This window comes from Ciconia boyciana, chromosome 13, assembly GCF_034638445.1.
Source record: "Ciconia boyciana chromosome 13, ASM3463844v1, whole genome shotgun sequence".
NCBI lineage: Eukaryota > Metazoa > Chordata > Aves > Ciconiiformes > Ciconiidae > Ciconia > Ciconia boyciana.
Window position 1 is genome coordinate 1,619,687 of NC_132946.1, and position 215,321 is coordinate 1,835,007.

A 215,321-nucleotide genomic window follows, 5' to 3' on the forward strand; every position below is an offset into this window, starting at 1 on the left:
ATCACAAGTGCCTTAAAAAATCCTGTGTGATTCAAAACCAAACTGACTGTCACCCTTGGCTAATTGTCCTCCTCTTTCCTGAGCGTTCGAAGGTTACAGTGTGCCCGAGGTGGAGGGGGCTCAGCAACGATCAGCCATTTTCTCTTAGGCAAAGGAAGGATGCCCGTGTTTTGCCTGCTTGCGGGAGCTCGCAGGTTGCAGGACCACAGCAGCCACCACGGGCTGCATGGGGAAAACCCATGCCCTGGCCCCAAAGCGAGTGCGTGCACGCAGGCATCCGCACGCGGGAGGACTCCAGCGAGGGCGTTTTGCACCGACAGACAGACAACGTTTAGGCAAGGCCAGCCACCGAGAGAGGCAAACGTGCCCCCACGGCCCTCCTCTTCCCCAGGTCTATTCTCAGAAGAGGAACAGCGGGGGTAGTAGGCTCTGAGGCTCCGGTCCTTCGTCTGGTACCACCCTGAACAATTGTTCTGGCTCCCCGCTGCTTGCACTCTTCGGATGCTTGCGGACAGCTAGCGTGTCTCTCTCCCACCCCGTTTCGTTGTGGTTTCTCCCTTGAAAGCTGCCAGGCAGATTTCCTGAGCCCGCCAGCTGACAGGGCCCTGCTGACACAATGCCTGCTGCAGAGTGGCAGGACAGCAGCTCCCCAGCACGCTCGCTGTCGGAATGCTGGGGAGCACTGGGGAACGCACAGGGGAGCGGCAAAAGCTGGCGGAGGCAAGGGGTGCAGCCCCGAGGGGCGGCGGGAGCTCTGGATGGAAGGCAGCCCTGCTCAGCTGTGCAAGCTGCTTCCGACACGTACAAAATGCCCCTCACCCTGGCATCGGGGCGGCCGTCTGTTCGAGGGGTGCAACCTCCCCGCAGGTGGGTGACTCACCGGTACGGTGGAGGCAGCAGCCCATCTCACAGAGGTGCTTGTCAGACAGGACTTCCAGAGGTTGTTGTAAAGACAGCAATTGCTGCAACAGCCACGATTGAACAGACCACGGCTTCGGCTTCGCACGTGGGCGCTCCCGGGACTCCCGGGGACACTTGCACGACGCCAAGGCTGAGCTGGAGTGATGTGCTGCACTGAACTTAAATGTTACCTATAAATATTTTAAAGGGTGTGAATGGCTGCAAGAATTAATGGAATTGCATAAACGAAGAGCAAGATGTTCTTGTTTTCATTTAGCAAAAACCCTGCTGAAAGTATTGTCCGGATCAGCAAATCTCAGGAGGAGAAAGCGCCTTTGGTTGGCACTTCAGCTATCGGCCCCACTGAGCAAACAGCACCTGCCTCTGGAGGATGCGCAGGATTTAGCCCTCGGTCTTGGGGTCCATGTCTCTCAAACGTCCCTTCCCTGCCACCCACTGCAGGGAAGCGTTGGGCACCGTGCACTGCTCCACTGCTTCCCCCCAAACCTCCTCCATCTTTCTGTTGGACTCAGAATCACAGCATCACAGAATCGTTTAGGTTGGAAAAGACCTTTAAGATCATCGAGTCCAACTGTAAACCTGACACTACCAAGCCCACCACTACACCATGGCCCTAAGCACCTCATCCAAACGGCTTTTAAATCCCTCCAGGGATGGGGACTCCACCACTGCCCTGGGCAGCCTGGTCCAAGGCTTGAGAACCCTTCCAGTGAAGTAAAATTTCCTCATATCCAGTCTAAACCTCCCCTGGCGCAACTTGAGGCCATTTCCTCTCCTCCTATCACTTGTTACCTGGGAGAAGAGACCGACCCCACCTCTCTACACCCTCCTGTCAGGTCGTTGTAGAGAGCAATAAGGTCTCCCCTCAACCTCCTTTTCCCCAGGCAAATGATCGATGATCATTTTAAGACTCGACGATCTTAAAGGTCTTTTCTAACCTATACGATTCTGTGGTTCTGTGGTTCTGATTCTGCGGGTCAGCCAGCCGCCAGCAGCTCGCTGTCTAGGGCCAGGCTTTCACCCCTTGCACAGACTACCACAATCATACACGTCTACTGTGCTTATGGTGAGAAATCCCTGCTCGGCTGGACAGGAACCACTGGCTCCGGTTTGCAGAGTGAGTGATCTGGCACAGAACAAGTTCAAAAGCAACTTCTTCCATGTTTTATTTAAGCTTCCTTGTATCCTCCCCTCGGCTGATGGCCGGGGCCATGTTCCATACATACCATCACCCAGTAACATGGCACATGTTAAACACTAACAAATCAGGGTCCCTGTAAAATTATCAGCTATCACACCGCCTTCCCCACCACTTTCGAATGGGGCTCAGTTTGGTTTTGGAGAGATGCCCTCTATAAGGACAGAAATATGCTTCCTCTGGTTGTATAGAGACTTTATTTTAGTCATATTCTTCAGTCACTTTAAACTAGAATCAGTTCAGATCCCCGAGGAGCCATCAGACCCCTGAGGAGCCACCGTGTAGTGACAGGATTGACCTCACCAGGTCTGGCCTGGTCTGAACCGTGGCCAGTGCGCTGGGCCAGTGCAGGGTGCAAGTGGCATTGAAACCCGACGACTTTGCTACGGTTAGCATAAAAAAAGCGCACTGAAAAGTACCTGCCTTGTTCTTCATCTCTCTCCAAGATACCTGAGTTACCACACACCGTACCCTGCAGCTCTTCCTGGATCCAGCAGCTTGCAGCAGCCGTGGGAACAGGCACCAGCCGTGGGAACGGGCACCAGCCGGGGTAACTGAGCACCACAAGCCTTCCGGGAGGGTGCAGATGAGCACTCGTGCTCCCCTCTGCCCATCACCCGTGCGTGCAGAGGAGGGAAAGCCCTCCCCTGTGATTTTGAGACAATCAAAGCATCTCTCCAGCAGAATTTCATGCTGCATTGTCTGCCCTGCCCGGTTTCTGAGATGCCCCCAACCAGGATAACCCCTGCTCCCCGGGATGGCCCCTGCCCCTCGGGATGCTGCTGTTCCCCGGGATGCCCCTGCACTCGGGATGCCGCTACCCCTCGGGATGCCGCAGCTTCCCGGGATGCCCGTGTCCCCCGGGATGGCCCCTGCCCCCCGGGATGGCCCCTTGCCCCCCGGGATGCTCCTACCCCCTGGGAGGCTCCTGCTCTGCAGGAATGCCCCTGCCTCTCGGGATGCCCCTGCCCCCCGGGATGCCCGTGTACCCCGGGATAGCCCCTGCCCCCCGGGATGCTCCTACTCCCTGGGAGGCTCCTGCTCTGCAGGAATGCCCCTGCCCCTCGGGATGCTGCTGTTCCCCGGGATGCCCGTGTGCCCCGGGACGGCCCCTGCCCCCCGGGATCCCCCCGCTCCCCCTCCCGAGCAGGGGCCGGGAGCCCCGCGGTGGCCGCCGCGCCCGGGAGCGCAGCGCTCCCCTCGCCCCGGCCCTCGCCGCCGTCCAGGGGCGGCCGCGCGGCGGGGGCGGCCCGGGCGGGCGGCGGGGCTGGAGCGGCGCCGGGTTTCCGCCGGGCGGGAGGCGGAGCGGGGAGGCGGCGGCCGCGGCCCGGGCGGAGCGCAGAGCCGAGCGGCGCCGGGCCGGGGCTGTCAGCGCGGCGAGCGGGAGCCCAGCGGGCCGGGCCGGGCCGGGCCGGGCGCCGCCGCCGAGCAGCGCGCACCGCCAGCCCTGCGGAGGAGGCCGCCATGCCGGGCGGGCGCTGAGCCGGGCGGCGCGGAGGCGGCGCGGAGGGGCGCGGAGCGGCGCGGCGGAGCGGGGCGGGGCGCGGCCGGGCCCGGCCGGCCGGCCGGGGGAGCGGCGGGCCGGGGCCATGCCATGCCCGTAGGGAGAGATGCCTTTTGGAAATGGAGACACTGGATCACAGCGCAAACATGGCGTCCCCGCGGCGCGGCTGCCCCTCTCGGGCTGGTGCCTGCTCTGCTCCCTGCTGTGCGGGGGGCTGGCGGCGGCCCGGCCGCCCCCGGCCCCCGCCTGCCAGCCCTGCGCCGCCGACTGTACCTGCGCCGGCCCCGCCTGCCTCGTCAACTGCTCTGCCCGCGGGATGGAGCGCCCGGGGGCCGGCATCCCTCCCGCCGCCACGGCGCTGTGAGTACCGCGGGGCGCGGCGGGCCCGGGGCGGCGGGCGGCGGGGCCGGGCCGGGCCGGCGGCTCGGCGGTGGGCGAGCGGGGGCAGCTCGGCCGCCCGGCGGCTTAGGTTGCCCTCGAGTGTTTCCTTGAGCCTTGTTTTGCCTTGCGCCGCGAGGGAGATGGGACGGCTGACAGCAGGGACAAACATGGAGGCACGGCCGAAAGTTTGCCGTGAGCCTGCGGGGTCAGACAGGGGCAGCAGTGGCCCGAGAGGAGCAAAAGGGAAACCGGGCTCAGTACGTGAAGTCCGCGGGCCCAGCCTCGCTGGCTCCGGCTGGGGTAGGGCTAGCGGGGCTGGGCTGGTGGCCCCCAGAAGTCCCGCCGCGGGGATGCGCTCGGCTCCGCACCCGGAGACGCGTTTTCAGGATTCAGCCCAAACCGGGCGTCTCGTCACGCTGCTCGCGTCTTGCCAAGAGCTGGCGAGCCGTGGGGCACGCCAGGTACGCCGGTGCGTGAGATCAGAGACGCCCCGGCAGGTAGGCTGGGGGGAACCGTAGGGCAACGTACCCCATGTCTACGTTAAAGAGAGCTGGGAGGCTGCTGCGCCGGAGGGCGAGGGGGTTTTGTGCCGGGAGATTAGTTTCTGAGGTTCAGGGGGAAATCTCAGGAGGAGAACGGTGCCGGGAAGTGAGCAGTTGGCCGTGGTTTAAACTCCGTTCTGTTAACAGCAAATCCAAAAGACTCAGTTAACAAGTTCAAATAAAAAATTTCTCCATGAAAGCGCTAGGATGGGATGACAGTTGTGTTTGTGTCCAGGTGCTGATTTTGGTGTTCTGGGAAAATCGGTCGGATTTCTTGGAGGGGCATTAGAACGGTCTGTATGCTCAGTCACTTAAATAAAGTTACTCTATGATGCAAAAAACAGACTTAGGGGAAAAGTGGGTTTTTAAAGTTTATTTTTGAACCTAAATTTGTTGTCCTTAGGGAGCAACTTTTCTTGTCCTTGAGGAGACAAAAGCATTGAGTGATTGATGTAGAAGCGATGACATGGGGCCCGGCACAGTAGAAAAATCTCACGTGAACTAATTTCTACTGGTATTTCAATAAGTTAAGAGTCTGCTTTTCTATTTGGATATTCTTAACTAAGTTCCCACTTTTTAGTGCCAATATAGATTAAGAGATATTGCAGAACTTGCAAAGTATCACAGTAAACATTAAATTGCAGATCGGCAAGATGTATCTAGACTAACTTCAGGAAAATGTGCACATCTCTAAATCCAGCAGACAAGGTGTCGTCCAGCTGTTTTCTTACAAGATACGCTTAGGCTTTTCCTAACAAACTAGCCATTGTTTGTTGCAGAAAGTCCCTAACTGGGAAAACCTGATTTTTATTAAGGGGTTTCTGAGGCTGCATTATCTGTTGTCAGTTAGGCACGGGGATCTACAGCTCTGGAGACTGAATGTGCCGTTGCGACAGAGGTGGAACGTGCCAGCGCTTCGCTGGTCACTTGTAGAGCAGCCTTCTGCAGACTGTGACGATGAGCCCTTCGTTCGGCTTTTTAAGGATTTGGGTTTATTACAGTGTGTTTCTAGGATTATTAATTTCGGTAGTAAGTGTTTGAGACTGTTTATATTATTGTTGTTCAGAGGCGTTGAGTTGTAAAAGAACTCCCAGAACGTTTTGGATTAGATCCTATTATGCAATGACAAATTGAAGTTGGACATAAAGTTCTTGCAGGTCAACAAAACAAAGTGCCCGGAATGTTGGAAGGGGAAATCTGCTAAAGCAAATGGACTGAAACGGCAGATAGTGTTACTGACATCTTCCTCCGATTCCGATGGAGAAACGTTTGTTTACAGCACTGTTGAGAGCAGTGCGGTAAGGGGAAGAGCTTTGCTCCGCTGCGGGATGATTGTCTTTGGAATTCAGACTGTAGAGTCGTCTTTGTCAGCCAGCAGATCATCTTGTGTGGACAGTCACGACTCAGCTGAAAAAGTGTGTGCTGGTAATATTCTGATGACTGGTATAAGATGTGCTGAAGCGGTCTGCTGTGGCACATGGATTTCTTTTGGGGAGAAGTTTACTGCCTTGTTTGACCTCCTGACGATGGGAACGAAGGCATGTGTACTTACGTTGTCATTATAACCATGAAAGATTTACATATTCATTTCTGTCGGGATGTGAGGGACTCTGGCTCATGACACAGTGAAGTTATGCAAGCGGGTTTGTCTATTCATTTCATGTTCCCTTTATTGAACACTGACAGATAAAGTAAATAATGCTTTTAATGATTTGCTGTCTATTCTCTTGTTAGAGGAAAGCGTTTTTTTAATATCTCAACAAAACATTTCTTTTTATTAGTCTGAAACAAAAGCAGCCTTTAAGAAGGCTGAGTTCAGAAAATTACCAGTGCCGAAGCGCCCTGATCCTGCGGCAGGCGTGCGTGCTAGCAGCTGCGCTCAGCAGATGTGATACTGTACCTCTAGCTGTAGAAGTAAGGCCTAGGAAATGAATTCCTCTCGTATCCGACATTATAGACATAGCAACTTTGAAGAAACACATGCCAACTTCGGCAGCACTGTTACTAGGAGTACAGAAGAAATGCCCCATCCAAAGAATCACTAAGGAAATAAGCTCTGCTGCTTGCAGACGCTACATACCTAGCTGGAAGCAGGCTCCGGGCAGACCGAATGGGAATATTGGCCTCTTCCCATCGCCAGAGTCGGGTTCTTGAAGTGTAACGCAAAGTCTGGCTGGAATCGAGAGCAAAGTCTGTTTTTCCAAATAATCTGCAGTGCACAACTTAAAAAATGATACTTCAAGAGCAACACGCTTCAGGTGGCAGCATTTGCACTTCTGAGTTTCTCCATCTGAGAAATGCTCTGATCTGATCTCTTTCCAAGTGCTCTGCTTGCAGGGCTACCAGATTTTGTTCACATTTACTTTGAGACTTAGCTGTTTCATGAGCTGGTATCACTGCTTTCATTCTTCAACTGGTAATAAACCTCATAAAGATTTTCTGACTTGCCCTTGCAAATATGACTACTTCTGACACATCTTTAGTATCGTGGTACTTTTGAAGTGGAGATTAGAGTCTCAATTTATAAGACTAGAGTTGGAACTCCCTTATTTTTCCTTCATTAACGTGGAATACTATTTGTGGATGGGTAAGAAGGAGAAGGTAAAAATATCAGAGGACCTCTGCTGTCACCACACTCCTGCAGAAGCAGAAGCTTTGCAGATTTGGGGGTCATAACTTTCATCCAAAACCCAGCGGGGTTTTTTTGTGGATTTGGCAGTGAGCCCTGGGGTTACACTGCCTAGCCGGTGACTTCACCTAAGCAAACCTTCTTAAAATAAACAGATTTTATGATTCAGGAACCGACAGTCTGTGATATTTTAAATTTCAAGAGTTGGCGATGATCAGTATATTTTGGTATTGTTATGTGATGCAGTAAAAGCCTTTTCAAGGCTCAAGGTGTCTTCAAAAGCTATCGGGGGGGGAAAAAAAGCCAATTAAAACTAAAATCCAATTCAGGTAAAACCACAAGCAGTGGTGTGTCTGTATAGTAGTGTCCAGTCCACAAAGGCAAAATAGCTTTACTTCTGTTCCTAGAAAAAACTTAACCAGCCTGGAATGTCATTCTTATAAGTAGCCGTATCCCCAGCAAAAACAAGGCTGTGTTTCTCTTCTGTAAGAAATTTTGGAGGGGGGAAAAAGGCCCAAATGAGGTGCTAGATGAATATTTTGCAAACGAGATTCATTCAGCCTGTGGAAGGGACCAATCACATCAGTAAATTGTAACTATAGTTTAACCACCAAACAAGGAGGCAATTCTGTATTATTCTATCAGAGCATAATGGTCTCTGGTGTTAGTGAAGCGTCACCATAATGCCATTGCAGCAGTGGCAGGAGAAGAAGGTCTGGGTTGTTTACTGTGCTCCTTCCTAAAGCTTCGGAGGCATTTGACTGCTGTTCCCATGAGAAACTTGCCCTTTTTAAAATTAAAAGTTTGGCTTTTTTTGGTGGTGTTTAAAAATGTACTAACAAAAATGTCCTGCTGGGTAATAAAAGGCATCCCCCAGAGAGGTGGCCTTTGAAGGCGTTCCTGCTCCATGGCAAATGTTGCAATTAAATAATCCCGAGCAGCATCAAGGTGTCTCACTTCCTAGATGTTAGCCCAGCATTTAAAAATTTTGCGATTTGCAATTCAGTGCAGCCAAGCCTACAAACCCTGGTAGTGACAGAAAGCCACACATTGAGAAACCGTAGCTAAACATCTCAGCCCCACTGGGCAGAGGGAAGACCCGCTGCCTGAATGCCCGCTCCGGGCCCTTCCCAGACGTTAGTAGAAAGGAAGAACGTGTCTCTGCTCACGTTATCTTTTGGGGTTCCTATGACATCTGGTGTATTTTTTACCGGGTACTGTTTGCATTGATTTTTGTCTCTGTATTTCCTGCAATTTTTAAGTTTACTGGTGGTGCCTTTCTGCGTGTGGCTTTTTCCCTGTTGGAGTGAAAGCGTGGGCCTGATCCTGCTCTTCTGATGGCAAGCCCCCGCCAGGTCTCTCTCGCATTTCAGCCGGCTGCTTTCATTCTGCTCTCACAAAGAGGGCTTTTAAAAAGAAAATCACTCAATCAGAAGGCAGGATGAAACAGACTCATATGGTTGGTTAATGCTTTTCTCCCTGTTTGCCATTTAATGGGATTCCTTGTTTTATCTCTTGTCATGCCGCGGTTTCCACACTGTGGTTTCCATAATGCGTTTCTGTGTCAGCCTTTCTTCATTTCTTCAAGCTTTCTTGCCCTTTGATTGATGGTTGCAGTTCAGCTTGATTTTCTATCTTGTCTCTTATTTACCCCATATGTCCCCAAACATTTCTCTGAGTTGTAATAAGTGAGTAAGAAAGTGAGTAGGGGTGAAGGAGGACAGCTCAGGAGCAAAAATGTGCTTTCCAGTGGCGGGTTGGAGCGGGCTGGGAGCTGCACAGAGGTGCTCACTCTTACCATGAGGAGAGTGCACGGGACAGCGTGGGGGACACAGGAGTGTGGGGGACACAGCACTCATGAATTAGTCCCTTCATGGCCAACAGCACAATTTAGGCAGTCACTGTCAGGCTCAAAGCGAAAATTTCTGTCTCTTCCACAGTGGAAAGCTGGCAGCTCCGCTCGTGGGCTGCACTTACGCGCTGTTGCTATTTGGAGGAATGGCTGCTGCCCCGCATCAGCCCACCTTTCTCTCCAGGCTTTGCTGAGATCGGGCTTAAAGGCTGGAAAGCTACAGCGACTGCTGGGCTGCAGAGCTACCGGCCGCGCTCCCCTTGCAGCTTCTGCCACCTGCACGAACGTGCTCTGCCGAAGGTCGCTGCCTGTCCTGCCGGGAGGATGAGGGCTTCAAATCGGACCTCCCCGGCCCTTATTTCTTAACCTGCCTTTGCAGTAAAGAATTAGCTCGTTTTTCATATCGAAGGACTGTTGTTTACTTAGACACTGAAGCTAAGTTGGCATCTCTGTTTGCCAAAACTAAAAATGTCAAATTGAAATATAATGTTATTTTTGCTTTGCAAAGAGCACAAAAAGCAAAAACTGTGTGATTACAGCCATTCCCATTTTTTGAAGGGATAACTATCATCAGGAAGAGCATCAACAACGTGCAAGTTGACCATCTGTAGCATTTGCGGTATATTATAGGAACCATGACCAGTAAACGGATTCTGTCCTCACTTTCCAGCTCCTCCCTTTCCCTCAAAAGATTGCATCCATTTTGATGATGTGCTACCACTGGATTTAAACAGAGATAATCAAAACAAAGCGTAATATTCTTCAGTCAGCTGTTTCTGCCAGTCTAACAGTAAAAATAGTTCCCCTCAGGTTAGGAACGAGTACATCTCTTTGGCTTCCTGGCATCAGGCCTAGTAAAAACTCCAATAAGCTGTGCTCGGAGACAAAGTTTCAGACGCGGCATACGGTCTTGTGTTATTCTGTTTAATCCAGCATAATTTTTAATTTAATTAGCAACCTGTGTTAAGATAGTGTGATACGCTGGTTTGGTAACAGTACTTGATGGAAGGAAATGACAATGTTCACTTTGTGGTAATGAATCTCCCACCTACGGCATTTTTCAGTCGCGGTGGGTGTGTGTTAATCGTGTGGCCCTGCTTTACCTCCAGTCTGGGGTCTACGGGCTGCCCTCCGACGGCGCGGTGTCGGGAGGCGCTGGGGCTCTCTCTTCCCGCTGCAGTCGTGCTGGCATATGCTCTTGAGCATCACCAGGAGAAGGCTGTACTCGCTCTGACAGCAGACACAGCCCGCAGCAGCTCTTGCTTTTGACCAGCCTGCGGGACAATCTGTGCTGACCAGAATTCTGGATCCAAGCCAGGACTCAGCCAGCCTGTTCCTATTCATTTGAAACGTACCTGGACACCATGCCGTGTCCTTTTTTCTTCTAGCGACAGCTGGGCAATTTGTATTCTGCCTGCCTGTACAGACAGCTCCTTGTATCAAGAAACACATTTGGCTCTGTGCAAGACTATTTTGCATGTCTGTGATGAAGTCATGAGGTCTAATCGCTGGTTTGAAACTGAGATTTCCAGGGTGGAGTTGGTAGCCCTAGCTAGAGCCTGTGCCCACCTCCTTGGACAGACATCACTAATGGTACTTGCAGATCCCCAGCAATGGCTTCTTCACAACTCTGTTGCAACATCCCCTGGCAGTACCTTGGCCCTGGCTCCCGCAGGATCCGTGCTGCGCTGGGCTCCGCTAGCAGGGAGGAAGACTTCTGCAGATCCCAAAGCAAAAGAGCAGTTTTCCCTGCAGCTTTGGTTTAGACAGACGGTGAAGCCTCTCCCTCCTCTCCCTGGTGTGGGGGCTTGCATGGGATTCTGTAAACACCTTTCCCTGCTCCGTCAGGCACGGATCCTGCTGGGAATGGGTTAAATAGGTTCTGCTACAGCAAATGCTTCATCGTCAGGGAGAGGTGGGAGTGGCTCTCTAAAAAGAGGATCTAGGGTGTGGGTTGAGTCCTCCTGAGGGAGGAACCCGGGGAACAGCTAAGCCTGGGAAAGCGAGAGCCCAGACGAATTGTGTTGGCCAAAGTTGTTAGTTTCTCTCTCAAAGCCACGCCTCGGGAAGGGGGTGGAATGAGTCCGGCCTGAAGCATGCAGATTTTGGTTTAGGTCAGGTTGGTGATAGCATCTGTGTCTAGTCCCATCAGACCCAAGGTGGTTAGCTGGCGGGTGGCAGGGATTGCACTGTGAACACAGAGCTGTGAGTCGAGGCAATGCGTCTTTTACCTTGTTGCAGTGATGTGAGCACATGAGTCCTCTAATAGCTGAAAAAACCCCCCATGATCGTTCCTTTTTGTGTATTTATTTTTGTAGGGCAACCTCGTGTTGCTTGAAAGAGCACTACAGAAGTGGCTATTTTTATACTTCTGTGTTCATCTGCTTGCCTCACAGCTGGGCTGGTTGTGTTTTAGGGGTGGAATACAGCTTAGCCTTTCCAAGTGCGGCTCGGAAAAAACAGATGTTTCCGTTCCTGTCTCCACTGCCGATGCTCCCATATGCCACATTTCCAACAGCAGGACATCAGTGCTGGCACACAGGCCCTGGACTGTGCATGGGGGGAGGCCCTGTGGGGCTCTTCAGCTCTCCAGCGTCTGCGTGCTGTTTGTGGAGCTGTCAGGAGAGCTGGCCACACAAGCGTTAACTTCGAGGGGAAGCACATGGCTCCTCATCAGCACCTGCGTGCAACCCAGTGCCGGCACCCCGGCGTCTTGCTGGCAGCAGGGGCCGGCGCGCTGTCAGTATGGGAATGTTCATGGGTTTTGCCTCATGGGTTGCTTCTGTGCTATTGCTTAATGGCTTTCACATGCAGAGGCTGCGTAGCTGTTTGCGAGCAGAGAGAACCATCTGAGCCACACTCTTCAGCCAGTGCCAGGCAGTCCGTGGGGTGGTAAGAATAATAATCACGGGCTCCATCCTGTGACGCGTGCTCCCAGCGCAGAGCGTGTGTGCCGCATTTCCTCTCCTGGGGCTTAGAGAGCTGAGGGAACAGTTGGAAACTGCTATGAGATGCAGAGTAGAGAGTCTCTGAGAAAAGTGTTGCAGCCACATTCCCTCCACTTAACTATGCTTTTTACTCCCTCAGACACCTCAAGCTGCATTTCTTCATCAGAAAGAGGAGTGGGCCAGGGGTTTTGGGACAGTGTCTTGCCTTGTCACCCACAGACAGATGCTTGCACAGGAGCATTGTGAAGACCTTGCGAAAGGGTCTGTGCTCTGCCTGAGCCTGTGCAGTCGGCATTGTGTGCGACCTGGAGTGTGGAGCTGGCCCTCGGCAGAGAGCTGTGTTTCACCCCTCCCCAGATGAAAAGGGTTGGAAAGCCTTCTGGAAAGAGTGAGTTTTCAAAAGGAGGAGTTTGGATACGGAAAGAGCAATCAACTGGCACCTTTAATATTTTGTATTGTTGTACCATCTCTGGGATCTCATAGCTTAGGCACAGTGCAGACACAGCAAAGAGACAGCTCTTGCCCGAGACCTGCAGATGGTCCAAGCAATCCTGCAAAAGCATAAGCTTGGAATATGGGCACTTGCCTTTGAGGTGTTAGCAGAGCTGCTGCCGTTCCGGTCTCATAAATTATTCTAGCAGGCCATGTGGTGACTGACTCTTCAGTGATTTGTGTCATGAAACTACCCTTGCACCTAAGCATAGCACAATTAAAAAGAAATCTTCTCCTATTTCCTAAAACAAAACAAAGCACTCATCTGAAATACAATGCAGGGTGATTCCCTGGGAGAAGAGTTTCCATTGGAAAGTATCTTGGCTCCCGACCAACCCTCTGTAAAGCAGTTGTAGAGGGCGGCTCATTATTGCTACCTGGGTAATTTTCTAGAAGGACTGTTACATAAGCAACTAGTTGGTGAAGCCGTTAGTCAGGATCCCTTCTCAGCTACTTCACTACATGGTAAAAAAAAAAAAAAGGTTCCCTGTCCTCCCAGACACAGGAGGCGACTGCAGGTAGAGAGCCACTGAAATGAACCAGAGTGACTCTGGCCAGGGATTCATAAGTAATGAATTAAATCTGTGCAGATCAAAGGTTTCTATCAGAGTGTGGGAACATTATTTTACTCCTACAGAGGGAAAACATGAAGTCACTGCCTTTATGGGCTGAACTCTGCCTAGATTTGCAACCCCTGATTGCATGGATCAGTGCAAAGTTTGTATCAGAAGTCTTAAAAAATTTAGTGTAGACAAAACTGAGGTGGTAAGACAAAAGCTAGAAGAGACAAGGGTTAGACTGTGTTAGTCTTTCAGTTGCGTTAAGAAATTTCGCTGTAGCGAATATATGTGGTGGATTGGGTTCATACCAGCAGTAAGTAATGGCTTTAGTTAAGAAAAAGAAAAAAAACCTGCTGCCCCTTTGTGCAGTAAAGCTGTTATAGGGCATAGCACATATTAGGACAGCACCATAGAAACAAAGCTTAAGCTGTCTGGGTGGTACTCGAGGCTCTGCTAGACTGACACAACACAATTTCCAAGTTTTAATTTAGGGAGAAGACACACCCCATTTCTTGCAGGGAGTGCCAGGAGCATCACTGGTTCTTGAATCTGTGTTTCATACAACACAAAATAACTTCAATAGCCCAACAGCCAGACCCTGAACTCTGAGACCCTTGGCCCTCACTGATGCCCCTGTTGTCACTCATTGCATCCAACAATTAGCCATTTCTTGAAAAGCTTTCCAGTGCTTGCAAGAGAGTAAACTGTCAAGGTAGCAATGTCACTGTCCTTGGACAAATTAGTTTCTGATTACATGCACAGATTGCATCTGATACAGCCACCAATTTAAGTTGCATTACCTTGGATTTCTTTGCACGGAGTGTAGTGACCCGTGTTATGCAGCCAGTCAGATTGGAGTATTACTCTCTGGCATAGTTTAGATTTGCAGCATTTAAAGGGTTAATTAGAGCTAGCCATCAGATGTCTAAAACAAGCGAGCAAAGCCCAGTGCTGCATTCTGTCTTTCTGTGGATTAGCTGTGACACGTCCAGACCTGTAGCTTGATCCCATAACTTCAGAGAGAACTGGGAAAGGAGACTAAGTTTGGAAATTAATCTCCAACACCCCTGCTCCCACAGGATGCAAAGCTTCCCCTGAAGTAGATGCACTCTCTAGCTTCTTGGGAAAGACGTTTCGTGAGTCATTGGAGAGTCCTGGATCTTTTGAGGGCATGCAGCCCTACTCCAGATCCTCTCCTCTTGCAAGTGATTGGTCTGATCAGCAACATGAAGCACGTTTTTCTCCCTGTGCACAGTGACCACAACTCCTGTTCATTCCCATAGAGAGGGGAAGTGGCAGTGGAGCTGGTGTTGTGTTTATTGGTTTGCTCTGCAGTTCCTGGAAGCTGCTAAATTCTGCAGCAGCCATGGAGGCTGTGTACAGCGTGCTTAAGGCCAGGATTTGCTTCCCTCTCTGTCCTTCTCCCCTCCACAATCAGGGAATTGAAGTGCATACCTTAGTTTGGGAAGAAAGCCGAGCTACTGGGGGCAGTGTTGTCTAACAGCTGGAACACAGAGGGGAAAGCGGGACTTCTTGGTTTTGTTTTCAGTTCTGACCCTCATTGCGTGGGCTGGGCTGTCATTGATCCATCTGCACTCAGTCTCCCCTGTCTGAGCAATGGGGCTGGTGCTTCCTTGCCTCGCGGGAGTATTGTAGTGGTTATTTATGGGACTGAAGTGCTTGTGGAGGGCTTAAATGCTTGGCTGCTGGATAAATGCCCTGGATTTCTAATTTCTACTTGCTTGGTGCTCTGCCATCCTCGTGAGAAGGCAGCAAAACATTATCCTATACCGACTCTCGGGAAGCTAAATCTTCTTCACTGAGCAAGGTAAATGGCAGGGCAGCAAAACACACATGTGTACTCATTTTGACAGGCTTGTTGGTAACCTTGGTCCTGTCTTCCTGCCCCTGCTTGTGCTTCAACCCCTTCCTGCCATCATCCTCTGAACTAAACAGACAACCTTGTGCTTTGCTGGTACGTACTGTGTGGCAGGTACTGAAGCCAGCAGGATCTCACTGTGCTATTGTAGCCTGAGAACCATTCGTTTTTCTTTTAAAGCATCTGAAAAAAGAAAAGTTTTGTTTTCTGCCCAACTTTATTTTTTGTTTCAAGGCAGTGCCATCAGTTTCCCAAACAGAGACATCCCAGCCCCAGATGGGAAGTCAGCGCTGACTGAAGCCCAGGGCACCAGCTCCTGAGAGAAACATGGCTGCTCCCTGTGGGCTCCTCGGGGCAGAAGGACATGGGGCTGGAAGCGTTTTCCTCACCAGGAGCAGCCTGGAGAAAGGAACCGTGTAGCCCCAGGATGCAGGTACAGAGATGGATGTGCAAGGCCAGAGCCGTGCTGCTGGGACAGGTCAGCCTGTGCCCCCACAGCAGGCCTGCGGCCATGCTCGTGGGTCTTGCTCCCCTTGGCAGAGAGCGAGGACTGGGGTGGCTCTCCGGCGCTGCCAGCACCTCCGCTCTTTCTCCCTCAGCCAGGAACCATTTTACCTCAGCGAGGAACCATTTTACCTCAGCCAGGTGCCATTTTACTTCAACCAGGTGCTACTTTACCTCAGCCAGGTGCCACTTTTCCTCAGCCAGGTGCCATTTAAATGTCACCAGCTGCCATCTTACCTCAGCTGTGGGGCAGCTTCTGCTCTCTTGTGCCATTTACTCCCCCCCTGCCTGGGTCAGCCAGCCCGCAGCTCAGGGGATCTGGCAGGCAGGTCTCTGTGGTGTTGGCAGTCCAACCCTGTTTCTCAGCTCCAGGCAGCCCTCCTGGCTGCCTTCACCCTGCAGGCCTGTAGCAGGCCGCCTGTTGCAGTCACTGTGGCACCGCGGGGCCCGTCATGGTGCTGCGCAGCAGTGTGGTCTTGCACATGGACCCTCTGGAAACACAGGATTTTGTCTGGGCTTGGGCGAACCCCTGCGCATCCGTCTCCTTTCCTGCCTTGCACCTCTGCTGTCTCTGTGGGCTCTGCGCAGTCAGCACCCGTCAGGCACACAGGGCCTTGGGGCTGCATGTGCCTTCAGCGAGGCGGGGCACCCCGCAGGGAAGGGCTGCCATGAGCTGTCCCATGTCCCGAGCTGGGTGCCCCGCGCGGCTGAGGCGGCTGCCCTGCCTCGGGCCTGCAGAGCTGGGCCTGCTGACACTGCCGCGGTGTGGGTTCAGGATCAGGCAGTCGGTAGCTCTTGGCTGTAGTGTGTACTACAAGATCCCTGCTGTTACTTGTTTGTTTAATGATGGCTGATTAGAGGGAGAGGAGACTGGCCCTTTCCTCCTCCTTAGGGGGTGCGTTTCGGTATTCTGACTGGGAGTTTGAGGATCTCTTGATTCTCTGCCTAATCAAACTCAGTGCAGGGCACGAAGAGCCGTGTCTCCGCTGCGCTGCTGCCACTGCAGCCTGGAGCACGGCCTTCCAGAGGGAGGGTTCTGTCTTTTACAATATGAAACACATTTCAGCAGCAGCATTTTTTTTTTCTTTATTGAATCTAGAGCAAAAAAGCCCTCAGCAGGAGCTTGAGCTTACTGTTGGGATGAGACACGGGCCTGTGGCAGGGATGGGTCCCAATTCTCCTTCTGGCTGCAACTCAACTTTTACACTTGTTTCTTTTAACTTCTTGGGGTCCTAATTCTTGCCTGCTCACGGGCTGTCTGGCAGTAGCGAAGCCATCGTTGGCCATCTATGGGGAAGATAAGAGTTTTCAATCAGTGGCAGGGTGGGTGGCAGAGGATCAGCACGGGGGCAAGTGTGAGTGTCTGGTGTGACCATGAGAACGGTCCCGTCAGATTTATATTACTGAATTAATCTACAGAATTAAAGAGCATGGGAGACTTGTGTTGTTTTACTCTGTTTCTGCGCAGGCCACGGACAGATGAGAGTCTTGGCGTTGCAGCATCAGGTCCTGGCTTCTGCAGAGAAGTGTTTTAATTCTTCCCACACAGCCTTTCAGATGCACCATGTTGTGCTGAGCAAGGGCTGCTCTTAAATCTCACTTGGCTGTCAGTATGTGCAGGCCATGAAATACCTTGTCGTACTGCAAGAACAAGTTTCTGGGTCTTGGGATACTGGGAATCCGTGTATTTCAGGTCTCAATATACAGTTTTAGCTGGTGTCTCCCTGTCCTGAGTGTGCACTGTGAGGGTCCTGGTGTTGAACAGTCTAAGCAGACACCGGTTGTGGTGCATGGGCTGAGGTTGCACGGGTAGCTCAGCACCACTAATTGATGAAACCCAGGCATGGCGATGGGAACGCAAGAGCCGATCACTCACGTGTTGCTCTCCGTGCCAGGGACTTTGGTGACAGGCTGTGGTGGTAAGTGGCTTTCAGCAGATACCTGTAAAATTGTGCAGTCCTTCTCCTCATGGAAGGAAATGATGAACTTTTAATGTTGGACCCAAAGACTTTCTGTCCCGACAGCAGAGCAGGACTTTCAGGCCTCTTGCCTACTGCTAGTCATTGGGTGATGAGGAAGAAGCTTGGGAGGAAATTCCTGACATGTCAGCAGTGCTGTCATCTTTTTGTATGTAAAAGTACCAGAAAGCCCAATTGAAAATGCAGAGATTCAGTTGTATCTCTATTGCATGATACCATGGTATGTGTGGGTTTGCAGAAAAGACCCAAAGATCTAGGAATTGTTTTTTTGTACGTGTTGTGCTGCAAGCCCTGGGCAGGGTTGGCACCTTGTAGTGCTGGGTACTGTACACAAGTATACTGAAAACAGATCTTATCCTCAGGATCTTGCAATAAAAATAGACAAGGCAAAAGAAAAAGGAAGTCTTCCTGTTTTTCAGCTGGCTAAAGCTGTAAAAGCTTTATGCTCATAGAGAGTAAGGGAGTTGCCTGAGGTCATACAGGGAGTTTGTGTCTGAGCCCGGCACTGAGCCCTCCCAATCTTCTGAGGTGCAGCTGAGTGTGATAAACACGTGGGCTTGCACGTGCACATGGGGCCAATCTGACATGAAGATCTTGCAGTGTGAGATGACTTGCTGGGGGTGCACATGCATCTAGCTGCCACTGGTCTGTAGCATCTTCGGACTGGCAGAGCTGCGTTCGCTGTCTTGTCCTAGTCCCAAAGGCAGCACGGCATGGCTTAGATGTGGTTCGTTTTGGAGCAACACCTAGTCATCGTATCCTTTCGCTGCCTTGCAGAGAGCTGTCCTTGCACTAGCCCCTGCTCCTGGTGTGCATGGAGGTCCTGCCTCTGCAGGCCTGTGTAGAGACGACCTCCAGGAAGCAGGATTCATTTGGGTAAATTCGGTGTGACGAGAGGAACAACATTTCATCATGAATTTGTGCCAGGGTTCTGGATTAATCATTACTGCACTTAATGTGTTTTAACTCAAAGCTAGAACCATCTGCATCACCTGACCACTCTGCAAGCAAAACCAATGGGGTATCAGATTTTGGCATGGCTTTGCTACCCGGAGCTGGGGTTTCTGCGAGGCATGAGGGAATGGAGAGCAATGGTTAATAGGTAGGATGGAGTTAATAATTCACTGAATTCCTTAGCTACAAACTCCTCGGTAATTTTTTTTGGTGCATTGCTGGAAAGGAAATCGGGGTATGTGAAGCAAAACCATACTTAACAAGTCACAGTAGCCCTGGTGTGTGTGGGATTTCTTGCCTTTTGCTGAGGGTGGAGCTCCCCTGTGGCAGGAGATGCTTGAATAACCTGATAGAGCTGAGCAGTGCTGGGAAATTTGATATATCTGCACCTTTCATTTTTAATGCCTGGGCCAGAGATTGAAGAAGGAAATGTCTGGCCTTTCACCTGCCTGAGACCCGAGGCAAAGATCTGTATTTTTCTCGCAGCAGTCAGTGGCATCGCCAACACTTCAAACAGAAGTGGTAAAACTTACCTTAATTAATAAAATAGCGAGGATCCAATTACTTACAAGAGTCCAGCCCTGCCAGCCAAAATATGAGTCAGCTACCTCTCATAAATCTTGAGATTAAAAATAAACCAAAAAAAGGCCAAATGTTGTTGTGTTTTGAGCCAGGCCAAATGGGTTTTGAGCCTGAAGTCCCATGTAGGAGACATTTGGAGGCATCTGTACTTCTCAATAAGGAGCTGCAGAGGAAAAAAAAAGACTTCAGCAAAATAAAAGGGAAGCAAAAAAGTGGAGATTATAATTTATTATCATGATTCCAGGAGACAGCTTTAGGGAACCTGCCACTTCTCTTATGGCAAGGCTGAGTATATCTTTTAATTCCCTTTTTGGGGTAAAAGTGGGTCATCTAGAGCCACGTACCATGGGACCAGATACAGGAGTTGGTTAGGATTCAGGCGCGGTTGATACAAGCTTTGAGGTTGCTAAAGAGGCAGCCGAAATCTTGAGGGTCATTTTTAGAGGATTTATCATGTGATCACATGGATTGTACCACATTTCTCCTGTTTAGAGGTAAATATTTAATTTGTAGGTAACCCAAGGCTGAACTGAATACTGTGCCAGATGGAGCTAGCCTTTGATCCAGGAATCTGAGTCTGCTTTCCACTTCCTCCCAGCCCTGATTCACCTCCCAAACACCACTCAGACCTTGAGAAATTTCATCCCTGAGCTTCTGGCTTTTGCCTTTCTGAGGCAAAAGAGTGTTTGCAGAGTTGGGGATGGTGGTTACAGGGTGGTTGCGGAGTTGGGGATGTGATGTGCCCAACTGTGACACATCTGCTGCCTTCCTCAGGAGTGCTGACTGGACCTAAGAGGTGTGAGTGTAATTGGGACCTGCAGGTTCAGGGTGTATTTAGTGGGAAACATCAAATTCAAGTGCTGTGAAGTATTTAATGGGAAGGGCAAGTTCCTTCAGCTCCCTCTTTGATTTCAGAGGTCTCTTCCATTCTTCCAGCCTTCTTCTCCAGCCTTCTTCTCCTCCTTCTTCTTCTTCTTCTTCCATTCTTCTCCACATGCTCAACAGGGATATCTTACCAATATTTTTCTCATGCCTTCTCAGGACTCCGGTGAAAGATTGTGACTTGAAGCCTGATTCTGATCTGTCTCACAGCAAAGATCACAGTGTTGTTCAGCTGAGTACTGTAAACCCACGCCAGGACTACATAGGTGGGAGAGCAGATTCAGACTTTTCCTGTGCCGGTAGAGCTTATGAGCCTTTGAATGCCAAGTCTAACGGCTCGTGCCAGCCCCCGGGGTGTCTGCACATAATAGACGTGGATGGATTGCTTGTGTAGCTGATGATTGTTTCCAATTTGAAACTACACCCCTTAATTGCTCACTGTAAGTTACTAGGACTCCCCACATGGAATCTCATTAGACAGCAGAGTTAATGGGAGAGCAGAGGGAGCATTTTAAACTGTGTTTGATGATATGTTGAACTAAGGAAGATTTGTCTAAGAGTACAGGTGCCATTAGATGGGGAAATCTTGCTGTAGTTCTGTTCCCCACATAGGAGCCAGCAGTTGTAGGGTTGGGGCTATTTTCACATCAAGGAAGGTAGGTGATTACAAGAAAAGGATGGATTTCATTTACTGACAGTTTCTTGCATGGCTTTTTTTGAAACTTTTAAGATCGCAGGTAGGATGAGCATTCTGGCTGTTTCCAGGATCCTCTGGGAGCTGCTGTTGTGCAGGGAGGGGCTCCTGGAATTGGCTCTGTGGTTGCATTTCTTGAAGTCTCTCCCATTTCTCTCCATGCCATTAGTGATGTTCCCAACCCAGTTTGCCTCCTCCATTAAGATGAAGCCACAGACTGGCAAGGAGTGGGAGAGGTCATGGAGGGAGAATTCTGAAATTACCCGAATCCACGGTTCAGAGACATCCAGTTGCGAAAGACTTTTCCTGGTAGGGGAAAGTGTTGGTTCCACAGGGTGTTTCATAAACCACTGCCTGCTTCCTGCGTCCTGGGCCTGTCTCTGTCCCTGCTGCCAGATTCTGGCCAGTTAAGAGCGTGCAGTCAACCAGAGTCTGCTGGTCTCTATCTAGAAAAAAAAAAGAAAAGGGGGAAGAGAAAATCTCCAACCTCTTGGAAGTACAGGGCAAAATACGGCTTTCAGGAGCATTGGTGCAAATGCAGAAGAGCCCAGCTAAGTCAGGAAGGGTCTTGCAGCTCTTTGCTGAGGGCTGAAGCCAGCCTTGTGGTGAGAGTCACCTTCCTCCTTTAACTTCTGTAGCAGCGACCTGTAGCTCTTCATCTTTTTCCTTCTGCCATTCTGTCTTACCCTGCCACATCAGTTGCAGTTGCCCTTTATCTGAGAGAAAGTCACATTTGCTCATTGTGTTTGGTCACTGAGTCAGGGAATGCAGCAGCTTGTCCCTACACCTCTTCAATCACAGATTTGCTGGTGAACTCTTATCCCTGCTCTGCACACATCCAGAACACTGTTTATCGCTCACCTGTTACTCTGCTGCTCTGTTCTGCTCTCCTGTCTGCTATGACAGGCAGATGGAGCCAAAAAAAGCCAAATGAGAATGAAAAATAACCCAGTTGGTGTTAGTCATGCTGCAGAATGTGTTAGCAGTTCAACAATGGCCTTAAACACCTAGTAGGATCCAATTTAAACCCATAAAAGTGAGGAAGTCCGGACTTGGAGCCTGTTCTTCTACCTGCGTAAGCAGCCATGTGTGTAGTAGCTGTGGCGCAAGCAGGCTAGGAAGGTGTTGGGATTTTTTTTTTACTCCATTAAACAATTGTAATTTATTTCCAAGGATTTTAGTTTATTACTCCTGCTATTTCACACAGCAGGAAATGAAAAAAAACCCCAAACACACAGGACAGAGATGCAAATTTTTATTTGCTCAAATTATGCTGAATGTAGGAGCTGGGACTCCAGGTAGCTTCACAAAAATGTCATAATATTTGATGATTTCTGAATGTAATAAAAATACATGAAATCCATGCTCAGGCCTCTGAGACCAGGAGATCTGCCTTTGTGTGATCCGTGGGAACTCTAGTCACAAGTACAAACCCCTTCCTGCGTTTACAGCCCAGGCCTGAGCATGAGCAAGTAATGGCTATCTCGTTTCTAGTGCGTTGCCTTCCCTCTTCACTTCATCTGCTGCAAACCTCGGCATGATCCCTCGGCTTCCAAACCCCATAGGATCTGGGGGGCTGGCCTCCCTATGAAGGACCCAAAATGCCTAATATACTTCACTCTCCCCGAGTCTTTCCTTTCTAGGATATCAGAAGAGTCTCAGCCCCTTGGTGAGGAGCAAGGACAGAGCTTTGCGAACGTCCCGCCGCATCTCTGAGCAGTGCAGCAGCAGCCAGCCCTGGTGCGGGTCCCTCCGTGTGTGTGTGCATGCGTGTGCTAACTGGGAGGACTCTGCAGTAGGAAGCGTTTGCCAGACATGGCAGGCAGCTCTCAGAGTTTTCTTGGCAGGAGGGTGTGGAAAATGTTGGAAAGGAAAAATGGAGCAAAGGCACTCTGTAGCTCAGTCTGCCTTGAGATCAGACCTGTGCGCAAGGCTGGGGAGCTCTGCATGACACGCTCCCCGGTCCCTCTGCCTGTATGAGATCCCTCTTCATTCACTGCCATACTTAGAATCCCTACATGCTCCTAATTTTATTTTATTTTATTTTGAGGGAAACAGTAGCTCTTTGATAGCCTTTCAAGGGATAAGATGGGACAGACAGACTACTTATCGGGAAAAGCCTCGGGGTCTTTGTCTTCCTGAACCCACCAAAAAGCACAGCTTCCAGCCAGTCTAAGCTGCTATTTGTATTGAGAGACAGAGAGAGGGGTGCAATCACTGTGGGTTGACGCTGTTTGAATAGGCATGATTGGGCAGCGATCCCAGCATGACTTAGCTGAATAAGGGACTGTTTTTGTCTTTTAGTGCATGACCCAGGGACCTTTTCTGACCACAGGTGCCTGGGCCATGGTTTCCCTGTCTGTTGGAAAGCAGCATTCCCAGCAGCTCTGCTCTCCCAGGCACGCATAAGGTCCCCGGCAGTCTGTCGGGGCAGCACGGCCCCAAGCTGAGTGGGGGACGGCACAGACGTGCTGTCCCGTTGACAGATCTGCAGAGAGAAGACCATGGATCATAGTCTACCTTTCCTCACATCAGCAGCACGGCAGAGGATTCAGTTCTTGCTCCATGGCATCCCTTTCCTAGTGCACTGGCAATTCTTCTTTCCCTCTTAAACTCTGCTTTAATGCTGGATTGCACCCTTAAAGAGCAGTGGCTGTATTTCAGCGGTGGATTACATAATCCCTGTGCACAGAGCGTGCTTCAGTGAGTTAAGCTGGTGATGTCCTTTTGGATCCGAGAGGAAGAGGGATGCTATGGAAACGTAACTTGTTATTATTATATGGGAATGAAATTTGTTGTTTTGCTCTTCTGCCTCAGTTTGTGATTACACCATGGAGCAATTTTTAGCCTTGGCAAGAAGGTGATTTAACATAAGACCAAAGATGCAGCTTAACTCAGTGTCTACCATAAATCCTGAGAAACAATGATGCCGTCTGAGGCTCGCTGCACCTCGAGAACTGGGCAAATGTTCCTTCTGCCAGCAGAGCTGATGTAAGGTCTGATTTATGAATGTGATACTTCTTGACATTGCTGTGGTGTCCAAAGATTACCAAGGATGTTTACCGAAACCCTCCAGAGTCTCCATATGGAGCCTAAGAAGGGATCAGACTGAATTTACATGTCCTGCTGTGCCAAGCCTGCTCTTGGTAACCTTCCAGTCTCTGTGGTACTCGGAGCAGGGGCAGTGGATGGTGCTGTCGGGGTGCAGAGCACGCCGGTGCCTGCTTCGCCTGCCACACAGCAGAGCGGGCCACATGCCCCCGCTTGTTGGGGACACTGTCCTTAGTATTTTATTGGGCTTGGCATTTCTTGGGTTCATGCTCTTCTTTCCATTTTAAACAAAGTGAATTTACTGGTGGTTTGTATTTACTGCTAACACCCTCTTACACAATCACCCCTGTGATTTTTTATCTTCAGCTTATGAAGAATAGGGTAGAGTAATTTTGTATTTAATAATTAAATAGAAACATAGTCCAAGACAGTTGCCTGAACCTGAAGGGAAGCATCAGCCTCCCCAAAGACTCCTCAGCCAGCGCTGTCGATGTTTCATTTTGAGTAGCACTGTGCCAGAGAGGGGACTCAACTTTGGGTTTCTGTTTTACTCAACAGAAAGTGAAACAGCAACAACAAAATCAATTTGTTTACAGTAGGAAAAAAAAAATCTATGAAGTTGAAGGGGTGTGACTTTTTTTTTTTTTAAATTGTCTGTCTGCTCCAGTGACATCTGCCCTGTTGGGTCTCTGATGGTTCGTTTCTCCTTTCTTGCTGTGTGCTTTGACAGCTGTGTGATGTGCAGTGGCGGTGGGTGTTAGCCAGCGGTAAATGCCTGTGGTTAAGGTGAATCGTCAGAGGCCCTGTGCCTGGGAACTTTGGAGAAAACCTGGATTGAGGAAGATTTAAGCTGACTAATCAAGAAAAGATTTCTGAGAGGAAGAATCAGCTCCTGGTGAAGAGCCCCTTTGCTGCAGCTATTTGAAACTGGAGTGGAGGAGAGAGCGGGCAGGCCGTGCTGGGGCAGACCTTCACGTACCCCTGCTCTGTTCCCTGCGAGCCTTTGGCACCTCGCCTCCGCGCTGGGTTGCTTCGGTGAGGGGGGCAGGTGGGAGCACCGCGGGGTGCTGAGCCCCCGAGCCACTGTGTCAGTCCCGGCGCATGCTTCTGTGGGGAGTAGGCAATAATTTAACAGATTTTACAGTTGGATGTGCTGGTGCGTATTGACCTGGGAAAGAAATGTCTCTTGGCTTTGCACATGAAAAGAAAAAAAAGAAAAGTACATAGTATAGGCTGCCGTTGGTGAGATTCACCCCTGGGCACAGAGCCAGCACAAACATGGCCCATGAAACCACTTCAGCCTTATTCTGAGGTCTTGAGGGGGGACAGGAGTGTTTCACTGGCCTTGTTCTGGTCTTGTACGTGGAGGAATGCTTAACCCTGGCTAGCTGAACCACAGCAGTCTTCGCCTGGGACATCTCACCAGGGCTGCGGCACACGGTGTCTTGAGCAGATGCAGAAATCAAACTGTGGACTCTGGGATGTCCCCTGCCTGTTCTTGCTAATATGATTAAGAAATTTGGGGAGAAAGCATCGCGAAAGCTGCAGGGAAGGGATGCTTGCCAGAAAGAAAGAATAATTAAAGAAAAAGGGTGGCTGTAGTAGAAGCAAAAATGCTGATTGTGAATCATCAACTGTCCGTGACTTTCGCACTGTAAAAGGTTGAATGATCCAGTCTGTGTATTTGTGCTGGCAGTGAGTGATCTCTGCAATAACAGCCATACCCTGTTTAGCTTTGCTACTATTTGGAGGATCTGTGCCAGGACTTATTGGAATCCCCCAGGCAGGCATTTAGAAGGTCTTTTAAAACTGGGGGGTGGGGTGGGGGGGGGGGGGGGCAGTGGGAGCTAAAACCCCTACTCAGTCTCCAGAGAAATTGGCTTTGTTTAAAAAAAAATCCACAGTAGGATGCTGAAGTGTGGTGAGACGTATAATACGACAGCTTTTAATGCGATCAGGAAAGGAATACCTCCCAGTAGTATTTGCAGGTATTAAATCATTAGGAAGATTAGCAGAGTTGCAAGGCCTTTTTTTTTCCTGGACAGTTTATTCCACATAATGATGTTTTAAAAAGAGGATTATAGGCATTAGTCCTGTGGGAGAAAGGAACAGACACCGTAGCGATCTTCCCTTTAACAGGTCACTGACATGACTTGTAGTCTGAAGTGAATGAAATCATCCTTTCTGTGATTCCCTCACAACAAAATCAGACCAACTGTGTCTCCATTATGTGTTTAATTTGAGGGAGAGACGTCCCTTTTCCAAAGTTGATCAGAGAAAGGAGTCTGCAGAAACAGGCACCTCCTTGGGAGGAGAGGGGCGTGGGTGCAGCCAGCCTGGCGCGCCAGCTCTGCGCCCACTGTGGTTCCTCTGGGAAGCAGACTAGGACCTCCGAGCCTCTTTCCTGTAGGCTACGGAATGACTGCTGTGATGTCCTCCTATTTTTCCCCAGGCTGAGTTGAAACAGATGCTCTAGAGATAATGTGTTCTTGACCTGAGAGCGTGTGTGACTTATATACATGGATGGATAACACCTGTGTCAGGACAGGGGATGATGCCTGGCACTGAGCTGTGGAAGTTGTGAAGGATCAGGGCCTTCTGTGTCTTTCCCCAAAGAAGCATGGAAGTTCTCCCTAAGAAGCATGCACCTTCTGCTTTCTCAGCTGGTGGTGGCTTTTGAACGCAGCCCCAGCTTCTCCGCTCCGGGACTGCAGCGTGAGCCCTTCTAGGCAGCAGGTAGTAGGATGAGTCTGCAGTTGCTGAAGGCCTTGTGGGCTGCGATAAAGCAGCACAGAAGCTGTGTTACAGCCAGCAGAGGCAATCCCAAGAGGGTCTTTGACTGAGCCAGAGGTCAGAGGTAAATTGTTTTCATTGCTCTGGACAGGTAGAGGTCAGTCCATGTCAAGAAGGGAGAGTTGAGCTGAGGAGAGCGGTATAAAAGCAGGTTATCTCGAGGTCAGTTGCAACTTTCCAGGATAAGCTGATGACTTGACCAGAGCATTCTTCCAGAGCTCTTCCTTTGGTCTCCACCCTGTACCTCCAGATATGTTGCATAGTGGATTTATCAGCCATTAATATTTGGCAGAAGTGTGGACAGTTATTTGTCCCAGGCAGATCATGTTAAAATTTTGGCCGTCTCCTATCTAGAGTTTAAATTTTCCAAGCAATGGGTAGAGAGTGAGATGTGCAAGTGCTGTTTAACCCATGAGATCCAAACCCTTCCTTTCTGCAGCGTCAGGCTCATATCCTTCCAGCTGTATCACTGCTAACATGTCACTTGTGCCGTCTGCACCCTTTGCACGTTGAGGAGCTGTTGGCATCTCTTAATGTACAATGCATAGAAACGAGTGGATCCCTTGGGTACATCTGGCTTCAGGGCTGAATTTGTCCCATTGCTGCTTGACGAGTTTTGTCCTAAAATTCCCTATAATTCTTGTGGTTTTGTCCTTTGCCCTTCTTAGCAGGAACATTTGTCGGCTGTTTTGATGGGTTGAGCTGGGAAAGGCCTATCTGCTCTGATGAGGGGGGATAGGACTAAAACCCAGAGTTGAGCTGATAGTGATGCAGAGTGCTAAAACCAGGTTGGGTTCAGAGGAGGACACTGAGCAGACTCCTGTGCACGATGGTCCAGAGAAGAACCAGAAATGTACATCACCTACACCTGAGCCTGGACTTGATGAGGACCTCCACCATGCTAGCAGCAGTATCTGCAGACACAGAGCCTGACAGCCCACTGAAGAAGCACAAAGCATGGTCAGTGACCAGAGCAAACCTCCTCTGATGGCTTCTGGATGATGGGTCTGACCTGGCTGCTGGAGGAGCCTCAAGAGAAAGATTTCCATCTTCATGCTTTTCTTAACTCTCCCAAGAGGGAAGGGTGGACAGTTTCTGTGGAGTGTGTGGTCAACTGTCTCTGCTGAAGCCCCTGTGCTTGTACCTAAGCCAGGATCGGTTAGGTGATGGAGGATAAGGAGAATGGCAGGGGCTCCTCAGCCTGTACACACTCCGATCCCGGCAGCGGAGGCAGGGCTGGGGAGAGGAGCAGTGTTGTGAGGTTTCCACAATTCTTCTGCTGGCGGTGCCCGTGTCCCCTCTTGCTAGAGCAGCACAAGGAACTGTCAGCTCTTTCGCTGCAATGGCAAAGAGACGTTCTTCTGGAGATCTCGTGCAGAGGACAAATCGGTTGCTGTTTCCCACGCATTTTCACAAGGTCTTCTAGAGGGGGCGGCTCTGCTGCCGAGCTCGGGGCCCTGCAGAGGCCCAAGCAAGCTGCTCATTTCCCTTTGTATCTACTTTGGGGCCTCTGAACATCAGCATTTTTTGGAGCAGAAATATTCTGACTGCATCACAGAAGACTTTCTAATGCTAAAAGGAAGCAACCCAACCACACAGATTATTAATGCCAGAAACATGCAAATGCATTTTGTACTGGAACCAGCAGGTCTATATTGGGTTCTAATTGTTTTTTGTTTTCAGAAGGAAGATGTTTAAGGATCTATAGTGAGCATATTCCAAAAACATTCAGAGCAGAACCCTCCAACCCAAACAACCACATTTGAAAAAATACGGGGGAGTTTTTCAGTATCGGCACCGGAACACAGGGATTAAGGAAAGGCCTGTCCTTCGGCGTCTTGTAAACCATTTCTCTTTTCTCTTTCTGTCTGTCTGTCCAGTTGCAGAGCAGACTGGTTCTGGGTCTTTACCATGCCCTGTGATTTATGGCACATAACATCAACCAAAGCTGCTGTTTAATGAATTCCTTGAGCATTTCTGTTCCAATAAGGATTCATGGGCCTGACTTTGAATTATGGTGCCCTTGTGCTAGAGAGATGTTTACAATGAAACAGTAGATTGGAAGCCCTTTCTCCCTGGGAATCGTGGAAATACTGTTATATCTCAAGCTTCAGAAGGAACCGTGATGCACGGAGACCGCCCGAGGTGCAGGCCCACCTGCCAGCAGAGCACCTCTGCCCCTGGTCAGTCTGCACACCTCCATTTGGTTTAGGCCGCTTTATTAATCAGGTTTGCTTTTTTTTCTGCTTAAATAGAGGAAACCTCTAGGGTTGCTTCTAAAACTCTGTTATTGGATTCTAAAACTCTGTTATTGCCCAGCAGACCAGAATGTTAACTACGCTTTTAGGCAGTTTCTCCGTAAGTGTTTTATTCAGGTGATAGACACAGCAACTCCTGCAGAACTGCTGCCTGGATCCTTTAATGAAACACATATTTAGGCATTTAAAACAACAGTCCCAGATTGTTTCTGTATTTGATAAAATGTATTTGAATAAGAAAGTCCATTTGGGGGCAAAATACCTGTTTGTGTCTATGTCTGTGTATCTGTTCGTCTGTCTAATTTCAAACCCAGAATCTTGTAACACCCAGGGATCCAGGGAGCATGGAAGCGAGCCAGGAAAGGAAAGGAGATGTGCTTTAGGAACTAGCGTAGGTGATGTTTGTTGGTGGACACTGCAGCAACACTCAGAAGTAGAAGAGATGCTGCCAACCTAAAACCTTGGCCATCATTTCAGAAGTCACGCCTGATGTTGCATGCCCAGCCTGAACCAGAGGGAGGAGATCAGGGCTTCAGGAGCTGTCATCTGCAGACCCACAACCCTTCTGCCGGGCTCAGCATCCGATGGGCCCCCCGTTGGCACACGGGTTAGCACCTTTCTCTGGGCCACCTGCAGTCGTCCCAGTGCTGGCCTACGGCTCAGACTGGTCTGACTTTCCTGCTCTTACATAGCCTCCCCTCACCTCCCATTTTCCCACCAGTCTTCCTTGAAAGGAGTCATCTTCTGCCTTCACAGCTCCCAGCGAACACCGCTCTGGTCACGCCACCCCCATGTTCATGCCGTGTACCCGGGGGGAGGCAGTGAAATTTGGCACAGGCTGGGCTGAGCCCTCATCACCTGGAAGGGCTGGATCCCCCGACACAGCTACAGACTAGGAGAGATGGAGAAGTCCTCATCAGTGAAGTTTCTGGCTACGTTCGTGGTATCTTCAGCCTGATGTATAACAGAGCTTTGCCCTTGTTACTGTTGAGAAAATATCCCTTCCTGAGGGCCTGCAGGCTTTTCTCTGGTTGCTGTCGCGCAGAACTTGTTTTCCTTACGTACTCATTTCACTTCTTCTCTTCCTGCTGCTGGTACAGGCTGCCAAATGTTTTGTTTCTTCCTCCCCCATAGATGTGTCTGCATCCACTGCTGTTTGTGTTCCTGCTTTCCTTTTGGAGGCTTTTTTTTTTTTTTTTTTTTTGAACGTCAGTTGCATTTTTATCATATTTGGATCCTGTGAGTTAGAGACTGCACAGCACGGGGTGAGGGGGAGGATGCTGCACAGATAATGTCCCTGTTCTGTCACCTGCGCCATGGCCGTCAGGAGCAGACCAGGTTGGCTGAAGACCAGTGTCCAAAGGGTTTAACCAGCAGACCTGTAGCTTCCCCTCCTCTGCAGGCCATGGTGGGAAGCAGCCAAGCCTCCCTCCGGCTCCTCTGGTGCTCATTTTGCTGTGGAGAGCTGTGGCAAACGCCGCTTTTCAGAGGTGACTGTGAGAAACGGCCCTTGTCCTTGTCTCTCCTGGGGTCTTCTTTAATACAAGAAGAAATTGGGCACCTGGAAGAAATGTGGACCCCAGGCCCGGCCAAAATCTCTTGAAAGAGACCTCATAGAGAGGAACACTTGTCCTCGTGGCCAGCGTCAGCGTGGCGGGGCAGCGGGTGTTGGGTCCCTCAGTCTCTCCTGGCTCTTGGTGAGGGAAGGGGCACTGGGACGGGGCCGGAGAGGAGCCGCGCTCCGGGCTGGAGCTGGACGAGCGTTACATAACGCACCGCACCGCTCCGCTCCGAAGAGACGTTCAAATGATTAATTTGAGGCTCTGGCAGCCACTTCCCTGTAATAATATTTTAAACATTACTTTTCCACTGGTCCTTGCCAGCAATCGTTATTTTGCGCTGTGGAGGCTGTAAAATTTCACTTCAAGGATGGGTTTCACTCCCGTTACAAAATGTGTCTGGAATGTGCAGATGTTTCCTTCGGGGAATAGCGAGCCAATCCGCTCTAACACATCATCCCCATGGGGAGGACTCAACGTGCTAAGCAGCCCTATTCACAAAATCACAAACAAACACACACACACAGAGCCCTGTGGAGCTGTACCCGGGCCGGGCATGTCGCTCAAAACCCTGTTGATGTAAAAAGCCCGACGTCTCTGCTGGAGCTGCAGAAGGCTTTGGTCTGGGCTGCTGCTGGGCTGCAGGGACACATGTGCTGGTCGCAGAGAGGTCCCTCTCTGCAGCTCGCAGGAGCTGTGCGTGTTGTTATTGCAGCTCGGCTTTCACGCAGTGCCACATATTACTGTTTTCTGGAGACGGATTGGAAGAACTATGAAAACTTTGGCTTACGGGGTGCAAAATAACATCCTGCAGGTATCCAAGGGCGTGCATGCCAAGGACAAAGAAGAATTGCTGTAGATGCGCCAGAGTTAGAGAGATGGGGTTTAACTGAACAAAAAAAAGTTTGCATGGAGAGTGGAGAACACTGAAATGCGCTTTTTATGGAACAGCCACTGGCGGACAGGAACCCCAGCAACTGGGACTTCACATTAAGGCTGTAACCATCCCTGAGGAATATCTTATGGGGCTGGTCCTGTTTTTATAGGAGGATCCAGGAGATTACTCATTTTTTTACTTGTGTAGTTTTCTCTTTCAGTATCATCTTTACTACACGGGAAGGGAGAACAAAGCTGTTAGGGATGTCAGGTCCTTGGCACTCTTAAAGGGGTTGTCTGTCGTGCACACAGCAATAGGTGCCCGGAGCAGATCTGCTGGAAGTGCTCCTGGAGCCTCCCGCTCTGCCCCACACCAGCTGCTCCCCTCCGCTCTGAGCCTTGTGCCTCCCGCACGGCTGTTCTCATGTCCGCAGGTCAGGAAGGCCGGTCTTTTGGGGACGAGTGCTGTCTTTCTGCAGCTCCAGATGGTATATCTGGACTGTCTTAATCTGTGTCGAGCCGTGTTGCTTCAAACTCTGCCTCTAATGTTGTGAGAGCATTTTGGGCCCATAGCATCTGTAGGGAGAACCTCATTTGGGGTGCTAGATAGGTTTTGGTGATGGGGTCAGCCTTGATCCTGATGTGCACCTCTGTATTAATCAATATACAGGGCTACCTTGCCTTATACCCTGCATAAAAAACAAGTGGAGCCTGGAGGAGAAATGAAGGCAGTTATGGAAAATAAATATACAAGATACAGTACTGGGAAAGAGAAATGTTAATAGTGATGAGTATGGACTGAGCGCTTAAGCCCATCAAACACTGATAAGCAAAAGAATGCAAGGAAAAGTCTGTGGCCAGCAAAGTTGAGAAGAAGAAAGAGTTTTTCCAGTATACTGGGAACTAAAGGAATTAAATGATACTGGTCTGTTAATAGATAGATGTGGTCAAATTATCAATGAAAATACAGAAGAGACAGGACCGTTCAGTAAATGTTTCTGTTTTCTATTTGGAAAAAAGCCAGATGATGTATTTATCATATGAGGATGATGAAACACTTTCCACTCCAACAGTAACTGAAGAGGATGTTAAACAGCTGCTATTAATGTTAGACCTTCTTAAACTAGCAAGTTCAGATATTTTGCATCCAAGAATTTTAAAAGATCTGGCTGAAGAGCCCTCTGGGCTATTAATGTTCACTTTTAGTGGGTTTTTGGGCAGTAGGGAAATTCCCAAGGACTGGATCAAAATGAACGTGGTGCCAGTGTTAACAGAAGGTAAATGGGATGGTACAAACATTAATTATCCTCATGTCCTGATTTTCTAGCCCAAGGAGAAACAATACAGTGCATAGCATGGGCATTAGCTAGAAGTTAAAGAGAATAGTGTAATTAGTGGCAATCAACATGGAAAATTCACTTATGGAAAATAGATCTCATGAACCTCTGCCTTTTAAGTAAGCTTACAGATGGAGTAGATGAAGATAATGACATTGATGTCATACACATATGACTTCTGTAAGGTATTTGACTCAATGGCACATATATTTGTCAGAAATTGGAATGAAATAAATCAGCACTACCTATATTAAAGGGATTAAACACTGGCTTCAAAATGTAAGGATAAACTGGAGTCATCATGAAGGGCTATGTTGCAGTGAAGTCTCAAGGATTGCGTGCTGACTGCCTCCGTAGTGTATTTGTCAACAGACTGGAGGAAGACAAAAAACATTAGTGGAGGAAGACAAGAAACGTTAGTGATACTGTACTGAGAGTGCCAAAGCACAGAGAAAGAAACGGAGCTCTGCTTTCGTTGGAGACTTGGTCACAAAAAAGAGCAACGATGCTGCTGAGTATAAGATCATACATCTGGGACCAAGGCAGGCAGGCCTGGTGTATAGGATGGGAACCTTCTCCTGGAAGGCAAGGACTCGGCCAGGGAAGATGTGGTAGTCGAGTGCATGATGAAGGATGTGGCCACCAAAATGATTAGTGCAACCTGGGGATGTGTAAGCAGGGAACTGTGGAGCAGAGGGGTTGTATTTTCTGGTGTCCTCACTTCATGGAGATAGTGATGTCCTACAGAATCCAGCCAAAAGCGTATCTGAAGGACTGTCTCCTGAGAGGCAGCTGGTGTTTGCTGCACCAGCAAGAAGGTGGTAGGTGACTGCAGCCTGGAGAGTATTTGTGGTTAAAACCAGAAAACATAAGAGAAGGACACCCTCAGTTTAGTGGACAGGCAGAGTGAATCCCACACCTGGGAACTCAAGCTAGGCAAATTCAGACCAGAAGTAAGCCTAACTGACTAACCCTGCAGCAGCTTACCAAAGCCAGTGATGGCCGACCCATCCCCGGGAGTCTTTGTGTGAAGATGGGAATGTTCTCTAGAAGGATGGGGGACTGCTTGCTGAGGCTTCATGCAGGAATTGATTGTGAGGAGCCCGATGGCTTGCAGTACGTGAGTTGTTGGGATAAATGATCACGTTAAAAATCCGTGAGTCATTCCTGTTGCTCTTTGCTCGTGCAAGAAGCAGACTGCCAAAAGGGAAGGGTTAGTAGCTTTGTGTCCTGTTCCCCCCTTCCCCAAAACTGGCTCATGTATTGGGTAGGTCCCAGAGCTTCAGAACATCTGGAGAGCCTGTCCCTCACTGAGGAGACCACAGAAAGCAGACATAACATCAGGATTGCAAGGAAAACACAAACCGGATTGTGCTGCAGCCGTGGTTTGGCCAGGTCTTGTGTCCTGAACATGCTGCACTTTTCTTTTTGCTTCAGGCTCCCCTGGTTTGTGGATTTTCTGTCGTAGGCAGTGGGCTGTGAACTCTGTAGTTGTGCTCAGCATCATTGTTTTCACAGAGCAGCACCATTTACTTTGTGCTATTTTTAAACATATCAAGTGCTAATGTGACTGCCCCAAATCCCAGAGTTTTTTCTCTGGAGAAGAAGAAAATAAGTAAGGGGCTCAGCATCTCTCCGGCACAGGCTGTGCTGCAAAACATTGCTGAAAGTTGTTCTCCATCGCTAACAACGCACTGCCAGGCCTGGACCTGGTTGAGTCTTCCTGGGCTTTACTTGTCCTTCTCCTCACCTCAGCTATTTTTAGTTAGCATCCCGTGCTTTGAGCTGATGGGTGTTGGTGAGAGGCTGGAACAAGGAGTCTCTTAAGTGAAATGTTGTTGGTAAAACATATCGGAGATGAAAATCGATTGACAGACAGGACTAAAATACACACAAAAATGTTTTTCTTAAGCAACCACCCAGGAACTTGGAAAACTTGCTCGTCTGTTAGAGATTGCTGTTAGCTAAAGGTCAAACAAATTTGTACTGTCAGCTACAAAAGGGAAAGCATTTGAGGGAGTGTTGCTGCCCATGGGAAGTGACTGTCGAGATCTGGCTACGGGACCAGCTTTACCAAGGGTGGGTGGAAAGTCGGGTCCGTTTTGGCTCCGAGGCGGATGCCGGCAGGTCTGTGCCGGAGCCTGCAGAGCCAGGCTGGTGGCACCCTGGTCATCTCTGCTCCCCGTGCCCGGCGGGAGGTACGGGCTGGGGGATTTTGGAGGAGGACCTGGAGGGCTGGGGCTCAAACTTTGCAAACTACTGAGGAGGCAATGGCCGTAAAATCTTTCTGTTAGGTCCACGTTGCCTTTGTGCTGCTCTGACAGCAGAAGGTCCAAAGCGGGGAGTGCGCTGTGCTCACCCCCGGCTGCTCCCACACCTGGAGGGATAAAGGGACACGGTGACGATGTCCCTCAGCCGCCTCGTGGCATTTGGCCATGAGACTTTCCCCATCTGTTCTCACACTGTTTTGGATCCAGGGTGCCCTCTTTGTGTCTGCTTTACCTGCCATGTGTGTGGCTTTGGCTGGTACATGATGTTACTCCTAAATCCTCAGTCCTTTGTGAACGCCCATAAATGCCGTGTTTTGCTGCCTCATGGCTTTGTTTTCCTCTTGTTTGTTTGCTGCCGGTGCCGCGTGGTGCCTGACAACATACTGACTGTTCTCCCAGTGCGACAAATGAGAGAAGTATTTCTTCCCAACTGTTTGAAGAAATTACTTTTGATCTGGTGCTGCCTTATCAGTCTCTCTCTCAGCTGGCTCACGGTCTGAATTCAACTAGGAAGAGGCATTAGGTTGCCATTTCAGATGATCGGGAGGTCCCTGGTTCACAGTTCTCGTGTTGTATTGATGCCCAAGTTGTTCCACTGTTCCTTTTGGGATGCCCCAGAAGGTTTCCAAGGAAGAGGCTCTGCAAATATTTTTTCATACTGTGTCAGTGTTTGCAAACTGGACGTGTGCTTTGGAGAAGACTTTCCTGGAGTTCTCTGCGTCTCTTGGCTCCAGCTCCTGTGTCAGCTCAGTGATGTATCGCTGCTGTCGGTTCAAGAGCATCCAGAGCCTCCTGCATCCTGTGAACCTCGCCTGTGGCTCTCGTTTGTTGTGTATAGCAGAACTTACGGTGCTGGGAAAAAATAGCATTATGTTTTTATTATTTCTCACAGAGAAATAATATCCCCAGAGGATAGCTATTCAAGCAAAGGCCTCACATTAGAATAAATACAAGTAAGATAATAAACAGGACCCGAAGGTTATGTACTCCATCCCCTGTCCCAGTGGTGAATTAATATCAACAATTCCTAAACATTTATTGAAAACTCTTCACTTTCTGTGAGGAAGATTAAGCACTTAGTAGCTCAGCTGTGTAATTCCTAAATTACAGCTTACAGAGGGCTCACTTTTCATGGTAAAATAAAATATCACTGGGCTCCGAACGTGCTGACTTGGAAACTCTCTGGGTTTTCAAGAGAGCAGAGCTGGGCGTTGAAAGAGCTGTGTGTCGGCATGCAAGGCCACAGGACCTGGGGGCTCGCTGCACGGATGCTTTTTCAGGGGAGAAGTGGGTATCTGTGTGGAAAGTGGTTGGATTTGGGCTGCAGGCATCTAACGTGGTCTCCTTTCTTGGGCTCTGCCCTGTGTGCTGGGAAGATACTTGGTTTTATCGCATCTTTGGTTTCCTTGCAAACTTTCCATGAAACAAATGTATATTTGCAGGGCTGACATTCAACTGGATGAAACTGCAGACAGCTTGTTTATGTGCAGCACTAATTATGGACATTAACTTTAAATATTTGGGTTGCTGCTTTCCCAAGCTGAAGGTCTTCTCTGTTCTCATCTTTTAGTGTGATGTTACAGAGGCAGAGCAGGGCTGAGTGATGCCTGATGTTTCAAGCCTTATTTTATGCCACATTAAGTCACCTCTTGGCAGTGGAGGGGAGGACCGCGTCCAGCACCAGCTCTGGTCACTGCCGGCTCCTGGTCGCTTGAGCGGCTCAGAAGGTGCGACCTGGTGTGAAAAGCCTCTCTCATAACAGTGGCCGTCCCTGTAGCCAGCTCCTCGTCCCACCGGAGCGCCCTGCAGAAGCTCTTGCTGACCTCCACAAGCATGGAGGCCCCTGGTGACTCCCCAGTGCTCCCCTCGCCTTTGGCTCCATTGTTTCAGTGTTGGGAATGAGGAGATGAAGTCAGTGGCAGTCTAAGAATAACTTGTAAAATGAGCTGTGCTGCGGGTCCCTGTGCAGACAGCAGCGCTCTGGTTCCTGGGAGCCTCTTGTGTGAAAAAGCCCCCACCCAGCCCTCCTGGCCGGGGAGGAGAGGCACGGAGCGCATGATGCCATTGCCTACGAGCCAGCCCTGCCAGAACATGACGTCGCTCCATGAGGTAACACGTCCCCTTTGTTCGAGTGGCTTCATCCCTGGTCCGACTTTATAACCATATTTGGGAAAATCTGTGGAAAGCTGCTGGCTGCGGGGATCGGAGGAGCTGCTCCTTGAGTCTCAGCTGCCCTGCAGACAGGTCCCACCTGGAGCGTGGGAATGCCCTGGCCGTGGTGGGAACACCCAGGCCGTGGTGCGGATGCCCTGGCCGTGGTTGGGATGCCCTGGCTGCGGTGGGGATGCAGTGGCTGCGGTGGGGTTGTCCTGGCCGTGGTTGGGATGCCCTGGCCGTGGTGGGGATGCCCTGGCCGTGGTGGGGTTGCCCTGGCTGTGGTTGGGATGCACTGGCCGTGGTGGGGATGCCCTGGCCGTGGTGGGGTTGCCCTGGCCATGGTGGGGTTGCCCTGGCTGCGGTGGGGATGTCCTGGCTGCGGTGGGGATGCCCTGGCCCTGGTGGTGTTGCCCTGGCCGTGGTGGGGTTGCCCTGGCCATGGTTGGGATGCCCTGGCCGTGGTTGGGTTGCCCTGGCCATGGTTGGGATGCCCTGGCCGTGGTGGGGACACCCTGGCCGTGGTGGGGATGCCCTGGCCGTGGTGGGGACACCCTGGCCATGGGTGGGATGCCCTGGCCGTGGTGGAGATGCCCTGGCTGTGGTGGGGATGCTCTGGCTGTGGTTGGGATGCCCTGGCGATGCACCCCGCAGATGCACGCGGCATCACCTGCTCTGTCTGCTCCGGGGATGGGGCACGGGCACAGGAGCAGAGGGACTGTGGGCGAGCAGCGGCTGGGTAGGGACTGCCGTGTCGCCTGGGGTGTGCCGAGCTCTTGGCTCGGTCTTGTGCAGGGCTCAGGGATCAGTCTTTCCCACGCTGCTTGAAGCACTCACAGCCCCTTTTCTCAGCCACCAGCAGGGACGCAGACACCCACTGCCTGGCTTCAACCATGAGCTCACCCGCTCTGCCAAGAGCTACGGGAGTGTTTTACACTGCCCTGTGGGCAGCTGCCTGCCTCTCAGCGGGATCATGAAGAACCTGCGGCCCCAACCTAGTGAGGCGAGTAGGATTTACTACAAATCTGAGGGTCTCGTCTGGTGTTCCGGGGGAGGCTTGCGGCAGGATGAGGCAGGCTGAGATGGGGAAGGAGCATTGCTTTACTCCCGTTGCTCAGAGGGGAGCCCGCAGTGATGGGGTGACCTGCTCGTGGTCCTGCAGCGAGTCTGCAGGGGAGCTGGGAGTTACATCAGGGTCTGCTTCATGTCAAACCCAGCCGTCTCCTGGCACAGCTGCCTTGCAAGGGCATTATGTGAGAGTGCTTTGCAGTTCTCCCAGGAGAGCACAAAGTGTACAGAACATTGCAAAAATGCTTGTATTCTTGCCTTACATTTTCATATCAACAATTACAATTTTGCTGTGGGAAGAAAAACATTTAGTTTTTAGATGAATATTTGTGACAAAGTCTTTTGGGGCAAATTCCTTAGAGAGAGCTAAGACTTGGGCCAGCATTTGAAACTCATAAAATCAAAATGAACAAATAACTTGTCATCGTGCTGTGACAGCCTCAGGGAGACGAGGGTGCTCGTTGCCGTCTGCCAGTCCCAGCGTGCAGCTCTCTGCTTGGGACTCGCTCTCAGCAGCTGCCGCTGTCTCCCTTCGCCTTTCCCTGGACGCCCTCCATCTCGTGCGCTTGCTCCCTAGCAGCCTTGCCGTTCTTTGGAAGCTGGTCTCTGCGGTGGTGTCCCTGGGCACACGGATGAAGTGCAGCCTCCTCTGGGCTGGGATGCATCAGGTCACAGTGACCCACTGCTAAATGGCTTTGGGAAAGAAAGGGCTGAAACCCACTAGCGAAAGGCCCCTCTTCATGTTCTCGGAGCTCTCGGAGGTGATGTGCGGTGGAGCTGGAATCCCTTCGCCTTGGAAAATCCCTGCTTCAGTGTGATTGAAACCAGTAGCTGGTGATGAAGATCTCCATATGCTGTTGCCCTCCTGGCTGTGCTGAAAGGCTGAGAGCTCATCATGCAGGAGGGCTGTTGAGGCAGCATTCCTCCCAGCCTGCCAGCCATTCCTGCCAGCCGGGGTGTCCCTGCACCTACTGCAGGATGACAGCGTTGCTTCCCGCGCCCGGCACACAGAAAAATCTGTGTTTTTTCAGATTTCCATAGCCACTGTGGCAAGAATGTCTATTTCCCCCTCTGCGCACAAGCACCGTTACTTCTACTGTGCTTCCTAGGAGAGGTGCAAGCCAAAAGACAAAGAAAAAAAGGAATCAGATCAGCAAAACCCTATAATTTTTCCTGGCTCAAGCATGCAAAAACACGTAGGGTTTTTCCTCCTCTTTTCTGGAAAGTCTATTATGTACGTCAGGCAGTATCAGCACAGCAGTGCTGCATGGGGCACCGTGCTGCCTTTTATTCCTGGAGACTAGAAAAATGTTTGCCATGGTAACTCGTAAGACAGCGGTTTTTGGCTGTGCAGGCAACCTCTCGGGCAGTTTGCTGCTCTGTCAGCTGACGGGGGGCTCTGGAAGCAGTGGGCTTCCTGGTGTCTCACAAGCCATCTCGCATGTCCCCGTGTCACTTGTCCTCTCTGGTTGCAAGGCGTGGAACGGTGCAGCCTGGCTTTTGGTGGGGGTGAGAAATGGGAGCATTGCTGGGCATTGCTCGGAGCATTGCTGGGCCGCTGCTGCTGCCTGCGGCGTTTTCTTTGCTTCGGTTTGCTGTTCGCTTTGGTCGTTGCCTGTCCTCCTTGGTTGCTGCAAGGCTTTAGCCACGAGAACTGCCAGGGACTGAGCACCTTCGTATTCTGCGGTGGATGTTTGGGCGAAGCATGTGGAGTTTGTTGAGTTCAGAAAGGGGAAACTGTTTGCACTGGAAGGTGTGCTTGGGAAAGAGAGGACTCGGGCAATCTGGGAAAGGCTCTGGAGTCAGGAGTGGGGCAGAGAAGATAAACAAGAACAGTTATTCAGTGTTCACAGTGCAGAAAATTAGGCAGTATCCAATTAAGTGATGCCTCTAGCAGGTTTCAACAAACCAAAGAAAGTACTTTTTTTCTGAAGTACGTGAATTACGGGGCTTGTTGCTGTAGGCTCTTGTGGAGCCCAGGCTGGCTCAGAAGGGGCAGACGGCGTTGTGGAAGATTGGTCTGTTGGTGGCTGTTGACTCCGACAGTCCGATGCAGTCCCTGGCTCTGAAGGTCCTCTGTTGCTGGCTGCCAAGAGCTGGGAAGTGTGTTGGAGAGGGTTTGCTCGCTGGGAACTTTGCTCATATGTCTCCCTCAACCCCTGCTACTGACCACAGCTATCCCTTCCTCGTGGGATGACAGCTGGGGATGGGATATGGGGCAGGATGGACCCTTGATCCCAGGGACGGAGCCATTCCTATGTCCCTGCACCCACTCCTGCTGTTAAAACACGGTCTCTGGGCCAAAATGGGGCCCAGCCCTGTCCCCATGACTCTTACTTCGGTCGCACAAACATGAGGCAAACTCCGTTTTGGAGGGGTCTGTCCTGGATCAGGGAGGACTGGCTGGCTGGGGGAGGCTTGTGGGAAAGCCCAGCCTGGCTGATCCATGGGGAGGAAGTGATTTTCCCCAAAGGACAGGGTCTGTCTGTTGCGGATGCTGCATTTACTCACCCAGGTGTGTCCTGAGCCCAGCTCAGGAAGATGGGCTGGGAGATAGAAACGCTTTTCCCTTGACTGCAAGCTGCACCCAGCAGCCTGGAGGGCAGATGCTTTATCCCTCCTGCACTGTTGCAGGCCCCTAGGTAGCCACTGTAGAGGCTCCTGTGTAGACTCTGAATGGAAATATGACTGTACACAAGCCGCCGTCTTTCCCTAGCACCTCTGGAGCCTCACTGACCCACAAAAATCTTAGCTTTTACTGTGGCTTACAGACCTGGAGCTTCTTTTCTACTGAACCGCTGCGGCTCTCCCAGCCTGCACACAGGCTCCTCTCTGCACAGACGCTTCTCTCCGTCTGTGGATGCTTTTCCCATTACTGTTCTGGCTGGGCTCCACGCACCAAAAGGGCTGGGGAAGGCACAAGCCAGCACTGTCCCCCCTTCCCTTCCCTCCCTTTTTTGTGAAATGAAGGCAGAGCGGGCCCACAAATGACATAATGAGAGCATGACATCAGGCTTGGCAGGCGGAGGCGTGCTATACTCCGCTCAACATTATATGTTCTGTGGAATTAAGAAAAAAACAGCAGTGCACCAAAAAAAGCCTGTCCACCACAGCGCTGCAGAAATAAACCCCTGGCTGCCCCGGGCTCGCAGCTGCGGGGCCGTGGAGCCCGCCTGAGCATCACGAAGGGACAAAGCGGGCGGCACCAAGCCCTGCTGCTCGCTTCCATCAGCAGCTGCTGGAGGGCAGCAGCTAGGTGGGGGCACGCCAGTGCTCCATGCTTTTTACCCGCAGCAGTTACCCGACCCCATCTGCAGGAGGTCTCGCTGGCGGTGTTTGTGGCTGATCCATCCTCACACTCTCTGTGAGATGGGCTGCTGTTAGCCTGGCGGTACACACAGCTCTGGAGAGGTTCATTGGCTCACCCAGCATCACACGGGGAATTGGTAGCAGAGCCGGGATGGAACTGAAGGCTCCCAAGGCTCAGGTTGACGCCCTCATTACCAAATGTTCCGTTATCTGAAGCTTCACCTTCTCCCCAGGACCAACTCCACTTCTAGAACTTTTTTTAAAACTTCTTTTGCTAGGTACGTAGGTTAAATGTGTGAGTGTTTGCTGGGGCACGTAGGGAGCTGCAAGGGGAGCTCTCTGTAAGGCATCTTTCACATGCTTCTTGTTCTATACCATAGTCATTGGTGGGTTTCAGTGCCCCTTGTCCCTTGATCTGCGGAGAAGCGGGCCAGCCCTCCCAACCTCCTCTGGGATTACAAGGCTCCATTTTACAGGTGTGGAAACTGAGGCAGGATCAAGAAGTTGTGACTTGCCCATAGCTGCCCTCTTCCAGGCAGCACAGCATGTTCTCAATATTCCCCGTGGCACAAATAAACTAAATTTTTCTTTCTTCTTGTGGAGAGGGCAGAAGTCTGCATGCACAGTGCATTTCAGTGGAGAGCCTTGTTTTCTGCTGGCTTCAGCTCTGCTTTGAACCTGCTCCGAATTTCCTCCAGCCTGGCAGTGGGCTGGGAAAATACAGTCGTGGCAGTTTGTGGCACCGAGAGGCTGAGCTCTGTGCCACAGCCTTTGCGTTGGGTTTTATAGCTCAGTGTTTCCTGATTTTTTTTTTTTATCTGCAACCTAGCTTGGTTCACAGCCATCTTTCCCATGCCAGGAAGACATAATGTGATTTTCCATACAAGTTGGAGAGGGACCAGTGGGAGAAGGCAAGCAGGCAGCTGGGAGCCCAGCTCACTGACTTGTGGCTGGAGGTGGCAGGCGCTGGCATCCGCCGCCTTTCCTCGCTTCTCCAAGCTGTCCTCTTAACAGGAGCTCTGCTTCCCTTGCAGGCTCTGCACCGAGGAGATCTGGGGAGGTTGAAAACTGGGAGGTTTTATACCAGTTCCTCATCAGATCATGAAGCCAAGGGTAGAAAATAGCAAGGGAGTTGGGCTCTGGTTTGTAGGTACCGGTGGGTTGCCATCTAGTGCCTGGTCTGGATGGAGGACAGCAGTGTCTGCGGGTGCTGGACGGGAGCTCAGGCTGTGGAAGACGGAAAGTGGGAGCCAAGGTCTTGGGATCCCTAGGAAAGCATGTGAGTTGTAGTTAAGTGACAAAGTGTCAGGGTATAGACAGATCCTGGGTTAATGACAGCCTCCAAGGGTTCAGAGCATCTCGTAGCCTCTGAAGCAGCCTCGCCTGGGAAATGAGCCCCAACGTTCTCCTTTGAAGCCCGCTGGTGGAGCTTCTCTGCTTGCAGGGCCGTGGGTCAGTGTTGTCTTTGGATGACAGTAGTGGGTGCAGGACAGATGAATGAGCTCAGATGATAATATCTGGCAGCATCAGCTTGGTGATGGTGCGTGTGGAACGACAGCCAAGTTATGCTATCAGGAGAAGAGGAAAAGGCGCAGGAGCTCCCTCCAGCCCTTCCACCGTGACGCCGTGGAGGCCCACTGGGGCACGACAGTGCCGATACCCAGAGACACGCATCCGAGTGGCCTGACACCCTCACAAGCTGTCCCGGCCGCACAAAGCAGCACAGTCCCTTGAGCAAATCAGAGGGTTGAGGGTTGTCACTTATTAGTTTATGGGGGACAGCTCCTCCTGGCCCTCCCTGAACAAAACCCGCTGGCCGCAGCCACGGCACCAGGCGTCCTGCACCCCTCGGGTCCCCTCTGCATCACCCTTGTTCACCGGGAGCTCCTTCCCCGGTGCGTGCCGCTCAGTAGGCAGTGACATCTAGTGTCAGTCCAACACACTGTGTAAAAGCAGCACTGCGTGGGGGACTACTGCCTGTAATTGCATTTTACCTGTTTGCTGAGGCTGGTGGGAGCAGCTCTGCCACTGCGCATCTTCCTGGAGCACGTCACAGTCATCCCTGGTCCTGCTCTCGGGTAGGAATGGAGCTGGGAGTCGAGGATCTGGGGTCTTAGCCTTCACTTATCTGAAGTTTAAAAGCTTTTTTTGAGATGAAATGGAAATAATGATAAGGGATGTTTGTAAAGGGCTGGGGAAGGCTCAGGACCAACCCCTCCATGCCTGGCACTGTGGCAGACGGATGGAGAAGAGCAGACCTGCCCTGCTGAGTTGGTCACATCTTACTTGGGAAGCAGGAAGATGGGAGAGATGGAGAGAAAGCTGCAGAGAGCTGCAGAGAAGGCGGCTGGGCTTGGGGCTGGCTGTCCCAGTAGCCTGCGCGGCTCAGGTGCCCGCTTGCTGATTGTCATGCTGAGAGCTTCGCCCTGCCCTGCCCGCTCCTCTCTTCTCCGTGCAGCCAAGCAGCACTTTTGAAGAGGCTCTTTGAAATGCCAAAGCCCTGATTTTGTAGCAGCAGAATGGTTTGGTTTGGAGGTCTCTCTTGTCTGGGCAAGGAGCAAGAAGGCATCAGAGCTGAAACGCCATTTCCTTCTGTCTTGGGCTTGAGGTGCTGCCTAAAAACTAAATGGGTTATTTCCAGGTATTTCAAAGAAGAGAAATCATTTTACTGGTCTCCCCGTAGGGTAACTGGTTGGTGGTCTGGTCCTTTCCCTAACTGGCCAAGTAATGGAAGGAGGTACAGAGGCAGAGCAGTACAATTTATAGAAAATACTCCTGGAGAAGTGGAGCGGGATCCTCCTTGAGGAAGGATCTGACCTGGCTGGCAGCAGCTGGGATTCCAGTCCAAGCTGTCTTCTGTGTTTGTTTTGCAAGTGGGAGCTGGAAATGGGTTTGGAGGTGACTTTCATGTCTCCTGTGCAGAATGTGACTCCCATGTGGTCTGTGACACTTAAGCAATGGATGCTCTGTATTCTTTAACTATGGTCCCAGCTACCCCGAGACAAAAGAACACTGGCTTGGTCGGATTTTTGCTAGCATCCTTTTTTTAAGTCTATTTATCGAGCTTTCATTTTGCACATTTCTTGGACTTCTTTACTGGTGTTGCTGGTGAACTCTTCTGAATCCACACTCAACTTGGCAAAGAAATCCTGGACAGCAAAATCAGGGAAAATAAACTCAAACCTTTTAAAGAGACATCCATCCCTGTTACTTATCCCCAGAGTTTCCTGGAATCATATCTCATTTTCCTGCCAGTTTGGCAGAATTCTTTTCATTCAGATAAATTAAGTTTAGATGTCAGATCACACCAAGAACTAATCGATTAGGGGATAAAAATAAGAGGTGAGACAGCAAGGAGAAATTACGGGAGATGCTTGTAGGAAAAAAGGTGAGAAAGGAGGTGGGTAGGAGAACATCTTTGTCGACACGGCGTGGCTGCGGCTGCAGTGACTCCAGCCCTGTCCGCCTCCCTGGAGCTCTGCCAGAAATCCTTGAAGGATAATAACCATTGCATGGGCTCGGAATAAGTATTTTGATGCTGCTAAAAGAAGGTTTTGGCCAAAGGAGATTCGTCTGAAAGCAGAGAGTGAAGTTTATTGGGAACGAGTGGAGACCGATCAGTGAAACTTTCACTTCTTAGCTGAGTGACATTTTAAAATTGAAAAAGAGGACATGAGGTGAAAAGAGAGAGCTGGGCTGGAGGACAGAAACAATTTTGCTTTGGATGAGTTGAAGGCTATTGGTGTTACAGGGAGCGATTAGAGATTTTTTAAAACAGTTCCTTTTGTAAGAACAAACTAAACTGATCTTAAATGGAAAATATTCTTTGCTACTTCTACTTTCCTTTTAAGCTTTTCCAAAGAGAGACAAAAAGATCTTTAAAATGTAAAAGTTGAACACATCAATTGTGTAATTAACGATCAGTTCTTTGGCACTAGAAATGGACTTGGAAGTTCCTCATAAATTTTTCTCGAAGTTAATTACTACTTTAGTCTAAATTATTTCTTAATTACTTCTTTGAACATATATTAGACTTGAATATTTTTTAAAAGGGTACATCAAATTTAGTAATACATTTGTCATGTCTGTAATTACTCTAGATACGCTGCAGAATGGTGTGCATATAATGATAGTCCTAGTCTGCATCTCCACGTTATACAAAGCTCTGAGCAGCAAATGCTTTACAGCTGGGAAGGGTGTTTTCTTCGGCTGGGAGAAATGCTCCACTTGAACACACCAAAACCTTCCAGTCTGGAGTCTGGATGGTGTTTGGAGAGAGGCTCTTCTAAGGTCTAGTAATGGAGGAATGACAAAATGAAGTTGAATGAAAGCTGAAAATTGTGTTTTCTTTCTCTAGGGATCTTTCCAATAACAAGATCGGCGGTTTAGATGTTCAGATGTTCGAAAGCCTGACTTCTCTGGCGAAACTGTAAGTACACGCTGTGCCCTTCCAGTCCTCCAGCTCACCGTGCACGTTTGAGCTGGTACCTAGGACGCATGCTTGTGTTTCACAATTTAGCCTTGTTCTTGCTTGACCTCATCTGTCGAGCCCCAGATAGATGTGTCCATGGACTCCTTCCTCAAGGCGTTCAGCTGCACAGTCCAGTGCATGACTGATTCCCTCACTGGCGTTCAGAGAATCGGGCAGGGTTTGACCCGCTGTACTGCTAGATGGAGCGGAGATCAAGGCAAGAGAATGAGATTTGTTGCAAGATGTGTGTTAGTACATGGAAAATTATGATAAAGCTGCGGTGTCCAAATCCCACTTATTTTCTGAGGGAATTGGGGGCTGAGTCTGAGGGTCCTTTGAGGAGCCTGGCACTAGTGGGGGAAAGGCCCGATGTCCCATCGCTCTCCACACCCTGAGCTGTCCCCAAAACTGCCCAGAGTCTGTGTGGGCCAGGAGAAGAGGAGAGCTTTGACCGTTAGCAAACTCACTGGTTCAGCTGCTGATCAGATGAGTTTGCACCGTTACTTGCTGATGGTTCATAGAGAAGATTAACTGTTTTTTAAAGATAAATTTGACTGTCATATCAAAAAAGGCAGCAATGGGGCCAGCACCAAAACCTGCTTTGGTGGTTCCAGCTGAGTAGCTGGCAGCCTGGACAGCCTGCCATCTTTACACCTCAGAATCTCCTAAAAGGAGAAGGACTTGTGGAAGGACTTGGAGCACAGGGACTGGACTTGAACACGGAAGCAGGCTGCCCAGAGAGGTTGTGGAGCCTCCATCCTTGGAGATACTCAAAAGCACTCTGGACATGGTCGTGGGCAGCCCGCTGTAGGTGACCCTGCTTGAGCAGGGGGACTGGACCAGATGACTTCCAGAGGTCCCTTCCAGCCTCAGCCACGCTGTGATTCCATGAGTTAGTGCCTGACTGGGCATTTTACTATCGTATGCATGTGGCTGTTGAGACTCGGGGTGCTCAGAGGGTAACTAGTACCCAAGCAGGGCTTGGGACAGCGGTTGATCCTGTATGTTGGCCAGGAAGTTGTTACCAGCATGATTACCTTTCCTTTTCATTTTTCCTCTTTTACAGAGATATAAGCCACAACAAGATTTCTACATTAGAAGATGGAATATTTGATAATTTATTTAATTTAAGTGAAATGTAAGTTCATGTTCTTTGTTTCCCAGTTCTCTGTTGAGACCTTTCCTAGAAACAGCTCTTCCCTTTCTGGTGGGGTGGGGTGCAGCACTGTCTTGGGGAGATCTGGGGCATGTACCCAGCTAAGCAGCTGCCTTTTGGACTCTCTCCAGTTTCTTCCTCAAGCTGTGTCCTGCTCCTGGGTCCTGTTGGTGCCCTTCAAGCATAACCTCTTCCCAGACTTTGCTTCTGTCTCCTGGATGCCTCCAACCTCTGCCACTGCCTTCCTGGCTTCCCTGCTTCTCTCCCACACCAGCTCCGCTGAGGTTCTTGGCTCTGGCCGTGCTCCAGGTCACACTTGCTGTTCCTATTTGTATGGACACACCTTGGGACCGGGGGATCTGACAAAAAGGGCACTGACCTGCAACATGGGAGACCCTGACTGAGCTGTCTAAGTCACTTGAAGACACTTGAAGATGTTCTTCCTAAGTGATTCAAGCTCTTAGGCTTACATTGGTTTTTAACTTAAGTAATTAAAATCTGTGCTGTTATGTGAAGGACGGCGAGGGGATGCCACACATTTCCAGGATAGAGACACGAAGTGACAGCACAGAATGGCCGTTCTGTATCTGAATGAGCCAAAGGATTAACCCCGTGCAATCGCTCTTGGCAAGCAAGAAAAAAGCTAAGCCACACATTCTCCCTGAAGACAGGACACAAAGGGCATTTTCAGCTCTGCATTTTTGCTTACGAGTGGCACTGAAAAGACACAAAGGATCCAGGCTAGGTCCAAGTGAGTCTGTCCCTGCTAAGGCTGGCCAGCAAAGTGGTGCTTTCAGTATAAAAATCCTGGGTTCAGCCCCTGCGGCAGCCCAGCCCGACTGGCGTCAGCTAAACAAACAGCTTTCCATCTCTGTCCTGTTCGCAGCTGAATGCCAAAGGCTGTAATTTGGATCAAGCTTAGCTGCAATTAAAGTTTCCATCTTTTCATTAAACTGCCACATGGAAAGATTATCATTGACTTTGCATTTCTTTTTTGACAGATCAATTTTATTCTCTTAGCTATTTTTTAATGGAGCTGTAAATAGTCTCCCTTAGCTGGAGGGGCTGCCATTACATCCAATGGCTGTTAGATGGCAGACTATTTTAAATATAAGATTGTGTCTGTAATTTGCTTCTAATTGCAACAATTATTTGTAGAGTGAAAAAAGTACTTGGAGTACTTGCCTAATTCTAGCCTCTAGAAAAATCATGTTAATTATTGCTTGATTCCCTATTCATTAACTCCCCTCGCAGTTCTTTCTGAAGCATTTCAGTGGAGCGGCGCAGATGGGAACAGTCAGGGATCTGCACACTGCTGTAATTAACACGTAGCACATGTCAAGTTAATGCCTAACTTTTGTCTGATCTCCCTGTTACAGAAACTTAAGTTGGAATCCATTTGTTTGTGACTGCAAACTTTCCTGGTTGCCCCGTTGGGTGGAAGACAGAAAAGTGAAAGTTATTCAGGTGTCAGATACGAGATGCGCCCACCCTCCTGAGGTGGCAAACCTTTCCCTCTTCGACGTCCCGTTCGTCAATGCTACTTGCGGTAAGGAAACGCTGCGGGCGGTGGTGGGGGAGATGACTAAACCAGTGGAAAGGATGGGCTCAAGGGGAGCTGGGGATCACATCTAGACGTCTTTAGACCTCAAGTCACCAATTCTAATCTAATTAAGCAAACAATGGGAGCGTATGACTATACCCTGGTGCCTCTAAGGCTGGAGTCAGTCACACCAGGGCTGAGATCAGCAAACTCATTACAGACCAAGCTTCGAGCAGCCATCAGATGGCACTAGCTCCATGACCTCCAGCTTTAGGCTTTCATTCTCTCAAGCTTTTAACAGTCTGACGTGAAGCAGTGAAATCTCTTGGAGCCGATGGGACCTGAGGACATGCTGAGTTGAATCTTTGGAGGTGACAGGGCTTCATGTCAGGAGCATTGAATGAACGCTGCCCCGATCTACAGCCCGTTGCCTGCTCTGGGTGCATTTTTCTGACTGCCTTGGCTAGCAGAAACGTGGGGCAGTGTTTACTTGGAGGGTGGGAGGGAGAGCCCTAAGAAAACTAATCCCCCCTGGATGCTCAGCTATCTCTAAGTAAGAGGGAGGGAGGGAGGGAGGGAGAGCCAGTGCTCCCCCCGACAGGCATCGGGCATCTCCTTTAATGCATGATGGGAGGATGCAGTGATGAGTGCTGGGGGAACCAGAGCTGGTGGGAGCCAGCTGAGCTGCCTGATGAAGTGCAGTGCTCCCCCAGGGCCAAAACCTGGGTGGTGGTTGCTCCGCTTTCCCCAGCAAAGTTCCCCCAGCCTTGCAGCACCTCAGCAGTGCACTATTTGCCCGGTGCTGGAATTATCAAGGGGAATAACACCGGCACTGTTATTCCCCTTGATAATTAGTTGTTCCCCTCTTGAACTACTTCAAGTTAGCATGGAAACAGCAGCATGAGGCTGTCTTCTGGGTAATTCAGTGTAATGGGAGTAGGCTGGGGACAGCCTGCCAGCTACTGACAGTTGTTACTGACCGGCAGGGAATGAAGAAGTACGACCAGGCTGATGTTAAAAAGTAAAGTAGTTCCCGTGCTGTGGTCCTCCTCACAGGACTTTTCTTAAGAAAAGTGGCTCAACGTTTGCAGGAAGGCTGTGGAGAAAGCCGGACAGTTGGATGGATTTGATATGGGAAGAGCACACAAGGCCGGAGCTGTTGAGATGCCTGGGGGGAGGTGTTGTAGCAACCAGCAGAAACAGAGGAGCAAACATGGCTCGGTTGCGTGGGCAGAGTTGGAGAGGAGGCCAGGCAGTCCCAGCTGGGCTGTGGCTGTGCACGCGGCAGAGGCCCTGCCTGTGTGTTTGTGGCAGAGAAACGTCCCACCCCTTGCAAGCCGGTGAGGGGGAAGTGAACTCAAGGGAGTGAGCTGTTGCTCTGAGAATGAGGCTGTTGTGGCTGCCATCATCGTACGTGTCCATGCACGTGTGTGTTTGTGCTCCCTGTAGCCAGGCATGTGTTGTGTCTGTGCATCCTTCCCATGAATGCATACGCGGCATCCTTCCACAGCCCTCGGTGCAGGCGGTGTGTGGCACTGCCTTCTTTTTGAGCACCAGATTTTGCCTGCAAGTAGGTGGGAAGCTCTTGGCTCTCCCCAAGGAGGAGGGTGGCTGCAATGTCTGCCCACCTCCAGCGTGGGCCTGGTGGAGAGCCCGGTGGCATTTCCCCCGTGCCCCAATGTGCCACTCTGCCCAGCTGTGTTTGGTTATAGACTTGTTGCTGGAAGCCCCAGGCAGCATGCAGTGAAACGTGCCGCACTGGACCAAGCCAAAGTACAGCCAAGGGACAACCTTTTCTCCTGGTCTCACTTGGTGGCTAGTCCTTTGGGCTCCTTTGAGGGTCAGACTCAGCGGCTCTGTGTCCCATGGGACTGTCAGGCTCTCCAAAGACCCCTTTTATGTGCTGAGTGTTGCTGCTCCATAAATCTGTGTGACTGGCTTGTTATTTCTGTCATCATTAATTAGCATAAAGAGTTTGGAAATTGTTGCTGGGGGATTAAAGACTTCCCAGGCAAGTCTCAAAAAGGAAATGCTTGGAGTAGGAGCTGCCCAGGAGAAGTCTGTTCCCAGGGGTGTGGGGTGGTGTCTCTTGGAGGGTTTCACCAAGCCATGGCTTCACAGTGTCAGTTTGCAAGAGGATCTTCCGTTCTTTCCCCAGGAGCTCAATACATAACGTGTCTGACGAGCAACCACACAGAAGGGGCTGAACTTGTCATCCTCTTCACGTCTGTTCACCCTGGGAACCTCACCGAGGAGACCTGCAGTGCCCTCTGTTATGCCGAAGACCAGGAATATGGAGGTTTCAGCAGCCAGGGGCAGTGTTTGTGTGGTACTGCTCATGAAACAAACTCTTCCTCCGGTTGTTTGCCATTTTGCACTGAGCATTTGTCCGGGCAGGCCTGTGATGGCCCATCACTCATCCCCTCTCCCTTCCAGGCACAGCTGCCTGGGTCTTTCACAGGACTCCAGCCCCGGTACAGCCTAGACCAGGCCGTGCTCTTCAATGTCAGTATTCCCATTGCTGTCAGCACTTTACTGTGGGAATTTGGGGACCAGACAGAGGTTCTCAACACCACTGGAAATGCAGCTGTCCACATGTATGCCTTACCCGGGCAGTACAATGTCACAGCCACCATCTTCGTGGGCACCAAGGTCTCATACGTGCACGCAGAAACTGAGGTGGTGGCTTCACCCCAACAGTTAGAACTGCAGTGTCCTTCCTTGGTCAAGACAAATGAGAGTCTGGACATACGGATCCACAACAGAGGTGGCACTGGCCTCGCCGTGTTGTACGGTATCACCTCAGAGGCTGGAGAGCTGGGCAGAGGTAAGCAGGGTTGGCTGGGTCGGTGCTGGGCAAGGGAGGGGTGGCACTGGGTCCTGGGCCTTCCCTTTCCATTCCTTCTCAACGAGGAGTAAGGGGTGACTCCTTTGGGCACTCCTTGCTCCCCTGACTGACCAGGCAGTGTTTTGCACTGTCCCGGGCCAAGGAGATGACTGCACAGGGCGCAGTTCAACAGTGAAGGGGATTTGGGGGCTTCAAGAAGGATGGGACATTCCTGGAGCCTCGCTCCCCAGATCGGATTGGGGTGTGTGGGCCCATAGAAGGGACGTCACGCTTGTGTTCTTCTCCCTCTTGCAGCAGTTCACCCCATGTGTCCCCCTGATGGCTTGGTTTTCCCGGGCAATAACCACTGCTATCAGCTGGTGGTGGAGAAGGCTGAGTGGCTGGAGGCCCAGCAGCACTGCCAGGAGCATGGCAACGGAGAGCTGGCTTTTGTGAGCAGCCCCGAGATCCAGAGCTTCTTGGTCGCTCATGTCATCAGGTAAGCGAGGAGGGTAAGAGTTAAGATTTCCTAGGGACAGGTCTTGTCTTCCTGGGGTCACATCTGCAGAGGGGTCCGGAGGGAGGGTCCTGCCGAGCCCGGCAGCAGGCAGCCTGGTGCAGCCGGTCAGGCTGGAGAGACACTGGGTCCAGGCTGAATATGGGGAGATGGTAGGGGTGAGGCTGCTGAAAAAAGAGGAAGAATAAGCAGAGCTTGAGCCCTTGCTGAACTTGGCTTCTGTGCTTACAGACTGTGGAGGGAAGAAGAGGAATGGGGCAGAAAGGCTGGAAGTCAGAACTGGGAATTGTGGGATTGCTGCTGGTGGGCATCTTGTACTCTACGTTTGTGCCTGTGGGTACATCTGAAATGGTGCAGAGAGGTGCAGGGTCAGGAGCAAACGGGGCTGGGATGAGCACACCTTCCACCTGGGAGTTCAGCAAAATCTGCAGACTCGGGTTGGACAGTGGAGAGGGTCAGGCGCTCATGTCCAGACGGTGTTTGGCTGCCAGGCAGGGCCTGAGGGCGACCTTGCAACCAGCTCCCTCCATCAGCAGAATTACAGCTGGATTGTCCCGTGCATGACACCGTGGCATCCAGCAGCCGCTCCAGCAAAGCCCAAGCTGGTGCTGCAATCCTGCCTCCCAACTGGGATCCCGCACCTGCCCAGACATATCCGCAGCCTGAAGCCTGGACCTTTCCCCTCTTCTTTCACCTCCTGAGAAGGAGCAGCGCGCCTCTCCCAGTGTCAGGCTCCAGCAGCATCTGTTCCACCTCAGGACTGGGGCTTTATAAACAGAGAGCAGGGAAAGTGTCAGCCTTTGATTAAATCCGCCCCTCTAAGTGCCCTTTCTGCAACCAGCCGTCTTGGGAGGGGAGGACGAGCAGGAGAGCTTTCAGGGGCCTGACAGCTCTTGTCAGTGCTCCCAGATGCAGATGTTGGAGATGGCCTCTCAATAAACACAGCCCGGAAAGCACATGCAAAGGGAGCAGCTTCTGGTGATGCAGGTTTTGAATGGTCCTGCTGAAGGTCTGACAGACCCTTCTCCCAAACTTGTATCCTTTCCCTGTTCCCTTCACACTGGGATTTATCCTGAGATTGCAAACATGTGGTCCCTGCTCCGGGAAAGAGGAGTCTGTCCCTTCCCATGGTTAAGGGACTGGTCACTTGGTGCTCTGAGTTCTCAGGCATTGCATGCAGGGCTTTTGATGGACTGTGGCGCAAGGAAATCATGAGACCTCAGAAGGGAATGAGCTGCCCAAGCTGTTTCCCAGCTGCTGCCCCACGTTGCTCTCCTCCCCGGCCCCCTTTATTTCATGTACTTATTTTATTAATCCATTCAGATAAACATGAATGAGGCAGTTCCAGGATGCGATTTCCCTGGCGATAAAAGACAAATCAACCGAGCTGCAGGTTTTTGGAACGCTCAGCCTCCATAGTTTCTTGTGGGAAAATGACAGAAGCAGAAATCTGGTTCCCATTAGAGCATGCAGCAGCGAGGACCACTCTTTCCTGTCGTTTGATGGCCTCCTCAGGAGCAGCATGTGCTGAGCTGGTCCCCTCCCCGCCTCCAGAAGCAGAGTGCTGCAGCCCACACCCCTTCCAGGGGACCCCGCTTTCCCCTCTGAGGCAGCGCAGGGAGCCCCTCTCCCCTTCCAAGCCTCCTCAGGCTTCGTTCTGCTCCTGCTGCCCCGAGCGAGGCAGCGCGTTCCTTCCTCAGAGGCAGAGGGATGCTCACATCTTGCTTCAGAAGAGGGTGTCGAGAACCCTCTTGTTCCTCTCTGCAAGGTAATGGGCCAAGCAGTGGGGCAGGGGTGGGAAGCAAGCCAGCCTGCCTATTTTTTCTTTTTTTTTTTTTTTGATGACTTGCAGTTAGATCATAGCTGGAATTAGAAAAGGAAAATCTCTATCGAGTTTTACTGATGGCAGCAAACAGGCGGTTTCCTAGCCTGTTCTCCCTAATCCCCTGCCAGTGATTCGGGAGCAGAGCACAGCGGTTATTTATTTTTTAATCTTATTTGCAATGAAAACTACTGATTCATGGAACAGTTATTTTCATCGTCGTTTTTCAGCGTGACCTCATTAATCATTTCATCTGACTGAGCCTAGCGGTGGAGAGACACCAATTCTCTCCCTGGTCTGCTTTTTGCAGAGCAGTTGTACCACCCTGGCAGCACGCTGGGGCGGAGGGGCAAGGCCGTGGCAGAATTGATTGCAACCTGCAGGAGGGAGCGTGGAGAAGAAGCTGGGGGCTTTGAAGGGTGCACGATGAGGCTGCTCCCCCCCTGCCCCCCGAAGATAATATGGAACAAATGCCTCGCTTTCTGCTGGGTGCGATTAGAAACAGTTGTCCAGGCTGTTTGTGGCTATGAAAGACCACTCAGCACTTTCCACCAGAATCTCTGCTAGGATTCAGCCAGTTTCCAAATGCGGAAGGGACATTTCATCTTCCTAAAATGATCCTGGCAGTTTCTTTTCTTATGTGGGGTTCATCTGCCTGCAGTGCTTTAGCCTCTGCTGCCGGTGTCTTGTCCCCCCGCGGCTGCTGCCTTTCAGTGGTGGCTGAGGAGCTGATTTGCTGCCTTGGTGACTCTTGCTGTCCTTCTGTGGCATCTGGTAGTTTGTGAGATGTTGGGGTTTTGTGACTTAAAAGACTCTAGGGCCTTGGAGATCATTAGGTGAGCTTTTATGTGGTGTGGGCTGTGCAAGTTTGTGTTTATGCAGCCTCCCAAATCTCCCAGCAGCTGCATCAAAGATCCCCTGATTTGAACAGGAGCTCCTGTAACTGGCGCCGTCCGAGGTTTAATCCTGCACTGGTGCCAGTTCCACTTGCAGTGGAGAACTGACTAGTGGCAAATTCCACAGGTCTGCAGAAATAAAGCAAAAGTTTTCTAAAAGATGCAGCTTTTTCAGACAGTTTTGTATGACCATACCATTCCTCTTAAGTCACGACTCAATATGGGCTTAAAAGTGTCTGGGAGGGTCATTCCAACTGCAGTGCAGGCAGGCCATTTTAACAGACTGCTCTCCTAAGAGGGGTCTGGGGTTCATGTCAGCCTGCTGAGACTTCTTAATTTGCAGATAATCCCCCTTCCCTGTATTGTGTAGGGTTTACTCCGCCATGGGAGAGCCAGTCTCAGCCCTTCCAGCACCCACGAGTGGCCGTCAGCCCTCCATGCCCACTGGGAGGGGAGGCCAGGCTGCATGGTGATATTAGTAAACGTATTGATGTGAAGGAAGCGACTCCACCTTGGGGAATGTCGTGGTTTAGCCCCAGCCGGCAACTGAGCCCCCCCCAGCTGCTCGCTCACTCCCCCCCGGTGGGATGGGCGAGAGAATCAGCAGAGTAAAAGTGAGAACACTCGTGGGTTGAGATAAAGACGGTTTAATAGGGAAAGCAAAAGCCGCGCACGCAAGCAACGCAAACCAAGGAATTCATTGACTCCTTCCCATGGGCTGGCAGGAGTTCAGCCATCTCCAGGAGAGCAGGGCTCCATCACGCGTAACGGTGGCTTGGGAAGACAAACGCCATCGCTCCGAACGTCCCCTTCCTCCTTCTTCCCCAGCTTTATATCCTGAGCATGACGCCCTATGGTATGGAATGTCCCTTTGGGCAGTTGGGGTCAGCTGTCCTGGCTGTGCCCCCTCCCAGCTTCTTCTGCACCTGGCAGAGCAGGGGAAGCTGAAAAGTCCTTGGCGAGTGCAGCAATGACTAAAACATCCCTGGGTTATCAACGCTGTTTTCAGCACAAATCCAAAACATAGCCCCATACCAGCCGCTATAACGAAAATTAACGCGCTCTCAGCTGAAACCAGGACAGGGAAGCAGGAGATGTGCAGTTGGAGGGACTACTGGGAATTTCTGAAAGCAATAAAACCTTGTGGTTCTCCTCTCCAGCCAGTGTCATCTCATTACCCTCTCTGATATCTTTGTGCTGTACCAGTTGTGGCTGGTATGAATCAGTGCTTACCAGTATGTTACGAGCTCTGTGGTGCTGACGGAGCCTTTAACTGGCATTTTGGGAGTGGGGTGACTCAAGTTGTGGGGCAGCGATCATCAAGGGTCTGACTCGGCTGCACACAGCGACCCACTGAGCTGCTTCTCCCTCCCAGCTCCGCTGCACGGTAGTGTTGGTGTTGATTGCTCTGTCTGGATCCTTTTGGCTCAGCTGTCCCCCCAGTATATCAAAGGGCAGGTGGCTTTCTGTAGCCCTTAGGACAGAGGTTTGAAGGGCTGGTAGACAGCAGGATGGTGTGCCGTGAAGGAGCTGTTATTGAAGAGCCAGGTTCTGGTGGTAGAATGGATACTGAAATCCTTTAGTAACTAAAAGGCTCTGTTAAATGCAGCCTGTGACACTCAGATGAAGCTGTTGTTGTTAAGATTACTATTTTCATAGAGAACCATAGATGGCATCTGTCTCAGATCTTTCTAATACTCATGATTTCCTGAAATCCCCTCCCCCCTTTTTTTTTTTTGAAGGAGCCTTGATGTCTGGATTGGATTCAATGATTTTGCAAGCACTGGAGCACAGCAAAGAGGTGAAGGATTTAATCTGGAGAGCTGTCAGAACTGGCTGCCAGGAGAACCCCATCCGTCAAACGCTGACCACTGTGTCCGGATGGGCCCAACGGGCCAGTGTAACACAGACCTGTGCATGGCCAAGCACAGCTACGTCTGCGAGTACAAGCCGAAAGGTGGGCTCTGCTTCTCTCTTGCTGTCCGCTGGCGTCGTGGGCAGGCGGGTATCCTGCTCACTGGCGTGTGCCAAGGAAAAATAGGGCTGCGTGGAGGGGGTCATCCAGAGCATCACCCCAGATCAAGTAGGTCTGGCAACAACTGCAATATTCCCAGCAGAGGCTTGACCGATAAACTTTCAGAAACCTGGCCTCAGCCCAAAGGGAAGAATTTGGCCCATTCCAGTCTTTGCCACCAACAGAAGCAGAGAGAGGAGCGCTGAGGCAGAGCTTTGGAAATAGCTTCTCTCTCTTGTTTGAGCAGTCTCTGCTGCTGCCAGATCTGAGGCCATGGTGCTGCCTTGGTGACTCTTGCTGTCCTTCTGTGGCATCTGGTAGTTAGTGAGATGTTGGGGTCTTGTGACTTAAAAGACTCTAGGGCCTTGGAGATCATTAGGTGAGCTTTTCTGTGGTGTGGACTGTTCAGGTTTGTGTTTATGCAGCCTCCCAAATCTCCCAAAGCAGTGTAGGGAGAAAGAAAGAGAAGCAGAAAGGACATGAAATACGGGAGAAGATTTAGGTAAGAAGGAAAAGCCAGCGCTAGGAAGAGAGCCCACTGGCCCTGGTAGGAGGGACAGCATCAGCTGGTTGTGCTCAGTCCCCAGAGCCTGACCTGGCTGTGAATGAGCCGGAGGTGTTTGCCGCTGGTGGAAACCAGCTGGCCCCAGCCACACTCCCCATGAAGTCCAGAGGGACAGGGAGGATGGGGAATGCACCTTGTGCTCAAAAATTTGAAGCAAATCATGGGGTGTTGGAAGGGAGAAGTATTCGCAGAGTTCCTAGAAGTCAAAATTGCTGTGAGTTGCAAATGCAAACATTACTTGTGCAGGATGAGAAAGAAATCAAAACACCGGTAAGAAGAAGAAGGGAACTATAGGATTACAGTGGCTGCTTCTCCAGTAAAGCTGGAGTTACAGATTCCTGAGTGGTCCAAGCCCTGCTACAGCTCTGCTGCACGGTATGAGCAGGGTGGGGGAATAGCAGCAGGCTTTGCTGAGTCTCATGGGCTTTGTTCAAATATTTCCTTTGTAAACAGGAGTTCTCTTAAATGCCGAAAACTTCTTTGTGGGAGACCCTGTGTTTGACACACATGAGGCTGTGAAAAATGTGACAGAGGATGTGGTGTCAGCTCCGTGGCAAGCTGCGGAGGTAAGAAGGGTTTGCTCATCCTGCTGCTGCAGAGGGAGCCCGGGGAGATGCAGGCAGGTGAGAGCCTTGTTTGTTTTGCAGGTGATGGTGTTCCCTGAGCTGGCATTCAGGCACGAGGGGTATTTGACTGCCCTGGAGTTTGTGACACAGGAACTGCATCAGCCCGTTCAAGTGAGGTTCCAGGTGCATAGACCGATAGATGGAGAAGGTGAGGCACCTCCTCTCAACACTTGTGGTATTGTTAGAGCTGACGCCATCCGGGCCATGTCAAACTGAGTGTGTGTGGCCTTCTTGTGGCCCCTCTGTCTTCAAAGCAGAAGCTTTGAAGCCTTAAAGGCTCGGAGATTTGGTTCTATTTTTTGAGGAGACTCAAGTGCAAAATCTGCGGGCATGGTTGGACAGCCTGCGGTTGCCTTGGAGAAGTGGTTGTCCTGGAGAAATTAATAGAGGGAGAAACCTGTCTCAATGCCTGAAGAAAATGTGAGTGCAAGGAACATGTGTAGAAGTGAATTAATCTTCTGAGTTATACTTCTGTACTTTGGGAAGACATGGCATGTCAAATGGGAATGTCTTCTGGTCCATCTGGCCCCACAGGTTAACAAGGAAGAACATTTTCCTGAGCCCATTTCTTCCTGATGGCTGAGATAATCTAATGAGCCTTTTATTCCTTGTACAACAGCTCAATAGTCACAGTTTTGGCAACAATTAATTTTGCAGCAGAATGTTTGCTATAGCCATAGGGTTGGCTGGTTACAAAGATATTTTTTGACACTGAAAAGCTGATACTTTGACATGGAAACATTAACTTAAGACAAGTTGCTTAATGTGTTTGCAATGTCAAAGCCAGCTCTGCTTTTACTTGGACTTGCTTTTGCTTGAACATAGATCTCTTTTACATTGCAAATTGGTGCATTCTTACTGGAAAAGAGACTAACTTTGTTTTTAATAATCTTTGTGCCTTTGTGAAATTTTCCTGTAAAACAGGACACTTGTCTTACGTAGTACCAGGATGCCTTGCAGTTGCAGCTTTTACTAAGAGTGGAGAAAAACGGTGAATCTGGAGTGAAGAAGTGCACTAGAAATGTTTCTTGTCAGAATGGTGATCTTTGCTTTCTCTTTCACTTCTTCCAGACTACCAGGAGGGAAAAAATGCTACAGAACCATTCCACACTGCTCAGGATGACGGGAACTGGACTTTACTTGAATGTCCTCCTGGTTTCCAGTGGTGTCATTTGACTGATTTGTGCTCGTCACTAAACAACTGCTGCAACGTGACCGAGTGTGCCAACAGTTCTCTTGCCAGCAGCCCTACCCCCGTTTCCCTTCAGCACAATGAAAGCCAGCTCAGCTATGAACTCATCAAGGAATTTCTCTTTACAATACCAGCTGGCCCTTCTTCCCAGTATCTGGTCAGTGTTTATTAGCTGCTCTAACCAGTGAGTAGGTGGGGCAGTTTTCTCTTGAGTGCTTTGGGTAAATAAAGATTTGTTCCCAATTTGCAGATGGAGGTACTGAAGTCCGTTCAAATGAAATGAGTTGCCCAGTGTCACACATGCCACCACTTTCTATCTTCCCCGCTAAGCCATGGACTCCCTGCAGTAACCTGTTGCAACAGCAGAGTTGGTCAAAAGGCTGTGCAGATTTCCTGGGCTATTCCCATTGCACTTATGAAGTGGAGATAGAGCATAAAGCTGACTTCCATGTTAGCACATTTGATTCAGAGTGGCCAAGGAGAGCAGAGTGATGAAATGTCTCCCCATGCTGTGTTTGGATCTTGCAGCTTTTCTGTTGGTTTCCACTTGGCAGTAAATCCAGCTGTCTTGCCCAGGCAAGAGTTGGGTGCTGAGTGCTCTTAATTTGAGGCATTAATCCAAAAATGTCTCCTCTCTCTGCAGGTCACATTCAGAAAAGAAAGTATTTTTGTCAGGGCCAAGGACATCTTCAGTATCCAGCACAATGCAGGCTCGGGCTTACTCCTCCAGTGCCAGCCAAGCACCACATCTCCTTACAGAACCAACGTCTTAAGCATGAACTCTTCAGAGTGGACGCTTGGCCTGTCTGACGGCTCCATCAGTGCCACCTGGATAAACAACACCGTTTGCTCTCTCCGAGTTCGCTATGCCGAGGAGCAGCTGGTCCCGGTGCTCAGCCCCGACAACGCGGGGCTGGAGCATCCAGGTCGCTACACGGTCAGAGCCAGCGTGGACAACGGGGTCTTCAGCGCCAATCTGTCTTGCAGTTTCTGGGTGACTTCCTGGGTGTCAGGCCTGCGTGTCATCCATCCCGCTCCTCAAGGCGGTAGGGTCTACCTACCATCCAACCACACTACCCTGGTCGTCAAACTCTCCTCAGGGGTGAACGCGACAGCGAGGTGGCTGGGAGACAACCACACCTTCCCCTTCGAGGGGTCCTGCCCAGCGGCTGTTGCACCGCCGATGGCAGACTGTGCCAGGGAGACCAATGACACCTGGTTTGCTGTGGTCAGCCTGAGCGGCCTCAGGGAGGGGGTGAGCACCCACGTACTTGTTGCAGAGAACGCCGTCAGCTCCCAGAACATCAGCATCACGGTGAAAGTGGAGGAGCCCATCCGCGGGCTGCGGGCCACCCCTGACCCTGAGAGCAGAGTCCTGCTAAATACGCGTGTGGTGAGTGATCACTGCTGATTTTAATTTGTTGGTAGCGTTTTTAGCCTTTACTGCTAACGGTATGGGTTTGGCTCACGAGGAGGGCTGGGGCTCAGCTCCACACGGGTGAGGTGTAGCACTGCTTGCTGCTAAGCGCCGGCTCCCAGGCCATGCAGACAGCGCTGCTGCAGACACAGGCATGTGGCAGAAGGCGCTGGTGCTCTCTGGCAGGAAGGCAGCTCAGCTGTACATTCACTTTAATTCCCTCAGAGGTAAGGCAGCACCTCCTGCGAGGTGGATACTGGCTTTCCAGTTCCACAGAAAACCGGAGGCATTGTGAAAGGCCAGTATTTACCTTCTTTGTAACTTGTCAAGGTAGTTATTCCTTTAGGTGTTTAGATTTACTCTACTAAATCCTTACATCAGCTGGCTGAAGCTATAAAAATGTTTCATCCATCCATCAAATTCTTGGAGTTATTCTGGTCTTTGCAGTCTTTTTTTTCTCCAATCCCCTGTCCCCAGAGCTACAGCCGAGCCCTACGAACCTGTTCAATAACTGCCCATCGGTACCTGTGAAATGCTCTGTTCAGTCTCTGGCTGCTTATGGCAGAACCCTGTGCCTGCACTGCCTGTTGGTCTCACCCTTCCTGGCTACCAGAGTCTGCTCAGGAGGCACTGTAGGAGCGAGGAGGGAGCCTACCCTGTCCAGTGCAGGTCAACCATTTTAGCCTTTGGGTCAGGCACCATCAATGGACAAGGGTCAGAGACTCGGCTTACAGGTGTAGCTAAAGCTGAGTTTTTTCCACAAAGATATCAGAAAGTTTTATAGCCAGCAAGAAAGTGACCTGATCACAAGAGCAGAGCACTAGGGTGTGGGAGCAGGCAGTATGGATCCTGCTCCCAGCTCTGCTGTTGATTTATGGAGTCAGGGTTGGCATTTCTCTGTCAGCAACAAAGCCACAGGTGATCTTGCACCTCTGTGTCATGCTCTGAGGGTGCTGTCTTACAGATGTGTGATGCCTCCCAGTCTGGCTCTGCTCCCTCTCCAGTTCAGCTGGAGATCTCCTGGGCAGTTCTGTGCATGCTTTTCTCTTGCACTAGTATAAAATGTCCTCGTGCCTTTCAGAGCTACGTCCCTGTGATGGAAGCTGGGTCTGATGTGACTTTCCGGTGGACAGTAGATGATAAGCCATCTTTCACTTTTTACAATGTTGTCTTCAACGTTATCTACCAAAGCCCAGCTGTGTACAAGCTTTCGGTAAGCCAAGGCCTTTCCCATGATACCATTTCAATCCTGGGTTTCCATCTCATCCCACAAACTAAGCCGGAAAAGCAGCAGGGAGAGGAGAAGGCAGAGTTGAGCTGAGGAGGTTTTCGCTGTGCTCCTAAGGAGCTTGTCTGCTATTTCTCACTGAGCTGCTCTTGCAAATGCAAATAGTAAGTTTCTTCCTGTTCTTCCACTACAGCTGACTTCACTGCCTTCCTCGTCTTTGCTTTCTCCTCTTTTCTCCATGTCCTCCTTTCTGTTCATGGAGTGTCTGTCCTTACTCCTCCCCAGCAGGAATGAGGCAGGGAGCCCCACTGCAGGGTGCCGGCCACTGCTTTGGCAGGCAGGAGATGTGTGTTCAGAACCAGGCAGAGGCAGGATGCAAACGTAAGACTTTCATAGGCAGGGCAGAGCTTCTGCCACAAGCTCTTCTGGTCTCTGTCCTGTTCTCTTTCTACTGGTGCAGACTGGAACACTGGGTTTTGTCATGACCCCAGAAGAAGGATAAAGCAGAGAGTCTGGGCAGAGGGAGGTGTCTGTTGTGGAACAGGAGTTTATCTCTGGGCAGAACGTCTTTCTGTATCATGCCCTGTACTGCCATGCAGAGTCCTGCTCTGGCTCCAAACTGCTTGATCCGTTTGCAGGATAACTGCTGGCTTCCTGAGGAGACACCAGCCCTAGCTCCGAGGGCGCGCTAGCACTAATTTGCTTGGTGCAGCACTACGCTGAGTAGCACTAATTTGCTGGGTGAAGCACTGTGCTGACAAGCCTGGATTGCTTTTACTTACAGAGTTGACAAGGTGGCATTAGTCTGGGGTCGACTGGATTCAGTGTAAGAGATCCACAGAAGCCTAGACACAAACTTCTTTTATCTGTTGGGGTGGGAGGTCTCTATTCAACCGGGTTTGAAGGATCCCTTCTGTCAGCAGCTCAGCTCTCCTGCAGGTGAGGAGGTGACAACATGCTTCATCATTAGGTGCCACGTCAGTGTTAGATGCCTAGATAATCTTGAGGATCCCGCTCTACTTCTGTCATGTCTCTTCAGTCTCTTGCCCATCCATTCTCCCTTTTCCTCCTCTGCCCAACTTTGCTCTCCCTCTCTGTGCCCGCTACACCTAGGATGCTGGAGCTGCACTTGGCGTGCTTGGTTTTACGAGTCTCTCCCATCCCCACTCTCTGTGCTTGGAGCCACTCATCTGCCACTGTCCTAAGGAAACTGGGTGGCTGTTGTCCCCTTGGTGGCAGCAAGTGCCTGGGCTCAGCAGCTGGAGACAGTGTGCGGGGCACCTCGGAGCAGGCAAAAGGGTAACTGGCAAGTTTGGAGCCAGAGGAGTCTCAGGGTGAGAAGCTATTCTCCTTGTCCTCCTGCTGTAGAACCAGTCCTTCCTTAGACTGACTTTAGTGGTGGAGATGTGGTGGTTCCAGCAAGAGGTGGCCTTGCCAGGTAGGTGGCCTTCCAGTCTATGCTTCTTTCCAGTGCCCACTCAGGCTATTGCCCCTGCCTCCCTGTCCCACAGGCTACTCTGACCTGACCTGACCTGACCTGCTCGCCTGCCTGGGGGGGCCTCTTCAGCACAGTGAAGCCCCACTCTCAGGAGAGGGCAGCACGGCAAGGTGATCCCAAACGCATTCTTTGTCCCACTGTCCTTCCCAGCTCACCGCCTCCAACCACGTCAGTAACTTTACGGTCAATTACAATGTCACGGTGGAGATGATGAATAAGATGAAGAACCTGACTGTGTTGGGTGTCCTGCCGGTCCTCCCTCAGAACAGTACCGTGGAGCTTACAGCAAGAGTTCAGGTTGATTCAGCTGTGGATGCTATGTTCCTGTGAGTCCTTTGCAAGTTGCCTGAACTTAGGATCTTACTGTGCATAGCTTACCAGTCTTGCCTGCACTGTTTCTCTTCCCAGGGCCAGCTGATGTCAAATGGCCCATTTCTCAGCTGCTGTCTAGTTAAATTGAAATCCCTGCAAGTGTGGTTCAGTCACACTGGCTGGGACCTATAGTTCAGGCTGAAATACTTTTCTTTTAAAGGATTGCAACGTTGCTTTAATATTGGGTTCCTCCTCTTCTTACCGGTGCTGTACCTTTCTCACAGCAACAATTCTGCCACATTGGGCACAGCTACTGCTTTGATACTTGGCATTATGTTTCCTATGGCTTTTCTGAAAACCTCAGCCCTGAGCCTGAAAGGCAGCCCTAGACCAGGCCAGGGTTCCTCTGGGATTTCCATGATTCTCCTGTTGTGCAGTGTAACATGGTTTGCATGTTTCTCCAGGTGGGATTTTGGAGATGGTGTCCAGGAGACATACCTGTTCAGACCTCCCTACAACAAGTCTTTCCTTGTTCCTGATCCCAGTGTACATGAGGTTGTAATTGAGCACAATGTTTCACACATCTATCAAGACCCAGGTATGCTCAGGACGGTTCTTTGGGGAAGAAGGGGCTCAGATATTTTTGTTGTGAGGGGGTTACAAGGCACCTTCCAATAAAACAATGGCTTGAAAGTCATTACCTCATTCCTGAGCAAACAGCCAGAGTGACTGGAAGTCTCCAGCAATTTTCATCCTGTATAACTGTAGGAGAAGTTTGTCCACACTGTAAAAAGCAGGTCCACTGCACACAGTCCCCTTTTTGGGCAGTCTCAGCAGACAGATGAGTGGCAGGCGAGCTCTGTGCCAATGGGAGGTGGGCTAGGGAGCACTACTGCCGGCAGCAGGAAGGGGGTCTGTTTTGTGAGCAAACAGAAAGAAAATATTTTCTCTGTATCTGTTGGACTGGCTTCTTACTTGGTGCTTGGTCCTCACATGCATGGCCTGGTTGTAATTCCTGCTTGTCCTGGACCGGAGGAGGGAAGCCCAGGGTGAGCGCAGTGCAGGAGCAGAGTATCTCCCTGCAGTCTGCTGTCACGCTCCCCGCACTGCTGCAGGCCTGAGGAAGCTGTTGCACAAGCATGTCCTCACAACTGGTCTTTTTCCGCTCTCTTCCTATGCAGGTGAATATGCCCTGGTGGTTCTCGTGTCAAACCAGTTTGAGAACCTCACCCACTTGACCCCAGTTCACATCCACAGTTATCTGACTGATGTGAAGATGGAAGTAGAGGAGGATGTTTTAGTTGTGAGCCGTCCGGTCACCTTCAGAGCCAATCCGTTGCCATCTTCTTACGGTGTTGTGTACACCTGGGACTTCGGGGATGGGTCCTCAGTGTTCACAGAGAGCCAGTCTACAGTGACGTACAGCTACTCCAGAAGAGGGATATACAACATCACCGTGACAGCGAACAATACCATAAGCAGTGTGGAGACAGTTGAGTGCTACCAAGTGTTTGAAGAGATAACTGGGCTCCATGTTTCTGCAGATGAGGCAGCAGAGCTGGGAGCATCTGTGACCCTTAATGCTTCAGTGCAGACGGGGGACAGTATCACCTGGATATTCGATATGGGGGACGGGACGGTGCTGAGGAGTCAGGTGCCAGTGGTAGAACACGTGTACATAAAGGACGTCAACTGCACTGTGAACGTGACGGCTGTGAATCCTGTGAACTCTGTCTCCCAAACTGTGCCTGTTCGGATATTTGTCCTGGAAGTGCTCAAAATAGAGCCTACTTCTTGCATCCTTGAGCACCCAGATGTGCAGCTCACTGCATATGTGACGGGGAATCCTGATGAATACATCTTTGACTGGACTTTTGGAGACGGCTCGTCCAATGTCACAATCAGTGGGGACCCTGTGGTGATGCACAACTTCACCCAAAGTGGGACATTCCCCCTCTCCCTGACCCTCTCAAGCAGGTTTAACAAGGCTCACTATTTCACCAGCGTCTGTGTGGAGCCAGAGATAGTCAATGTCACCCTTCTCCCTTCCAAGCAGTTTGTGAGGCTTGGTGAAGAGAGCAGCTTCCAGGTCAGTGCCGTACCTCTCTACCAGTACCGCTACCGCTGGGATTTTGGGAACAATGAGTCCACTAGATCAAGTGGGACTGAAGTGACCTACACCTACAAGAACACAGGGGTCTTCCTGGTCACAGTGACCGTCTCCAACAATGTCTCTTTCAACAATGACACAGCGTTTGTGGAAGTCCAGGAACCAGTTGGGGTAGCAAAGATTGAATATAACGGGACAAGTGTTTTGGAGCTGAACCAGATCTACCTGTTCTCTGCCAGCATGAATGGAACCAAAGTGAGTTACTGTTGGGACTTTGGAGATGGCACTACCCAGCCTGGCCAAATCGCTACCCACTCCTACAACAACACGGGCCATTACACTATTAGTGTGATGGGCCAGAATGATGTGAGCTTTAACGAGACCACCATCGACGTCACAGTGAAACGTCGGCTCCATGGGCTGACCATCAATGCCAGCAGGACAGTGGTGCCATTAAATGGTTCAGTGAGTTTTGTAGCCACCCTTGTAGCTGGCACTGCCATCCGCTACTCGTGGATCCTCTGTGACCGGTGCACTCCTATCCAAGGCTCCTCCACAATTTCCTACACTTTCCGGTCCGTGGGCACATTCAATGTCATTGTGACAGCAGAGAACAAGATCAGCTCGTTGCAGGACAGCATCTACGTCTATGTCCTGGAGCAGATTGAAGGCCTGCAGGTGGCTAGCAGTGACCTGGTGGAGGACCTCTATTTCCCAACTAACAAAACACTCCATTTGCAGGCAGTGGTGAGAGAGGGAACAAACATCTCTTACAGCTGGGTAGCCCAAAGGGATGGCAATGCTGTGCAGACCTTCACTGGGAAAACCTTCTCCTTGAGCATCCTAGAAGCTGGAAACTACACTGTCTATCTGAAAGCCACTAATATGCTGGGATGCGCAACTGCTAACAGGACACTGGAGTTCATTGAAAGCATTGGTCTTTTAAAGCCTTATGCCTTCCCCAACCCAGTTGCTATTAATGCCTCTGTTAACATAAGTACCACCATAACCAGTGGCACTGGCATCACGTATGGTTGGTACCTAGAGGATGGCTTCTCTCTTGTTACCTCTGAACCCTTTATTATACACTCCTTCCAAAGCCCTGGCGTGATGGAGGTCGTCATTGGAGCAGAAAACAAGCTGGATTCAACCAATGCAACAATTTGTATCTGGGTAGAGGAGGTCATAGAGGGGCTGAGTATAGGGACTGCAGAACTGGACTGTAGGTATGTCTCCTCAGGCTCCACGGTGGTCTTTGAGGGGGAGCTGCAGAAAGGGACTGAAGTGACATGGCTTTGGGAGGTGCCAAATGGCACGTTGACTGGCCAGTCCGTGCCAGTCACGTTCTCCACGGCAGGGTTTTATACAGTCTATCTGAATGCGTCGAATGACATCAGCTGGGCTCTGGCCAGCAGGAATATCTCCGTGCTGGACAGGATTCAAGGACTGGAAGTTCTTGCCAGCAAGAAAGTGGTGGAGCCAGGGGAACAGGTCACCTTTGTGATCAGGATGTTGTCGGGTACCTCTGTGAGTTACTTGGTGAGCATAAGTGGAGACTACTCTGTGGTGCTCAACGGGTCCAAGTACACGCATGAGTTCACCAAGAGCGGTGATTATTTGGTGACCGTGACAGTGCAGAACCAAATCAGCATCGCACATGCCCAGGTGCTCATCTCTGTCCTGGAGGCCATCCGCGATGTCAGGCTCCTGAACTGCTGTGAGGAAGGCATACCCACGGGCACGGAGAAGAGCTTCAGTGCCGAGGTGGGAAGCGGCTCCCGTGTGTCATTCTCCTGGCAGTTCTCCCTATGGAAAGAGCAAGGTCGATCTGTGGTCACTGTGGCAGGAGAGAGTGTTTCCTACACTCCAGAAGCTGCAGGGCTGCTTGAGATTAATCTCAATGCCTTCAATGACTTGGGAGGTATCAATATCACCAGAACCATCCAGGTCCAAGACCCGATAGTGCAAGTCTCCCTCACTGCCTCCAATGCCTTTGTCAACAGGACAGCACTGTTTGAAGCAGCAGTGGTGCCCAGCAGCAGGAGCGTTGAGTTCCTGTGGACCTTTGGGGATGGCTCTTCCACTCAAATGACCAGGGTTGCAGTGGCCAACTATTCTTACGTGAGCCCTGGGGATTACCTGGTGGAAGTGAATGCCACCAATCTCATCAGCTTCTTCATAGCCCACCTCACTGTCACTGTCAAAGTCCTGGAGTGTGAGGAGCCAGAGGTGGAGTTAGCCTTGCCCCCTCAAGTAGTCATGAAGCGGTCCCAGAGGAACTACCTAGAGGCACAGATTGACCTCCGAGGATGCATCAAGTACCAGACAGAGCACCTATGGGAGATCTACCGAGCACCCAGCTGCATGAACTTGGATGACTCCAGCAGGATCCGTCTGCCGAACGTTGATGTGAACAGGCCCCAGTTAGTTATACCGAAGCTTGCCCTGGAAGTTGGGAACTATTGCTTCATCTTTGTTGTCTCCTTTGGAGATACCCCACTGTCCAAAAGCATCTTTGCCAATGTGACTGTGATACCAAGTAAGCTGGTCCCAATCATTGATGGGGGGTCATACCGGGTATGGTCCAACACTCAGGACTTAATCTTGGATGGGGAGAAATCCTATGACCCGAACTTGGATGATGGTGAACAGACTCCATTGTTATACGATTGGTCTTGTACATTCTCCTCCAAGGTAAGAGCAGTTTTGCACAGACAGAGAGGGTGATCATTTGGGAGCTCCAACTGCACGTCAGCTCCACTACAAACGTGTGTCTGGGTTGAAATGGTGTTGAGGGGAGCTTTTGTGAGCAGCATCTTTAACAAAGCTGCTCCGGAAGGAGGGTTGCAAAGGTTTCCCACTTCCCAGCTCAGGATGATGGTAGAAAAATTGCTGTGGAGAGTTGTGCAGTGTCCCTGCTGCAGTCCGGTGCTGCGCAATGTCCCTGTGCAGGGCAGAAGTGTCGGCACGGGAAGCTGAGGCATTCGCATTGCTGCTTCCTTTGTACTTGGCCTCTGGTTCACAGTTTCAGCGTAGCTGCTTCCATAACCTGAAGGCGTTACAGAGCTGATTGCAGTCCAGGGGGCTGAGGGCTCTGGTCCCTCTCCCGTTACCAGTTAAATGTCTCTAATTTCAGCAGGGGCCAGAGTTGGACTTTGGAGGAGTCAAGTGACGACAAGTCATGGTCACTGTGGTCACTAGCAGGTCACTGTCCTCACACACTGACCCTACAGACGCTGTAGGTCTGACCCTGCAGTGACAGAAGGGCAAGGGAGAACTGCCCTTCAAACTCCTAGGGGAGATCCACCTCAGGAGCATTTTTTGATTGAATGTGGGATTCTTTGGCTTGTAAAAAGTCATTGTTTTCTATCTTTACCTCAAAACAGATAGATGTGGCGTGTGTGTGGATTAGACTTCTGAGTTTAATGTGAACTTTTTGTGTTGTTTGGCAATGTTTATGAGCTATTTAATGAAGAATTAATTGCTATAAAATAAGAATGTGAAGCTCAGATGAAATACAGGACTATTCCAAGTACTGCTTACTAACCTGAAGAATAGGATAATGTGCTTTATTGTCCACACACCTCGTTTCTCCCACCCCAGCGGTGGCATTGCAAAGTAAGATCTGTTAACAGTGACTTTGTGTGGACCTGAATGTTTTGGCTGTGGACTAACCTGATGTGCACCCCTACCAAGGAGGGTTTGAAAGTTCTTTTCTCCTTGCAAGCAGAGCTCGGCTGCAGGGTGCTCTCTGAATTTCAGTGCCAAGGAAGGAATTGTCACAATTTCCAAAGCTGTATTAGAAGCAGATGTGGAGTATACGTTCGACCTCACCGTCAGGAAGGAGGGTATGAGTCCCGAGGCAACAAATCAAACCGTACGTACCACAGATAAATGTCACTTTCTGTCCTTGTGTGCCTGTTGCTGGACACAGCCAAGCTGGAAGTCCCCAGCCCTTTTTCTAAGGAAGTTTCTAGAGGAGAGCACTGCTGGCTCAGGACCGTGCCCAGCCACAGGAGACTCCCCAGGCTGCATCCCCTGGCCCGATCCAAAAGCCAGTGCTGGTTCAGCTGGGGTGTGGAAGTACCACTACATACCTGCACCAGCCAGCAAGGGAAAGCAGGGGAAGCAGATTTTAGGGCATCACTGGGGCTCCATAACTGATCCCATCCAGGTGATTGGCAGGAACAGACACTGGTATTTCCATGATATATTCATCTTACGCTGCCTTGGGCAGCACTTTCTGCTTGTCCTGCCAAGTCCTTTTAGCTTCTTCCTTCCTTTAGACCTTGCGTTAGTGCCTCTCTGTGCAGAGACTGCGTTAGCGACCCAGCCCTGGACGGTAATGGCCACCGTTCCTGGAACTGAGAGTCTGCGACCGCAGATCTGCCGTAGGAGGACAGCAAAGGAGCCCGTGGCCGGTAGCTCTTCCACCACTGTGTGCAGTCCCGGGCTCTTCACATGTCACAGCACCAGGCTCTTCCCTGACTTTTGTCCAGAGAGGGCTTCCTAAGAGCTGGTATTTAATTTTACTGTCAACAGGTCCTCTCTTCTCTGTTTCTGAATTTTTTTAAGGGAGGATTTTTTTAAGTGCATGTTGTTTATGTCAAATTAAGCCTAGCGCTGAATGCATCTGCAGTCTGACAGCAGTTATGGTTTATGTCAGAAACATTCATCGTGGTGCGTTTGGCAATTAGAGATATAGTTAGTCTGAAAGTGGAAACTCTTACTGCCTGGGTTTTAAACCAAAGCTGGAGGTTAAAAAGAAAAAAATTAAATTGATAGTCTTTCAAGGACATTCCGTACTATCTGGTTTCCATGCATGTGTGCAAAACAATGATTCCAGTGTCGCAGGAAATTTGCAAATACTGTAGGAATGAATGAAGCTTCAGTGTGCTCCGGCTTAGTGCTGTGGAATATTTATCCTCTTTTAAAAGTCTGCCATATTAAACAATGTCTTCATTACTGTCTTTCTTTGAATTCAGAATATTCATTATGCCAGGGCAGAGGGCTCTGTCGAATGCTGGACAACCCCATTTCCTAGGGGATTAAAGGAATTTAGACAAAGTACAGGGGTCAGAGCTCAATAGCTGTTGTGTCTGAGCCACTGGTGCTTCTAAAGCTCTCCTCTCTCCGAGTGCTTCGCCGGGGAGGTGCGGTAGACGCCTTGCGATGTGAGCTAAAAGTCCAGAATAATGTGCCGCTCCCTGGGAATGGTGGTTCTTCCAGGCTGCAGAGCGAAATGTATTCGATGCACAGTAGGAGCTGTGTTTTCTGGCTATTTTTATCATCATTCCTGTCTCTCAGGGACATAGGTAGTGTCAGAAATGGTGCTGGTTCTGCACAGGCACTGCACCCAAGAGTCAGGTCCCTGAAACGTGGCATGCAGTTCTAGTCCAAGCTCTGTAGGTCAGAGCAGGGATGGGGGAGACGGCAGGACCATGCCCTGGCTTTGCACAGGGCAGCACGTCCTCAGTAAACCCAGGCTCCCTGGCTCGCCCTGAGCCCTCTGTTACTCTGGGCTGTAAACGCTTCCCATTTAGCAATCTTCCAAGTCGAGGACAGCGACCCACTCCTGCGTCCACGGCGGATCTGCTGTGACCCCGCCGGGTCGGGTGCTCCCCAGCTTCAGAGGCAGAGCCAAGAGTTTGGCCCACAGAAAACAACGGAGAGCTGCAGTTGCTTCCCGGGGCAGGTGCTCACCAGATGTTTGGTCTGTGCTGTATTGGAGGCTTTCCTCCTCCCAGTTAGACTGCTCCTTTTTTCCAGACTCTAACACGGATCCCATTTCTGTAGGGTTAACAGCTGTCCTGAGGTGGTTGGTACAGCAAAGTGCTTCAGTTAGCATCATCCCCACCCGACAGCACAAGCAGGACTTGCTGTGAATTCAGCACAGGGTACCAGAGGGACATTTTGAAAGTGATTTATGTTGTTAAAAAGTGTAAACAGAGTAAGTCCAGAATTGCCTAGATTGGCCCAGCTTGGCATTGGGTGGTGGCTCTTGAAAACCAGTGACAGAAGAACTCACCCTGGCCAGTGTAAGAAAAGTGATGTAGCTTTAGTCTGACCTGAAATCCTTTGGAAATCCCTTTCTGCTGTTTCCTTAGCACAGACGGGGCTGGTGCAGAGCGATTCCTCCTTGCAGAACCAGGTGCTGGGATGTCTACTCACCTGTTAGATGTCTGTATTTTTGTCTCAGATCTTCTGATGGAGCCTTTTGCTTTCCCAGGTATTCATCAAGAGGGGGGGAGTCCCTATCGTGTCCCTGGAGTGCGTTTCCTGCAAGGCTCAGTCTGTCTATGAAGTTAGCAAGAGCTCCTATGTCTACCTGGAGGGGACCTGCCAAAACTGTCACAACGACTCCAAACTTGGGGTAAAGTCATTAGCAACGCTGGTCTTTGCTTCACTTTGGTGGACTTCAGGGAGAAGGGGAGAGTCAGAGAGGACAGGGTGGGGAGAGCTGTGTGAGAAATAAACTCCTGGACCTAAACTACCGTAGGGACAAGGAGGGGAAACAATCTCTGACCATAAATGCAGTAGCAGGCTGGGTCTGGCTGAGGGGATGAAGAAGGCTGGCTGATACTGGTCTCTTCATCACATCCCCTGGAACTGGCTGCAGGACTGGCTTACAGAGTCAGAAGTTTAAAACAGGCTTTGCACAGAGCTTGCCTGGAGTGGCATGGGGCTCCCGCATGCTGTGTCTCAGCAGCATGGAGGAGGCTAGGAGAGCCTGGGAAGCAGGTTCCTTGTGTCCTGTAACCACTGGACCCCCTGTGAGATGTCCAGAGCTTTCCTTTGCCCTGGGTTGTGCCTGCAGGCTGTGGGACACAGGGCCTGTCAGTTCTCCATCAGTGTCTTGACCTACCCAAGGGCAAGTCCTTGCTGGGGCATTTTCAAGCCAAGCCCATGAGGGACCAGCTCCTTTCACCCAAAAGCCACTTTTTTCCTGGAAGAGGTCCATAAAGTGTTTTCTTCTCCCTGCTGATTGGCATTTTGCACATTGTTCTGGTGGCTCAAGCAGAGGTTGTTCAGTCTCTTCTGATCCCCCAAGCCCTTCATGCCCTCCCCTAATTACAGATTCCACTACGCAGCACCTCCGCAACCTGTTGAATGAAGCAGGTCTCAGAAGTCCTGTTGCGAAAGCTAGTCTGTTGCTCCCAGCAAGCCCAGCATGTACTTGCATGGCATTTTCTGGCTGCCTGTCTCGCTGTTCCTCTTGTTATCACAATTGTACATTTGTGCTATTAACAGTAACCATCCAGGACACGTTCAGCTTGAAGCATATAAAACATGGTATCCCGTGGAGACTCCACCAGTACTTAATTTATTTCCTGTGTTTTGTATTCTGTATTATGAAATATTCTGTCGGAGGGTGATGTAATCCCAGAGACTAAAGTAGATCTCACAGTGGAAATATTCCCACCAGACATTTTGGAAAGGTTCCAGTTCTTGTTGCTGTAGCACACAAGACTAAAAGCTGAATTATCAACTGCAAATTTGGCAGACGCTCCCACTAGAAATCTGTTACTTTTTATAAGAGACTCAATGTGAAAACATTTTAAGGACATAACTTCGGATTTAAACAAAACCTCTCCTGTCTTTCCCCTCTTCATCTCTACAGAGATGGGCAGCACACAGCTTTAAAAACAAGTCTCTCATCCTGGACAAAAAAACTACCTCCACTGGCGACACAGGAATGAACCTGGTCTTGAGGCAAGGGGCACTGAAGGATGGGGAGGGATATACTTTTACCCTTCACATCACAGACCTCACAACAGGGGAGGAAGGATTTGCCTCCATCGATCTGCTCCCAAACCAGCCGCCCGTTGGAGGATCCTGCCGGCTGTCTCCCAAAGGACCCCTCAGGGCGCTGATGGCAAAGGTGCACTTTGAGTGTGCAGGTGAGAGCGTACGGACAGCGGTGCTGGGCACCTGCCAGCCCTCTCTGCTCCTCATGGGCAAAGGTTTCGCATGACCACTGTGTTACCAGCTGCCCTTCTGCCCACAGATGCTTTTTTTACCCCGAGCTCCCACCCCAAGACACTGTTGACCAGGGCTGAGTTCAGAAGTGGATCTTTCCATTTCTGATCCCCAGAGCGTGGACCACGAGCAGCTTTGTGTGCCCAGATTATGGAGCTCTAAAACTCATGGTAGCAGGCAGTCACTTTTTTTAATCCTAATTCATGTAGTTGAATGGTGATATCCAAGCCAGGACAGTACTTGCGGAAGAAACTGGTATTTCAATGCAGGAAAAAGAAGATAGTGCCCAAAACTGAGTCACACATATGTGGGAAGAGTCAAAAGACAAAGCACTGGGGCCTTTTCTGCCATGTGGGCTGGATGTTCCCGTCGGCAGTTACCTTCTCGACCAGCTGCAGAGACAGCAGCATGAGTCCAGCTTTGGAAAAGTGGCCTGGCTGATGTCCTGTAGCCTCGGGCCAAAGAATAAGTGCCTCTGAAAACCATATTTCCCCAAATGATTAGTGTTAGAGATTAATGCTGTCTGTGCACAAATGCTGGGAAGCCACACTGCAGAGGAGATGATGAATTCTGCTGGTTCTGGGGGGGCTGGTCACCAAAGCCCATCTTAAGCTGGGGGAGAAGCAGAAGTGTATTTGGCATGATATGGCTTTAACTTTGGTAAGTTTTGAGCTACCCAGAACAATTATGAAATCAAAACCTCTTTGGAGTGGTGGGAATTTTAGCTCTTAGTGATTGTTTTCAAGCTGAAGTGAAACACACAGGATACAGACCCACTGGTCGATGTCCAGTGCAGCGAGCCCTGGCAGAGCCAGCACCTTTGCTGGTGCTCGCTGGCCAATGCGCAGTGAATTTCCTAACTGCCCGGCTCCCACGGGACTCCCCGTGATTCCTGGGAGCTCCAAGGAAACCTTTGTGCAGGTTTTATCCTAGACTCAGTCATTCCTGAGATGTTGAACTGCCTGAGGGCTGCGCTGAGCCTCTGTCTAATGTCAGGCTTCACAGGGCTTGTACAGAAGCTGCGGCCTTGGGTCAGTGCTGTTCCCAGCCCCAGCAGAGTTATTCCCATTTTAATTTGCTCATGAACTCTTCACAAATCCCTTTAAGCATTACAGGACCCAAACACCTAGGCAGAAACCCCTAAACATCAGAAAATTCAAAGAGGGTCAGAGCTTTACATTGCAGGCCCTGGAGACATCCCTCCAGCCCGGCGGAGTCCTTAAGCCATCCCCTAATGGTGGGGACAACCTGTCCCTCTGCCAGAGCAGGGTGACCCTTGCTGGGGACAGCAGTAAGGGCAAGTGCCATGCTGAAGGGCTGAGCAGGGTGGGACACACCAGGGGAGGGAAGGGGCACTGCCAGGCAGTGCCAGCTCTGAGGGACAGGCTGGGCTTCGGGATGGTGGCTGCAGCCCCTGCGTGCCCTTGTCCCCATCAGACCCCCGGTTCGGGTTTGTTTTGCAGGCTGGCGAGACACGGAGGACGCGGAGGGCCCGCTGGTGTACATCCTCCTGGCATCCCGCCGCAGGGCCGGGCACTACCACGAGTTCTGTGTGTACAAGGGCAGCCGTGCCGAGCACAGCGCCTTCCTGCCGCCGGGCTTTCACGAGAGTGGCTTCATGGTGTCCGTGTCAGTCCTCGTTCAGGACCAGCTGGGAGCGACCGTGGTGGCCATTAATTGGTAAGACCCACCGCTCGCAGGCTGGGCTTACACGGCAGTGCCAGTGTCTAGCCTAGGCTCCTGAATCACGGTCTTATGGCTTGTCCCCTGTGTCCCTGTCCTGAAGGGCTCGGCAGATCCCGAGTGAAACGTTTGCCTCCTGGAAGAGGCTGTTGGCAGGAAGGCGAGGGGAGGCTCAGCAGAAGTGCAATACAGAGAATTCCAGTCTTTGTGGATTATCGCTCAAGGGGGAGACTTTCCCATAAGTTACTGCTTTCCTGACCACCCCCTTCATTCCCTGGTGGCACCTTGCTTTGAAGGCACGATGTCACTTTCTTAGAAGGTCTCTGTGCTCTGTGCTCTGCCACCTTCTCTGCATCAGGAGCCCTCAAAGGAGAGTTGGCAGCAGCAAGCTCTGGTGCTGCAGGTGGCCTGGTGTCCTGCTGCTGAGAGCCAGGGGAGGTCTCATGTAGCCAAGGTGGAGAGCACGGGCATTTGAGTAGGGTGGAAGGGATTGCGGCTCGAGGCTCAGCAGGGCCAGTACCATGAAAGCCCAGTTACCCCTTCTGCAAACGCCCTTTGGTTTCCAGTGTGCTCCACGCAGGTGACAAGTGCCCACAGGTCTTTGGGCAGCATCCTCAGCTGGTCTCTGCTGCCTGACCGAGCTGTAGGACTTCTTCTTGAGGCCGATTTGTGACTCTCCGCACTGTACATGTGGTCCCGGCCTCCCAGGCTGGAGCGCACAGTCCTGCGGTGCCTGCGGAGGAGGATCTGCGTCCCAGCTGTTCCTCAGACCCCAGGGAACGATGCCAAAAGCAGTGCAGCTCCTCCCAGCAAACCAACCCTGGTTTTAAGTGCTCTTTATGCTCCATCAAACTAAACCTGGATTTTCTCCTCTGGGTTCAGTGCACCCGTGTGCATCCTCCACCTGCAGCATCACAGAGCTGGACCAGTGAGGAACCAGGCTTCAGGTCCATGGTGTTCCTACATACAGCTTGTGCAAACTGGGCACCAGGGCAAGCCTCAGCAATGCTGTCTTTGCTGTTTAACCACCTGCTTCCCCCCTCATCTTCCTTCACAGCTAAAGGGCAGATTCTGCCCCCTTCCCCCCAGCCCCATTTGATAGTCTGCACTTAACCCAAATGCCTCTTTCCCTTGGCAGCTCCATGGAAATCAGCTTACCGGAGGGGTTCCCCAGCCTCTCCCACTGGCTCTACAATCAAACTGACACCGTGCTCCAGGGCTTAGTGAAACAAGGGGACCCTCAGCAGGTCATTGAGTACTCTCTGGCCCTCATCACCATCTTAAATGAGGTAAAGCAGCACTCTCTGCCCAAGAGGGGCCTCCAGAAGGCCTTGCAATCGCCAGCAATGTTCTTTGGCCAGGTTTTGTACAGTGATGTAGGGAAATGACTAATGCTACAGTTTTTCATGTAAGTCAGCGTACGTGCATGCTGGGAGCTGGGCTGGAGCTATTTTCATGCATCAAAAAGAGTAACAAGCTCCAGGCACACAATGACCAGGGGAAGCAGAGGGGCTGCAAAATAGAACAGAGGTCCCAGAGAAGGCAGTGGCCTGGGTGTCTCCCATGCAGCCTGCTTTTTTGCCCTCATATTCAGATAGTTTTTACTGCCAACCTCAAGTCTAAACACTGAATTTAGAAACAGGAATCTTAGCCCAAATTCCCCCACGTCCTTCATGCTTCCCCTGAGCCAGCCACCCTACTCCGGCTCAGCAGGGCTGGAAACTCCCTGTAGCTGCTCAGGTGCTGCTCTGGGTGCTAAGGAGATCTCCAGGTTCTGACTGCTGAGCTAGTGCAGCTAGAAAGATCTTCTGGCTGCATACAAGGCTTTTAATCCACAGTGCCAGAGCATCATCCTCCTGGCAGCATTCACTTTCACGCCTGCCTAAGGTAGGGCCCAGTCCCTCTGTGTGCCTCTCTATAGGCACGGCAGGAATTTTGGTCTCTACTCATGCTTTCCTGCCTGATAAGAGCCTGCTGCGTGCCTGAAAGCCAGGCAGGGGCGATCCCCATGAGCACAGGCACTGTGCTTAGCTAGGTAAGGACTGCACACTGGTGTACTACTTAGCTGTCAAGTGCAAGGCTGTTAAGATAATTGCTTGGAGAGCACAAGTGAAATTGAGGAAGTTCTACTGAAAAACCAGCTCATTAGATCTCCCTCTGGGGAGGAGCACAGGCAGGGAGATACAGAGTGCAGGGAAGGGATGACTTCATCACAGCTCATCATCCTCTGAAACAACCTGATACATTTCCTCACTCTGCCTGCTTTTCTCCCCCGCAGTACGAGCGGTCCATGCTTCTGGAACCTGAGACTGCTAATGAATTTGAACTCCGGACCTGGACTCGCAACAATATCACAGAAACCCTGAACTCGCTGAACGTGAACACAGTTGATGATATCCAGCAGATCTCAGCTGCCTTGGCACAGTGCACGGTATGTTCCCCATCACCACCTCCAGCCTCCTGCTCTTCCAGGGGCAGCTTAGTTGCTCTTCAGTTTGCGTTCTGCTTCCCTGTCTCTCCCACACACATACCACACAGGGCGGACAGGTATCTCTTGTTGACATCATTAGGGTTTCTGTGGTGATGTTCTAAGTGTTGTCAGCTCTTCCCCTCACCGTGCCACCGATCTAGCAGGCGTGGATAAGATGATGTATTCATGTACTGGAAGACGGCACCTAAGAGCTCTGTGCTGCTTCTTTGGTACCAGCCCTGGTGTGGCAGCTTGCTAGCAAGTAGGTTCCTTCACTTGCAGATGGAGACTGTAGGAGAGGCCTTGGCAGACTGAAGAAGCACTGGAATAAATTGATGGGGGAGTCGCAGAGTCTCCGAGGACAGGCTGGACTCCCATCAGGAGGAACACAAGTAGAGCCGGACCTGCCTTGAGCCAGGGGACAGCGCCAAGGACTGATGTTCCTTCCAGCCCTACTTCTACCATACAAGATTAGAAACGCTGCTCTGCTTCGCTGCTGCCTGGAAATGCTGTGTTCCCCAGCCAGCTCGCAGTTTCAGCTCCCTGGTGCTGGGGCTGCTGCCTGGTGGATTTAGGAGTGGCTTTATGTGTTTTGTCAGATGGGCAAAGGGAAGAGAGCCCAGTTATATAATGTGCTTGGGGTTTGGTGGTCAGCCAGTCGGCTCTGGCATGCTCTTCCTCCCCGCCCTCCCAAATCTTTGCTTTCAGGACTGGAGTCAGGTACCCTGGCCTTGGCTGCGCATCGCCTCCCCAGCCAGGTCAGCAACCTCGCACAGTGGGAAGAGGCTGTCCTTGAAATGATGGACAGACTGCTGCATCCCACCCACAGAGCCCTATTCTGCTGCTCCTTTCTCTGCTTCAAAGTCTGTAAACCTCAAAAATCACTTCTTTCTGTTCATCTTTGTTCAGGGATTTGGGGTTCGGCATATCCTGTTCTGATGCCGGATTGGTTTGTTTCTGTCTCTCCCATGTGCTCTTGCCTTGCGACTTGATCTCGCTGCGGAAGCTTAAGTCTAGAAATAGAAATTTTGTTCCATGGGAAAAGCTGACGTTCCAGGATTAGTTTGTGCTCTGGATTGGAATGAAAAGCTTAGAAAAACAGTAATCTAGAATTTCCCAAGTGGTTGAGACTAGCGCGGAGTTCACACATTTCCTTTCCTGTAGAAGTGTCAATCACTCAATCTGATACTTTATTGATTTTACCTACAGGGGAGAGGAAAAATCTGAAGTAATTTCTCCTGGAGGGGAAAAAAAGAATCTGAGTCTTCTTAGTCGATTCTCCTTCCTAAGCAGTAGCTCCCCCTGGGTGGTTCCTCCCCATAACCCTTTTTCTTCCCCACCTCCTTGGTACCTGACTGTGCCTTCTGGACTCCGATTTACACAGTATGTCCTCGCTTCTCCTTGCGTACAAGTAAAAGCAGAAAAGGGGGAATTCTAGACCTGCAGATGCTGTTTTGATTCTTCACCAAAACATATGGTGAATCACGTCTGAATCCTATGATGATTAAAAGAAAAGAGCTAGGAACGGGGTTGTGGTAACAGCTTCCATGTGTTGCCTCAGTCCCTCCCATCCAGCCCTCGAGAGCGCGGGGAGCTCCAGGCCATGGCTAGAACATTCTGTTTCTTGGACACATCTGGGAGCAGAGGGAGGGACATCCATCATGCCCGAGTGGCAGGATCCCTCCCTCAGCTTTCATCAGTATTTGGACACCGAAATGGATTCAGTTAGGGCTAGATCTTGCTTCCACTGAAGATAGTGGAGTGGATGGAGGAATCCTATCCAGCTCCTTCTGGTTGATTTCTGCAGGAATAGCGTGTGGCCCCCTGCTCATGAAATGCAACAGCCGGAGACGTGCTTGGTCCTTACAAGTGAACGCCAGGGAACGTGAATATGCTGCCCTTTATTGCTCTTTCCAACCCTAATGCATCCTCCATCAGACTCCCGGCATGCCTGCCTGTACGCTGGCAGATTGTAACGTGAAGGGAGGTGGATGCAGGAGTCTCGGAGGCACCACCAACTTCTTGGCATCTCTCAGTGTGAGCAGAGCAGCCATGGTCTCTGCAGTCACCTCCCTGGGGCTGGAAGGACCAGGGGTGACTTTCAGAGTGCAAACGGTGTTTGAACAAACGTGCTCAGGTCTTTGCGGGACTGAGCCAACTGAACTTGCCTACAGCTGCCTCCGTCTTTCCCTGGGGGTGTTTCTACTGAATCAAACTGTGGTTCCCTTTGCAGGTGGTGAGCAAGGAACTGGTTTGCAAGTCATGCCTGACAAGGACCTTGAACAAGCTGGAGACCATGATGACCATTCTGCAAGGGGAAATGACCCAGGGCACCGTGACACCGACTGGTATCGCCGACAACATCCTCAACATCACAGGTCAGTTTTGTTCCTGCGGGAACAGGTGACATTTGAGTGGGTGCTGCTGAGGGCACAGGTCTCCCTGTGCAGGGTGCTGGGCAGAAGTAGGCTGAGGGAAGCTTTGCAGGCTTTCTCCTGTACCGCTGGGGATTTGGCTCATGGCTTTTCAAGCTTCTAGGGAGATTGCATCTAACATTTGGAGTCTGGCACCCCAGTACTTTCTTCTCCCTGCACTTTTCCCAGGGTTGTCCTGGCTTTGGCAGCTGTCTCTGAGGACATTTAAATATGACAGTTGTTATTAAACTCAGTTCAGGGAATAGGCTTTTTAGTAAATAATGAGTAACAGCTATGGCTTCCAGATGCTTGCCTTCCTGGTTGCAATCTGAGGAGCTTGCCAAACTTCACTGGGGCACCCATGAACACTGCAGAAATTCCCACCTGGTTACCCTGGGAGGAAGCAGAGGCACCTTCTTTGCCCACCTCGTTATGTATTTCTGAGTGTTCTGCACTTCATAGTGCAAAAACTTAGTAACATATGTTTGCTTTATCCATTCTTTCCCTGTTTCCCAGTCTGCCATTCTAGTCACTTCAGAGGAGGAAAATAACGCCTGTTGTGGTTAAGTGTTCACCACCAAACTTTGTAGATTAGCCGAGAGCCTGCAGGAATTGCTGACAGCTCTATTTTTAGCTATGGGCTACTGAACACTTCCAGTGCGGAAGGTCATGTGCACAGTGTAGAGTTACAGGGAGAAGACAGTAAGGAAAGACTTGTCTGATTGTTTTGGGAAAGTGTCAGATGTTATCTAGACTGTAGCAGTTATCTAGGCTATTTACCACTTCCTCTGTTTGCACCTTTATTTCTCTTCTGGCAGGTGACCTAATTCACCTTGTCAATACGGTTTCACAAGAATCCAAGCCCCAGGAACTGCTTTCTGATTCCCACAATTTGCTGCTAGCTCCCAAAGCCTACAACCTGTCTTCCAGCCTGATGCGCATCCTCATGAAGTCTCGAGTGCTGAATGAAGAGCCCCTTGAGCTGGTGGGAGGAGAAATTAAGGCCACAGGCAAGCGGTCTGATCCCTTTAACTTGCTTTGCTACGAAAACACACCAAACTGCCAGTTCTCCATCCCCCAGGCTTTCAACACCACCCTTTCCAACCTGACGGATGTCATTCAAGTCATGTTCCAAGTGGACTCCAATCCTTTCCCTTTTGGTTACATCAGCAACTACACCGTGTCCACAAAGGTCGCCTCCATGGAGTTTCAGACACACAACGGGGTGCAGATCCCCATTGGGAGCCTGGACTCAGAGAAAGCCATCACCGTAATGGTGTCAAACAACACAGATGCTGACAATCTCTCTGCTGGCACTGAAGTCATCGAGGCAAGAACGTCTGTGAACCTAATTGTGACTATGGAGAGCAACAACAGAGAAGCCGGACTGCACTTCCAGCTCACTTACAGAGTCTTGAATGGTAGCGCAGACAGATCCAACTCTTTGTGCTCTTTGCTGTTTCTTGCCGTGGGAGAGGAGGGCTGGGTGTTGCAGCAAAGGAGAGCTGTGTCAAGAGATAACTGGTGTGGGAGGGGATGTCAGGTGTAGCCAGCAAGTTCCACACAGCATGGTTGAGGTTCCGGCTGTAACGGGCATTATCCAGTCCCCAGTGTAATCCTTGCTGGTGGATTCTGGCACTGAGAAGCCTTTTGCTTTTTCCAGCCCTTCTGTTGAGCCACATTAGCACTGGCGGGAGTTTGTCCTGTCTCTCTCTTGGTCAGGTACAGTGGTATCCAGAGTCTCTTGCTCAGGGATCCTCTGAACTGCAGACTGAGAGAGTGCAATCTGGAAAAGCATCTTTCCTGACTTTCTGGGTTCCTGATACTCCTCCCTGAACATCCACTGCTGGCAGCAGGCTTGCGGTCGATCTCTCCCTGGTGTTTCTAAAGTACTTTCTGGTTTTTCTCTCCCTTCCCACGCAGATCACTACATTGCAAGCGAGCCTGAGCCATTCATCATGGCTTATCTCCATCACGAACCAGAGCCCAACGAACACAACTGCAGTGCCTCTAAGAAAATCAGCCTGGATGCCCTGGCTGGAAGTGACCACAAGCTCTACACCTTCTTCACCTCACCCAGGTAAGAGAAGCCTCCCTTGTAATCCCTGTCAGCCCCAGGCTGTCCTGTGGATGCACATGAGGAATGCTCAGGGCCTTGCCATGGCTTATGCCAGGCTGCTTTGCAGGGCTGGTGCTGTTGTAGCTGTCCACAGCCCTCCTCTGTCCTTGGAGGAGACGGCTCTCCTGGGCAGGCAGCTGCAAGCTGCCGTTCCTACACCCCAGCACTGGCACCTCTTCTACCCTGGCACTCCCTCCTTCCCAGACATCTGCTGCTGCTGGTGCAAAAGCAGCTCAGTGCTCTGTGATTTGCCTTTCTGATCCAGGTGAGGGAGGGTTCCCTTTTTTAGAGCTGTAAGGCATGTTCCCTGTGAGTATCATGGCCCTTACCCAGGGCCTGTCCTGGTGATGAGTCTCCCCCCCGCTGCCCTTTTCTCTGCTCAGTTGTCTAACAGCTGCTGTAGACTGTTTGTCTGTTGCTTGTCCGGACTTCCATCCTCTGTGCGCTACCGATCCCAGAGCTGCCCATCTTTACCAGGACTCTTTCCCCAGGGGACTCACACTGACCTTTGCAGATTCAGGGGTTGCTTCATGCAGCTCATGAAACCATTTCCTGGAGCAAAGCACCACACGTTAGCCTGGTTCCTGAACTGCAGTGCAACCTTCACAAAAGCACCTCTGTCCTCAGAGCTCATCTTCCCAACGTGTGACTGGAGGAGAACGCAGGTTCCCTCGTGGGCTTGCCTGCTGCTTGGAGGGTGCCGGGGCTCATTAAGCACTGCTGTTGTGCTGTTGGGTTTTGCAGCAAAGCTCTCTTCTTTTTATCAGAGCAGTCATTCTTTTGCTGACTTACTGCCTTGCCGGGGAGCGTGTGTGTTCAGTGCCTCTTGTTATTTATGAGCCATTCCTAGGCATTATCTGAGAAGAAAAGATGGGCAGCTTGGGAATAGGTGGGGCAAGAGTGGAGCCACTGTTGTGTAAGTTAACACAGCTTCCACGGCTTTTGGTAACAGGATGCTCAAAGAGGGATTAATCCTCCTAATGAGCAAATCTGCTTGCAGCCAAGAATAATAGAGTTGCTATGGAAGTGTCGTATGGGTCAGTGGGACACAGGGAAGGGTGGGTGGGAGAGCTGTGCAAGGCTGCCAGCACAGAGAAGAGGATATGCAACACAGTGCTCCAGGTGCTGAAATAATACAAAGATAAAGAATTGAAGTGTAGAACCCCAGAGTTTCCGCACAGCCAAAGGGCAGTGTAAATTACACCACGTTCACTGGGCTTTTCCTCCTCATTGTGTGCTTACCTGTCCCTGCAGCAGGGTGCTTTCCGTGGGCACACATCCATCAGAACGGGGTTTGTGTCCCTTCAGCAGGCAGGTTAATAACGTCTCCTTGCTGTCTTTCCCTTCTCCAGAACGGATGACACCATCCAGAAATACTACTTCAACATCACAAACCATTTCAGCTGGTCCCCGGTGGAGGTGACTCTGGGGCTGTACACCTCCCTCTGCCAGTACTTCAGCGAGCAGGAGAAACGGTGGAAGACAGAAGGCATCATCCCGCTGGAAGAGACCAGGCCAGACCAGGCTGTGTGCTTAACCCAGCACCTCACCGCCTTTGGGGCCAGTCTGTTTGTGCCCCCAAACTCTGTCCAGTTCATCTTTCCTGTGAGTAAAACACAGCAGAGGCTGTGCAGCATTGCCACACGCTGAGCAGATTGTTGTCACCTGGAGGAAAGCCTCGGGCTCCCGTCAGCTTCACGTTCAAGCTGGGTCACGGCTGACCTGTGCCCAGCTGGCCGACCAGCACAAGTACCTGAGAGCCTTTGGGAGCTGCAGATGGGCACAGCTCACAGAGGGGCTGCGTCCTCTGATCATGAATCCCGGCTGCTGCTGCTAAAAACAGACCTTTGCAGATGGCTTTATTCTCTATTCTGGACACCTCGCAGTATGTTCACCTCTTAGTGAGGTGCCAAATGCTCCTCCTGGCTGTCCCCCAGCACTGTTTTGTCCCAGCGAGCTTGCACCGGCCAGCTGCTCCCTGCCTCCCCGGGGCGTTCAGGCTTTTTCTGGCTGTCGGTGTGATGTAAGTGGGAGCAGAGAGCTCTCAGCAGCTGCTCCAGCAGCTTCAGCCGGCGGCTGCAGTCGCTCCGCAGGGCTGTGGGCACACGGTCTGTGCAGGGACAGGGCTCTCTCTATTTGCATGTGGTATCATGAGTGTGAATGATGATTATAGCCAGGAAGGAGGCAGCGTGACTCCTGGGGAATTGGGGGGGTCCTCCTGGGGAAGGAGAGTGCCTTGCAACGTACTTCTTTTCTTTTAGGCTCCAGGCCCAGGTCTCAACTACATCGTTCTGCTGACATGTGCCGTCTGCTTTGTGACCTACTCAGTGGCTGCACTGATCGTGCACAAGCTGGACATGATTGACGTTAACCGAGTGGGGGTGATTCCCTTCTGCGGGAAGAACGGGCTGTACAAATACGAGATCCTGGTGAAAACTGGCTGGGGCAGAGGATCAGGTTAGCCCGTAGTCTACTCCTGTGCTTGATTCCTAGGGTGACATCTGCGTAATTCCCCTGAGATCTCACCTCAGCACATCGTGCACCAAGTGTTCCCCAGCTCACCAGAGCCGAGCTGGTGTTTGGAGCAGCACTGAGCAGACAGTCAGTTCAGGGCTTCCCACAGCGTTCACAGTTTTTGTTGTGAGATGATGAAGCAGGTCAAGAGCTGTGGAGAAGAGCATGCTGGCCCACCACTTGCTGTTGGTGGGACAAGCAACTGCTGCTGGAAGGAACCACCCAGTACAGAAATACCCCCACCCTGCTTTCCCTGACTGGGCTGTGGTTGCAGGAACAGCCAAGAGGCAGTGATTGTTCCTCACTTCTGACCCTCTCCTGCAGAAGCATCCAGGCGTTGTGGGCCCTTTAGATGGACCATTTTGCTGTCTTCCAGCATCCATCACTTTGTTCAGCCATCTGAATCTTTCCCAGCAGCATGAAGGCAGAAAGCTTGGCTTTCTGATCTGGGGCTGGGTTTGTAGCTAGAGCTGCCAGAAGCTCTGGACTTGGAAGTCCAGGCAGTTGGGATGTGGAAGGACAGAGGTGGAGTGCCACCATGTTATTGCCAGAAACATGCTCCCATTGATCTTAGTGTAACCACTGGTTTCACTGGCAGCAGCTTTCTCCTGAAGCCACCCCAAGGACCATCCAGGTTGAGCAGGTGGACCAAGGAGCATCTGGGAACTGGTACCAGAGAGAAGTCAAAGAAAATAAGTTTTTCAACTGCTTGGTGGAAAAAACATCCAGAATAAACATCTCCTCCCATTAGGGTGTTAGCAAGGCAAGGAATGTCAGATTCAGTCCCCTCCAAAGAGGAAAACCATGAGCGTGCCAAGGTCCATGCGCCAGGCCAGTCTGAGCAGCTGCCCTCCAGACTGTGTGTAACGCTATCCCTGGGTGTGGGGTGGCTGTTGAGCACATTCCTTTGGCCCAAGTCTCCAAGTGGCCCCTCTGAAGGGCCACTGCATCTGGTACCAGGTCACTGGCAGGAAGGCAGGGCTGGGGAATGGCTCCACCTTGGGTGGACTTCCCTAACTGAGCCCCGTTAACTCTACCAGGTACCACGGCCCATGTGGGGATCGCCCTGTATGGTGTAGACAATAAAAGTGGTCACAGACATCTGGATGGAGAAAACGCCTTCCACCGCAACAGCCTCGATGTGTTTCAGATCGCAACGGAGCGGAGCCTGGGGAGCATCTGGCGCATCCGCATTTGGCACGACAATAAAGGTGAGACGTGAGCGGGTGTGCGGGCCTGAGGCAGCCATCACACGTCCCAGGTCAGAACCAGGCTCTGCTCTGCCTGGTACCTGGGCCAGGAGAGAGGTACCTGGGCCTTCAGTCTGGACTAACCCTGATGGGAGACCATGGTGACCCACTGGCTTGGGGGAAGATTGCTGGGGGGGGGGCGTGGAGTCTCCATCATGGGGAAGTCTGCAGACTGGTGAGCTGTAATCCCGTACACAGACGATGCAACGTGCTGTGACAGTGTCTGTAAATGGCCGTACAGCCTAGGAGGTGACCTGGCTATGCCAAGCCTTTCTCCTGGGGACTGTGCAATTCCCACCGATGAAGATAGAGTCACAGGGTAACCGCTGCTGTCCCACTGAGGGACTCTTGTGTTGCCCTCTCGGCTTTGCAGGTCCACGCAGGAAATGTCTGCCATGAAACACATTTCTTCATCTCTTAACTTCTAGGACTCAGCCCCTCTTGGTACCTGCAGCACGTCATAGTCCGGGACCTGCAGAGCAGCAAGAGCTACTTCTTCCTGGTGAATGACTGGCTGTCGGTGGAGAGTGAAGAGAACAATGGCATGGTGGAGAAGGAGGTTTATGCTGCCAGTGAGTGCTCAGCCCCTGGGGCGTGGGGCTGGGATGGCTGAGCAGCATGGCAGTTCTCATTGCGTTGAGGAAGGGCTCGCAGCAGGAGACTGCAGAGAGACCACAGAGCCTGCACACTGGCTCTTCCTCACTGCATTGATGCCTTGAGCAGCCAAGTGCTCTGCTGGGTCCTTTGTGCTAGAGGACAAGGCATGGCAAGGACCCAGCTGTGCAGGAGGGACCATATAGATGCAGTGTGGATGCTTCCTTGAATATCAGTCTGCAAGGAGGGACCGCGGCGGGCCCAGCCGGGTCCCCTCTGCAGTGCAGCTGGCCCTGAGAGTCTCTCTCTTTTTGTGCTCAGGTGAGACGGAGCTGAGGAGCTTCTCCCGGATCTTCATAGCAGAGTTGCAGCGAGGTTTCTTTGAGAAGCACGTCTGGCTGTCCATGTGGGACCGCCCGCCTCGCAGCCGCTTCACCCGTGTCCAGAGAGCCACCTGCTGCTCCCTCCTCATCTTCCTCTTCCTCTGTGCCAATGCTGTGTGGTACGGCGTGGTGGGGAACGTACACCTCAGGTGCGCTGCGCTGTGTCCCTTGGTGCTCTGGCCAGTCCCTTACCTCCTCAGGGCCCCTCCTGCGCTTCCCATTACATAGGGCGGGACAGACCTTACGTCTGCTGGGAATAGGTGCCTTGCTTGTGGCCTTGAGTCTGCCCTTCCCATTCCAAAGAGTCTGGGACCAAGGCATGGATGATGGATGACCAAGGACAACCTGATCAGCTTTCCCCCTTGCCTGGTTTTGCTGTGTCATCTGCTAGCAGAGCCCATGCTCATTTCTTTCTCTGCACATCTGAAATGCCAGGTTGTGCAATTTTGTCTCGCTCCTTGCTTAGCTGGCAACCCTGAGTGCTCCTGCTAACACCGGTCTCTGATCTCTCTTGATTCTCTCCAGCAATGGGGCCGTTTCCAACCTGATCCCTGTTAATGTGGACACAGTGGCCGTGGGTCTGGTGTCCAGCGTGGTGGTCTACCCTCTCTACCTGGTCATTTTATTTCTCTTCCGGATGGCTCGTGGCAAGGTAATGAGAAGTAGTTGCAGGCTGCCCATATAGGTGTGATGCCACCAGGTTGGCTCATCTGAGGCTAGATTCTGCCCTTTGTGGTACATCACTTCTCCAGCTAGTCTCTGCACTTTCCCAGTTGTGCCTCTGTGCTGCCCTGCACCGTGGCCAGACCCTTGCCCTTAGCAAGTCTCTGCCTCCCTCTTGAGCTGGGAGCAGCCCCTGACCTTAGAGGGACAGATCACTGCCTGGATTCTGACAATGCCCAGACAGAGACCAAAAGGGCAGATTTTAAAAGCTGTTTAGGCACTTACTCCTTCTTGATTTTGATATGTGATAGGTACCCAAATGCCATTTAAAGGTATGACTCTTTGCTGCATTGGCAGGAGCTTGAGAGATGCTCAGTGGAGCATTGCTAATGGAACGCCTACCCTGGGTACAAATTCAGCTGTGTGAGCAGAGCTGTGGTTAGGCAGCTGTGAAAGGATTAGCTGGGGATTTAATGACTGGTTAGACACAATTAGCAGCCCCATTAAGTACTGCAGCCAGCTGCTCAGTGACTGATGAGCAGCAAATGTGTTGGATATTTCTTGTTCCTGTAAGCACTCCCTGCTTTGCAGGAGGTTGCAAACTCATGTGGCTTCCTGGGAACTTGTACCTGGGACAGCCTAGATGGCACTGGGCTGTGGTACATGTGGGTACAAGTGCCCAAGGTGCCTGGCAGGCAGTGGAGGACGTGCACGTGCCTGTTCTCAGCCCCGCTGGGCAGGTCTGGGATCCCCCGGCCCTGCCTGCACAAGCGTGGAGCTCCCCAGCAGATTAGGGAGCTGATGGGAGCCACTGAGCAGCAGGGCTCGGAGCCACCATGACATTGTCACCTCCATCCCTCCCTTTTCTGCTCAAGCCTTCCTGTCTCCTGCAGGTCTCCATCAACCACACCCTGACTCACTCAGACCAGCAGTCCTTGGAGATCGACAACTACCTGGACTCCTCAATCCTCGACAGCTCCTTCCCCACCTTCCCTGGGCTCCGGGCAGAGGTAACCTGCTTCCCACCCAAAAGCTGGACAGGCTGCACGGGTCTGTGTGCTCCCCTGCACGGACACGGCATCCATCCACAGCCGTCAGTGCAAGAACTGATGCACTCAAGTGCCTCTGGCAAATACCGGTGATGGGGGAGAGCCACAGCCCTTCATCTCTCACCTGCACCTCTGCCCAGGCCAGCCGCAGGTACTGAGCACAAGCTGTCTCCAGCTACTGCTCTGTGTCTGTGAGCGTGGATCTTCCCAGCGTGCCTGGGTGTTATCTCTGGAGGAGAGCAGGCTCCTGGAGGTGTGGACCCAGGGCTAATAGCAGCTCAGGCTCCAGCTTTCCACTGACCCCTGCTAACAGCCCACTGTTTTAACCTGGCACAAACCAGTGTCATGTGCCTGAAATGCCTCCGCTTCCTCCACAGGCCTTCTCTGAGCAAACCAAAACAGATCTGTTCTTGGAGGACTCCAAAAGGTAAGTAGGTTTCTGGGGATGGAGCAAGTAGGACTTTAGTGTAGTTTTCTGCTTTGGGGTTGTGCTCCCACAGCTGTTCCCTTCTAGACAGTCCTGTGCACTACCACAGTTGCTTTTCTCATGCTTCCCATTCCCCACACATACCTAACTGCACCCATTCCTCTGTTTTCCCACAGCCTCGTGCGGTGGCCCTCCAGCGAGGCCCTGCTCAGCTGGCCAGACCTCCTCAGTGACCCCTCCATCATGGGCAACACCATCCAGAAGCTGAAGAGAGGCCGGGCCAGCCGCCACCTTGGACTTGAGGCCCCATTGGCAACTGAGGAGGACAGCTTGTCGCTTGGCGTTCACCAGGGACAGCCTCGATATTTCTCTGCCTCAGGTGGGTGTGTGAGTAGTGTTGCTCTGTGCCAGGGTTTGAATGTCCCAGGGAAGTGCAGGAGGAGCAATCTGGTCCTTAGGAGCCTGGGCTCAGCTCTGGAGAAGGCGGGATAGCAGAGCCTGCCACCATCACCACTGGCTTCAATTTGAAGGGCAGAGGAGGAGGGTCGTATTTTCTTAATGGGGATTTCAGTCTGGGAAAGCAGAAATCCTGATGTGGATCAGTCTGAAGTGAATGGTCACCATACTGCCAGCAGACCAGGAGCAAGGAGAGATGTGTTCCCATGGGATCTGAATGTTGCAAGCAGCCAGCACTTCTTCACTGCTTGCAAGGCCACAGTGTGTCTCTGAACTCTGTAAATGGCTGGAGAAGAACTTGGCCTCCTATACCAGCAGTTTCATGCTAGGCTCCATAGCCAAGCTGGGGACAGACAGGAGCTAGAAGACAGGGAGGAGGGGAGGGCTGTCCCGTGGAGCAGGACCTCACCCTGGCCCTCCTCCTCCCCAGCTCCACAAATGTGTCTGAGCTCGAGCGGTGCAGAACCACCCCAGGTACAGTGCTGTGTGCTGTGCTCCTGCCAGTGCTGTTTGCATGCTCTCTTTCCCCAGATGAGGATCTGATCCGGCAGATCCTGGCAGATGGAGCTAGCGGCATCTCCCACTCCCAGGACCTAGGGCCATACACGAGGGCTGAAACAGATCTGATCTCAGGCCTGTAAGTATTCAGGGAGCAGAGTTCCCCCAGACAAGGCAGCCGAGCCAGTGCCTCCTTGTCCCTTGCCCTCCCACCCAGCTCCGCAGCGGCTGGTGGCACCCAGCCACAGAGGGCTGAGCTGAGCTGGGCTCCGTGACATTGCAGACACCTGGGGCAGCCTTGTCACAAGTCACTATGTTCTTGCTGGCCGTGATTCCTGCAGCCCCTGCAGCCAGAGCTCCAGGAGGGCACTGGTGCCCTTCCAGGAGCCACGTGGAATATCCCCTTAAAGCCCCAGCTGAAGATGTGTCTCCAGAGCTTTGTGGACTGCTGACAAAGTGCCGGGACATGGGTTCGCTTCATGGCACTGACGGGAGGGAGAAGGGGGGTTGAATCTCTGTTGTGTTATTGTGCCCAGAGCACCCTGCTTTGGGACCCTGACCACCACCCAGCCGGGCCGGCAGCTCACCGCTGGGTAGCCAGTGCAAAGCGGCAGATCAAGGGAGGGGAAAGACTTTCAGCCCTCCTCCCCGCGATGCAGAGCAGAGTGTCTGCGTGCCTCGGCAGCCTGGGCCTGCTGCTCTGGAAGGAAGCCCTTCTAACTGGGCTGGGGCTGCTGCACTGGTGTTAGCGCTGGAGTTCAGTCCACCTCGGTGCCAGCCTGCTTACCGCAGAGCCAGCAGTGGCATGGCTCACCAATATCACCCCTTTGCCTTGGCAGGTCCAGCGTGTTCGGGGAGAAGGTGGAGACTGTCATGATGCAGAAGCTGAACGACAAAGGCCAGAGCATGGCAGCTCCTCCCAGGGAAGTGAGCAGATCAGCCAAGTCGACGTGGACAGGTACCAGGGCTGCGGGGCTGTGCCAGCATCAGGGCGGGGAGGGTGGGGATGTGCAGGAAGAGGGGCCGTCGCACACAGCAGCATTTGGGAGGCACGGGCGGGTAAATGGAAAAGGAGCCTTAGGAAAGGCTGCTCCCCTGCTTGGGATATATTTGCTATTTCCTGCCAGCTCCTCTTGGAGCCTGAATCTCAGTAAGCCCTGGGCCACCACTTGGGCTGTGACAGTCCCTACTGTGCACCCTAGGGAAGCTCTGCTCATTGCTTCCCCAGTTACTCTGCTCTCTGCAGCCCTCTGCAGCCCTCAGTCCCTTCATCCATCCAGCGTGAGAGAGTGAGAGTCTCTATACATAGCCAGAGGGGAAAGGGAGTCAAATGCCAAGGAAAGTTCAAATCAACAAACAAAGCAAAGAGAAGAGATGCTTCCTACTGGGTCATGCAACGCGACAGCCGGCCAGCTGGGCTTGCACAAGGCAGGGAACAAGCTGTCAGGCCCCGCAAGGGCTGGGGGGTGATAAATGCCCGGGTGCCCTACGGAGAAGCTCAGCATCAGTTCTCTTAGCATGAGCTCTTGGCTTCCCGAGGCACAGCCTCCCTGGGGCAGGCTGCAGCATGGAAAATTGGACGCAGCGGCAATCCTCGGGTCTGTTAAAATCCATCATTTCGTCTTGGCTGATGAATGGTTGTAGTATCTTTATGCAGGCATTGATTTGCATGGGTGGGTGAAAGAAGCTGTGCCGAGCGAGCCCCGGGGCAGGGTGGCTTGGCAGTCTGAGGGCGGCCAGAGCAACAAATCTGTGTGGCTTTTCATGGGTTTGACAGCAGCACCTCCAGCCAGGCTGGGCATGCCCAGTGTCCTGGGGCTCTGAGAGAAAGTAGGGAACCCATCCTGCTACCCAAATCAGGATCCCGTCTCCTTCTCCTGCCCACCCTGTTGTCTGCAAATGGGAGGCTGCTCTTCTGAGGCTGGCTGTGTTCGTGTGCTGTCCATGCTGCTGCTTAGCGGGAGACGTCTGGGATAATCCCTCCAAACTCACCCAGGACTGGTGGCGAGCTCTCTGCTGGGATGAGTGGTGTGCTCAGCCCTTCCTGTGCCCGTTGGGAACCTTTTGCGGTAACATTTCCGCTTCTTTTCCCTCCTCCTTCCAGTTGCAGACCAAACGTTCAGGAAGCGCTTGCTGCCACCCTGGTGCTCCTATCTGGCTCATGGTATCAGTCTCCTCCTCTTCGCCACCTCCACGGGCGTCTCCGTGTGGATCGGGGTGGGCTTTTCCTCCAGCGTCGCCCTCATGTGGCTCATCTCAGGGATATTCAGCTTTCTGGCATCCTTCTTGGTCTGGGAGCCCCTGAAGGTGAGGATAACATGAGTACACAAGCACGTATCTGTGTCCAGTGCTGTGTCATGTGTATGTATTAGCTGTAATTAACAACTTGTCCAGATACTAATCAACTCCTACTGGACGCTGCGTGGATTGAATACTCTCTCCCATCTGCGTGTCCCTGCAGGAGGGGAAGGGTGTGCACGCGAGCAGCAGTAGGACAGGCAGGGCTGGTGGCAATTTGTTTTAGAGGTCGTCTAGCTGCTCCAAGAGAGTGCTTGGCAGCTGTGCCCTGCTCGCTGTCTGTGCTGAAAGGCCCACAGGAGCTGCTGCCCACGGCGGTTCTGGCGGCACAGCTCTCTGCAGGCTCACGACACTGCTTGTCTCCCCAGGTTCTGCTGGAAGCCCTCTATTTCTCACTGGTTGCCAAGCGCTTGCACCCAGAGGAAGACGATACCTTAGTGGAGCATCCGTTTGTTGAGCATGTTTCTGAGAAGATCAGCAAAGTCCGACCCCCACAGGGGTTTGCCCTTTTCCAGGCCAAGGAAGAGGCCAGGAAGGTCAAACTGCTACACAGGATGCTGAAGGTAAGACATCTCCTGATGCCTGTGGTGCCTAGGGCAGAGGCAGAGTGCTGGCTCCGGGAGCTGAGATACATCCTTGTGTGGGTCCTCCCAATCCAGCTGTGATCTCCTGAGCTACTAGGTGCATGTCTCCAGTTTCTGCCTCAGTTTCCCTGTCTGTAAAAGACTGGCAGTGACGTTCATCTTCTCTGTGAAGCTCTGAGATCTGAGGTGGCTGGAAAGCAGAACTGTAAGGGGGCGGATTTGGAGCAGCTGGTGTGTTTGACTGTAATTCAGGTGTTTGAGGTTAGGGCAAGGTTTGCAGTGTGGAGTAGACACCAACTTGCACAAGAAGATTCATTAGTTGAGTCTTGTGAAACACATAACTTCCCATCTAGGAGCAGAAGTTTTGATCTCTTTGTAGGTCATTTAGTACCAATCCTCCACACTTGTGCTGGGAATACACCGCTGCTTTAATGGAGTCAAGTTATTTCCCGTTAAAGGATGGAACCCCCCATAACTATCGTATAAGCTGAGCTGCCAGCGTATAGGAGCTCGTGCAGCGAGGTTGTGCAATGCACATCAACTGAAGTGTGTGGTGCCAGGCTGGCCGTTTTGAACAAAGAATATTGTCATGAGCCTGTGGTTTGGGTTTCATTTAGCTGCTTCCCATACGGAAGAAGAAAGAAAAGCGTGCTCTGGGTCCTGATCCTGCTGCATAGCAGTCAGTGGAAAGCACTGACTTGCTGCAGGATTGGGAACCAACCCCACCCCGTGCTTGGGTGCAATCCCTTTCTGCTCTCTGCTTGCCAGAATTTCCTCATCTACATGATGTTCTTGCTGGTGATCCTGCTCACCAACTACGGAGACGCCTCCCGCAACAGCAGGGCCTTCCTCTTGCAGAGCTCCATCAAGCAGCAGTTGGGCAGCAACGAATTCCTCCGCATCAAGAGGTAACTGCGAAGTCCCTGGGGATGGGGAGGAACGAGATGTCGCTTTATATCAGAGAAGCTGTGCAGGGCTGCAGCGAGGAGTTGGGGAGCAGGCTGGAGCGTGGCGTGGCAGTGAGCAGGTCCCTTTTTGTCCCTGTGGTTCTGCTTCTCCCCTGGAGAACAGAGGGGCCTGCGGGGATTGAGAGCTTTAATTTCTTTGAATTTTAATTATTTCCACAGTGGGAAGGGACTGTGTGAATTACAGATGTTTATCTTTCTGTATCTGGTCAAAAGGACAGAAGTTTGCTCTGTCTCCAAACTTTACAACTCGTACGGTTTAGTCATAAACAGGGTCACGAGAACCCAAAATAACTTCTCGTATAAATACAGAGTCCTTCCCTTCCTTGCTCTGCACGTATAGTTTAACTAGATTAAATTTTCCCAGCTGAGTTTCCACACCACTGCAAGCTCCGACGGCCCAGACTGACATCGGAACGGCTGCCTGGGATTAACGGCGTCTTTGCACACCCGTCTCACTGCAGACCCCTTGATTTTTCTGTGCAAATAGACGTGGCTTATCCGTGCCATGCAAAGTCACAGAAGCTTTGATTCACCACAGTATGAATCAGGAACAATTCCAGTGAACTCGGTGGAGTTTCTGGGGTGAAAGTGGTGTAAAGGGGGAGAGCAGAGCAGAATCTGGTCCTAAATATCATCCCTTTTCCACTGCGCTGCCCCAGACCCACTGGTCTGGTCCTCATCCAGGTGCCAAGTGGCTTCAATCACCTTTAGGTCTTGCATGTCCGATAACCCTTCTCCTGACCCCAGCCCAGCTCTTGGGGTGGATGGAAATGCTGCCTCTGCCTGCTAGCCAGGCACCCGGCAGGAGAGCAGCCCAGGTTAGCTCTCCAAAACTCAGTGCCCCCCTCCAGGTGAACCGCAGATGGTCAGGGGTGAGACATGCAGAGACTGCCCTCGCAGAGCTGCCGCGGGAGCTCTGCCGCTCACGCCTTTTCCCTGTTGCAGGTCGGATCAGTTCTGGGTCTGGATGTCGCAGGTCTTCCTCCCTTACCTCTACAACAACCGGTCGGGTCAGGAGAGCTACAGCACCACGCTGGGGACAGCCCGGCTGCGCCAGCTCAGGCTGCAGGAAGGTAGGTGGGCAAGGGCCCGTGGCTCTGCTGTCACGGGGTGGGTGGTGACATTCCTGGAGGGATGAAATGGCTGGGGCTGAATGAAGCAAGGCAGAGGTTACAGAGGCAGGTTTTTCTTTGCAGCGTGTATATTAGTGTGCCTCTGGTTCTGCTGCCTCCAGAGGTGAAACGAACTGGGGCGGTCGCTTGTGAGGATTTACACTAAGGCGAGAGGTTGACTTGATTTTTGGAGGTGTGACTGAGGACATGGCGGGGGCTTGGGAAGAAGGGAGCTGCTGAGTGTGGAAGGTCAGCTGTGTGCCCCGGCACTGTTTGGCTGCGTTGGGCTCCCCATGGGATGACAGCGTTGGTCTCATTCCAGACGAGTGCCAGCGCAGCGCCCAGGACGTCCTCCATGGTGTGGGCACGGCTGCCGGGAGGAACTGCACCGACTCGCACAGCTTTTCTACCGCTGACTACGCAGCTGGCTGGGAAAGGGCGGCCATGAACGTGACGGCTGCGTGGTCCTACTCGCCACCCGACCTGACGGGGTAAGGAGCTGCCCAGCCTGCACCTATACCCCCCGCTCCGTCTGCCAAAGACGTGGCATCCTTACAGTTGATTTGGTGCCCTGGGTGGTTCCCAGCCCTCGCCTCAGTGAGGCTGACTGCAGCCCCTGAGCCTGGCAAAGTCCAAATAAACACAGAAATGCCGAAGGCCTTCCCTGAACTCATCCACGCTGGCAGTGTGAATGGTGGGAGGCGTGTAGCTGCCGCTCACCCAGCTTCCCTGGAGATGTGCATGTCGCCTTGAGCTGTCTGAACGGCAGCGTAGTGCTGTTCTCGGGGGCCCGGGGGCAGAGGGTTCAACTCTCCAGCTTCAAGGGCAGAGACAAGCTGCAGAACAAGGTAACGCAGCCACCCACAGAGACCACAGAGCAGCGCTAGCTTTCTGTTAAAGTGAGTTATGGGAGATTGGCCTTTACCAGCATACTGGCATTAAATCATTTTGGTTTCTGCTCTGGTTTGTTCGTGGATGCGTCTGTCTTGAAGTCTGGGGCACCACAGGGCTTGGGGCTGTTCTGAGGTTGGGAACACTGAGGTGGGTCAATGCACTTCTGTAACTTGTCTTGTGAAATAAATAACGAGGCAGCTGTTGCCCTTGGATGTGCAGCACAGGGGTCAGGGTCTGCATCTGCACGCTTGCTCCTGGCCTGCCGTGTAGGAGAGCATATCAGCGTCTGCTCTGTCCTTCAGCTCTCACCCCATGGCTCCTCTTCCTCGGCAGGGTCTGGTACTGGGGTTACATCTCTTTCTACGATAGCAGCGGTTACGTCCAGGAGCTGGGGGCTTCGCTAGAGGAAAGCAGGGCTCAGCTGAATTTCCTTCAGAAGCACACTTGGATCGACAACATGTAAGTGTGGCAGGGGTGAAGGAAATGTTCTGCTGTCACCCAGGTTTTTAAGGGGTGCTGCTGGAGTGTCACGGGGGTAGAGGATCTGTGATCCTACAAAACAGCAGCACCAAAGCCCAGAGCTGGTGTCGTCCCAGTGCCCTGAGCTGCTCTCCTCCCCTCCACAGGAGCCGGGCAGTCTTTGTGGAGCTGATGCAGTATAACCCCAGCGTGGACCTGCATGCTGCCGTCACCCTCCAGCTGGAGTTCCTGGGGGCTGGCCAGGCCATCGCCGCTGTCACCATCAGCCCCTTCCCGCTGCTGCGGCTCAGCGGGGGTGTCACGCTGCAGCTTCTCATGATGGTCAGTGTGTTACTTCCCCTCTGCACTCCTTGTCCCTCCCAGTCACTGCACAGAGGGCTCTGGGGACCCATTGCCTGGGCTTGCGGAAGCGCAGCCTTGGTCACTGTGGACTAAAGCTCCCCTCCCTGAGGCCACTTGTCCCCATGCCTGTCACCACTCCGCTTCCAGGCCTGGATAGCACAAAGAAAACATCCCTGGCACCACTGAGGGGAAGGAGATTCCTCCTGTCTGGCAGCGTTTGTTGGTCTTGTCTCAGCTTTTTGCTTCCTTGAACTCATGCCTGTCACTGTGGAAACTTGAGGCTTTTGTTCTTCTGTCCTCAGCGGGGACATCAGCCAGCTGAGCCATGTCCCCAGAGACCCTGCCTGGGCCAGGGTTCAGTGGAAGCAGAGCCCTCTTCCCCTGGGTGCTGCCACCCGCCGTAACTGAATTGGATGTGCTTTGGGGAGCTTCACTGCTAGGGCAGGAGGGAGCGAGGAAGGCATGGCAGGACTTGGGGGCGTGCTCTGGCTGTAGGCTGGCAGACCTCAGCCTAGTACCTGGGGCTTTTGCTGTCCTGGGGTGCTGCAGGGTCCCCCGGTGCAGCGCAGCAGTCAAGCGTTGCCCTCTCCTTCCCTGGTAACCTCTCCATTCCTCCCCTAGGTCTTCCTCATGATGTTTGTGGTCTACTTTGTGGTGTCTGAGTCGCTGTCCATCAAGAAGGAAGGCAGAGCCTACTTCACGCTATGGGGCAACTACGGCCAGTGGGTCTTCATCCTCCTCACCACTTGCACCGTGGTGGTGCACCTCAGCCAAGCCACCCTTGCTGACCAGCAGTGGCTCAAGTACCTCAACAACCGCAAGGGTTTCACCAACTTCTACCAAGTGGCCTTTCTCAACACCGTCTTCAGCACCTTGGCTGCGTCCCTCCTCTTCCTCCTGACTGTGCAGGTATGGAGAGGGTTGGGTGGGAGCAGCGCATGGGCAGGGATGCGTGCTTTGGTCCCACTGTGCCAGCTCGTCATCCATGCACAGTCCCACGGCAGGGGCAGCAAAGGGTCCTGAAGTAAAAACAGATGCAAGACTGTGGTCCTGCTGTGCCAGGCACTGATCAAACGCAACGGGGCCGCTGCCACGTCCAGACTCTACTGCGGGACAGAGGTGGTGGGCAGTGATGCCACACGCATCTCTGCTGTAGCACTTTGGGTCCCTAAAGCCTCTGGGCCCTCCGTTCCCTTGGGGAATTCAGCCGAGCGTGGCTGATGGGATGATTTTGTCTGCAAGGAGCCCGTTGGCTAGCATGTCCTCTGCTCTGCCAGAGTTTGCATTTCTCAGACTTGTAGAGGTGTTTGAAAGACCCTTCCCTGAGCTGGAAGGATCTCGCAGCAGCCTCTGTGATGGGCCCGTGTTGTAACACCATCCTCTCTCTTGGTCCTAGGCTGCCCAGCAGCTGCGTTTTGTCAGGCAGTGGTCCGCGTTTGGGAAAACCTTTCAGAAGTCCGCGAAGGAGCTGACCGCTGCGGGGCTGGCGTTCGCCATCCTCATCCTGGCCTACGCTCAGCTCGGCTTCCTGGTAACTACCTGCTGTCCCCGCCTCGCCTTGCAGAGCAGCTGGCTTCCAGCAAGGGCTGCCCGGGGTCGCGTTGGCCCTTGTCCCACGCCATGACTGGGAGCGAAGCCCAGCGGGCCCGCCGGGTGCTCCAGTGCCCAGCCTGCGCAGGGTGCTCTTGGCTGCCACGGGCCAGGCGGCTTTGGCCAGGGGCTGTGTCTGTGGCCTGTCCCTGTCACAGCCAATTTGTGGGCCGCTCCTCAGGGCTCATGCTTTGTAAGACGGGGTAGTGAGTATCGGGGGTCAGGGGAACATTTTGCCACTGATGCCTTCTCATTACATCTCCGATGTCCCCTTTGCAGCTCTTCTCCTCCTCCTCAGAGTCCTTCCGCAGTGTCGGCAGCAGCCTCCTGCTGCTCTTTGCCATGCTGCGGGGCAGCGTGAACCTCCGCCCCTGCCTGCCCGAGTCCTCAGGCCTCTACTACCTGTTCTGCACCAGCTACATCATCCTGGAGGTGTGGATTGTGCTGAGGCTGTTCACCGTGGTGCTCATCTACAGCTACCGGGAAATGCACTTTGAGCTGTACCGCCCTGCCTTCGAGCCCCAGGACTACGAGATGGTGGAGCTCTTCGTGCGCAGGCTGAAAATGTGGATGGGCTTCAGCAAAGCCAAGGAGGTGAGTGCAGCCTGGGAGACTCCGTGGAGAAGGGGCCCGGCAGCAGGCTGCAGACGTTTGCAGAGAATCAACGTCCACCATCCTTAGCCTCTGGCTACTTCCCACTGCTGCTCACAGTCAGGTTGCTCTGGCAGGTGAGGGCTGGAGCAGTGGCTGTTCCTGGAGGCCCAAGAGCTGGGTTAGCAATGGGGCGTTGTAGGGGCATCTGCTGCCAGTTCTCAGTCCCACAGTTCCTTGTGTTTTTATCTGGGATCTGTCCCCGGGTCCATGCCGTGTCCTGGCCCACCAGGAGTGGCTGGGAGCAGCCCTGGGGCTGTTTGGAGCGGGACACAGCGCCCACAGTTCCCACGTACCAGCTCCTGAAATAACTCTGCCCCTGCTCCCCTCTTCTCTTCCAGTTCCGGCACAAGGTGAGGTTCGAAGGGATGGAGCCGCTGCCGTCCCGAGACTCCAGTGACTCCAAGTCCTTTCGGGGCCCCACTCCCAGCGCTGCCTCTGACAGCTCCAGGGCCTCCACCTCCTCCAGCCAGCTGGATGGGCTGAGCCTTGTGCTGAGCACCCGGGACAGCCTGGAAGTGGACGCTGACATCCAGCGCCTCCTTTCCCTCTTTGAGATGCTGCTCGCCCAATTTGACCGGGTCAACCAGGTGACAGAGGACGTGTACCGCATCGAGCACCAGCTGGAGGGCTCTCAGAGCCGCCGCTCCAGGAGGAGGTACACCCAGACGTCGGAGGATGTCCTGAGCAGGTACTGTGCAGGCAGCACGGAGCAGGGGCCCTCACCCGAGACCTCCTCCGACATGGACCTGCAGCCGTCGCGGGACGCCCCGCTGTCCCCCCACTCTCCTGCCGCCCCACCAGGCAGCAGGGGCTCTGTGCCCAGCCGGCTCCTTCGAGCTAGCAGAGGCATCAGCGTGGCGGCTTCCGTGCTGCCCCCACACAAACCCTATGCCGCTGTGGCTCCGGCGGTGAAGAAGAAACGGCCTCTCCGGGCCAAGAACAGGGTGCACCCCACTGTCAAGTAACAGGCGGCGTGCTGGGCGTCGCGGGGAGCAATGCCCTCGGAGGGCAGAGAGCGCCTGGGAAGGGGTTTGCGAAGGGTGGGCTGTGCCTGCCGTGCAGACCTGGAGCCTCAGGAGCTGCCGCTTCTGATAGCTCCCGCCGTGGCGGCTGTGCCTGCCGGGGCGCACGGGGCCGCTGCCTGCAACGTGGCTGCCACAGCCGCCATCCTCCACGGACCTGACCGTCCGCACCGATGGGCTGACCTTCCTACTGGTGGTTTCCAGCATTAAGGGTTGGTTGGAGAAGGCTGAGCCTTTCCCTCGGGGACAGCTGGGGAAGGCTGCGCGGGGTACGGTCAGCGCGCAGAAAATCCCTGTTGGGGTAGGGCAGTATTAAAAAGTCGTCTCTTTTGTTAAATGGCCCCCTCTGCAAACAGCCTGCCTACGGCGACTGTCACAAGGACACTTTACTGGGGACTGGCACAGGGTGACCGGGACAAAGCTCACCTCCCTTCCCCGCTGGCTGTGCCGGATGGAAAGAGGAGAGCCCCAGGCCTTGAAGGTTTGAACTGAGTCTTGGATTTTTGTCGACCAGACACACTGTGGAGGAAAGCTACAGGTTTCGAGAAGATATTTAACCCATCTTTTTTTTTTTTTTTTTTTAAGCATAAATATATATAGATATAGATAAATGATATCTACACCCAGATCAGTTAATTTCCAGTATTGGCTACTTTTATTCTCCAGAAATTGGTACTATTATGTGTATTTAAAGAAATCCCATATTTAAAACAAATGACATTGCAAGCTGCAGCGAGCTGCCAGCCCTGCTACCCGGCCAGGCTCGGAGGGGACAATGAGCAGCAGCTCAGCCCGAGGGGTGTGGAGACCTCGGGCTGCTTTCAGCCGTCTCTGAGCGTGGGGTTGCCAACGTGCTGGCTTCGCTGCGGTCCCCACCCGCCCCCTGCCCGCCAGCGCTCGCCCCGGTGGCCCACGGGGTGCGGGCGCTGCTGCCTGCTTGGCTTTTCTAATCCAAGGAATGTATTGACGTAAGTATATGTATTTTTTTGGTTTACTTGTTCGTATTTCTGCCCAGCACTTTAAACAATGCTTTCCTCGGCTAACAATGACACATGCGATCTAACAAGAACGGGATAATATATCACAAAAGCAGTATTTTTTTTGTTTGTTTGTTTAAATCATAAACTGAAATGAGCGAGCGCTGATGAGGTGAACGCAGCCCCCAGCACGCCCCAGCCTGAGGCAGCCGTGCCGGTACCTCCGGGCATCTTCCCTACGAGAAGCACAAAGGTGCCAGGGGAGGCAGGCGAAGCCCTAAGGGAGCTTTTGTCGGGGTCCTTCCAGCCCCGGCACCCCGCGGTTCCCCAGGACTCGCCGTGCACTGGGCTACAGCTGGCCTGTGCTCGCCGTGCCCGGCTGGGGAGGGGCTGGGCCGCGGGGCACCCCCTGCTCGCAGCACAGGGGTGCTGAGCAGCGGCTGAAGCCTCCCCAGGGCCTGCGTTCACGTCATCATCACCATTTCACGTTATGTATATTGTAAGTAATTTATATGGTGGTGTTTTTTTTTTTAATGTATATATTTTTGTATGTTTGCTATATTTTCATAGCATCGGTAATGTGTTTGAAACATGTAGATAGGAGACAGAATACTATTGTCAGAGTTATTTAAAGGATGTATTAAGTGCTTCTTCCTGGGAATGTCCCGTGTATATAAAGTATTCGGTGTCTGTGTGCATGTGGTGCGTGTGCTCTCCTCCCAGCTGAGGTTCGGCCGGGCTGGCTCTGGGCCAGTCCCTGCAGGTGGAGCGGAGCGTGGCAGGGGACGGGCAGCCCCGCGGTGTGCTAGTTGGTGTGTTCCCAAACCTGCTCCGTGCTTTGGAAATGTCAGAAAGAGGCTTGGAGGGAAGCCCTGGGCAGCGAGACCAGGCGGGCAGCGCGCCTCGGCTTAGACTGCATCTTTGCCTCTGCTGGTGGTCCGGGAAGCATCCTTCCCGTGCCCCTGGCAGGGGAGAGCTTTCTGGGCAGAGAGAGGGGTCTTCTCAGACGCTTCCATTGCCAATGGCATCACCTCCCAGCTCCCAGCACTTCTGCCACGCTGCGTTAGATACTTTTAAAGAAGATTTCATTCCAGCTGTCCATGGGCTTCCTTGGCTCCAGGCACCTGCCCACGTCCCTTACGGGTGACTGAAGGAGGACGCAGGAGGACGCTGGGGTGCTCTTGGTGATGGCTTTAGGATTGCTGTAAGTTACCTTTGAAAAACTCAGTTACTATGAAGGAAAGGTTGCAGAAGGATGTGGGCAGGAGAAAACGAGCGTGCTGTAGCTTGAAGATCACTTAAAGTGAGATGGTTGTTGGTCACCACAGAGGTTGTTGAATGAGCAGATTGCGCAGAGGGATGTAAGAGTGCAGAGGGGGGAAAACTAAAACTGGTAACCACAAAGCTCTCATAATGGGAAGGAACAGGCAGGTAGAAGAGGAGATGACCAAGGAGTGCCTAGAGTTCGGTAGCAGCCGTTGGAGATGGAGGATTCCAGCTTGGAGGCAGCAGGTGCCTGGAGCAGGTAGAACCAGCAGCGAGGTCTGCAGAGCCCAGGGGAGCCCAGGGACGGGGCCCAGTGCTGGCGGTAGTAAGCTTTGTGCGTGGTGCAGAAGTGATTTGTTACTCCTTTTACAAAGAGCTCCATCTTCCCCAGAACTCTTCTGGTATATAAAACTGGTTTTCCAGTCAAAGATCTAACACTATTGGCCTTGTAATTTTTGGTTCCTTTTACTTAACCAAGCGGCACAGCCACCAGGCTCAACGCTGGTAGATGCCCACGGCTCGCTCTTGGTGACAGGTACGGTGCTGGTGCGAGTGCCTGCAAGCCGTGTCCAAAAACCCCTAAGGCAGTAAAAGGAGCAGCTGTGAGATGTACCAGAATCCCTGGGGTGTGGCACTGCAGCTCCGGTAACGGCACTGGGCACACGTCCGCAGTCGCATCCAGCTGCTAAGCTCACTGCCCCTCGGGTGCGTCCTCCCTGGGGCTGGGAAGGACGTGGTTATAAAGCAAAAGCCCTAAGCACAGGCCCTGGGTGAAACTCAGGAACTCTGTTCTACTCCTGTCCTTAAAGCCAAAGTTTCTGACTCTTTGGCCATGCCTCAAAAGAAAAGGCACTGGAGGAGTATTTACTTGCATGAATGGCAACTACCCACAAAGACAAAAGCAGGTTGCTCGTCTTCTACCACCCCAGGCATTTTTTGGCCAGCAGAGAGATGGAAAAAGGAGGGTTAGCGTAGGAAAGCACTCGCTGGCAGGTGCTGCTGGGTGGGCCACCAGCTCCTACGCTCCTTTGGGTTCTTACCTGGGAGATCTCCTAAGCACAGCCCCACCAGAACGGCCACTTTTCACCTCCAGCTCTGCCCCGGCCGCACCCGCGCAGCCCTTCCCTGCCGCCGTGGAGCAACATGCCCGGACCCAGGCAGGAGCGTTCAGTGAGTAAAATGAACCAAGCAGGTCTTGGAAATCTCTTGCGTCTTCAAGACCCAAAACGTTCCTTTCAAGAACCAACAGTTCCCTTCTCAGCCCCCCCCACCCCCACAGCTTGAGTATGGTCCTTTAAAAGAGGTTGGTGATTGATAGGAGTTAAGCGCAGGAAGGAGACGGAGGCAAGAGGCAGGGGCAAGCAGGGACGCGACTGCTCAGAACAGCCGTTAATAAGCTAACGGGAGGCGAGCGAGCGGGTGGAACAAGGATGCTCCCCCAGTGAAGCGTCAGGATTTTTGTTCCCAAGTGCCTGTTTCTTACCAAGCTTGCTCTGCGTGTGTGTGAGTGTGACTTGATGCGTGTGACTTACGAAGTGCTTCTACTCAAAGAGGAGCAGAACCAGGATAAGACAACTGCCCTACTTCTTTCCTTCACTTGAAGTACGGAGAGCAGCTCTGGAACCCACAGTTGTTTCTTGAAAAGCCAAACACCTCCGCGAGGGCCCACGTGCGTGGTGGGCACCCCTGACAGCTTTCAAGCAATCACAGTTCTCACCGCAGCATTTATTTGTACAAACTATAGCAACACTGACAGGGTTCCTTCACTGTCCCAGCTAAGGTACCGCGTATACATGCGCTTAGCTGCAGCCGGAGTTACTAGTCATGGAGTTAGACCCTCGACAGCAATAAACTTGACTTGCAGCCCTAGCCAATAAATACTCCTGAATGTATATTTCTGTGTTTGTAGTCACCGAGATATGGTTTCTTATTTATTGTCTTAAGTCTCACAGAGATGCAACAGTATCAAGCTGCTTAAATAAAAACCCCCTATCCATTAGTTTAAAAGGGAGAGGGAGGGACTTATATAAGTGCTTTTTTTTAAAAAGAAAAAAAAAAGAACAGATGATTGTGACCAATATGCCAACTGTTACTGTCTGGTCAGCATTTCACTGCAAACAAAAATATCGTATTTTGTAACTGTGGGGATGTTTCTTAAAAAATGACAAGGTCAAATAAAAGATGACTGCTACGACCTGGCTCTGGTGCTTCTGTTACGCTCACTCCAGGCCACTCACCGCTACCAGCGAGAGCTCAGCAAAGGCACAGGCGCAAAGCAGCGCTAGCCAGAGCTAGTCCAGAGCCGTTCCTCCCCACCCCGCTGTCATTCTCTTTGTGACCGGAATTTTAATTAAGGTCTCCTGCACAATACAAGACACTTTCCTAAATCAGCCAGCTGACGAGGGCAGCTCTGGGCTGGAATCAGCGACGCCAGCTTGTCAGTGAAGGGGCTGCGCTCAATGTCAAGGAGACCCACCCAAGGCAGAGTATGGCACAAGGGCTCGCTCGGCCCCAGGCTGCCACTGCACAAACACCCCCGAGGGCAAGCGAGCTGCCCTGGCTCACCTGCGGTGGGAAACACTGACAGAAACCCCCCCCCCCCGCTGCTGCAGAGGTGACCTGAAGCTGAACCAGGGCGAATACCCCTGGTACAGGGGCTGGAACACAGCCAGGTATCGCACCATGTCCAGCACGGCTGGTGGTTACTGAAATATGAGCGATAGGGATCGGAAACCTGAAAGGGGAAAGGAGGAAGGAATTGACATCATTACGAAACGCAGTTTGAATCTTCCCAGGCCAGCAAGAACACACTGACCATACAAATACTTTATTTCCTTCACGACTTAGAAACACTCAGAACACAACATACACTTAGAGTTCCCAAACAGCCCTGCACAAGCTAGTAGCATCACTTTTGTCCTTTCGCCTGTCACTTCACAGTTCCGTCTGCAGATTGCACTTGTCTTCATCTCCATTGCAAGGGCGCTGCTGTTACCGTTACCAAAAAGCCACACTTCCCCTTTACTGACAAAGCAGGAGATAAAGTACTCACAGTATAGTCCAGCTTACATGGTTTCTCCCAGTTTGGTAGTGTAGTGTCTGGTGCCCATCTCACCACAAGATGGGCTACATAATCCCATTCCACCTGTACACGCGTGCACTGAAGGGACCGCTTGTAACCGCTTCAACAGCCAAGGTCCCAGGAGGAGAGACTGTCACTATGCGTTAGTGCAACAGGCAAAACTCGCTCGGCGATGATGCCCCGAGACATGTCAACAGTCTTTCGAAAAGGGGTTTACCGGGTGCACTGAGAAGGACAAGAGTTATCCCCAGCATCACTGCAACCAGTGGAAATTCTGCAGCTGAACCTAGAAGCCAGGTCTGGCCTCTGGCTAAATCCTTGCGGTCGGCCCGGTGGGTCAGACTGTTCATCACAGGTCATTCGTGGCCCAGCTCTCTGCCATTCTGCTGTGCCGCGAGTGGCATCCACCTCCCTGTTCTGTGTTACTTCTGGTAGCAAAATCGTTTCTGCTGAATGAAGGAGCGTTCGCTGTGAATCTCTCAAAATGGAGACAAATGCTTGGGAATTTAAGCAGCATGTTTGGCAGCTCACTTGAGAACCCAAATTAACTCTTATCAGAGCTGGCAGCAGAACAAGTCTGAGAGCCTGAAGAGGTCAAGTGTTGAGAGGCACCGAGGCCTGGAGAGGAGCTGGGATTCCAGGGCGCTTCAAAACAGTGACTGGCTTTTCCGTACTTCGTACTTCATTCCCAATAAAGGTGTAAAAATTCCCACAGTTCCTACACCTTCCAACTATGTGATGAAGTGCAGAGTATCATACCTTGCCTGCTCCCACCAGGCACTGGTGTGGAAGGATTCCAAAGAAAGGTTCTGCAAGAAAGCTCCCATCAGAGATGGAAGCCTTGAAATAGCTCAAACCAAATAAAAACAAAACACGTAGAGTTGGTCCTCTCTTGGAGCATCTGCTGGGGATACAGTGTCCTCATCAGCCAACAGCGGCAGGCTGAGACAGTGACACACTCAAGCCTCCCGGTACGGTTCAATGCTGAGTCCACATGCAAGCAGCACAGCCGCACTGCGCCTGCCAAACCCTACTCCTCTATGTCCACGCAGCCGCATGGAGTCAGCACGCAGGTAAAACGCTTTCGCTGCCTCGTCCGTCCCAGAACAGACACACCGACCTGCTGGGATCTACACGAACTCTGTGAAATCGTCCACCGAGGAGATGAGCCGCTTCCTCTGTCCAGTCTCGTAGGTGGGTGGAGGGTCCTGAGGGATCTGGGGAGGGGGCTTTGTCGGAGCAGATGGGTGCATCTGCAGGGGAAGGCCAGGAGTCTGGTACTGGGTTTCTTCACGTAGCTGAAAGTCAAACGAGAACAGATGAGCTCCATTCTCTGAAACTCTTTCCTCTCCCGCTTTGGGCAGGGCAGGACAGGTTACTCAGGACAGCTTGTCCTACCAGTCCTAGCACGGTGCCAAGTGGGTGCAGGTCTGTGTCCAGATACCAGGGTCCCCAAGCCCCTTGCCACCAGGGAAGCTGTTCGGAAGCTCACAAGTCCAGACCTACATCGCTACACTTGTCATTCCCACAAGACCTGGATTCTGACCTTCATACACGTATTCCTCCTCCTATTCAGCAAGTTTTGGTAGCTATTTTATGTGCCTTCTTTGTAATAAGACTCTACGGTAGAGCCCAGTTCTAAACACTAAGAACAGACAGTGTTACTTACCCGGTGCCTTAGCCTCTTGATATGACGAAGCCTTGCAATCCATTTGGATGGATAAGTGTCAGTAGGGTTTGATCGACTATGATGAACCTGGGAAGCCATCTAATTTGGGAAGGGTGGGGAGAAGCAGGGAAAGAGAGGAAGCACATTAACATAAACAAGCCAATAAAATTAATACAGCATTTCAGTTTGACAGCAACTGAAATACAGCCCTAAGTTATAACTGTTTACGTGCTAACTGACTTAAAGGTTGACAGCAATAACTGAAGCAAAGAACTTACTTGCTCTAGCAAGCCCTACTCATTTGCTTGGACGATGGTGATGGACCAAAACACCAGCTAAAAGACAAAGGCTCAGGGAGCTCAGGGGTACTCACGTTAGCGTGCAAGGCCATCTGACGGGCTACAAACGGCAGGTTCTTATCGGAGATGATCTTAGCGACACTCGTGTCTACAAGACCCTCCATGTCTTCGTTTTAAAGGAAGAAGAAAAGAATTCTTGTAAGACAGTGAAGAACAAACCAAAGGTTGCCAGTAACTAAATAGGTAAGTAATATAAACCTGAGGAATTGCATCACAGAATCTCAGAAGTTCCCATTGAGCTCTCCAGCTCCAACTGTAACAGAACTTGCACTGCAACTTAACACAACTGGCTCTCAAATTCTGGCTGCTCCATAACGGGTTGAGGAGAGCCTGCTGGGCTCCTTATCACATGAACCAAAGCGTGAGCGAAAAACACCCCAGAAGTGCCCTTTGGGAAGAGGAAAGCAAAGGTCCCTGCAGATCACTGCACCAGCACTGCTGAACTCGCACGGAGCCGTGACCAGTTCCCAAGTAGCAGGTCCTGCAGTGCTGGGAAGGACAGCAGAGGCCAAACCACAGGGACCTCCACCTCACATCGCCTCCAGTGCTCCCAAGGAATTGTTGGAGGGACCCGCTCTACTCTGCTGGCACTTTGTCTTAAGCGTGAAGATAGTATGAGGGGTACAATGGGAAGATACGTCTTCTCTTGGGGAAGATACACGAACAGGACATATCCAGACATAACTGGGCAGCAAGTTGGTTTCAGAGAGTTTCTCCTGGGCGTTTTTACTTTTGAAACCCAACACCACTGCAAAGCGAAGGCAGTTATTGCACCACCAATGCAGGAAAGACTGAGAACAAAGGCTGGAGGGACTCCTACCTTTCCGACACTGCAGCGTCACCAGGTTACAGTCGTAGTCAAGCGGTGTGATGATTACGTGCACAAAATTGAACTGACCCTAATGAGGAAACAGGAACATCGTCATATACATTTTACTGGCAGCCATCATGATTCTTGTGAATGCCATGAACTAGCCATGTGAACCCACCAAGGCAAATAACCTCCACTCATGATCTCAACACTGTTTGTTAAGATAACACACATCAGATTAAGGTTTGACAAACAGCCACATGCCTGCTTTATAACACACCCACAAGTAAAATCTTGTACCTTTATTGTTCCCAGTTTAAAGTCTTCTCCAGAATCATTGTAAACGATAGAAACAAAATCATTCCCAAGGTGCCTTTTCTTGTCACAGCGATATTTATCCAAATCCTTTGTGGGCATCAGAGTAGCAATGTGGAAAATGGCTGAAGGGAAACAGAAAAATCCTTAGGCTGGCCTGAGAAAGCAGTGCTGCAAGCAGCAATGGTCAACATGCAGCACTTGTCTGGAAGACAAAGTACTACCAGCACTGCAATAATAAAAACAATAAGTTGTGTTCCCTAGGCAGGTTTGTCCCTGTTTGTGACAGCTGAATCCAGTCCCTCTGGACTGCTCCAGTGGTACCTGGAGCACAGAGCGCACTGGCCAGCGAAAAGGCAGCCCCTAAAAATTGGCAAGAGCAGAGCTTTCAGGTACTGCCCTGCACAGTCTTCTCTAGCACCAGGCTCAGCAAAGTGAATTAAGGGCCTGGCTTTCAGCACGTGCCTGACGTATACTGGAATAAGCGTTCTCATCATGCTGGGGTAGCTATCAATCTGTTCACAGGAAATGAAGAGGGGACTGGAGAAGCACTTCTGGGTTTTTTTTCCACGGCCACAGTAGCCTGGCGAGTAGAATCTGGTTTGAGGAGGAAGAGTTAATAGCTTAAACCAGGATTTCCCCTAACTGAGCTCTGCACAGCACCAGGGCCACAGTGAGTAACCTGCAGCTGCTCTGCTGAAACGGACTAAGTACGATGACTGGGATGCAGAGAGCTGTACAAAAAAATTTGGGAAGGTCATCATAGCTTGTTGGATCCTGGATGATATCTGCACTGCTCGGTGCTGCAGGAGCTGGGTAACGCTGCCGTTCGATTAGCGATGACCACAGTAATGACAACCCTCCTGCTTTCAATACTGTTCTTCAGAGAAACGATTAGCAGAGTTTTGACATGCATGCACTACTCTCAATTAACAGCCTTCACAGCAGCTCAAGAACAAACAGCTTATTCTACAAATCTCTACACCAAACCATATCAACCTTTAATAGAGCAGACACTTTTAAAGGTAAGTGGTGTGATTTTCTTTTTCTTAAATAAGGCAGGTATGCACCTCTCCCAAGCTTTAACACATGGCTTGCAGAGATACCAGAGGAGAACGGGAGGAGAGCAGAGCCCCAGGTCATCTTTACTACATCCCTGGAAAGGAAACAGTTTGTACAAGGCAGGTCAGTCTTAAGATGAGAAGAGACCATCCTTCCACTTCCAACTTCTGGAGCCACCTTACCTTGCATAATGTCATCGTGCCAACAGTAGGTAAACTGTCCATCCTCCCCACACACATCCAGGCCACCAAGGTAAATTTTATCTGGCTGACAGTCTTTGAGCTCAATGAGCTTCCCTAACCCAGTCAGGAACTCTGTATAGCGATAGGATCCGTGTTCATTTGACAGAATTGCAATTTCGTTGTTGCTCTAGGAAATAAGAACATGGGAGTGCCACACTGAATGCTAAGAGCACTCAATCAGCATGAGTTATTAACCTCCTAGAAGGGCTTCACGCAGGCACTGATTTTTAGTGCAAGAAACTACGGAAAAGCAAGGCTGTCCTGCAGGAGCAGGACGAATCTCACAGCTGGAGTAGTGGTGCCTGGCCTTCTGTTGAGATGTAAGCGTTAAAGGATTAATGCATCCGCACACAACTCACCTGGCCTTCTCCAACGTAGAGCACTGCAATCTTGTGTGTGTCGTAGGAAGGAATTTGATCCAGGAGCTGCACCGATCTTTCAAACGTCTACAATCAAAACATCGGTCACATCTTTAAAAACTTATCTCCACACACCCACTGTCAGGACAATGACAGCACAATGACAGCACAATGTAAGCACAGATCCCGGACCTTCACTTGTGTCTTCCTTGATGAATGCTGCCCTACTCTGTTCTGCAAGGCACAGTGCATCATCAGCCCAAGGTACAGAGCAGTGCTATATGGCATCTGTCACCACACTTCCTTGGTTTTATACTTCAGATGAGATTAATTGGGCAAAATCCACGGGTTAGATGCACTTGCCGTGACAAATTGCATCGTATCTTCATTTAAGCTCCAGGCATGAAAAATTATCATGTCTCTTGCTCTGAAGAACATTTTTAGCACAAGGCATCACCTCATCTCACCTAGGCTCCCTACTGCCTGACCACCCAAACCTAAAGTGAGGGGACACCATCAGCAGGAGGTCTGTGGTGCTCAGTTCACAAGAACCCCATTCCAGCACTACTTCTCCAGAAAGTTTATGACTAATTTCTCATATGACCACAGAAAGCTTCTTGGCCACTCCCAAATATACGGAGGGCTGACAGGTTTGTCTAGTGGCCTTCTGCCAATATCACCTAATGCTCAGTTTTCAGCCTGCACTCCTCCTACCAGCGAAAACCAAAACTCCACAAATCATCCTGCCTTCTGGCTGGGATTCTGAAACAGCACCAGCAAAATCTCCCAATATCTCAAATTCAATCCAGAGCCATGAAGCGGGAGCCACCAGGACTGCGGCACAGAAAATCTCCCGTCTGTAGCACTGTTGGTAGGAAACACCTGTAAATCGCACCATCTGAGCTGGACATTCATTACTATCATTTATCTTAAAAAAAAGTAATGAGTTTAGAAAAATTAACTACAAGAATTTAAAAAAAAAAATCCTTGCCTACCTCATTTGGTAACAAAAGGGGCTTGTTGTTTTCATCGCCAAAGAATGGGGAGTGGTACAACTGTAAAAACACAAAGCTAAGGGAGAGAGGGGGAAAAAAGTCCTGTTACCATAAAAATTAAGTCAATTTTGATCTGTTGTATGCGAGTACGTTAAATACAGAAGAAAAAAGAGGAGCAATTAAAATGCTAACAGAGCATTACTCATCTTCTAGAGACACTTTAGGTGCCTGGACTACCTGCAGTTTGTAATAGACCCCTGTCATAAAAATCAATGGTTATGTCAAAGAGCGGCAGCTGCACAAATTCCCCGTTCAAAAGGCAATCTTTACACAGAACGGAGGAGTAGGAATGCACTCCTGCCTCACAGCTATGGGGGGTATTTCTAGGCTAGCAGATAAATTATTTTACAGACATTTGCATTCTACCTGCCCTCAATAAGATGAAGATTGTCTCATAATGCAATTTTGGGCAACTACCAATACCTAAAGCTCAAAAAGCAACTATTATAACCCTTTCTTTTCCTTCTTCTTAGTATTTTGCACATTGTATTTCTTGAACTGCAAGACTAGTAATTCATTCTGTTCACAGCAAAATTAACTCTAGGTGACTTGCATTCAAGCTACACATGCATTTGGACCCTAAATCAGGATAGATTAAGAACATGAGGAAACTATTTATCTATTTCTTTCACCATTTAAGAGACCTGTTTCCTAAATCACAAAGTTAATTTGTTGGTAGTGGGTTTAACATGCCTGTATTAGCTCTGGAAAAAACAGGTGATTAATCTTTCTTTTTAATCAGATACTGTTTCGTAGATCCCACAAAACCAGCAGACCACTTTGAACGAATCCAGCCATGGCTGCAGCAATTCTGAGCTCATCATTTCTAGCTTCAGATAAGCCCCTCCACCCACCTTGGGTTTATTCCGGGTACTTTCTCAGCATTGGAGGCTGCTGTTCTGCTCTTGAAGGCATCTCTCTCGATCCTTTTTCCCCTCCTTGATGGGGCTGAGTCAGAGATGGTGTATCCTCGGGGCCGGTGCCCAGAGGGGGAGCGAGGCGAGGTGACAGGACCGGTGCCATCCAACCCGCCTGACCCAGTCACTCTGGCGTCCTCCCCCTTGCCCAGCCAACTGCCCAACCCTTCCCCTTCCAGGTTACCAGACTGGGATTTTGATTTCACTTCTGTGCTCAGCCTCCTTGTTACTTCTCTTCCATTTGCATCTTTGAGGACCTCCTGCAGTGTCTGTAGCTCGGGGGAAGAACTCGACTTGCTGAGTGGCTGGGACGGCTGGAAGGAAAGCTCCTCCAGTGTTCGGCCGTCCTCTGACGGCAGGACTCTCCCGATGGGAATTCCACCCTCCACCAGGTCTTCTGACTTCAGAGATTTTTCTTCTTGGCTGGAGGTTGAGGAGGACTTAAAGAGGGAGAAAAAAAGATGAACAGTTTTCCTGATATGCCAGATAAAAGCTGACAACAGTAACGCTCGAGGCACCCCCTGACGCTTCCAGTGAAAGATGAGCAGAAAGGTGCCAAGTACAAAGCAACGCAGATCGAGGACCCTGCATAAAACAGGTATTTACTGTTGCTGCTCTGCACGCAGTCCCTCACAAGCCATCCAAACTCTCAATCATGACTGCATGTGCATTTTGGTATTGTTAGTGAGTTCTTTCAGAGGGTGCCAAGAGGGACTCATCTGAGCACAGACAATTCTCCCGTGCGTCTAAAGACGGGGCTGTCATACAGGACAGAACTGATTAACCTGTTTCTTCTTACCCTGCTGTAAGACTCCTGGGGTTTACCAAACCTTTCCTCGCTCAGGACCTGCTCAGAACATGAAGTCTCAATGTCCTCACTCTCTGGAGACTCAGCTGGGGACTCGGTTTCCTTTAGCTCCATTTCCGACGGGCTCCCTTCCTCCAGCACCACCGCTGATTCTATCGAGACACAAGGCAGAAGAACTGAAGTCTGTAGAGAGGCACAGACCGGCAGGCCCCCATCCTCTCCTCTGAAGTACCAGCCTTTTCCCTATGGGATTTCAATGGAAGGCCATATTGAATGAGTGCTCTGGTTCTTTGATTTCTTGTCATGTCAGACTTGCTCCTGGTTCCCCTTTTGTATAGAATAACTGATGGCGTTACCCTCACAGCAAAGGGCTGCGTCTGCTTTGGTCAAAATAAGTGCAGTTGTTTCCAATTATTACTGATGAACAAGCAGGGGACAGAATGAGGAAATGGGACCTTGTACATCAATGCTCGGTTATCAGGACAGACAGGAACTACAGAGATGTAAGAAAGTACAAGACTAGCATTAAAAGTTCATCATTATCCAGGCAATGAAGACATCAGTTCTATGCGAGTGTGCAAAAAGGTAGGTTTTTCTTGTATTGAAATGCAATGCTCCTGTGCCTTGTAGTGGCCTAGAAGGAGATAAGAAATTTTACTAGGAGCCATTTACTTACAGTTTGGCAGTTTTCCTAGTATGTCTCAGTAGAAGCAAAACAATTCAGCCCTAGACATATGAAAGGACAAGAGAGCAAGAGCACTTGCATGCACTGCAGCAATACTGGGAAACCTGCATATGCCATCTGATCAGACAAAGGGTTAATGAAACCACACTGACAAGAAAGCTCCTTGGAAGCCCTGCCTACGGTGGAGGAGGTTATCGAAGCATTTAACGTTGTCTCTACTCCAGGCAGTGACCCTGACCACAGGGATGAGTCTGACCAAAGGCGCCTCTTGCCTTGCTTTTTTGTCCTGAGGAAAAGGCTGGAGAACAGGAGGCTTCCCATTACGCACACAAGGGACTGGAAGACCAATCTGAAAGGCCAAGATTTGTTTTCCAAAGTAAAAAAAAAAAATAAAAATTAGCGCACACACACAAAAAAAGAAAATCAGCAAAATTAAAAAAAAAAAAAAAGAAAAAAAAAACCCAAACACTAAAGCAGCTTTTCCTGGATTGATTTCAGCTCGCAGGACCAAAGTTATTTCAAAGAAGCAATTAAGAGTTAGCATTGCACACACATACCTTCTAAAAAAAACAAAACCAAAACAAAACAAAAAAAACCCAAACAACGTGCTGATCTGGTTAGCTGTCCAAGCCAGAACACACCTGCACATACCCAGCGTTTCCAAGCTTCCCTAGCTCTTACACTACTGCCAAGATTGCTGGTGTTTTTAAATAATGTGAGCACTCACTAATTATTCTTTGGGTGGGAAGAGAATAACGTAAGCAGAGAGGAGAAGTACAGAAAAATATTTTACTGCAGCATCTTTGTGTTGCTTTAAGAGGCCTATGTCAACAACAACCAGCAGTTAAGAATACCCTGCTGCTCTACAGAGAATTTTCCAGTGAAGGAAAGAAGGCAGAAAGACATTTCAACCCTCTAATTAAAATCACAAAGCATTGCAGATTATCAAAGCAATGCAGGTGGTGTGCTCATAAGGCATGCAATTTGATCTCCACTTCATTTAATTACGAAGTCAATTTTACTGAAGTGGAGAAAGATTTTACACTACTATAGAGCCTCCAAAAAGCCAGAATTTAGCAGGTTTTCCCCTGAAATATATTTCTTCTTTTTTTATTTAAAAAACTTTTAACCAGCATCTGTTGTAATGTCAAACTTATATATATCTGATATATATATAATCAGCTCCTTTTATCTTTTCTGTGTCCAATTCTGACAGATTCCTGTGGGCTGAGTAGCATGGGACTTCATTTCAGGGTAGCTTGTCCTGTAGCATACTACACTATGCTCAGAAGTGGGAGCTTTTACATTGAGCAGAACACAAAGCCAATTGTAAAATGAAGCTGAAAATAAATAATTCAATTAATCAAGCCACTCAGACATTTTGACAGGTCATTTAACACTGTGCCTCATGACTCACAATCCACCCCAGCTAAAACAAAAGTTGCTTTAAGAAATTGTCTGCACTTGCAAATGTTGGATCTGGCTTGGACTTCTTCATGCTAGTCAAGATCCCATTTGTTGAGAGTAATGAGACTGGGTACAGACAGGAGACATGGAAGGGGAAAATGAAGTATGAGGGATACATTTTCTATGGATCAGAGGTGTTCTTCTATGGCAATACTTTTTTTTTTTTTTTTCCCTTAAAGATATATAAATATACCTGCCCAGGATATGCTCCTGTGCAACTTCCCTTGACAACTGGACTGGTACATGGAAGAGAAAGAGGCCACTGCAAAGGGAAATCAAGTGAGCAGCTACATCAAAAGGAAGGAGAGACTATATGAAAAAAAAAAAAAATTAAAAAGCACAGAGTTTAAAATGTAACCAAGAGCCTATTTTAAAATAAATAAATAAATAAATAAAAACAAAGGAAAGAACAAGCTGGGATAAGCTCGCTAGATGCCAAAGGGATACTTTAAGGGTACGAGGTCTCAACATGAATAAGGAGGCATAAACACATTCAAACAATGCAGACTCAAACTGCTCTCTTTGAAGAATGCATCTTTGTGAGTTTTAGAAACAGAAAATTCCTTAGTGACATCCTAGCACACGCAGGAAACCAGTCTGAGCTTTTCCTGAGCTACACACTTTTTGCAAAAGATCATTTTTAAACCCACAGAAGAGTCTGAAGAGTAGAAATATGGATAAAGATTCACATAGTTTTAACCTCTAAAGAGGAAGAACAACATGCATATGACAGTCTGACAGCAAAACTTCTTCAAAACATCCATTCGCCAGCCAGCAACGGCGAGTCTACTGTAGAGGCGGTGTTAACAAGAATGTGGCCAAAATTATTTTCTCAGACTGCCACAGGAGTGGCATTCAGGTGGGTGCTTCTTTCAACTAATCAGTTAGCACCTATACACCACAAATTCGTAGGAGTCAATAAAAGTGTTCACGGATAAGAATTCACTTTTTTTTTTTTTAAAGGTGGTAATTTGATTTTGACACTAATTTTGCATTTATGCATTCTGAAATCCTAAAATCATATCCTGCTCTGTTTAAAATGAACCTGAAAACTAGCATTTTTACCAGATTTCCAAACAATCCATACCATTGATGCCACCGCCCCAGAAAAGCCTTGTCTGCTGTTACCACTGCTCAGTTTTGACAGGGCTAGCAGTGCCGAGAGCCTCAGTGTTAGATGTTGTTGATAAGAGCTCTGAGCAGGGATGACATAAAGCTTTAAAAATTTCAGCTCTTGGTCAACACTAACCTCCCAACATTAACAGCTCTTCCGGAAGTGAACTAGCACCAAAGTAAATACAGTGAAAAGCCCTGGCCACTACGTTAAAATAAAGACGTCAAAAGAAACTTAAGTGATTCAACTGCACCAACTGCACCAACTGAAGGCTAAAGTCTTTTTAAGAGGTGAATAAATCCGCAGCCAACAGGATTTGCATTCTGCTATCTCACGCTGTAAAAGGCAGTGGCAGCTAACTGACCCTGGCTGGCAAGGTTTGTAATAGGCCATTCTCCCAGGAACCTAGCGCTCTTAGTGCCCGACACAAACTCCCACACTGAAGACAAATGGAAATGGAAACGCTGCATGGGAAGATCCATCCACATGTGGGATGCCCAGATCAGCCCCAAACAAGTGGAAGAGGGAAAAGAACCATGACTTTGTTCATTTTCATTTGGGGAACAGTTAGCATGAAACATGTTACTCCTCCAAAGAAGCTCCATTACTCCTCTTTCTTCTCTTTAAGAAAAAGAAGTGCTTTTCTGATGGAACATCAGAAGCAAGGAGGAAGGGAATTTTTCACTGAAAACTTCTAGGGACAAGAACTGATTCCCCTTCTCATTGCTATGTTATTCCTCATGCTACTAACTTTACTGTTCTAGAAGACCTGCAGCAACTTCAACAGACTTTAAACAGGCTAGTGACAGCTATGCTGGACACGCTACTGGCCTGACATCTCTCACCTGTGTTGGAACGCTGGAGAAGCGATGGTTTGGCCGTCCCGGTGGCCAAGCTGGAGGAGGGGACAGAGAGGGATTTATATAGAGCCGTTTCTCGGTGTTCTTTAAAACGCTCTGCAGCCATGAGTGCATTAGAGAGCTCTTGCAGGGGCATATTGTTAATATCTGAAGAAAATGGACTGAGCGGGTTCTCCAGACTCATTAGCCAGCTTGTGTTACCTGGTAAGAGAAAATTAGGGAAGAGTATTAAGTACTCCCCCTCCAGAAAGTTTACAACTCACATCGAAAAAAGCACAAATTGTTTTGGATTTTGCAAGTAAAAATCAAAATGGACCGAGTCCTCAGTTCTCCTGACATCTGGCAGAATCATAGAAACAGTAAGGTTGAAAAAGACCTCTTGGATCATCCAGTCCAACCATCAACCCCACACCTCCATGCCTACGAAACCATGTCCCGAAGTGCCACGTCTACACGGTTTTTGAACTCCTCCAGGGATGGTGACTCCACCACCTCTCTGGGCAGCCCGTTCCAATGCTGGACCACCCTTTCAGTAAAGGAATTTTTCCGAATATCCAATCTAAACCTCCCCTGGCACAACTTGAGGCCATTTCCTCTCCTCCTATCACTTGTTACCTGGGAGAAGAGACCAACCCCACCTCTCTACACCCTCCTGTCAGGTAGCTGTAGAGAGCAATAAGGTCTCCCCTCAGCCTCCTTTTCTCCAGGCTAAACAACCCCAGGTCCCTCAGCTGCTCCCCCTCAGCCTTGTGCTCCAGACCCTTCCCCAGCTGCGCTGCCCTTCTCTGGACACGCTCCAGCCCCTCCATGTCTCTCTTGTGGGGAGGGGCCCAACACTGAACACAGCATTCGAGGTGCAGCCTCACCAGTGCCCAGTACAGGGGCACGATCACTGCCCTGCTCCTGCTGGCCACACTATTTTTGATCCAAGCCAGGATGCCATTGGCCTTCTTGGCCACCTGGGCACACTGCTGGCTCATATTCAGGCAGCTGTCGACCAACACCCCCAGGTCCTTCTCTGCTGGGCAGCTTTCCAGCCACTCTTCCCCAAGCCTGTAGCGTTGCATGGGGCTGCTGTGGGCCAAGTGCAGGACCTTGCACTTGGCCTTGTCGAACCTCACACAATTGGCCTGGGCCCATGGATCCAGCCTGTCCAGGTCCCTCTGCAGAGCCTTCCTCCCCTCAGGCAGATCAACACTCCCGCCCAATTTGGTGTCATCTGCAAACTTACTGAGGGCGCACTCAATCCCCTCATCCGGATCATTGATAAAGATATTAAACAAGACTGGCCCCAAAACGGAGCCCTGGGGAACATCGCTTGTGTTTAATTATCAATTAATCACTTGATTAATTTCCTATTTTCAGTAAGTAGCTCCCAGTGCTCTGTACTTCACTCCAAGCTCTTCAAAAACCATCCTTGGTAACTCATTACTACAGCAGATTCCCAAAAGGCACACAAAACACTCAGGTATTTTAAATTAATGATACCCGGTCAGTTATTTTCTCATGAAGCAACTTTCAGCTGAAACAGACAATTCCCTGTTAATGTTGTGTAACATACCAGCATTCAAGAATTTTGACCTTGAACATGACATTACTCCTTCCCTAACAGCAGACACGATTATGCAGCTGCTCTAGCCATAAGCCTCATTCATCTCAAATCTCGCATGGGAAGCTAAAACACAGCACAGACGGATTTTCAAGAAGGAGCACAGAGCAGCATAAAAATGGGAAATGCAAAGTAGGGTTGATATTATCTGGCTCTATTTCTGTAACAGTACTCAATATACACATTTAAGTCCATGCTTCAATCTTTTCACAGGTTTTTTTGTAGACTTAGAACACTAAAGAGTGATTTCAAAGAATCAAGTATCAGATGTATTAGTTTCAAGAGGCAGTAAGCAATAGAGAGATCCATTTGCAACTAAATATGATTTTTTCTTCTTCATCCAGGCTCGGGCTCCTTAGCAAGTCAAAAGAGCTCACTCCGCACTCACATAAAGATACCTGTGGGTCTGCGCACTAGGATTTCTGCCCATCCCTGTGTCAGCAGCGGGACATACGCAGCTAAGTTTGCTTTTTCTTTCTGCAGAGGTGTCTGTGGAGCAGGATTAGTCTTCTCTGATCGAGACGCGGGAGCAGGAGGACTCTGTGTCCCTTGGGAAGCTGAGCCACTGGGGAAATGGGAGGCTGAGCTGTCTAAGGCACCAACACGTAAGGCATGACCACCTAGCAAGACAGACAGAAAAGAGAAGGAAGAGCCATGCTTAGTTAGCACTAAAAATATCTCAGAAGTAGTAAGTAAGTCTTTTAAGCTCCTCTAGCAGCTGCGCTCACAATATTGGGAACCTAAGAGAACTTTACCTTGAATGTGTTTCTTCTAAACCATGAGGTGAGATAAACGTAGGTGATTCTCACTGCAAGTGCTCACCACTTAACCAGTCACCAAAGCTTTCCTGCAAGGAGAGCCGAGCAGGAGGAGCACCACCACTCCTGAGGCCAACAGCTGCTGCTACCTGCCCACTATTAAATACCAGACAGGTCCAGATTCTCAAATTAGTTTAGACACAGGTCTCTTTGGTAGGCACTTGGACACTCAAGACTGCGACATGGACCCAGACATGGCAGTAAGACTCCAGGATAGGAATTTACCAGACATGGATCGGACTCTGTTGCGAGAGCTTCTGCAAACCTGCTGCCCAGCTTGAGATTCCAGTTTTGCTGGAGCTTCTTTAGTTTGTCTCACTTGCAAAACAGGGTCTGAGCTGTGGGAAAAAAAAAAAGATACTGATGCTATTGAAAGAGGAATCAGTCATGCTGGACAAATAAGACATTCCTCTTCTGGTAAGTGGAAAACCTAAAAAGATGCACTGTAACAGTGGTTTAAGTGACTCCGTTAGGTGGAAATTTCTAGAAGTGGGAGCAAAATTTACCTTGATTCTGTGCTGCTTTGGAGCTCTCCAGAGTCTAGGCCAAGCAGGGACCTTGTCCCTGTTCCAACGCTTGTAGTGATGGTCACCAGCTTGTTACCAACCAGCCACGTCTTCGTCCTTCCTCCAGCCAACAGAAACTCACCCACAGGAGACCTAGAACCACATTTGTGATGAAGACAGCTCTCGGGCTGCAGAGCACAGAGCCTACACGGGTGCCTTATTTCATGTAACTACACAGGAGGTACTGCCTGCTTGCCTTCTTTACACAGCGTTTTTAACACACCCCCTGGTCATCAACATACACCTTATCCATCAGGGTAAGGGATGAGCTGAATTTAGTTTCGATTGATAGTAGTACTACTGGACACACGTTGCAGAGCAGTCCAGTTCAATCCTGGACGCACACCACAGAGCAGAAGGGAACGAGCCTCGTCTGAGCTACGTCTCTCCTTCTGGGAAGGGCTAGCAAGAAAAGTAAATGCCCTCCATTTGAAGCCAGCTGGCACGACATTCAGTTCTGTAGCGAAGACTGTGATTATCCAGCAAGGACACGGAGCAAAGCACTGCTCACAGACAGCATGCCTTCAAGGCATCTCCTTCTGGACAGCTCAAGGCTGAGGCAAAGACTGGTCGGCTCCAGTGGACTTCTCTCATCTAACCTCATATTTAGCCAAGGCAGATTTTATCTGTGAGGGATGGCTTCAGAGCCCGGGCCTGCCAGAATCTCAAATGTGTCACGGTAATTTTCCACTAATAAAGTGAAATACGAACCTCAAACAAAAACATCTCTCCCATGGTCACCGACTGACCCCTACCTCTTAGGCACCGCAGTGAAGTTTGAAAAGACGTATCGAGCCATCATATCCAGACAGGTCTCAGTGAGCTCCAGGTGGAGATTTTTTAAGTTGTCATCAGCCTGAGCCATTGAATTTTCATCTGCAGAGCCCAGGCTTGAACTAGTGATGGATGTTTGTATCCGACTAGAAGAGAATGTTTCCAACTGACAGATCACATTGCAAAATGCTTGTCCCTGTCACCCGAGAGACAGTGTGATGCAGAACAACCTGCGATACATGCAAGTGCCAGATCGGAGAGGTGGCCAGACATTAAACCCAGGACATAATAAAAATACTTTTGGATCAGCCTCATGCTGTGCTTTGTAGATTGTCATTGCAGAAAGTGTATTTTATCTTGAGAGACTGAGAAACATTTAAATGTCCATCAACTGACTAGGCCAGCGCTCTCTGATGTTGGGTGGCCCATGGGCAAGTGCACCAAGCAAAGAGCGAGTGGCAGCACCATGCTTTGAGCTCGCTAATCTATAGTGAGGGCAAGCGTCCCGTGACCTGCAGTTTCCCAGCCAACATGTTGCCCATGAGCCACAAATCGGGGCACTCCAGAATTAATGTTATAATCCTGTGGTTTGCTTTTTTCTCTGTTGCATCCCTTTCATATATTGATTTTTTTCCTCCAAATTCAATAGCTATGTAAAACCTAATTTAACTTGAAATTGAAAAAAATTGCACTCTGAACAGGAAATTGGCACAAGAATAGAGAGCAACTCTGCCTTCAAATCAGCCAAGTTAGCAATGCAATTTAAAACAACTGCAATAACAGGCTGGATCGCAGTATTTTATAAAGATGACTCCTTATGCCATCGTAATACAAACTAAGCTGAGATACAGCCAAATTTTTTATGACATGGCAACTTCTTTGGCATCATTAAGGGTAATTATCTGAACTTTTAGTTGCTACCATTTACATATAAATACAAGAGAAGAAAATCACCTAATAGATGAATGGGGATATCAGAGAATGAAGTGCCAGAATTGTATTCACAATTGACTCACTTCAGAGTCTTTCCCCCAAATACCATATAGTTACAGTCAAAAATAAAAACACAGAAAATAAAGTTCCACTGACAGCAATCCTTACAGATTAAGGCACAAATCTTCAGGTCCAGATTTTAAACCAACATATGACAGACAGCAGTTTAACACTCAAGGGCAGTAATCCAGAAATACATTTTAAAAACTAGTATAAATTGTTTCATCTTTCATGTGAGCAAATCAATGTCTGCAATCAAAACCTGTTTCCTTTAGCCGTGAAAGCAATAGCTTCATATGGGTTGAGCACACATTTCACTGCTCTACGGAAAGACAAATTAAGGTTTTCACGGCATCATGCTTTAGACCAGAATACTTCTGTCAGCTCCCTTTGCCTCAAAGAACAAATCCTAAACTGAGGCCAGAACTATTCCTCATAGTTTGGGAGGAGGGCCTGTACGCAAGTTTGCAGAGTATCAAAAGCCTCTCCTGGGGCAAGTCGCTGCTTAGAAGGCTGAAGCTTTCATGAGTTTTAACCAGGACTCTCACTTGACCAGAATGCAACCTTTTTCTTCCCCTTTTTTTTTTCCCCTGGTGTTTTTTGTTTGTTTGTTTGTTTTTCCCCCCTTCACCATCTTTACTTTGAAAACAGAAATTTTTGTTGCTAAAGCATCAGAGAATAGGGCAAAGTAACCATACTCAACTTAGAGTGTGATGTGACAACCCAATTGCCGGCCTTGGGAAGCCATGGGATATCCATGATACTTTCCCAAAACCTTTGACGGTGGCTAAGGCCAGCTTTTTATTGCGTAACAAAGTCATGCAAGCATCCCACATGCAATTCCACCCTGCTTCCACCCACCCTTGCAGTAAAACTTCCAAGTGCTGAGTTGCTCTTGGATTCTCCCCATTTAAAGTGCCTCTACCTGCGGACCACATGTTCAGACACACTGATGCTGCGGGATCGGAAGGCATCAACTGCAGAGGATTCTTTCAGCTCTTTCACTGGAGGAGAGTTATTCAAGCCTTGCTTTGCATTTTTGGCTAGTCTTAAACTACTAGGTGGAGAAGCACCAAGCCCCAAAAGAGGTCACAGGAAGGGAGGAAATCATTGTAGGGATGTAGGTTGAAAGGTCACAGGTCACAGGGTCAATATTGGGGGATCCCGGAGGGTGATGTAAAATAAAACAAATGCCAAAAAAGGAAAACAAAAATTAAAACGTACAAACAAGCAGAGCTGAAAGCATTAAAAAGACAAACCACATTTTGAAAACAAGATTTTAAACGTGCTACAAAACAAATGAAATTAGTACAAGTTAAAACGAAAAACTGATTGAAATGATAGTTGGAATACTGCACTGTTAAACAAAGGCAAGAGCACCTGAATGCTAATTTGGCACAAATTTCTCAAGTCTGAGAAGTTTTGTGCAGTTCAACCACCTCTTCTGTTGCCCCAGCTCACCACTTCAGCACGGCTAAAAACCTGACTACTTCCACAGAGACCAGATCCTAAAATGCTTTACTAATACCAAGTAGCAGCACATTTTTCTAAGAGACACAGGAATATGTCAGCCATCTCTACCTCTGTTAGGCCTGGCCCAAATCTGAGCTTCTACCCTGAATCACAAAAAGACCCAGGGCCAGTCAGAGGTGCTCCTTAGCTCAGCTCGAGACGCTGGGGGAGACTCAGCCCATCTATATGAGACTGATCCTTCTCACACTGCACAGACAGAAGGGCAAGAAGAAAAACATCCTCTTGGCTGTTGCTGACTGCGTGATGCTTTTCTGTCAAACAAGCTATCTTATTTCAGGTGGCTCGAGGTAATCCACTTGACTTTCAACTGGAACAGAAAGAAAGATAAGCCTTTACACTGTCAGGTGCCAACCACATGTGGGAGATGACAGCAATTAACATCTAAGAGGCACTTTAATTAGTCACTGCTGAGATGCATGCCTAGCTCAGTAGTAATTCGGGCATAACAGTTGGTCCAGCAGTTCACATCCCCATATATAAAATGCGGATACCAATGTAACCCTTCTGGCTCTTTCTAAACATGATTTATTTGCTATCCTCCTTTCAGTGAATTATTACATTTCAGATAGCCACCTGGAGGGATCAGAATTTATTTGTTCTTCTCCCAACGACCTCTGACAAATTACTTTTGGCCACAACTGGAGATGTGACTGCAGAGAGCACAGGCCCATACTCTGAGATAACCACCTACATCAACATCATGCCATTCAGCAACCTTGGGAACCGTTGGGATCTTGATCTCTTGGAACACCCAGCACCTCAGCTAGGGCACAGAAATGCTTATTCTTTGGGCTTAAGGCGTGAAAACCAAGCACACAAGCTTCTCAAGTAAGGAAACTGATATCTGCTCAAAGCTATTTCCTCTCATTTAGCCAGAATCCAAGCTCAGATGGACTCAGAGGCAGTGGCATCCTGCCATTCTGGTGTTTCGGGTTGCTGCCTGAGTACAGCCCACACTCCTTAGCAGAGATTTCTGTGGCAAGTGATCCAGCAGCGTTAGCAAAAGCCTTTAGATACAGTAGTATTCCAACCTGGTAGAATTTAACAGGTTTTTGGAAAAAAGATTAGTTGAAATTCTAATTTGAGAGATGAGTGTCAAAAGGCTTCTCTTCCAAGTTTCTGAATGAAAGAGGAGGAGATGGGAGAGATGAAACACAAAACAGGGTTTACAGCTATAGCATTAGGACAGGGATGGTGTTTCTTCATTGCAAGATACTCCTTGAGCCTTGCAGTTAAAGTAGAGGCACTTTCCCCAGGGTTCAAATGCCACTGTATGCTTATTGCACATTAAAACACTGAAGCAAGTTAAGTGAACCAATTTAGGTAAGCCCTGAAGGTAAAAGGATGTTAGAGAAACCCTGAACACCTTCCGAGGAATATCTTCCTATCCCAGTAAACGTTACTTTGAAAGACTGTTGGCAAGATCTGTTCTAGCTTCTAAAGACATTAGGTTTTGCTTAAAACTGACGTAATGGCTTCACAATTAAAAAAAAAAGGATCGGGCCATCCAGACACACAGAAGGCAGCTGTCTGCCACCCTGTCCACACTGACTTGACAGCACTATGGAAAAACACAGCATTGGCGCTCTCAATTTATACGGGTTGCTAATCACAACAATTTCTCTGGCAATCATTTAAATAGTCATCACGGATCAGTTATCAAAGGGAGTTAACACTATCAATATGAACATGGTATTCTACTACTTCCGGTATTACCCTTCTCTATTACTTCTGGTAGCATCGTACTGACAGACATCAACCTGAAAGAACTGCTGATTTTCAAAAATTAACAACAAAAAGCCCCACACCTTACTGCAAAGGCTTACAGAACAGCCAGTGATGCCCTCATACGTCCTATGAGACTGTCAGCTTGGTTTGATTCCAGCTTCTTACCAACCTAAGTTTGTCTTTTACCAATCCCCTGACCTAAAGAGGTTTACTTTGCTTGCTTAAATGCACTGTCAGATTTTGGATAACTAGACCCAGCCTCCTCCAGAAAAACACAGGGAAGGGTGTGAGCGCTAGAACAGGGAACAAAAGACTCTGCTGGAGTCAAATATAATTTACCTTTTTGGCCTCTCATTCAGGCTTGTACTGCGAGCCCTGAAACTGTCCTTCTCAGGCGTGTCATCAAAGGAAAGGAGGACATTTGAGCGCAAACCCTGCCAATTGAGACAAACAGATAACAGTGTGAATGGCTAGGACGTGCAGCTCAAAGACCGCAATCATGGGCCAACGCACAAGAACTCACAGTCAGTTTTGAGAAAGATATTGACAAGAAAATGAGAATTTTTCTAGCTTCAAACAGAACCTTTAAGCTTCTCAAACCAGTTTTTAAGTAACCATTTTTATTATGTACTATTTGATTCAGCAGTGTCCATTACCTTTGTAATATAGGGGACAAAGTCCTTTCGGAAGGGAAGGCGACACCGAATGAACCACATAGCTATCACGTGATGGGCCAGGCAAACGATGTACTGGTTAAACCTAAAACAGCAGAAGGACCTCCACAGAGTTTAATGCTGCATTATGATGCTATTCCAGAACTGAACAGAAGGACTTTTCAATCTCAGAAACAGAACTGTTCCTTTACCTACTGTAAGTATAAAGAAAAAAACCTCAAAAGTTCTGTTCAAGAACAACAGATATTTTGTCCAAGGTGAGTATGTCCCTTCTTCAGAAAAAGCCTGGAGATACCAGAATGAGCAATATCCTATAGCCAACCTTGACCCCAGTACTACAAAAAAAAGCATGTCTCATTCTCTTAATTTTACAGATGAGGAAGAAGCACATTTGCTATGAACTCACTTGGAAGGGTTTGTGTATGGTAGGGAGATGGCAAACACACTGGCATACTGCTCTGCTGCAAAGTTCCTGTAGAGGTGAGGCAGCCTTGCTAGAGCTAGAACAGTTCAAGAAGAAAACCAACATAGGTGAGGTCTGAACACAAACTATTCAATATCACAATTCAGTTTAATTTGAATTGTTTTGTTTCTTCTGAATCATCAGCTGACATGGAAGTTAACATCATGGTGGAATTTCACGCTATTTAAGTTATAAGCAGCAAGGTGGAGAAAGCAGCTTCGTATTTCCCATCACCATATGACTGCGCTACACAGAGCATGCCTCTTTCTTCAGTGTGTGCGAGTGCTTTAAATAGAAAAGCAGTAACAAACAAGAGATGATCAAACATCTATATCTTGAGGATGGTGCAAGGGCATCACCAGAACCCAAGAAACCCTTACAATGCATTCCACATGACTAACACAACCAAAATACCCATATTCAATGCAAACAATACAACTACAGAAGATCGAAAGTAGAAGAACATTCTGACTTACTTGAAAGAAATTCTAAGAGAGGGATTGCCATATTGGCTGTAGCGGAAATGTGGGTTAATTTGACTATTAAGACAGGAAGTGCCTTTATAATGATGTCGGGCATCTCGACGCTACAGACAGAGAGTGCCACAACGCACTGGTTTGCACAGCGATAAATAAGACCATGTTCCAGGCAATACACTATTTCACGCTAGAAGGGTAAAAAAGAAAAAAAGTCATAATACAGGGAAAGAGAAAACCTCTGATGTACGATCTCCTGACTTCAGTTAGCGTTTCAGAATGGCTTGCAAGGTATCACTACTGCAAGACCTGTATGATGCACATGAATTGTCATCCAAAATGCGCTAACACAGAACCCGAAATGATGTTGTATGTATTCTATGCCAAAATCTTAAGATAGGACTTTAATTGAGTAGACATTTTAGAAATTATTATTTAAGTTTTTGATTAAACAGAATTTTTATGTTTATCAGGGTCTTCCAGCAGAGGCTAAAGTCACTCAGTGACCTGCAAGGGGGGACAGGTACGGACACAGAACACTGAATCCAACTGACCGGACGGTTACTGCTGCACAAAGTTAGCAAAGTATTTTTTCACCCCTGACCCCACTCCAAATACAGTAGATAAAGCTTTTTATAATAGAAAAGGGCAGCGTTACTTTGCACTTAAGTCTCCTAACCAGCTAGTATGAGAAAATGCTCTACTATACAGGCTCAGGCCCCATCCCTCCTACCTCCTCTTCCTTTCCCCATACCTGTTTAGCTTTGTCCAGATAATTATGATAAGATATTAATGCCGTCAGTACTGGAACTACAGCCAGATGCAAATCAGTGCGAGAAAAGCCTTCTGGGGTACCATGGAGTCTGTCGGTAGTCTTTTTGTCTGTGAGCTGATATATCACACAGTAAGTTAGAACACCTCAGGCTAAAAATACTCACTAAAAGGCAGTAGACAGGCACTGCCCATAGCTCCCTTTTCACATGTATACATACATACTTAACGAACAGTCATTATTACCTACTTCTGTACCTAAAACAACCCTCGCAAAAAGGGAAGGTGAGTGAGGATTGACAACCCGCATGCTAATCTTCAAAATATTAGACTGAAGGAAAAAAAAACAAACAAACAAAACAAAACTCAAAGAAAACCCCCAACCAACTCTCACGCAACCGAAGGATCTGATGATTATACATCAGTAGGGTGCATAGCATTACCATGTAGCTCAGCGCGGAGGCCAGGAGGTCTATGTTACAAGGAGAGGTTAAAAATAGCACTTTATAGCGGAGGGATTCAGGTAATTTGTTGAGGACCAACTTCAACACCTTCCAGTCTGTCTCCTGGAAAGAAAGAAAAAGTTAAGGTGGAAAATTTTTGTACAATTTCAGTTCAGTTTGAAAGTAAGACCAATCAAGTTTCAGACAGCATGCCAGTTCCTAGGCAGATGTATGTCTTGCCATGGTAGCTACATAAAAAGAAGTGGCATTTAGCTGTCACAAGTGACCTCCTGTCTGTCATCCAGCTCTAGGTGCAATATTGGCACTGCAAACCGGAAGACAACTTGTATCCAGATCTGACTGGGCTCAAAAAGACAGAGACGGAATTCAATTCTCCTAACCACCAGCACAAATTAACTTCCAGAGCAAGACAACCCCTCAGCACACAGCTATGTCAAATACAACACTAATGAACAATTTATATTTACAGTTTATTAGCAACTGAAACACTTACCAAATCTCAAAATACTTCAAAAACTTGCAGTAGGAAGGTTTCTTTTAGTTTCAAATGCCCTTTCAGAAACAGGATTATTTATTTGATCTTTGTTTAACAAACCCATTTTTTTTTGCCCTTGTCTGCTCTGAAGCAGAGTGAAATGAAAGCTTTGCTTAGTTTCTGAAGAGCTGAACTGGTGCTCCCACTGGTGGTTGTAAAGCTGCACAATCACACACAGATTCTCCCCAAGAAGGAGGATTTTCGTATTGCTTTTCAGACGTTATTTAGATACTGTGGGACAGAATTCCCTTGCCAGCTGGTTTAAGTTGACAGCTCTCATTACGAGTGGACGTACTTGCTTCAAACACTGCAGAAGGACGCCAAAGACCATGGAGTATGGCAGATGCCCTATACGAACGGTGGCGTTCTGGGAAGGCACACTGGGGCTTCCTGAAGGCGGAGAGAGCGTACCAGTCGGCTTTTTCTCAGAAGCCCTCTTCTCTGCTTCTCTACAACATGGAAAGGGAGAAAAATACATGTCATGTAAAATCAAGCTCAGAACAGCCTATTCATGTGACCTACAGTGCTACCCTATTTGGTAACCAGTTTAATGACCAAACAACAATATAAATTGCATTTTCAAGTGAAAAACACAGGATTGCCCAGTAGACGGACAGGAATGAGTCAGTTCAGTTAGGTTAAGGATTCTTCTATCCAGGCCCTTAGCAAATTTAGCAAGGTATCTTTTGGGGCATGTTACACAAAGAACTTCAGACCAAGCTATAAAATCAAAAATAGTCAGATTTGTACAAATCATTGAATCAAACCTCAATGTGAAAACTGGTTTCAGGCAGGAAATTGCCAACGTTTTTGTGAAGTTTTGTGAGCAGGAACAGAAATTTCATGTCCGAGATTGAGAGCTCTGTAGGTAAGTGATTTGTAAGAACAATTCACCAATGAGTTATTAGTGGCGACAATCCTAGGCTGTAACTATAGACTTGTCTAGTAGCTGATTCATCAGGATTTGGAAGATTTAGAAAAACTGCAGATTGCTACTGATGGACCATTAAGCTTGTGCAAAAATACCAAGTAGTTTGGAGAACAGCTTTTGCTTAATGCAATGAGAAACCTACACAAAATCACATAGACAGTAAGGGCTAAACCTCACTGCTCCATCCTTGTTGGAAAGGCCAAGACGGTGGAGGGAGTCAGCTCGAAGCATCAGCAGGAAATCAAATACCTGTAACAGAGAAGACACTGGAATCACTCAAAACCCAAACCAGTGGAATACTCTCCCACCTCCCCATGAGACACTTTTGCAAGTACAAGGGGATTTTTAATAGATGCTGTGGCTAGCTCTGTACGAGGGATCGCTTCTGGTGTTACAGTACATATACATACTCCTATTAGCCAAGAAACGTTTAATTTTACTTCTGGCAAGCTCTAGAGCACACATTCCCCACCTGCCACCCAAGAATTCCAAAGACAGCATGCAGCTCTCGACCTGAAAGCATAGGTTACTGCTCATACCTGCAATCTGATGCTGCTGGCAACAGCAAGGCTGTACGCGTATATATAATGGCGTTGGACGTGGTGAATCAGCATCTCATACACCCGCGTTGCATGGCTGGAGGGTAAGCTGTAGAGTTTTGTCTACAGAGGAACAGAAACACAAAGCAAAAGGCAGACTGACACTTGTTATTCAGAAATGTGTATCTGCACTGAGAATTCAAGAAAAACACAGCAAAAACTTGCTCCTGAAAGCAAGATGAACAGATGGCTCTGGACAGAACCTCTGCAAAGACTCCACAGCAACTCTACCTGGCTCCAGAAGGGCACTGGCTGGAACAACCAGCTCTTCACAACTGCTTAACCATGTCTCGGGACATGCTACCCAAACACAATGGATCTATTCAAGGTTATGAACCACTCCCTTTCTGCTGGTTTATGAACACATCTGGCCTCCGCACATGAAAATGTGCTCATATTCATTGTACAATGGAAATTAAGAAAATAAAACATTTAGCAAACAGTCGTACAGTACCCAAAAGCAAAAGGAGTGACCAAAACAAGAGTTAAAACATTAAGTGGACAAAAGTCGGAATATTCAATAGTGGGAGAACGGTTATCTAAAAAGCCAAGTCCAGCAGAAGACTATTCTGAAGAAGACGTGTTTAGTGCTTTGCAGCATTTACCTGAAGAATTATCAGGAGTCCAAGAACTGCTGTCTTGACATCCTCCAAAGAAGCAGAATACGAGAGCAAGTCCCTCTCTTCCAGTTCAGAAGGAGAGGAGAGAGAATGTGCAGCCACCTTTTAAAAAGAAAAGCAATCCATGGTTTAAATCTGCAACACACCTTTTCTTTATTTACATCCTGGAAGGTCAGGAAAGACTACAGCAAGTCATCCTTGCAGGAAATTCTGCAAGCTCTGTCAGGTAGCTCGGAGGTGTGTTGATAGGGTTTCTAAAGCTCCCTTCCGCTCCGCACTTCAGGCTTGCATCCTCCAAAACCCAGCAATTTTACAATAGCCTAGTGAACCGTGCAAGTGATAACAGTCCTGGGTTAGTCTCCTCAGTCACAGTAAGGGGACCTGGCAAAAGATGTGGCGATACTACTGACAATTGACCAAACTCTGCCTCACCTTTTCTATGATATCAAGCAAGCTGTTAAAGTGATGTGTGTTGCAGCCTTCAGCCAGGTCTACGAGTAGCTGAGTGGCCAGTTTTCGGACTTGATGGTCTTTATCCTCTGGTATGTGAGCCAGCTGAGAGATCACAACCAAGTTTATCAGCTCTTCCTGCAAGAGGACAGACCTTAATAAGCCTTGACATTTTGCTGTCAGTTGTTCACTCAGCATGTTAAAGAGACAAATAATTACAAACAAAAGAACACTGATATTCTGGTATCAGGCTTGTTCCTCAACTAACTGTTTGGGTCCTTGATCTTTCCTCTTTCATCCAATTAAGTATTTCTGTATGCCATCCCTCCAAATATTTATGACTTTTGTTGAATTTGGATTCAATGCTTTGGGTTTTGTCTGCCCTACAGACTTGATAGCCCAGGCTCAAATAGACTGTTGACAAGGGATTTCTAAGGCTTGGTTTTTTTGAGAGAGAGAGGAAACATGCAACAGCATCATGTTTTCACAAATCTTGAAGGAATCCAAGAAGCACCTCTGCCCCTTCCTGTCCTCTGACACTCTGGGTACATTCCAAGGAGCTGAAGACATCCCCAGAGCTCTTCTGTAACTCCTCTCTCAGACAGCTTCCATCTTGGATTGCAATTAAACTGCAAGCACCAAGACAAGTCGATCTGCTTACGTCAGATTATTTCCAGGCCTCATCTTTTTACAAAGCTTTTAAATAAACTCTGCATCTCTCACATTGACTTTCCTTTCTTCCAAAACAAAATGTATATGGAATTAATGACCTTAAAACAGGGAAGCAAATACACAACCAGGTATGTCCTCAAAACACAGCAGCTCCCACTGCAAGTTGCACATATCTGTATCCAACCAAGCACAATTAAAAGGCAAGTCCTCCTACAACCATCCTAAAGAAACACGTCTACGGCGTGCAACATTTAAAAAACAGTTCTGTGCATTCCCCAGTGGCAGAGACGAGCTGAAGCACACCATAAAACATGCCTCACCAAAGCCTTTCCCACCCACTTAAGATCTCACATGTGATCATCAGAAACAGATAAACACACACCTCATAGAACTGTCTGTTAATACTCAGGACAAAGGACAAGACATCCAGAACTTTAATACGAACAGCACTACGACTTTCGTTCCTAAAATGGGAAGAGCAAATTCAGGATGAATAAAATAAAGTTGCTGATATTTAGGGAAAGGGGGAGAGGAGAAAAGGAAAGTAAAACTAAAGTAAACTAGGAAACTTCTTAAGAGTTAGAACAATAACTGTTAGAGAATAGCTTAGCCTTCAGTTAATGTCTCTACATACGAAATCAGATTCAAGAACAATTGGAGACTGGAATCCCAGTTCAGCTTTTACTACTTCTGGAGACCTGTAACTGCAGTTTTCCCATTTCCAATCCAAACTAGGAAGCACATGTCAGAAGAACAAGTGCTCTGGTGAGAAAATTCAAAACCAAACATATGACACCGAGGAAGAGTTGCTCTTTGGCAGCATTTCACAGATGAGACAGAAGTTTGTTATTGCTGTATGTTGATATTTTAGAGCACAAGAATACGTTTAGGAGTACCAATTCAAAAACAGATAACTTCAATACTGGATAACCATATGCAATCCTCACGCTTAACAGGAAAGTCTTGTTTGGTGTCAGAACTACAAAGTGCTGTGGAGTGGAACATGTAACTGCCTAAGCTAACTGGAACAGCACTATCCAATGGAAATAAAGAAAAAAAAAGCATAAAAAACTCCGCGGAAAGTTTTTCTTCTGTGAAACAAAATCCTTTCATGTACTGTGCCCCAGAACTACCATACTTCTTAGCAGTCATTTACTACCATTAGAACTTCAGAAAACAAAATTATCTAAGATGAAAAGGTGGCAAGAAACATTTGAAAGTGCCTTGTATTCACAAAGTTATGATTTCATACCTGAAGAATCTCTCCATTAACATCTGCAGGTTGTGAATCCAGCCATCTTTGGCAGGATGAATGGATTGAGCTCTGTATGTTATCAAGTTTAATACAGAAGATTCCTTTCACGGAAAGATCAAGAATTTTTTTTTTAGTGTATAAGCAAATACAATATATCCATTCCCCCAACACCCTCCCCAAGAATAAGGCTCATATAAGTCCTTGCTGTGATTTTCTGACCACTTGCTATTTTAGGACTCCCAACTTTCAACTGTACTGAGTAACAAAACAGATTCAACTGGCAACAAAGGAAGTCGATAATAAGTAAATTCTTACTGGTCTCTGATCAGCACATCTTTCCACGAGCTCAAAAAATCTCTCTTCGGAGCCATGGAATTCATTCTGGTCACAGAGTTCTTCTACTGTAGTCAAAAGATCATGTACAATGGACTTAAGTTCCTGGCTCTCCAAACTCTGAAACAGAGACAAAAACATTCCTAAAAAAGACTTCCACCTTACCAGAAAGTGCTAACTGTTAAATACAAACAGAAAACTCAGTTGAGAAGCACAGTATCGAGAACTGGGCTAAACGTTCATTCAGCTTCAAAGTTCACTAGAGTGTACAAACAGGAGATCAATTTGCAAAAATATTTATGGCAAGGTCTTTTGATTGAAAGCACATCAAGACAGGCTCAACACTTACCTGCAGCTGTTGCAGTAATCGCTCCATGATGTCCAAAAGGATATCCCACGTTACAGCTTGCAGCTCCTTCCCATACTTCTTTATCAGACGTGTTATGGACAAAACTATCTCATAAGACACAACTGCATTGGGACATGTCATGGCCTGGAATACAAAGCATTTCAGTCAGTTAACAGTTGGAAAGCAGTGATCAGAAACCCTCTTAAATTCAAATGAAGCATGCCTTACTAATTAGGAACTTAGCCTGAAGGTCTGAGATAAATATATTCAAGCCTATGCACACAAAGGGCAAAGAACCGCTTTATAAAGCGCAGTTATGCACTCTTGCAAACAGCTGTAGATCAGACGTCAAATACAGTCCCACCTTACAGAGCAGACACATGAGGTTAAAGCTAGCAATTCCTGCTTGATGCCCTGGGATGAGAAAATGTTGAGAGCGCTCTGAGGCTGTCCCTGAAGACACCATCCCTTGCTTTTTGTACCAGACACTGGAAAGAGTGAATGTTTTGCTTTGTTTTTATTTTTTAAGCTAAAGTACCCACAATGTAGATATTTGATAAAAAGAACTCAGACTTTGCTTTTCTGGCCAACAAAGATATTCCAGAAGGAGGCCTCAGTTTCAAACTTAAATCCTCTGTTCTTTTACTGTTTCCCCATGCTTCACCCTATACCCAAATTGCTGTTTCTCGTCTTTCAGGCCTACAAAGATCTCTTTGGTGTAGGGGACCACATTTTTGTTCTAAATTTGTACAGGTCCAGATGTATACCTGATGAAAAAGTTCCTCCAGCATCCCATCCTACCTTGAGGAATGAAGGCAGCACTGAAGTTGGGGAATTCTTGAGTGAGTTGAGGCGATGAGCACCCCACAGAGCCATCCCAACAAAGAACACAGCTCCTCTCAGCAGCGCTGCATCCGCCATGTAAGCTCTAAGAACAGATGGAAGGAAAGTCTTAGGCCATGCTACAATTATTTTAGCATACAAGAGTCAACAGGAAGAAACACCGTCACAACAGGAATTCCCAGCTGTTATACATCGGAGCCTTGCACTGCAATTTACAAACATTAAAAGCAGAAAATCATTTAGTACAACTTTAAACAAAGGAAAATTCAATTCAGGAAGCCAAAAAATGAGCACTTCAGCAGCATAACTAGGAAGGGAATTCATTTCTAAGCATCAGAACCTTCAGCTTGTTCTACTGAGGTCAGTGACTCCCCTATCTATCTCAACAGGACTTCTCCTGAATTCCTTGGGTTTTGTTAAGATACACCTTCTTTACCTGTCTTCCATGATCCTGCACATGTTGTAGATGGCACTGTGTCCCAAATGAGTTCCCAAAAGGTTGCGCATAAGCTGAAAATTCAAAGACAACACTTAAATATCCAATTGTTAAAACACTCGTTAGCCTAAATACGCAGTTATCTCGCCGATCATGCCCACTTATGGTAAGTAAACGTGTCCAGCCATTTCCATGCCACAACAGAAGCCTGTCACATCAGCTGAGAGGAAACTATGGGTAAATTCCATGGACATGACAGGACTTACACTAACAATCTGCTGATCCCTTAATACTTGAAACAATTTTTAATTTACTCTTAAAATGAAACTGAAATTTATGGCAGATATACACAGGCACATCTGACACTTCATCTATGAGGCCAAAAGAGCAAACTCATTAAAAAACAAAACTACAAGAAAGTTCTGACCTTCCAGCACGGCTCGCAGAGCTCCTTCACATTGATGGTACGGCACAAAGTGATGATAAATACTGGCAGGTTCTCTGATGGCAGACAGTTATAGCAAACAACTGCATCTAGGACTTGCAAGGAAATCTTTGGGGAAGAGAAAGACAAAATGGTTACACACTTCTCTAGGAATAAAGCAGGTCAAATGCTAACCTGGCAGACCCAGGAAATCTTCTGGAAGTCAAAAGGGATACAGATATGTCTTTTTTTTTTTTAAATCATTGCAAGATGGAAAGTAAACCATAAAATGCACTGTTGAAACACTGATTCGCTTATCAAATTATCGCTTATCAATGCTCTGTTTGTTTTAGAATAAAATTATTACTGGTGTACGAGATTCAGCGGCTTACAAGTACTTCATAACATTGTATTAGCTCTCTCGTAAGATGAGAATAAACTGAGAGGAGAGTCTGATGATCTGATTTTGTTTGTAAAAGTTAGTTTCAAAGAATTTCAAAGAACTCTAAAGTACTAAGAGAGACTCAAATTACTGACCTCTATGTCCACAGATGATGAAGTCTGAATGCACAAGAGGCATATCTTGCTGTTAGGAAAGAACACTTAATTATAATTGTCTGCTTAATATGATTTTAGGCAAATTATAAAGAGCCAAAATAGACAAGTAAATTGGCATGTTATTTTACTGATCATTCCCCTTACTGTGGCATTGTTGATAACACTCCTAGAGACACTGAACGCTACAATCTCTTTATAGAAGTTAGCTTAAAGTTGCACTTAAATGCAACTCAGTACGCCTACACGAATACAATAGCAGAGACCCTTTGCGAGACTAAGCAATGCAATCAGGTCCATCAGATGGAATGGGGAAAGCACATGCAGTTAAATTAAAACAGATCTGAACATTGTACGAACTGAAAATCAAATATTTGTCAGAAATGTCAAGTATGACCTGAAACGAAACAGATCCAGATTGGATGAAAAAAGATTCCACTTATCTGTATATTGATCTGCAACTTTCTCCTGTAATTTACCAAGAATAAGCACGTAGGAGTTAAAAAAAACAACTTACTGGACCATATCAGCTACATAGTCTTCCAGATAGCAGCTATTGAATTTCACCAGGTTCACTAAAACCAGAAGGAACTCAGAAGACAAACCAACATCCATCCACTGTAGTACAAAGTCAGCTAAAGAAGGAAAACAAATTGTTACAATATGCTGTCTCCCCAGAAGTGTTATCACCACCTTTTTCTCGTATCACTGAATGCCTGTCCCTTGACTTATTCCCACCAAATTGAAGAGGGGTACAGACAATACTCACCTAACTCTTCTTCTAAGTAGGTGATGTATCGTCCATTCTCCGTTAGAGCCTTGAATACTTCAAGCCGTTCATGCAAGTCTTCATTGGAGGGATAGTCCTTAATAACCTTAAAAAAATGTGCTCTGAGGATCCCTAATCTTTCACCCTTAAAAAAAAATAAAAAGAGGAGGGGAGGGGAATAACAGGGTCACTAATGAAAAAAGACAGTTAAGGCCTGGACCTTATCAAGGTCTTATCAAGGTAACAGTAATCTTCATGCTTGAAATTATTTTCTTTTCCTATGGGCTATGAAAGTCTCCTGAAAATACCTCCAGCCTCTACTGGCTACTGACAATGGCTCAGGTCTTCTCAGTCTGTTGTATCAGCACTCAGGGCTGGAGGCATTTTGTCCAGCAACACACAGACAGCATCCAATACACAACGTAATCCATGGAAACTGCAACTGACAGCACTGCCAGTAGAGCATTTTAAAAAAACCAAGCCAACAAACCAGAATCAATGCCTATTCTTTTCGTAAGCCTCTATCCCTACTTTTTCAGAATACTTTGGTCTAATATAGTCTTAACATTTGTATAGCACATTGTGAAATCTGAAGAATTCATAGTATGCTTAACTTGGCCAGGCTAGAGAAGTATCTCATACAGAATTTTTTGCATACTTGACAGGCTGAAACATCAAAAACAGCTGCAGACTAGGACTAATAGGTCTGGGCAAAGACCATATAAAATTTGCTGTACTATGCTGAACTTAACCCCAAGTATTTCCTCTTTTTCAAGAACATTGCCCCAAAACAGAAAAGTTTTCTACAAGTTGTATGAAAGGTTTTGCTATGAGGTCAAACCAAGACTTAAATTTAAATGCTTCCTCTTCCCATTTACTAGGCACAACCAAAATAAGAAACATGGGAAGCTGTAGAGAAGAGCCACCCAATATTTTTCGTGTTCATACTCTGCACAAACCCTAGTTTCAGTGTAGTGTTTCTTCTACAGTTTGTTTGTTTTCACCTGTCCTTGAACGATTGACTTTAGCAGATGAAGAACAGCATGTCTGGCTTCGATGGGGCGCTCTGGCTGGAGCATATCAGCTACCACTTTCCATATTGCTTCCACTGCATGCTGAAAATAAACACAGGAGACAGGCAGTAGTAGGAAAGTTAAGCTTCTTCTGGGATCGTTACCCAGTAGGTCAGTCATTAATTATGGCAAGTTAACGAACAAGATCGCCAGGGATTTCATGTCCAGAGTTCTCTTTTCTGAGGGACACTCTCACCTGCCTGGTCATAAGCTCAGATGAACCACATGAGAAACACCAAATCCCGTCCTACGTGACAACTTGCACCCCAGTAACTGAAGTTCTTCATTCACACACTTACTTCAGTATGAACATTTGTGCAGAAACCTTCACCCAAATACAAGATGAGTTTAAAACCAGTTTGAGGTTGCTTATTAACAAGACAGAAGGAGCTAGCAAACACCTCTTCTACAGGATTAACATCATCTCCCGTGAACCGTCCTGAACAGGCCTGCATATTTGCAGCATTCTCCTTCCATTCAGTTCAGGAAGCCCATCAGCTGTGTCCTCTCTGCTCCACAGTTGGCAGGTTGGACAAAAGTAATTGCCTTGGCACACGAGCCACCCTTTTACAGGTGTGGACAGCACAAAACAGCTTCTGGGATTACCAATTTTAAAAGGCAGGAGCTAAACTACAGGAGCCTCTTATGACAGGTTAAGAGCTGTTGCTTAAATTTTCATCCTTCCAATGTTCACTGAACACTTTGAAACTTACCTCTTCAATTTTTTTTGTTTTTGCCACTTCACAAATTTGACTGATTGCTCGTATCCTGTTACTTAATCCACATTCTATGCTCAGTTCCTGGAAAGAGATGTAGAAATAAGCTAACAGTTTATCTTACTAGAAACACTTATCCATTTCTCAAAGGGGATCATGAACCACTGAAAAATAAATTACACATTTGTCCAAAATGATCTAACCATTATTCATCACTGGAACTTTTCAGGAATTTCTCCAAAAACATTTTTCCATTAGCAAATGATTTGTCAAAACCAGAACTTTCGCAGAACTGGAGACAAGCAGCTTTTCACCTCCAGGACAGAACATCTCATTTTCTTCAGAAAAGTTCGTAACTCACTGACTGTGGCAATCGCCCAGTTCATGGGAGAAGGGCAGAGAAAGGAGGGACATTAAGTCCGGCTTCCCAGCCTTCCAGCAAGTAAGAGCTTGGCTGCTCCAGCACAGACAGGAAGGGATTATGGTCTCCTTCTCCCTTTTATGTGTTTTCCTCCCTGTGTGCCAACTATTCTGGTTACAGACTTGCTGCACCAATTACTGGAATTTTTTTTTTTTTTTTAATTTTCACAAAACCATAAGGTTTTCATAAAATAGAAACAGTTTCCAGCTTGTGCTAACTGCCACCAGGTGAGCATCAGCTCATCATCATCCAGCTCAGACTATAAAAAAAGAGCAACGTATTTTGAGGAAACACCCTGTAACCCGATGTAAGACAACACCATCCTATCAAATATATCAAAAGTGTTCAAACACTGAATAATTAAAATGCTGTAACTTCAAAGTAGGTGAGTTTTACATCCATTTCACTAGAGAATGAATTGAGAGATCAGGTAAAAAGGCATGACCAGAGAGGGAATGAACATCAAAACAGAAAAGAGAATGAGCAAGCCCTCCTTCCGATCCTCTCAGCTCAGGTAATCCAGGCACTATCCCCACCTTTACTATGGTCAGTTCTCGCACCTTGAGTATTTCCGCAGTGATGATAAACTCTGTTTGCTTGCCCTCCGACGACTTTGAACTTCCCCGGGATGTTCCCAGCCCCAAGAGATTCCTGAACTTCTCCTTCAGTCCAGAATCCTTGCTCTGAGGCTTTGCCATTGCTGACAAGCAAGCAGCGCTGAGTCCCTGCAAATACCGAATGGGGGTTCTGTTAAGGGAGGCCCAAGGGGAAAAGAAAAGCAGGAAAACACCAGTAACAGCCATCACACCGTGGCTTTTATGAACAGATCTGGTGCCTCAAGCCATTTCAAACAGGGAAGAAGCCCAACGCTGAGGACAAAACAGCGAGGAGCCCGCACGCATGAGGAGCCTGCACCGCTCCTGCCTTCAGCACCCGCATCCTGCAGCTATCCGGGGAACGGGGAGCTCTGGGCTACCATTTTCTGGGAGCACTGAATGCCCGGCACCACCACAGCCCACACAGAGCAACCACCGCTTTAGAACCGCTGAGCTGATTTTTGAAGTATAAACACACACACACACACACACACACTTTTTGGCGGGTGTGAGCCAAAGTACTTGTTCCCAGTCCAAAAGCAACGGACAAGCACACAGCACTGTAAAGTAGATGTCGAAAGTAGCAAGACGTGAGGAAGGACTTACGAATCTGAGCGTTCCAACATCCAAATGCTGCCATGGCAAGGAGAAAGAGGGGGAGCGAGAACAAACACACCCATTAAAGCAACGGGACATCGCCAGTAACGTCCTTCAGAAACTGTCTCCCCAGCCAGCCCCAGCCCGCGGCCCCTCGGGGACCCCCGCACCCGGCTCAGAGCAGGACACCCGATCCTCGCATGCTGGCCCAGCCCCAGCACCCTGCCCTCGGCACAGGCTCCCGCACAAACCCGGCAGGCCCCAGCTACGCCCCACGCCCCCATGGACATGCCACAGCCTTCCCCACGCCCCGGGGACACGCCACAGCAATCCCTTCTGCTCCCCGGGGACACGCCACAGCCCCTGTCCCCGCAGCCCAGGGGACATGCTGCTGCCCCCAGCCCAGGGGACACGCCATGGCCCCCAGCCCAACATCACCAGGGGGACACACCGCAACCCACCGCCGCGGGGGACACACCGCAGCCCCTGCTACAGCCCGGGACAGGGCACAGCGTCCCCCCGGCCCTCCCCGGACACGCCGGGACCGCACCGCAATCCCCCCCGCACCGCCCCGGGACACGCCGCAACCCCTCAGGGACACACAACGGGGGAGACGCCACAGGGCCCCGCTCCCCGGCACAGCCCGGCTCCCTGACAGGGGACACCCAGGGGACACCCCCCGGCCGGGGGCAGCCGCCAGCCCCACACACACACACACACCCCCGGGGCACGGCAAGGCCCCGCCTCCCGCTAGGCCCCCGCCAGGCCCCCGCGCACCCCGGCCCCCGGCGCGGGCAGCGCCCCCCGCCCGGGCAACGGGGCCGCCGCTCGCCCACTCCCTCACTCACCCGCCGACCCCCGGCCCGGCCCCGCCGCCCCCGGCCCGCGCCCCGCTCCGCGCCGGCCCCCCCGCACCGCGCCGCGCCCCGCCCCCGGCGGAAGTCCCGCCGCTTCCGGCGCCCGCCGCCCGCCGCGGGGCACGCCGGGGCCGGTAGTGCCCGGGACCGCCGCCATGTGCGCGGCCCTGTCCGCCGGCGGGGGGTGGGCGGCGGCCCGGCGGCTCGGCAGGGCCGGGGGGGCGGCCGGAGGTACGGGGCGGGGGCGCGGGCGCGGAGATCGGTGCTTCCCCGGGCTGGCGGGGTCGTGTGGGGCCCCGGCCCGGCCTTGGCACGGGGAGGGGGCCTGGGGGCCTGCAAGCAGGGGGATGAGGGCCCGGCCCAGCCGGTGTCCGGACAGGGCATGGTGTCCTTGTCACGTTCCCCTCGGAGCCCGGGCTGTGGCAGCACCCCGGCGGCTGTCCTGCCTGTGGCACTGGGCGAGGGCCTGGGCATGCATCTCGTCGTTCAGCAGCCTCCTGTGTGCTTGGGTCACGCGTCCCCGTGGTGTGACATGTGTCCCCAGCCGTTGTCACCTGTTTCCCAGGTCCTTCCCAGCCATTCCTCGCCCCATGGCTGGCTCCAGTTAGGGCTGGGTGGATGTGAGGGGTTGCTGCTGGGTTGGGACTGCGGGGAAGACGAATTCAGCCCTCGTCAGGGTCCCCCGGGTGGTTGCTGACACACGGGGCTGGCGCTGGGCTCTGGTGGGAGACGAAGGCTTCTTTCCCCTGGCCTCAGGCCTGAAAATCTCTCTCCCATCTCTTGCAGTGAGCCAGGTCCGCAGCACAGCCAGCATCCCGAGGCGCAGCAGGAAGAGGAAGAGCGTCGCCATAGCCTACGAATCTGGGCAGGGGGATGGTGCGGAGCAAGGGACGTCTGAGCCCCAGAGACCACGCTGGGAGCCAAGGGACTGGCGCCAGCAGCTGGAGCGCATCCGGGAAATGAGGAGGAACAGAGATGCTCCCGTCGATGAGATGGGAGTGGAGAAGTGTTACGACAGCAGCGCACCTCCACAGGTAACAACACTCTGCTGCCCTGCTCCGTCAGGCGGGCACATGAAAATACAACCCCGCTTCCGCAGCCCTCCGGCCTTCCTCGTCCTCACGTTGCCCCTGGATATGTCCCATTTTGGATATCGCCAGAACAGAAAAATAAACACAAGGCGTATCAGGACTCTAGGCTGGGATTGGTCCCACAAGAGGTTACTGCACAAGCGTGCGTATGAGAGAAACCCTTCATCCTGCTAGAGGAGGAGAGTCAGCCGGTGCCTCTCTGATGCCAGGCTCGTTGGCTTCAGGCAGCCCTTGTGAAACGGCAGTGGGTGTTTTCTGAGATGTTCTCTGCTCGTATTCAGCCCATGCTGGGCACTAGAGACCAGCTAGCAAACACAGCTGTGAAAGGCCCTTGTCCTCTGCTTCAGCTGCTGCCAGAAGAGTTAGCAGGCTGAACCAAGAGTAGGAGCCACAGCAAAAATTGGATGATTTTGGACTTGGGAGTGAAAACCCTGAAAGTGTATTGTGGCAGTGCTGTCTTCTGGGGAAGGCTGGCAGGGTGTGAAGGCATGTCCCTTTTTTCTTAAAAATCTCTGTAGGAGTCCAAGGAAAGTATCCAGCAAGATGGCTCTGTAATACAGAGGAAAAACAGTACGGAGAACAGGCGAGGGGAGCTGAGAAAAAACTTTCCAGGCTGCTTTTATGCTCTTCAGAGCAGTCCAGAAGCATAGGTTGGCTTCCTCCCCTCTTGCGGCCCACTTCTAAGGGGATACTGGTTGAAAGGAAGGGCCATGCTGGGATGGCACTGTGCTCCCCAAGCCTGGGAACACAATCAAAGGCCCCAGATGACACCTCCCTCCGAGGGGACCATTTGCATCAGTACAAAAAAACAAAGCGGAGTGAGGCCGTGGCGCGGCGCTGGGATCCGGGGCTGCAGGGCTGCGCTCTCGTGCACGGCGCTGGTGTGGGAACGCGGAGATAACCCGCAGGCAGGCTCGGCGGAGCAGCGGGAGTCGTGCGCTCTATGGCGACCTGCCGGGCTCTGAGGGAGGGGTCTTGAAGACACAGCTGCACCGCTTCAGCACACGTGACGCTGTCCTTATTGCTGGCATCGTGCCTTGGGCTTGGATCCCTGGGGAAAACGGTTAGCTTTGACTCCGGATTCAGACAGCGTCACACGCTCTGCAGCCCTGTGGGCTGGCACCAAGTGCAGCTGTGGGGCCAGGGGGACCACGGTGCTTGATACGGAAATAGCTTTTCTTCCCTAGGGAAGCAGGGTTGCTGCTTCCAAGAAAAAGCAGATGTTGTAACCCTCAGCTCACACCAGCGCTCCTCACACAATTTCCATGCGCTCGGAGATTACCCTACTTCCATGCGCTCAGAGATTTTTCCTGGTGCACCTGCGGTTTTGTAAACTTTGTTTGTAAGAGAGCTGGAGGAAGGATTGTATCCCATGTTATCCTGGGTCAGTCCAGGTTAGTTGCATCATCCTCCTCATTCTGGTGGGAACAGAATCGCATCTGGGGAAAAATCTATTGAAAAATAGGAGGTGAATGGTCTGGGCTAAACCCCGCGTGACAGCATCAGAGGAACTTGTGGGTTTTGTGCTTCATCTCCCAGGCTCTGTCATCCCAGTTCTTTAGATTTGGTTTCATAAGGAGCTCACTGGAGCCAGATACCCAGTTCCTACTGAAGCGTAGTGGGAAAGGGATGGGATTTTCAAAAGCTCCTTTAGAGCAGAAGTTGCATGAAAAATCGTTGGGCGTTTGTACTTCTACATCCTGTGAGGTCTCCTGAGAATCCCATCATCAGGAAGAGCTTTGTCTGACCCTTTGTGGCTAAGCACTGGCATCCTTGGATGCGAGATCCCAGCAGGCCATAGCTGCTCTGTGCCCCTTTACACAAGCTGACTGCTTAGATTGAAGGTGTTTCTTTTTTCCCTTTATTGTGTGGTAGCATTAAAAGGTTATGGATTATTTCTGTTGCAGCCTTCCAGTGTCTTGTAGACGGATACGGCTGAACCAGGGTAGGTGCATGTTATGCACTGGACTGAAGATGGTGCTGGGTGGGAGAACTGAGCCCCAGAGGTGGCCAGATCCTCTCAGAGATCTTGGGGTGTCTCACTGTCCTTTTCCCCAGGTTATGCGCTACCAAGTTCTGCTGTCGCTGATGCTCTCCAGCCAGACCAAGGACCAGGTGACATCAGCTGCCATGCTGCGCCTGAGGCAGCACGGCCTCACGGTCGACAGTATTTTGCAGATGGATGATGCGACGCTTGGGCAGATCATTTACCCTGTAGGATTCTGGAGGGTGAGTGCAGGATCGCGGCAGCACCCGATGTGCACGTAGAGGAACCCCCTCCACCGTCCTCTGCTCCCATGCAGCTGTCTGAGACAGCTCAGAGGCCCAGGGGAGGAGCGCAAGGCGGGTGCAGGCTTGTCCTTTGCAGGCTGTACTCGTGGCCAGTCGCTGAGCTGACAGCAGGAGGTGGGTGCAAACCAGCCCTGCTCCTGAGAGACGCACCCCCAGCCGGTATTCAGCCTGCGTGCCGTGCCCCGTGGTGATCTTTCCCCTGGAGTCAAGCTGAAGGCTGTATTTTACACCATTTTTAGCAATTTGTATTCACAGCAAGATTGTTTGCTGAAGTGCCTGGAGCGCGCAGGGGAGGTTAGAGCTAATCAGGTCTCAGCATTTTGCTTTCAAGGAGAAATCAAAGACCTCTGTCTCCCCTCCGCAGACTCCGGTGTGTAGCCTCACATGTAACATACGCTCAGGAATGGTTTGTTTTCTGAGCTGTTTGTCTCTTTTCCCTGTATCGGAGGGCAACTTGGATTTTCTGCCTTTCCCCTTGGTTTTCCAGAACAAGGTGAAGTACATAAAGCAGACGACAGCCATCCTGAAGCAGAAGTACGGGGGCGACATACCGAGAACCGTGGAGGAGCTGGTGCAGCTGCCAGGAGTTGGGCCCAAAATGGCCCACTTGGCCATGAACATTGCCTGGGACAGCGTGTCCGGGATAGGTAGGTTGGACCATGTTTTTCCTGTTCCTCTCCTAAATCCTGCCTGATCCATTCCCTGGGCAGAGGGGAAGCATTGCAGCTGGGTAAACTACCGGCCCCAGGAGCCTGATAGCATCGCTTCAGTTTAGTCATCCGCAGAGTATTTGGGTGGGTGAAGGATGTGACCCTCAACCACTCGCAGCGGATGAGTTGCTATAGGATTTAAGCAGGGATCCAGCTACTGTTTTTCCCCAAATTTGATAGCAGAAATCCCCAAGGGCAGTCACTCCCTCCCCTCAGATGCTGGTAAGCAGTGCAAGTATTGCTGAATTGGGTAGGCATCCAAAAAGATGTGCTAGCAGAATAATGCTTTGAAATCTCTTTGGTGTCAAGTGAAAGAGAGGTGGGGGTAATTTTGTGATTTGGTGATAGCTGTAGGATAGTCTGAGGTTATTTTTTTCCGGGGTTGCTTCTGTTTAAACAAATCTCATTCGGGATTTTTGTTTGGCAAGCCATAAGAGGGCAGAAGCAGGGCTTAGTAAAATTACTGTTTGAAATCGGTAATTCATGATGGGTCGTAGAAAGAAATGGTCTCGGGCAATCTGTAGCTACAGAATTTCTGATCTCTTTTAGTTCCTGCGGCTGGGCAATAGGTGACCACAGGTACATTTGCTTATTTGCCGTGTTTATTGAACAGAGAGCATAGGAAAGCACATAGCTGTACCCCGTGGAGCTGTGTGCTTTAGCAGTGATAGGCTGGGAAGAAGTCTGCGGTGGAGATGGGCCCAGGCCAGACCCAGGGCGGGTTTGCTCCTGCACGATGCTTCTTTGGGAAGCACGGAGGGAGCGTGGCTGGCAGCAGAGCTGCGTGCAGCAGCCGGCAGATGGGGCTGGACGATCAGCTGCGGCATCCCAGAGGGCTGCCTGGCCTGGGGGCCCCTGGGGACAGATTAATATTCCAAGTGTATTTGCTGCTTAATAGAGGAGCCCTGGGAAAGCTAGGAACGGTGCCACCTGATGAATGACTGCCGCCGCGGCGAGCACGCAGCCCAAGGTCAGTGCGGGTGGCAGCTGACTCCCACAGCCCCACCGGTGAGCCTCAGCTGTACAAAATGTGGCTTTTGCGCTAGATTCGACAGCGCTTGGGGTCTGTTCTTCTCTCCCTGCAGTGGGGGAGGGAAGTCTAGAGGGAGCCAAACTAGCCAACTATTTTCCAAATAATTGTGTGCTCAGTTTTGATTTAGGAGGCAAGACTTAGTCTTCCTGTTTACAGCAGTTTCCTGGGTTTTGCCCAATTAGCTATAGAGACAGGTTTATCGCTGCTGATCTAACAATAATATACTTTGCATTCAGAGCTTTTTAGCTCAAAGCACTTTATAAACATTCGTTTAAGCCTCACAAACCCTCTTGTGTTGGTAGGTATTATGAAATGTGTTTTCCATCTGGGTAAACTAAGGGGCAGAGATTGCAACTTGCATAACATCAGCTGAAACACAGGGAGGAAGAGAACTTGGGACAAGCTGCCCTGTGCCTGCTAGATCAGAGCACGCGAACCTTTGAAGGAAGGCTGGGTCAGATTGTGTGAGCGTGTTGCTAGCTGCGTGGTGCGAGATATCCATCCCGTCTTGCTTTTGGCTCTGGGCCTCGGAAGAAAGCAGCATGTTTGTTCTGCGAGTGAGCTTCCCCTCCTGTTTCACCTGCCTGTTCCTGCCGGCCCGCGGAGGAAGCCCGTGCAGGGCACTGTACCTGCTCTGCTGTGACAGGCAGCTTTTGGCTGTGCTCTCTCCGTTCAGGTGTGTCTGCCCCCACCTAAACTCTGGGCTCTCCCTTCCTAGCTGTGGACACCCATGTGCACAGGATCACAAACAGGCTGAAGTGGGTGAAGAAGGAGACCAGATACCCCGAGGAAACTCGGGCAGCGCTGGAGGACTGGCTGCCCAGGTGAGGTCTGAGACCCCAGCCTCCTTCCTCCACACCAAGCCCCTCAAGCTAGCTTCAGGAGCCATGGCTGCACACAATCCTGCTGATAGCATTTTCAGTGACTGCACTTTGGGTCCCTCCTCTTTATGGGGGACTAGTCTGCAGGTGTTTCTCCTCTCCCAGAGAGCTGCAGCAGCACCATTTCAGCTACTTGGTTGTTTCGTGGCTATCAGGTATATCGATCACCACTATTGCAGCCAGGTACCTGGAGGTCTTGATGCCCGATTCTTGCCTTGACAAGTTTACCATGACCCAAGCCAGGTGCTTTTCTACACAGGACCTTGCTGAGCCTAATGGCCACAGCAGTATCAGACCATGGTTGGATTCTGGCCTTCATTGATGCTTGGTCTTCAGTATCAAAGGCCAGCTGACAGGTACTCTGTTGCATCTCCACATCTGGCACATGCCTTAGCACAAGAGAATGACCACAGGCACTTCGTGTGTCTGTCCTCTGCTCCCCACCCCAGTTCAGAGGGATCAGGAAAGGTTAGGAGGGCTGTTCTTAGCAGGAGGCTGGGCCCTGCCTCCAGGCACCTTGGGAAGCCAAGAGGAACAGGCAGTAGGTGAAAGGGATCCATTTAAAAGCACGGGCTGTTCTTTAACCCCTCCAAGCAGCTGTATCGGAAGGCTTATGTTTTTCCTCTCACTGCAGGGATCTCTGGAGGGAGATAAACTGGCTCTTGGTGGGCTTTGGCCAGCAGACCTGCCTGCCTGTGAATCCTTGCTGCAACGAGTGCCTCAATCAAGACATTTGCCCAGCTGCTAAGAGACGCTGAGGGATCATCCGGTCTTCATAGAGCAACAAAGCTGCTTCAGCTCAGCAGCAGCCCGGAGCTGAGCCCTGTAAAGCTGTGCTTTGCACGGGGCTGGCTGTGTGACTGCAGGGAAACAGGAGACTGCTGCAGCCAGCTCAGCATCTCTGGGGAGGGAGCAGCCGCTGGCAATGGCTGAGCTCTCGAGAGGAAAAAGGGTCTTTCAAAGTGCAGCAGTCCTGCTGTGTCAGTGCTTAAGGCTCCAGCCCCCGTGTGGATGCCTGAGCGTGTCCCAGCAGAGCAGCAAGCTGTGCCGCGTCAGGAGTAGCTGGAGAGAAATGCTTTGTCCTAGGGGCCTTGCTGCTGCTTGTAAATACACATTTAATAAAGGTGGTGGAGGTTGGTTTTTTTTCTACTCGTGAGGTTTGCTGGCATTTGTGCAACACAGGGCAGAGGGAGGAGAGCACTGGTGATCTCACCAAAGCCTGAGACCATAGCAACCAGCCCTGCCAGCTGAGAGCAGGCAGCACGCAGCCTGCCAAGCCGCCTGCCTAGCCCGGGCAGCGAGGGACACTGCAATGAATGAGGTACAACTGAAGACTTCACCAGCCAGGATCAGAGGAGGCCACTGCCTGGACAAGTGACCTTTGGGTCCTGGTAGCGGAAGAGCAGGGGTAATGCAGAGCAGGAGGAGGGACAGGAGACAAGCCAGTGTCGCTCTCGGTGCTGTGTGTGCCAGCAAGGGTTACGGTGGCCACAGGAGCCAGGCTAGCGTGCGCCTCAGAAGCTGACAGAAGGGACACCACCACTGTGCGCCTCAGAAGCTGACAGAAGGGACACCACCACCGTCTGTGTTTTGTTCTTCAAACAAAGGGCAGTGCTGACTTCATTGTGGAGCTTCAAAGGAATAATTTCAGTTACTCTTTAAACAGGCAAGGGAGGAAGCACAGTTTATAATGTGCTAAAGAAGGCTGTAATTCCGCTCTGAAGTTCCCTACCAAACAGATGAGGAACGAGCAAATAAGTACTCGGTACATGGGAAAACGAAGTTTATTACTGACATTACAGTGTACATTATGTTTTTACAATGCAGCTGACAGCCTTATACTTTATTGATTTTTTTCCAAGTTAAACGTACAGGAACTGAATAACTACTACTGAGCTACAAGATGTCAGAAATATGATAAGTGCTTTAACCAGGAGCAGTTTCCATGGACTAAGCAGAGATTAAGATTTTAAAATCTTATCAGTACAGATTTGCACACCTGATTTCTTTTGATCTGCATTAAAAACTACACGTTCTTCCCCCCCCCCCCCTCAACTACAGCGGTGCAGTCTTGTATGAGAATTGCAGTATTTACAAACAGGTCTTTGCTCTCTGACATGCATCGAGTGCGACGTTTAGGTTGGTGTAATGGGGAACGCTCTGCCCTGCGCAGACCGGGGCACTGCCTGGGGTTTGGCTATGCAGGCACGGGAAGCAACGTGCATGCCATGGAAAAAAAAAAAAAGCTTCTTCAAAAGATTACTGATTTATAGAAGCAAATATTTTGGGGGCCAAAAAGAGAGCAGGTAGTTGTCTTTGAAGTGGGATAGGGAAGAGGTGTCTTGTTAATGGCAGAGTCCTGGAGGGGAGGCAAACCTCTCTGCATCCTGAGCCATCATCCCGCTGCCAGTCTTGTCACCGATAGCCAAACACCTGCACCAGTTCCTCTCCAAAGTCATTATTTTCAACCTGTTCGGCCCATCGACATTCCTAAAAGCTAACTTTCATAAAAGAGAACTCATCTCCTTCAACCCCTGAGGCTTCCATGCTCTCCTGCCGGCCAGCTAACAGCCGCAGGCATCAGCTGCGTCCTATGGTGAAGCCAAATGTCCCGGCTCCGCTGCTGCAGTCCCCCTGTCCCGCACCGACCCGCCGCTGTGCCGAGCCCCAACCCGCTGCTGAGGAGAGCAGTAAACGTTATAAGGCACCTTTCAGCTCGATACTTAGGAAATACACCCAGAGCCGGTACGATATCTGTCGCGCACTAACCCAAAGGCCACGGGCTTGTAACACAGCAGTGCTGGAGTAACCCAGGGCAAATTCACAGCTGTGTGTTTTAAAATGGTCATCGATGTCTAAGTGATTGCTGCCATTTGCTTTTAGCTGAGGAAAGTGGGTTTGTACTCGACTGTCCTGCTGTGCCCAGTCCCTTCCCACTGCTGCCTTGGCATTTGAGCTGAAATACCGGGCAGCCACCGCGGCTGGGCTTGGGGAGCTGCTGGAGCGCCAGCGGGAGGGGGCCAGCCCATCACGGCCGGGACCCTGCTCTGGTAAAACACCTCTGTCTGCAACCTCTGAGAGGGTGGTGTAGTTCAGCTTAGTCATCTTCCCTCATTTACAGCCAAAGGCAAGTAATAAAGAGCTTAAAGCAGCTTAATTTGTAATGCTTTAAAGATACATTTTGAGGCTGTAATACCAAGAGCAGGGTGTTTTCAAAGGAGGTCTCAGAAAGCCAAAGCAACTGCCCGCTCCACAGCCAGCCCCGCAGGGACTCCACGGCTTCGGAGGACGTCCTGCCGGTGGCGAGACAGGGACTCAGTTACGCTCACGGGCTGGAGGCATCAAATACCAGCCCAGAAGTAACAAACCAGGTGGGACCTGGACCCTGCTCCAGGACCCAGCACCCAGGCACAGCCACAGCCGAGCTCCACTTCCCCAGCGCCAAGCCCGCAGCTAGAGCCGGATCCCCGCGTTCCGCCCTGGAAACGGACGCTGGGTTGTGCTCGCTTTCAAGTCTGTCCAAGGAGTTTTTGTAGCATCTCGTGGCTCTTGTCTTCTTGCAAGGCTGCCGGAGCCGGGCCGGCAGCACCGTTCCTCGCACCACGGGGCAGGACTGGCCCCGCTCCCTGCCTTCCCCCGCCGCTCAGCGCTGCATCGACCGCTGCAAATGGTGAGGCCTGTGGCATTTGGGCTGTTGGGTTTGGGATTTGTTTTTAAGTCCTGCCCTCTCCCCTCTGCAGAGCTGCTGGGGATGAAAAAGGGGCTTTTATTGCCGGGGCAGAAGTCACTGGTGGGGAGGGAGGTTCCTCAACTAACTGGAAACATATGGGACTACATTAAAAAAAAAAAAACACCAAAAAAACCCAACAAAACAAATTTTTTCTTTTCAATAGCAAAGCCAACAAGAGCGATTTACAGCCACTGTCCGTTTTCCCATTGTGCGAGTAGTTAACGCTGCAGATGGGGTGTGCTGGGGAGGGGGTGCCAGGTACACCCCACCCTGCGGGCACCCACCACGGCAGGGGCACGAGGCCATAAGACGTTTGTTTGCACAGGGGCACAGAGCATCCCATGGGGCTCAGTCTGGGACACCCGCAACACCAAAACAAACACCCCAAATTTAAAAAAAAAAAAAAGTAATAGAAGCCTAAATGATGCAGGTAAGAAACAAGAGTTAAACTCTTCCAGTCCTTTCTCATAGGAACAGGGGACGGCAGGCAGCCAGAGCTGGGCTGAAGAGCAAGCAAGAAAAGGAGCTTTGGTCACATTTGTCTTATGAGAATCGCTGGTGAGTAACAATAATAATAATAATAATAATAAAAAAATTTAAAAAAAAAAAGGACTTTAAAATACGCCTTGTAAAAGCAACCAGTGAAGAGCAGAGCACAAAGCATCTCACATGGACACCGAAGGACAGGGCGTAGGCACCTCAGAAATGTCCGAGCTGGGGCAGGGGCAGGAGGGTGGCGGACGGCAGCCACCAGCAAGGCTCAGAAATTGCTGAAAATCTCTCGCTTCTTGTTCCAGTCCATCTGCGGAGCTCTCTTCTTCACCCGCTTGGCCCGCACCTTCTCCTTGGCCTCGGCAGCCGTTGGGCTCAGGGTCAGCCCGCTCTCCTCAAACGGGTCTTTCTTCTCCGCGTCTCCATCCTGCGTGGAGAAGGGAGAAAAGACTTCAGCCCATGGCAGCATCCTCCCCACCGCCACGAGCACAGCCACGGTGTCCTGCAGCGTTTCACCCCACGCAGCCCCAGGAGAGGCATTTCCTCCAGCGCGCACGATAAGCTAACACGCAGGGGTGGGGGTTTTTTTGGAGCAGAAGGTCCAAGTCCCTCCCCTGTGCCGTGCCTGTGGCTTCACTGGCGGCGGCAGCACCCGTGTAGCCACAGAGTTAATCACTACATTGCATTTTGTGGGGTTTTTTTCCCTGCCTGAAGAATGCGTGGCTGCCACGGCTGGAAGTGGAAAAGCAGAAACACAGAAGCTGCTGCCAGAGGGGAAACAAGCTGCTCCGCTCGTCTGCTGGGAAAATGAAAAATAAGCCTCTGGTGTAGGCAGAAAGCAGGGATGAGGGAGCAAGCTGGGTGAGCCTCGGGGCTCGCAGGGAGGGGTTCGCCTGCCCGGGCACCCGTTTGCTCCCAGAGCACCCGTGGCTAACCGAGGCGGGGATGGGGGTGCGTGGGAGGACAGCAGCGGCTGTCTGCGTGCCCAGCTGGCCATGCCCAGCACAGCCGCCAGTCGAGGGACTATTTGCTTTAGGAACTGTATTGAAAACAGCATCTTTCCATCTGCTTAATATAAGTACTTCTATAATAAGAAAATTAACTTTCCTTTCTGAAGTCACTGCCGCCGCGGCAATGTGCCCTCAAGCCAGAAACCCCAGGTGCCCCTCCACTAACCCTGACCCTCTTGTTCCTGCAGAAGGTGAAGGACGGCCACCACGTCCTCAGGCTCCAGTTAACGGCCTGGCCAAAATGCTTTTACTCCATTGCATCCCTGCTAGGGACAGACCCCACACCAGGTCTCCGAGCCCCTCAAACCGCACAGGTCTGGGAAGCATCGTCCCTGCCAGGACTCGGTTCATCAGAGCTGGTTTCAGCGGGCAGCATGCTCCGTAGCAAGCACGATCTAAAGCTTCGGCTTCATCGATCACATCTGTACTGAGGCTTTGCCAGGTCTTGGTGCCGGGCAGGGTGGAGGTGCCCGAGGAGACCAGCTCGGGGAGAAGCGGCTGGACCCCAGAGCTGTGCTCTGCAAGCACCACGCTCGTGTCAATAGTGGGCAAACATACAGAATCAAGACCTTCAGTTTTAAGGAAACATTTTAAAGCCTGCCTACTCACATTGCTGCCCTACCATGCACACGAAACTCCAAAATGAAGATTTCACAAACCCTAGTCATTTCACTGATAACCACGGGCAGGTCCACCAACGCTGCAAGATGACGACTCCAGCTTTGCTCTGGCTTACGAATGCAAACTGAACCGGGTGGTGGCTTGCATGAGCACGCCAGGCTACGAGCTGGGGGACAGAGCTGCAGGCAACCCCCCTGCCATGCCCCAGGGACTGGTTTCTAGTGCAGAGGTGGGACAGCGATCTCTGAAACAGCCCAAAGGTGACTCCACGGGAGGAACCGCTGCGCTCGGGCACCGGGACACAGCCCGGTTTTCCAAAGGCAGCAGCCATTGGATCAGGACATGTATTATTTAATGCTCAGAGAGAAACGGAGATGCCAGACTGCAGGTGTTTTGGCCACAGCTCTCAGACACAGCTGGAGTTTGAGATGTTTTAGAGGCTCGGGGTGCTCAGAAGAGGCTGCCTGAGCACTTGCTGCCATCAGGCAGGGGACAGCACAAGCACGGAGAACCAGCAGAGACCCCACAGAGCACCTGCACGGGGGCATTCCTCTCCTTTCAGCAGAGCCTCATGCTAAAGATAAATTTTTGAGCACTTTAGAAATCCCCTACTTATTAGGAAAAAAACCTGCTAAATTAATGACTCTGAGAGAATACCAATCTATGCCTTGTGTGTACTTTTGGTCGCTCATTCACCCTGCAGAGCGAGGTCTACCTCTTCTCCGGCCCTTCGCTGCGGCTTTCAGCCAGGCTCCACCAGAGAAACAGCCCCAGCCCTGCAAGCAGCCCTGCGGGTCACCAAATCCACGCTCCTCCCATCCTGAGCAGCTCCTTTAAACACTGTGATAAATTCACTGTGCTCCAAGCTAAAAGCAATTTGGCTTTTTTTAATTTTAGCCTGCCTTGTTCCTGTTAGCAGCACCTGAACCTCACCACTCCTCTCCTCCTGCCCTCCCGCCTTCCCAGCCTCGCCTCCTGCCCTGTAGCTCCTCAGTATAATTACACTTAAGATCCAAAACTCTTGTAGACATCCTATCATCTTACACCTCCTTTCAAACTATTCGAGCACGAGTCACTGCCCAGCAAAGCACCAATTACCTTGCTGCCGTTACCCCTTGACGTTCTCTGCTCGGTTTGGGGCAGTGCCACCTCCTCCCCGAGGCCGCGATGCCCGAAGGGACAAGCACATGTCGAGTCCTCCCAGAGCCAGGGGCTCACCCAGGGAATGGAACACGCATCCATCCGCACCCTTGCAAAACTCATCCGTTAATAGGGGACATCTGCTGCTGCTGGCAGAGGCCGTGCAACCCCCACAAGCTTTTCTGTCGCCCGGACAAAGAGGGGAAAGAATTTGCAGCCTGGAGATGGCCCGTGGAGCTAGCAGCTTGCTGGCAGGGGACAGACACGGTCAAGTAACCCAAACCTCACGCAGTCTCCTTAAACTCTATTTAGCCAAACCCATCTGAAGGCAGAAGCGAAGGGAGGCAGAACCTGATAGGATTTAATTCGCGTTTGAATGCTGCTGCCCCTCTCAGATGCCGGTTTGCAGGGGGCAGTTTGCAGATGCTCATCTTTGGATGCACGAGTCTGTGACAGCAGCTTGTGCTGCTACAGCACACGTCACCCCGAGGGTCCCGAGCCCTTGACCAGCCACTTGAAGGAGTTATCCCAGAAACACAGACACTTCCACGCTGGAGCCAGGAGCTGCTGACAGCTCACGGCTCCATTTCATGCACATCTACAGTGCAAGGGATGGAAGAAAACTCTGTATTTTGCTTGCTGGATAGATACAAGTGTACCTAAGTCTGCGAGACAAAACTGAAAATGCATTGAAAGGCATTGTTACACAGTACGATAAGGCAAGTATGTACCTACAATAGGATGTGAAAGGGAGGGGGAATCTTTGGGGTTTTTACCTCCGATTCCTTCCCGGGACTTTGAAGGTCGCTGTGAGATGAAGATGTGGATCCTCCATTCAGCTAGCGGAAATTAAAATGTTAGTCCAGTTTGCACTAAGACAGAATTAGAAAAAAAATTAAAAGCTAGGCAGAAAAACGCTCCAGCCTGCTGGGGACAGACATCCCAGCCGCCGCGCCAGGCAGAGAGCAATGCCTGGCTCGTCCAGGGACAGGAACAGAGCCCCGAGGGAAGGGTCCTGCCGAAGGGACCATGCACACACATGCACATACATGCACACGCGGGAGCTCCCTGGGATTTTCCGGCAGAGCCGCTGCTCTCCAGCATCCCCCATGCCAGGCAGAGCACGTCCCCGTCCCGCCAGCCGCTCACCTCCTCTGTCACTGGGAGCAGTGATTAAATGGGGCTGAAACCAGCCTTGTTCAACCCCTAAATTAAAGCTGGAGCAGGAAGCAATTAAAATCAGCCAGCAGCAGTTAAGCTGAGCTAAATGAGCCTTGGGGACATTACGAGCAATCCTCTCTGCTCTGCAGGCTGGCGAGTCACCCTGACAGGCTCACGGGTCACAGGTGGGAGGCAAGGAAAGCCGGCATGCCAGGGGCCTGGCCTCTCGCCCCCGATCCCTCTTGATCACACCAACACCTTTCCCTAAACTGAGCTAACCCAGGATGCTGCCCAGCCACCCCGGCCGTCGGGGCATCCTGGAGCAGGCAGTACTCACCTGAGTCTGTGCGGATCCGTTTGTCATGGGCTGAGGTACCACACCTATAGACCACATAAAGAAAATACACGGTACGTACGCTCAGCTGGGATTGCTGGCCTCAGGTCCCAGGCAAGCACCCCTCAGCATCGCCCACCCGCCCATCCCCAGCCTGCCTTCTCCCTTGCCCACCCCACCAGCTCAGTGTGTCTTGTCTCTTGACTTTGTCCTGCGCTTCTTCCGAGCCCGTGCAAAAGCCTGTCCATCCCCCTTGTGCCCTCCTGGAACCAAATTCTTTCCAATTCCCCTGACTTCACTTGATTTCACCCTGTTTTCATCAGAAGAAAACACCTTCCAGGAAGGGAACCGAGTAACTTCCTTCTATGAGCACTAAATTCAGCACGCTCCCTTTTTTTTTTTTTGACTGTTAAGTATTTTTTCTTCAGAAACTGTTTAAACAGAAATCTTAAAAACCAAGCCAGTGTTCTTTGCCGAAATCAGCATCTTGTTGGTGTCACAACAGCGTGGGGCAAACAACCCGCTCCCCAGGTACCCTGGCATTTTTTTTGCTCACTTCCAACAATTTGCACTAATAATATTCCACACGATGGCAAATTTTATGCAGATAAGCTGCCAGTCAGCACGATCAAGTCATTGCTAAAGGCATTACCACGTCTCCTCTGTCCCAGGCTAAGAGATGTGTTAATTGTGACAGGATTAATAACTGAATTATGTCGAGCATGAATGCTTCTCAGGGCAAAGCCCTCATTCAGTGCATCGCTCCAGCAGACAATGACGTGGATGCACATCGCTGTGTAACTCCAAATCCAGTGAAGCGAGAGCAGCGCGTGGTGCCAAACGCGGCTTGGAACTGCAGAAACCCCGGACAGGTAATTGCACAGCTCCAGAGCCATCGTCTCCCTGCACCACGTAGGGACGCGGCTGGGCCTTCCAAAGGACTGATTTGGGGCTGCGTCAGTGCGAGCTGCAGGGATTCCTAGCGCAAATCAGGGCACCTTTGCATTTAAAAAACCAAAGCCAAATCGTAATTTTGAGAGCGTGCTGGTGCAAAAGCCTCAGTTACGGTGTTGGGATCCTTGTGTATTTTATCATACTGAATGTTGGACTCCTGTATACAGTATGATAAGCTCTGAGCAAGAGGCACCAAAAGCAAGTCAGCTCATAGCAGAAATGATGCTGAAGTCTCCGGTATCATAAGAAGCTAAAGGATAATGTTATTTAAATGAGAAGCAACCTTCAAATCACAAGCAATATTAAAGTGGAACTGGACTTTAAAAAAAAAAGTAATTTCAAAATTTGGCATGTCTGGAAATATTTTTGTATTTTCTTAGTCCTGAGAGGTGCGTAGCTCTTAAAATACACTCATTGGCTAAAACGTTGAGGTGCTTAGGATCAGCTGGAAGCTCTGAAACTATCAGCTTGAGGTCAAAGCAGTTTGACTAGAGTACAATTATTATTTCCTCTTACCCTGCAAACAACAGAATTTACCAGAGCACTTTGTCATCAGCACTCATACTGTCACCGGCCAGGCAGACCCAACTCTTGATCTCTGACCAATGCGGCAAGATGGCAGCAAGAGCTGCAGGGGCTCGAGCACCCACCCGCACCCCCCGACACGTCCGTGGCCCTGGCTACGTCCCCACCTGGGGAACAAGGGCTCCTTTATCGCTCGTGCCAGCACACAGCTCTCGCCCCAGCTCCTCCTCGAACCGATGCGGAGCATCTGACACCGTTTTCGCCCCGTGTGCTTCTCTCTGCATTGTTTGACCCATTTCTTTGGACAAATCTCCCCATTGAGCATCCGAGGGAGCTGGGAGTGTGGATCAGATAAGGAACAGCTGTACTGGGAAACAGGGCTCCCCATTCAGCCGGTGGGGCAGGACGGGCTGGGGAGCGTCCCGCTCCCTCCCCATCCGGGAGCTGCAGCACAACAGGTTGGAGAGTCGACAGGCAGCTTTCTCTGCCAGGTTTCAACAGCAAGGAAAACATTTCCTGCAACAGCCACCCCTGTGATCGTCGTGGCGTGAAACCCTTCCCCTGCGCGCACGCGGCGTTTGCTCCGGTATTTCTCGATGCACCCTCAGGCTCCTTTGCAAAGAGCAACGGGGGATTTATCGCACTCTCTCTCCTGAGACGCCAGCTCGGCACCCTGGGCAGACCACTCTGCTCCCCCGGACCCTGCAGGTCCACCTCCTCCAACACCAGGCACCCTGTCTCCCAGGGTGCGGGTGCTGCAGCCAAAAATGGAGGGGCCCGAGGAAGTGCTGTCAGAGAGGCTTCCCAGCCCCAGCCGGACGGACCGGTCCCATCTGAGCATCTCTCCGCAAGCCCATCGCTCACTGAGGACCCAGCTCCCCCCGGACCCCGCCACACTCTGCCTCAGCCACTTTATGGCAGCAAGTTCCTAAGTTAATTTTTCACTGTGTAAAAATAATAAATAGGGTTTTGGCTAGGTTAGGAAGTATTCTCACTATTTATAAATAGCTGGGTGGTGCTCAGGAAACTAGTGAGGGATGAGACAGAAGGGAAACATGACTCTCCCTCACTTCTGAAATCCCACCCATGACGGCGTGAGTCACGGGAACGGCGTAGAGTCGCCCAGGGAAAGCGAGGTCTCACCTTTGGTGTGCTCCTCCGTGGGGGTCACCCCCAGCTTCTTGAAGTAATCATCTGTTTCGGGGTCCACCACCAGGAGCCTGGCTTCGTTCTCCCTGGCCTTAATGTGGGACACCACCTCCGAGTGCCGCAGGCCTTCCACGTTTATGCCGTTCACCTGCAAAGCGACAGCATCAGAACCCCAGTCTGTGCCCCCTGCAGCAGAGACACTGGTCCCGGACCCCCAGAGCAGCCTCCTAAGGGATGGGATTTTCCTTTTTTAATTTCTATTTGGATGATAGGAAGGCTACAGGCTTTTTCCTTCCCCCTCGCAGGCCAGCCACAGCCTCCTACCACCCCCCCAGTGCCTCTGCCGGAGCATCCTTCGTGTTACCCCACACCTCCGCCTCTGCCCGCATCCCAAACACACCCATCGGGAGCCACAGCCCCCCGACTCCGCCATCACCTCACCCACCCAGGTCCTGCCGAAACGCTCTGGCTGCCCTCTTTAGTGATTTCAAACCCAGCCTTCACCTCGGATGTGCCCCAGGTATCTCAGGCTGCCTACGGGGTGCAACCATGTGCACGGGCAGCGGGCTGGGTGCTGCCGGCGTGTCCTGCTCCCCAGGCGGCATCACCACGCCATCGTTCATCCCTCCGTGACAGAAAAATGCATTTCCCGTGTCCCCCGTCAGGCGAGTCCCCGTGCCTGCTGCATGGATTCATTGCTCCCTTCCCTGCGTGCGAGCCAGGACCTACCAGGGAACGCGATCCTCTGCTCCCAATTGTTCCCCGCAGGGAGGGGACAATTGTGATTTTGAGGCATTGTTGGGGGGGAATGAATCACCCTTTGTCCCGCAGGGGAAGGTCTCCGCACCGCCCGGCCCCTCGCTGCTGGACCGGTTTTGTGCGATGAACTCTTTGCAAGGCTCCAGCCCGTCTCTGGCAAAGCTCAACCCACCCTTCGCCGCCCGTTCTGCCTTTGGCATCCGAAGGCGCCTGCATGCGGCATGGCAGAGCGATCTGCTAATTCAGCTTGGACGGAGAAGGGGAGAGAGCGCTGGTGGTACAGAGATCACCGGGAATGGAGTAACCTCCTCCTCTTAAAAATAGCTACTCCGTTACTACAGCTTTCTGAAACAAATCAAAGACTTCAGAAATCTGTCCAGCACAGAAAGGCCTTCATTAGGAGAAGCGGACAGCAGGTTTTGTTTGTTTTTCTAAGCCACACACAACGTTATAACTGCATGCTTTGGATGCACACGCCTGCTCTCCTGCAGGGCCACGGCTCTCCAGGATCACCAGCATCAACACATTTTTATTCCTCCTCCTCCTCCTGCAGACAGACAACTGCCTTCTCCTGCACTGGACCCTGAAGCACACCAATGCCAGAGTCAGGGACCGAGCCTGGGAGCGAGGGTAACCCCGTCCCGGCAGCTCCCCGGGGAGCTGAGCGTCGGCCCGGCAGCTCCCAAGACGTTGCAGCCCATCCCAGGGAAGCGGGACAGCCATGGACCCTCTCGCTGCAAAGTCATGGCTGCTCGTCCCCGCTGCAAAGGGACGAGGCAGGCGAACGCCGCAGAGCCTGAGCTGGGCTGGCTCCACAAACTTTGGATTCCCCTTTGCATTTTGGATGCCTGAACACAAAACCTGGGGCAGAAGCAGGTCCTGAGGGCCAGGATATGGCTGCAAGGGCTGGGATGGAAAGGGAACCCTGTCCCCAGGCTTTGCACCTCACTGGCAACCTCAGCTGCTGCCTTGTAACCCCGCTCCATCCCCGGCAGCACCCTGTCACCTCTCCCGGTCACCCCGATTCACCCCTGGTTGAGCTCGGCCGGGCAGCACGGGGCTGCCCTCCCCCTGCCCCAGCACACCCAGCCTGCCCAGCGCAGCAGGGCCGGGGGGCATCAAATATTTATCGAAGCCCCAAAGAGCGGGGACGGAGGGGCTCGGGTTTCCGAGCTCGCCAGCTCACCCTTTGCCGCTTTGTGTGTGCCAGGCACTCTGCCAAGCACCGATAAATAAATAACACAACCCCTCGCCGTGACACCGCGCTGCTGGGAGCTGCTGCCGCCAGCACCCCGCTCCTGGCCCCAGCCCCACGCTGCTCCCGGCATTAAACTTTCAGGTGCTGGGAAGAGGCACAGCTCCCGCCGGCTGGGGAACAATTATTCACGGGGCTAGAAAGCAGGCGAGTGCTTTGGTCTTAGCGTTCCCCCAACTTGCTCGGCTCCGCAGGGTGCGAGTGTTTTCTTCCAGGAGTGCAAAACCCTTTCCCACTCCAGAGCCAGCGGCAAGGGCCACGGCTTGGTCCCCGCAGGAGGGTTTTGGGGTTCACCCTCCTGGGGAAGGGCCACGCGTGACTCCGAGCAGGGGACGTCCTCGTGCTCCCGCAGTGCAGAAGCGAAAGGGGAGATGGCTGCCGTGCCTCGAGCACCGGCTGCCAGATCGAGCCCTGCCCGTCCCTCTGCCCATGCGCTGCTCAAGCCGGGCGCAGGCACCTCTGGATGGGGAAACCTCGTTCTTCAGGAAAAACACAAGACAAACAAGCCGAAGGGAGGGCGATTCCCAGACACATCAAAACTTGTGTTGTCCAGCACTCGGTGACCAGGAAGATGCTTCCAAGAGGAATTTTCCCCCGATCTTTCACAATTTCATGTCTTAAAATCTCTGCAAAGCTTTTTCCCCTCTTTTTCCAAACACCTGCCTGGCAGTGCGTCAGCTCGGCCGGGCGGCACCGACCCGTCCCTGTGCCTATGGCAGGACGCCAGACCAGAGGGTGGCTGGGTGGGGGGTCACCCCCCCCGCGCTGGCGGTGGGACGGGTCCCACGTGTCCCCACACCCCTTTTGCTGCAGAGGGCAGAGCCAGCTCCAGCACCGCGCGGCATCAGGCAATGCCACCAAGCACAGGGCTCGCTGTGCTACGGCGGGGGGGGAGACGGGCACCCATCAAGCACCTCATCCGTCCACAGGATCCCACTGCCACCCCCGAGGCACCCGGATGGGCACAGGGCCAGCACTTGGCCTGCTCCGACCCTCTGTGCCGGCCAGAGCCAGCGGCAGCACCTAGATTTGAGGGCTCGCGAGTGCCCGCTTTGAATGAGCTGCCACAAAACCACTGCCTAAGCACCCACATTGGGCTTACGGCTCCGTATTACAGAGGAACACGGGGGGGATGTGATGGAAGAGGTGACGGGACGGGGGTTTGTTTCAGCTTCAGGCTTCCTGAGGGTCCCATCACGTCTGCTGACCCTCTCCCCACCTGCTAGAGGGGGACAGGACCCGGCCGCTCCTGCCAGGCTGGGCAGGATCGAACGTCCCTGCGCGGCACGTGCTGAGGAAACCCCAAAAGGCTTCCCAGGAAGGGAGGTGCTGAACCCCCACACTGTTACCTCCACCAGCCGGTCCTGGGGCCGCAGCCCCGCTCTGGAGGCCGGTGAGTCGGGGTCGACCGAGCGGATGAACTGCCCTGGCCGGGACTTCTCGCTGTGCAGGTTGAAGCCGTAGCCGTTGGGGCCTTTCTTCAGGTGGCAGAGACGCGGGCACAGCTCCTTCTGTCCGTTTAAATCCTGATTAACAGAGGAGGGGTTGGGGGGAGACAAAACATTTAATTTATAGGTTCGGTTTTGCTCTAAAGCAGATGCAATCATAAATAAAGCTACCAAGGAAGCACCATATCTGCACCCCGTCCTCCCGTTCCCCTGAACAGGGACAGGTTAACAAATGAATTTCCTCTCATTGAGTCTATTTTAGAAAATCAATTGTCCGAAACCATTCCAGAAAAAATTAAAACAAAACAAAAAATGCATTTCCTTCACCAGAAGCAGCCCAGATAAAGCCCGCCCATACACCAAGGCTCCCCCAGCAGCGGCCGAGCCCCAGTGCCGCAGCCCTGGGCAGGGAAGAACCAAACCAGAGACACTGGATTAACCTTAGTAATTTATTTAAGGCCGTGGCGTACCCTTGGTCCCAGTGACATAGGCATCGCCCATGGGTACATTCACCTCCCAGCGGAGGGGCTCTGGGGGTCGGGGTGATGAACCCCACGCCTGATGGCTCCCCGCAGCGCGGAGAGGCTGAGCTTGCTGTAGGGCGAACAGTACAGGAGCGTGTGGGGAGTTTAACGCCTTCCCCCCCATCCCACGGAAAATGCTGTACGGCTCCTCAAGGCAGCCGGGGATGCAACAAATACCAGCTTTTCTCCAGGTCTGCAGGACCCATTGCACCTCCCTCGGATGCCGCTCTCCCCACCAGCCTCCGCACGGCCCCTTCCAGCCCACACGCGCCGGGCAGCACCGGCTCACGGCACAGCACCGAGTCCCTGGCAAGAGCCGCCTTGGAGATACGGGTTTTCATTTGCATCTGTGGTTTAAGGAAAACACCCCCTGTGGCTCAGTTTTAATCCTTCATTAAAAGAAATGCTGCTCCCCTCCTGCTAACAGACCTTATTTTTTTCAGATCACATTTACGGTGAAATCTCTTACAGCCTTTCCTGTCAAATTAAAAACCCATGCAGCAATTTCCTCCACGTTCCTGTCTTTGCCAAAAGGTACCGTGAAACACCAAACCTGCACCCCCTCCCCTCCCACCGCAGGCCCAGAGATGTCCTCCCTCCTCAGACAGCTCCGGGGCTCCTACACGCCGTGCGGGCTTCGTGCTGGGAATGCCGGTGCCAGCAGCTCCTCGCACTCGCAGCACCTTGGGGTTATTTCTGCAAAACACCCTCGATGTTGCTCAAAAGCTGCTTCCTCTCCAGCAAGGGCTGCGGGAGCCGAGGGCACCCGGGGCTGATGCCACCCATGGCTGATGCCCAGGAGACCTGGCCCGGCCACCGCTCGTGTTGGGGACCCACGGGATGATGCCGAGGGGCTCCACCTGCACGTGGACCCTGCGCGGCAAGAGCCAAACAAGCCAAAGGACGTTTCCCACTGCCACCGGGGAGCCGGACTATCCGCAGGGTCCTCGCGTGCCCCAGTGATGATGGGGAATAACTCCCGTTTGCAATGTTACAAGGTGATTTTTGGCCACTGCAAGTCACAGCGGGGCAAATACAGAGGGCAGCGAAGAGTTGAATCAATTCACCAGCACTCGCTGATCTCCTGGCTCCCCATGGGGACAGTGGTGGCCCGCCGATGACACCCCTGGGGTCAGCACCGAATTCCCGCAGGAGGAGCACGGCTAAGTCACTTCGGGGGCTGATCCCGTCTCCTTCATCCCCTCAAAAAGGGATTTTCTGGAGGAGCATCAGGCAGGGACATGCAGAGCCATCACCCCCAGGGACCCGCTGAGCTGGGGAATGGCCCTGCCGCCTTTCCCCTTCGGCATGGCCGCGGAGCCACCGGCTGCCAACGGGGACGGAGGGAGCAGCCCCGCAGTGGCCTTCTGCCCACGGAACACCGCTCCCCGCTCAGTACCTATGGGCACCGCATTAATGCAGACGGCAAAACACAACTAATAGTACTCGATACGCATCCCTGTCCCCAGCTGGGTTCCCCACTTTGCAGAGCTCAGGGCCAGAGGATCCCCAGGCGCAGGGCATCAACCATCACCCGCACCGAGCACAGGCACCATTGGTCACACAAACACGCCCGGCCGGGGTGACACTGCTGCCGCTCGCTGGGGACAGAGGCCACAGATGACGAGATAAACCCAAATAATCCCAGCGAGAAATACCCGCTTCATGCCACGGAGAGCACATGTCCCCACGCCGTGTGCCGTGACCGCCCGGCAAGCAGGGGCTCCGGGCGCTCTCCCCAGCACCGACTACCTGTTGGAGGCTTTAACGCGATGGGATGAGACCTGGGGACAGGGCGAGGGGAGGCAGAAACCCACCGCGACTGCTTCACTGCGGGGAGAAACTCCCCCTCGCCCCGTCCGCTGCTCGCTCCGACCCCACGCGCGCCCGCCGGCTCGATGGGATGTGCACAGATACCCCAGCACAGCTCTCCTCAAGCTGCTTGTGAAATACTCGAGCTGGTGGGGTTCACGGTGGGGGGGGAGGAGTTCAGGGGACGACTCTGGAGCGACGGCAGCCTCCGTCCCTGTCCGTCCCTGCACGGCCCTTTGTTGGTAATATGAATGCAAAAAAGCCACTTTTCTCCCCCATCGCTTACGGCTGCATCTTCCCAGGGGGCTGAGCGCACCAAACCGCCTCCTCCGTTCCCTCTGCGACTTGCTTCCTCACATTGAGCTCTTCCAAACGCAGTCCCTGCGGGGCTGGCAGCCTGAACCCCCCACGGGCTCCCGTCCCCGCCGAACCCCAAAGAAGGGAGGCGAGAGCAAAGCCTTCCCCAGGGCCAAGTGCCAGCCCTCGGCAACCCCCGGCCAAAGCAAGAGCTGGAGCTGCACCCGCTTGCACCCATCTGCTCCTGCTTGCACGGGTGCGTGCCGACCGTGCTCTCCGGCAGCGAGCAATGAGATCGGTCCCAGGGTCCTGGGGCAAAAAGCAGAGGGAATTTTGGCCGTGGCTGCAATGCCCAGGGGGAACAGAGGTGGACTGGGACTCAGGACCAGCTTGACCAGCTCAATCCCAGCATCCGGGAAGGAACAGGGATGCGAGATGGACGCCAGGTCAGAGCTGCCCACGATGCTGCTGCTCTGGCACAGGAGGGACAGCAGGGACACCTCGGCCACCCCCACTCCTCGGGGCCAGCGCACCAAATTCCTCAAAATGTGCTCGCAAACGAGGGCCGCCGTCGGCAGCGCCCGTCGCAGGCATCGGGGCGCGCTCGGACCAGCTGCAAACTGTACCTGAACGTTTCAGAGATTAACTTGGCAATGCCGTTTTTTATAAAAAAAAGCACAGAGGGAGCTGCAAGAAAAGCCTTACCGGCTGCTCCCGCACACACGCTGCAGCTGAGCTTGCGGGGCGCACGGATGCTACCAGGACAAGTTGTGGAGGAAGAGAGATCCACGGGCGCCTGCCTCGGGAGATGCTCTTGGCAGCGATTCTTAAAAGGGAAAAATCATCAGTGCAACATCCACTGATCGATAAAACCCAGCTCCTGCCAAAACAGGGCAGGGCTCCCAAAGCGCTTCAGCTACCTGCTCCGCAAAAGCCAGGACCAGCCCCTCCGCCTGCCGCGACCCTGCGCTCGCACCCTCTCCCTCCGCAGATTTAGCACGCCTGTATTTCTCCCGTGGCCCCGGAGCAGTTAGTTCACCCTATCTGCAAACATTTCCAGCTTGCCTTGGAGTTCTTCAAAAACTGAAGAAAACAGGAAATGATTCAACCGGCCGAAGAGGGTCGGATCCGCGCGACCTTAAAGGATGCACGGGGCTCTGTGCAGCTAGGAAAAGGGGGGAACGTCTTGCAAGCAGAGGGGAACGCGTCTGGGATCACCTATTGGGGTTTAGAAAGGACCTTTTTAAACCATTTTCCTCTTGCTCCGTTTTTACGGAGTCAGCAGTGTGAAAGCACCAAGAAAATCACCCGAAAATGTCGCGCTGTGGCTGCCGTGCCAGCGCGGGGATCCCCGGGGCTCGGCAGGTGGCTGCGGGGGGACGCGCCGGCAGGGCCAGTCCCTCCGCCTTCGGGGGATCGCATGGGATCGCCAGTGAAATCAAATCATTCGATAAATACACTGTGCAGGGGAAAGCCTCGTCTGCAGGATCTCTTTGGCTGCGAGGGTGGTAACCAGTGCTGCGTCCCACGCGGGCTTGCTCTACTTTCACCACAAACTCTTGAACTCAAGGTCCTTAACTGAAATGAATTCAAGATCTTTGTTCTTAAGAAAAAAAAAATCCCAATTCAGCATCTGTTCTGAGCAGAAATCCTCAGGCAAAACTGCTTATCCTCCCGCAGAGATGATCCGGGGCTTTCGCTGGGCTCTTAAACCTCTCGACTAACGCAATCCTCGGCCACTGGAAAAAACAGGTCTTAGACCACAACTCTGCAAAGCCCCTCTCTGGGATTAAGCAAACACTAAGGCTCCCCTCGCTTCACCCAGACCCGAGTACATGCTCCAACGCTTTGCGCTTACGTGCTCTGTTGACACAGAGCCGCCGTGTCTCTTGCCAGCTCTGCTATTCATTTTCTTTTCAACCAGTGCCAACGTTTCCCTGGTTGTGTTCTGGGAAGATATTTCCTAAACTCCCGGGGGGATTTTGCCTTTGTGAAACCCAAGCCCTGCGACAAACCGTTCCCCGGAACGGTGGCATGTTATCTGGGCTCCCCAGAAACCCGCCAGCACTCACCCCTGCAGAAACACTCCGGTATTGCTCCGGAGGAGGCTTTGCCGCCCTTTCACATGCCAAGAACGTGAAAGCCGGTTTGGGTAAGTTAGATTCACACGTATACTAGAGAGCAACAAAAATTAACCGTATTTTTTGTCTATTTGCATGCAAAAGAAATTGCGTGCAAAAAAATCGCGAAAGAAAGCAAATTTTTTGTCTACGTATCCAGATACTACCTAAATTACTGAACTCAGTGGTCTGAGACTACTGAAATCAGCGGTCACTAATTTTGTAAGCTGGATTAAGAAGCAATGGCATGTCATACTCCACCTACAAGTATCGCTCTCTATGCACATCCACAGGTATGTACGTGCATGTGCGTAAATAAGCTGCATTGCCACACCAACCCTGGAGCTGCCGCTTGAGGCAAATCATCATCATTTTAGAAGGAAAAAGGTTTCGGAAACGCTGTTCAAGCTGGTCCATTTAAAAATGCACAAACAAGACATTAAATAACAATGAAATCCTTTCAATATAAACACAAAAAAAAGAAAAACCAAAACAAAAAAACGGTTGGGTGTTGCCAGCTCTCACAATTTCATTGCAACTCTTGCAGCATCTGATTTTTTTTTTCCCCTTAGAGTTTCCACTGCTGCTGCTGGGAGGCAGGGACCCCCAGGGACCCCCCTTGGCTCCCTGGGGCCACCCCTTGGCTCCCTGGGATGCCACAGGCTCCGTGCCACCCCCGTGCAGCTCCCTGCAGTCACTGGGACCATTCCCATTTCCTACACCTGCATGTTTCAGGCACGCTCTACCACGGAGCCGGTATCATAAAAATCACTGGCTCTGATTAACGAGGGGTTTCCATGCAATTAATTAGTAGATGCCAGCCTTCATGCAAGCAGAATCCACTCGCAGAACCACCAAACCGCCAGCACTTTGGTCTTTTCTGTTTCCTGAAACAAACTCCCCTCCCGGGTTTTGAGGGGCAGCAGGGCAGCCCCCCACGCTCCGCTGTCCAAGCAAAACCCCCCCGCCCCTAGAAAAGCCCCTCCCTGGCTCCAGCGCCCGCACACCAGCCCCAGCCCAACGGCACGAGGCCACCGGTGTCAGAGACCCGCTCGCCATCGCCACTGACCCGGCCCCAAGCTCCGGCTCTGGGATGGGGCTGCCCCATGCTCCCCCCAGCCCCTGCTCGCCGCCTAATCCGTGCCTTCAAACCATCACCCGCAGCACAACTTTGAGCAGGGCTGGGGATGAAAAGGGCTTTTCAAAGACCTCCGTCGCGCAGGCGTTAGCACACACTTTTGAGCACGGTGCAAACTCGCCGCTGGCCCAGCCCGGTGAGCTCTCGCCCAGCCCTGGACAACCCAGCAAGAGCAGCCGTGGCTCCCTCCCTGCCTGGGATGCTCGCAGCCGGCGGTGGCCGAGTGCAGCCCTGTCGGGTCCTGGGACCATCTCCAGCCCCTCAGCTCCCTGCGCCGCAGAGACAAATGCACGCTCTGCAATGGGCTAAAACGCCTTGAAAAGTCACGCTTTAGGGATTTATTCCAGGAATAAACCACCAGTGCTGGCGTGGACACCCACCTCTCCCGGGTCATCTGGAAGAGGAGGAGGAGGAAGAGGGCTGAGCACACACACACACGCACAAACACGGAGCTAGTCTAGCGGCCGAGGCCGGGTCGGTACCATCTGCCACGGGAACCCGGCGGGTCCCAGCCCACCGCGGGGCAGAGCAGCTCCTGCAGACCAGCACGCCGAAGCCACGATGCTGCTGTGCACCTCAGCAAGGGGATTCGGCCCCCCGAACCTCCTCCAAGGCCGAAGGGACGCTCTCGGCACAGCCGGGAAGCGCGCGGCGTCCCCCAGCGGTACCGTGAGAGGAGCGAGAGCTTCGGCCCCACTCGTCCCCCCGGAAAGGGGATTTGCTCAAACCGAGCTGAGCTCATCTGCCGCTGGCGTGACGGCCGCCTCGGCCCCGTCACGGTGCGTAATCACCGGAGATCAGGGCTTGCCACCTAATCGGCTCAGTCCCGCCTGGGACCACCTCACCCGCAGCACTCTGCGCCCACCGGCCCTTTTGGGGCTGCTCCCAGCACCAGCTCCGTCCCTCCACGGCCCAGCCCGGTGAGCTTTGCCGTTTCCTGGGGGCAGCCAAATAGGCTCTAATCGCCGCTGTTGGGAATTGCACCGCCTGGACACGCTCCAGGCTCCGGATCACCCTGCGACACGTCAAGCTTTTCCACCTCTGCTGGGCCGAGCTGGAGAAAACACAGGCAGGAGCATTCCTGCCTAATTGACATTGTTAACATATTTTCTTTTAAGTCAGCTCCCATGGCGTTTCCTCTCCTTTCGCATGTGGTTTCCGTGAGAAAATGGCTCCTTTGCTCGCCTGCTCCCTGAAAAGAAAGCCTCCACTGGTGGAGCCCGCTGGGGCTGGGGGACACCGGGCTCCCGTCCTGCCTCGTGGCCGCTTCGGGACACCGAGATGTCCCGGGGGGACAAGGGACACCGCTCAGGGCCTCTGTCCATCCCCGCCACCTCGCCTCCAGCCAGGACCTCTCCATCCCTGCACTTCGGCTTCTCCGCTGCGTGCGGCGAGACGCACGGGAGGGACGCGCAGCCTCCTTCGGGGCTGGCGGAGGAGAAGGGCAGCTCTGGCAGCACGGCAAACGCCGGCAGGCAGAGCAGCGAGGGGCGATGCTGGGAGCTGGGAAGGAGCCGAGCCGGGGGAGAAACCTGCGCAGGAAGGGGGGGGGCCTGGGGCCGCTGCACCGCCAGAACAAGGGGCCCATTTACACCCGCCCCGACACAGGCACCCTCCCTTGGCAGTAAGGGTTATACTGGGAGCCGAGCTGAGCCGCGGGCAAGCTTTAATTGCCACTATTATTGCTACAATTTTGTTAGGAGCTCAAAGGCTGCTGCCTTCGCTCAGATTTAGGGATGCACTTAACTTTTAGCAGATGCTTATCGCCCTGATCTGGGAAGGGAAGGGGGGTCCTCACGTCCCCGCTGTGAAAACCCCGTCTTTCACGCTACAAAGATGAGGAGAAGCAGGAGCCCTCACCACAGCTGCCAGCGGTGCCCACAGCCCCGCTCGCCGTGAGAACCGGGCTGGCTTTGGGCTCGTGCCACAGCCAGGAGCGGGATTACTGCCTCCATTCACTGCCGTGCCAGGGATCTGCCGCCTGCTACAGCGGGGCTGGTTTTCATTCCCCTTCCCCCAGGAATGACTCAATTTTTCCCATTAAAGCAGCACCAGAAAGGGGGCTATTGTAGCCCTGCATCCCCCGGGGCCAGGGGGACCTCGGTGACACTGCAGGGAGGGGACAGGGCTGACTGCTGATGGTAAATGTCAAAGGAGCCTCGAAATCCAGCCAGAAAGCGGGACCGCCGGCTGGCAGCGCTGCGAGGTGGGAGGCAGAGCACCCCCAGGTCTGTGCCACGGGGCAAGGACACAGCAGCTCTCCCACCGTCCCCACCACCATGAGAAGCAGAGCAAGGATGCTCCTGGGGTTTCCCACCTCCCAGATGGTCCTCAGGTCCACACTGGGATGCTGCGGCCCCCCGCACGCTGCTGGGAAGGGCTCGGGGGTTCCCTCCCTCCCCGGCCGCACACGTTTCACCCAGCTCCATCCCCCAGCTCGGAGTCAGCCAGCGCCGAATCGGCTCAAACTCCAGATGTTGGTGAAATGCTATAAATAAAGGAGGGGGAAGGGGAGAGACGGCTGGTGGGACGCCAGGCCCACCAAAACACAAGCAGATGTTCCCCTTCCTCGGAGGGCTGCGCCCGTCCGCAGCTGGGGTTGGGGAGAAGGTGGCAGTTCCAGCACCCCGAGGTGCCCCGGCTAGCGAGACCCCTCCGTACCTGCAGAAGCGGGTAATTCGGAGGTTTTCCACCAGCCACGCCAGGAATAAATCCTTGGGCAGGGCCAGCTCCGTAAACAACCTGGTTCCATTTTTATACAGCCACAACTCTAATTACCGCCCGCCCCGTTAGCCGAGGAGGTGTTTCAGCTCCGACACCAGCAGTCAAAAGAAAAACTTCACTTTGTTCTTCCAGTACAGACCCCACAGCCTGACTGCCACGCTCTCTTGAAGCTCGTTGCTTCACAGCATCTCCTGGGCAGCAGTGGCTGCTGCCTCCACATCGCGACAGCCGGGAGAAAGTTTTGGGTGCTCCCCGGGGACGAACAGGGACCGCGGCAGTGCCCGCGCAATCCCTGCCCTGAGAGAAAAGGAGCTCAAACACAGCTGAGCTGCCACCAAAATACCTTTTGGCAGGGCCTGCGATCACCCCAAAACAAGCAGAGTTATCTTAAATATCACCAGGAGGAGAGGAAGGGTGTTGCAGGTTCCCGACAGCACAAACCCTGCTGCAGTGCCACCGTCCCTCGCCTCGGTGTCAAAGCTCCATGTCACCACCAACCCAAACTGCCGGGCACCTCGCCTGCCCGCGCGGGCTGCCAGCCCCGAACACAAGGTCTGGGCTGTTGAAGCTTATTTAAATTGCTGCCATTATTCAAATTGCTCCAATTATTTAAATTGCTCCAGCTGGGTTTGACTGATAGAAGCAACAAAAAAAGTATTTATTCTTTTTTAAAGGGCAAAAGACATTGAGATTTGCGCTGTTTTCCTCACCAGCTGCAGCACTGCTGCCCCAGCACCCTCACGCTGCGTCTCTGCCTGGGGGGGGTGCTGGGGGAGCGGGGGCTGCACCGCCACGCACGCCCAGCGCCCTTCAGACACGTCCCACCGCCTTCTCTGTCACCGTGCAGCACAAAGGGAACGAGCAAGGATGGCAGGCGAGCGAGGAGACGGCCGAGCAATCCCAATTAGCAGTGGAAAGCATCCAGCCGCGGGTACTCAGCAGGACCCACAGCCGAGCCATAGCTGATAGGGTAATTTGGGTAATTTCAGTGGGTGAGTCTCCAGCCCTGCCAGGTCTGCTGCAGGGGACGGGAGCGCCGAGTCGGGGCTGGCTGTGCTGGCCGGGGTGATGCCAGGTCCCTGCTCTGCCCTGGGTCACAGCCCGACAGCGGCCCCCACGAGGAGGAAGATTAGCCGTGCGATGGAAACCCCGTGCCCGCGGGACAGCTCCTTCCAGCAGCGGAGGGGAAGGATGATGCCCGCAGACGGCCACGGCGGGTGCCAAGCCTCGGCAGGGACCCACTGTTCCCAGGGTCACTCGCCCTGAGCCCTGCAGCCATTTCAGACACAGCAGAGGGGACGGTGCAGCTTGTCACTGGTGACCCCCAGCCCCCAGCATCCCTTTCCAAGGCAATGCAAAAGCAATCAGAAAAAATGAACGAGGTCCTTCAGTGTCCCCTGGCACTGCGGGAAGAAGCGGTACGCACCCTCCCTGAGCTGTGCACCGAAGCGTCCAGGTCCCCCCCAAGCCCATGCGCCCCAACCTGGTCCCTTTCCAGGCACTACGGGATGCAAACCCCGTGGGAGAGCGGGGCGGCCGCGCCAGCACCCTGCCGCAGAGCCGGACCTCGGCCACGGCCCCAGGCATGACAAAAGGTTATTATCCCGAGAAACTGCCGGGCAGGAGAAAACAAGAGCAGGAAGGATGTGAAGGGTGGGGAGGACGCCTGATCTCCAGCCCACAGTGACAGTGCCTGCCAGGCTGGGCTGCCCCACAGAACGGCACAGCTCCCGCCCCCCGGGCACCCCGCACCAGAGCAGGGTGATGGGAAAAGCATTTCACTTACGGCTTCCCACCGGTGTTTCACCTTTAAGCAATTTGCTGCCAAAGAAGCAAGAGCTTGACCTTAGCTGCCGATGCCCTAAGGCGAGGGGGTAAGCCTGGATTTGCGCCTCTCCGAAATCCCCGGCCCTGTGCCGTGGCATTACGGAAAGCCCTGAGCACAAAGGAGCTTCTCAGGAGAGGGGCTGCGGCCGGGGCAGCATCCACACGTCCCTGACGGGGACAACCTCGGGCAAGGGTCCCTGACAGGCAGCCAGCTGCCCTCGCTGGGGATGTGGTGTCGGGACACCAGCCCCGTCCGGCTCCGTGGGGTCCGTCTGATCCCCCCAGCAGCAATGCCTCCGGCCGAGCTGTCCCTGCCGTTCCTTGGCAATCCGACAGCTGGGGAATTTCTCAGCCACAAGCCAGGAGAAGCAGCTTTTTTTCCCCCTGCTTTGCTGGCGTTTGAGCAGACTCAGACAGCGAAGGCACCCGCGCTCTCCCCCGGGCAGGGCTGGAGCCAGGAACAGCAGCACAGGCTTGGCTGGGAGCAGGGAGCAGCTGGCCCAGCCCAGGGAGAGACAGGGAGGGAGGGAGGATGGATGGAGGAGACCGAAACCGCCACGTGCATGTGTTTGCTTTAAGAGAGACAACTTTTCCAGCATGACCTGCCAAGGGAACACGCAGCCGGGATGCCGGCAAGCTCCCCTGCTCTGGAGGGATCAGCTCCAGGACAACGTGGTGCAGCAGCATGGGTCCTGGCAGGCTGGGATTTATCCAAGAGGAGAGATACAGGATCTCTGTTCTGAATGCAAAGGGATCTCATCAGATCTAGAGGGATTTGTTTTCCAGTGGTTAGAAGGGAAAGGAGGCAAGGAGCATCGGTCGCTCTGTGCAGGGCTCAAACCACAGCTCGAGCCGCTGGAACAGGGGAAAAAGTCCTTCCCACGCTCGCCACGAACCCCCCGGGGCAAGGGGAGGGATTGCTGCGGGCGATGGGAAGGCAGCGGGAAATGCTGGGAACGAGCTTCCCCGATCGCATGGTGGAGGGAGCTTCCTCCCTCCGCGGTGACCGTGCTGCAGCGAGGAGCTCACGGCCCCCGGGGGAGACACGCACCCTGCTCTGCAGCACCCCAAACCCGAGGCACAACTGCCACCCAGGGCGGCACCTCTCAGCGTCCTCAGCACTGCTCCAAGAACAGGCAATGGATCCCAAACAGAGCCTCCTGCCCAGGGCAGGACCCGAAGCACACCCCGCATGCGAGCTCGCGCTCGCTTGCAGCAGGAGGCTCTGTCCGGAGCTGCGCACCATAAAACCACTGACCACGCCATATCAGCCTGCCCTTTGGACTCCTCAGCTTCTCGCTGAGGCCAAGCCTTGAGCAATCACCAAATCATTGGTTAATGCTGGCCCGCTCGTTGCCTTTACTAACCCCAGGTCATTAGCAGGAATCCAGTCGTACCAGCTTTGCACTCCCGCAGCAGTGGGGAGCCCCGGTTGCAGCCACGAGCATCCCAGCCCTGCGCAGGGCATGTGCAGCTGCACCGTGGTGACCAGCTCAGCACCACCGACACTGGGGAAAATCCCCCTCGAGAAGGCGGGGGCTCTCGTGCCACGTGCCAGGGAGCACCAGGGGCTCGTGCGATGCACCGGGCACGGTGGAGCGCGCTGCTCCCTCCCCAGAGCCTGTGGTGGGCACACGGGGACAACTGCTGTGCGTGCCACCAACTCCTTGTGACCGGTGGGGATCTCTCAGCCGCGCACTCACGGAAGGAAAGATATTTTTCTGAAGGGTATGGGTTCCTCAAGCTCTTAACTCCTGGTTTTCGCCCTGTGGGCTGCATGGCTGCGCTGCAGTACCCGTGCAGGACCCAGGGGACACTGGGACACGGCGCGGCCGCTGTGGGACCACGCACCGCACCCCACGTCCCACAGCTGCTTCCTCCCTGCTGCAGTGCCAGTGAGATTCACAGCCCACGGGGGCCAGCACCAACCTGCTCAAACCCACCGAGAGCTGCCCCGAAAGCCTGATTTTTGGGGACGGGGTGCAGCCTCCAGCAGGTCAATAAATAACCCACAGCCCTGCAGAAAGCCGGCTGTTAGCCAAGATGTCCAACACGGGACGGGGAAGCCTGTGTTCTGCACCACAGGCCAGAGAGGACATGGCTCCCAGTCCTCCCCCCGAGCCCCCACAGCCTGCCCCAGTCCCGGAGGAAGAGGTCATGGGTGCTATATTTAGATCTGCAGAGCCCAATAAAGCACATGCAGGGTGGGAGAGAGACCACGCAAGCCATCGTACTGGCACTTCAGGGCTGACCTTGCCCCCCGCTCCACCACCAAGCTCACCCTCGTGCCCAGGTTGGGGCGGTGGGTGGGATGGACGCAGGGCGGGATGAGCTGGGTGCAGCCCCACAGGTGCTTCAGCTCCGCAGAGCTGCACGCTCCTCGCACGCTTGCTGCACGCTCGCCGCACACCGTCCAGCTCCCACCGCCGCACAGCAGCGTTTCACTGCTCCGGCTGTCCCCAGCACGGGGACACATCTGCACCCCCCCAGCCCGGCCCCTGCCCAGGGAAGGGGGGAGAACAGGCACTGCTCTGTGAGCGCCGGGGAGCACTGGGACCAGGGAAGTTCAATAGTTTACTACCAATATTTGTCTTGGCCGGGCGGCATGGCTTGCTGGAGGAAATGGGGCAGGGGGAGGGCTCCAAACATCCTCTGCATTCCTTATAGTGAAAGTAAAGCCAGCGCTGTGGCACCCGCGCTTGGGGTTAACCAAATGTAAGGCCTTTTGGTATTTAAAAATCCTGCAGTAAAATATCCAGTGGTGTAATTTTCCAAAAAGCAGAAGGAGTGAGGGGCCTTGCTCCTCGGCTTGATGTGCAAGCTACCCCCCTCCTCCCAAAAACCCACAGCTCAAAGCTTTTGCACAAAATCTGCCCACGGAGCTGATCCGGACACAGCACCCAAAGCCCACGGCTCTCAACCTCCTCCACACAACTCAACCCTCCTTCCACAGCGACCATGGCAAAATGCTGGTGCCAGCTCCATCCCACAACACCGCCGGAAAACACGGGATCAAACCGAGACCTGATGCAATCGGGGAACATCAGGACTCGCTCACTCAGCCCCTACCGCTGCGACGCTCAGCTCAAAAAGGATGTTTTAAACCCAGCTCCTTAAAAATGAGAGGACCACAGAAGATGCCCCTTGCTTGCTAAAGGCTGCGGGGAGCTGAGCACCCCCCCGGCCGCCGCTCCTTGGGCGAGGGGCTGGTGTTTATCTCCAGCCGGGGCAGCCGAACAGCACCTCCGTGCTGGGCAGATAAGGAGGTTCGGAGGTGGCTCTGCCAAAGCCCTGCGCAGCGGCAGGTGGTCCAGGACAAAGTGGATTTCCCACGCAGCGCAGGAGGACCTCCCGTGATAACCCCCAGAGCCAGCACCAGGCGCCGGCTGCTCCTGCTGATAAACCCCGGGTGACGGTGGGTGTGCGACGTCGGGCACACTCCGGTGCTGGCCGCGGGGCTCTGAGCACGCTGCGATCCATGCCCACGGGAAGGGCTGAAGAGGACCAGAAAGCCGCAGGGAAAGCAGCCCCCCCAGGAACAGCCCCAGCAAGACAAAGAGATGGATCCGGGTGCCCAACAAAACTCAGCAACCGCTTCAAGAGTGGCACGACGCAATTTTTGTCCACACCTTCGGGCTGCCCCGAGCACCTCTCCAGCACGACACGGGGTCTCCCACGTACCCCCGTCCCCAGGACAGACTCAGCCCTCCGATGCCAGTGGGAGCCCTGCGCTCATTAACGCCTGCCAAACAAGAGCAGGGAACTCTTCCAGGCAAAGCAGACTATACAACCCGCTTAGAACTAATTAGGGCTTGTCTTAATTAAATCCTGCTAACCACGAACAACCACAGGGCCAGAATTAACTGATTTACCTGGGATGGCCTTTGGCCGCTCACGAGGGACCACCAGCCAGCCACGGTGGCTGCAGACACGGCAAGGCAGGAGCTGTCGGGGCTTGGGAAGAGCCACTGGAGACCTGCCCCACGGCAGAGCATCCCACCCCAGAGGATGCCGGCACAGCCCCGGCTGCGGGAAGAGCTGCCGCAGCACACCCCGGGGTGGGAGCTCAGCCCGCCAAGGCAGGAGCGGAGAGATTAGCCCTCCCGCTGCCTTTTGTGCTGCTCGTTTCTTTAATGGGATTTAGACCCTGTAAATCCATAAGAGGGTTTAATCACATCCCGCCACGGGGCAAGCAGCGGGGCTCCTGCCGGGTCCGCGCAGGCAGCGAGCCTCACTTAACCGTGTTTACAGCCGACAGCGATGGAGGGGCCCGGGGCTGCATCCGGACACCAACTCCCTGCTGCTCCCTGTCCCGCTCCTTTCTCGAGCATCCCTGGCCGCGGGGCAGCACACAGGACGGCTCAGTGCCGGGGCTGGAGACCCCGCCGAGGGAAAGACCCCGCTGCCCATTGCTGGCTGGGTAGTCGGAGCCCGAGATGCCTGCAAAGCATCCCTGCGTGCTAGTGCAGCACCAGTACCTATAGGGAATTGTCTTTCCTACCTTCCCCTTGCTCATAAAACTGCTTTTCAATTTGGCTTTCAGAGACTCACCACTAACAGACATCTAACCCCTGCTTTATTTTATCTGGTAACAAACTCTCGCAAGGTTTTAGGGGGGAAAAAAAGAGACATTTAGCCAACAAAATCCAGCTCCAAGTCTGGTTACGGTTTAAACGTACACAGCAGTGGAACCAAAACACTTGGGAGTCCAGGCAAAAGCTGTAATGAAATTAAATTACAATATGGACCTTGCCAGAAATAATTATGTCAACAACTTGGGTTTTAATTCCTTATTTATAGAGACCTGTGGATCTGGAGAAACCCTTTGCTGATTACAAGTTTAATTTTCTCTCTCTCATAGCCCAACCTGGAGTCTCCCAAGATCACTGCCTGTGAAGTCTCTGCAGCTAGAGATAGAGCCAAGGACTGGAGCCAAAATACTCTTGATTCAGACCTTAATTTATACACAGAGTTCTTCTACAGTGCCGGGTAAATCACTCAACCTCGCAGCCTCAGTCTCCCCGACCGAAGGGCAGGGACAACGCGCACAGAGGCGATGCCACGACCATCGCATCACACTTGCGTGCTGTACTGCAAGCAGTAACGGGATGTTTCCTTATGGATTTCCATAAGGATGTTTCCTTACGGATTAAAAGGAACTCTTTAAAACCTCACTTGGAAGTCGGCTGTGCCCGGCCGGCAGCCAGAAGCCCTGGCCCCCTCCGGCCCATGAACGCACGCTGTTACGCCAGCATAGACACAGCACCTTTGCTCCACGCGTTTCCACTCCCCACGAGCAATGCTGTGACACCGGCACCTTCTCCCCCGGGTGGGAGCAGCCCCGTGCCCGGGGGACTGGGCAGGAGGAGGTGGGATTCACCCGGACCCATGGCATGGCCAGGTCCAGGGTGAAACGCCCGGAGGTGTTTTATCCAGCCACGCTGCATGGTGGCACCAGGGACAGTCCTGGATAAAGAGAGCTGGAAACATGCGGTGCACCCCCTCCTCCACAACTAATTTGGGTCTTGGGAATAAATAGAGAATGAAAAATAAAAACAACCCACCCCAATACTGTTTTAAGGTTTCTTCCACCAAGACAGGACCACAAGCCCATCAGTCCAGAGAAACTCCGAGGGATGGAGCAGTCACGGCAGAGGCTCTGTGCAGCTGCCAGGGCACATGCAGAAGGCCCTGATTCTGCCAGATGATTTTTAATTGATTTGAAACCATTTTATATTTTTACTATTGAACAGAACCATTAAACAGCTGGCGAGGAGCCCACTTGTAAGTGGGGCTGTTATTAAAGCAAGCTGCTCGACCGCATCCCTGCGAGCAGAGGGGGCCAGCACTGGCTGCGCCGGAGCAAGCTGCATTTTGAACGGCTCCCATTTAATATCAGTTTTCAAATCATTTTGAGGGAAAGCTTTTGATTACTCGCGGATGCAGAAGGGAACATCACCGGCTGGACCACACGCAGCATCTCTCGGTGTCAGCAGTGTCACCGCTCTGCAGCCAGGCAATGGGCCGGGATGCAAACACCCCCCCCGCACTCCCACCCACCTCCCAGGGAGGTGACAGGTCCCAGGGGTGACCCCACTGTCCCCTTGCAGGACCAGGTGTCCCTTGGGAGCATGTGGCCCCAGGAACAAAGGCTCTTGGCAGGGCGCAGCTCCTCCCGATCCTAATCTGCCTCCCGCTCCCTTCCACTCACTTTGTGTTTCACTAAAAATATCACGGCGGAGGAAGTTTCTGCTGCGGGGTGGATGCTCTCCTCCCCGGGAGGGGCTTCCTGCGCTGCCCTGGCACAAAAATAACCCCCCAGCCGAGCTCCCCCGCGGGACCCGCTGCCCACACCGACCCCGGGCGGGTGAGCTGTGTCCAGGGGATGCCCGCTCAGCCCCCTCCCTCTGTCCCCGTAGCCCACCCACTGCTCTCGGGCGTTTTGGGTGATGGGACACAGTCCACGTGAAAGGAAGCATTTTGCATCCAAACTCCCTTCCCACAGCACTGGGAGAATACGAGTGTGTGGGACCTGGGGGGTCAGGAGCCAGGGCTGACCCTGCCATGCTCCAGCATAGCAAGCAACACACTGTTTTCTTCACCTTACACCACCATGGGCAAGTGTCCCATCTCGTATCTGGATTGCATCCAGCAGGACAAGGCTCAGATCCCTGCCGGCACTTCCTCCGAGTGCTGCGGCAATACCCAGCACACGCCACTCCTCCGCAGGCTCATCACAACCCGAGCTGAGGCTCCAGCAAACCCCACCGCAGACGGCAGCGCTGCAATGCCAGCTCCAAACCGATACCAAAACCCAAGCAACAAAAGCCAGAAGTTAACAGATTGCTGACGCACAAGGGGCGAGCAGACGGGACCGCGTGGGGAACGAGGCTGGGGCTGCCCCAGTCCCAGTGTGGGGACCTGCGAGGCTACGGGAAGCAGAGCCCCCAGCCTGCCGCCCCTCCAGCAGCGCAGACCCCACGGCTCAGCCGCCCGCGCACCGTGGGGGACAGAACTTCAACCAGCTCCTGAAACACCCCAACGCTCGTGCAAAGGGGGCTCTGCAAAAACAGGTCTCATCCTGCTCCTTCTAAGCAAGCGCCAAGTCGCTGGGCTGTCAGAGGGACCAATGGTCTGAAAAGTCAGTTATTTTTATGCATTTATCTTATCGCTGCCTGCAAAGGAACGGAGCAGGCTCCCAGGAAAGCAAACCACTCCAGGCTGCTCCGAGCAAAGCTCGTGGTGCAGCACAGCCTCCTGTGGCCTGGATTGGCATAGGCCAGGGGAAAGCATCCTGCTCTGTCCCCAGGGAGGGCACCTCCAGCCGCCGTACGCCCTAATCTCATATGCCCCGAGATGCTGCGAGCTGGAGCTGCTCCAGAGCCCACCTGCACCGCTTGCAGCCCTGGCACCGACTCTGCCCGGCCCCGTGACACACGATGCCGGTGAGAACGGCGCTATCAATAATGCAGCAGGGTCAGCGCCGGCACAGGGCCGCCAGCTTCCCCGCAGCACGCCAGCCCGACTGCTGCCGCCGGGATGGGATTGAAGCACTAATCCCAAAAAGAAGCCTGGCTTTGCAGCCGCTCCTCGGCTCAGCTCCTGCAGTAACCAGACCCGCGTAGCCCAGAGCCCGCTGCAATGCCGCTCTTTGCGGGGAGGCAGGGGGTCTCCGGTCCCACTGTCCTGCCCCCTCAGCTCCTTGCAGGCATCTCCCCTTCCCCAGCAGGGACGTGGGGAGCCACGCTCCCACCCCATGCCCTCAGCCAGGCACAGCAGAGCAGCAACCCGAGCTCCCGGCAGCCCTGGTGCGGCTCCACGCTGCGGGTGCAGAAACGGCTTTGCAAAGTTTTTTTGCTTACACAGAGAAACACAGAGCGCACAGGGCAATGCAGCCCTGCTCCGACGGGACACGCACACGGCTTCCTTTCAGCTTCGCCCTTTCAGACCCGCAGCAAGCGCTGCCAGGCTGGCAGCATCCACAAAAATAGCTGCTGTGGGAAGGGCAGGGAATGCTGCAGGGACGTGGCCACAGCTCCTCGGGCTCTGTGCTGGAGGGTTTCCCCAAGCCTCTGCCTGCACAGCAGGAACCTCACCCAGGTTGTAGCGGGGACGAGCTTTGCTGTCCTCCCCGACCACCCTCTGCCCGCAGGTCTGAGCCTGCCACCGGGGCCCAGGGAGCGCAGGATGCTGCAGGGAAGTGCTTTAATTTAAGCTATGCACTTATTTTTTGGGGTTGTTTTTTTTAATCACATAATTACTGCAGACATTTCTGCTCATGTTAGGTTTTATTACATCTTTGTGGTTATTCTACAAGCCCTAAATTTTGGGCCTCAACTGAGTTGGCAAAGTTCTCTCAAAACATCTGTCCCACATTACTCCCCTTCCAGTGCTCCGGCAGAAAGCTGGCGGCTGAAGATGTTGCAACGCAGAATTTGCAAGGAAAAAGTTCTTATTCCTGACCTAAACAGAAGTGTAAATATTTACTGCCTCGATGTCAGCGCTGGCCCCACACCTGCAGGTCCCAACCAGCACCCAGGCACTCGTCCATCCTCTGCTCGGCACATCTGTCCCCAAGCACGGCAGCTCCTCTCGAGCGCGGGCTGGTGGCACGCAGGAAGCTCAATGCCTGCTCGCTGTCACAGCAAAGACATGGCCAAGATTCCCCGTGTTGGCCAAGGGACACCCATCCTCCTGCTGTCTGCAGTTCTTGCCAGCAGCAACGCTAAGGTGACACCATCCCTCCCCGAGCAGGGGCCAATTAACAACCGGCCACTAATTCCCCTACATTAGAATTGCCAGACCCAACAGGCTGCTTGAATCCAGCAGCCACAAGACATGGGTTTGTTTTTCCACAAGATAAACACTGGTTGTAAAGGTCCCTTTGCACACCCACCCCCCGCAGTCATGCTTCGGTGTGACCGGAGCAGTGATGGAGGGGAATTGCATCACCCCGAACGAGCCTCGGTGGCTTTATTGCTGTTCTTGTTTCTCCTACAAACACACCTGGAGAAAGCAGTGAGGCAGCAAGTCCCAAGGACACCGCTAACGTGGCTCATGAAGCCTGCACGGCCATAGCTGGGGTCCCGGTAACGGCACACCCCTCTCACCGCACAGCAGGAGCTGCGGCAGCCGAGCTGCAGCCGCTGCCTGCAAAGGTGCTGCCAGCCCCGGGCCACGCTGCCTGCGTGCCACGAATGCCTTGGGATGGCCGGCAGCATCCGGGCCGGCGCCTGGCAGCACCGCTCAGCGCCAGCCCGGCTCCCCAGGCATTTAATTAACAGCCACCGCCGGCTCACGCTGCTGGCCCAAAGGCACCTTTGCAATAAAAGCAGCTCAGCACCCAACGCACCCAGAGCAGCCCCTGCCACGCTGAGACCCGCCTGCCCATCAGTACAGCCCTGCCCGCTGCCTCCCAAACCCCTGGGGACTCCATGCTGGGTGCCCAGCAGCGGAGAGCCAGAGCTCCAAGGAAAAGCGGCAAACAGCCCAGTGGCCACAGGAACAAGTTTGGGACAGGGGAGTGCACGGCATGGGGGCACGGGCCCTGCCGCTTCCCCTCCCAGGGGACACAGCATGGGGCAGGCAGCGAGGAGGGAAACCCCTCCAGCACAGGCAGGCACAGATGCCAGTGCAGTGCTGCAGGACGGGGCAAGGCAGACCCTGCTCCCCGTGCCACCACGGCCACGCACGGCACGAGTCCCCAGGGCGCCGGGGATGGCAGCACGGTGACAGGCGCAGCCGCTGGCAGCCAGCCCTGACGACCTGCTCTCGGGGCAGGCAGCCTGATTTTAAATACGTGCTGAATTATTCATGGTATTACCGTGGTTCCTGGAGCACAAGGTCCTGGACACCAGGTCTCTGCTGGGGTTGCACGTTGACCTCCCCACGCATGGCAGCTCTGCGGGGGGGGTCACTCCTCTTGCAAAATAAGACTGGGGCAGCATGGGGGAGGCTGGCAGGGCTGTGCCCACCCTGCCTGCTGCATCGCCTGCCCACTGCCCACCGCTACGGCCACCCCAGGTGCCAGATTTCCCTCCTCTTTGCTTCAGTTGCTCCTTGCTCCGGGCTGTACTGAACAACCTGGCCTCAAAATCAAGGAAAACTGCAGCCTTTACATAAACAAATGCTGCTCAAAAAAAAAATGCTTCTCCTTGGGAGCAGCCCGGAGCATCGGCACCAGTTCCCACAGGGGCAGGTTGGAGCCAGGGGTCTGCAGGGGGAAGGGAGCTGCCTTTTCTCCTCCTTCACTAAACACCTCCAAGGAAACTACACAAAAGACCCAAGCGCTGCCAGCCCCAGCCCAGCTTCTCCCAGTGCCACCCAGCTCAAAGCCTAGTCCCCTCCAAATCTAGTTGGGGGCAAGTCTCTAACTGGACCCCAGCTGCCACGGCCCCGCTGCAGGGACAGAAATCTCTCCCAAACAGCCCCCGCACTCGGGAGCTGTGCACCCCACGCGGGCCCAGTGCCGGTGATCTGCAGGATTAGGGTCAGGCTAGAGCTGCCCCACGCAGGGACACGATGCTGGAGGGCTGAGCACTGCAGGAACTGGGGTGCACCATCACTCTCCTGGCCTCCAGCCATTTTGGACCTAGGAGGAGAGCCACATCAGCCAGACCAAAAGCCTGGAGCAGGTATTACCACCTTGAAGCAAGCAGGACTGCAAGGCACAGGATGCAAGTCCTGCTGCTCCGGCAACCCCTGACTTCGTACTAGGGTCACACACGGCCCTGCCACGGAGAAGCGACCTTGGCCAGGAAAGGCTGCAGTGCCCAGCTCTTCAAAGAGGCTCTTCAAAACCAGCCACTGACCTCAGCCTCTGCAAGCACCCGACATGGTCAGCAGTCCCTGTCCCCAACACGGGGGCATCACCCCCAGAGTCAATTCCCTTTGTCCAGCTCAGGCTCTGCCAAGCACCGACTCCGGCACAGCGAGCGCCAAATGTCCCGGCCACGCTGCCCCAGGCAAAGCCCCCGGCCAAGCCCCCCAGCCCCTCCGAGGGGAAGCGCAGGCGCTTCTCCCCCCTCGCACCCCAGCCCTGCCCGGCTCTCCCCGTCCCACCCTCTCCTTGGAGGAGCCAAAACCCAAAGGCCGGAAAGGACCGTCCTGTTCCCCTCGCCTGACTTCCCGTCAGCGCACGCTGTTGGATTGCAACCAGCAAACGAAACAGAGACAGGATAGGAAATCCCCAGCTTGGAAAGCCAGCCATGCCCAGCCGCCCCCCCAGGAACGGCTCCTCTCCCACCGGCCATCCCGGGGGTGACAAGCTCCCCACTGCACCAACCCCCAGGGGAAATGCACCCATCATCATCACACAGACCTTCAAACAGCTTCAAATCATGCAATAAGTAAAAAAAGAAAAAGAAATACTGCCTCCAACCCTGCCCCTGCCAGCCCCAGGGAAGGGGGGTTCCTCCTCTGCAAGATGCCAAACAGCTCTGGAGGGGAGGACCGGAGGCGAGACCCCCTCCTTATCGCTGGAGATGCACGCGCCTCCTGCCTCGTCCCAGCATCGCCTCTTATCTGCACAGGGGAATTTCTTCAGCTCTTATTGTGCAGGGGCTCCTGAGGACACGAAGCTTTCCTGACTTTCCCACCTACGTCCTCCCGGCAGCCCCACGGCCGCTTCTGGGCCAGCATCCAGCCACCACCCCACCTCTGAGGGGGCAGAGGCCAACCAGGCACCGCAGCCCCTGCAAGCTCCCCAGAGAGGAGGAAGAAGAGGAGTGCGCCCATGGCAGCTCCGCAATGGAAGAGGCGGTTGAACACCAGCACTCCCTACCCAGCGGCACAGACCATCAAGCATAGGGGGGCTACAGGGTGGGGACATGGAAGGGAAGGGGACAGACAGTTGCAGGGAGGTGACAGAGTCACCAGCTCGGCCATGCGACACCCGCACCGCTCCTGCCACGTTCACGCCCCGAGCAAGGGCAGTGCCGGGACCAAACCCTGCTATCTGCCGAGCGCAAGGCTGCGCCGTCTCCGCCAGCCCAGCTCCAGCAGCAAGGCAGCCAAGGAAATTGGACGTTTTCCACCCCAAATTCTTTCCTTTTTGGAAAGGAGTTTGCCAATAAAAGGCACTTACTGCAGAATCACAGTCCAGACCCAGGCCACTTGAAAAAGAGCTAATTTCCTTCCTATTTAAGCAAAAAGCTGAGAACACATTCGCCCCAGATGTTCCCTCCCTCCTGCAAATAATGGAGGAGAGAAGCTCATTCATGAGCTCCAGCTTCGCCGCATCCCTGGTCCATGCAGCCTGACCCCGTAGGGGAGCGAGACCCAGGCTGGGTCACCCGTCCCCAGGGCTGACAACCCCCCACCAGTCCCCTCCATCCCAGCCCCCCAGCAGCTCCCGGGGCTCATGAGACCCTCAAGGGGTGCAGGAGGGGAGAAAGCAGCACAGCCCCCAGCAGCCAGTGCTGCTTCAAGCAAGACCGACCAAGGCCAAGGGGCAGCTTGCCCACTGCTTCGGGACACAGCAGCGTCCCCAAAGCCAACAGCCACATACGGAAGGTTTTTCTCCGATGGGAAGCGAGCTTGCAGAGGGAGGTGCTCGCAGGGTGGTCGCACCCACTCCCCGGCTCTGCACCTAGCAGCCCTGCGCACCGCCCGGCTCTGCCCTCACCTTCCTGCTGCCGTGCGAGGAGAAGCTGTGCGAGTGCCGCTGGAGGCTGCCCCCGCTCAGATCCAGCTGCGGCTTCCAGACCTCGCCGTTGTCGCTGCCCGCCGACTTGGTGGGCGAGACGCTGGAGTTCAGCAGGATCCCGCTGTGCACCATCTCCTCCGTGCACGTCAGGCGCAGGCTGCACAGGTACTCGTCCGTCTCCTTGTCCACCACGAGCAAGCGTGTCTCTGTCTCCACGGCTTTGATGCGCTGCACAACCTGGAAAGGAGAAGAACAACTGAGCAGAAACCCAGGGACCTCCCGGCAGTGGCAGGAGCTGGGTCCAAGGACCATCCACTCCCCCACACTCTCCTGCAGCTTCGGTCCAGCTGCGGGGTGCAAGTTTGCTGTCACTTCCAGACATCGGTGATGGGGGAGAAGGGCAGAGTGCGGCTTTGGGGGACGCCCAGGATGGAGTGCCTGCTGCCTGCAGCCGCAGGTGATGATGGTGGTGGCTCTTTCCACTCCGTGGCCCACAGCTCACACGACAGCTCTGCCCAGGGTAGTTGCATAGGCTGGGGATCACCCGCTCTGCTCAGACTTGAGCTTTCACAGAGGCTGCTTCATTACCCCCCCCACCCCCCCCACCCCGCCCCGAGCATCAGAAACCCGGCTGCCTGGTTTTGTCCCTTAGAGGGACAACACCATCTGTCCCACCAAGCAAACAGTCCTGCACACCCTCATTTCCTTGATCTGGGGCTGCTGCTTCTCCCCATAATCAGGGCAGGGTGGAGAGCCAGGGTGCACAGGGAGGCACCAAGCACCCATGCACATGTTCGGTGGCTGGGCTGTCTTTGCTGGGTGTTCCCCACCACACGGGTGTACCAGCTACCCCCCCCAGGTGGATTTACAAAAGAAACAACCCGATCTGCGCACTCATCCCCGGTCTGTGCTAGGGGCCAGCAGAGATAAGGGAACCCAGTGCTGGGAGTGGGAGATGGGCCCGTCCCTGCTGGGATCCAGCTCCAGGCAGCGCTGAATGGGGACCATTGTCCTGCCGCTGCCCGGCTCCTTCGCAGGGATCAGTGACTGGCAGAGACTCTGAAAGGAGCTCGCGGTGTCGGCACGGCGGGGAGAGCCACGAGGAGCTGATCCCGGCTGCGGCCGGGCAGGGGGGTAGATCACGCGAGGGTGGGCTGCGATGGAACCGGGGCAGATCCAGGACATGCACAGGAGCCGGGCAAAGGGAAATCGCCTCCAGACTCCGTGCCAGCAGCTGCAGAGGGCTGGCTCTGCTGGGCCACCTCCTCCCTGCGCAGGCCTTCATCCCAAGGAGGAGGAGGAGGGGTGGTATCACTGGCGATGCTGCTCAGCAGCCATCCCCAGCCATGGGGTGGCCCTGAAGACCACAGACCCGTGAGCCCCCAGGGCGTGCCGGGAAACCCCCAAAGCAGCGCCAGGCTTTCTTACAGAGCTCCTGCTCTGCTCTAGGTCGCACTGGCCAGACACACTGCAACCGCCAAGGTTATGAGTGACAAACGAGCCTAACGCGCAATTAGCTAGCATTTATTTACTCCCCTGCAAGCTCCATTCAAGGTCAACAGAGCCGGTATCTGCAAACGAAACAAAAAAACCAACCAACAAGACATTTACAGACTGCAGACAAGGCTGCTTGTCCTCAACCAACTGATCTGCTGCAGGCTGCAGCCTCCGTCCCCACATGCCGCGTCGGGCAGCAGCGTGCCCAGGGCTCCCATCCGTAACCGGCCTGAAGGGTGCTATTCCATCAAGCCCCAGAAAATCCATCTGCTCCCTTTCAGATCTATTTACATGCAACGTCAGACGGCGCTGCCGATACCAGCAAGGCAGCGCCTGTGCAAGGCCACTTCTCCCAGACGGGACCTGAGAGCAGGCAGCCAACACGCGGTGGCAGGAGATGCAGATGGGCAGCACCCGTGGGGAGCGTGTGGGAGAAACACGCTGGGTCCCACACAGCGACAGCCCCCAGACCCCGCAGTTTGGGTGCTCCAGGCATTAGGGCAGCACAGTTAATCACTGGCAGGGAGCAGGGTCCTGCAGACCACAACCAAACACAGAGGGACTGCAGAAGCAGCCAGCAGAGAGCGATGCTGGGGCTCAGCCCGCTGCCGAGCTCCCCGACAGCCATGGCAAGAGCAGCAATGGAGCAAGCGTCCCCCCAGCCCCACAAGTGCCAGGGGCTCAGCCAGGCAGGGATGGAGAGCGGGCACAGAGCAGCCCCTCATCCTCTCCCTGCTATGGGGACGAGCAGAAGGGGTTTTCTGTCCCAAACTCCCCAGTTGCTTTGGGGACAGAGCAGCGGGGTGAAGGCAAAGCAGCAGCCAGGCACACGGCGAGGTCCTGCCTGATGCAGGCAGAGCCTGGCACCCTACCCGTTTCCGAGCCATGGTCACAGCCCCGCATCCACAGCTTTTCTGAAGACGACACAGCCTCTCCTGTGCATCCGGCGCCTCGGGACCTTCTCAGCACCGGTCCCAGCCGCATGATTTCCGCAGCTCCACCCAAACAGACTTTCACCCCTGGCTACACCAGCACCAGCCCAGGAGAGCCAGCCCAGGCCCTTCCACCCTTGCCGAACACCAGCTGCCCAGAAAGGAGACTCACGGTGCCACCGGGAACAGCTCAGTTCATCCCTCCTGCTCCAAAAGAGATGCCTCTGCCCGTGCACCACGCTGCCAGCCTCGGCGAGGAGCGGGAGGCTTTCCTCGCTTCGGGCACAGCGGGAGGGCAGGAGCCTGCTGCTCTGCCCTGCACACCCATTGCCCGCCTGGGCGAGGAACCGAGAAGCCAGGATGCAATTTTGCATCCAAGACATGAAACGCCCTGAGAACACGTTCTGCCTTTGCTCCTTGGGTAAGGCCAGGAAAAAACAGAGAACAAAGACACAAATACCACTGGCTTCAGCTCGAAACACAGTTACACCCAAACAGCAAGGCCTTGTTTGCTGCAGGCTCCGTCCCACCGCAGCTTCAGACGCACATGGAAAAGTGTTACTTATTCAAGGCTGGGGACCTCAGCAGCGCAAGGAGGAGAGGCCACGGTGAACCGGCTGCTCTAACCCATCGGCAGGAGCCAGCATCTGACCCGCCACAGCATCGCCCTTCCCACAGCCCATCAGTGCCGGGTATTTTTTTTGGGGGGGAAGAGGTTCTTGTATCGAGGCAGGAGGAATGGCGATCCCAGAGCATGTCCTGGAGCAGGGCTGCTCCTGCTCCCACCACTCACACGCTCACACACACTAATGCCACCAGGGCGGGAACGCAGCACGGCCGTGAGCTCCACGACACCCCGGATGGGACACTCGGTCCCATTCACTGCTCTGCAGCAGGGAACGAGTGCCAGGGCTGAATCCTGCCTCCGCCAGCAGAAAATGGAAGACAGGAGAATTTCTCCCATTTCACTTGACCTACTGGAAAATCCCTGCATGTTTCAAAGACACAGCTGGCTGTCTCAGCTCCGCTATCGCTCATCCCCAGCATCCCAGTTTCAGCGGGGAGTTCTGATGGCTTCCAATACGATGCAGCTCCTTCCAGGAAGGCAGCCCTCCTCTCTGCCCACCCAGATCAAAGATGTGGATCCTCCAAGGGTTTTGAAATCATCACATTCAAGACAAACATTAACTTTTACCCAGCTGGCTCAGATCATCAAAACAGGCTCAGTTAGCCATGAAAACCCACCAAGCCCACGGAGAGGAGTCCACAAGGCTTCATTGGAGCCACCTGAGCTTGCTGCGATGCCCTGGAAGGTTCTGCCTCACCTGGAGCACAGCAACATCCACGCCCGCACCCCCCAAAACACTGCTGGGTCCACAAGCTACACGAGGCACAGCCCTGCCCTGCCCCGATAAAGCGCTGGCAGCAGGGTCCAGCCATATGTTTTAAGTTACTAAAGCACTAAACCCCGCAGAGGCCCGCGAGCCATTAGGCAAACGGGCACATTCGGCACTGTGCCCCTTGCCCAGGCTCCGTGTCTCCAGCAGGACAGGAGCACCTCGAATCTCCTCACTTGTTTTTTGGACTAAAGTGTTTAACAAACACAAGTTTCAGTTTTATAAGCAGAAAGTGACACGGCCTGAAGCGTGCAGCTTCTGTTACAGGGCTGAGAAACAGCTCGCTTGAACCCCCCCCAGCCACAGCCATGGTCTAATAACAGCCATTATTTCCTTACAAGCCCTATCTCGCTTAAGCCAGTCAAACTGCTGAACATCTGCAGAGCTTTATCAGTAGATTTTAAGGCATCCTCGGACACCCTGGGCTGCCCAAGCCAGAGCAGCTCACCCAAAGCGAGCAAGAAAACACATAGCAGAGCCAGAAATAAAGCCCAGGTCTCCCCCTTCCTTTCCCCCACAGATTGCATACCGCAGCCGTGCCCTGCCCATGCCAAAACAGCTTCGGCTTTCCCACCTTTACCCGATTACAACATCCTTTCCCCAGCAGCGAGACAGACTGCACCATGCCACCGTTCTCGTGGGAACTCAGCATCCCGGGCACGCAAAGCCCCCCTGCAGCCCAGGCCTAGGATTTTGGGGGGCACCCACCCCACCCCAGCGACCACCAGCACCGGCCAGGCCGAGAGTGCTCCGGCCCAGATATTTCGGGAGAAAGCCACCCCTCTAGCCCGGCCCAGGGAGGCTGGAGCCGGGCAGAGCCAAGCCGGCGGGGAGGCTCGGAGCCGGGGCCCTCGGCCCGGGGGAGCCGCGCTCCGCTGCCTGCCCTGCCCGTGCCCTGCCCGTCCCCTGCCCGCACCTGGTGGTGCGTCTCCTGCTCCACGTTGAGCCCGTTCACCTCGACGACGCGGTCCCCGGCGCGCAGCCCCGCCGCCTCGGCCGGCGAGCCGGGCTCCACTTTGCGGATGAACTGCCCGCTCTTGCCCTTCTCGCCGTGCAGGTGGAAGCCGTAGCCGCTCTCCCCCTTCAGCATGCGGCACAGCCGCGGCTTCAGCTGGTCCTTGGCCATGGCCGGGGCCGGGGCGCCCGGCGGCGCGGAGCGGAGCGGAGCGGAGCGGCGGGCGGGGGCGGGCGGCCGCGGGGCCCCTTTTATGCGCGGCCCGGGGCGGGCGCGGAGCGGCGGGGCGCGGAGGGGCGGGCCGGGGCCGCGGCCGGGGCCGGCGCTGGGGCTGGGGCTGGGGCCGGGGCGCTGCGGAGCGCGGCCATGCTGCGCGCTGCCCCGCGGCGCCGGGAGCGCGGCGGGCGGGGCCGGGGCCGGGGCCGGGCCGGGCCGGGCGGAGCCGGGGCGGAGCCGCAGCGAGGGACGGGGACGGCCGAGGGACGGGGCGGGCGGAGCCGGCAGCGGGACTGACACCGGGATCGACACCGGCACCGACACCGGCACTGATACCGGGATCGACACCGGGACCGTCACTGACACCGGCTCCGGGACCCGCACTGACGCCGGGACCGGCACCGGCACCGGCACCGGCACTGACACCGGGATCGACACCGGGATCGGGCACTGACACCGGCTCCGGGACCGGCACCGGGCGGACGGAGCCGAGGGAGCCCCGGGCCCGATGGAGCGGGGATGCCCGGGGCTGATCGTGGCCTCCCGGGCTCACGAATCGGAGCCACCCGGGGCTCTGCGGGCTCAGTTCCGGCCGCCGCGGCCCCCCCGGTGCAGCACAGAGCCCCCGGGCTGGGGGCAGCCCCGAGCTCCCCGGGCCAGGGCAGCGGGCAGCCCCGCAGGCAGCTGGCCGGAGCCCACCACGCTCCAGGGCAGCCCGGGGACCGCCACCGACACAAAGCCACTGAGCTGGGTCCCCCCCTGCATCTGCGGGCCAGGGCCCCCATCCCCACTCCCCTCCGGGAAGGGGTACCCAGGCCAAGACTCATCCCTGGGGCAGCGCAGTTCTCTGGGACACGGGCAAGGACCAGCCCGGGAAGGGGAGGCGATGGGGAGCGAGGCCTGGAGCAGAGGCCGCTCGTCCCGAGAGAGTTCATCCTGACCTGGTGGGATGTGCTGGGAGCCCCTGGTCCGGCGAGGGGAGGACGCAGCCCAGCAGCTCCTCTGCCCACCCAGCCCCAGCCCGTGACCAGGGGGAGATGCAGAGCTCTTTGGGGATGGCTCCGCCGAGCCAGCCAGTCCGGCGCACACGGAGCTCGTGGCCTGATGCACTTCATACGTTCACGTGAAAGAGCTCCGAAACGTTTTGTGTCCCCCTGAACGCCAGGCAGAGGACGGGGTTCGTTAGCGGGCAGCTCTGCCGTTCCGGTCCCAGATGTTCCTGGTGGGGAAAGGCTCCTGCTCCATCCCGGGTGGCCCTGCGGAGAGGCCGTCCCGGTTTCACTTGGAATGAGCTCGTTTTGATGGAACACAGAGATCCCCATCTTCATCCTTTTGCATTCCTGGTCTTCGTTTCCTTGAAATCTCTTACAAGGAGGAAATGACCCAGATTAGCTGTCACAGCGTTCGTTGGTGCCGCGTGTCGCGTTCCTGTGGCGCAGGTTTTCTAGCTCTCCTCTGTGGCACTTTTCCTTCCTCATCTGCTTTCCTACCAGATTTTTATAGGGCTGAAGCAAATGCAGCGGCCAGCTTGAGGCAGTAAATAAAAGACTCCAGAAATGAATATTGATTCGCTTGTAATTTGTAGTCTGCTTAAAAAAAAAAAAGACTTCCACTGCAGTTATACATAAAGCCACTCTTCAAAGATGCTTGAACCAAAAAGATGCTTGGTGAGGTGTCTTAGAGGAGAGTCGATATCCTGGAAAAAAAATGGCATTATTTATCTCCGGCAATTCTTCCCACCTTCATTTCCCAGAGGCAATGTGGCTATTTGGACGTTGCGTACAAGGAGAGAGCACAGCCTGGCTGTGGCTGGGTGGGGGGCTCCGGCCCCTGTGAGCCCTGGGTGCTGTCCCTCCGGGCGCCCGTCACCCTCAGCCGGGAGCGGGCTCAGCCCCCAGCTCAGCCCCGGCTCCGGCCACGGTTTGCAGCCGGCGAGGTCCCACCAGGGAGGATGCCGGCTGCCTTTGCTCCGAGGCTCCTTTGCTCTCTGCGGCGCTGCAGAAGCGCCGATCTCGGCACAAAATCTTGGGTGACACGAGAGGAGGCCAGAGAGCCGGGAAATTCGGAGGCTGTTTTATTTGCTGTACAAGGCAAGTACTCCCTGGAGCCCCTTTGTGGAGTCCTGAAGCTTTTTATCGGGCCAGAGGAGTGCGAATAATTGATTTTTCCACTCACTGGCCAAACCAAAAAACTGGAGGGGGGGGGGGAAGGAGAAGGAATTGTTTCAAGTTTATTTGAACAAAAAAGTTTTTCTTTTTATTCAGTGCAATAAAAACATGAGGGAGGACATCTTTAGGGTGGTCAGACAGAATATTTTAACCCTTTTCAATGTCATTTTAAAAGTGTTGGTAGCTTGCAAAACAAAAAAAAAGGGAGAAAATATCATTTCAAAAAGGTGAAAATAGGATGTTTGAATTTTTCAAAAAAGCCTTTTTTTTTTTGAGCACAAGCATTTTCTCAAGTGTGACCCGAATTTGTTGATTTTTTTTCCAATCTATCTCAGTGTCCCCAAAAGGCTTTTTTTTTTCCACATAAAACATCTATTCATTGTAGAGAAATTAAGACGGGTCAGGTACCAAGTGTCACCTGCCAGGCAAGAGGACGGACGTAACCCAGCAGAGATGCCGGGATCTGCGAACCGCTCCCGGGAAGGCTTTAGCCAGCCTTGCAGCCTGAGCACCCCTGCCCATCTCCACCGGGCGCTCGCTCCCCGGGGCACCGGGACCCCCGACCGAGCCGCTGCCGGGTCCCCTCTCCTGCAGGGACACGTAGGGGACTTGGTAGAGCCCCGACTCAGCACAGGATTTTTGCCTGCCTGCTTCTGGTCACACACCTTGTGAGCTTAAAATGGAGCATTTATTTCATGATCCCACTGCTTCGGGGACTGCGGGAGCCGTGCTGTGGTTGTGCCTCTGAGCCCCGGCCGTGCACGGGTCTGGGATGTCCTGCCTGTCCTGGGATGCGCAGCTCAGCGCATGCTTAGGCACGGACACGGTTCAAGGAGAAATGCTGTATTTTTTTTCTCTGCAGCTGATGGGGAGGGCTCCTTCGTGTCAAGGAGCTGGAAAGCACTTGAAGATGTGTTGTGCAAAGGTGCATCCTCGCACGGTACAAAACCCCTTCAGTTCTCAAGGCCATCCTGCCATTTCCCCGCTATGGCCCGTTGTAGAAAAAAAGGAGAGAGCACAGGAGGGCTCCTGCACTTACTGGCATAACAGAGCCATGATTAAATCCAGCAGATACTGCACAGGCGAGTTTTTTCCATTTAAATTGCTGTGTGTTTTGATTTGAGCAGATATTTAAGTCTGAATTGGGCCAGCCTGGAGGCTGAGGAAGTTCGTGGGATCTGTGTGCTTACTGGCTTGGAAGGGTTTGAAGCTCTTTTTGTTTGACATCTGCTTCTAATTCCATCACTGCACTTGGTTGAGCAGCGACAGAGAATTACACCTGTGTCCTAAAGCAAACCCTGTTTGCTTTAGGCCTGATCCTGTTGCATCACTAATGCAAAACGCAGATGCTGTGAAAAGTTTCACAATTACAGAAATTAGGCTCGACTGGCAGGCTCCCTGCTGTGTCGGAGGGAGGGATTTTTGGAGCCCGTAAAGTCCATCTTCATTCAGAAACTGGCAAAACCACGGCTGATAACCCGAGCCTGTTTGGGCTGGCTTGTTTCTAAGTCAGGGTGAGGGCAAGGGGCTCTTGGAGGGATGGTTTGCCGAGGCCGGTGATGGAGTCGCCGGGCTGTGCCGGAGCTTCCGAAGAAATGAGAGGTTTTGTGCATGCCTTTGGGTCATCTTCTGCCAAAGAGGACACACGTTTTCAAGACGCCAGGAGCCCCGTGTCTGGACGCCTGCTGGATGGCTCTGGGCAGATCTTGTGGCTTCTCTGTTTCCCCGCTCTCCCCAGCCCCCTCCCGGGATGCGGGTCGCTCCCCTGTGCCTGTCCCGCTCGGGGATGGGAGCTTTGCCAAGGGCAGGGGGAGGGCGAGGGAAAGGCTGGACGCTGCCAGACACCCCTCCCTTTGGCTGTCGTGAGACCCCGCTTTCCATCCCAGCCGTGGGAGCAGCTGGCAGGGAGATACTCTTCCTCCCGCTCAGCCTCTTCCTCCCCATCAGCGTGCTTTGGCTGGTGTTTATCCGCCCCCCGCTCCACACCCGGCTTTCCACCGCGGAGCCGGAGCTCTCTGGGCTGGTTGCAGCCAGGCTCCACGCCCCAGGAGACCTTGGCCACCCACAGCACCTTCTGCCCGGGTGCGGAGGAAGACCCGGGTCCCTCTGCCCAAGCTCAGGGACGTACCCTTGTCGGCAGCGGTGTTTGATGGTCCCCACTGGGAGCTGCAGAGAGCCGTTGCTACTGCAGTAATTAGCTCTGACTATTAATAAATTAAGTCTCGGGCTTTCTGCCTGGCATAGATGCAGCCGTGCTCATTCCTCCCTTGTTTCGCCGTCACTCAGCATGGGGCTGCTGCGTCCCGGGTGCTCTCGGGGAGCAGCGGCTCTCGAGGAGCAGGGAAAGGCTGATGATTTATTTACACTGCCGGAGGAAGTAGGCATGAGAGGAGAGCTCATAAAAAGCACCATCTCATTTTCTCTAGGCCTCTGTGTGTGGCACTATTGAGCTGTAAACATTTTCCAGCTTAGATTTCTAGAGATAGAAGGAGAACTGATCATTAGGAGGATTAATTATATGCTTTGTGGGTTGTGAAAGTCCAGAAAGTTCAGTTACGCTGCTGAGAGCTGGGAGATGCCTCTTGCACAAGCTGGCAGGTAGGAATCTGCCCAGGTCCTTTATTATTTGCAAGCAGATAGCAGCGCTACAGGTACCGAGCCGGAGGGGACCTGGCAGTGCTTGGTGCTGTGCAGGCATGGAGCTGGCAATGGGCCCCGGCCAGGCTGGGCACACCGGAGACCTCCCACGTGCCAGCACACCCATGGACAAGTGTGCAAGCAACAACGCTCCTCTTGCGCCCCGGCAGCGTGCAAGCCACCCTGCTCCACGCCCGCCGTGCCCCCGCGGCACGGGCACCCCGCTGCCTGCACCGCACAGGGTGCCAGCCCCGCCGCTGACCACCGTCTTCCCCTAGAAGAACCAACATGTCTGTAGCGACTACAGCCAAACCACACGGATAATACGACTGCAAAGGGACTTGCTCCTGGAGAGGCTGGTGTTGGCACAGCTCGTTGCCTGAGCTGGACGCCAGCCGGTGCTGGTGCCAGTGCCACGCCGGTGTGCCACTGTGCCTGCCACAAAAGGGACGTGGATGTGAGAGCAGCACCGAGCCCTCCAGCTGGCTCTGGGGCCCGCTGTCCCTGGAAGCACCCATCCTCAGGAGCACCCATCCCCAGCAGCACCCATCCCTGAGAGCACCCATCCCTGGCAGGACCCGTCCCCAGCAGCACCCATCCCTGAGAGCACCCATCCCTGAGAGCACCCATCCCTGGCAGCACCCATCCCCAGCAGCACCCATCCCTGAGAGCACCCATCCCTGGCAGGACCCGTCCCCGGCAGCACCCATCCCTGAGAGCACCCATCCCTGAGAGCACCCATTCCCAGGACTACCCATCCCTGGCAGCACCCACCCCCAGCAGCACCCATCTCCATGAGCACCCATTCCCAGGACCACTCATCCCTGGGAGCACCCACCCCAGGCAAGGCTGGCGGCAGAGCAGCGCAGGTGACCGTGTCCATGGAAGCGCCAGGGTGGCGGAGGGGACCTCCCTGGGCAGGAATGTGCCCGCGAGGTCCCTGCCAGCGCCCGGCCGGGCCGGCAGCGCTGCCGCCCAAGGAGAGCATCGGCGTTCATTCGCGCCGTGCTCCACCACGGCCGCCTCCTCTCCTGCCAGAAGCAGCAGCGGAGTGGAGGCCCCACGCTGCCGGACGTGGGAGCTGGACCCGAGCCCAGGGGTGGTGGCAACCTGAGCAGGGAGCAGCAGAAACACCTCGAGAGGCTCTTGCGGGGCTGGAGGTGGATGGAGATGGGGGTGCTCCTGGTTTCACCCAGCTGGGACACCCCCTCCGCCAGCCCAGCCGCAGCAGCCCGGGGGGGGCTGGGAGTGCAGCCGGTCTGTGCTGGTGTTTTTGCACGGCCGTGCCTGGGTTTAATCCTGCCGTGCCGTGAAAGTCGTGGCCCAGGCTAAGGGTTTTGGAGGCATCAGCTCTTCCGCTGGCAAGTCCAGCTCTGGATGCCACCCCAGCACCCAGGGGACCCCGCGAGGGCTGGGACCATTCCTGCAACATCTTCTTGGCATGAGCAGAAGGGCTGGGACATCCCCAGAGACCTTCGCTGGCCCCTGAGGCGTTTGCAGCTCTTGACGGGGTTTGGGGAGTGCAGTTTGGTTAAGGGGCTGCATGGCCAGGCTGGGAGAGGACAGCTTCCTTCCGCCGCCCGATGGGGCTGCCTCTGGGTTTTGCTCTCTCCTGCACGTATTAGAAGGAATATCCACCAGAAAATAAGACAGGAAATGCTCAGGCCTGGGAAGGTGCCTGGAGCCCAGCATCCCATCACCCAGGAGGTGGTGAAGGGGGGCTGGAGGGGACCCCGAGAGGCTTATCATAGAATCCTAGAATAGTTTGGGTTGGAAGGGACCTTTACAGGTCATCTAGTCCTACCTTCCTGCAATGGGCAGGGACATCTTCAACTAGAGAAGGTTGCTCAGAGCCCCGTCCAACCTGACCTTGAATGTTTCCAGGGATGGGGCATCTACCACCTCTCTGGGCAACCTGGGCCAGTGTTTCACCACCCTCAGCATAAAACATTTCTTCCTTATACCTGGTCTGCATCTCCCCTCTTTTCATTTAAAACCATTACCCCTTGTCCTATCGCTACAGGCCCTGCAAAAAAGTTTGTCCCCTTCTTTCTTCTAAGCCCCCTTTAAGTACTGAAAGGCCACAATAAGGTCTCCCTGGAGCCTTCTCTTCTCCAGGCTGAACAACCCCAACTCTCTCAGCCTGTCCTCACAGCAGAGGTGTTCCATCCCCCTGATCATTTGTGTGGCCTCCTCTGGACCCGCTCCAACAGGTCTGTGTCTTTCCTGTGCTGGGGACTCGGTGTGATGAGGTGCTCCCGAGAGGACATTCTGTCTTTGCTGTGCCACCCCAGCAGCGTGTGTGCACATCCCCAGGAGAGGGGCACAGGGTCCGGCAGGATGCCCAGGGAGCAGGCAGAGCCGGGCAGTGCAGGCAGGGCAGCGCTGGCACGGGTCACCTCCGCTCCCGGTGGCACGTGCCCACGGCAGGTGAGCTGCCCCGATGAAGCAGCGCGGGCGCTCCCCAAATACGGCCCTGTGTACAGTCAACACGGGGGAGGCACCTCCAGGGTGGCCTCGGCGCGGGGCTGGCACGGCCCTCGGGACACCACGGCCCTCGGGACGCCTGGGGGACACTCGTGGGTGGGAGCGTGGGGCCCGCGGGAGGGTCCCGACCCAGCGTTTCCCCTCGGGCACCCCAGAAATAGCCCCGGGCTGGTGCAGCTCGGCCGGGGAGATCTCTGCCCGTGTCTCTAAGCCACTGTCACCTTATCAGCACTCTGGACATCTTGGAAATAGGCAAAGCAGCAGGCAGAGATACCGTTATCTCCTGTTCTCTGCAGCTCCTGCCCCGTATCTCCAGCCTCAGTCAATTCCCTGGGGTGGTGTCAGTGTGACGGTGTGGACAGCCCGGTGGGATGGGACAGGATGGGACAGGATGAGACCCCTGGCAGACCCCGGCTCAGCACTGGGTCCCTCAGCCCAGGGCTCCCCGCAGGGACATTCGGGGCCATCTCAGGGACCATCTGGGGTACCCAGCTCTGCCCAAGAGCTTTCCATCGCCAGCCACTGCCGCACCCAACAGGGGCCACACGCCGGAGAGGAGCTCAGCCCCGGCCGCCTGCATCCTGGCGGGGTGAGGAACAGCTTCTGGGCAGAGCCGACAATGGAGGAAATTCCTTGGGGAGTTTTCTTCCTCCTGGTGCACGCAGGGGCCCTGCAGCCATTGTGTGTGTGCATGGGCCAGCCCCGGCGTGAGCTCACGCCGGCTCCCCCAGGGCTGCCGGTTCCCGTCCCAGACACTGCCCTCCCCAAAGCCCCCAGCCCCGGCGTGCCCGGCCGCCTCGGTGGATGCTGCTCGTCCCCTGGGAGAGGCCGGCGAGCCGGGAAGGAAAGGGAGCCGCCCCGGGCTTGGGCCGGGTTGGGGTGGGACGTCTTCCTGCCCGTCGTGGCCCCTGGGATTCTTCGCCCGCCTCTTGGCCTGGAACAAAATGCATCCGCTGGCACGGCAGGCTGGGTGATGGTGCACCCTGTCCGGGAAAGCCTGGCTGCGTCAGCCGGCCCCGGCTCCGGCTGGCGGTGCTGGATCTGCAGAACTCCCAGGCAGCACCTCGGGAATGGACCTGGACCAGCGGCCAGACCCAGGTCCAAACCCCACGTGTGCTGCATGGGGACCCAGAGCCCGGGAGCAGCCCCATCCCTGGGCTGCCCTAATGCAGAGCAGCGGGACAGGCTTGAGCCCAGAGCTCCCATCCCCTCCCGGGCCCGTGGTCTTGGCCGGGGCTGTGCAGACACAGGGGCACCCATGGGGGCAGCTCCCCACGCTGCAAGGGTGCAGGGATGGGGACATGGTGGCAGGGCTCATCCTCACCCCTGTTGCAGCTCCCCAGCCCTCCCCATCCTCTGGCATCAGCGTGGCCACAAGATGGCACGGCAAAGCCACCCGGGTGCCACTGCCCCCCCTGCACCCCCTGCGCCCTGCCCACCACCCCACAGCCCCAGCGACCTGGTGGAACATGGTGGGAGGGAAGGGGTGACGCGTCCCACTGTCACCTGGGGGTTTCTCAGCCCTCCACGTCTCCCAAAGCGCAAAGCAGTGCCGACAACCGCCTTCCTCGGTTGCAGTTACCCCCCGCAAAGCTGCTCCGCAGCGGTCAGGGGGCACCTGGACCCTGAACGGGGCCAGGAGCCGCCGTGCTGCTGCAGCTCTGGGCCTGTCCATGATCCCCTCGAAAGCTTTCGTCCCCCGACTTTGCTCCCGGCCACAAACCCAGCCCATGGTGGGCAGGGACCCAGCATCCTCCCCAAGAATCCCCGGGGCTGCATTTCATCTCGGGGCATCCACGGTGGCCAGGTCAGGGGGTTCCTGCGGTCCAAGTGGCAGGGTCCCCGTGGTCTGGGCACGCAGCCCCCCGGAGCGAGGGGGACGGGAGGCAGACTGTGGGGAGCGCAGCGTCTCCCCCGGGACCGGTCTTTCAGAAGGGAGTGGATTAACGTCCATCAGGGATGGCTCGGTCCTGCCCCGAGGCGGGAGGGGTAATTAAACGCCTTCTTAAGCTTTCTTCCATTTTATTGGGCTTGTTGACCCCCGGGGAAGGCCCAGACCTCTCCAGAGAGCTGGGAGCACAGAGGAAATTATTTTACGGCCCCGGTGGGGAATCAGCTCATGCTCCTCAACAGCAACAGGAAAAATTATTTTACAAGGTGATAAGTGAAGGGCTTGTGGTTAACTGAGTGCCTCGCTGGTTTTGCCCCAGTAATTGGCACGTACAAGTGTTTCTTTCCAACAGACAAGGGCGGCAGCGACACTCGAGTCGCGTCTCTCATCGCATCGCCCTTCATCCCCCTCTCTGTGCATCCTCCTGCGCAAAGCCGACCTTTACATTTTCTACCTCATTTTATCACTTACCTCCATCAAGAACGGCAATCTGCCTCGGCAGCCACTCCACAGGCTGATTGGCACCCTGACAGGTACGGCCCTTTTCAAGTGCAGCTGCCTAATGGGTTATTGGCAATCATGTCTCATTTGGCCCATCCGAGCACCGCGCTGCGCTAATGAAGAGGAGAAATTGGAAAATCATGGGGGGGAAGGGAGAGGGGACACGGCGGAGAAACCTGTTGGGAATAAACTGGGAGAGAACGATCCTTTACGTGTTGCAGCACCTGAAATGCTCCCCGAGATGCGGCGAGGTTGATGGCAGCCCCCCGGGTGCAAGGGGCAGCACAGCAGGCAGGGCTCGGCGTGCGCCCAGCTCCCCCGACAAGCACCACGAGAGGTTTTCCCATGTCAGATCCGAACCAAAGGCAGCACAAACCCTGCTGTCCACGGTCGGCCGCAGGAGCTTGGCAGGAGCAGGCGGCTCATGCGAGAGGGGTGGAAACGTCTCTTTTTGCCAGATTTCCTGCAAAATCCGCCAGCGCTGGCGGGCGAGAGCTCAGCAATTCACGGGAGCCGGACTCAGCCCCCCAAACCTCAGTTTTCTCTGGAGCCCAGATCCCACCCACTCCAGCACACCTTCACCGTGCGCTCCTGCCCAGCCCCGAGGCTTCTCCCTGTTTTAATGGGGAATAACATTTATTTTCATCAGCGGAGACATATATAAAATTAAGCTCTAAGCAGGCAAATAAACAACTAGAGCAGTGAGGACTCGCAGAGCTTTTGTTCAACCCAGTCCAGGAAAGATTTCTAACTTTGTCATCTTAATTGACACTTGGCCTGGCAGGAACTCCCCGACGGGCAGTAAAAGAGATTTACTGTAAAGCTGCAGAAGAAACTGTGTCAAGGAGTTAAATCACATCAGAAAAATCTGGGTGCAGTGCCTGCCCCGTGCAGTGCCTGCCCCGTGTGGAGCTGTACCAGGTTTGGCTTTTAAAAACAAAACAAAACACAACAGCACAATGAAGCCAAAGTTTCCTTTTTGATCAATTCTCATTTTAATGAGGGCAGGTTCCTAGGAAGCAAACAGTACCTTTGTATCATATTGCAAACAAGCTAGTACAGAAATCTAAAAAAAATAAACAAAAATAAATATCTTCCCTGTTTATTTCTCCCCAAGTTTATAGCACTAGGTTGACCTGAAAACAAGATGAATTTATCACTGCGTCTGGGCAGTGGCCATGAAAAATCAGATTTTTTGGAATGCAATTGTCTATATGGTTTCAGAGAGGTCAGAGTACCAGGAGATCCGCCGATGAGACTCTTCCTCGCCAGCCAGGGTGAACGGTTTCCACCTCGGGCTGTCAATGCTCCTCCGGCGCTTGAAGCACCTCTGCCAGGCCCCTTCAGCGGATCAGAGCCATGTCTTCAAGCGGGAGAAGCTGAAAGGAGAAGAGGGGCCGGGTTATTTCGGAGCCTCACCTGAGCGTCCGTCTGCACACCCGAGCCCCACCACCACCTCCCTCCCCACGTGGGACCGCACTTCCCCTCTGTACAGCGCTTAAACCAATGCTGCATTCGCGATATTCATGAAATATTCTCCTCCGTGGGCTCAGATCCGACCTGCCGTGACTGCAGACTCCCTTTCTGCCACTGTGCACGCAGATAAACCCCACGCAGACACCCAAATACCAGGCTTGGACCTGCCTGCGAGGCTCCCGTGGAAATTTTGCTGTGAAATCAGAGGGATGCACGCACGTACGCAGGTCCAGAGCCACGACCGCGGTACCCGGGACTGCTCTGCCCATGCACAGCCAGGCTGCGGGAGGTAACGGGACAGCACAGACGTAACGCGGGGCTGAGCTGACCTGTTTGGGCTTTCCCAAAAAGATACAAATCCCAGATTTCCTCCAAAAAAGGAAGGGGGGGAGGAATACAGCTACGTGTTTCAGGGGCTGATCCAACAGCTAAAAGCCTCCGTGGATTTCAGATGGATGTTGGCTCCAGCTTTACGTAAGAGGAAAGAGATTTAATATCTGGAACCAGCCCCGGAGCCAGTCCCACGCAGCCTGGCTGAGCCCCGAGCGGGCAGGGAGAGGGGTCCTGCGGAGGGGCCACGCTGGGAGCGCCTCGGCATCGCCGGCGTGCTGGCCCCGCAGACATCCCTCCCGGCATTGGCAGCTTGGTCCTGCAGGGTGTGGGTTTGTGATGCACCAAATGGGGGGCACAGAAATCATCCAGCTCCTTTTTCCGCCCTAAAGCCAAAGTGCAGCTCCTCCAAACACGTCCCCTGGGGAGGGGGAACGACTGCCCCCTCCTCCCGGCCCGCTTTGCTGGGTGCCACAAACCTTGCGGTTCAAGTTTAAAGATGCGGCAGAGACTCAACTCATGGCAGTCGCACCCACGGAGCGGTGACAGGGCTGTCAACCCCCTGGGACCCTGGCCGTCCCGCAGGGTCGGGACTCCCCTCACCCCCCCACACCCTCCCAGCCCAGCCGGTGGTGTGGGTGTGGGGGGCAGCTCCCCACATCTGGGTGATGCCATGGGGCAGCCCAGCTCTCTGCTTGGGGCACCCTTAAACCCCAGTGCCTGCGGGGTGGGAGACCACAGCAAGGCTCTGTGCACCCCCAGTTACCTGGCAAACCCCCTCCAAGGCTCCGTGCACCCCCAGTTACCTGCTGAAACCCCTCCCTCGCTCCATGCACCCCCAGTTACCTGGCGAACCCCCCCCAAGGCTCCGTGCACCCCCAGTTACCTGCTGAACCCCCTCCATGGCTCCGTGCACCGCCAGTTACCTGGCGAAACCCCTCTATGGCTCCGTGCACCCCCAGTTACCTGCTGAAACCCCTCCAAGGCTCCGTGCACCCCCAGTTACCTGGCGAACACCCCCCAAGGCTCCGTGCACCCCCAGTTACCTGCTGAACCCCCTCCATGGCTCCGTGCACCCCCAGTTACCTGGCGAAGCCCCTCCAAGGCTCCGTGCACCCCCAGTTACCTGGCAGAAACCCCTCTATGGCTCCGTGCACCCCCAGTTACCTGCTGAACCCCTCCAAGGCTCCGTGCACCCCCAGTTACCTGGCGAACCCCCTCCAAGGCTCCGTGCACCCCCAGTTACCTGCTGAACCCCCTCCATGGCTCCGTGCACCCCCAGTTACCTGGCGAACCCCCCCAAGGCTCCGTGCACCCCCAGTTACCTGGCGAAACCCCTCTATGGCTCCGTGCACCCCCAGTTACCTGCGAAGCCCCTCCAAGGCTCCGTGCACCCCGTTACCTGCTGAACCCCCCCCAGCACCCCCGGGTGCCGCAGAGAGCCCGCAGCAAGGCTCCTGCACCCCAGGCACGGGTGGCACCCCTCAAGCGTCCCGGGGCGCTGCGGACAGACCGTGCCCCCCGCCCTGGCGACCGCCCCGGGCTCCCCCGTCCCCTCGCCCGCCCGTCGGGGCCCCGGCGCGGCCGCGGGGCCGGGGTTACCTCAGCTTGGCGGGGCCCGGGCGGGGGCCGGGCGGGGGCCGGGCGGGGGCCGCCCCAGCCCCAGCCCCGCCGGAGCAGGCGCTGCAGGAGGCGGCCGGGGCCGGGCGGCGGCGGCGGCGGCGGGGCGGGCGGCGGGGTCTCCCCGGCGGGGCGGCCCGGGGGCGGCGGGGCGGCGGCGGCGGCGGGCGCGGCTGCCCCGGGGCGGCGGGGGGGCTCGGCCGGCAGCTCCCGGCGCCAGAGGTAGGGGGAGCGGCGGACGCCCATGAGCAGCCCCGAGGCGCGCCCCACCGTGTGGTACCGGGGGCTGGCGACGTGCTTGTACCAGGCGCCCGCCGGCGCCGCCGGCAGCATCAGCCCCAGCAGCACCAGGGCCCCCCAGGCGCCCCCCGACAGCTGCCCCCTGGCCATCGCGCCGGGCTGCGGGCAGGGCTGCGGGCAGGGCTGCACCCCGGCCCCCCGCGCCCCGGCGAAGGCTGCCCCGCGCCCGCGCCCCGCCGGTTTATACCGCCGTCGGGAGGGGCACCCCGCGGCTCCGCCCCGGAGGCCCCCGGCCGCCCCGCTGCCAGCCCCGGCCCCCGCACCTCCTACCCGCCGCTCCCCCCCCCGCAAACTCCCCCGGGACGCCGGCATCCTCCCCGTGGCCCCGAGCATCCCTTGAGCATCCCCTGCAGCCCTGAGCATCCACCTGGCCGCCCGAGCACCCCTCCCGTCCTCCTTGCGGCCTTCAGCACCCTCCTCGTGGTCCCCTTTGCAGCCCCCAGCATCTTCCCCGTGGCCCTAAGCATCCCCCCGCAGCACTGAGCATATCCCCCCCCGCAGCCCCACAAACCTCCCCGCAGCCCAGCATCCTCCCCGGCCCCTCAGGACCTGCTTGACAGCAGCAGGATTTACTGCCGGAGGAAGAGATGTTATAAACCGACTGCAAGTGAGGACCTTCAGAGGGGACCCGCACCCCCCCTTCAGGTATGACCCCCAGGCTCACTGCCTAGAGAGAGACTGGCTGCAAGGCACAGGAACGTGCCCTGGAGGAACCGTAAGTAGGAAAAAATTGCAGGGATTTTCAGCAAAATTCATCCTGAGTGGGGTACCAGACGGAGGTGGGCGATGCAGACTGAAGCCCTGCTTTGGCTACCTGCCTCGGAGCAGAGACGAGGCTGCTGCTGGGGGGGAGCAGAGGGCCCACACGTCCCAGGGAGCATGGCTGTCCTGCTGTGCAGAGCTCGACTGGCTCCCCTCCACCTTCGTAGCGCCCACAAAGTGGTGAGACCCGCATTTCACTCCCACCTCTCTCAGCTCACACTAATATCCCACCCGCGGTTCGAGGGTCCTAGTGCCCGTGAACTTGCCTCGGTGCAGGGCAAAGTCACGACTTGCTTAAGAGGTGCAAAGCGATGGGCAGAGATGAGACACCGAACCCGTGCGGGGGGCTCGGACGGCTGCTGTGCTCGTGCACAGCTCAGGCCCCCACGAACGCTACCCCCGGGATCACTGTCTGCTCTTGGTCACTTTTCCATTGCAATTTAAAACAGCCAGCTGCCTGCCTTCCTACCCCACCGGCTACTTCAGTAACTCCTGCTCTTCCATCTCGTCTTTAGGAAAAAAAAGATGACCCAGGAGACGCCTGCCAACTTGTCTTCCTCTCATGGAAGCCTACTGCCTTCATAATGCAGAGAAATTACAGGACCTGGTATTTCCAGCCCCTTCCAACACCCTGGTGCCACGACGAACGGGAGGATTGGGGATTCGGTAACACCATCCCTGCTACCTCCTGCTGAGAGCCACTTTATGTTGCTTGGCTCGAAATCTTGTGATGACACAATGTTTTGCCCGTAGATATTTTGGAGGGATGCGAGGAGCCGGTCGTTCTGCTCCCCCCCGCGATTCAGGAGCCCGCAGCAGGCAGGAGCGAGCAGCCGCTTCGCACTTTCTCCTGCAGGGAAGTGCTCAAGACCATTCGCAGTGGATCTGGTAGGCTGCTTCCCCTCCTCTTCTGCAACTCGGTTCTTCTTAAACAGGATATTACCATGAATTTTGCCATTCCAGTCAGGTGACTTTTTCCCCCAGATTCCTTAATAAAACCAAGCAGGTCAAATTTATGCTCATCAGGGAGCAATTCCAGTTCCTCTTGTTTATTAGCCAAGTTCTTGACTTTATACACTGAACTACGACTAATTTTTTTTTTTTTTTTTCAGGCCACATAGTAACTTGATTAATTTTATTCTCAGCATCTGGCATGCTCCTGTGTGCCCATTTCTTCTTGTTGATGTTATTTTAACATGCTCCCAAGGAACCTGGCCAGTCTGCTTCCCACCGTTGGGCTCCCCAGCTCTTCACCGGCATCCATCCAGCCCCCATCTTCTCACGCCCAGCAAGCACAAGTTCCCAGCAGTGAAGCTTTCTCCATCAGCCCAGCTTGCACACGTCGGCGTTTTGTGACCCTCTGCTCAGGCACGAGGACGTGTTTGCACGTTCAAGCAGGAGACAGACCCATGCTGGGGACCCCTCGGCGTGGGGGAGCAGGTTCTGCTCATCTCGGCCAAGCACCAACCTCTGCCTGTAGGAACCAGCCCCTTGGCCAGGCAGGGGCCAGAGAGAGCGGGGCTGGGGGCTGCCGGGAGGAGGGAGAAAAGGAAAGCGCAAAGCAGCAGTAAGACACGCGGAGGTGTAAGATGGTCGGTGCAGAGCCTCATGATTTTTGTCTTCTGGAAAGGCTGGGAGCGAGTGAAATTCCCAGAAGGGGATCCCGGCCTTTTCCCGAGCGGAGTGCTGGAAGTTACGTCTGTGCAGAGCACCACTTGTTTCTGTTAATGAACCGGACCCAGAGACTCCAACTCAGCCATGGCCCAACTTCTTGGAAGCACCCAGGCTTACGGTAAGGACGAAGCCGGGCTCCCATCTCCCACCGAGCGGATCACTGATGGGTGGGCTATTTTTGTCACCCTCTGAGTGCTCTGGACATTATGAACGGCCTCACCGCTTTCATGTTTTAATAGAGCCATTAATGAATGGCATTGGTACAGCACACAGACAATCACATCGCATCCCTCCCTGGTCACCGAACCCCAGCTCACAGGGGGACACGCGCTGCCAGGTTTATTTCACTCAATAAAAAGCCATTATACTTCCTTCTCCCCCCGTGAGACGGATCAATTCTGAACAACCCGATGCTCAGTCTGGAGAAGGCAGAGGCTTGTTCCTCTGCCCCCACTCCCAAGCAAACAGGCGGTTCTACCAGCTTATCTTTCGCTGCAGCAATACACCAACGTGGGCTCAACCTTCCCACCCAGGAGTGGAAGATTTTCTCATTCCTAGAGATCTGCCTGAAGTGTCTTTTATGTGTATTTTTGGCATAACTTGAATACCTTGTCACGCTGATAAACTCTCCGGGAACTGAACTGAACTCTTTCCTCCCAGCGCATTGAATGATTCCTGCTTACAGCCAGCCTGTTGTGTCTGCAAGGCACTTTGAGATCCTTCAGGCTGATACAGTAAGACTCCGGATCTCGAGCAGAGTGCATGTTTCCTCTCCCAAGTATTTTTAAATATCTTTCAAACGAAACAGCTGACAAGCAATTTGTCTTCTATTTATATTCGAAGTAGCTAAAATATAATTTTAGGATTCCTATTCCCCTCGCAGAAGCTGATGCTCCCACAAACACCGTAGCACATCAGCAGGCACATTGCACCGTTGCTCCGAGGTGGTCTTCGTGCCAGGAACTTCCCCAGAGGAACAAAATCCTGGTTCTTCTTGGTAGATAAAAAGCTTTTGAACAAATCCTGGCTCCTATGGAAGTTTTCTCCAGACTCCCGTGAGATTAAGATTTCAGCCTTTCGGGTTACTTCTATAAGCTGCAGGTGCTTGGGTTCACCCAAGCGGAGTCCAGCTGATCTCAAGCCCTTTTGAAAACCCCACTTTCATCTTTTCACTTAATAAACACAATTATTAGCTCTAGCATCACATTTACCAACTACACAGACACTGAGCCGAGACTTTGCTCAGCTACCCCAGTGCTCGGACGAACCCTTAATGATGTTATTCCACATTTGTCGAGGTGAAGGGCAATGGGATCTAACCATGTGGCTCTGCTGCTGGAAGGATTTAAGGCCTTTTTCTTTTATTTTGGAACAAAATTGATCTTTTGGTAAGAGGAAGAATCTGCTGTTGGAAGGGTCCTGGCTCCCGGTCGCCAAGGAGGCAGCTGCAGCCGCTGCAGCTCCCCGTCCCGCTGGATGCTCGGGCTCTCCAGGATATACCTCCCTCTTCTCTGCTGGAGCAGCCATCTCTACCCCAGCTCTAAGCTGAGATACCAGAGCATGAACCGGGGTTTCAGTCTGAAAAACTGCCCAGCTGGGGGGCAAGAGGGGTAAGCAGCCAGAGGCATCACGTCTTAAACCCCTGCAGTAAATCCAGCCGAGCTCTCTTGTCAGAGCCCTGACTCTCTACCCGATTTAATGCCTGTTGTGCTCTCGCCTCCCACCACACACATTACTGCACCCATTCAGGATTTGTGGCTTTTGAGAATGATCTAAATGAATTTGATGTCCCAGAAAGAGGCACTTGAAAAATAAACCGGTGTGGTTTAATGATAGCATTTTCCACATTTTTATTATAATGACTCTGGTGTTTATTGGAAGGTTAGCGACTCAGCCGAGCATGAAAACAAAGCAATTGCAGAGGCCAGCCCCGTGATGGGGTCTCTGCACGCTTGGACATTACTGCTCATTCTATACATGACACTTTTTGGCCATTTGGGCTCTACAGCATCTCCCTGTGGGAGTAAGATGAGAGGGATGGAGGCAACATCATTTTGGATGAAGAGCCTCATGCACTCTGCGACAGAGCCTGCCCTCCTCCTCTGGCTGCGGAGCACTCTGCAAACTCGCACCGCCTTTGTTCATTGTGACCATCCTGTTTTTCAGGTTGGGAAACTGAGGCCCAGAGCGTTCAAGCGAGTTGCCAAAGACTACACAGGTGAATGGCAGGTCTGGCCAAGTAACGGAGCCTCCTGCTTCGACGTCCTTCGCCTGGAGACTCTGCCCGGCTCTGCCTTCCCACGCAGGGCGCAGGTTTGCCTTGGAGAGATGGGCACAAAACAGCCAAAAGGCAAAAGAGGCTGCACTGCCGTGAAATCTGCCAGAGGAACAAAAAAGAGCAAAGGAGCGGAAGTCAGAGGTGGCAGCAGGGATGAGTTTTGCTGCCCATCCTCTACCGGGCAGCACCACGCTCATCCTGAGCCGGTGCAAAGCCCAGTGCTGCTGCAGGCAGTTGTCTTTCAGACAAGGTTCGAAGCTCAGCATCTGAGCGACCTGGTACTGAAGATCCCATCTGAAAAGGTGAACGTGAGAAATAGCCCGCCCGCCTGCCCAGGTCAGTGGTCTGGGTCCCCGCCGCTCCATCTCTGCCTGCACGCCGAATTTCTGCGGTTCACTCTTCACCTACTTTCCCAGATTCACATCCCTGCTGCCTCTGGCATTACTTCAACCCAGGAGTGAGTGAAGTCTTAACAGCAAGAAAAAAATATTCCCACACATGTGGCTCAGCAAACCCTGATGCTTTCCAACACCCAACCCACTGCAGAGCTTTCTTGGTGAATCAGAACGAGTGTGTTTTGCTAAGGAGCGTGGATGAGCCACTTAGCGAGCGGGACCCAAGCAGGCTCGGTCCCTCGGGTACCGCAGTGACAGCACCCCAGGCAGATAGTCCCAGGAATAACAACCTTTGCCATTTTCTTGCATCTAGAGTGTGTCCTCATGTAATAAATTCAGATTATGGAGCGATTCCTTTCACCAGTGATTCAGAATGCTGATTAAATGCTATTTCTTTGTTCCTCTGAAATAAAGGAACTGTAGCTGATACAAACAAATTACGATTTCAAACTGGGAGGCAAGACACACCTTGACTCCATGATAAAGCTGCTGCGTATTTTGGTGGCTCTGAAGAGAAAGAGGAAACAATAAGTGGTGTTTCCTGATGTTGCAGATCTTATTAAAGTGCATTAAATTAATTATTTTACTGCTAAGAAACGACTAATTCCTCACTATTTTTAGACTCGTGTACTATTTTAAGAGGTTTTTTTCCAGGGTCCAGTCACATGGAAGTTAAACAGCAAGCAGTAAAGTCTCCAAAGGATAATAAACTATCTCAAATTACTTTGCTAATGGAACAAAGAATACTGTAAATGTCACACACAGTATAACAAGAGCGGGAGAAACCTTTACATGAAACGACGGATCCATTAGCACTAAGTTAAAAAAACCCAAACCCAGACTCGCAATACTTTTGCATAGTTTCATGGAGCTTGCTGCTCCAAGCCAAATGAACTTGTTTGTTCACTCGAATTCTACAGCTGAGCTCACAACACGGCATCCAGCTTACTAATCACACGCGCTCTCAAGGCATCGATCATTTAGGATTTCAAAGCCCTTTATAGACAATAATTAAGCCCCATCGCACCCAGCTGAGTCAGTGGAGTTATTTCTGCTTAAAACTGAGGGATGGAGAGGGAATAACTGAATCACTGATTGGAGACCAAAACTGAACCGAGGTACAGACCCAGGTCCTCTGCACTACCCACCAAATTCCACTCATCGGTCCTCGCCTATCCAAGCTTAATGAAGTAGTCCATCATCTTGCAAGCTACAGGCGTGATCCTTCACTTCTGACATGACTCACCAACTCGAGAACCTGACTCTGATGGGGCTACTGGGGCGAAAGGATGAACTGTCAGAAACCGTCGCATCGCCCATCCATCCAGCCCTGTATTTTGCCTATTTCGCCTCCAACAGCTGCAGTTGGCAGAATATTAAGAGAGCCTTTAAAAGTCTCAAGGGCTGAAGCAATGTCATCATAGAGCGATTTGGACAAGACATAACACCACCAAAGAATCATGATGAAAAAATCATGATGATGTGGCATGACAGTGTTGCCTTAGAAAAGCAGCAACTGAGCAGCAAAGACAAAAATCTGAAATGCAGGTAAAAGAGCAGGGAAAAACGATGCCATCAGACGGCTGTCTCTAATGCAAGCAGATTTCTCAGCCCCCTCCAGTCCATGATTCAGTCTTTCTCCTGGAAGTAATTTACAATAACGAAAGCGAGCTAATACCCAGATGTGTGAAGTTCAGAGTATATTTGGCTGCGATCTGAAGCATGTTTACTGTAAGGAGGAAGAGTTGTGAGATGAATCTTTTCTTTGACAGCTCTGAGATCTCTTAACCAAATCCCACACAACCCCAAAGTGCTCTCCTATTTTCTTGAAATTTAATTAGGCGAGGCTATATAGTACACACAATTATATACGTGTAAGATAATTGGAGTGGAGGGCTCTAAGGCATGTAGATGAGAACAAAATTTGTCTTCAAGCAAATCTGCACAGGTGGAGTATGTTTTGCTTGGCATGACACTTTGCCGGATGAAGAGCTGTATTTGTAAAACCCTCTGCGATATCAAAAAGGAGGCACGTTAGCAGCCCTATTCCTGGACCAGCACTACAACTAGAATTAAATATGCTACAACTGTGTTGCAAGAAGGACAAGGCTACCACAAGAAGCCCAACGTCCCACACTGACCGTGTGCAATTCTTACTGCTGTTTAGGCAGTCCCTGTAGGTGTGAGATTGACACCCCCTAAAATCTAGCAGCGGACAAAAAAAAAATCCAATTATTCGGAGCAGAGTGGTTGGGCTGGCAGGGCACCAAACGGGGAGTCGGGAGCTCCGAGCTGCGCTCCCAAAGTTGTCAGTTATTTGCTATCTGACCTCTCCAACTCTCTGAGCCTTGGTATTGTCAAATATAGAAATGGGGATGAAAACGCATCTTGTCGTTTGAAAAGCACACCCTGATCACCAGGCAGAAGACCTTGCGTTTGCCAAGTCTGACGCCGGGCTGGGTTGGATTAAGCGTGGTGTTAAGGTTTGGTCACAGCTCAGCTCCACAGACGCTCCCGAGGCTCCCACCCTGCCCAGGGCATCGGGCAGTGCCCTGCTCCGGCTGCCCCGTCCCCTCTGATCTGCCCCACACGAGCTCTCCTCCCCCACGAAAACTGGGGCACGAGCAGCGAGGGAGCTCCTGGTGCCGAGCTGCTTTGCTTCTGTCCATTGACGTTAGCTCCCGTAATGATATTTGAAAATGGAGCTCTCTCGAGGTCCTCATCCTGTTCTGGGAATTTGCACGTTGGCGCTTCACCTTGAAAGCCTAATGCCGTTTCTTTCCCCCGCTGTTCCTTTGAATTCCCATCTAGGTACTATATTCTCTGCTAGCTGCACTTACCCTGCTCTCATCCTCCAACAAGCCGTTGCTAAAGAAAACTCTATCACTAGACTAATGTTTATGAATGCCTTAAAATACAACTCTGCTTCCCAGCGTGTGCCTCTCTTTAGACTTTAAGGATCCTTCCTCTCCGTGTTCATCCTCCCCCTCTTTAAGGAATCGCTCCTTTTTCTGAAAAACTTGTATCACCAAATTATGGGGTGTTCGCAAATACAGATTTTGGAGGAAATCTGAAGTTGTGCGTTGTGGCTGTTGACAAACCAAAGGACTGCAGTATGTGTACGCCTCTCTATAACCGAACTTTTAAATAGAAAAACATGCTTTTCTTAAAAGAAAAAGGTGAACAACCAATGTGATCCCAGCAGACCGAGATATTTCTTAAATGCAGGAAAATAAGAGACTGACTGCCCAGCATCCCACAGATAGGGCTGTCACTACATTGGACCCAAAACCTCGCAGAGTGAAACCCCCCAACCCTACTGACCCCTCTGCATTCTGAAATGCCGCAAACTGGTTCCACCGCACGCAGCGAGACAGTGGAAGGGAGGTCTCGGAGGAAGGCAGCGTGAGGTGTCTGGGGCAAACAACGCCGATCTTACAGCAACCTAAAATGCTGTTTTCAGGCTTCAACTCTGAGCCATAAACTCTGGTCTCTAAAGACTACGGATGGTCAGGGCTGTAAATTGAAACCTGCCCTCAAATGAGGTACCTGTGTGAAGCCACCGCTAATAAGAGGCTGTCTGAGACTTCTTTTAAAAAAAAGAAGCCCTGAGAAAATGACCACTTTTACCAGAAACTTTGTCAAATGAAAGCAAATTTCACTATTACGCACTAAGTATCTTGGCTGCAAATGAACCGCATCCGCGTCAAGCTGTGAATATGAAATTAATCTAAGGCATAACCTTTAGCTCTACACTTTGACAATATTTTAGTGCTGAACTATAAATATTTGATCTGTTGCTCTTCTGAGTAAAATGGATTTGTTGTGCTCATCTGCCGAGTTATCAATTATTCCAAAGTATATTTATTGCTGATTAAATGACTTGAAAAGCGCCTTTTTCTTCTGATGTTATGATGTGATGTTTAGCGAGTAAACATGGAAATTAACTATCCCTAGCATCAATATTAACCCTTTATCTTGGGAAGAAAACATTTCCTGTCTGACAACACATAGAACTAAGTACCAACCAAGATATTTACAACACACGCCGGAGCCTAGTTAATTATATATGATTATATTCCTTTATGTTTTGGGGTCACACTTAGTGCTAAGATCGAGCTTCCATTTGCAATCACTAGAGAAATAAAACACCATCCTTAAGTCATCAGCAAAGAATGATTCAATGCATTGAAAGAGTATCATAAAAACCTCTTTGCACCACGAAATAAATTAATCTAAACCCATGACTCACAGACACCAGCAGGATGATTTTTCAGAACGATGAGGAGTTGAAAACAGGCTTTGGTGAATAGTTTGAATATTGGCTTTTTAGCAATTCTTGGTTCTGCTTGCTGAAGGTGCAGACATCCAGAAAGCAGGAGCATCTCGTGCGATGATATCAAAATGGCATGGGGGGGGGGAGGTTTTTTGGCATTTACACCTGTGTAAAGACCTGGCACACCGCTGGAAAAGCCGTGTTATAGACAGAGCAGTTTGCAGAAGGACTGTTCAGACCCGCTATCTGGCGTGCCGTGGAGTAAGAACAAGAGGCAGGAGTTAAGGAAACCCAACCTCTGCCGAAGGCTGCCTCGGCAGCGTGCCAGAAGCGGGGGCTCTGGGCTGGTTTGGAACGTCAGATGGTTGCATGTAGAGGACAGGGCTGGATCTGGGCTCCCAGCCTGCGCTGGAAGGATTGCTAACCTTCCATGTTCTTTGTTCCTGGATCTAGTTTAAACTTGAGGACTCGGTGAGGGTGCGAAATCTGACTGGTATGAGCTTTCACTGCTGATGGAAGTTTAGCTGCATCGTGAAGGAACACGAAACCTTCAGCGGTTTCCCCCTTCAGACACCGATTATAGTAAATATTATCCAAGAAGCAGAAAATGCCCCAGCTAATGAGTTGCCAGCAGTGCTGCCTGCAAGCCGCTGCAGCACCCTGGAAAAACATCACATACGCTACCGGTGGGAAAAACACGCTGGTATGAACACGCTTTGCGGGATCAGGTCCCCGGCGGTCCCGGACCTGCCGGCAGTGGTGCCACCGACCAGCTCCTACCCAGATAACTGAAACTGGCAAAGTACAAACTCTGGTTCTGCCCAGTCGCTTTGTCACCGTGCTGTTTGTGATGAGTAATGTCACTTTTAAGCCTAATTATGCAGGTATACTTATTATCCTATGCTTGGCCATAGCGCTGGGGCACTTGCGTAATTTCACAGACGAGTGACACTTAAGACAGCACATTGCTGTCAGCAGCCTCCATCTCATTTCATGCTAATTGCTCTCCAAAACTGTGTGATGCTGTTTTGACACAAAAACATTTTCAACAGTATCATTGATCTGGGGGACACACACACATTTCGTGAAGTAATTACAGCCAACATCCTCAGTCATCCCTAATTATTTAATACAGCCCCACCCAAACACACTTTAATGTTGATTACCAGAAAGACAGGTATTATCTACTCTACTTTGAAGTGTGATAAATGGGTCTCTTTAGGAAAAAAAGTATTACCTGTTGTAGCCAATGATCCAAAACATTGAAATACTTCATTTATCTGTTTTCCAAAATACTTATCAAACCTATTACTTCATTTATTTTACGCCACAGATGTAGTTGAACGATGCTGGTGTTGGACTAGATGACATCATGATACATTTTAATGAACTCACTATGTTTTATAAGCTCCTTTGTCCCAAAATGATCATTTATACATCAAAGACAATGAAGAGCATCTTTTAACTCAAACGACAAGGAATTTGGTGAAAAGAAAGCAGATCTGAAGGACAGAGATGCTGCTTGTCCAATCTTCCAGCTAGCCACGATGCACACGAGTAGATCCTAGGAATTTACCGTACATTCTCATGTGGAATGGAACGTGGTTTGTCTCCGTTTCCTTTCCTAGAAACTGTAGTTTATTATTTTGTGTTTGATTTTTGAGGGTTATCACGTTGTGCCAGTGAGTAACCCGAGCATTGACCTGCTTCACTGAGGCACTGTGTGTCCTGGAATCATTCTTCAGTCATCCTCTAATAGCAGCTCTGCAGGTCGCGGGAGACGCCCATGGAAAATTGGGCCATTTTGTCACTTCAGGGACAGATGGCAGCCCTTGACTCAGGCGACAGGACTCCAGGAATGTTTGCTAAGGCGAGTGACGTGCTGCTCATCTGGTGACACATACGATGATGTGGCAGAACGGGTGCCTCGTGCCAAGATCTTGGTCTTTCTTCAGACTTTTTGGGTAGATCTAGAAGCAGAACTTCCGTGTTTGACAGGGATCTGCTCCGATTTTTCACACGTGGAAAGGAAAGTGACCCCGCACGGGTCATTTTGTGGGAATCTGGGAGAAAAAAAGGTAGGAGACCCTGAAGTTTGAAGAAACGTTCTGTGCTGTCCCCAAACAAGCTCTTATGCTTTTTTACTTTACTTCCAGAGGAACATGGCTGCTAAGCCCGTGTTAACGCTGTTCTCCGTGCTCCTGGAGCACCCTCTTCTGTTTAAGGAGCTGCAATTCTCATCTCTCCGCACCAGCAACACGCAGACCTTTAAAATACAAAATCAGCCCGCAAAGCAAGTGCGGGAACATACATTTCTTTACCAACCGACCAGACATATTGATGGTTAACTCTAGTTCACCTGAAATCGCTCTGAAACCCCGGACAGCTGTCACATGCTCAGATACGGAATGCAGGAATCACGACCTGTAGCAGATACACAAAGATTTCGCTAACAGGCTGTGCTCTTCCCGTCCTGACACCAGCCGAGCCCATTTGTGGTACTGTTCTAATGGATGCAACAGCCTATTTCCCACAGTGTTTCAAGTACGCTGTTTAACAGGATTTTTTCCCAATCGCACCTAGTTTACCCAGGCTACCAGACACCTGTGTTATAAAATCAGATCAAGAGGCAGAGCTGCAGGTCTGATGCATCCACTGTGGGGCTGTTTGCCCTGGCAAAATCCCATGTAAAGCACCATCCTGCCGCCTCCGCTGCTGGCGGGTCACAGCGCTGCCACATCTCTGGGACACCAACCCCACCAGTTTTGGCAAGTTGTGGCCAGTTTTGGCCAGCTGCGGCCTTGTCCTGTGCAGAGCCAGCGCCACACTGCCTCACAGCCCCCCCACCGCAGGGCCGCGAAGGCGCAGGGCAGCACCCATGGGTGCTGAGGAATAGGCCTGGGGTCCCCAGTCTCCCACAGACAGGGGCTCCAGCTCCACAGGGGCAGGCCCGTGGAGCCTGAGGTGACACAGGGCAGGCGGCAGCCGCCCAGCGCTGCTTGGTCTCTCCCGGGGCCTGCTCGGCTGCCACCGGGCACGGGGCCGCCAAACGGCTCCCGCCGGCCGCCTCCACCTCAGGGGAGACCAGCGAGAG

General features: G+C 52.4%; 5 protein-coding genes across 16 annotated transcripts; 2 read left to right on the forward strand and 3 right to left on the reverse strand.

Moving 5' to 3' along the window:
* The first annotated feature begins 3,462 nt into the window (after nucleotides 1-3,462).
* On the forward strand, nucleotides 3,463-104,251 carry PKD1 (polycystin 1, transient receptor potential channel interacting). Of its 3 annotated transcripts, none has more exons than XM_072878692.1 (46): nucleotides 3,463-3,983; nucleotides 45,534-45,605; nucleotides 46,714-46,785; nucleotides 48,183-48,352; nucleotides 50,505-51,173; nucleotides 51,489-51,672; nucleotides 56,151-56,365; nucleotides 57,441-57,553; nucleotides 57,635-57,761; nucleotides 58,685-58,962; nucleotides 59,449-60,198; nucleotides 61,304-61,435; nucleotides 63,099-63,274; nucleotides 63,725-63,858; nucleotides 64,442-68,064; nucleotides 69,098-69,247; nucleotides 71,600-71,743; nucleotides 72,992-73,271; nucleotides 74,814-75,030; nucleotides 76,172-76,322; nucleotides 77,312-77,464; nucleotides 79,737-79,881; nucleotides 80,736-81,338; nucleotides 81,841-81,997; nucleotides 83,389-83,641; nucleotides 84,298-84,493; nucleotides 85,591-85,761; nucleotides 86,229-86,372; nucleotides 86,716-86,926; nucleotides 87,303-87,429; nucleotides 88,334-88,450; nucleotides 88,867-88,916; nucleotides 89,093-89,295; nucleotides 89,904-90,009; nucleotides 90,710-90,828; nucleotides 91,975-92,177; nucleotides 92,537-92,731; nucleotides 93,521-93,660; nucleotides 94,666-94,793; nucleotides 95,155-95,323; nucleotides 96,060-96,185; nucleotides 96,353-96,527; nucleotides 97,170-97,457; nucleotides 97,945-98,079; nucleotides 98,418-98,732; nucleotides 99,131-104,251. In XM_072878692.1, the coding sequence occupies exons 1-46, from the start codon at nucleotides 3,730-3,732 to the stop codon at nucleotides 99,755-99,757; spliced, it is 13,167 nt and encodes a 4,388-aa protein (XP_072734793.1). In that variant the 5' UTR covers nucleotides 3,463-3,729; the 3' UTR covers nucleotides 99,758-104,251. The 3 variants fall into 3 exon arrangements, with proteins under 3 accessions (XP_072734793.1, XP_072734794.1, XP_072734795.1); XM_072878693.1 differs by having other exon boundaries at nucleotides 69,101-69,247; XM_072878694.1 differs by lacking the exon at nucleotides 3,463-3,983 and adding an exon at nucleotides 36,735-36,754.
* A 591-nt stretch (nucleotides 104,252-104,842) lies between these two features.
* On the reverse strand, nucleotides 104,843-140,772 carry TSC2 (TSC complex subunit 2). Of its 9 annotated transcripts, none has more exons than XM_072877988.1 (42): nucleotides 140,754-140,772; nucleotides 139,915-139,941; nucleotides 139,273-139,437; nucleotides 138,289-138,375; nucleotides 137,507-137,617; nucleotides 136,503-136,647; nucleotides 136,251-136,368; nucleotides 135,716-135,764; nucleotides 135,182-135,307; nucleotides 134,755-134,828; nucleotides 134,277-134,403; nucleotides 133,476-133,619; nucleotides 133,109-133,246; nucleotides 132,791-132,894; nucleotides 131,921-132,002; nucleotides 130,849-131,004; nucleotides 130,402-130,518; nucleotides 129,737-129,859; nucleotides 129,340-129,446; nucleotides 128,562-128,715; nucleotides 127,711-127,833; nucleotides 127,251-127,385; nucleotides 126,497-126,686; nucleotides 125,964-126,057; nucleotides 125,540-125,660; nucleotides 125,223-125,317; nucleotides 122,548-122,679; nucleotides 120,611-120,775; nucleotides 119,796-119,948; nucleotides 119,515-119,627; nucleotides 118,870-119,091; nucleotides 116,848-117,063; nucleotides 112,728-112,888; nucleotides 111,866-112,368; nucleotides 110,952-111,027; nucleotides 109,957-110,043; nucleotides 109,538-109,724; nucleotides 108,279-108,418; nucleotides 107,988-108,066; nucleotides 107,182-107,273; nucleotides 106,809-106,907; nucleotides 104,843-106,437 (listed from the first exon to the last, which is right to left on the reverse strand). In XM_072877988.1, the coding sequence occupies exons 3-42, from the start codon at nucleotides 139,408-139,410 to the stop codon at nucleotides 106,270-106,272; spliced, it is 5,451 nt and encodes a 1,816-aa protein (XP_072734089.1). In that variant the 5' UTR covers nucleotides 139,411-139,437; nucleotides 139,915-139,941; nucleotides 140,754-140,772; the 3' UTR covers nucleotides 104,843-106,269. The 9 variants fall into 9 exon arrangements, with proteins under 9 accessions (XP_072734089.1, XP_072734088.1, XP_072734093.1 ...); XM_072877987.1 differs by lacking the exon at nucleotides 140,754-140,772 and adding an exon at nucleotides 140,509-140,614; XM_072877992.1 differs by lacking the exon at nucleotides 140,754-140,772 and adding an exon at nucleotides 115,082-115,150 and having other exon boundaries at nucleotides 122,548-122,676; nucleotides 125,540-125,642; nucleotides 139,915-140,046.
* A 93-nt stretch (nucleotides 140,773-140,865) lies between these two features.
* NTHL1 (nth like DNA glycosylase 1) lies at nucleotides 140,866-148,547 on the forward strand. Of its 2 annotated transcripts, none has more exons than XM_072877995.1 (6): nucleotides 140,866-140,993; nucleotides 141,549-141,796; nucleotides 143,912-144,082; nucleotides 144,633-144,792; nucleotides 146,607-146,712; nucleotides 147,404-148,547. In XM_072877995.1, the coding sequence occupies exons 1-6, from the start codon at nucleotides 140,918-140,920 to the stop codon at nucleotides 147,525-147,527; spliced, it is 885 nt and encodes a 294-aa protein (XP_072734096.1). In that variant the 5' UTR covers nucleotides 140,866-140,917; the 3' UTR covers nucleotides 147,528-148,547. The 2 variants fall into 2 exon arrangements, with proteins under 2 accessions (XP_072734096.1, XP_072734097.1); XM_072877996.1 differs by lacking the exon at nucleotides 140,866-140,993 and adding an exon at nucleotides 143,761-143,798 and having other exon boundaries at nucleotides 141,700-141,796.
* NHERF2 (NHERF family PDZ scaffold protein 2) lies at nucleotides 148,536-189,586 on the reverse strand. Its single transcript, XM_072877993.1, has 7 exons — nucleotides 189,178-189,586; nucleotides 184,415-184,672; nucleotides 161,249-161,425; nucleotides 157,880-158,033; nucleotides 155,261-155,304; nucleotides 154,539-154,601; nucleotides 148,536-151,418 (listed from the first exon to the last, which is right to left on the reverse strand). The coding sequence occupies exons 1-7, from the start codon at nucleotides 189,385-189,387 to the stop codon at nucleotides 151,260-151,262; spliced, it is 1,065 nt and encodes a 354-aa protein (XP_072734094.1). The 5' UTR covers nucleotides 189,388-189,586; the 3' UTR covers nucleotides 148,536-151,259.
* A 10,873-nt stretch (nucleotides 189,587-200,459) lies between these two features.
* Nucleotides 200,460-202,932, reverse strand: NPW (neuropeptide W). The gene is made up of 2 exons (XM_072878586.1): nucleotides 202,525-202,932; nucleotides 200,460-200,495 (listed from the first exon to the last, which is right to left on the reverse strand). The coding sequence occupies exons 1-2, from the start codon at nucleotides 202,930-202,932 to the stop codon at nucleotides 200,460-200,462; spliced, it is 444 nt and encodes a 147-aa protein (XP_072734687.1).
* Nucleotides 202,933-215,321: the final 12,389 nt, after the last annotated feature.

What these genes read in the sequence shown, in the direction of transcription:
- NPW (XM_072878586.1), bottom strand. Translation starts at nt 202,932, where the DNA reads ATGGCCAGGGGGCAGCTGTCGGGGGGCGCCTGGGGGGCCCTGGTGCTG. An exon ending in CCGGGCCCCGCCAAGCTGAG is followed by an intron (nt 200,496 to 202,524) that starts GTAACCCCGGCC and finishes TTCTCCTTTCAG; the next exon opens with CTTCTCCCGCTTGAAGACAT.
- NHERF2 (XM_072877993.1), bottom strand. Translation starts at nt 189,387, where the DNA reads ATGGCCAAGGACCAGCTGAAGCCGCGGCTGTGCCGCATGCTGAAGGGG. An exon ending in CACGGAGGAGCACACCAAAG is followed by an intron (nt 155,305 to 157,879) that starts GTGAGACCTCGC and finishes TGTGGTCTATAG; the next exon opens with GTGTGGTACCTCAGCCCATG. An exon ending in ACGGATCCGCACAGACTCAG is followed by an intron (nt 154,602 to 155,260) that starts GTGAGTACTGCC and finishes AATTTCCGCTAG; the next exon opens with CTGAATGGAGGATCCACATC.
- TSC2 (XM_072877992.1), bottom strand. Translation starts at nt 140,004, where the DNA reads ATGTCCCGTTGCTTTAATGGGTGTGTTTGTTCTCGCTCCCCCTCTTTC. An exon ending in CTACTTAGAAGAAGAGTTAG is followed by an intron (nt 136,369 to 136,502) that starts GTGAGTATTGTC and finishes TTCCTTCTTTAG; the next exon opens with CTGACTTTGTACTACAGTGG. An exon ending in CCCTTTTGTTACCAAATGAG is followed by an intron (nt 110,044 to 110,951) that starts GTAGGCAAGGAT and finishes TTTTGATTGTAG; the next exon opens with ACGTTTGAAAGATCGGTGCA.
- NTHL1 (XM_072877995.1), top strand. Translation starts at nt 140,918, where the DNA reads ATGTGCGCGGCCCTGTCCGCCGGCGGGGGGTGGGCGGCGGCCCGGCGG. An exon ending in ACAGCAGCGCACCTCCACAG is followed by an intron (nt 141,797 to 143,911) that starts GTAACAACACTC and finishes CCTTTTCCCCAG; the next exon opens with GTTATGCGCTACCAAGTTCT. An exon ending in CTGGAGGACTGGCTGCCCAG is followed by an intron (nt 146,713 to 147,403) that starts GTGAGGTCTGAG and finishes CTCTCACTGCAG; the next exon opens with GGATCTCTGGAGGGAGATAA.
- PKD1 (XM_072878692.1), top strand. Translation starts at nt 3,730, where the DNA reads ATGCCTTTTGGAAATGGAGACACTGGATCACAGCGCAAACATGGCGTC. An exon ending in TTGGTCGCTCATGTCATCAG is followed by an intron (nt 51,673 to 56,150) that starts GTAAGCGAGGAG and finishes TTTTTTTTGAAG; the next exon opens with GAGCCTTGATGTCTGGATTG. An exon ending in ACACATCTATCAAGACCCAG is followed by an intron (nt 63,859 to 64,441) that starts GTATGCTCAGGA and finishes CTTCCTATGCAG; the next exon opens with GTGAATATGCCCTGGTGGTT.